Source organism: Chelmon rostratus, chromosome 4 (genome assembly GCF_017976325.1).
Source record: "Chelmon rostratus isolate fCheRos1 chromosome 4, fCheRos1.pri, whole genome shotgun sequence".
NCBI classification, from domain to species: Eukaryota; Metazoa; Chordata; class Actinopteri; order Chaetodontiformes; family Chaetodontidae; genus Chelmon; species Chelmon rostratus.
In genome coordinates this window covers 10054609-10342966 of record NC_055661.1, presented here as the reverse complement: position 1 = coordinate 10342966, position 288358 = coordinate 10054609, and the positions used below count along the sequence as shown (strand labels likewise).

The following is a 288358-nucleotide window of genomic DNA, read 5'->3' as shown; positions in this document are numbered from 1 at the left end:
ATTTAATGTTCCATCTCCAGAGGAGAGGAGGCAAATAGTGGCTTACCACAGCAAAAGGCACAAAAAACTTCCTGTTTACAAATCTTGGCCACTGGTTGCTAATAAGTAGGATTTTCCCATTTGAATGTAGCCTAATAATAGATTTTTGATGAAGTGCAAACTTTGCCAGGGAATGTTCAGAATGCCAAAAGGGAGGCCATCTGGAGAACCTCTGATAAATAAAAATGCTGTCTCTCGTTATTTGACTGTATTCAATGCATAAATTACTTTTTTTCCCAATGATAAGAATTACAGAGTCCATGTATTGGACTATGGACATTTCTCCCCTGCCTCCCTCCCTGCAGCATGTTAGGGTGTGACTGGTACTGAGAATTGGTATTGGTATTTTAAGTATTTTTAGGTTAAAACGGCGGGGCTTTATATAGCTAATTGCTTGTGATTTGGTAATAAACACCTCGAAACACATCTTCATGTCTCCCCTCCACCCTGATCACTCATTCTCATTCAGCCTCTTGGCTGCACAGCTGCTTTCTGGGACGCATGCTGAGGCTGGGCCAAAGGAAGTTGAGACATAGCATCTGACTGAGATATGAGTTGAACACTGGGCTGCATTTAATTCCCAGGAAGGGAGGAGCACATTGGGCTGCATGCCCACACGGGGACCACTTGCTCTCCTTTTGACACTCAGTGGCTCTGTGGACAAGGTTTCCACAAAGCACTTAATGATTAGGCAGTATGCACCTGATGGTCTATAGGCTGACTTATATAGCACTTTGTCACCTGGCCAGGGATAATGTGGCTGCTGTAAGGACTATTTGAAACAAGGTTTAATCCTCCAATGTGTTAGTATCTTTGCACAGATGTACTTTGTATGTCCTCACTGCATATCAAACTTGTCCCCTGGCTTAATGGAAGGTTGGAGAATGTCACAATAGATTAGATAAAGCTATTTCTAGAAAGCAATTTCTTTCAATGACTCTACTGACTGCAGAGAGTTCCCTGATAGAAGCAGAAATGAAACCTATAAAGGAGCAAATGTAATTCACACTAATCAAACTGCAGCAGCACCAGCATATTCATACTCTACTTGGATGCTTCACTTTCATCCATTAGTTTTGGTCTAAAACAGAAGTAGCCAAACGTGGAGCCATGAGGAGTAGTCCTTGATGAAGCCATGGTGGTTTCATTTCGAAGAGGAGAGCAGCAGACTGTGACATGAACATTAACTTTCCCCTCTTGTCTCTCCTGCTCATCTTCACGATTGTTCACTTACTGTCAGTTGCCATGGCAGTAGCATTAAGCACTCTCAGAAAAGACCACCAAAAACCATCAGGAAAGCCATCCATGAATGTTGATTTGACTAAAAACACTAATTTTACCTCTTCTTGACTTAACAGCACCAGAGACAAATTATACATAATCCATTGTACATAATCCTCAAGAGCTAAAATCAGTGCAAGCCGCTCTGAGTCTCAATGTCCAATGAGGTAACAAACTTTTTTATTTTGTTGGTCTGATAAGCACAGGAAAAGAGCAGCCTGTACGACTGTTCCCCTACACAACAACCTGGCAGTACGCCAAAATATGGCAATCATAGATATAGCCTGGCACTCGTAATATTCAAATGACTCCCACAAGCGACTGCTGACAGCCCTGGTGTGAGCCGTTCACTCAGCCCAGAGCTTGGAGGTGATGGACGTTGGATGCCTATAGTGGCTTTGTTTGTGGCCCATTAATGACAGCAGCATATGGCAGTATAGGACAGTTTGGGACAAGATGACCTAACATAGTATTCCCATTGATTTATCCAGACTATTGTTTACTTGCACATCGGCAAAAATCCTTATGCTGATTGAGTGCCATAGGAGCTCAACCACTCATCCAACTTAGGCCCAGACATTCATGACTGTGTTCTTTTTTTGTCCCAAGCTCCAGCAGCCAGGAATAACTCTAAGAGAGGAGCTTGACAATGTGAATCCAACTTATTTTCAACCCACTGTCAGGGAAGCAGTCTGTCGCTCTGAGATGAAGAGTGACAGTGAGATGTGAATTCAATTGACTGCATTACTGTCTGGCTCAGACGATTATAATGACAGAAATGGAAATTATGGTATTTTTCCTTTTGAAGATGTCTCAGAGTGAGGATCTGACCATGCAGAGAATGGAGGAATTAAGGGTGGTGAAGTACAAATCGTAAATATTGATTTCCATTAGAATAGAGAGAAAGTCACTCTCAGGGGATCAGTCAGCTTTCTACTTTGAGGACTAGCAGGATAAACCACAGAAAGGACTGACGACATCTCAAATGAGCAATGGTACTGAGCACAGAAGTCCCCAGTCTTCTGTCTCTCGTGTGTCTATGTGATATTAATGTGAGGGGAACTCCTCCAGCCCACTGAGCTTTAAGATGAATGAAATTTGCATGTTGTAACACCAAACAAAATGTTTCTCACGTTGAACAGAGGTGACAAGATCATTTTCTCTTTTAGAGTTTGGCAAACATATCCCTGCACATTTTGTCTAGAAAAATTATCCCTACATTCAATTAATGCAATAATCACAGACTGCTGAATTAAAAGTAATTAATTTCAAGTCTCAATTACTTAGAGCCATGCTGCTACGGACCAGATCAAAATAATGTCAGTGTAATGTGAAAAATAACGTTAAACTGCCATGTGGAACACACTGCTACATACTGTTGGATCTCTTTAATGGAATGGAATAATAGAATAAGAATATATGTTAAAATTATTATATTCGAATCAGCTGATATACTTGTGCAGGTGTGTGCGTGTGTGTGTGTGTGTGTGTGTGTGTGTGTGCGCCATGCGTAGCGGGTGGGAAGAACCACATTTGTGATGAGAAGACCGATTCTTTTAAATAACCTGGATCGTTTCGTTTGCCTGCCACAAACGTACCGACTCATGAACGACTGTTTTGATTCTGCCCCCCCTGCATGTTTCCTACGCACATTCCAGATACACACACACAAACACACACACACACACACACAAGTGCTTTGGTTTATGCTTGTGCCCATTCCTCTGGAACATTAGATTCAACAACTTCATCCAAAAGAAATTGGCCCCTGTGAAATTCGCTGCAGCCCAGTGACTGCACTTCTGTTTCTGCTGATGCACATTTACCACAGCGGCAGCACCATCAGTTGTCCCCGGCACTGGGCGGCTCTGCATCGGCATATCCTCTCGGCAGGCTGTGTCTGACTCTTGGTTGTGGAGGCCTCTTTCTCTTCCACACACCCTAATTTCTCAACACTGTACTATAGCTCATATAAGTAGCCTCAAATGTATGTCTTGTATTCCATGATAAGTCTTATAATAAATGTCAGAACATATTGACTGTACTAGCCACAATCATTGATGTTTAGTATGCCCGATGGATAGATGTACACGATCAAGGTTGACAGTTCTTCATGGCTGATACAGCCCTTGGTAGAGTTGAGATCCTGGCTTGACCACTTGAGATGAATCCCTTGCAAGTGACCTTTCATATAAGATCAAGTAACTTTCATGGTCACTGGCCAAAGCACACCATTAGCATTCAGCATGTGCACACTCTGGCTCTAACTGCAAGTCCTCCACACACGACTGCTACGTGTCTGCAAAAGATGAATACAAACTGTTTATGCAAGAAGAAAGTGAGTGATAATGATTCCCATCCTTCCTCTCGCAACAGTGTACAGTGATGATGCTGCAGATTGTGCAAGGTATCTCTGACCTTCTCACTGTACTTCAAGTTGGGACACGTGGGGTGGATGACCTTTGCATATATACCTTGCATATATACCTTGACTCCACTTCTCAGTGGTCAATGACATTCACAGGATCAGTAACAATAAAAGGCTTGAATGAACAAATCCAAACACATATACACTGGACACATAAGTGAGGGCCATTCTGCTCCAAGAAAGAAGAAAGAAGAACATCTGATCAGCAGTGTCTGAAATAAAGGTAGATGTATGCAAAATTACAATTAGTCAAAGCAGCACAGGTCATCTGTCTCTACAGACTGACCCTACAGATCAAATCTACAGTGACCCTGGGCCAATACTGCAGATATTTCTCTCAATCGTGCTATGTCAGTGTGACAGAAATTGACTCAGTGAGAGAGCTTCGGAAAAGGGATGTCAATAGTTTCTTTCCTGATGAGGTGGCAAGTAAAACTCATGAGGCTTCATTCACACAATCAGACTCATGAAGATTTAAAGTAGATTCTGTCCAGACTTTGATCTACATAGTCCTCTTGGCATCTATCTATCTATCTATCTATCTATCTATCTATCTATCTATCTATCTATCAACCTCGATCCCTCCCTCCCTACGTACTTATCTACCGAAATCATCTTTATTGGTAACTTTCATACCAATGCATTTTATTGCAGAGAGCCAGTTACTTATTAGTGAATATTAGAGATATTAGTAGATATTTTAACAACAGTCTATCACTACAGTCCGCTATGGTGCACGACAGCACCTCCAGGAGGAATCTCTTGACGCTACATACCGGAAGTGAAGTTATTTTCACTCATTTATATTTTACATTTCGGCATATAATCTCTGTTTTACAAATTAAATATGTAAAATTTATAGTAATTCAAGAACTGCAAGAATAAAATATATTCACGTCGAGTGACAGGGACATTTCAATAAAATAAAAAATAATACGATGGTTAAGTTCCTAAAAACGCTGTTTGTTTTTTCTTATGTAGGAACCTTCTAACCTTACACATACTTTCCATCGGCGGACTGTGTTGGTAGAACATTTATTGTCGTCACTTCCTCCCCACGTGAAGCGCTCAATACATGTGAAGAGCAGTGCTTACGTCCATCCACAGCAGGTTTCTTCACGTTTAAAGGCGCCTACATCACATATTCTCATTTTATGATAATCGATAGCAGGACTATGGAGTCAGCAGAGGAGGAGGTGCTGCTCGGAGAGGAGTCAGAGGAGGAAAACAGTGAATTATCGGATAATGAGGTGATGAGCTGTTATCATGCTTACGATGGCTAACGTTAGCCAGCTGAAGCCAACATTTGTAAAACTACTGTGCTAGACTCAGAAAAGTCGTTTTTGTTAGTACAGAATTACTGGGAAACTGTTGTGTAATAGCCACAACGTTACTTTTTATTTTACTTTCTGGATTATGGATGTGTCTGTACATTGGCAGTAAGTGTGTGTGGTTGCAGAGCATGATATTGAGTATTTTTTTTTGTTTGTTTTCTTTAGCTTCAAGAGGCCTTTTCAAAGGGGTTGTTGAAACCAGGGATGAACGTTCTGGTGAATAAACCCAAAACGTTTGTCAACAATATGGTGAGTGAACTCAGAAACCCAAACCTTTAATGTCAGAATTCATGTTCAGCTTTGGTGTGATTAGTTATGGCATTTAGGAAACACTTTTGATATAACTGAGTTTTGTAATGTCCTCGTGAAAATGTGAAAAGTAATTAAAGAAAAATCTTGCAATTATTGCAATTTTAATCATGTTTCTCAGCATGTCGATTTTGATGATAGAGTCTTGTGTGTATCTTGTGATGCAGGAGGGTTTGAAACAGTGCCTCGCTGACTTCCGTAAAGACCTCCCCTGGGTGGAGAGGCTGGATCTGACCAACCTGCCGGCTGAAGACGTTCTTTCTAAAGTTGAAGCGAAGGTTCCAAATGTGACCAATGGAAATGTCACTGTGGACGATGATTTCCAGAGGGAGATGTTCTTGTGAGTGACCATAACCTGATTTGCAATTTGTAGAAAATTTTATGTTACGAAACAAATTTTGACAAAACAGTTTCACCACAGGGTCGTTGAATTGCGGCTCTGAAGCTTTTGATCAAATAATGCAATACTTCTCAGCAGACAGAGTTGTTATGGAAATGTAGATGCTCAAATATACTTTTTCCTGAGCACTTTAAGGACTTCTCATCCATATTGTCTTAAGTTTAGATTGAAAGTTCATTCTTCTAACCATTTACAATTTTTCAATGTCACGTTAACTGTCTGAATAACTGCCATTGGGTCACTTAGGCAATCATTTGATATATTTCATGTTGTTTTCCAACAACCACAGAAAATTTATGTTGGATTCAATGAGTGCAGAGTAATAATTGATTCTGGCTGAAAAAGTACAGACACACATATAATATCAACGGATCTTCTTGCACTTTTCAGTCAGTTTACACTGTAGAAAATATACATGACAGTAAAACATTATTACTGCTTGATCCAAATGAAATTTCCTCTCTTTGCTATAAACATGTCACTGCTACAGACAGTGTATCTACAATCCTTTATGTTCTGTTTGTTAACTCACAGCTACCGTCAAGCTCAAGCTACAGTCCTCGAGGCACTGCCCCTCTTAAACAAGCATGGCATAGCCACCAAGAGGCCTGACGATTACTTTGCTGAGATGGCCAAGTCAGACCAGCACATGCAGAAGGTAAGTTGTTTTATCATTACCAGGGTCTTGTCTCCTCCAAGATGACTCAGCAAAACAACAAATTCAAAGCTCTTAATTCTAGAGCTGCAACAATTAGTAGTCGTAATCGGAACTCAGCACAGTTGCTCTTTCTTCCCATGAGACTTGAATCCAACTATTGGCACCATCAAAAATGTTTTCTCTTCCTCTGTCCAGATCAGGAAAAAGCTGATCTCAAAACAGATGATACTTGAGAAGTCAGAGAAGGCCAAGAAACTGCGCGAGCAAAGGAAGTTTGGCAAAAAGGTTGGTGTCTGTTTTGTACTGTACTATTACTGTTATTGAATTCCCTTTACTGTATGTTGTCATTGCAAAGGGGCAGCAGAAATGGAGTAAAATAAAAACAATGTTGTCGACTTTACCACTGATACAAGTAATAAAAATACCCTTTAACATGTAGGGTACAGTTGTCTATGTATGTGAGCTAGAGGTCTACCTTTACACTGTTGATTGTAATAGAAAGCATGCAACATTTCCTCTTTTGGTCTGAATAATTAATATGAATTTTGAACGTGCGCCAGGTCCAAATAGAAGTGATCCAGAAGAGGCAAAAAGAGAAGAAAGCCATGATGTCTGCTGTAAAGAAATACCAGAAGGGTGAGTTGAGTTGTGTGGTTTTATTCATTCTTTGATATTTATGAAGATAATAACTTTCACTGCACACACAAAGGTGGAAAAGGTATTATTGTGTCATTTATTGTCCACTGGAAAAAAGGGAACCTCTACAGATTGCTTTACCTCCTGTTGACCAAAATATGAATATGTGTGAATGTTCTCAAATTGAGATTTAAGATCTCTGATCATCCCCACTCCTAGGAATGACTGACAAACTGGATTTCTTGGAAGGAGACAAGATGGGTAAAGATAAAGACTCTTCTCAGGGCTCCAAGAAAGCATTGAACACGAAGGGGTAAGGTGTTACATTTCAGATGAGCACGATGCATTCGTAAATAATCAAGTATGACTCTTGACGTGTGTGGCATTTTCACAAAAACTACAATTTTTCCTGTTATTTTGACAGCTCTAATGCCAAGAGAAAATACAAGGACCAGAGGTTTGGCTTTGGAGGCAAGAAGAGTGGAAAGAAGTGGAACACCAAAGAGAGCTACAATGATGTTTCCAGTTTCCGTGCCAAAGTGGCTCATGCAAAGGGCGGCAAAGGAGGGAAGAAAGGCAAAGGAGGAAAACAAAATGTGAGTCACACACACATACATAAAACACTGCTGACTGATTTAGTAAATGTAGAAAATTTGTCAAAGAAAATTGTAAAGCAAGTAGGAAAACAGTGTTTCCAGTGCTGTATAGAAGTTCATTTTTTCCCTCTGCTTGTTTTTCAGAAACGCCCAGGCAAGTCTGTACGCAAGAAGATGAAGGGCCGCTCATAAAAAGACTGGCAGAGGCTAGAGACTGGACTTTGTTGGTTCTGGGCTGGATTTCAAACACCTGCTCCCAGTCTCTCCTCCATATACAGCATGACACATTTAGAAGAACTTGAGCTTTTCTTCTACACTTTTTGTACAATATGCCTCCAGCAAAATGTGTCTGGATGTGTCTGGAGGACCACTGAAGCCACAGAGAGACATCCTGCCATACATAAAGAAGCTGTTTGAAGGACATGACTGGTGAAGAAAAGGACTCCCTTTGCAGAAATGGTAAACCCAGTGATGGACTACATAAAGCTACCCAAACCACAAGGTTGTCTTCCCCAAAACAACAAAAAAAAGACAGAATTTGAATTTTAAAAAATGGCTTTTCTTCTGTATTAGATGTTATAGACCAGTTGTTTTGGTCTGTGGGACATAATTGTCTCTCTATTTGCCTGTTTGATGTGGTTTTAAAGCCACTTTCTATGATTACACCTTTATATCTACACCAACCTCTTTCTGTCTAATATACACTGTGTGTTCCTGTTTGGTTTATAAGTGTTTTATTTTTTCTAACTAAGCTCCTTGACACATTGATTCTCCCCCATGTGACATGACATTTTATAATATTGAACAGCTGTTAGGTTTGCCCTTTACCATTCATTAATATGATTAGTGTGTGATGGGCAAGTGTGCTTTGTATAGACCTGTGCAAAGGTTTCCCCTGCAAGTGTTTTTCTTAGTTTGCCAAGATGGAAATGCAAAAGGGCAGCCTCTGGCGATGACACCTGTATGTTTGTATAATAAACAAATAAAAATCGTAAGCACAGGCATTCGCTGCTTGGAGGTTTTACATTCTTTCTGTCTAATTTGATGAACGCAGGGCAGATTCTTTGTGCATGGTGACATCCGAGCTGAACCGGAAGAAATTGAGTCTCTTGTCATTGCGGTTCGATGGGATCTGTAGAAAAGATAATAGACAGAATTAACATTTGAGTAAGATCTGGAAATAAAGTTGGATTTAAATACCATGAGACCAGAAAAGACATATTCATGCTTCTGTGTTTTTTTGGGGTTTGATTGTTGAAATGAAGATGTCTTCACAATATTCAAAACTCTGAAAAACTGCACTTTGTGTGCAGATTTATATAAACCACTTGTTGTTGGTTCAGTTATCTATTTGTAATTATAGTTGGATTATGACAACTGCTGGGATTGCAAAAAATGTCTAATTTCTTAGCAGTCAGACTATTCACTGAAAGATTAGGTATGGTCAGGTTCAGTGTTATACATATAGCTATAGAGGGCACATAGCTTTAATTCAGGTCTCTGCTCATAACGCCGCCCTGATAGATTCCAATAAACTGTCGGTGCAATGCTTTCCTCACCAGCGGAGTTGAAATCCATCCTATCTCCTGACTCTCAGTCTGTGGCATGGTATATTTCTTGGTGGGCTCCTGGCGGGCCTTGTGGAAGGCCTTGATGAAGTCCGCTGCAAGAGACAAACATAACGTACATGGATGATCAGTAACTGAGATGTGCTCGGACATTCATTGTCTCGAGCTGCTTCGCTCTTTGGAATCTGGGGTCTGGAGTAATGTGATACTGACTGTAACTGTGGCTCATCCAGAACAGAGGGGCACAATGTTTTCAACTCACAGTTTTCTGCAATCACCTCTACTGGTTTCCTAGACATCGGTTTGTCTGGCAGGACATGTACTAAGAAGACAAGGACACACACACATTGTAAGAAAAAAAGGCAATATAAGTTACAATGCAAATCTCCACAGTTTCATATAACAGCCCAAACTAAAATGACACATTGATTCAAATGCTGTCTAGCGTCTGTCCCTGTATTAAAGACAGTGCTCAGTTTTTTTTTTTTAAGAGATAGTATCAGTATCCCTGCAAGGACAATCTTGATGCTATTTTTGAGCCTGTGAGCACACACAGTCTCCTTTAGAGCTGGCGTAGCTACATCTGCACACAGAGAGGTGGAGCTAACGTTAGCTTACTCACGTTTCCTGAATGGGTTGATGCTAAACTCCGTGTGGAGTTTCTGCTGCTTTCGCTCTTTCCGGATCGTCTCAACGTGAATTGCGTTCTGGTGAACCAAATCCAGTTTATTGCTTCCTGGCATGTTAAAAAAATGAAGAATAAAGAATTTTCGATTTTCAATTTTTTTTTAAATCAGCACTGATACCGAGAGCTGGAAAAACAAAGCGGCTTTCGACTTGTAGGAATTTGCATGTGATTTCGTTGCCAGGAAACAGTAAACGCTGCCTCGCGCTGCAGTAACGGGACTCGACCACGCGGTGGAGCAGCGCGCTCAGGTTTGGTCATGGCGGGTGAGCAGCAGAGCCTCGAGACGATGTTCCTTTGTACAGTACCCACTGCTGGAAATATTCAGTTCCAATACCACACAAGATACTGCAGTACAAGTACAAGTCCTTCGTTCTCAAAGTATGTCAGTATCAGCAAACTGTGCTCAAAGTATGAAAAGTAAAACTACTCACTGTGCAGTAAAATGGTCCCCGTGATCAGTATTACTGCTGTATTAATGTGTATGTCGCATTCTACTGCTGCAGATGTTTAAAGTTGACCTGATTTTAACTGCTTCACCAATTGTTGGGTAGTTTTATATAAAGTAATGCATCATATTCTGTAAGATCATCATTAAATGCTGGTGTATGTGAACCATGTAACTCTTAAAATGCAAGTTTTCATGAGCTCTGAAAAACAGCGCTGTTTAATTTATCTCAAGGAACAGGATAGTTTTCTTAACCCATAAAAAAAACACACATTCAAATTAAAAAAGGGCCATATTTGGAGATATGTGGTTTTCACTACCCCAGGAAGGGTATGAAAAGTTGTAATCTGAAAAGTAACTTATAACTAAAGATTCCAGACAAATGTAAAGTAGAAAAGTAAAGTTCAAGTTTTTAAATATTTTACTTCTGTTTTGTGCCATGTTGAAAATCTCTGCCGAGAACAAACAGAGCCATCAGACTGTAGGAAGAGCGCTGAATGAATAAATGTGTCCAGACTGAGGAAGAGGAGCCCGCCTGAGAACAGTGTGATGTGAGTTTTCTGCTTGCATGTGTTCTCTTAAGCTCACTGACTGCTGTAATTCTGCACATCACACACACGTGCAGTGAAAGTGTGTCGGCCTGTGTGTGTGTGTGTGTGCTGGTTCCACAGCTGTGAGCGTTTCACGCTAACAAGAAAAGAAGTTTAAGGAAGTAGCAGAAGTACCCAGATGACCAGTGACCTTGTGACAGTGCAGTGTGTGTAAAACAAGTGGAGTGGCGTTTCTTCACATTGTCTTGGAGCACACTTGACTTCCCTTGCTAAATAACAGTACTTCCACCTCTTGTAAATATGGTTGGGTGGTTTGCTGTGGGTGCCCTGACATCGAGGCTCCAATGACGATCCACTTGTCTCACATTTCACTTCCCTTTCATTTGGTTTCCCCCTCTCCTCTTCCTCCAGCCTTCCTCCCCTCACATCCCATCTGCTCTTCTCGGAAGTAATCATTTTGTTTTTTACGCTCTCCCGTCCCTGTCTTTGTTGACTGTGTGAGCGCTGTGTGTACGTGCGTGCACGCTTCTTCTCACAGTAACAGACAGCTTAATAAAGGTTGAGATGTTCAGCTCTTGGTTCCCCGTCTCATAACCTGATTCGAGCTTTATTGGCCCCGCGTGAAAGATATAATGGAAACAGGTAATAACTCAAACACTGGAGGGCCTGCAGGGGGAGATTTCAGCGATTTCAGTGTGGGTGGGTGACAAGTCCCCTGTGGTGTTTGTGTATGTGTGCGATGAAGAGTGAGCAATATGTATTACGGGAGGATGGGAGGGCTTGCGGTGTCAAGCTTTGTTCCCCGGCTCCTGTCACGGTGTCGGACTGAGTTATCGTCAAGGCAGCTTTCGGGCTCCTCAGGCTGGGAAGAGTAAAAGGCCAGTTTGTGAGTTTGTTCAAACTCCGGCGTCCCCCACATGCAGGGGAGGGGACCACACATGCTGTGTGAGCTGATCGAATACGACAAGGTTGCAGCCAGCTCTTTCCCACTCTCCCGCTCTAGCATGTATAGTTAACGAGGAGCCATTTGTACGTCAAGCAATGTGGGTTAACGACGGGGCTCTGATCTCCATCATCATCCCCCGAGTGTTAGCAGGAAGGAAGCGTTTTGCTTGGTTTTAACGTGGCTGAGGAGAATTATTAATGACCGACCAGTGTGTGGTGGAGTGTGTTAAAAGCGTTAACCCGTGAAGATTTGAGGGCGTGATTTAATGGCACGCCATTTTCCTTGTTGTGCCACCGCATCGGCAATGCTTCATCAAAAGAAATGTTCAAATGCACAGCTTTCAAAAACAGTCCGTTTGGTGGCCTCTGAGTGCTGACATTCATGTCAGATTTTGGATTCAGTCGTGGCTGCCATGGTTTCGTTGCCCCATCCTTTGTAGTTTCTCTCTCTGCCTTTACTTTTTTATTCATTAAAAAACATCTTATTTTCTTTAGCAGTCAGATTTTCACATAGTTGTTGTGAATCTTACTAACAGGCGTAGGGTTGCACAAGTTGAATTTTTGCTTCTATTAAATGTGACGCATCGCACTGTGAGATTGTTAGCAGGAATAGTGCACATGCTCTGGAATATATTCCACTGCTGCACTTTATACAACATAAACTTCAGCCACTTAATAAAATGCAGGAAAGTGAATATAGTGCACAATATAGTGAATGGGACACGATACTGGACCTGCTGAGTCTGCACCTCTCTTTGGGTAATTGTCTATTAAACAAATGTAGCTGAAATGTGTCAGAAATGCTATCTTAATTGAACATGAATCAGCTAATACATTCGCTGCTTTGGTAGGGCGCCAGCTTTTTCTACCTCTGAGAGTTGATTGTGTGATGTGGTCTGATGAGAGTCTCACACCAAAACACATCAGATTCAGATGATTTATTTAACACCTCTGACCATTAGTTACCACTGGTGTGCTGTCTTTTTGGGAAAATGAGAGAGCAGTAGGTCTGAGCAGCTTGATCGTGATGAAAATCCATCCACAGAGCAAAGCACACTGCAGTGAGGTAAGTTTTGAGTCTTTGATCACACTATCAAAGCTTTCTTTCATGAAAGAAAACCCAACTTTTTTTTTTAATTTGAAGAAATAATCCACATCCACGGTCCAAAAATAGGAGAGAGATCTCTTTAGAAATCTGCACAGAATGAGACTGGGTGTGAGTGCCTTTTCTCAGACTTCCCCCCACAGATCACTTGCTGTCTTTCGAGCTGACTCCATGGCCCAGCACCTGCCTCTGACCTTTCCCAACCAGACTATGTTTTAATTACCACGTGCCCCCATTGCCTGCTAATTAAAACTCTATGCTATGTATTATTCAGCCATTTTCTCCGCCACTGCTCAAACATAAAACAAATGAGAGGTGCAGACTCTTTCTCGTCACACTGCATCTAATCCACTCTAACATATGTTTGATGGCTAATGAAGGCACATGATATTTCTGTGAGAGGAGGAGATGTTTAGCTGAGGTGTTTTAACCCGAGTGAAACCCCTCTGTAGTTTTCCTTTTCATTCTGGTGGCTGTTGACCTTTGCTCAGAGTGTCTGTGACTGAGATTCAAAGGAAGCTGTACCGTTTTCAATCAAGCACCACTTAATAAAAATGTAAATTGATTTTCTGTTGCACGAATGCGGCCCGGGGTGGAATTTTAAAGAGCTGCCTGCAGTGAAAATGCACCAATATAACCAGTGATAAGCAAGCGATGGAGCAGCGCGGTGACACGCAAATTTAAAGATAAGCACAATGCTCTGTACATATTCATAAATCCAGTGGCAACCTAATATTCCAAATATATATAAATACAACACATTTGAATACTAAACATTAAAGTGATTTCTGATCTTGGAAAGAGTAGTTTGACAAACATTCTTAACTCGAGCTCCACGTCCCAGCTTTCTCCGGAGCTTTCATTCACGTCTCATTGTCTTCTTCTGCAGAAAAGTGGTGACATTTGAGAAAACTCCATCCACTTAACTGTGTTCATCTTAGCATGTGAAGTGGAACTGAATTGATAATCAGTGTAATGGGTTGTGTCAGGTGCACAAAGGTGGGTTAAGGCACACATGACGGGTGTTTTGAACCAGGGATGGTCACATGACATTTCATTCCCTCATCATCTCTCTCCTGTCCACTCTCTAATAAAGGCATGAAACGCCTCAAAGATACTCCATCAATAATAATTTCGTGAAATGAAAAAGGTTGTTGGAGTCCATACCCATCTCATTTTGGAATGACATGCCTCTGTAATATAAACCCATACAGGCCTCATGATGCAAACCCGGGTCTCTGCTGTCAGAGACCTGCGCTTTGTGCGCTCACCAACGGCCTCCTTACTAAAAACAAGTAAATGTTGCTTTGCGCACGCTAACAAAACTTAGATTCAAAGCTCCAGTTTCTCAGCTGACAATAAAGATTTGGAGAATCGGTTCGGGGGCTCACTAAGCTGTTCTGTGATCTCCAGCGTGAGAAAGTGGTTTTGTGGTTTGGCTCTGGACCCCCGCGTCTGCTCTGTCTGTGGCTGCCAGTCAACCAGAACACTAATCTAACAGCAGATACAATCCCACCCAACCCAGCCCTTTGTCTCCTCACGCACTGCGATAATAACTTATCTTTTCATCAGATTTCTTTTTTTTTGGGGGGGGGGGGGGGGTGGGGGGCTCCAGTAGAGGGACTACGAGTGTTTACTTATCTGATTATGGATTTCTATTCTCCTCTCTCCTTTAAACAACTCTTGTTTAGAGAAGCAGGGCACCTTTACACAGAAGCACACACACACGATGTGTTCGTGTGTGTGTGCACCTCTGCCGTGTGACTCTTCAATCTGTTCCCCTTGCACTGGAGACAGCAGGTGATAGCAGACCACATGTACTGGTACCTGTGCGATCACACACACACACACACACACACACACACACACACACACACACACACACACACTTGTGCTTTCCACTTTGTTTTGATAGTGTCGTAGGTGTCTGGGGCTGACTGGAGACGTCGTGGCCGTGGGAAAGCTGTCTTCCCATCAGATGGTAGCTCTGTGTCACCACTGGCCTTGTCTGTAATCTCCTGTTTTGTCTCACTGAAGGAGACTTTCTCAGGTAGGACAGAAGACAGCAGAGATTACTGCAGTATAGATTAGGAGAGACCTCACTGCAGACGGCTGTACCACAGTGTCGGACTTGTAATAGAAATGATGGGAGTTGTTGACTGCTGCTCAGCGGTGGAGCTGAACAATTGACTGTTCAACTGTTTCATGGCTGTGAGGCTTTCCATTCCCTTTTTCACCTCTGTTTCCTCAACATTTACTGAAAAAAGGAGTGCTGTTGTAAATACCAATGGAAAAGGCAGAAAAATACATCTTTATCACCATATATAAAGCAGAAGTGATAATTATCTTATTTTCTTGCACTTTTTTGGGCCAGGTGGTGTATTTGTGCCTCGATCCTGAGCATGCCAAAGAAACAGACGTTTGGCAAACACATGAATCATATTTTGAGGAGAAATTACTTCACAAAGAATTCGAGCAAACAAGAATCTAATCCATGCTCAATGAATGAATTGAGTGTTTGCTATTATCCACACATAAGCACACCATTATAACCTCTCTCCCTCGCTTTACTCTCAAACCCTTGGACGCTCGCTCACAGCGTCGCTCTTGCTGTCTCAACTTCTCTGCTTTGTGTGCTCGTGTTCACCTGCGAGCTCACTCTACCTGACAGTGCTGAGTGTTACAGCGTGCCACCGTTTCGATGTGCCAGTCAGAGAATCAGATTGTCTACATGGCCGTTGCTGGGAGCACTGGGAGAACCAGTCAGACACACCACAGCCACCAGTGGTGGAATGTATGTACATATACTCAAGCACTGTACTTCAGCACAAATTCAAGGTACTTGTACTTTGCTTGAGTATTGCCAGCTTTAGTTACAAGTTACTTTTCAGATTACATTTTTTCCTACCCCTCATGTCCAGTGAAAAGTATCTCCAAATTTGGTGATTTTGATTTAGAATTTTTCTGATAAACTAAGGACTAAGCGTTACCTTATAGGTTTAGAAAATTCTCCTGCTTCTTCCTTTCTACTTCAAAATGAAGTTGTTTTTTTTTTTACTCTTGGATTAGGTAGAAATTCCATAGAAACAAAGCTGATAGGCTGGTCAAAAATTCCCTTGTTAGATACGTGGTTCTCACAGGACAGAGATGCTGTAGATTCAGATTAAACTAACCATCAGGATATAAAGTAGTTATAATTAATCAATTAGTCAATTTAAGCAACTACAGCAGTGATATTAATCTAAAAACATCATGTATATATATTATTAATAGTAAAACACTGATAGGGACCATTTTACTGCACAATAAGCACTTTTATTTTTATAATACCTAAATATTTAAGTAAGTAATATTAGAGAATATACTTGTAGTAGAGTATTATAACACAGGGTATTACTTCTTAAAAGATCTGAATACTTTTTCCACCACAGACAACCACACACATAAGTAGTTTAGTTGTTTAACTTGGCTATACCTTCAAATCCAAGGACTTATAATTATGAAAGTAGCCCCCTTAAAAAAAAAGAAAGTATTTTAACTCAGAATGTCCCGCCGCGTGCTCAGGATTGAGGCACAAATATAACAGCGCACCCTGGCAGCATTGTGATTGAAAACTCTTGTGCTTCATTTAAGGGGCTCATAATCTAATTTTTCCTCATATTTGCCTCCTGACTGCAGTGTCTCGTCTTCATTAGCAGCGATGGCCCGGAGTGTGGGTGTCAGGTTGATGGGTTTTCTCTGCCTTGCCTGCTAGCATGAGCAAGTGATTAGCTCATTGTTAGCTGGGTAAGTGGTGGCAGGACAGGACACCCCTGGGTTTGTGTGCACTTATTTGTGTGTGAGAGAGGCAGGCACTGTGCAGGGACATGTGAGGTGAAACATGAACGCTTTTGAATGTGAGAGATTGTTTGCACACCCTGACTCACACCTCATCGATTTGCTGAAGAAATTGTGTTTTCACAGTCCGCCACAATGCCTCGCTTACCACCCGCTTCAGTAATGTGTGTGTTTGGCCTTCTGGTGAAGACAATACCACCTAGAGTACATAACACATGCAGGGTTGCATGTGTTGTGAGCACTGCACAACAGAACACACTCACACTCACACATTAGCAAACACTGCTGCTTTTATTACAGCTCCAGATGTGGCCTCTCGTGGATGTGGACAGGTGTGTGTTGGGGGTTGCTGGATTGGTGTGTGTTTGTTGCTTTGTGCAAACACACACTCACTCAGTTCATATAGACATCTTAGACACTTTGCCAGGTATGCACACTCTTTCTGTCACTGTCTCTTCCTGTTTATCCTCCAGAATCAGGAGGAGCTTTCAGGTGAATACACACCAAATCAATAAGGTGTTGCTCATGGCACTGACATTCTTTTGAGGGGATGACAGCATGCTGTGGCGTCACAGATGTTTCAGTTTTTGAAACACAAGCAACAGATATGATCTTAGATATATATAAACCACCTGTTGGCAATCGGTAATCAAGGACATCATCAACAAATTAATAGGTTCCCCTGAATTCCTCACCTAGGTAAGAAAATCAATAAACTTCCTTAAGCAGAACCAAAACCCAACTGAGACTCATAAAGGTAAATAAGGGAGGAGGAAACTGCTGTAATATTAGAGATTATATATAATATGATATGTTGCTATACAACAAAACAAAACAAGTTATCAAGTTATCAATGTACTGAGATGAGCTGTCAGCAACATTAAAGGGCAACTTCACATCAGCAGTGATGTAGAGGTATACTCCTGCTGCTACTGCTGAATCTCTATATTACATCCATGACACATCACCATCCATGTACATATAGCATATGGATTATATATACATATGTAAAACCCTTCATTTCACAGGTCCATCATTTCCAAATATTTTTCAAGGAAAGAAAGTAAACAGATCAGAAATCAACCCAACTGAATATTAATTCATTGTTTGAAATGTTATTTTTTTGTTCTGTTGAATGATCTGCTTGCCTGCATGGCAGACTTGCTTGCAGTCTTCTTCCTCCCTGCCTTTGCTGGGGTGTTGTTGCATTTCCCGCTGCATACTGCCACCTGTAGCTCACTGGAATAGTGTGAAACCATTGGCGGGATCACATTACCTGTGAGGGACCAGCTCGTTAAAAAACTGCTCCGTAGTTGTTCTAGTGTTCAAAAACACCACAGGATGCTGTTAGTGTTATTTTAGCATGTGTAGCTGACTCACCTTGACTGAAAAACGTAAGTTGTGGTGGCAATTCATTAAAATTGAAAATCTGCAACTTCAGCTCTGTCACTATTCTCCCTGTAATTAGTAACAGTTTTTCCAGAAATCTTATTATTAGGAAAATTATTAGGAAATCCTGGACCTAGAAAATAAAGTGTTATCCATCAGGACAAAAAGAGACAAAACATGAAAACTGTTCCTCTCAGTATGTCCCAAAAATGTTCAAATGTCTCAATAACTTCCTAAAAGTAATGCCCACAAAGACATGGAGAAATGGACCTCTACCCTAAATACATCTCTGATTTACTTCATCCAGAGCCCTCAGGTCATCTGGGACAGGTTTACTCAGTGTTCCCAGCATCAAAACCAAGCAAGGAGGAGCAGCTTTTGCTTTCTTTGCTCCCCACCTGTTGGACAAGCTTCTTTGTTACCTGAGATCTGCTAAAACTGCCAGCTCATCAAACATCATTGCATTGTGGCTTACCAATAAATTAGATACATATCTTCTTTTAAACTTTACAAAGCATTTGCTTGTTTTTGTTTTTGTTTTTATTGTCTTTTAAATGCAATTTTTATGATCCCGTAAAAGCACCACTCAGCTAGCTCTGAGTGGTGCTAGCTACTGTATATAGTAAAAACTTGCCCTGAGCCATCATGACCCACTCAGCTGCCTTCCCAGCTGTCCCTAATACCATCATCATGATCATGAACATCAGACAGAGGTCACTCTTCAGTACCACGTTACCAAAGTGTTGCCAAGCAGCTGTAGCACTGCAACCATGTCTACTATCTGTAGCTGTTTTTCACTTACCTGTAATCAGTTTTCTGCCTCGCTGCCTGTTGCTACTATCCTTCTGCCTTTCTGATTACCTGCTTTGCTGCCTCAAGTGTACCTCAGAGCAACATGCGTTATCACTTTGTTGTCAGCTGTGCCCATTTTACTTCTACACAATGTTGTTTTAGAGGTCACATATAAGTTGGACCAAGGGAGGAGAGAGGGGGGGTGAGACAAGTCATGCAGCTTGATTTAATATATCAGGCCCTTTAATTTGTTTTGGAGAATTCTTTACAAATTATTATCTATGAGGAAAAAAAAAGATTTGCATCAGGAAAGTGAAAAACAATTTCAGTGTTCTCACCGGTTGTCTGGTTGTCAGAGGTCTGGCATCTCAATCAAGCCTTATTGCAACATGAAGTAGTCCTGGTTTTAAATGATTTCACATTTTTTGATGCACTGACTTTCATTAACAATGTGACAGAACCGAGTAGATCACGCTGTGTGTTAATGGCAGCTCTCCCCTCCTCTTTAAAAACATCTTGTGAGACAATCATTTGGAGAACATCAGTAAATGTAGCCAGAGAAAGTGAGATGAGCCATGAATCCCTGTCCAAGCATTTGCTCATGCAATCATTTTCATAATGACTGGTTTCCAGCCCAAGAACTGAATGTCTTCCCATTCAGAGGCACTTTTGGTATTCCCAGCATTAACGGATTACTTTCGTTTTTTACAACCTGGACCTTATTTGTAGCATTAAATATGACCATTTACTCACCCAGACAACTTTGGTGGCATTTGGAGTCGTTTTGAAGAAATTAGCCCCATAGGAGCGGCGCGTATATCCGTATAATGCGAGTACTCGAGGCACCCGTGCGTAGCCTCTATATAAGGCATAATCTGCGGCGAAACTCGTTCATATTCCAATATTTTGTTATAATATGCTGGTGCTATTCCCCTCTGAGCCGGCGGTCGGCTGGTTTAGCTGTAGTTTGGTACAGCTATGGTTCGTTATTGCGTATTCGTAGCCGACCGCCGCAGAGTTAGCCGTGTTGTGGCTGGCTGCTCGCAGCGCCCGGCGTTCGGTAATGACATCATCCACGTCAGAGGTAGTTGTCTAGAGACGCAAGATATTGATAACATGCCACCACGGGCTCAGAGGGGAATAGCACCAGCATATCATAGCAAAATATTGGAATATGAACGAGTTTCGCCGCAGATTATGCGTTACATAGAGGCTGCGCATGGATGCCCCGAGTACTCGCATTATACGGATATACGCGCCGCTCCTCTGGGGCTAATTTCTTCAAAACCAGACCAAATGCCACCAAAGTTGTCTGGGTGAGTAAATGGTCGTATTTAATGCTACAAATAAGGTCCAGGTTATAAAAAACGAAAGTTATCCTTTAAGGCCTAAATACAGCCATCTATTTCTCGTAATGTCAATAGACAATGTTGACAGCGAAAGTTATGGAGAAGACGACCAACAATGAGGACAAAATCCTTCAGCGTGACCATGAAAAACTGCAAGTGGCTTGACATCTGGCAGTAAAATCACCATTAATGGATCTCAAAGTGCCAAATATTTGAGCTACACTACAAATGGGCTGACATGCTCTATTCATGCAGAATTTCCTTCTTTTGTTGTCGAGATATAAAGTTGGGGATTGAAAGCATTTCTCAGCTAACACTTTGACCACAGCTGTTGTGTGAAGGAAAAGTGTTAGTTCAGTATATTCACAGTCATTATTTGGATGTACAATAATTAAAAGGGAGCCTAGGACTGGAGGTGGTTACACCAGAAGTTCAAACTTTGCATAGTTGTAATGTAAGTACCACTTAGGTGAGATTCATGCATCACTAAATTAAAGTAGGAGCAGTGTGGTGGTCCTACTTTAATCTGTAGAGAGTAGTTATTATTACATACAATATACAAAATTAACAAAATCAATTTAGCGTTGTAGCTTAATGCTGAATATAGTTGATGACATCTGACCTAACGTGATGAAATGCTCTTTTATAATTATATTATCTGGGAAGATTTTTAATTCTATTTCACAAAAAAACATACCTCAAACTTCAAAGTACTGTGCTGCCAAATGTCAGTAGGTTAGCTTGATCGGTTATTTCCCCACTCATGCAAAACAGCATGAATACTGGTGAGTAATACCTTCATTTACAAAGTATCAGCAGTGAAGATTAATACATTGTTTGTCCCACTAAAACTGGAATGCGTTGGAGGTTATGTGACATCTTGTGATGTTAAAGTGACTTTATGTTTACATAGTTGGTGGATTTTGATCTGACACATCACATAACAGCCTTTTTAGAATTTTATCATCCTGATTGTCCATACTGTAATTTCACTGTGTTTGTCTATTCTGTACATATGATGGCTATTACATGGCTGTCCATCCTAGGAGAGGGGTTCCTCCTCAGTTGCTCTTCCTGAGTTTTTCTTCATCTGAATCTAGGGCTATCTAGGATTGAGGGTGCTGTATGCTGTACAGATTGTAAAGCCCCTCGAGGCAAGTTTGTAATTTGTGATACTGGGATATACGAATAAAACTGAGTCAACTTCATTTGACATGCAGTAAACTATTTACGCGTTGCAACTGGGCATTTGCTGAGAAACGAGCTTTTAAATTCTGTTTATCGATTCCACAAATGGTTATGCAGGATTTGTGTTTTTTTTCCTGTCAAAATATTCTGATTTATTTTCTTGCTCAAATAATATTTCAAGAACTTTCAAGAACTCATAATCAAAATCTGGATCAGAATTGATCAAATCTAAATGATCTTCAATGTTGGCCTGTTGTCTCATCCTCTCACCTTCAGATTAGCAGCACTGCACCCTTTGAGATGTTTACCGCCTCACTGGTTTGCATCATTAACTCTCTGTAGCTGTGGGGCTAATCACACAAACCCAAGTGCCCATGGCTCAGATCTCATGAATGGAAGGATTGTTGGGAGAGAGCGATGGGGTTATCGCTCATGTCAAATTCCTGGCCAAAGTGGCCACTTTGTTTGGGGAAAAGATCTGGCTTTGCCATTGCTTGGCAGTCATTCATCCCCCTTGAGTGAAAGGAGGTCAAGGCAGCGGAACAGGACCTCAAAAGATAGCGTCGCTACAGCGTGGAAATCTTGTATTTCCGAAGTAACACTTCATTCTTTGATTGCTGTCGAAATTTGACATGGTTGTCTGTGTGTTCGGTACGTGTCATGGCTCATTGGCCCATTATCCACATTCATACTCATTCATAATCCACCACATGATTTCTCCTGTCATCAATCAGAAAACAATCTATTTTGTACAAGTCCTGGAGAGCTGGCTGTTTGGAGATATGAGATTTTCAGCTGGCAGTGATTTGAGACACTGAAAGTGAAGAGGGCCACTTCATCACTCCCAATACTGACTTAGTGAAAGACTCCGAACCAGCCATGACATGCAGGGATGATAAATATGTCCAGCCATCAATTAGGAAACCTAAAACGGGCCGTATATAACTTGGCAGGGACTTTAAGGTTCAAGGTGTAGTTGGACATCACTGCGTATCAGCACAGATATAATAAGGTGTGATGATGGCTAAGGTCACAGAGAGGATTAGGTTTCTACATGCTGCTTTCTACAGGAAAGGGTGACTCATGCAACAGTTAATGCAACATTACCCGGCAACAGCATTAAGATAAAGGAAGTGTCAAATGTATCGAAAATATGCGATGTCACTGATGCATGTTGCAAAACAGAATCTCTGATCCACGTTAGTCAGAGTTAGTCAGTAAGATCCCTCAACATCTCCTGAAAGAAAATCCCTTTCTGGAGAGCCTGTCCGAGCTCTGCTGTATAAAGCGCTGGGTGTGTTAGAACTGCAAACATTTCCTCCTCGTCAACGGTTACGGCACATCTGTGCGTGGAACAGTGAAATTTTTGAAGGTTGAGAAATCAGAACTAAATTGCTGCTCCGGTCTTCTCCCTCTTCCTCCTGTTGACAGTCCAGCTAAATGTCAAATCTGTCAACGACTACCACTTTACCCCGAGCGACAAAAGAGGGGTCGGGTTGCTGCTGTGGTTCAGTGATTGCTAGGAACCACGGAGAGGCTTGACACATGAGAGGCGGATTCTGAAGTCCAAGATATTTCACTCAAGCCCAACACTTGTGTTTAATCTTAACACACATTAACCCAGCAAGACTTTGTCGAGTGTAAAGTTATTGTGCTTCTTTACCACCAAACTCTTTTCAGTGTTTTTATGTCAGTTGACAGTACATTCTCATATAAAACCCAGCATTCAAATCTCAAATGAAAGGCCACCAAGCTGGAAGGCATTTAATGGTTTTCGTTTTATTCAACTTGACTTTAAGGTACCCTGTGGAGATTTCTTGTGAACAAAGTGACTTATTGTTTACATCCACTCTTTCTCACCAAAATGCTGTACGAGGACTTCCTTTTACCTTTCTTCTAAAAAAAATTGTAAAGCCATTTTCTTGAATATTTTCAAGCCTGTATTGTTTACATTGATGTTTACATTGGCTAGCAATGTTCCATGCCTTCTCTGCTGCATTGGTGTGTTTCTTGGCGGGTCACCAACTGTCCATCAGTGGAATAGTGTGAAACCATCTGCAGGAATGTGCATCGTGTTGCCGTTGTGCTAGATGCATTCACATCCTTGTGCGTGTTCACGAGATACAAACAAGACGGGGTCCCGCTCATAAAAACGTTGCTCTATAGCGCTGCTTGTGGTTAGAGCCTCCACAAGGTCCCTTTAACATCATTTCAGTGAATTAAAGCAATATTTCTGTTGTTGTACTTGTGGAATTAGCATTGTCTGAATATACATTATATCGAAATCATGAAGACAATAGGTAAACATGGAGGAGGTTTAGAATAAAAGCCTGTCTCAAATGTTCCTCCTCCAGGGAAGACCTAGTTCTTTCTGCCATTGAAGTGAACATTTGAGAACTATTGCCACTCCTCGAGCATTCGTGGAAGTTGCTAACAGTATCGAGAAATCACACCAAAGTAAAATAAAGGCTTAACGTGAGGAGTGTGCCTCACTGGTGCTTCAGTGTTTAGAAAGTTGTGCTATTCCAGGATTTGTGAGGGCGAGAGGCATTTTTTTTTTATGCCTGCTGTCGAGACACTTGAATGACAGGTGTTGTCAGAGCCTGTTTGACTAATCATCATCTGCCTCTTTCAAAGAAGATGGCCGATCAGACGTCCACTGACAGACATTAAGGCAGCGGTGTCATCACCTCCAGTTTTCAGCCATTACATCAGCCAGTAAAGCTGGTTGTGACTCTGATGTAATTCCTCTCATCTTGTCCATTTCTACTCCTTTTCAACTCTCAGCATCACTCTATATCATCATTTCTTTCACTTTCCACCATTCAGACATTACCCGTCTCAAAAGCACGTCATCCAGAAAACCTTGAGGCTGAATGAGAGATGAGAAAAGAAAAGTAAACAGTTTCTTTTCTGGACTTCAATTAGACTATTTATCAATAGGAGTGTCTGGCTGTAAGGTGAGAGATGGGAACCACGTTCGCTTTTTGATTTGGTCGTGCCTGGAGGAGAGCAGATAGAGATTAATGAGCTTATTAAATCCAAACGGACTCTCAGACAGACAGCTCATTAAAGCTGCAGTGTTCGGAGCCCTTCACAATGCAGGTCAGTGGTGAAGCAGCCCATCGAAATCGAGATTGTCCATCATAAAGAAACCAAGGACGTTCAAAAAGAAGATTCCAATTGCTTTTCAGCCGTCAGTCGAAGTTCTTGAAAGAAGATTTCATGGACGTATTTGTCAAATGCTTTTATATTGTCAGGGTAATGTTATATCAATACTGGTGAGACATGCCCCAATAACTTCTCACTTGCGGGGAGAGAGATGTTGGATTTCTTTTCGAAGCATTGAATTCAAATAAGTGAAAAGACTTCAGCAGTTTGGCTTTTGTGCAGTGAGTCCCAGAACCTCTGCTGTGTGTTTACTGCAAACAAATCTGATCCAATGAGCCAGACATAAAAAGTTGTGTGTTTGCACCTCAGAGGCTTGAAAGTTTGGGGATTGATTGATGGAGAGCTCTGCTCGTCTTCAGCTCAGCGTAGCTCAGCTTCCACCGTCTTCTCACGCCCTTTCAGATTGATGCAGAAGCCCTTTCACACATGACTCCGGGCTCTCCAAATGCTGGCACAACTGCAAAGAGAGGACAAACTGACTCATCTGCATCCACAAACCGGCTCCTTCAAACATGAACTTGTGTTGTGTAATGTGTGGCAGCAGCGTGTGGGACGCGGTGTGTTTGTGTGTGCTTGTGTTAAAGGGTGTGAAATGAAAGGAGAGGTGGGGCGCCATTCTGTTGGTTAAGCGTTCCCCTGTGCTCTCCCGCGGCGGCTAAACTGCTGACTGGCACTTTCGGGCACAGAGATGGAGAACACGCACAATATATAGCTTCACACACACACACACACACACACACACACACACACATACACAAACACTATATACACACACCTGGAAGGCTTACATGGCTTTACATGGTGTGCTGGTCGTCAGCCAGCAGCTGCTGCCAACAACCCATCATCACACTTTTCACCTGGCAGTGTCTCGACAGTCCATCCTTTTACAGCCTTCCTGTTCAAAATGTGCCAGAATGTGTGTGTGTGTGGGTGTGTGTGTGTGGGTGTGGGTGTTAATATGTCTCTGATATGGCAATGTGTCAGAAAATAAGGTGCTGGCAAAGTGAATTGCATGCACCAAGCCACAGAGCAGCAGTGAAGGCTGTTTATGTGCAGAGGGCCTCATTCCAGCCGCATTATGTCTAATGATAGGCTTCATCTTTAACTGATCACATTTGTTACCGCAACAGCATGTCCTGTCAGTGATGTATTACTTTTCCATATGCAGCTGCATTGTGATGCAGAGAACACAGACAAGAGGACAGAGACCACATATTTCTCAACTGATTAGTACTTAAACGATTAGTTGATTGATACATTAATCAACACACAGAAAATTCTGGAGGCAAAAATGGCTCGCTACGGGATCTCGTGAGGATTTGCTTCTTTTCGTCTGCGGTTTTAAGATGCCACCATCAGGCTGTGAGAAGATGTGATGGTTGCTTTGCTCACGGTCATACGTATTGATTCCACCAGTTTCATTCTCTTTTGTTGCTCAAATTTTGCCGATTTGGTCATTTTTCCTTGATTTTTGAGCTTCTATGATACTCTTCTAGAAGGCTACATATGTTTGTTTTGGATTTTTTGTGTGTGTGTGCATTTTATTTTGAAAACTGATCAGACTCTCTGTGCTATTCCTGTGTCTGACTTCCTGCTCTCTGTAGCTGGATGCAGCTTCGGTCAAAAACAGACTAGGCTCATATTTTAGGCGTTTCTGGGAAGCTTCTGAAACGCTGTCTGGTGCAGTCACAAGCATTGTCTAGAATGGCCGCGATCAGCCATTAGCCCCAGCCCTCATTACTGATTAATTAAAAAAATAATTAAAAACATAGGAATGAATAATAGATTCATCAAAAAGCAAGAAGGAAAATAAATGAAGCAATAATTGCTTATGCAGCCCAGGGGTTGCCCAGGTTACCCACACATTTCCATTCCTTCCTTTACCGTTTCTTTTCTGGGATCACTGGACAGAGAGAAGTCCTGCCAGCTCATCCTGCTGTCTGTCACTCCTCACCAGCCAAACACAGAGATCTGGTTACACCAACAGCCTCCACTTCACACACACACACGCTCAGCTGGAGAGGCCTCCTGTGTTCAGGCATGTGTTCTACCACAACTGGCCTCTTAACACGGCAAACACACACTGGGAGAGAATTTGTACAGTTTGCGTGTGCTGCTGAGAGACGGCCGTTAAGGTGCAGTAGCTGGTGTGACTTGCAAAAAATGTTCTGGGGCGGGCTCCTGCACGGCGACGGGATAATGAATTCTAGCTGGGAGCAACGAGGGACAGGTGAGGCAGCACCCTCTCTTACTTACCGGAGGGTCACAATTCTTAGGCAACAGCGGCTGTGTGATGTTGAAATGGTGAAATTTCCATCTTTAGCAGATAAACTGCGAAAGTCCTGACTTTATGAACAAAGAACAAACCTACTTTTCAATTCTTCTATGGTGCCCATTATGCCAGGCGGCCATTATGATTCCTTCAAAATATGTTCAAGGTACCAAATTACTCATGTGTTTTGAAGCAGATAGAGTTACGCAGCTTATATCCAAGAATAAGATCTGTCAGCATCACACTGTGATGATTCATCTTTCCAGAGACAAGTTAGAAAGCAGCCGTCCTTGATTCAGATCTAAGTCCCACGTCAACAACGTGACGAAAACTTCATTTTTCCACCTTAGAGACTAAAGTACGACCATTTATAAATCAAAAAGATGCTGAAAAACTGATTCATGCCTTTATTTCAAGATGACTCATTTACTGCAAAGCACTATTTACTGGCCTCCAAAACAAAACCACTGAGAGACTTCAGCTCATCCAAAACTCTGCACCTCGGCTGTTCACCAGAACCAAGAGCAGAGAGCACATTAGTCCAGTTTCAGCTGCTCTGCACTGGCTTCCTGTAACATTCAGAATTGATTTTAAGGTCCTCCTCCTTGTATACAAAGCCCTTGATGGACTGGGAACTAGAAACATTGCTAAGTCCCTTGTTCACTGTTTGCCTTCAAGAACGATGCAATCGTCTGCTGCTGGTTTACTGGAGGTTTCCAGCAACAGCTGACATCCATTACGCCCCAAAGCTCTGGAGCAAACTACCTACAGATATCAGGGAAGCAGCTCGCTGAATATTTTTAAAAGAAAAGCTAAAAACTTCTCTGTTTAGCCTTTAACTGACCTCCTGATACAGGGCTGAAACTTTTGTGCTCTGCTTCGCACTTATATAGTGCTGCACTTTTGTTATATTCACTTGATGTTATGCATTCTGTGTTCTCTGTTTTTCACGTCATTTTATTACAGATTGTTCAGTGGATTTATTTTACATTTTATGTTATGCCTTCTATATGTTCTATTTTCATTTTTGTTGTTATCTTGTCTTTCCTATTATTATCAAGTAGCTTTCATTCTCTATATGATTTTACATTATTTCTGGTATTTAATCCCTGTTTTAATTACTTTATTGTAAAGCACTTTGAGCTGCATTTCATGCATGAAAGGTGCTATCCAACTGAAGATTATTATTATTATTATTAAGTTAAGGTGCATCAAAGCACATCCTGTTCTTTAGATACTGAAAATGTATTCAGCTTCTCTTTGCCAGAGTGGGTGGGTTGTGTATCTAATTTTAGAATCAAGCTCATTACAGTTTGGTCTGATTCATCTCGGGGAAACTTAATTAGCATTTTGAACTTTTTTTTTTTTTTTTTTTTTTACCCACCAGCAGAGGCAAAATACTGGCTGCTACCCGCACACTCTTTGAGATTCAGTCTGTAGTATTTCTGCAGTTTGTTACTGGAACTTATTTGCCTGTTTGCAGCCACACAGCATAAAATCAGCCGATATCACTTACCAGTTGTTAGTTTGAGTGGATTTTAAATCTTGATAGCACTGTTTGGCTTTTAGAGGAGCTTTGAAGTTTAGGGGTCTTTTAAATTAATTTATTTTTTCTCTGTAATGCAAACATTTTATGTAAAATTCTTATCTGCCAAGTAACAGCTTGAAGCCAGTTGTGTGACAGCTTGCTGGGTTTGTGTCCTCGGAGAATACATCTCTGTGTGAATCTCGGGCACACATTCATCACATTCCCTTTGGATCTGTGTGTGTGTGCGTGTGCCAGTTTGTGCTTGCAGAGATGTGAAATGTGAGCCCTGCAGTCAATCTGGACTTAAATATATAGCGTCCATATGCATATAAACAACCCGACACGCATGCACATCCATATTCAGACATTTCCAACTCTCCCTTTTCAAGCTGTTTTCTGGGAGGCTGTAAGACCAAAATCACAAACTCAACATAATCTGGCCTTGAATAAAATGTGCTTATGATGTGCACCTTCACTACAAATACACAAATAAAGCAGGTTCATTGGTCTTGACTGTGTTATACAGCAAACAAGACAATTTCATTGGTTCAAATATACAGCAGCACACAGTGAAGTAAAAAAAAAAAAAAAACTGGAGTGGAGGAGTTTGACACTTCTAACCAAAACAACTGAAAACATGAGGACAAAACCTCTATTTGCATTGGAATGAAAAACTGAACTTGTAAAAAGCAATCTCACACAAGGACATAAATCACTACCCACAAAAAACCCAAACCCATAATTTAAAATTTGTGTCACAGGTGGTTTGTATTGTATTACACTGTATTATTTACATTGTGTTGTACTATTTTGTGGTCGCATTGATTTCAGGCAGCAGTAATGGGTCCAGAGCAAACTTCTCCCCAAGGAGCAACAAATGTATCGAATCCCCAAAGAACTGCTGGGCACCAGAAATTAGAAAAAGAAAACCAATTTATTAGCACGGCTCAGTGGCACATTTCAGCAAAAATGCTTTCATCAGGGAGCTGTTGTCTCTTTCCTCTGTGTTTTTTTTCCATTTTCACTGTCCTAATTTGTCCCACATGGATTATCATCCATTCCCTCCTGGCTGCTGCGACGCTCTCCAAAATGACAGATGTCGAGAGCTCAGTCCCACATCTACGCTTCTTTCTGTCTCTCTCTCTCACACACACACAGTCATGTATGTCTCCATCATTTCTGGGGACGCTACATAGACTTACATCCATTTCCTGGAGACTTACCCTAACCTTAACCTAAGTCTTCACCATAAATTTTCTGATTTACATTACGTGGACTTTTGCTCCCCACGATGTGACTGTGTAAACAAGTTTATGTCCATACAACATGAGTAATATATGGCCACACACACGCACACACACACTCACACACACAGGCACACCATTAGAGTCACACGTCCCATAAATACATACATAAACCTCAAATATGCACCAGTATAATCACACTCACTGAGATTTTTATTCACACACATTACCTGAAAACATGCATACAGGTTTTTGTACTCATTCTCTCATGCTCACACACACATACGCGCGCACACACCTACACACACTGCTCTGTGTACTGATGAGTGTTATTGCCTACTGAGGTGTGATTAGTTATATAGGTTGTGTTTGAACAAAATGGCAGGGGGTGGTGACATAACATGACGCACTGCCGAGGGAGCAGGATCATTAATTACAGTCATTATAGCGATCGCCCCTAAAACACACATTTACACACAGACACACACATCCAGTCACTGTGTAACTGCCCCTCTGCCTCACAGTCTAATACCAGGGTGCAACTAAATAAATGTGCACCTGTTGACACAGCTGGACAGTGTGTGTGTGTGTGTGTGTGTGTGTCTATGTAGAAGTTACTGAGCTGAATTTGTACGTGTGCATGAATTTCTGTGTTTATGAATTTAGTGTGCTTGTGGCGCATTAACTTCACAGGACGCTGCATGCGACAAACAAACCCACATTCATGCATCACTGCTGAGTAGTAGCTTGTGGCTGCAGCGGTTTCCCTCTGACAAATGTCTTTCTTCATTAGACTCAAAAACATTCCCTCTCTCCCACGTCCCTGCACATACGCTTCCCTGAGAAAAAAAGAGACTCATTTAAAGTTACAATACAGTTTTTTCTGTGTCTTATTTTGACCATGTATTTTGTGCTTTATGATACCACAGCTGTTTATCTGTCGGTCATCTTCCTCACCGACTTTGAGCAAATCACCATCTAGCTGTGAGCCTGGAGACAGATATAGCACAGATTGGAGCTCAGCAGCTGGATAGCATCAGCCTCATGTAAACAAAACAAACAGGCACCAGGCGACAAACAACATGCGTTTCTTTTAATCGGAGAGACTTACATTGTGCAGAGATTTCAGATTATCTAATCTCGTGTATGTCTCTTTTACTTTTGTGCCAGACTGAAATCAGAACTTTTTTCTCTCAGAAACATGTCTTCATGGTCCTCTTGCTGCAGAGTGAGCAAGTCAGACTTTCAGCTATTTTCCTAAGTCAGCGTTCAAAACTGTAAAATAATTGATCAGCTAATATATATATATATATATATATATCAGTATCAAGCACAAAGAAGTGAATGTGTCTGAGAGTAGGGGGTGATGGGCAGATTGTGTGATGATGGAGAGGATGGAGTAGAGGGAGAGGTGGAGGCGTCAGGTCTGACACGCAGTCTGACAATCAGCAGCCTTGCTGTCTCCATTCTCTTTATTTCTATCTGTCTGTCTGCACTCCTTGTCTTTTTCTCTCTCCGTCTACGCAGCGTCTGCCCCCTCTGTCTCCATCTTTCTCTCGCACACTCAGACACTCTGCTTCTGCTCCTTCCGATTTCTTTCACAATATCTGTTCTATTTCCAGCTGGGTTTTTTAAGGTTTTTTGAGGAGCCAGACTGATACTGAAAGCCTATTTAGATACAGAATGCTGGCCTGTCATATAAATGTAATGACTCAAAGAAAAACAAACATGATCAGACCATAGATCAAATACAGTGGGCAGACTTTTACAGCTTATTCACGTGCTGTTAGTCGAAAGAAAAATGATCTGAAATGAGAAAATGCCTCAAAGTAGATCCAGCGCTATGACGTTCAGTCAACACGTCCATTCAGACGGACATTTGAGTGCAATATAACTTCAGTTCACAGTGCGGGTCTCCTTGCTGGTGCGTGAACCCTCTGAAAGTTAAGCAGGACTTGTTAATGTCACTCCCATTTTCGTCGCTCATCCATCCACAAACTATAATACTCCCTCATTTTCGGAGAGGAAAGTAGCCCCATTTGTCAGCACCGTCACCGCTGTGTTTTCTCATTTGTCTGTCAGTGATTCGGCTCACTGAGTTAACGGCAACCTAATTCCTGCCGTTCTTTCATTCGCCGTTCGCTCTCACTCGGGTGTCGAGACTCGCTATAGGGCAGTGATTTAGTGCTCGGAAACTTAACTACTCCAAGTGGAAACTCACCGAGGGAAGCAAAGGCTTTCCCTCCTCGTACGATGATTGATAAATGATAGTCAGGGGGCCTCCAGGCCTCCGCTGCCCTGCTGTAATAACCAGTTACATAGCGAGGAGAGACTCATGACTAAAATCCTTCCACTGATCTCTCTCTCTCTCTCTCTGCTGTTTTTCTGGTTTTGTTTCTTTCCTTTCGCCTGTAACAGTGTGCCACTGTCCACGAATGTGCCCCTAATCTGCGATGACTGAAGCCTTTCTGTTCGGCCCTGGGTCTTTTCCTGGCCGGCGCATTAGTTTGATGGATTGTTAGAAAACAGTGGTGGCCACACACTGCAATTTCAGGCCAATTTAGGCCACCTTAAATTTACATCAGTTTCAGCTGGACAGAGACTGAATCCATTTTGAATTGCACTTAAAGCAACAGTTCACTTTGGTCGAACATTTGTATGTTTTGGCATGCGTCTGCCCAACTGCCTTTTCTGACAGGTTTGGTAGCTACTATTACAGGTTTTCTCAAGCAAATCTGCCAGTTTGCAATTGGATGGACAAGCAAGAACACTAGGGGGCTGATTCTGGAACATTTATAGTCACAGTGCTGCACTCATGGTTACTCAGATTTTCCTCTGTAGCTCTTCTTGGGATTAAAATAAACACATTACGTAAAGCCCCTGAAAACTTCATATACTATTTCAATACATCTATAACATCAAATACCCCCTCCAATGAAAATCAAGTTTTCAACCTTGTTATCATGTACAACAAAACATATCATGAGCGAAATTAGCACTCACCGCCATTGGCTGAGCGTTTCCACCTTGCAGTGGTCCAATGGCAGGAAGCTATGCATTGAGATTTTGCAAGCTATATTTCGGTGTTTTCGGTGGCTTGGGGTCGTTGGTGAAGAAAGTTACAGCAAACGTTACTCAGAACAGTTTGGCAGAAAGCTAAGATGCTGAATCAGAGTTCAATCAGAGAAGTTTGAAAATGTCAGATAACCCGTACGTAGACCAGCATGCATAACAAAAATCAGAAATGTGTTATTTCAAAATGAGCCTTTGCATACAATGCAAAAGTGAGATTGTCCAAAAACCTTTACCTCAGACTAAGATTGACTGATTTGGATTCTGACTGAACTACAGTATGTTGCTATTGACTGACCAGGTCATCGCATGTTGTTGGTCAATAACACACACATGCTTGAATCTGAACCGGCAGCCAACATGTAGCTGCTGGTTAAAGAGTTAATAGAAAACGCAGAGAAATACTTTACCAAATGAGCTCATCTACAGACTGTGTGTGTCAGGTGTGTGCACATTTCCCTGATCAGATATTTTTATCTGCTGATGGTTCAAATATCATGTCGTCAGAGCAAACTGGGACTGACTTTCCAAGAAGCCCAAACTGTTTGAGCCACGATAATAATAATAATAAAAAAGCCTACAGTATCTTTAATAGAGAATAATGTTTAGTATCGATGTTTTGATGCAAGCACCTTGAAGCATTTTGACAACAAATTAGATTTGGCTGGATTGAAATGCCTCACCCAACAGAGCATTGATATTGGATGATTTTGGTAAATACTGAATAATTAATAAATAAATAATCATCACTGAAGATGATGTTTTATAAATATTCATTGGCATTCTTTTTTAATGATTTATCCCTACTATATTTGCACATGCTTCTACATTACGATTTAGGTTAAGCAACTGTTTTATTTCCTTCCTTCAAAAGGGATTCTCTGCTCCCTGCATCGGTAATGAATGTTGAGTGGCCATAAATCTTGTACTACGAAATGTAATGCTTGAGAAAACTGGGCTTGAAGCTCTCATAGTATTTTTTCCCCAATTTTAGTTCAGTTGCTATAACAAGTGGTTTAAATCTCAGCTGGGATAGCTTCTTTTGAGCTCTGACCATTTTTAGTATGGTTGAGCAGGTTTGGTATCCTCCTCTGACCTTTGCATGTTGAGCTCAACTTATGAAGGTGTTTCTTGAACTTCTGCTCCTCCCGTCCTTTATTAAAAGCCGCTGACGTCTCCTGGACCAAGTCATTAATAGCTTTACCCAAGTGTAGTTGTTCTGTGCAGCTCCCAAAAGTGCCATAAACATATCTGGTCAGTGGTCAGAGGTCAGGGAGCAGCTCATGTTCACTACGTAATGACTGCATCAGTGTAATATAATCATCTTCAATTCAATATGATGTTTTTCAGTTGTTGCTAATTATCTATTGGAGTTCTTGTCACCGTCTCCGCCGTCCATTCATAACATTCTTTGTCCTCGGCCGATTTTGATCTTGAGCCATAACTGTCGCAGCACGATAAGACCCGACGGCTCATCCACCCGTTTTTAATTCCCTTTCGTGTTCGACAAAGAAAGACAACACCGCACGATGTAATATGACCCCAGGACTGCTACAAGTGTGTCTGATTAAATCTGCACTTGTCCCTTTCGCTGTCAACAAGCACGGTTGGCATCATCTGCTGTGATCCAGCTCATGCGAGGCTATAAGGGAAGAGTGCCACAAGCTGTGTTCAAAGGAACATACCTCCATCTTGGATATCAAACATTTGGCAGTGGACCCAGTGTGAGTAACCCAATGAGCAATCGGCGGTGCAGGATAAAAGCTGACCCCGCAAGTAACATTGCTAATCTCTAAAAAAAGCTGGTTATCCTGAGCTCCTGCACGGGCTGAACAGGCTGCTGTATTATATCAAGAGTCAAAGATTTTTCTTCAAGTCGAACTGAAACTTCATTATTGCTTTTTATGTAAGAAAATATAGACCATAATGATATGAATATTTTCCTTTCATCAAAAGTGGATATGTTTGGACCAATGGTTCAAGCTTCTGAGTGACTGACTGACATCTGAGTGCTGATGCACTGTGAACTAGTGTGCTGTGCTACTGTCTGGAGCACATCAGAGGCCTGCAGACTGCAAATGTTGATGCAGGACTTTTTTTCCCCCCATTTTCAACAAGCATACTTAGGATCTGTTAGCAAGTGTTAGTGATTTAAGACATGTGACCCTTTACAGGAGGAACACTGAAGCTTGTTAGTCTACCTTGACAATGTTAGCACTTGTTCCCACAAGATGCCACTTTTTCGTGTGTTGTTTCACCACCCACCGAGCGCTATTGTCAAGCTCCGGCGCACTCCGTTTTCGTCGTCCCACATCATAGAAAACAGGAGCTGTAGCTATAACTCACAGCAGCGAGTGGTCCCGTATGCCTCAGATGTCCGTGAGTTTCCTGTTCGCAGTTACAAAGTGACATATGGAACATTTTATCATGCTCAAACACCAGGGGGGAGCAAGCAACTGCAAAAAACAAACGCAACTTTCTTTTCTTTTTTGTTGTTTTTATGGTGAGTACAATGTCGACCAAAGTACACAAACACAGACGATCCTGATTTATTTGCAAAAAGGAACTTTAACTTCACTTTCGATTGATTGTAACATTTATTAAGGTCAAAGTGAACAGTTGTTTCAAGCTAACTTTTTTTTTTTTTACGTTTTACAGTCAATACTTTGCAAACTCTGCTCACAAAGTGTTTTTGCATGTTTTGAAGCAACCTTCATATTGGCAAATCCTCTAAACCTGACTTCCTCCTCTCTGCTCAGAGAGTCAGCTTTCTGAAAATTAGCTGTAGCAGGTAAAACTTTTCATTTCATCCGTGAGCCATGCACAACTTCATTGAAGTTTTTTAAACACTTTTTAACGTCTTGTTTTGTTTTATTCTTCCTTTAATGTTTTCATGCTGCCTTGCTGAAATGGAAAAAAATCCCAGTAAAGATCGGAACTGAAGTGCCTTTAAGAGAATGGAAACTGAAATTGTCTTCCCTTTTTAGTGCTACACTCTTGTTCTTTTGTCCTCCAGGGACTTCATGTCTCCCACATTCATAATCACTAAAACACCTCAGTCTGAGAAACAGGTCTTTTGCACGTTTTGTATGGCTGATCTCCATCGGCCTCCCTGTGGCTGTCTCCATCGCTTCCCTCTGGCTAATGTTTTGTCATCAGAAGCTGATATTATGTGAGTTAGCCTGTGGCGGAGATTGCCTTGTGGTAGCAATTCATCACCTGTTTGGCAGAGGTGGCTGCATGAGTGACTGAGCGAGCGGTTACTGGCGTGACGTGCGGAGCGAGCATCTGGTGTAGGGGGTTAATTGAGGGCGATTAAGGTGATTAATAGCTTTGTTTGAAGTGAAAACACAAGACAGACTAGCTTGTGTTACAGAGCAAATATTTGGGGGAAAAAAATCCATCAGTGGCAAGAGTGCAGAATGGCTACAGAAGGTGGCAGTCAGGTGTGTGAGCGTGTGTGTGTGAGTGTGTAGCAGCATGAATATTTAGGCTCTCAGCTTAATGGCAATATGAAAAAACAGACGTAATGTGCCTTCGTGAGTGTGTTGGGTTAGGGAAGTGGCTGTGTATGTGCAGAAGGAAATAGAGACATAGACTTGTCTGTGATCATTGAGGGGGAAAGAGTAATATTGACATGGAGCTGGTTGGTAAAAAGAGCTTCTGTTTCCATGCTGCTCCATTCCTATTATTGTCTTAGAGAAGCTTTGACTGGTTCTGTGTGAGTGTGTTGTGTGTGTGTGTGTGAAGTCCGACTGAAGAACGTGACAGCCAAACTTTCCATGCTCAGTACAAACATGCTGGAACACACTTCAGTTGAACTGTGGTTGTGGAAATCCATGATGTCTCCTGCACAGACGCTGCTCTCCCAAACCCCCCGCCCTGAAAATCTTGTTACTCTGACACAGGAAGCAGTTTTAGTCAAGTGGCTTGACAAATGGCTGCTTTTCCCTCGGGCATCACACATTTTGTGAAAAGCAACACTAACTTTGTGTCTGGGATTCATTCTTGGCAAATTGTTGATTTGCTCTTGAGATTTTGAATTTGTTTTGACTTGAATGAGGGAAACTGAACACAGTCTGTAATCTCTATTTGAAGAAGACATGTCTTTTTAATCCTTAGAGCCAGCTGGGTTTAGAAGCCACATGATTGGTTAAATGGGTATCACCTGTGTGTAGTCAAGGGGTAGTCAATCAGTTGATTGTGGTAAATACACCTGCGTCTGCAAAGTCCAGCCTGTGGTGAGTCAGTATCAGTTTAGCAAAACCTGCACAGTGAAGACAAAACAACTGAGCGTCCCTTGGTGCCAAGTCCTTTAAAAAGAGACATGAAGAAAAGAAAATCTCAAAATGTCGACAAATAGACAAAATCACAATAAAATGATCGAGTCACTGAGTTAAAAGCACATGAGATGAAAGCAGCATTAAGAAGGCAAGTCTGATGAGTCTACCTTTTTTCTTTGAAGTTGTAATTGAAGTTTTAATTGAATTACGGTTTTGTACACCCTCTCACAGACTGGCACTTCAGGGCCTTTCTGTTCTGGCCTTAAGAATAATCACTCTCACCAGACAATTAAAGGACCTCGCAGGCACTTGTTTGCATATGTATGAGATGTGACAATAGACTAGACTTAAATGTGTTCTCTGCCAAGTCTTCGTCAGCAGCTGATCCTGTATGAGCTGTAGCTGACAAGTGAATGATTGATGACGTATTTGTCGTGTCCATTATTTATTGTTTGCTTTGACTGCCAGTGTGGAACATCCCATTCTTGCTCCTCCTTTCATTTTCAATTAAACGTCAGCCTGAGATTTGGAGATTTATGGGAGAACATTTTGCATCCGCGACTTCATCTGTTTACTTGTTTGCTTCTCCTTCCAACGAACCCCGTTTAGAGGAGCCGCTCATGAAGCATCATTAAACTTAGATTCATGATTCACTGCATTGTGCGGGTTGAAAGTAGTCAGTCTGCCGGACCACGGAGAGATTCAGATTGGATAGCCTCAGACTGTAGTTGAGTGCAGTCATGCAGTCAAGAGTATAAGGAACAATCTCTCCCTCCTCCTTTGTCAGCCCAGACACCATATGTTATATGTACAGTGGGTCTACAGTGTATGTCCACCTCCAGAACTTACTCAGTTCACATCCCTGGTGCAGAATTCAGGAGTAATAATGTCATATAAATTGAAAAGTCAGTCACCTGCAGTATGGAGCTGTACATAAACAGTGACTGTGCTTAAATCGGCAATTCTAATTAAGCACTAAAACACTTGAAAAACTAGCAGTGTCAGAAAATCTTCCCGCATTCAGGCTATATTCTGCCATCTACTCAGATCTCTGCTCATATCTCTCCCCATGTTGCATTAGAGTAGAAGAAGATGTTTCATGTGACTGTTTTTCCCTGGAGACTTCTCTCAGAGAATTTGTAAATGAGCCATATTTGGCTCAGAGGGAGTAAAGAGGCGGGGCTGGGACCTGCTTAGGTTGTCTGTCATGAGCAGGACACACATCTGAATTCGGGGAAGTGTTTCATTTCAGAACAGAAAAGACCTCATGAGTAGTGGGGGAGGTGAGCAGGAGGACAGTCACGGTGGCAGGCTTTGCCTCATCCACCATCCATTCCACCACCAGTCAAAACACCAACCTGAAATAGACACTTTGTTTCCCATAAATGGCTTGAACACGTGCTCGCTGAAACCCGAGATGTATAATAACATCTTTTTACAGACATTATTTATATTGTAAAAGCTATTACACTAAATTGCATGTCATCCCTTTCCCCCCTCTGTGCTTTTCATCTCTTAGTTTTGGCACTGGCGTGGTCGAGGGGGCTTGTCCGTGAGCGTAAGCTCTCTTGGCTAAAAGGGAAAGTAAAATGCTCTAAAATGTTGCTGATCTTGGCAGGTTGTATCGCAGTTATGGGTTATAGCGAGCTGCGGGGTTCCTGCTATCACGCCATCTCAACTTGCCCACACTTTTCCTTGAAGGCTCGCGATTTCCCCCCAGCGCTCTGCCAGTGCCAGCTGTTATTCTTGAAAGTCTGTGAACCTGACATGAAAACACGGTTTTATGTGTCATTAAACTCCACTGTCCTCTCCTTTTAGGCCTCAGAGATAATCAATCACCTGTAAGAGGGTGCCAATATGTTAGCATACAGGGGTGTACAGAACAGGACATGAATAACATCAGGGCGGCTCAGATTACCGGGACTCAGAATGTGGTCGAGGGGATTGTTTGAGTTTGGGTTTGCAGGATTTTCTATAGCATAAAATCTAACCCAGGCTGGGTAAACACTGCTTTAATGGTCATGCAGTATGGGTTGTGTTTGCACTGATGTTATTGCTGCCACCCTTGGCCTATAAAGTTCCTGAACTTGCCTGACATGTGCTGGTTTTTAGCTTATAAAGGTGAGAAGTCTGAGGCCGGGTTACAAAGCTGCGAAGGTTACACTAAAGCTGCGGGGGGCTGATCATAGCATGACTGACACTTATAACCTGCATTACAATGTATTTATATTCTAAATAATCATATCTGATGGAAGAGATTACTGCACTATTCCCCTCTTGCCCTCGCTCTGTTTGCTTCCACATCTGCAAGAGTGAATCATTCTCAGCAGTGAAGGATGGGTACTGATGAGAGAGATAGAGAGAGGAGTGTTGAGAAAGCATGTAAATGAGAAGCGAGATGGGAACCTGCAGGAGGCGGCAAGATCAACGCCAAGGCATATAAACACAACATTTTGGGCATGCTGTCGTGTTATGGCACAATAAGGGTTTTGTTTTTAAAGGAATACAGCTAAAAAGGATGGAATTTTAACTGTAAAACTGATATTATGGTAACAGAGGATTTCAAGGTTGCTGCGAGCTGTTGTATCAACATCTCTTCAATGCTATAATGTTTTCTGGAGGGAGAGACATCGAGAGCGAGAGAGAGAGGTGAGAGAAAGTGCAGTCTTGTGGTCTGCTTTGGTTTCTAATATTGCAGAGGTAGTTCTTCAGCGGCCAAGCGGCACCATGTGACGGTAACTGGATCGCCACACAGCTGCAGCCGCGGGCACCATCGGCCGTCCCCAAGGCCGCTGGAATAGCGACAGGGCAGCTCCGCACACATGCGAGCACGCAAATACTGTACGTGCACACACCAGCGTATGGAAAAACCCAAATAGTACAGGATGGGGGTAAGCGGGGAGGTGCGGGAGAGAACTCTACCCTGCCTGTTTCAAAGATGTTTTTAAAGCTGTGAAATTTCTAGTCCAACCAAGGCAGACTCGGTTACACACAGGGCTGTCTTTTAAAGCGAGAGCTGCCGTGTTTGTTCTTCTGTTCAATGAAGGGTGGCGGTGGACGGACTGGAACGCAACTACAGTCAATTAGGAATGTCTCTGTCAGAGGGCAGACAGACGGTGGCTCTCTATTAAAGCCATGTTGTTGCTGTTAGCTCTGATGGCCACTGCTGTGAAATTTCTGGAGCAACTGGGGCAGATTCACTACTTACAAATAGATGAAGCTCAAAAAAAACAAAAAAACATGTCAACTTTACACTGATGGCGCACAGTAAAACTTTGATTTGTTCAGTATATAGCAACATATGCTTGAGGAGCCTTAAACACTCTAACCTGTGTTTTAGTGTCTCAGTCTAGCCTCACTAGAATTAAGCAGAAAAAAGAAAAAAGCTGAGACAATCAATCACAAATGGCCGACAATAAATAAAAAGTGGGCATCGTGGTGGGTGCAGTAAGAATTATTAGCTGCTGGACATGAGCTAAATAATTTGGCACTTCTTGAATTAACAGCAGACAACACAGACAACGGAAAGGCCTCACACACCTCACAGAGGGTGCACTGCTGCTTGAGGATTGGAGGGTTTTAGCATTTAGCATTTAGCTAGTCCGTGTACTGCTAATCATGCAGCACTCTGGGTGTGTTGATTTGGGCCATTTAGGGTGCTGACCGGGTGGTGCATTAAAAAAGTGATAGATAGATAGATGCAACCTTTTTTCACCTATGCCAAGGTGCAGTAATGTGAACCCACAATGACATACTGCTTCATTATATGGCATTGTTGTACTTTTGGCAACTGCGAGGCTCAGCCCAGTGGCACCTGTGACACACTGTGACTCTCGGCCAGAGAACATTTCCATAATTTCCATTGAAAGTGTTCATCTCTTACAGAGACTCTTGTGGCCTCAGACAGACCAGCAACTTCTTCTGTACTGAAGCTGCTGCTCTCTTTTGCTCCATTCTCGCACATTTTTCATTGACTTTCATTCCTACGCTGTAGCAGATGTGACTTGAAATGTGCTGAAGTGCAATACTTTAGATGAAAAATACATATATAAAAACTAATAAAAGCTTCAGCTGAGGTAAGCTAATCATCTGCTGGCTGGAGCTTTCAGCAAGAAAGGAAATAAATGCATTTCCCTAAATGTCAGATTATTCCTTCAAGCACCATAAAGCCTAATAACCTTGAATAAACACACTCACCGAATCTATTGATCTGTAAATGAAGCGAAAATGCAGTGAAAGTTTACCTCTTAAATGGGATATCATTTATTTGCCATACTTTCCTCTTCATCCAGGGAAGACACTTTTTTTTTTAATGTGTTTATTGTGCTTTCATTTAGTCTTTTTTCTTTTTTCTGTGTGTAAAATCATCATCCTTGACTTCGGAGCACAGCCTGGTCTGCACTGCATGAAATCCCTCTGTACTGTGCACACAGATTTAACTAGGTTGTCTGGTGACGTGATCTATTGGACGTGTCTTGTTTGTCTGAGGCCGTCCATCCATCGCTCATACTGTATAAGTTATTTCAGGTGATGTCTTAAACACAGCTGATGTGACTCTTGCAAGGATCATACATCCTCAAACTGTATTCCAGACTTTAAAAACTTGCACCAATTTGATCACTGAGGGTCAAAATTTATGCCACAAACACCTCTCAGATATTACTGTCAAATTTGGACGAACCTTGATGAATGATTCTTGGCACTGGTGCCTAGTTTCTAAATAAATTACATCATTGGCTGGAGGGGGTCTGTATGATTAAAGGCTGGCATTTCAAACTCTGACAGGCTGTATATGTACAACACCAGACTCGTTTTCCGTTCTAGTGGAAGGAGGTGGAGGCACAGGTTTTACTGTTTGGCTGTAGCTTAATCTTTCTTTCTTTTCGAGAGGTCATTGTGTGGCATCGGAGCGATTGTGCGCTAACTGAGGCAATGGCACACAGCTGTAGCGTAACCCTACACCAGTATCTCTGAGTCAGGCTTGGCTACCGAACACCAGAGAGCACACGGGGCTGTTGCAGGGCAGGGTGAGACAGGAGAGAATGCAAAGTGCTCGGCAAGTTGGCAGACAGATGAAACGCTCTGCCCCGACCCCTCATACTCAATGCTGCAGATACTTCTTTGAAATAAACAGAGGAAGTGTAATGCCTGGAGTGTAATGATAACAACTGCATACCACAGATAGCGGTCTTACAAATAAAACAACCTTACAAACAAAATCATGCAGTGAATTTACTGTTGTCTTGACTGAGAAAAAAAATCAATTAATGTTGCCCAGGTTTATTACAACAAAACTCCCGATTAATCATTTATATTGTGTGTGTGTGTGTGAGAGACCAGGAAAATAAAAAGAATTTATGTCAATATTTTCCTGTCAGTAAGTGTTTTTAATCCTATATTTCCCCCAGACCTGTTGAGTGTACTGACAGTTAGCTACTATAACCAAAAGTTGTTTCAGTATTTGCAGGATTATTATGTAAATTAGATCTTGGTGTTAATGATGAGCTTTTGCTTTTATTGATTAATGAGTTGGATTCAGGGCTAGAATACACCCGAAAGTGATTAAAAAATGGTGCTAAATCAATCCAGCCTGTAGAAGTCAAACACAATAATCCAAAACATCAGTCACCTTTCTAAGCTTCTGACAGAGCAGTAATATAAATGAAATCCTAATCCTACATGTATGAGGGCAGAAAAAAGGTTTGCACCAGATTGTAATACAGTACATTTTAACAGAGTCAATCTCAGAGATTTCAGTCTCTTGGTTTGGTGGCACCTGTGGTTACTGGTGGTAACAACAAATGTTTTTTTAATACAACAGGTCACATAACACTGTGGGCAGCAACACAAACTAATATGTATTATTTTAAAGAAGTCAGAAGTCATTTCCTGTGACTACTTCTTAATAATAGTCAGCTTGTGTTTCGCCAGTGCAATGCTTTGTGAAGCTGCAGCAGTGGGAAGCAGTGTTTGTATAAGCAGTAACTTAATACAGGATTTTACCCGGGCATGTTGAGAGCAACACCCAGTTCACTATACTGCAGATATATGCAGTAAATATTACAGTACTTTCACATGAGATGTTGGCTCATTGGAAGTCAAAAAAAGAAACCCCATAAGAACTGATGGTCGGTTTTAAGTGGTGGTCGCAGCACAAGTGACATTCGCTTGTCCACACAGACAGATTAATCTCACCTATTTGATCCTCTGATTGCGGCGATTCCAGCGGAATGAATTGATTCTCCTGTGAAATGCTGTCATTTTAAGTCTTGGTGCATTCAGGCTTTTACCTCCTTGAAGGGCTGTCAGGAGGGAACCAATCACCAACCAGGATTCGCCAAAGCAATCACTCAAACGGATAATAGCCCCTCACCTGCAGCTCATCAGACACACACACAAGCCGCGGCAAAGCAAGAAGCAACCACCACCATAATCCAATCTTCATCACAGTCTAAAGATCCACCCTTTATCAGCCACTTGTTCCACAAAAATGTACCTTATCCTTTACAGGTTGCTTTTAAATCTAACTGTGAATCACTTAAATTCTGTGAAATGAATTAACATTGAACTCTGAATTCTGCCTTCTGCATGAGAACATCTGACAACAAACGAGTACAGGAAGCAAACATGCAGGCACCAGTGGGGCTGCTGCTTTGGTTCAATAACATATCAGTGAACATTTGTCATGCTAATACACCGGAGTTATGGGACAGAATAACTGTCACAACTTGTCTTCTCACAGGTTCACACGCAGCCATTTTGAGTGGACCAATCAGATCATCATAAAAACCTAATTTGAGCAGATATGCTGTTTCTATTTGTTCAAACTCGGCGTGTCAGACACGGGGTCCTCATAAACCTGGAGAGTACTTCACGCTGTCCAAACATCCCATAACAACCCCATTAAATTCAGATAGCTGCTCTCTCACAAGTGCAAAGGAAAATGACCTTGCCACACCAAGACATATGCTTTTAGTGCACTCTCATTCTGTAATGAGGAGAGCTGGCAGGACGATCAAAGGCTTTCCACTGAACCCTGATACTAAATGTTGCTGATGATCTGTCCGAGGGGAGAGCTCAGGCTGACATGTAGATCATACCGAACAACTACAGAGGTCTGGCTGCTTTAATCAGGTCTTAAAGGGAGACTGGAGTGAAAAACTAAACTTGAATGAGAATTGAACTTCCCTGCACGTCTGCCTCTGCACACAGCTAAAGTAAACACAGCAAGGTGCTACAGGAAATGAAGGCAATGGGAAAACAAAGATCATTTTTGATAGCTCTGTGCCATACAGTTGTAGTATGATGGCCTCTTGCTTGGAGACAAGACAGGCCTATGGTGGTGTGGGTAACGACTGCACTGCTTGGTTGCCGATGGGGGGAAAGGAAGTAACAGGGCAGAGGTGAATGTTAAGAGTTTTGAAGGAGCTGGAGCACATGTAACCCATGGGCTCGCTCTTTGTCAGGCCTCCCCCACCCACCAGCTCTCATTATTTTTTCCCATCTTTCCAGTCACCGCTGATAGAGTCTATATGATGAAGATATGAAGATCAGAGTTACAGGGAAACGCCAAAGCAAAGCTTTTCTACCCTGAGCAGAGTGAAATCAATCCTGCCGAAATGGAAATGAGGCACAACGAGAGAATGAACAGCGGGAGCGCCAGAGGTGGGCAACAAAAGGCACAGGGCGAGGGAGGAGAGGGGTCGGGGCTGCTACAAACCCAGAAACATGTTTCAACCTGTTGAAACTGCTTTGTCAGCACACTGGCCTCATTCCAGTCCCCCACCCACACACACACACACACGTCCTCCTTCTCCCTCCTGTCTTCCCCCGGCCCTCAAAATGTTAATAAACCGGCCATTGCAAATCGAATCAAACCTTTCCAAAGAGCACAGAACGATAAAGCTAATCTGTCCATCCCGGGAACAATCCTAACAAGGCTGGTGGAACGTGATTGGCATTTCAGAGCGGGGTCACTGTCTGTTAAAGCCGCCACACACCTCGTCTAAAGACACTCCAGAATGAAACATGAGGGAACTGGATAAATGAGCTTTTCCTCTCGTTTTGCTGGGGGTTTGCCGTGAATTGATTTATATCCTCTGTGTTGTGCTTCACAGAAGTCATTATCACCCCTTTGTGACTGATGCTTATCTTTTTATCATCGCAGTGAAAATTGCAATTTGCTCTCTCTGCAAGGAAGAGGCTTTAATATTGTAGAACGCCACGTACAAAAAAAAAAAAAACAATGGCACGCTTTCAGCCCTTTCTGGCTCGCCACCTCATCTCCCTTTGTGCCAGTCTCCCCTCTCTGCCCGTCCGTGAAAAGACAGGGAGAAAGGCATTCTGATATGCTGGCAGATACGAGCAAACAAAGACACGGGGCAACACACTATCGCCCCTGTGTTGACGCCACAAGGTCCAGAGTCGTCAAAAGTATCTGACCTCCATCTCTGCGAGATTACGCCGCAGAACAAAAAAAAAAAAAAAACAGAGAAGGAGAGAAAAAGCGGATACAGATCAAACGCGTGTTCAAACAAACTGGTCCGGCGTCGGGCTCAGCATACAATAAAGAACAATGTCGCCTAGGCAACACTGGTACCCTCCCATTCACCCTTTGTGGAACATTTCTCATCTCCCCTCATTCTGTTGGTGTGATGAAATGATTCTATGAAATATTAAGCAGTGTGCCATATGATCAGAAAGTTTAAGGTTAGACAATGATAATGATAGACTACAGTCTGAGAGAATGTCTTTGGAGAACAATAGAGCTCGTGAAATACCAATAAATAATGAATACATGTCTGACTTGAATAAAGGGAGATGACAGGTGCAGACATATCACAGTTCCATGTCTCTTTTGCTGTCATCCCTCCCTGTGCTATTACAAAAACACTTTTGGAAAATCTTTGCTCCTATAGCTGTCACCACCTGCTTCACCCCACGTTCCTCCTTTCCTGTTAGTTTTCATATGATTGAAGAGAGATTTCTGTGCAGCACCTGGTTTGTTTTGACACCACAATGCCTGAGAGCAGCGCGGGGATCAGCCAGCCACGAGTGCACTTTGATTTCAAAATCAAAGCATAAAGTAAGAAATGGGCACAACTTCAAACACTACTTGACTTTTTCATCAACTTTGTTTTATGGAAATATTGTATGTTTCCTCTGCAGGAAAAGATAATAAAAGAAGAGCGATGTGAGAAGGTCAGAGTGGAGTGGTTCAGTATATTTTCACCGCATTGATGACACAGGGGTATAAAAAAAGAATTGCATTCTTAAAGTGTGCATTTGTACAAATATGCTCAGTATATAGATATGAAAATGAAAAATATGGTAATAAAATACATATGTGTTTGTTATAGATTTTTTTAATTATAGTTAATATATAGCCTAATATGTTGTCATGAGAAATAAGAAAAAATACAAACACTGTAATGTTCTTTTCATAATTTTTGCCCCTTTGCCACTTCATAACAACCAGCCCTTGTCAAGAAAAATGTTTCAAAGCCTCTAATACACCTAGCCATTTTTTATATTTATTCGCTCTACATCAATTCTTAGTCGGCACATAAACAAAGTGCACTACAGCGCTTTCCATTTGCCTGTCAGGCCCTCAGCAGAGCCTCTACAGAGAACGGTAATGGCCTCACAGCAGCAGTCCTGACTGAGCTGCCATGAGGGCTCTTCACAGAGTCGGCATGAGCACCTGCCTGGTCGTCAGGAGTGTCTGTGCACCAGCCCTTAGCTGTCAGAGGTCTGGAATCAGAAGTCCTGCTGGGTGCGCTGACGTCTGGCCCGCCCAGGATACCCTGATCTGATCCAGGAATAGAGCGTGTGAAGGTTGAAGAGCCATTCGAGTCCATTATTTCTGTTGGTTCTGAGAGTGATTTGACAAGGTCTAGACCTGACAAGGTGCTGCCATGATGTTTGAGTCTTTGTTGTGATGATATCAACTCCTTCTTCTCACAGCCTTTCCAACTATTCTGCACCTCCTCTTCCTCCCTGCTTTGCTCTGAGCTTAGGCACACAGAGTCATTATAATCATCCTCTGTAGAGGACCTGCTCTTTAGGTGGAAGAACTGATAGAAGTGGAAGTCACACTCATACAGAGGCTTATATTTATACACAGGAACATAACTGGATGCCCCTGCAGCGGCGGGGTCCTTGTTGAGAAGACAGCAGTGGAGGCTAGGGGAGACAGGCAGGGGCGGAGGGTGAAGCACGGGGACTAGGGCGGGGGTGGAGAAGGAAAGGTCGCTCTGCAGCTCTCTCTGCCTCAGTTCCCGCTCCAGCATCACATTCTCCAGCTCCTTGTCTGCGAAGGCTCGCCTTTTCCTCATCCGGGCGCTGATGGAGGGACACGCCAAGTGTGTTTGGTCGCGCTGTGTCTGCTTTGACCAGCAGGAGGCGTCGTCCTCCGGCGGCACCACCGGCTTGAGCCCTACACAGGGAGAAAAAGCCACAAGCTGCTGAATGTATTCATACATTTAATTCAGTTACGGATAATGAAGTTGTTCCGACCAATTAATTGTTGTGTTTATATTTGAGCACTTTGTTCTTTATTATTTTAATTATGCAGTTGGTTAGCTGTGTCATTTTTGCTTTACTGAGAGCTCAGAGAAGCTGAGAGGGCTATAAAGAAGACAAAGCCTCCAGCAGGATTTGACTGCAAGCCAGCAGGTTTTAAAACACACTGTGCATTACAGTCATGGCCCTTTGTGTGAAATAGTGAAGCCACACCGATCATGTTTTTTTAATATAATTTAAGTGTGGGTAATGCTGGGTAATGTCATCCAAGGACCCAAACAGGCCTGGAAAGACCCAGGCAGTTCCAATGTGAGCATATGTGAGCTTACATAAAGAGCATGCACTTGTGTGAAGGTTCGTGTGTCCACTTGTGGGAACAATTATCTATTTATTCAGTAATATTATCGGGACTAACATTTCAGGTAAGAGGACAAAACTCTTGTCCCCAACAAGTCAGCCATTAGTCATGGACAGGTTAATATCAAGGTTAACCTTGAGGGAATAAATGTCCTCACAAATGATTTCAATGAAATATTGATCTGATTCATGTTGTCTTTGTGGAAGTGAATTTGACTACACTTCTGCTCCAAAAGAGGCTACTTGTGACTCGTAAATGTTTTTGTGCCAATCTCATCTCACCTTGAGCAAGTAAAAAGAATTCATTCTTGAAAGGTCAGCAAGCAGCGAATCACTTCCTCCTCTAACAAGTGATGAACCAAGCTGATCAATTTGTGATCTTGAATTGAATGTTGATGAACTTGGTGCATTAAAAGCAATTAAACAAAATGTTCAGGTTGACTTTAAGGGTTTTGTCTGATCTACTGGAAAGACAACAGCACTTTCTATTGCAGTCCGGGAGAGAAAACGGACGTTAATGAGAAAGGCGATGTTAATTAAAATATACCCTGCAGGATGCTCTTAGCCAGAATGCTCGGCTCGGCTGCTCTGGTGTAACGCTGATACGCTGTCCTCCTCGACGGTGCTGCACACCTGACCCCCCTCTTACCCTGGGAGAAACATGGAAACAGGAATCAGACATTTGGACATAATCACATTACACTGAGACCATGCCTCAGGGGTAATTAAATGGAATTAATACATTATGTAAGAGGCAAGCAGAGCTCCTTGTGATTCTAAGATTTAGGCTAAAAAGAGAGCTATTTGGCCATTTACCGTGTTGACACTCAACGGCGGGTTGGGAATACAGCTTCTAAATATAAATAGTCATATCACTTTGTAGAGGAGCATTTAAGTGCCTTCCTCTGTTCTATACTTGCTAGTTTAATCATTATATTGATGTTATAATAGAGAGCTTCACATTTTGCCTTCAGTTGTAAATCGAAGCTTCTGCAGACAGAATGTAGACTTCTGTTCCAATAAACGTTATTACTGAAAGCAACTAGACAACAAACCCTCTGAGGGATGTTTCAGGTCTACAAACTGATGTTTTTAATGTTTGTGAATGTTTTGGTTATTAATTCAGTCATAATTAGCGTGTCTGGTGGCTGTTTTGAATTGTGTGTGTGTGTGTGTGTGTGTGTGTGTGTGTGTGGATATTTTGATCTCAAGGACACTTCCTGATTAAATAAAGCTTAACAAACTTACTGGACAGCTCACTCCAATCTTAATAACACCTGGAGCCCAACAACAAACTAACTGATAAAACTTTACTCAGATGTTCAAGATAGTAAAACTGTTCAAATGTATCCTTCCAGCTTTATTTCTAAGCATTTCCATAAAGTGTAAAATAGTTAAAGATTTCTCTTCAGAAGATTCGACAGCTCAAGAAAATAACGTGGTATTCAATCAAAAATAGCCCCAAATTCTGACCTTCATTCCGCGAGCCACTGCACTTTCAATGTTTTTAATTTTTCCTCCATTATTTATTTCCCCTGAACTCACATTTACAACAACTGCCCTTTGTGCGTTGTCTGTTAATGATGGTCTGCCTTTTCATAATGATCTACTGCAGGTCATACCCATCTGTTTCTTCTCTATCATTTTTCCATCACTGACCTGGCCTTGTGCGCCCCTCACCTCCGCAGCTTGCTGCCGCCTCAGTGCGACCTGCGCTGCCATGACCCGCTGCCGCTCCACCACCAGCAGGCAGCAGGCACAGCGACAGTCCCTCCAGCGGCAGAAGCGTTTGTGGCCTTTCAAACACGAAACGACCCCGTGGTTCCGACAGCGAGCGCATTTGGGGCTCCGGGTCATCTTGCGTGGTTTCTGCTGATGGCGCTCCGGAGGCAGGGACACTTTCTCCCCACCGTCCCCGCGGCAGCCGCGCTGCCCAGCGCATCCGTCAGGATTTGTCACGTCAACAACTCCCTCGGATTTTAATACGTCAAGTTTTGCTGTGGTGTCCAGCTGCAGGCCTCCTTCCAGCTGAGAGGACATCTATGACTAAGAGCGCCGGAATCCCACTTTTAATCCGTGATGCGCGATGTTGCTGCTAACGCTGAGCAGACTTTTACGCGCAAGATTAAAAAGGATTTTAACTCAAAATACCAATAATCAAATGTGATTATTGTGGTGACTTATTCACGTAGAATTACTCAAAAATGTAATTCGTTGTATGTTAAAAAAAGTCCTTATTAAAAAGTCAGGAGAGCTGATAAATCACAGCGGTGGTGTTGTTTTACGCACGCATTTGGAACAGAAATACAATTAAGAAATCGAGTTCCAACACTGCTGCACCTGCAACACAACGCGCACAGACTGCAACAGGTTCTCCTCATGGAAATAAATCAGCTTCCATCAGACAGAAACTAAAGCATTAAGAGTGTGATCCCGGGTGCAGAGAGGCTGCGCGCCACAGCTTTACAGCAAATCGGTTCCTATCGAACACCAAGCCGTGAGGAGTGGTGTCCGGCTTCAGCCTGCTGCTGCTGCTGCATGACGGTGTTTTCAGGGTGGAAACTTTGCAGCCTACCGCCAGACGTTTGAAATGTTAAGCCTCTCTCAGCTGCTCTCTGACGCCGTTTCCAAGAACAAGAGGACAGTAGGCCGGGCCGCAATGCCGAGCTCCTGGCGCGGGATCCGTGAGCGAAGATTTGGGGAAGCCGCTCGCAGCAAAAGCGGCTCCCTCTCCCTATAAACTCCTATACCTGCCCTGGCCTGCCCACCTTCGAAGTTGTTCTCATCTTTCAACAGAGATTTGGGATGTTGCCAGACCCACATCTCCAGATTATTCTCAGCAGAAGATCACCACTAAAATGCGGGGAAAGAAATGCGTCAGACGTAGCTGAATTTCAAACAATTTACAAATTCTAGCAAAGGGAATACAGCCACCACTGCTACGGCCTTGATTATCACCATTATTATAAAAACAAACAGAGACAGCTAAAGAGTAGGCTAATTTTAAAACATACAATTAGTTTATGTGCCCGTGAGGTTGCAAATGTGTGAGCCGTGTGTTTTACCAGACTGCTACAATATGGACTAATTACGCACGCGTGGAGAGGAGGCTAGAGGCGAAATGAGAGACAGAGAGAGGGAGGGAGAATTACACTTTCATATTACCTACGAGTTATCTTCACACTCATATTTATTCATACCACTGTTAAATAATTCAACGATTTAATGGCTCTCTTGATGTTTCTAGTGTCGCCGTTTCTGAGCCTGAAACAGAATAATCAAAACCACTGAAATACATAAATATGCCCACTCATTTGTTTAGATAAGTGTTTTTGACATCAGTTTACTAAGAGTGACTTAATGTGACTCTCACCTTTTTAAAAATTAATATGATTGTATGCTGTCAGGTAATTCGTTATGCGATATACAGGGATGGTGGTATTCGTTACTACAGCTATTCTGTTTAATATAAAACACAGGCTAAATTTGCCCTTGGATTGTCATAGAGCAGATTAGGCACAGAGTGGATTGCATTGAATACTGGTGATATGCTGCACTCAACCCCTCAGTAGCATACACTTAATGCTAATGCGGTGCAGTGTAGAAAGAGAGCCGTTTCCTTGACCCATCACCACTGAGATGGTATGAAAAGTGTGCTCCCTACTGGTTCAACTCTGCTATCACACCCAGGGTAGTTCTTCAAATTATGCCCATCACAGGACCGTCTGTTGGTCAAAAACACATCATCTTGCTCTTCTCCACAGGAGGCTTCAAGGCTTTCTATAACTAGACTAGTCATCACTGCAGATCCTGACAGGACTATCTCGAGTGCTTCTCCACTGAAGCACCAAACTATCAGGATTTACACTTCACACTTCAGGCTAACATTGATTAATTCACTATATATATATATATATATATATATATATATATATATATATATATATATATATATTTCTGCACAGTAAATTGGTCTGGCGATAAATTACTTCAAAAAGCCTGAGAATTATTATAATTTATGCAAAGTTTGGATTTGTAATAGTTTAAAAAATATTCCACAAGTTCCATTTCCCTTTCATATTTCTGGCATTCAGATTCTGTTACTGTGAGGCTTTTTTACTGTGAGTTTATCTATAAAAACAATCGATGCCTACATCACCATAAATGTAAAGAACCAGATATACTGTATGTATGAAGATCAGGGTCAGGCCCATCAATATTCATTACATGTTTAAATTTACAACAAGGTTAAAAGAACTGCGAATGCACGAACCAGGTAAAATTTCATATGAATGGCTTTAAAAAAAGGGGGGTTTTCTTCACTGAAGAGAGGTTTTAAATATATTAACAGGCACAGTATTTTTTTTTCACACAGCATCACGTCCAGGGGCGCAGATGGCAAAGGCCTCGTCATTTTTGGTCTTGATCCTAGACTTAGCCATGGCCAGAAGTGCCCTGCCAGGAGATTTCAGGGTGTTGTCAGCTCATAAACAGCTAAAAGACCAGATATCACAGATGTAAGTAGGAGCCTGAGCCAGCTGAGCCCCAAAATATAATCGCCAAAGTGATACAAACAATTCTAAAACTAACACACGAGCAGAACAGAGATGGAAACAGTACATTGTGATGATCTGACACTTTGTCCTTTTAGATAAGCTGGCAGCTGAATTCCATGTAACCTGGAGGTTTGGGTTTGTATTGTTGGTATTGGCGACATGAGAAAAACGTATTAGAGAAGTCAAGAGACATAAAATCCTTCAACTCTTAGTGTCTTTGAATCCATCTAATATTTACAAAGTGGTATAACAGTGTCTGGAATCTGAAAATGTATAATAATGAATATAAATGAAATATATATTTCACCAACCGGATACAATAGTATAACGTCTCTTGTCGTGTCAAATGACATTCTGCAGTATAGCGATAAAGCACTGGTCAGGTAAAAGGAGCAAACTCGCCCACCACCAGGTTCAGCTGCTAGCTGTACCTCCAGTTTTCCGGAGGGGCCAACTAACACTCCAGGGGAATCTGCAGGAGATACTGAGGGTATTTGTGCACATTACTGCCCCAGTGAAACTCCTCCCTGTCAGGTGAAAAGCAGCAGCCATGATGACCCCACGTGTATCAAAGGAGGCAATCAAAGGAAGCCAAGGAAGGCCAGTTCCCCAGGGGGCTACAGTGTCAGGGGAATCGGTAATAACAAAGGGCTTTTACAACAAGACCAGAATTTTCACACCAAATAAATGAATGAAGGGTCTTGCACACAGCCTAGAAATCAGTTTTTGAGTACAAAAACAGTACATTATGATTTGTAGTGACTCATTTAAATGAAAATCTATATTATTTTATGAAGCTCCTGTTCTCGTGTGTCATCTGAATAAGAGGAGGGACAATAGAAGGAGTATAATGTGAATAACAATATGGAGGAAAATGAATAACAATACATGAAAGCTGTGGAGTTCCTCTGGATCCTGCACAAAACACCAAGTAGTAGATGAAGTTCATTGCACTGCTTTTCTGCTGCAAATTTGCAATGGACTTCATGTGAACGTTACTTATTCCAAAAAAGTGCCCCCACTTCGAGGGGGATTACCGTCACAGGTTTTGGACTTCATTTGCAGGGAAAATAAATGTAGATGTAAGATGGAAAAAAGCAGACATTGCATGAATTAAATATCTTCATGTGACTTATGCAAAATATTAAAATTTGGTTATTTCTATTTTAAAAAGTGTGATGTGCAGATTTTTGGTCAACTCTCATCATGAAGACAATGCAGTATTCAATAAAAATGTTCTTCAACATTAAATAAAACTTTTAATAGTTATTTCAGCAATGTTTTCTTTTAAGTCAGTCAATTTAGCATTGATAAGGAGCAAATAAACGTTTAATAACTGGTTCATAACACTATAATGTAGTAGTTAACACATGTAAGTGTTTGTAAGTGTATCATTTGGCACAAGCGTCCACTTGGACTCAAGGACGAACTGGTAACTCAAAAATTCAAACTAATTATGACAATATCTCACATGATAAAATGTTGACGTGATGACATTTTATATCCAAAAGGTCAAAGGTCAACTTCACTGTGACGTCATAACGTTCAGCAAAACCATTTTTCTGGTCATTATTCAACACCATAACTCAGGAACGGAAGGCAGATTGGGACCATATTTCACATTTTCTCAGGTACTGAATTGGTGACACTGATCTTGGGTGTCCCTGCTGATTGTAGAGATCTTGATGTTGATGTTTACAGCAACTTCCATATTTGAAGCGTTGCAGTCCAGCAGAAGCTCACAAGCTGGTTGTGCTGAAAATTTAGCTTCAGGTGATTGTTGTTCCTCTGTGTGATGATGTGATCAGTCCTCTGTGAAAACAGTCTCTAAGTGAAGACAGCAGGTTTCGACCTGGGAATGATTCACTGGAATTACATATGTCAATATAGTGACAACTTCCATTTCACCAAAAAAGACACTTAATACATTTTATTAAATTCCTTCAAGTCTTCACTACGTATGTCTCTGGACAGACATGGATGTAGACCGAAACTTGACTGGTTGGTGGAGGCAGACAAAAACAGTCATTATTTGCATGACTATAAGATGTCAGTTGTCAGGAAAACATAAACACGGGTTGTTTAAGGTGTTTGAGCAAAACCAAAAAATGCTCTCAATTTTCTGTTGAGAACAGTCAACAGGCAGGTGAATGGCTACTGTAGCTTAGTACATAATAGGTGGGACACGCGTGTTGTTCAGTACGTCCATGAACACCAGGTAAGTACCCCCCTTATTAATACCATCAGCACAGCTGCCTGCAGTGGAGTGCATCTCTCAAAGCCCTTTGTCTCTCTGAAAAATTGGCTGTCATCAGCAGTGACATGGTGCTCTGGCATTCCCGTCACACGTCCACCTCTTCTCTGCACTCCGCTCTCAGAGTTGTGCCCATCTACTCCCATTTTCATAGGCGAGATGGAGTGTGACAGACTCGTTGGCTCCCACCAGTCGACCTGCCAGCGTGTCCTCCTCCATCTGCCTCTCCCTCTATGACTGACGCCTTCAATCGACTTGCGAAGGAACCCAAACAAAACACAAAAGGCAACCAAACAAACCTGTAAGTTACACTCAAGGACAAGAGCGCCGCTCCAACTTTATGTAATGTGCTGAAGTTTAGAGAAGGAAAACAGAGGAGCTGGGAGGCAGGGTGCATTTTCAAACAACATCCTGAGCTGAATGTCAATTCACTTCAAAGGCAGAAATAAAAAGACACTGGGCTGTGTTTCACGGTGCCTTTGCACAAAGGCTTTAGCACCTTTATCCACCTACTTCCAAAGAGCAGGAGACACCTTGGCAGTTATCAGCGGAAGGCAGAGGCCATTAAGCTGACAGTTTTTTTTTCAAGAGAGGTTTAACCTGCACCTTTGAGAGCATTTGAGTTGGCAAGCCTGCTAAGACGGAACAAACGCTTGCTTAAATAAATGCACTTTTAACCCCATCATATTAGACACAATCAGGTTCTTTTTGCGAGTCTTTTTAATATGCTGTGCACGGCATTAAAAGTGTTGCTGCAGTCTGAGGATCAGTTCCATGAACCAGAGAGGGGAGTCTCTGCTGATACCTTAAACTCGTAACTTCTCGTCCCAATACGTTTTTTATGCAAATATTAAACTTTGGCAACAGATTAAAAGGATGTAATCTATTTGGCAGGTAGATGAGACCTGTTATCACACCAGACTCACCTTTGGTGAAATTACAGAACCTTTTGAGCACTGAAGAAGCCTTTTCACATATCATTGCTGCTCATTATGTGTTATGTTGCATATTCTTGGTGTTGTTCTTTTCCTTCCTCCTCCTTCTCTCTTTCTCCTCCCTTATTCTTACATTTTCCTTCTTCCTTCCTTCTCCCTTCCTCTTCTCTTTCTTCCTTTCAGTATTATCCTATTATGCTCGTTCTGATGCTACAGCCATCATAATCAGAGGGTGGATACTGTGCTTGTAGTTCCACTGGTCCTGGTCACTTCTGTGGTTGTTGGGGTTTTTATTTTAGGCGTAAAATAACTCAAAGTGAACAAAACTGGAGTGCACTAGAGCACACACACAACCTGTGATGTCTGGGCATCTAAAGGGCAAAGCAGTGCCAAACCAGAGCTGGTGACAGCACACTGAGGAGATGATGCTTTATCTATAAATCTGTACCTGATTTATCTTTTTTATATTTGCGTACATGTGCCGGTGAGAGACATGTGAACAGCCAGATGCAATCAAAGTACTGAGCAGGCTTCACAGTTTTCCATTATGATTAAATCATTTGTGTTATGTTAAAGGAGGCACAGTCAGTGCAGTCATGGTAGTCAAAGAGCAAAGGTTTTGTTTAGGAACTCAGGCAGGCAAACAGAGGACATAGAGGAGAAGGAGAGGATGGGAGGGACCAGATGAAGACTAGACTTTGGGTTTAGAATGAGTCACTTATGAGGAAAGAGCAGAGAAGGGTTTGGGCTGCGTCTGTGTGTCTGGGTGGGTCTGCGGCTGTAGCTGTGGCCATAGTTACAGCTGTGTCTCCACGATGTGATGCTTGATGACCTGAAGAAAATCCTCCAGGAGCCAGAAGTTGCCCCCTTACGGTCCATTTGAGCCGACACTTTGTGCTGTTGGCTTCAACATCTCCTTCTGCTCTTAAATCCATCCCTTATATCCTCCTGTTTTCCTTTTTACTTTTCTTTCGTTCTTTCAATGCAGCAATACATTTTGAATTCAAGAAAATGAAAAAAAAAATTATGTATGGTGGCTAAAATTTTAGCAACCCTTATAACACCAGCCACCAAGTCAACTGCAACAGTGTAAAAAACAAACTAAACACTATAACCAGTCACTTTTTAATGTGATAAACAGATTGGGCTTCATGATCTGAGGGAAATTTTGGGCTATATTGTATAAATAAGAGTGACTTAATATTCAGCTCATCCTCCTGCTATTTCATTTAATTCACTGCGTTTTGTTCAGTCAAAATGAGCTGAAGTGAACAGTGGACTGCATAAACTCACTGGAGGTCAAACTGAAGATGCAAGCGAAATTAATTAAATGTAGCGAGTGTGTCATGATCTCATGAACATAAATCTAGACCAATGAGAAAGTGTAAAAGGATCTGGCCTGGAGGAAACTATTTGGATTGAAACTGTATTTACGATTCACCTGCAGGGCAGAATTCTTCTTTAAGGTGACTTTCCTAACACAAACAAAGCTCCCTCTGGACCGTCAATGATCAGGGGACATCAAACAAACTCACAGACCCAGATCAATGTTCTATTTAACACATCTGGTCTCAGGCCAAATCGATGCAAGACAGCTGATCCCTGACCTACGCGCAGCAGTTTGTTATCTCTTCTGAATGAATTTAACCCCTCTTTGCAGTTATATCTCACCGTGATCCTGAAGTCTGCACAGGGAGCAGCTCGAGCACCGTGAAATGCTTTGTGTCTACGTGTTGGCTATTGATTTAGTCTGTTTCAGGCTCAGGTTAATGAGAGCTTTTAAATAATGCAGACACAGCAGCGCCATGTACACTGAGCATCTCATGCCTACCCCCTTCCAGGGACACCCCTTTCTCACTGTTTTCTCCCTCTTTTATTTTTTCCTCACCACCCTCCCTTTCTCATGAGCATTCCTTTCTTTTCGCATTATCATTTTCTCCTGTAGACAATATCTGAATATCCATACAGGTACCTTGAGGAAGGGTACCCTCGCCACACTCCTTCCAATCTCACCACCTCTGATCCATTGTCTTCCTGGCTGGCATGAGAATCAAAGGCACTCCGTACTCCCAGAGATGAGATACCCGCGCTGCAATAACAGAAGAACGAGAGCCTCCCAATTTAGTCGCTCCCTCTCCCTCCTATATCAGATTGGATCTGTTTCCACAGGTTTATTGGCTCCTTTGTCTTTCAGGTCGTCTTGGGCTATCTCACTGAGGGTGTGGTTTTATGAATAGTAAGCAATATCCCTTCAGACACAAAGCAAAGCACTCTACATTGTGAAATTACTGTAGCGTAATGAGCCTCCAGATGAATAAGCTCTCCGTAAAACAGCATTTCATAAAATACAGTTCTGCACAGCACAAGCACAAATGCAGTTGAGTAAGTTTCGACTAATGAGAAATAACAACAAGTGTTCCAATTATCTTGCTTACCTTGCACTTCTCCTGCAGGGGATGTGCCCACTTTTGAGGCTGGCAAGATAAACATTCCAAACATTCAAGTGTTCAACATATTACTCAAATATATTCATGACAAGGTCTGGAAACTAGAAAGAAATATACTCTGCTTTTGCTTAAAATAGCAGGAGGCAGATCTGAATTCCTCAGTACTTGTTGTAAGTTATTTGTTAGTCGGGAACTCAGTGGATTTTGTTTACGGTGGAGGTGATGAGGTTCCTGGCACATTCAGCAGAGGCCTCTGACAGATGCTTTGCAATGCAAATCACATCATTACGACAAAATGTGAGATTATTCTTGGATGTCTGTTGGCACCAGGGAGCTGTATTAAATGGCTTCTAATGTCATTTCATTATGATGGGATGCACAAACACAAACACAAAAACACAAAACCTAATAAAGATGACGGCTCTGCAGGCTTTAAAAAACTGAAAACACATCGAAAAACATCAAAGTCATTGGCAAACAGATGGCCTTGAAATCCCTCTTTTTTGAAAGTGGCTTCAGATACTTATTACAGAATATTAATTGACATCTGGCTTTAAATTGCCTTTGACAAGTAAGAAAGCAGGTAGTGGGAAGAGAGAGGCTGTGCAGATGAGTGGATGCTAATTGTGAGCCTACTCTTTGCCTTCATGTGTTTGATCAGGATGAGTGCGTTGGAGGCGGGCAAAGGTTGGGTTTCTCTGCGCACGCCGCGCTGCTTTAGCGCCAGCGCTTGCTGCTTCTTTCAGCTTGAAAAGTATAGTATCGTCTCTGCTCTTTGCCGACTGCCTGTGACAGCTGGGGAGAATGTATGGAGAGCTGTAGCTGGGGGTACATTATAGATGTTGTCACGCTCCACTGTTTCTTCCATTAAATCTACTCATGAATCAAATTAGCTTTCTTTCCTCGTCTGTCATTTTTTTTTCAAAGCCCACCGAAGGCGCTAGCCCCGTATTGCGGCCCTGATAAAATGCTACGGAATGAGTAAATGGGGGTTTTATAAATGGAATAAATAACAGTAATATTTGGGGGGAAACACAGCCTAATCAGCATCTACTGTGGCTTCTGGAAACCTCATTAGCATACAGAAATATGCTTTTCCACTTTATTGGGTCCTAATTGTCGATTTCTCTGACTGGATGGCTGCCTCCCTCAGGATAATGATGCCATACCGTCCTCCATATGGGAAGAGACAGTTAGAGATGGAGAGGAGAAGAGCGAGAGAGGGAGGACACCGAAGGAATGAAAGGTATAAGCTGCTCATTTACACCTCCCCCCACCATCTTTCTTTTGACAGTTGAAAAACAAAGTGAATCCTGGCTTTGGTGCATGAGCCGGAGAGGGAGAGAAGAAATTGGATAAATATGGTGTAAGACATAGGGGATTGGCCGTCACAGGTCTTTACTTTGAAGACAACTACAGAGGGGACTCATCCGGAGCAGCTAGAATTCAGACTTCAAAAGAAATAAAGTAATAAATATATGATAGGTGTCAACTGAACCAAAACAACACTGTCTGCACTCCCAGTGCAAAGAGAGCCACTGAGGCTTTAATGTATCATTTATACGTCTCAGTCTAAAGATGCTCTTTACATCATATCTCAAGCCCCTTCCTTTGTCAACAGTTATGTCGGATGTTTATGTCAGCAAACTAGTCGTCTGGTCATTTTTTCCTTGTAAATTGTTTTAGTTGCTCATGCAAACCCACAAAATCTCATATTTCTAACTATTCTGCATGAATGATTTACATGCAGAGTTGTGTGTGCTGCAGTGAAAACAATGGATGAAGAGGTTTGAGAATTCGCCTTCAGTTGCATCCCAAGTTGGGCTACTGTCTCATGTTGTTATTTAAAGGCGCAGAATGTCAACAAAAGGATAGTGTAGTTGCATGGGGTTTGCTCTGATTACGGGGTTCTTGCAAGGAACATACAGTATAGAGTTGAGTGAGCAGCTAAGGAGGGGCTTCACAGGAAGGGGGTGATGCCTGCAGAGAATCGTGCTACGCCACATCTGATTCTCCTCTGCACAGGCAACCTGACCCACCAGCAGAAGTCAGCAACAAGACCATTATCCCGTAAGGCTTGTCACCTACAAACACTGCCCTAACCCTCATTCAAATTAACTGAAAAAAATACAACATTTGGAACTGCCCTGGATAATGGATGACAGATTTGCCTTAGTCACATGGTCTTAAATGGATGCACATATCAGGTAATAGTTCATTAACCTAATTACACATCCAAACAAATCCAGACTGTCCTCCCACAGTCATGGCCCTACAGGTGCAAGCAGCCTATTACGACCCATATTCCCGTTTATTGTTAGGCGTCAGCCTCTCTTGGCCATGGTAATTGTGACAGGAGCAAATTAGGAAGTCAGGTGATATAGGATGGATGGGCCAAACACATCCAGACCTTCACCCACCCAGAAGACTGATGTTCATCTCCCATGTGAAAATAAAAGTCAACGCTGGCTAATTTTAACTTTCGTCTCATACATAATGTATGAGTCATGTACTGTATGTTGTGTTGGGAGTCACTAGTAAATGACCTATTCTGTCTTTTTGGTATGAGGGGTCTGCCTTACCAAGTGACTTGAACTTACGCTCTTGAGAGAACACTCAACCTAACTTTGGCAGATCTGGATCACTCAACTGAAACGGTGAACAGGATGGAATTGTCTATAAGCAGTACATATGTGAACATTAAGCAGCACATGTGTTAGCATCACTGCATGAAGGCACTGATGGAGGAATGGTAACTGCTCCTGCTAACTGCCAGTGAACCACTGCTTTTCCTCCCCTCTCCTCTGCCCTCCTCTCCTGGCCCAGCCTGCTCCACCTCGTCGGCTGGGGGCCTTTGATGGATCCGGCTTTAAAGATGTGAAAATCTCTTGCTAAGTGTAGGATAATGTGGGATGATCCAGATTCTGCCCAATAAAAGGGAAATAACAATTTCATCACAATTTCATAATGTGTTAAATGGTTGAGGTGAGCTTTATGGATCTTTCAAGACTCTTAAACTGCCTTAGAGGTGAATACTTCAATCACAAGTAGAGATCAAACACTCTTTATTTGTCATTGGTTTTTGATGCTGGATTTGTATTCCCCACACTTGCTCAATAGTTACTTCGCCCACACTTAGAGAGAGCATCAGGATGCCTAAAGTACACTTACATGTCCCCAACAGTTGTTTCAACCCGCAGAGACAGATTCATCACTTATTCATCACTTAATTCCATATTTATTCATAATACAGAATCATTTGGCAATAACACTGGCTCATATTTTTGGCTTTGAAGAATTAAGTGACGGTGCAGCCAGGCGCTTTTATGGAGATAATAGCTTTGAATACACACTGTTGACACTAAATTCTTGCAATTTCATGTCTGAACCTGACCTCTGACCTCCTCAGAGGTGGGGTGGGTTAAATGAAATGTTCCCACAAGCAGCAATAGATCATCACACAACAAATCTAAAGTCAGTTTATTCAAATAAAGTCACAGGCAGCCGAGCTGCTACCGCATCAAACATCCCTGCTGTGAGCCAAGTCAAACATTAGAAAATGTAGCGCACCTGTGTACGTTTGCTAATCTGTCAAAGAGACATTAGCATTTAAATAAAGTTTCAGCACTGTTGAAGGAGATATTATGGTTGATAGATGTGGAATCAGGAACACAGCAGAACACAGCAGGAGGGGTGGGCCACTCCTCATCAGGAGAGACGTCAGTTTGTGCTTCTGTCCTGACATCATTATATCAGCTTACTCACCTTATAGCTGTCTGGGTAAATAAAGAGCTAACATCTTTAAAGCTTCGTGTCCAAAGTTCCTTTAACAAACCTATTATATCATAATTTGCCTGTAACAACCCCATTGCAGTCAGCACCATTAAAGCATGGCAAGCTATTCGTTAATCGCCTCTGTCTTCACTCCAATAGGTAATGATTTTGATGTCTTGCCAGGTACAACAGACACTGGTTTTCAGACTTGGGCAACTGAAGGCATTTCTAATCTGTGTGGTTTATGTGACAAACCAACTGTAATGTCTTTTAGTCAATTAACCAAAAGACACAACATTCGAATGCAGGATTTCTCCCATTACGGCATTACGTTAGAGGGGTGATCGTCTGCTGAACGCTGGACCGCACACAGATCAGTTTCTGTCCAACACAATTAGCTCACTCAAACATTTCCTCTCTTTAGACAGCATCCCATGTGAGAAACTTTAACAAGCACACAATGACCAGCCTGAGACAGCTGGAGCAGGTAGGACGTCTCTTCAAGAAAGCATTTTTTTTTTTAAACAACAAATTACTAACAAACAAAGATCTTCTTACCATTTTATTTCCGATCCTGCAGAAGATGTACGTGAGTCTGGCAGGAGCTGAAGCCAGAGCCGATGCATGTGACAGCTTGTGCTTTGTGGACTTATTGTCCAGGATGCTGACGGTGGATCCTGCTGAGAGGATCACACCGAGCCAAATTCTTCAGCATCCATTCATCACAATGAGCCACCTTAGAGGCAGATTTGAGAACAGCTTCTAGTAAGTGTGTGCTTCGATGCTGTGTGTATTATCTCTGTGCTGATGTAGATAGGTAAAGATGTCTGACTCTGTGATTGGTTGTCTTCCAGTGTGAAATTGAGCATGGAGACGATGAACAACTGTCAGCATCTGGACGTGGCTCAGGCCTCCACCAGCACCGCCGGCCCGCCACATCACAGCCAGACGCTGCTGGGCTGAGCGACAGGGAGGAACCCTTCCTCCAGAGCACCGTCATCGGTCCAGCAGAGAAGAGGAAAAGAGGCGGTGTGGAGGATTCAGAGTGTGGCAGCAGGTAGGTGCTCGAAACACATCCCTGGACTGATTATTTGATATTTTAGATGAATAGTTTGACATTCTGGGAAATACTTTCATTTGCTTTTGTTACTTAGCGTTATGAAGACATACAAATAATCGGCATTCTTGATCTCAGAAATAGCAGAATAATAGTATTCTTTACTCAAGGTTCACTTACTATGGTTCTCCCTGAGCTTTCAGTTGCATCTTGGGGCTTCATCAGTTGACAGTGTTGTGATATTTATCAATGGGTACAAATGGCATTCATAAATTTAAAGTTATTTATGAATTGAACTAACAAACACATCATATTCCTAAATATGCAGTTTTATATGATAAACACGTTGTCACAGTTTCATACAGTCACTTATGATTGTTGTTTATGTAGCAGGTACCAATGTTTTAGTTTAGTTATAGGTGTTAACAAATGCCCTCATGAATACTTAAATATGGCCTCATATCTGCTTACAACGCCCTTATAATGTATTAAAAACCATTTATCAGTAGTTTATACTGTGTAAAGTTTATCTTTATTATTATATTTTATTATTAGTACACTCAAACATGCATGCATGCACTTTTGTCTTGTTTTCTGTTGTCTTTGTGTGTCAAACTGTGCATACATTTACAAGCTGAGAGTCTGTTAGTGTTACTTGTGTGTGTAATAAAGTATTGATGTGCTAATATTGCCTCAGCAATGAGATTGGATCAACTGATATTTGAGTCTTGATCCCATTGCAGGCTTTCTGCTTTATCTTTAAAGTGCAAAGGGGGAAAAAAAGAACAAAAAGCAGTGAAAATAAGGCAAGAGCTATAAAGTTGAGAGAGTAACAGAGCAGGAGTAAATCCACTGGGACAGAAAATGATAAGAATCGAGAGATGAAGGGGTTTGAGAGTGAGGCTGGTTGAGCTGCTCGAGGAGGAGGCTGTAATGGCCTGCTAATAATTTGGACAAGTTGGTGCTGCTGAAATATGTATAAGACTAGAACTGGATCCCACTCTTAAATGCCGTAAGAAAGAATTGGGAGGGAGGGAACAACAGGATAAGGTTGAAATGAGGAATGCTGAAGGATAGAGTGGAGGGTAATTACTGTGAATGGATGGTGAGAGGAAGGGCAGCAGGGAGTAAAACAGACGCATGGAGTAGAGATGTTAGAAGAAATGGAGCCAGGGAATGCAGAAGGAAAATGGATTAAAAAAGGCATAGATGAGGATAAGAGTATGGTAATATAGCAGCAGCTGTATATCCCGCTAAAGGGATTGAGATTGTACAGTGTCAAATATTGTTAATTCAGCTAAGATGGGATATCGTATTAATGGAAAAGTCCCCAAATTTTTCCACATCAAGATCAGTTTACTAATCGTGGAGAGTATAACTGTGAAAACATAATAATGTATATATGTATAATGCCCTCTGGAGGAAGCTTTCTAAGGTCTGAGAGAATGAACCACAGTGATATAAGGCTTGAGATTGGAGACAACAAATTTCAAAGGGCCTGAAAAAACTGTTTCCTCAATCACATTCTTACTATGACCACTGGGGACACTATTTTCTGCCAAAGTTACAACAGTTTTAACAGTTATTTCTTTATTTTTATTATTGTTGGTGTATATTGGCCTCCTTCAGCACGTTTTGATGCATTGGAGGACACTGCAAAGCTCTGGCCACTGTATGCCTCCTCTGAGTTAATAATAACCTGGACTGGCTCTGTGACAGCTCTAACGAATTAAAAGAACAGTGCCTGGAACAGATTTTCAGAATCCTCTTAACTCCACATTAACTGATTTCATACTTTCTAACAGACAACCGAAATACTCTGCCTCTGGAGTTTTTGCCTTTGACACCAGTGATCACTGTCATTCTCAAATTGTAACCCCACAAAATTTCAATAATTTTAATATTCAGAATTTTTTTAAATAATGTGTTAAGCTTTGACATTCATAATATGTTCTCTATTCCTGACCCTGCTCTGCCACTGGAAAACCTTTCACAGTCTTTTAATGTTGCCAGACATGCCCCATATAAAATACACACAGAGTTAAAAATAGATACAGTCCTTGTTGAGGACTGTTGTCCCAACGCTCTCCAATGCCACCCAGACAAAGGCTGGATCCAGTGGCACCCCTGAGGAGTGGTTAACCTTTCGGTTTCAACGAAACATCTGCACCAGCGTAGTTAGGAGGGCTAAATCAAACTGTTATCAGCCAGTTCTCTCTGATTGTGATAGTTCCACTAAACTCTGGAACTCTACAGCATCTCTTAAAAGCTCATTACGGCCACTCCTCCCACGTCCTATCAAACAAGTATCTGGCCACATTAGTGATGGATCATCCATGATTTTAAGCATTTTATCTCCTCTGGTGTTTTATCTAATATGTCTGCAGAGTCAACAACATACAATTGCCCTATCTGTCCAGCAGAGGGGGCCGCCAGTGCCTCAGCTTCTTTCGAATGCAAATTTGCTTTCAGTTTGGTGAGCGGTGCAGATGTTCACAAAACTTTGCTTTGGTTGAAAGCATCCAAAAACACTGGTGCAGATAATCTTGGCCCATATCTTCTTCATCTAAGTACCCTTTAGTTAAAAATATGAGCTAACTGTGGACAAATTAAACATTTTTAACAGGCATGATTCCAGGTGTGTGGAAAGTACTCTTACATCAAAGTGGTGATGTCTCTGATCTCAGTAACTACTGTCCAATATCTAAACAACCTTTCTCAGCAAAAATGCCAGAATCATTGGTCAGTTTAAAACTACATGCCTTTATCGACTTATTAAACGTGCTACAGCCACAGCAGTCTGGTTTTCACTCGGGTCATAGCACAATTACTATTCCAGTTTCAGTCATTGATAAGAATAATTGATCATAGTGCTTTATGCTTTATCACAAACAAAAACTTTTGGTCGACTTCCTTGCAGTCAATATAAAATCTATAAAACTCTACTGCTGAAGTTTCTCCCACTTAAAACAACTGGACACAATCCAGTAACTACTTAACTTTAGATATCCCCTCTCTTCACACTTATCTGCGAGGGTCATGTTTTTTTACTTTTTCAGTGCTCTCAGCACTACCCAGGAGTAGTTCTCCAATGATGCAGCCATCATTGGATGTGTATCACAGGACAACGAACTGGAGTACAGGGACATCATCACCAACTTTGTGGAATGGTGCGAACTGAACCATCTGCACATAAACGCCAGCAAGACAAAGGAGATGGTGACAGACTTCCGCTGAAAGGTGCCGCAGACTGCACCAGTGGGTTTTGAAACTGACATTGTGGGCAGGCACAAATACCTGGGTGTGCACCTCAACAACAAACTGGACTAGACTAACAACACAGATGTCCTGTACAGGAAGGGCCAGAGTCATCTCCATCTGCTGAGAAGACTGAGGTCCTTTGGCGTGTATAGGAGACTGTTAAGAACATTTTATGACTCAGTGGTTGCTTCTACGCAGTGGTCTGCTGGGGCTGTGGAGGCTCTGAGAGGGACAGAAAGAGACTGAACAAACAGGTCAGGAGGGCTGGCTCTGTCCTGGACTGCCCTCTGGACCCCATCAAGAGGAGGATGTTAGACAAGCTGACATCAATCATAAACAACTCTTCTCACCCCCTGCATGAGACGGCGGGGGCTTTAGATAGATAGATAGAGAGATACTTTATTAATCTCCAAAGAGAAATTTACATTTCCAGCAGCTCAAAGGGTGGAAACACAAGGGCATGCAAAAAAGAACAACTTTCAAGTAAGGAGGCTAAAAAATCAATACAAAATGCCAACTAACAATATAAGAAAAAAAGAAATTATAAAAAAACAGTGAGATAAAAATATAGAACTAAGCTATACAAGATAAACATCTGGCGGTTAAATGTGACTTTAAGCAGCTCCTTCAACAACAGACTGCTGCATCCAGTGTGTAAGAAGGAACATCACTTAACATAAGACTGTGTTGATGCTGTTTCACATCGCAACATCACAAACCTACTAATCCATTTTTTTTCTGTGCTTATACATTTTTTCTGCTGTGCTGTACTATGTTTTTCTACCATGCAAACATACAAAAATACTCATGTGCAATTCAAAAATTTCCATCAGAAACTGAGTCATCCTTCCCAAGGCAAAATTATGTTTATACTATTTTTGTATACATAGTACATAGAGAGAGTTGATTTTATTTTGTATCCCTTTTTATTGTCTATTTGTTCTTTTTGTCTTTGTCGTTTTCAATCTTGCTTTTATTGCTGTCTGTAACAACTTAATTTCCCTGGTGTGGGATCACTAAAGTTTTTTTTTAATCTTATCTTACTTATGTAGTCATAAATAACCATTATTAGTCTTCACAATTGATAGAGGAGGGATGGTTTGAGGAGACAGAAAAAGGAGAGAAGGATGGCAAACAGGGACAAAGGGGAGGCACAAAGGAAAAAGTGAGGAGATAAACTTGTTTTCATTCATATATCTGTGTGTTTGTGCCTGTCTGGAAAAGATGGAGAGAGAAAGCAATGTGTAAAATGACTAAATCATGCACGTTGCAGGGACGTCCATGACTCTGTGTACCGGGCCGCATGGTGACTCATTTTCCACTTCGGTGGTAGGTCATATTCAACACAGCACCCCTACAGATATGATCCAAACACACACGCAGACACACACAGACTAAAAGTCTCAAACAAGTTTCACAGACAAATTGAGTGAGTTACTGAGTTACTGGGGAAGGAAAGAAAAATGAGTTGTTTTCAAGAAAGCTATTATTTCAGTGCTGAGCGTGAGATTGCCTCTGACTGTGATCTATGAGACAAAGTCCTGACTCTCTTACTTTGAGATGTGATATCCCCCGGGACATTTATGACCAGCCTGCTGTCACTTGTATATTACATCACTTGTTGCCTTGTAATGGCTTTAGTTCCAAGCCTGCGGTGTAGTCGTATTTCTATCTGCATATTTTACATATCTATCTATCTATCTATCTAAATATGTGTGTGTGTGTCTATATATATAAAGAGAGATATATTTGGTGGTGACAACTTGTGATTTTCTCCCACTTTGTCTCTTCAGTTGTTGCCATCTGCCACTGCTGCCAAAAGCTTGGTGCAAAAGGATTTATTATGATATTCATGATGGTGTTGATCATGATGGTACAGAGACAGTCAGTATCAAAGATGAACACACATCCAATCAAATTGGCATATACAGAGAGGCCAATAGTTTGGTAGGTAAAGGCAAATCAGTTACCTGGAATAATACATTAGAGGCTGCATTGCAGGCTGCTTTGGGCAATGGATATATTTAAAGGTGTAATACACAGGTGTAATAAGAAAATAATCAAGTACGCCACATATATGACAGTCTGTGTCTATCTATTCCGACGTCTATCAGGGTTTTTTTCAGCCGATAAGTGACAGCAAATATTAAAGCATTCTGACAATAAACTGGTTCACAGCCAAAAATATCAACACTGTTCCAGCTCCTCGCTGGTCGGGACAACAAGAAACCTGTGAAATAAGAAGAAGAGTAATGTGATCATCGTGTCAGCCAAAGCTCGTCGCTAAACAACCAAAAATGTTTTGAGAAACTGGAAGAGTGTTGAGGTTGGAGTTGAGGAGAAATGCTGTCATACAAAAGTGAAATATAAATCTGGTGCCTCGGCCCAGCACTCGTGTCAGCTCTGGCATCTGTGACTGTGGCAGAGTTCATGCCTCATGCCTCGTCCCTTGTTTGGCTAATGAGTGGGGGTGTTTTCCTGGGCACTGTGTGCACCACCATCACCAGTAGTGAGCTGGATTACGGGAATGAGGTTGACCGTAAGGAGCAACTGGGGCTTGTTGGAGCAGCCACGGATCAAACCTCCAATCCTGCACTTAATAGACAACCTGCTATGTCGCCACCGTACCACTATACGTAAATTGTAATAGAGACACTGGTCATACAAACAACTTAAATCCCTTGCTCCTCCTCTGTGTGTGTGTGTGTGTGTGTGTGTGTGTGTGTGTGTGTGTGTGTTTGTGCGTGCATGCACCAGCTTTAAATGCTAATTTGACTGGAGGTCTGCAGTGAAAGAAAAAAAATCCTCATGTGACCAGCTGTGAATGCGCTTATGGCGCCGCCTCATCCCCCATTTAGTTTTAAATTGGTTCATTCTCCTTTATGTTGTTAGGGCGCACTCGTCACAGTTAGCCATTGTTACATGTTTAAAAAAACATTTGTTACGGCGGGGGTGACAGTGATTTTGCAGTTTGGAGGTCACGAGGGAAGAACGAGGTGACATTATTTGACAGGCAGACTGGGGGGTATGGGGGCGGACACTTTTGTTGCAGTCGTCAAATCAAAAACATAGCATAGGGCACATTTGCATCTGCAGGCATCTGCCACACACTGCGACAACAGCAGACTCATAATTCAAAAACATATGCAAGTGCACACAGTCACACACACACACACGCGCGCACACACACACACACAAATTTCATGCCTAGAGTCAATTCGCTCACTCAGTTTGTTCACATCCTCCTCTGCTTCCTCAAACCATCCTTTCATCTCTCCCTCACTACCTTCTACAACAACAACAGCCTAGAATGGGGTGTGTGTGACGGTGTGTGCTTTGCCCAGCATTTAGCCAGTGTAACAAGGCACTAATAATGGAGTACACTCAGGCCCGTCTGACAGCATTGTTATTAGCCACCTCCTCTCAATTACCAGCCACTAGTCACACACACACTCACACACACACACACACACACACACAGAAATGCAAACCAGAAACAAGAAGATGAGAATATTTTAAACAGGGAAATTGGGATTGGAGAGTAATCGCTGTCCACCGAAGTCAAATGTGGCAACAAAAACTCAACCTCCGCTTTGACCATTGAGTGTTACCCAATGCTGACTGGCAGGTTATATGGGTAATTATGCAAATTAGGTTCAGGCGGCATTTCCAGATGACTGACAGGCTCCCTAAATGCCAATTAGCATGTGTTGGTTTCTTATTGGCCAGAGCTGTGTGACTGTCTGGTGACAAGTGAAATGGATATACATACCCTCCTGGCTCTCAGGCATTTAATCACATCCGTCTGTTTGACTCTGTCCCTCTATCTGTGTGTGTGTGTGTGTGTGTGTGTGTGTGTGTGTGTGTGTGTGTGTTTGTCTCCTCCGTCTGTGTTTCTCCTAGCCCGTCTTCACCAGAAAAACAACCGTATAGGTCGACCTCGCAAGCAGGTTATTACCACCCATATTTACGTTAATCGTTTTGGATAAGGAAAAAACTAAGTAGAAGTTGGTGTTATATACCAGACATTGCTATAACATGTAAACGCAGACCTAAAACATTCACTCAGAGCCTGCACATCATGCATAAGTAATTTTTCCTTATAGCATTGCGTGGTTTAACATCATATACATTCATAAATTATTCATCACAACATGGACAAGTGCACAGCTGACATATCTGCTTGCAAAAATGGCCAAGGGAAAGGGAGGAAGGAGGGAGGAGCAGGAAAGGAGTGTGTGAGGAGCAGAGGGAGACACAGAGAGAACAACGTAACAACGTAACACCCCTCAGATTTGTTGCCTTCTCAGCAATAAACGTATTATCAAGGATTAGCCCTGCCTACGGAACGCTGGATTTTATATCAATGCCATCTAACGAGTGCAAATCCTGTTTTTAGCAAGCAAGCCTATTAATTCACTTAGCGTGAGCAATCATTGATTGTTGTAGCTGTGCTTGCAGTAGTTTGTTGGAAGTGTGCTGCTGTGAGCAAACATCCTAATCAGAGGAACAACACGACGTGCTCTGTGGCCACAGCCATCCTCATCCGTCTGTATGACAATAGAGCAGATTCCATACAGCCACTGCCCTGGGGTGGACTGCGGCACACTCAATCTGCACCTGTGCCTGTTTTCAAGTCGAAAATCTGAATTATCATAATTCATAATAACCTGGATGAAAGTCACATCCTGTGGAAGCGAAGCACCTCTTGCATGTGAGTAACTAGCTACAGAAAGAGCCCAGTGCATGATTATGAGGACATGGTGTGTTTGGCATGTGAATTGTTACTGAGCATACAGTTTATTTGCAAGATCAAGTGTTCACTTTACATGCCAGCATAATAGAAATGTATATATTATCTAATAATTGCAATTCAGGGATAATTTGATGGCATCTTGATGAAAATGCCTGCAGAAGACAGAGCATCTCTGTCTCTCTGCCCTGCTCTCTGAACCTCCATGTTTCTCTCTGCTGCACAACCGCACTGCATCACTTTTGCAGTGGAGGCTGTTTTAATTTTTGGTCTACATTTGCCTTCTTAGGGGTAAGAAGCATGAATTTCACACCAAAGTCTGTGTGCTTAAACTCCCTCTTCTATGAAAGCTACTGAATCTCCCCTGGTGTTTCAGTAAAATCCCCCCACAGCGAGAGCAAACATTTGGTTTGATATGCAGTTCCAGGCCCACGACCCTGTCTCTAAGCTCGCGCTGTGCCGTATCATCTCAGTGTCACAGTCACTTGGACGAGAAACCTGACACAATCTGCCCATGGAAATGATCGTGTCATGGTGGTCCTCTCAGAGAAATAACGGAATAGTTTAAAAATCAGATAAAGCATAGCAGAAACTATAATTTTGAGAAAGAAAGAGAAACATTATGTCAACACTGCAATATCATGTTTTTGTTTCAAAGGCTGGATGCCCCGAATTACAGAATAGCATAATTCATCAATCCAAAGACATCAGAGTGAGCAGCTTCTCTTGAAACTACAGTACATTTTTAATAAACTGTCCCCATGAAAACTCAGTTTTCCTCCATTGTATCGTGACAGAGGGAGAGTTCTTAGAGACCTCAAACCCTGTTAAAATGAAGACATTGCATCACTTTTAAGCATGATTTGATAATGCTTTGGATGTATGCATCTTCAATAGTTGTAGCTCATACAGTGTATTCCTTGCAAATGCTATAGCAACATATTGTTTTCAGTTCAGGAGTAAAGTGTATTTGAATTTGAATCTGTAGGACAAAACATGGAAATTAGAGCGAGGGAGAGAGACACAGAGAGAGTGACCGTAGAGTCTGACACAGACAGAGACAGTTTGTGAGCTGCGGTGCACAGATTGCCCAAAGCATAAGCCGATTTAGGTCTTGTTGAGGTTAGAGATAGATCCGTAGCACTGGCCTGTACATATCTGAGAGGGCAGCACCAGAGCAGATGGAGAAATAAAATGAGATGAGAAAATCAATCCTATCAGACAGTGCTGGTGGTCATGTCATTTCAAATAAGGATCATATAGGGTCCTCTGCTGCTCCGCCCTGAGCCTCTTTCTCTTCTTTTCTGGTTAGTTATGTGCCTCGCTCCCTCTCACCTTCGTATTCATACAGATGGATCAAATATGTGGCAAGACCCATGTTCCCTTACGCACTCGAAAAGAGATGGAGGAAGATTTTTTGGTGTTTCTGTGATGGAGAAACGCTCATCGCATTCCATAAAGATCGCTCATCTTTTATCATTTTTTACTGCTTTTAGTGCTATTTTACTGTCCAGATTGATTTGTGACGCTCAAACAGATCTGTGCACTTAAGCTGCTCAGAGAAAAAAGTTGAAATGACTCGTCTGAAAAGTTTGGTGAGAGGTTTTCAGGTAACTTGTGAAGATAAGAGAAATCCCCCAGGTGCATTTGTTGTTGTCTCCCGGCTCTCCTTCTCTCCTGAAATGTTTTTACTGTTGTTCTGTCTGACTACATGTGTTGCTGCTGTCACTGCCAGGTCTTCCTTGAAAAAGCAAACCTTGATCTCAGTGGAACTAACCAGGACAAAGATCCATTTAAGCCACAAAAACAAACCTCACGCTGACACTCGACATGAGGCACATACAGTGCAGAGAGTGTAAAAACAGCTGGTATGTCTCTCCTGATGAGCAGGAACCACCTTTTTTGCTGTATACTGATAAAAAAAAGCCTCATACATCAACTTTAATATCTCCCTCGACTGTAAAACTTTATTTAAATGCTAATCTGTGCTTGACAGATGAACACTGTATAAAACTTGGCTTTCCTGCCAGCAACATGGCCTTCTAGGACAATATTTGATTGCTTTGATGTATCTCAGTACTAAAGTTGTTTATGACTTTTTTCCTGCTATGCGCCAAAAGATAAATGGGGGCTTTGTTTATGACACTGAATTTCACATAATATGGATGACAGGTTCCTCTTCTCGTTGTCTATAGATTCTCCTCAACGCTGCCATAATGTTCTTGGGAAATCAGAGAGAGACTGAGGAAAAAGAATAAAAGTCTGATCTCATGTTGCACATTACATATTTACCATAGATGTTGTTGTGATCCATCACATATATCCCATTGTAGTCAGGAATATTTTGTTGCATTCAGCATCATCCAAACAAAATAACACCCACAGTAAGTTATCCAACGTAAGATTCTTGACATGGGTGACGAATGGCTGTCAGTTTTTGTACTTCAAAGTAAATCTAATCCTCTCTAACTGCACATGCAACATCAGATCTCGTATCCACTAAGCGTAGGAGGGTTGCCTTTCATCTTTCCACTTGAATACAATGCAATGCCAATGTAAGTCTTCTAGCTAAAGATGTAAGGGCAACAGCCTTTAAATGTGGAACTTTGGTTTCTGCTGCTTCACATATTGCTGTCAGTGGTGGGGGAGGAATCCCTGAAAATATGTTCATTCAAGACTCAGAGAAGAAAACAAGTCCAGATTGTCTGGATAAATTCACCCGTTTAATCTTTGCACCTGTAACCTAAAGGGCATCTACTTAAGATAGAGTATACTGGCAAAGGTCTTCCATGGAAATTTAATTAAAGCCACTCAAGTCAGGGTCTTGCACAAAAAGACAAGGAATTAACATCATCTCAGTCCCATGCATCTTAATCCAGCCTGAGCTGCACGTGATGGATTAAAAAAACATCAGTATGTCACACTTCAGGACTCAGAGGCTCAGGTGCAGACACAAGACTCGGCAGACACAAGGAGGGCAATATATATATGATTTATTATTACAACACAAAATGCTATGCAGGTCAGGCATAGGAAAAAACCAACAAACAATGAACTGAAAGCCAACACAGTCCTCTAACAGGCTGGTGGATAACTATGAGGTTAAACTACCTCACACAACACTAAACCTAACCAGAACGGAGATACTAGATACTTAACACAAAATCCCTTACCTAGGTTTATTGTAAGGACGAACAGAAATGGTAAGCACAAGCACACTGGAATTAGTAACAGAGCCGGAGTAGACTGACTGGAATGGAGGGCAGGAACAACTCCTGGATGACGGAGGGTGAGGGTAGATGAAGATGGAACAGGAGCCAGTAGAAGCAGCGGAGCAGGTTGAGCAATGGCAGGAGATGAGATGCAGCGGGGAGGAGGGTATCTGGATCACAAACAAATCAGGGTTAGAGCAGAACCATTCAAAAGCCAGAGGACAAAAGTGCTAGGCAAATACAGACAGACTGACTGAAGAACTTTTACAATCCGGCGTTGAGTCGTGGTCAGCTGGCTTCTTAAAACATAGGTTGCAGTGTGAACAAAGGTGGCCACTCCTCGCCGCAGCTGTGATCATCAGTTGATTCCAGATTGGAAACAGGCGCGCCCCCAGCCAGTGGGAATGAGCAGGAACAGGGTAACAGAATATTCCACTAGGTGGAGCCCGAAGCGGAGGGCATGACACAGTAAAGGCATACAACCTGAGTTACACATATCTCGCATTCAGGTCTGTCATAAGAATGTCATTTAAAATGGCATTATTCTGTAAATGAGGGACTTGGGCAAGATTAATTCAATCTAAACACCTGAAAAAACGGAAATGTATAGGCAGGATTATATTCTGTTTAACTGGGTGAATAAGGTGAAAATGTCATCAGTGGAAAAGATTAAATCTTCAAGATTTCAAAGCGCAGTCTTGCAGCACTGAAAAGGAAAAGATGGTTTTGATCTATGAAAGGAACATTGACAGAAGCCCAATTTCTTACCTAAACTGAAATGTTTTTGGCTCTTTTTATATGTCAACATCACAAGGAGAATAGCTAGCAAGAGTTAAAGTAAGAAAGCTTTTTCTTCTTTTTCTTGTACAGACCCAAATGCTGAACTCAGACAAGGGAGGCAGGAGTCGTGTAAAAGGTCAGTGGTTTAATGAGTACTTTATAAATGTGCAGCAGATGAATCCAGATGATCCACACGAACACTGAAGAGGTGACTGAGAGTGAACAGGCCGGGAGAGTGTTCAAATCCACTGAACTCATGACACACAGACTGACAGGGCATGGACTGGAGCAGACGACAGTTTGGCATCTGAGCACAAGAGTCAGGGAGGCAGACAAGCAGGCAAGGAAATAGATATCAAAACGATTCAGCGATTTCTTCAGGAGTCTCAGTCGTCACGACGTAGATGAATAGACGATTCGATGAAGACTGGGTGTAACTCCGATGCTTAATTGCTGTGGCAGCAGGTGAGTTTTTACTGTCTGATTGTGAGCAGGTGTGCTCAGGAGAGGAGGAGGCCGGGCCGAACCTGCCAGCCACGCCCCGCAGTGAGACGAAAAACGAAAAATTGCAAATCCCCACATTTTCAACTGCAAACGTTTTTCTTTGTCTGCTGGAGTCAGCTGATGTCACTACATGAATACTGGTTTCCCAAAAACAAGTTAGAAAAAGCCACTCAGTCCAAAAGCTTTGCAAAAAAAACCCAATTGTGTAACAAATAGAAGAAACTCAGGAGCACAAAGGATCCAAGACGATAACTGGGAAGTTGTCTTCATATATGGGCACTTTGTCCACATATTGAGCTCTTTTAATTTCCATAAACTAACTTCAATTACATGGGGTTTTGATCGTAAAAGGGGGGCGATAACGGGCACTTAAGTTAGGTTAAGCAGATAAGTTATTGGCTTGCATGGGCGAACCAATAATAAGGAAATTAATTTTAAGATATATTGTCACTTTTCCAAATTTACCACGCATATTAGGGTTCATTATGAATACTCACAACCATCTGGACCAATGATATGATATGAACAGGTTTTCTATGATTGGGAGAAGATGCTTCCCAGCAAAAAAATAAAGGTGAGTAGGACTGGCTTAGGAGACAAAAACATGTCTGCATGTGTTTGCATGTACAAATGTGTATACTCACAGTAAAATAAGCGTCAGTTGCACTGTTTGTTCGTCTTACAGTAACAGACAGATTCAGACTGCACTATGGGAGCGGAATAGCTCTGCTGTCATATATCTGCTTCTGAGACATGAAATTTCGGTGTTCGGGTATTTTTAGATGAAACATGTTTTTCATCCTGCCACACAGGAGAGCACGAACGAGCTTGGAAGTCCACGCGGCTACTTTTCTTCTGCTGCCACACACACGGGGAATCACTGTTACACCACAAAGACAGATGTGACAGGATGAAGAGGATACAGAAAAAAGAGCAAAGGGGAGGTTGGGTCCTATCATTGGAGGGCACCAGAAAACAAAAGAAATGCTGCAGAGGTGGACGGTCCTGAGGAAGAGATGAGAGGAAGCGATGAGAGGAAGTGTCTTGTGGAAAGGGGACAGTGATGTGTGTGTATGAATGTAATTGGTTACAAAAGGCGTGTGCATGTGATGTTAGGGGCCATTCCAGTGAGTCTGTGGCTCAGTTAAATGTCACACGTTGACGAGTGCGGACATTGCCGACGTGTCCTTTGAGGCTGTCACTCTGATGTGACATGCAAAGATCGCAATCTTGTTTACTCATCGACCTACACCTGCCCAGCCGCGCGTGTGTCGATGTGTTTGCGTTGCTGAGGCACAGTCTTCTTTTTCCCCACAAGCCCTTCCACGTGTCAGTGAAGTCACCAGAAAACAGAAATGGAATATATATATATATATATATATATATATATATATATATATATCTGTGTGTGTGTGTGTGTGTGTGTGTGTGTGTGTGTGTGTGTGTGGGGTATGTATATGTGTGTGTGTGTATGTCTATATATATAGATATATATATTGCTATTATCATTCTGCCTGCTGTCATTGCATGCTGGCAATGTCTCTGAACACTTTGTGCAGCTTCTCTGCAGCAAAGTGAGCGGACTCACATTCCCAGTTGTACACAGAGTGACCCTGGGGCATTTCACATACGGGAACACACACAAACAGCATGCTGCAGGGGACGACAAAGATGTGATGAGGGACAAGGTCATGATGCTAACCTCAGGGCCCGACTACATATGTCAGTCGCACACTCGTGCTGTCAAGATTGACACCATCATTTACTGGGGAAAAGAGATCACACAAACTAGAGATGCGAATGTGTCAAGACACACAGCCTCTGAAGCTGTCCCTGTGGGTCACCAATTTCTATATTCATGTGTGTCAATAAACACGCACATGGCACGATGTGTGTCTTTGTGCCTTTCTGCCACAAAACTTCCTCTTTCTTTCAACAGACTTTCCTCAGACCACAGCTTCATCTACTTTTTATTACAGCCAGAATGCTAGTGGTGGAGACTGTCCACGAGAGCACCAGTCGTTTTTAAGTGACAAAACCCTCCAGTGGCCTCTAGTGGCTCTCGCACTTCTTCTTTCTTTGTTCCAGACAAGCGTCATCATCTGGAGTAGTGTGACGATGTTAATGTCAACAGATGTAGGAGGGTTAGGGTGGAGACCATTGTTTGTTTCCAGTTTCCTACCAGCAGTCAATGTTGGTTTTGGTTCATCATGGCCTCAATACTTCCCTAAACCATCGCAAAGTGGTTATAACTGTAACTGTAATGACAACGAACCATGATGTCAACCAGTCAGTAGTGGCGTCTGATCAGGAAACCGCCTGAACCACATCCTCCATTTCTCTCAGTTAGACAGTTGGCTATACAAAAGTAGTCCCGGAAGTTGATTTTCTACATGTCCTGTACATTTTTGCATATTTCTGCAACATTTTGGGTTTGCTCATGATCATCCCTCAGTCAGACTAATGACTAACAATTATAAAACAACAACGTCTCAACTTCTTGAAGACTACAATATGGAGCGAGACAACATTTTATGAAAATCTAGTATTTCAACAAGTACCAATGAACACTGCGGGATCTTTGCTCTTTGGTTCAGCATGCTCAGTACAAAAACTATGAAAGTACAGAGACATGATCTAATCAGACAAAGCAAACAGCTGTGTTGATGGCCTTAAATTTGATTCAGTTCAGCAGGGTTTCAGCAGAGACTGTATTGTATTTGTCTCCAGGTACCTGCAGGGGTGTTTTTAACAAAACCTGGCAAAAATAAGATGCTAACATAGCTGAGAAAAAAAAATGTCTCAGTCAACTGGTGCAGTGCATTTTCTTAGGAATAATGCAGTATTATATTCACACATCTTCTAATATGAAAAAACATTGGTCCTGCTAATGAATTCTGAGTTGATCCACTGTTGTTCTAGCTGGAGAGCTTGCTGGCACCATCACGTGCTGCACCAACCTGTCCTGTCTGTGTTATGTGTCCTTTCCTGATGCATCTTTCATGATGAACCAGCCAGCCCCTTGTTGACTGTTCATGAGGAACCCGATTTAAAATCCACATGTTATTTCAAGGAAGGGCTGCTCTGAGCAAGAGCCCGCTGTCCCCCTTTGAAATGATAATAAGGCCATGTGGAATAACAGATGCCGGTGAGGAGGGGTGGTGGGAGGGGTGGGTAGATGCTGAATGATGTGAGGATATAGGACATGGGCTGGTAGATGAAGGATAATAATAATAATAATAGGAGGATAAATGCATTGGTTGAAACGACATGTAGGGAGAGGTTGAAAGAGTAGAGGGACAAAAGGACAGATGGGGTGGACTGAATTAAAAGATGGACAAATTAATGGATGGAGGAAATGAGGAAAAAATCCTTGCACATGACTAATGTTAGAGTGTAAAGATGGGAACAGGAAAGGAATATTATATGAAATGGAGGGATCGGTGAAGGAATGAAATGAGAAGTGATGAGTGGCCTAGAGATATTGGGCTGGATGGACTTTTGACTTATTTACATCTAGCCACTTGTCTCTCTCTTGCTGTTGGAGATAGAGACCGCCTGCATACCCAAACCTCGAAGGAGGAATAACAATTTTGTTGAATTTGCATTTGTTATCATTTAATGCATGGCAGTACTCTCAATATTTATGAATAAAAACAATTTTCTACCAAAGTTAGACATGCACCATCCAGTGCTTTCATCTAAGGGCCTGGAGCTGTGCCATTGACTAGCAAATAAGAGACTGACTTTGTGAGTCATGCAAACTTTTGGACTGCTACTTGTCCGCTTTTAAGCCAGTAATGCTGTGAAATGATTCCTGGAAAATAAACTTTAATCTCCATGTAATCATTGTGGTAACTATCATTGCTATCATTTTATTTTAAACCAACAGACTGACAACCAGCTTCTGTTCAATGAAGATGGATGGAGATAAAGGTGAGGAAGATACCGAAAGGTCAACGGTGATTACTGTTATCTAATCTTGACCTGTTCTTAACTGAGTAGTTCTAGTTGAGTTTACTCAACCATAAGACATAACCAACAGATCAGAAAGCATATGAGTCGGTTTTAGAACAATTGTCCTTTTTTGGGTTTTTGGAAATGACAGACAAACTGTTTTGTTATTTAGGTCTGAGGATTGTAAGACCTGAATCATCTTGGACATGTACGGATAAATGGTCATCATAATTTAGCTATTAGTATCTCCCAATTCCAGCATACTATATATCCACTAAGGCAGGGGTGGGGAACCTTCAACCTCTCGGCCGTCTGTGACTCCTGACATTGTTTGATCCGCCTGCGAGCCATTTCATAAATACAAAAAAGCAATTACACTCAATTTCTTTCTTCAGAGTTTGGATGCCTGTCAAGCAACTTTCACAGACCACATTCTGACAGAGAGGGTTCTGCATACAAAGTCAAACTGTTCCAAAGTGTCCATTTGTCTGGAGTAATTCATAGAGAAGGAAAATCTGATGTGGAAACTCAGTGATAGTAAGTGTGTGCGTGTGTGTGTGTGATCTGACCTTCATGGTGGATGTTACCCAGAACCTCTCAGAGCTGAACATCAAGCTCCAGCAGCTTCTCAGCTCTCCGCCTTCAAATGTGAAATCATTTGAAGTGAATTTAAAGCTGTGGTGAGCAACTGGAAAGCATTTTACTGCTCTGCAAGAACTCCTTCAGGCGTTTGGTGAGTGGTTTCAAGACATGAAAAGGAAACAAAAGGAGCTGAACATATCTGCTATGAAGTTTAATGTTGAACCAGCTGATGTGTCTGACAACCTACAACATGAACCATTGAGCTGCAAAGCAACAAGCTGCTGCTGCAACCAGCTGACCCTTGCTAAGACTCAGTTCTGCTCAATATTGACTGACCTGTACCTGGAAAACCAGCTGCAAATAGGATCATCATCATCATCATCATCATCATCATCATAACTACAATCTGACATCAGACGCCATGCCAAAAATCAGCCATCGCAGAAGTCAGTGGGATACACGTGTTCAATAATTAAGCAAGGCCAGAGGCACCATCGAGGGGGCATGGGGAGGCCAAAGCCACCCTGATGCAATTGCCAGCCCCCCAAGTAAGCCCCTCCTCCCCTCTATTGCATATACATAATAAGCTTCTCAGGTGTTGCCCAGTCACCAGTGATCAAGTAAATATGGCCCTTGAAGGATGTTTTAAAAATTGAAATGGGCTTTGACAGGAAAGAGGTTCCACCTCCATGCTCTAAGGATTAAAAGCAACCAAAGTTTAAAAGATCAGACTTAATATTTCGACATTTATGCTAAATTTGAAATGTGTTAAGGAATAATATGAGTTTTTGCAATCCAGTCCTCATCCACCGCACTGTTATGTAATAGCAAACGCACATCTTGTGCACCCTGTTTACATATCTGAGCGCTCCATTTGATGAGTGTTTCATGTCTTTGGACCTGTGCCAATGTGAAGTCAGTAAGAAGTGTACTGTAATGCAAAAGTGAAATTCACTTTTCAGAGATTCGTGGATGTGTTTCTCCAAAGGCACTCGTCTCAGAAAGGAGTGCAGGCATAAAGGGAAAAAAGGCAATACGGTTTTGGAGTTCTTGAGATACCACTCTAACACACTGTGATGCATGCTCTAAAATAAACACAGCACTGTTGAACTAAGATGAACTTTGCATGCTATTTTCTGAATGCTACCTTATTATGATGATGATGAAGGTCACGAGTACCTTAATGGGATTCCCAACTCAGATGAGAGGCTTTGTTTGGAGTATGAAGGAGAGATGACAGCAGTACTACGCAGGTTTATATTTAGCTCTATTTGGGCACTTGAACATCCAGCACTGCGTCCACCTCTCCATGATTTTCAAAGGGAGGGTTGTACGCCTAACAGTCTATGGTTGAAGCATACTAAGAGGCTATATTCAGCCAGCAAAATTAACATCATGTCACATTGCAGCTGAAACCTTGTATCTCTGGTTTCGCATTTATTACCACATAATTTGAAGCTGAAACCACCCTTTTTTAACAGACAGACAATGACGTAAATCAGAGAAAAGAAAATTTCATATTTGATACAAACTGTATTTTCACAAACTGTCGAGTGACTAATTGATAAATTAACTAATACCTAGTACTAACTGGAGTCAGAGCCCAGTGACTCTCTAATCCCTGGGCAGCACACTAACAGTTTGGTGTGATGAGGTTTCTACAAAGTGAAAAATGAGGTAGGCTGAATTCTGTATTCAGCCATGGCATTTTACTTTATCTATGTGAAGCAGGCACTCAGGCTCCCATACATTCCTTTCCCCTCCACACTCATGCCTACTTCCACAGCTGATTTGCATCGACAACATTTTCCTCGCTGCGCCGCATCCATTTTTACCTCCATCCCCGCAAACTCTCGCTGCACTCGGAATAAAGGGACCTTTTGCCCTCCAGTTCTGTGTCAGGACTCAAAATCTGTCATTGCTATGCAGTCTTAATTATATCGCATTAGCCGCCATATCACGCGGAAAGGCGTCTGAGTAAAAGGAGTCACTAAACACATTTGGCCTGTAGCTTTAGTCCTGTGGGTGCTCTGGAGTCTCGCTCCTATGCGTGAGTGTGTCAGTGAGTCAGTGAGTGGCCACATGGAGTTGCATGGGGGCGAGTGAGCGCTTGTGTGTATATATGAGTGTCCCCGTGTATCAGTATGTGTGTGCAGGTATACGTACATATGTGCAGCTTCCTTTTTTACGATGTGGCATTTGAACTGCATATCCAAGTGTGTGCAGCCATATAAATGCATATTACTTGACTCCAGGCACTCTATTAGTGTGTGTTTGTGTGTGTGTGGTATAGCTCCAGTATTAAGTGCATACGTATTGCCAGACTGTTGGCCAATAATGCATATCATTTGATCCACATTCAGTCAGTCACTCAGTCAGTCGCATCAGTTTGATGCAGGCAATGTCATACAGATGTGTATTGCCCAGGGCTTTCTATCCATCTCGTCCAATCCCTGCTGCTGTGCAGCTCTGTGGTCTGTGCACAGATGTAAACCAAACAGGTCATCTGAAATTAATTTACCCTCTGTCCTTTGAGATTTAGCTAGCAGTTTACAATGCTAACTGATAGGGTTTGTTTCAACATATAATCCGCTCTCCTGTTAAAATTATCTTTCGAGCTGCTGTGTAATCTTGTGGGGGATTATTCTTGTAAAAACAGCGTGGCTACCCTGCCGCCAACTGCCCCCGTTCACACAGAGAGACACAGAGATGATGACAGACATAAATCCTATTAAAGCAGTGATAAAACTGCAGAACTGTTTGTTCCAACTTTATTTTGACATCATTTGGCACTTTGTGGGCCTGCGGTGAACAAAGCGAAATGCACTTGACCTTCGGACACATCTAAAGTGTTGGTTTATTTGGTTAATTCCCTAGTGTGACGAGACAGTATCTATCCCTGTAGGATGCTTTGATGCTTTGCTAATGTTTGCACCGAGTGTGTGAGCAGAGCCTTCAGAGACATATCAACCCATTAATCGTTTTTCCTTGGATTCACCTGTATTTTACCGTTCTCTCCCACTGTCCTCTGGTTTAAACATTTTCCCATATGTCTCCAGTATTTTTAACCCTGCTAAAAAAATAAAAGGTTGGCTATAACGTTGATGGGACTCATAACTGCCTATTTGATGTGTTTGCCACATTCCCCTCCCGTACAGCAGGTGACAGCATGTAGAACATTACCTGTAACACCTGTTGATGAGGAGTCATTCATTCACAAGGCACCCACAAATAAAAGAGTAGAAGGATGAGCATGAGAGGCATGGAGTCCCTGCCAAAGACACTAAAAGTTTGTGCAAGCATTTCACCAAATAGGAGGAATCTTACCCGTACTTAATGAAGAGCAACGTCAGTCAGAGTCGTGCTTTTTGTAACAAGTCACACTGATTTAAGTGTATCACACGGTGGGAAAGGCATCATGAACCAGCATGACAAATCTGCTAAGCATAAGCTCACCCAAGAGGGAAAGAAACATGCTCTGCCAATGATTGCATTAATGCGATCTCTCCTATCGTTTTATCTAAAATCGCAGCATTGGTGTTGTTCCTACAACATCATTTTATCACCAGTTGATGTTGCTCCAGGACCATCATTGCTACTGAGCAAAAAGCGACACAGTCTGCGTAGGGAGCAGGTCACGGTGGATGAACTTTCACCCAGGAGACTGGGGTTTGAGTCCTGTGTGGCATTTATTGTTATGCTATGGGCTTGTTATTTTTAGTGTTAGCTCACTTTTTATTTTCAGTGTTTTTTCTGCCACAGTTCAGCTAGGTTTTATTTTCTGTTTTTTCTACCCAGAGTCACAAAGGTCTGACATGAAAAACAGTCATGGAGGAACCCAACTATGATGTTGGTCCTAACTGTACCTAACTGTAGTCACTTAATGTAGGAACTAGTTAACCCAATCCTTGTTGCGCTGATATTTTACAGTAAGTGGTTGCCTAGTGGTGACTTTTGTCTAAATGTAATGAGTGTATAGACACTGGTAAGGATAGTGGGGCAGCCCAGGGCGGGGCGCTGGAAAATTTCCCTTATTTTCACATCAGTATGTTGACAGGTATGCCTTTCACACGTGGCTATTTTCTCCTCTGTGCTATCTTTATGTGTCAGGCCTGTTTTTGCAGGAGAAGCTTGCATCTCTGAAGCATGAAATTCTTGTGTAAATGAAGATAAATGACACTTTTTTTTTAAATGTATTGACAATGACTTCAATGGGTACAGAGCCACAGAGCATCTGTTACCACATTTAAATGAGTTGCAAATGTGTATTTGATATGCATGTATGTAAAACAGTAAAAAAAAATAGTAAAATACTAAACTCCTCAGAACTAGGCTGGAAAATGTATCTGCTGAAGAAAAGACAGTGTTAGACACACTGCCTCCCACAGACATTGGGGGTGTGACATAGATGTGGCTGTGGGAAAATCACAACCCGGCAGGATGCAGCGGACATCCTGGAAACAGAACCGTAACAATGACAGCGGTTACAGTGTGTAGACATGGAGCTGCATTTGTAGATACACAGTGTGTGCACAGAGCAGCCATAATTAGTAAAATGACTGTGTAATCTCATTGAACATGAAGTGATGCTTTAATAAGATGGTCACTTGAGTCACGGGGTCTTCTCCCCTGCAGGAACTGTAAATGAGTCCGGTCTGAAAATCGAGTATAATAATAAAAAGTTAATTACTTTTTCGTGTATGTGTATCGGACTTATTCTGCACAGCAGTTGTGAATCAATGGATGCAGTAAATGCAAAGTTCAAGAGTATAATACATGTGCTGTCCTCTGAATCTTCTCATTTAATAGCTAATAATCTTGTTAGCGGTGGGAATCATATGGCAGCTCACATACAATAACACCGTAATACATCGTCTACAGAACAACTCCACCCCAACCTCCACTATAATGGACTCTATTTCCCTCTTCTTTCTGTATTCCTCCTTCCTCCCCGTCCTAATTGCTGTGGCCACTGGTAAGCTTTCTCACTTGAACGTGAATGTGTTATTTTGTCCTTCTTCTTGGGACGTCAGTCTTGCACAATGCATTCTACAGCCTACTTTTGTTTTGTGGATGTTAAACAGTGTTTGTGTGTTCAGCACAAACTGACTCAGTCACAGTGTCACAGCCTTTTCCACCAGCCAGCCCTCCTTTCAGGCCCGGGGAGAGATTTGTTTAAAAAAAATCAGAATGGAGGGCTGTTCCAAGGGTTTTCTGCTGATGGTCATCTATTGCGACTTGGTGGGCACATTAACGCTAAGGGGAAGAAATATGAATCACAACCAGTGCACTGAAATAAATTTCACATTCTCGCCGTCTGCCTCTGTCTGTGCTGCTTTTCTTTGTCTGCTAGCATGAGTTTTTTTTCTCTCTCTCTGCTTCATTCCACATGCAATGTTATTAGTCTCCATATTAGCACTTTCTGTTTGCACACAGGGCCCAGTAATTCAGAGCTGAAATTGTAGGCTTTTTCATTCATGAATGTTCCCTCATTAGTAGAAAGCCTTGTACAGTTGTGAATGAACTGCTGTAATATTCTGGCAGCTGTTTACTTGGTTTTCTGCAGTTTATGTTGATTAGTCTCTACTGAGAGACAGACAAAACACTCTAGAGGATGTCAATTTGTGTTTTTCTCCAACAGACTCCTTAATTAAGCACAGTCAGCCTCTTCAGTGTTGATTTACTATAATAAGAATTAAGATCTTTATTCCATGAATCCAGGATGCCAGTGAGTACTCCTTAGAAATCACTTGGGTTGCCACCTGCTTTTCCTCGTGTCAAGATCGGGGTGTGATTAAAACCGCAATTTGTGATCGTCAAGTACCTTGATGGAGCTCCAGATACTTTAGATTAGAGAAGCTCTACTGGGGGCTCAAAATATTGATTTCTATGTTTAAAGAGAGAAAAGATGGACTCATTTCCATATTCTTACAAAAGGTGAAGAGACATGTATGGAAAATGACTATGTAACTGTAAGGCATTGCGCACAGTGGTGAATGAACACATAGTTATCTCTTGACTCCAGGTTAGCATCTTTCAGCTCATTGTTTTGTACGTTTTAACACCCTCTGTTTTGTTGCAGTCTCACAGAGCTCATGAGTGTCTTTTCTGGACACAGCAGGCGGTTTTGAGCACAAAAGCTTTGATGGATTGATAAGAGCCAGATGTCACCATCAGGAGCACAGTGCAGAGCTAAAAGGAGTTAAAATTGGACACATCAGCTGCAACTGCAACTTAATGTGGTGATAATATGTCATTGTTGTGTTATTTTCAGCTTATTTCCACCCCCAAAATTGCCACCAAATGCCCATCTATCTATCTATCTATCTGTCTATCTATCTATCTATCTATCTATCTATCTATCGATCCATTTTCCCCTTGTGTGCGTTGACCTCTCTTCCTGCCTCTCTGTCATTCTACCATCATTCATCTCCAAGAGGCGTCTGCGTTGCCACATTATCTCAGGGCCGTCTGTGGACCAGCTGAGTGATGGATGGAGGCAGTGTTTGTGCTAGCAGATGAGTGGAGGGCTAAGGTCTTCTTTATCCATCCACTACCTGTCATTCCTTCACATCAGGCCTTTCATATGTTATTTCTGTCTGTAGCTCTCCCTCCTCTCTCTCCTCCTCTCCCCTCCTGACTTGTACGCTTTCATTACGTTGTGGCAGGGTTAAAAGGTGAGAGTGCTCAGCCCCCTCCCATACCGCTACAGTGAGACTAGTCGTCGTTCTGGCTTTTAAAGTGACTCGCAGCCCACCCGTGGGTCCCGCTGACACTGAGGAGTCACATGGGGGCCAAGAGATATGGTCAGTGTCTACAGCACGAGCTCATGGAGGGTCTGAGTACTGTGACAGCGGCTGTCTATGTGTTAAACAAGTGCAGCTCAGCCAAGCCAACTCTACAGACATGCCCCTTGACAGATGTTACTGGAGGGAGCGCATGAAACAATTCAGATTTTATTCTATTTAACAGTTCTCTTTATTTTCATCAGTGAAGGACAGAGTTTAAAGGAATAAGAAAGAGACATCTTTCTTTGTTGATTGATTGATTTTTACATCCATGCATGAGATGCAAGGTTGATTACTGACAGGCCTTCCCTCTCAAATGCTGTAATATCATAAATATTCACTCTTTAGTGCAAAATCAACATAAATACAGCACAGCAAAGTCCAGACTAGATGCGTGTGTTATGTGTACAGGAGGAAAGTTGAAAAAAACACACACTGGCAATACAGTGAAACCTCAAGAAACTGCTTATTGTAAAGATGAGAGGCTGATGCTGATGCTGGGAATTAAATGCCCAACAAAAAGAAAAACCCTCACAGCCTAACAGAAAAAATCATTTGCTAATCATCTCCAAGCTATAACTAACAGTGTGTCGGTCTAACAGCAATATTATCAGCAGTGGACATCAGGCAATTGTGGTGAGTCACTAGGATGTGGTACAAGTGAACAACTGGGACAGCATGCTTAGCACCCCTGCAGCATGTGCCAATTAACTCTGCTAACAGTCTATTTTCCAGAAAAAAAGCTAAGTAAACTGTGAACGAACAGTGGAGTGGTAAAGTAAAGTAGTCCATGCTGGAGTTTTCAGGCAGCAGAAACTTTCATCTCTTCTCACTGTGCCACAGGGTTGTTAATTAGACAGGAGCTTCTCTGAACGGTAGCCCATGCCTGCACACGCCCGGCCTCTGCATCAAGCCTTACTAACAAGTAGAATAATTACTCCAAATCACTCCAGCGTTGTGAATGCAGGAGATTGACATTTGCAAAAAAAAAAAAAAAAAAGGCAAAACAGCTCCAAAAAAAACAAGCTAGCAGCCTTCAACGAGGATATTGATCAAGTCCTTCGTGTAATGCTAGTCAAGTGTTCTGAGCACCAAGTGCAGTGACTCTCCCTGCAGCCTGTTTCAGCACACCATGATGCCGACCTGCCCGCTGGAATGTCCATCTGCCCCGCTCTGACCTTAACCTTGTTGCTTCACTTCCATGTTTTATCGATGAGACATTAGTAAAGAAAACACACTCTCTCTCTCTCTCTCTCTCACACACACACACACACACACACACACACACAGAATTTAAATGCAATTCGACAGAAAACTGCTATCGCCCAGAAACATCTAAATGGCCGAACATACCGCAATGCAATCTCCCAAATCAGTGTGTAAACTTGGGTCACATTGTAACTAGGAAACAGAAAAAAAGACAATTTTGGAGATACAGGGATTTTGCAGGCTGCTAGAGAATTTAAATGGTGAGCTGGTATTAAGAGACACGAGCTGACTGGAAAATACTGTGATTTGTTTTGGCCTGATAGGAAACAGATTCTGTTTTGTTGTTTCCCAGTGTTTTTAGTTGGAGTTTCTGAGTGTAGAGTATGAATACCACACTCAGAAATCAGACACTCAGATTAAACGCTGCAGGGCAAACATAGAGCTCTATATGGAAAATAGGGGATGATTTCACACACACATGTGTCTTGTTTTGGCCTGATAGGAAACAGACTTTTGCCACCAGCAGTTGGTTTCAGATCAAGACCTGATCAAGCAGTCAAGCAAATTTTGACAAGTGTCTTTTATCTACTCGCCAGATGCCCTTGTTGGCGCATCATCTGTTGGTGTTTATCATAGCTGTTTTGTGATTTGTTCATTTAGTTCTCCTGCTACCAATTCTATTCAGCTGTTATTCAGTTTTATTTATATAGCGCCAAATCACAACAAAAATTACCTGGTGACAGTTTTCATATGGAGCATCTCTAGTCTGTACTCTTTAATGTACAGAGACCCAACAATTCCCCCATGAACGAGCACCAGCGATGGCGGTGAGGAGAAACTTCCTATTAACAGGGGGGAACCTCAAACAGAACCGGGCTCTGGGTGGGCGGCCATCTGCCTGCTTGTGAGCGTGTGTGTGTGTGTGAGAGAGAGAAGTGTGTATGTGTAAGCCAAGGCACTGACGTGCAGGCAGAGCTGCTCAGTGCTGTTAATGGACGTGTAAATGGTATGCTCATGGAAATATAAAAAATAAAAGCTTACAATAATTGTCAGAAAAAAATGACATTTCTTCTGCGTATGTTCGAAATATACAAATATCCCAGCAATGTTGTCAGAGTTCTAAAAAAGCTCTTCCAGGTTTCATGTGTTTACATTATGAACACAGCACCAGAAGACAGACTTAGATAGATAGAACTGTTTCACAGTTGAGACCTAAAGAGAGTCAAGATACAAAATAATTGTGGTGAGACTGTGAGTACTAAAGAACTTTAAATCTATTTCATAGATTCAGTGACAGTAAACAAAGCTCTGTATGTACAATAACAAAGACATGCACTTCTAAAAGATCAAGTGTCTCTCGGGATGGGACTTTATGCAAAGACTAAAGAGCGCATTGACTGTGGTAGGAGGCAAAAGGTCACACAGTCCACACGGGATGAGCTGAATCACATGATCTCATCTAGAGGGAAAAAAATAGAGAGAAAACACAATTTTTTAAATGTCACGGTCAGTACATCATCACATTCTAATGCAACCTGTTTGTTTGACCTCAAAACACACACTCACTCAGTATCAGTGCACACTCTTCAGGTAGCGTAAAGTCTGGTCTGAAAGCTCAACAACATCCCGAGAGTTGATGACTTTGACCTCTGATATGTGCATCCAGCTACAGCTCGCAGTCTCGCTGTGTGTTTGTCAATTCCTGAAAATTAGTCTTTAATGTGGTGCTGCGCTGTGACAAAATGATAGATATATAAATTCCTAGTTAATTTCTGATAAATAAATATGAACATATCAACACATATCAACCTAACATTGAGGAAGTCATGAAATAAAAACAAGCCACTTTCCACATATATCTCTGTCAGGATATTAATACATTTCCTACACAACATTATTATGTTCTTCAGACAAATATGCAACATAACTCAGACTGTCTTTCCTGTGACAAATGATTTAAAATGTTTGGAATTATTCTCATTTTACATGGATCTTTCCGTCTTCTTATTTAAATGTGCATTCGGTGTAATTTTAGGCAGAACCTTGTCAGTTTATTTCTTAGATGATCTATAATATAGCACTGATGTTAGAATACAGCAGATGGAAAGCTAATTCAGGCTTTAGTTTACAGTATAACCCTTTTTCACACATGAAATCTGTATCATTGCTAATCCATCTGTCTGTTACCATAGTGTTTTTTTTTCACATTCAAACAGCAATATTTTGCATCAGGTGTGTGACAGAGACTGAAGTCTTTCATATTAAGTCTCTAATATGTTGCCTTTGCTTGCTTCACCCCTGTATTTTAACTAAAATGCAGTGCGGGCAGTCAAGAAATGCTTTTCTCATTTGTAAAGAACAACTGGCCAACAGATCTCAAGACAGAGGAAGGAAAAGGGAAGGCAACAACATGCTGGAGGATGTCAGTGTGTGACAGATCTTCACCTCGTCGATGGAGATGAAAAGAAAGGCCAGTGATGGTGGTGAAGCGCCTGAAGAGAAGATGAGTTGTAGCTCTGAGTCCTCCATCTGTCAGCACAGCACCACTGAATCCTGCGCTGAAATGTGAGTTCTGATGACAACGGAGGTCACGTCAGCCAGAACTTCAGAGTTCTATGAGATCTCCTGCTCAGGAAACACAAGCACAGGTAAGCTGATAGAGTGAAGCGAAGGGACTTTTTGAATTAATTGATTTAGACCGCATGTTAATTCATGTTTATCTAAAAAAAAAAAGCTTGCTTTCTTTACCGAAGGAGGCTACAGCTCAGTGTATGATGGCTTCCGCAAATCAGACCATTTACCAGTAAGTCTGACAAACACATGCTCACACACATTAGTACCAACCAAATTACTTGTATTTCTGTCTTGCAGGTACTAATCAAGCACATTCCCAGTACCTGAATGTGCAGAAACTGAATGTGTCTTGTGTCTTTCTCTATACTACTTTGGATGAGCAAACACATGTTGCTCATATATTAACTTGATTTTAAATTTTTCAAATTTCAGGTTATAACCACTCTGTATGTTTGCATTTATTTTCTTCAGATTTGCAATGGGAAGGTGTTTGACATTGAGGTGGCTTTCATGCTGAGAACTGCAGGTCTACCAGGATCAACCCACTGCTGTGTCCCTGCTGGACTGGTGCATTCTGGACCAGGAGTTAGTACTGGTTATGGAAAAAACTCCTGATTATCCTTCATACCTGCGGAGGATCTCTTAATGCAGATTACACAAAGGTACAGAAGCTGCATGAATGTTTCTGTGTGTCGGTTGCAATGGCTCTCTGTGCTAGCTCGCTTGCTGAATATCAGTTGCAGAGGTAACAGCTGTCAAGTACCTGGTCTGTAAACATGCTTCTTTTATGAAGCAGTTTGTACCCTGATGAAAGAGATGAAACAGAAGTGGTGCAGCACAGCTAGCAAGCTACGATAGCGTCCTCCCACTTAGACTCTTCAGCTCTCTGTCCTTTCAAAAATCAGCAAGACAGCTTGCTATTTAGTCCACGGCACCAATTTGCTGCTGTTGAACTTCATACAAAAGATCAGTGTGGATTTATTTTACCACCACCGATAAATCCACTCAATCTCTTCAACTCTGTCTGTGCCTGTTTCAGGTGATCCCGAGACAGCTGGTGGACGCAGCCTTCGACATTTCACTGGGACATCAAGTTAGAAAATGTCCTGGTTCAATTGGACTCTGTTGTACCAAAAATGGGAATACTTGGACTTAGGTTGCAGCAGCTTCTCAATGGAGACTGCCTACTATTCCCTCTATAGTAAGATATCTAGTTTTCTGCTCCTCACTCATTTGTCAATCATTTAAACAAAGCTTCAGCTCATCCTTTTTCTCTCTTTTCCCTCCATCTCTCTGTTCGTCTCCTTTCATTGCTCTGTTGATGTGTGTGTTAGTTACGCCAGAAAACTTGCCTCCAGAGTGGTTTGGTGATCAGGCATACTGGGTGTACTCTTTTATTCATTGCTGTGTGGACGTGAGCCCTTTACCACCATGGACTTCATCCAAGGGCACATTCAAGTCAACGGTGCACTGTCTACAGAGAGGTGGATCACTGCAACTGCCCACTTACACCTTTTCCACTTTTCAGCAGTTCATCCTCAACCCACCTGCCTGAGGCCTCCTCCATACACACAGGGAGGGAGGGGCCCTCCTAACAGCCCACATTCCATGGTCGGAAGCACTGAAGAGTTATACCAGCATTCACAATGTGTTCTATAGCATGCAGTTTTCCTCTGCATTGTCCAGTCTTTGCTCTGGATCCTGTTAACTCTGTTTCTCATCCTGCTGAGATACACTAGAGCTCATCTGACTTCTGTGCCCTGCTGGATCCTCTCCCTCGCAGTAATGACTGAGAGGAACTGGGACAAATAACAATAAGTAATTAAATGAAGATAATCAATTTTGATGTACTGTATCAATTCTGCAGCTTTTCCCTCTTTGGATCCTGTTGAACCCCCAGCCGTCCTTGCAGAGGGGATCGCTGTTTGAATTGCCTCTTCTGAGGTTTCTTCCCAATTTCCTCAAGCACTCTGGATTTAGGGACATTTTTGTTGTCTCCATAGAGAGCTCGGGCTGGGTCAGGGACCAGCGCTGATGTTCAGAGGAGTTTGGACATTCAGCACAGTTTGAACCATACATGCATAATGCTGCAGCATTGCATCAGGCCAGACAATGTGATACTGACATTGGATGCTGGTAACCTCAAAAGAGACGTCAGATGCTTGGTGAGCAAGTGTTTTCCATGCTTGAGTCTGAAATCAATTTGTCTTCCTTTTTCATGCTTTGTGTGTGTGTGTGTGTGTGTGTGTGCTCCATGTGTATATGTGCTTGAATATAGTCTTGAATATAGTCTTGCTATTGAAAATAAGTTGCTTCAGACTGTGTTTTTCCATATAATTTAACCTTGGTCCATCCTTCCTCTGAATACACTCAAATTGAAATGTTTCAGTAGTACATGTAAGTGCATTATACACTGTATAATGTGCAGATGGTTGATGCTGAGCAAAAGGTCATTCTATTCTTAGAACGTATAGATTAGCCTGTGGAAAAATTAATATTTTCCCATAATCTGCACTATACTCTTTTGATATTTACGTTCAGTGTGTGCTAGCTGCTTACATAACTGCAAACTGAGGTTCTTGAGCTGCAAGCAGTGTTTAGAACTGCAGCTCTAATACAGTAGTAGAGTACATGCTGCATGCTGAGTCCTTTGCATATGTGTTTGTGTTAAAGGAGCCTAAACATATCACATAGGGTTTGGCTGTAGTATTACAGGAAGCACATGTAAAATCTCCTTCCCAAGAAAGCAGCTTCATTCTCTAGCTTTTTACCTTATCTAAAGTCCTCCTACCCTCCAGCTTTAGCAAGACCTATAATACCTTTGGGTCTTCTTGATTCACTTTTTCTTCTTCCGCAGGCACAGAAATATGCCGTAATGTTCCTTTCTGTTAAATAAGTGTCAAAAGTTAAACCCAACCATATTGTAAGTTGGACCCAGACATATTGGAAGTTCTGTAATGAGGTCAAAAACATTTTTCACATTATCTTCCTGCACTGTTTAATATATTGATTTGGGATGATTCTGAACATACTCAATAATAACATGTTATTATTATCAGTTTTTGATTGGTTACATAGTACCATTAGTTAATTATTTGATCTTTTACTGATGGAATGTTGACATATCAATGGTTTTTTAACAGTTCAGTAATACATAATGGCTGAAAGATGCTGTGTAACTAATCAAAATCATTACCAAAGCAGCAGTTAACACCAACGTCAACTTTTTTTTAGCATTATTCACATGGCGAAGATGCTTTGGTCATATTAGTGCATCATACCTGCATGCTCCAGTACATTTGAGTAACATTAGATGCCAAATTAGACCACTGATCATGACTTTGCAGATTTTTACACAACATTCATTCAAATATTGATGATATGAAAAGAGAATAGTTTGAATTTTGCCTTGAAATAAAGCTCAAATGAGCATGGGCACTCTCTGTCAGGTGTTTGGACACTGACAGGCGGCAGATTATTAATAGAAGAGTCAAAACAGGTGGTTTGCAGCATGCCTGCACTGCTAATGAGGCCTCCAGTGTGTATGTGTGTATGTATGGATGTGGAGGTGTCATGCATTTAGGTGTATCATTGTTACTCCTGAGAATGTATATGTCTCCAGGTGCATGTGACAAAAAATGGTGCCAGAGGACAAAAAATGGTACAGATGCAACATTTTAGGTATCTTCTCTCAGAACAAATTATAAGATGACATAATGGTTAAAAAAAGAGAAAATGGAAAGGAGGTGTGTCAGAGGAGTGTGGTTATATTTACATGTCTCAGTCTGTTTGATTTGAAGATTTTGGAGCCAGTGTGTAAACAACAGAAGTCACAATTAGTCTGTAAAGCTCTTTACTTTGTGTCTTCAAGGACATCTTGGTTTTACTACAAATATTGAAACTGGACACTCATTTAGTCATGACACACATCAAAGCTTTGCAGAAGTTGCAAAATAAATAAATAAATAAATGTATGCAAATGGGTTTTACCAAAAAGCAAATGACAGTGTGTGTGAAGCTGGAAAAACTAGGCCTGTGTGAAAATCTAAAAACAGTGATTATATGCAGATGACAGTGCAACTCAAGTGCCAGTGAAGCTGTAAGTGATGCACAGCAGTTTGCAAGGTGAAGCTATGACTCAGACTGACTGGCACGTGGTATTTTGGAGCTTCCATTTAGGGAAAGCTCTCTTTATAATAGTCTCCACAATGTCAGAGCCCTGCATCCTCTGTATCCTCTGTAATGTTTCTGTCAGCATCTGTGAGTGTGAGCGCACCTGTGCTTTCACATGTCTGTCAGTGAATCCCTGTGTCTGCTTGTCATCGTGTCAGTGCGCTTCTCTCTGTTCCTCTTTCGGACCAGCACCATGTCCAATTAAAGCATCTATCAGGCTTGCCTTCTGTTAGCTCCCTATTCGATTCCCTGAGGTGTGTCATTTTTATTTCTGTCCTCGATCCACCTTTGTTCTGCACTCTCCTGTAATCGTCTCGAGGTCACACTCAGTGTTTCCTTTTTTCTCTGTCCCTACCCCCTTCCTTTCCCAACCAACATTTTAAATTGTGTGCATTATTCTGCAGCATATGTGCGTTCTTGTTTAATACAACCCCAATTCCAAAAATAGTTGGGTCGATGTGCTAATCCTCTTGGACATATACTCAAACATATTTAATGTTTTTATCTCGTCAACTTGGCATCACTTTGACACCACCAACACATTTCAAACAAGTTTGGACGGGGCAACAAACTGGGAAATGTTGAGGAATGTTTAAAAAGTACATATATTCACGTACAGAAGGCATAGACAGTTGTTTCAGTGTCACATGAACACTGTCAGCACGTGAGCGTGACGCTGACGGGACATTTGCAGTCTGGGTTAGGGATGCTGGTAGGCAGATTTCCTTTAAACCCTTGGGCACAGTCAGCCTTGCTGTTTCCCGTGCTTTCAGTCTTAAACTAAGCTAAACTAAGCTAATCAGCTGCTGGCTGTAGCTTCATATTTAGCATACAGCCAAGAGAGCAGTATCGATTATCTCAAATTAACTAAGCAAATTTGTGAGTGTGGAATCGTATTGGTACACGCTTAATCTGCCAGTTGGTTGTAAATTCCTATTGTTTCTTGATATGATGGTGACATATCAGATGGGCGACAGCCTTGATTCATTGTGAGCTCATGCATGCAAATATCAATTCAAACCAAGAAAAACAAGTGAATTCTGTTTAATAGACTTTCTGCATGAAGGGCTGTCATCTCCACAGATATTTGATATCACAGATTATATCTGTACCTCAGCCTGCACTCAAACACAAGGGAGGGAAGGATAAGACGTGAGCAGATGGTTGGTGTGGGAAGGTGCATGCATCAGCATGTGCAAAGACATGTTTGCAGTGTGTCCACTGTGTGATGAAATGTCTTTGCACTACTGTTTGTGTTTGCTGCACAACTTATTCTGCATTCTCATCTCCACATTTAAGATCTTTTTCTGCTTTGCTTTTCATATAAATCAGCTGAATCTAAAACTGTAACCAGGTAATAAAACTCACAACAGAAGAACAGCTGCTGTTAGTCATGCTTCATGTCTGCCCACTGGGTTGCAGCACTTGCTTTTAGTACCCTTCCTCTGCCCCAAACCAAGATTATTGCTTATAGAATAAAATGAGCTGATTATGGCCTCACACAACAGGTTCTGAGTGCAACCAAATTTTAATATAAAATGTCACTTTCAACCATGCACTGTACTTCTGTACTCAGCCAAACACCAGAACCCTGTTTGTAGAGAGTTTGTTTAGGTTAGTGGCGATGCAATGATTTTAATAAATGTGTGCTCGGCTTTACGTTGCACTGAGTCACATGAGATGCAGCACAGTCTCCTCATGTGATATAGTCCCTTTTTCTTTCTTTCTTTTTCTTTCGTTCTTCAGAATTCACTGACAGCAATCTGAAAAAGCTTGAAATTGTTCATGTCCCTGAAAACAAACCAAATCCTTCAACATGAATCAATAAATCAACAAATCATAGATCATCATCAAGAGAAAACCATTCCCAGCTTGTCAAATACTGATGTTTTGTCACACCCTTGGCATCTCATGCAGACGCAGAAGGTGCCCAGCATCTGTTAGACATGCACCGGACTTTCAACTAACTCCGATGAGGCTTGAGAAGTTGACGTTTGAATTATTCAAGTTTTTGGCAAGGCCGAGGTGATTTGGCAGGGGCTGTGGCTCCATTTCCTCTGAGCCCTTATTTTCACATGAAGATTGGATGTCATCAAAAATCACTGCCTTTGAGAAATTTCCCTCCCGGCAATTTCTCAGTCCATCTCTTTTCATCTCGCCATCAAATAGGATGGACAGAGACGCAGCGAAAAGGGAGGAGAAGGAGCTAATTTGTGCTTCTCTATCTAGAATTTAGTTGGCAGGAAGAAGAATTCAATCATCATAAGAAGATAACCTTTAGACTGCAGCTGTTTGCTTGCAGAGTAATTGTTTCCTTGAAAACTTGTTTCTCTGCTGACGCTTCTCCCCTTTGGATTTTGTAGAATAGGAACTTATCTGATCTATCTCGCTGTCCTCCCACCCATCTGTCTCTCTCTTCACTTCATTTAGCCCTCCAATTTATCTCTCTCTTCCCTTTATTTTCTCTCAAAAATCTCACTTCCTCTGTCTCACGCCCTCACACATTGCCTCTGTGTGCTGTTCAAGCGTAATTGGGAGTTTTGCATCGTTTTGGTCACAATAATGACTGCGCATATGTACTCATCTTTTTCTTCTTTCTCCCTTCTCTGACAACTTTTTGCTGTCCCTCTCTCTTTCTCTCTCTATTCTCACTCCTTGCCTCTCTCTAAACATTACAACCTCTTCTCCTGCCTCCTCTCTCTCTATTTCAAGCCCTCTCTTTATTATCATCAGCTCTCTATCCTCACCCTCTGTCTTGTTTGATGATGCTTTTGATGGAAGAGGAGTTGGAGCAGTGGCTGATGGCTTCCTCTTTCCTGTGAATGCAAATAGTTTCATCTGTTAACATGAAAGAATCAGACACTCTGCCAGCGAACACACTACTATTTTTACACTGATTTGAACAGAATGACTGTCATTTGAATATAAGCTTGGTAAGCAGGTTTCGGCTCACCGAGGATGGATGGTCGTCAGTAATGGGAATAAAAATATACAGTGTAAATTGATGTTTCTGTTTGTTTTGCGATTTTGAAATTTGATCATTTTACGTATTCACATTTCCTCACACATAGAAAAATGTGAGGAGGTAACAGCTATTCAGTTCCTTGAGAGCCACAAGAGCCACTCCTGCCTCCTAAAATTGACATTTCTATAATACTAATTGGTTTACCCACAAACATGTAAAAGAAATCAAAATTGCTGGTTGGATTATATTTACCAAAGAGGCCAAAACTCCAGCAGCAGTTCTGTCAGGAAGAAGTTAATCCAACCAGAGTTTGCCATGAGCTCCGCCATCATACTGTTGCTGTCACACTTTAAATCTGTTCTCCTCTCTGCAGCTCTCAGCTGTCAGTTCAGAGCGAACCGTCACAACGCTCCTCCACCCCATTCACCTCCACGTTCATCACATCCAGCGCCCAGGTCTGAGCTCGCCGAGACCCGCTCCCCTTCACGTCCGTCCAGATGTCAGCCATTCTCTTCATCCCATCACCACCACCACCACCACCAGGGGGATTTCAGATCATAGCTTCAGTCTCCCTTAAAATTTATGATGGCATCACAACAGATATAATCACCATGGACTCGTGCATTTCTCATCTTAATTATGCACACTTTAATTAAATATTTGTTCAGTCTTAATGAACTACAGGTGAAGTCTTCAGACTTCTTCCCTTTTCCATTCACCTTGGAAGTAGGTGGACTTGTGCCAGAGTCACTCTGCTTCTGGATTATAGTTACTGGCACTAAAGTCATAGGCAGATGGTCAGGTTGATGATTGGCATACGAAGTGCAGGACTTTGACATCTGGAAACTGTGGTTTGCGCCTTACTAAAGCACTTTGAGTAAGGTTAACCAAAGTTATGGTCTTTGTTTTGCCTTTAATGAAACATAACCATAAAAATATTTAAAGTCATCCCCCAGTTGAAAATGTGCCTTGCACATCGTAAGTTCATTTGAATGTTTGACCTTCACTGTGACTTAAATCTCTCTCTCTATGCAACTTTCAGAAGAGTGATGTGGAAACTTGAAACTTACAGAGCACAAACACTGAGCAAGGAGACATCTCACCTACTTACATGTCTTATAACGTGTGAGGAAGGGATCTTTACAATATTTTAATTTCCATGGGCAGGGAAAACAAATTAGAGCCGTGGTATTTTTGCCAATCTTCACATATTTTTTTGCATATATGAATCGTATATGAATCTAATTTTTCAGAGACAGCATTGCAAGAGCACCAACAGGAAGCATGAGTGTGTTGTGTTTGTTTTATCGACTAAACTGATTCTGATTACGCTTTGCTGCATGTTTCATAATCCGCAGTGGCATGCATAATGGGACTAATAGAGATCATTTTAAACTAATATGGATGCCTACCTTCAAGGACAGTTCTGAGAAGCGAGTCTTTGTCGGAGTATGTTTCTCAATTTTAGCTGTATAGCAACACTTCAGCAGGCAGCAAATGAAAGGTTTAAAGGCCGATTTGTCTCAGCAAAGCAGTATTACTTTCCAGTGAATTTGTCATGAAAATAAAACTACACAAAACAATCAGCCAAACCAGAGGAACTGCACTCTGGGCAATTAATCCCTGTTAGTTCCTTTCTCTCCACACTTGTGGTTATTATGTCTTTCCACTTTAAACCCCCCTCAGGGTTATTACTGTACCACCACATTCTTGGTGCAATTTTATTTTTGGGTTGTCAACGTTTCAGTCAATAACTCCACAACCTGTAGTGAGCGGTGAAAAGTGGGACTTAAACACCCCACATCATGGAAGAGACTAGTCAATGGGGGCTTTTATTTACGCTCCATAAAAATGTCATTAACAGATTAGTTGATTTACATGACTTTCTCGTTTAAACTATAGAAGGTAAATTGTAAGGTAGATTATATCGCTACTCTTTAAATGATTAACCCCAACCATGTTCATGTTTACAGATCCAGCCCGGAGGAGATACTGAAGCCAAATATGAGTAAAAATAGATTGAATCCGATGTCACATTATTAAGCTCCAATTCTGGGGCTGATGTTACGGAGGTGTAGCGGTGGGATTGGGGCTATGAGGGCATGAGGGTGGATGCCTGGATCAGTGCCCTGGCTCAGTGCTAAATCCCATCGCTCATCCCTATCAGTATGGAAGAGATGAGAGTCGGTCTTTAGCCCTCCCTGAGAAAGACACAGAGGCTGAGTGAGAATTAAATGTTTAAATGTGAAATGGGCTGTCAGTGAACCACTGAAATACAAATGGTGTAAGATGCATGCAGATTGAGAATGTCTCCCACAGACGGGAGTGTTCGTATAGCCACGGCACAGCTACATGCTATAGGGGGTGCGTACAGCACCAGCTTGATCTCTGACTCCAGCCCACACTTCACAGTTTCCTCTTTCCCACCGTTGGAGGGATGAGATGGCTTAGTGAGGAGCAATGGAGCCAAGCCCCAAAATGCTGCTCGGGTTTTAAACAGACGGCTGAGGCGATGGATAGCTGTCATTCAGTTCTTCTTTAGCTACATTTGTCTCAGACTGTCTCTCCCTGTTTGTCTGCTCTCCCCTTTCTCTGTCTTTGCTCTCCCTTTCTCATATCTGTCTAATTAGCAGATATGCCCTGCTTGCCCCTAGCAACTTGATGCCATCCTGTGACCTGTATCTCAGCAGGCCTCCAATCAACACGCTGCAGTTAAGGGCCAGGTAGCAGAATGGAAGAACATCCCTTTCTCTCACCCCACCCTCAGTTTATTCTCTCTCCTCGTGCAACTGCACCTTCCCTTTCTTCCTTTTTCTCCTCCTTCCCTTCTGTTTGCACAGCCCACTCAGTATAGCTGCTATTGTTTGTAACATGCAACAGAAAACCAACAGGACAAAATGAAAATACCAAAGCAGGACATGCAGTGATATGAAGCTGGAGCTATATCTGGGCCAGATATCAGTTAAAGCAGCTTTATTTGGCTCAGCAAGTTGAGGCCAAAACAAAGTGTGACAGAGACAGATTAAATGCTGCTTTATCAGTCACATGGAGCAGGGGACTGTATTACTTTCAGTGATTGCTTACCTGATACCTGATTTCTATTTACTTGGATTTTTCTTTGAGGTCTCATTACAGCACACAGATGTGTCAAGGCATAAATATATAAAGCAGGAAGAGAAGGTTTAGAGCCACTGAGAGAGAGAGATTAAAGGTCACACAGCGCCACAAGTACAATATTGCCATAAACAGGTGTTAGAATACCGGTAAATCAGGTTTGGTAGTATGAGTAGACATCACAGGACCTGTGCTTACTGGCCTGCTGTCTATTTTCTGTTTAATAGTTTGCATATGAGTGTTTGCACATGGCTGTCTGTTTGACATTGTGCTATCTATTTGCACTGCACTGTCTGCCGTGCTTGGCTACTTTAGAAACATCTTTTGAACTAAAGTGAAGTAACAGTCTCTGCACATTTGCAGTAAGGTGACATTTCTTGCAAGGCTGTTGCATTGCATTACATCATAGAATACAATACTTCAATACATCCATTCTGCTTTTTTTCTGGCCACTCTTTCTGGCCCTGTATACATATGTTTATAGAGATCAAGATATATACAACTACAGTTTGGCATTGATGGAACTTTAGAAACTTTTTCTACAATCATGTTATATTTTGGACCTTTGTATCAGATTATGGGGAACACGCACTGATCGAAAGAGACCCATCAAGCATTCAGAGTCCAGCGCTGGCAGTTGAGCACTGCTTGAATGACCAGGTCATTGCAAATTCTTGTGTTTTTGTGCACCCAGTTAGATTTTTCATCATTGTATGCATGCATTGTACCGAACCAAGCCGCTAGTCTCGCCCTCTTTACAGTATATAGTCTCTTTCTACATTTCCTCCTCTACCCCACACCCATCCAGTCATCTAGCACGCACACATACACCAGTACAGTAAACGCAGTTGTTTGAACCAGCGGAAACATTGCCCCACTTCAATCATTTGCATCACGCTCAGTGTAGATGCACATGCCGGCGCATCTGACATCTGTGCTGTAGACCAAGTATTGAGATTTTCAGGAGATGCTGCTATTTTTAGACTTTTTTTTCTGGACTGAATCAACCTTAACAAGGCTACTAGCTGAATAACCCAAATATCAAGACTGAGAGCTTTATGTCATGTTATATCTGCAGCATCTTGTGGCACTGATGTCTGAACTTGTTAAAGGTCTGTGGATTCATGCTGCCTGAGCTTTGTGCAAGAATTTCACCAGTTCAAAAATCATGTGGCAGAATTTCTTGACATACTCTATCCCACATAGTCTGCCAGTTAGGTACAGTCCTGTGAAGGCTGCATTGTAATAAACCCACATTACACGTGACTTTATCCATTTGAAAAGTTGTAAATGCATAATGACATTGATGTTGTTGTGCAGTGCCCACTGGGTGAGAGGAGCAATCAACACACAGTCTTGTGAGCCTTGTTGAAGATCAATTGAGGAGGAGAAAGACTCTACATCCATGATTCCAAGTGCCAAGCTCTTTGACATGAATTTAGATAGCGATTAAGTCGGCTGGCTTATTCACCTTTGAGAAAAAACAATCTCAATTTGAGGCAAAGCAACTTGTCAGAAATGTTTTCAGACTCTGTCTTTGTGCACCCATTAAACTCTCTCCATCTCTCTCTCTCTCTCTCTCTCTCTCACACACACACACACACACACACACACACACACACACACACACACTGCTGCCTATTTACTTGGGAGCTCTACACTAAAGACAAAGCCTCTGTCAAGTGGGATTTAGCAGCGACATGGGCAAACTTGGCTGAAACTGTGAGTGACATCATTTGGAAGCAGCGCCTCTTCTGCATGAACAGGAGGGTTATAAAAGGCGCTGGAGGAGGAGAGGGAGCAGCGTGATGTGTTAGACATTTCCAGTGTGTGTGTTTGTGTGTGTGTGTGTATGTGTGTGTGAGAGAGAGAGAGAGACACAAAGTCTGCGTCTGTTTATATGTCCCACTGTGCATGATTCTTGTCTGTCTGTCTGTGAGACTTTTAACATGAGATAAGCCTGATGGATGTCGTTACAGTTGTCTGGCAGGTTTGTAATCATAGTCATTACTGAGAGTGAGAGATACAGAGAGACGGAGAGAGAGGAGACAAAGACGGCACATTCCAGGTTGTACACAACATAAACAGCAAAGCAATGACATCCTTGTCAGAGATCTCACTGTGCTCTGTATAGCCATTATATCCTTCATTCAAGCTCACACCAGGATCAGGCTTGATCTGTCATTCAGTGTTGTGCTGTAGAGTTCTGTGCAAGGATCCCATGATGCAAATATACCGAGATACAGCTATTTAGATAAGGTAATTAATTATATCTCAGACAACATGCAAGAGATGGGATGAGATTCGTCTCCACATGAATAGACTCTCATTAGAGATGAAGGAGATTTCTGAGATCCTCACCTATCTGAGAGCGAGAGGAAGAGCAACAGACTGACGTGCATGTGCCAGTCGTACGTCAAAGCATCCTGCACCGAATCTGTCTTTGCTCCGCCACCTGGGCCATTTGCAATTCCACAGAGCCCTTAAATTGTCTCAGTAAACACTTCATGGATGCTCACTGAGCTGGTCCATTATGACAACAAAGTCAACAAAGCCCAGTACTGCAGTCCATCAGATGATGATGGGGAAGAATGATATTTCTTTCTTGGACTCGTTTTCAGTCAAATGCTGTTTTCAGATGCAAATTATGCTTACATTACACATATGAATCCTGCTGTATTAGCTGACTGATTCATGGATTCATTGGATGAGTGAATAAATGATGGATGGCTGGATGGATGAGTGGAAGAATCACCCTGAGGTCATGAAGGACAGCCTGTGGCAGTTTTTGTTTCTGAACCGCCCCGTGTGGCACTCATTGTTTTTGGTGCTAGTGCAGGGCCACACGACCGAGTATTGATCGCCCAGAATAGCTCACAAATATATTGATTGCCTGGAAATGCTCCACATGAACTGCATAATCATGAGTGAGAGAACACGCAACGAGCTGCTGGCCTTGACCAAATATTTTTACCCTTGAGGACAAGCCTAGCGTTCTCAGGTGGAATTTTGATGAAATAATAATACTTTTCCTTAAGTTGAAGTAAGCATTTTCAAGGCACACTTATGGCTCAGTGCCCTGCAGGCACACTGGTTGGGAGTACCTGTTAGACAGCACCTGGAGGGAAGTTCAGAGGATAATGGAGGTCAGGAGGGCAAAGCCTCTCACATACATAGAATGAAACTACCAATTCCAGCAGAGTCAGGATCCTGAGATAAATTGGCTAAACGTCGCTGCAAAGTGTAGGTTGAGGCTCACAAGGTTATATTATAACAATGTTTGTCTTCACACTGTTTTAATGAGACTCTGAAAACAGTATTTTCTTCTTGTTTTTTGTTCCTGTTCGTTACTGCATTGCTATTAGATTGGAATCAAATCTTTATGCGTCTCCCCTGTAGTTATGATTGATGTTGAAAATGAAGTGCTGCTACAGGGAACAAGCCTCGTATTGTCTTTGTAAATTAATATTACAAGACCTGTTTATGATGGGAAGCTCAAGCGGGTACAGCAACAGCTTTCCCAACACCTTGCCATACTTTGTGTGTTTTTGGATTCTCTGTGCTGTGCAAACACCATATGGCCAGGATTTCTCGAACCAAAAGAAATCTAGTCAGCCATCCTGGGAACCAATCTAATGAAACAAATGGCTCTGCTGTCACGTGGGCGACCCAGGAGGAATACGCCTCTGACCCATTTTTTCCTCTAGACCATTAGTTTAAGAAACCAGGGCATATGGTGTTGGTTGTAGGGTGAATTTTGCATTTGGGCTGGGAAAAGGGAGCTTGAGTTAAACAGTTTTGTTTAGAGGCAGATGTTTGTTGTGGTGTTAGTTAGCCTGGAGCAATGGCTCCCTGAGTGAAATCAGCCAACCACGATTCTCTCCTATTTCCTCTCCAAATTACTGTTAATGCAAGAACAAGCCAGCATGTGTGATTGCTGCTATTTTCACAGCAAAACAGACACTTTTGCTACTAAAACAAAATTGATTTTTCAGACTTTTCAGCTGTACATACATACAAATGTCCAAACACAAAAAAAAATCAACAGAAAACCTTTTTGGCTGCAGCAAACAAGGGGATGTTTTCTATGTCCTTTTCCCACCAATCTCCTTTCTTTAAGGTATTCAGACTGGGTTTAAGGGTTGACAAGGGCCATCTTGGCAAAGCTTCACTTGACCTATTTTAATCGCCTCTTGTTGGGCTTAGGCACCATGGGGCCAGCACGTGGTGATCTAAACTGACCCCTATCATAGAGCACAGGAGGGACTCAGCACAAGAACAGACCAGAGCCCCATTCTCGCTGTCTAAGTCCTTACACTTAATCCCCCAGGGAGGTTGTTTGTGAGCGATATCACGACAAGAGTATAGCAAAACCCCCTGTGGAGAAAACCAACCGCAGTGTGTTGCCAGTGCCTCACTTCTCTCTCCCTCCTCCTTTTTCTCAGCTTCTCTTTCCCGTCAACTGAAACTCCAATCTTCCTCTTCTCATGTACAAACACACACCTCGCTTTCCATGTCACATACATGGCTTATGCACATGCACGCTTTCACACAGCCTCCATCAATCTACCCCTGTGTACCCCTAATGTCTGGCTCATTGCCCCCGTGGAACAAAACGCGCACATAAGGACGCACATGCATGCACACACACCTGCCAAACCCTGGTAGGTGACATCACTCACTTTTATATGGTCAGCTGAGTCAGCAGCTCTCTCTTTCACTTTGCCGTGGGGTCGACTGGAGACCGTCTGTGATTTCCTTTCTAAGTCCAGCTCTACATTAATCATTCTTCTCTCTCATGCTTCTCTGCTCGACGATCTAGGACAACGCATTCTCACCCCCAACTCGTCACACGCGGATGCTTGGTCAGGACCCCTTGCTGTCACTTTTTAAGGCCTTGGGTACTCCTTGAGCATCAAATATGTGGCCAGTTGGTAGTAAGAAGAAGTTCTCGTCTAGGAATGATTGAAACTGCACCAAGGGCAACAGTATCAGGTCTGGAAAAGTCGACTTTATAAATGTATGCCATTATTGATTACATGTAATCAGTCTGTAGTAAAAACAGGCTTTGAACCACTAGCATGTATTCAATCATAGTTCAGAGGTTAGGTCTAAATATAGAACAACAGTATTTTATTTAAGGACACTTCAGGAGGGTGGAAGAGCATCAAGAAACAAGGAATCCTCATGTACTATTATAAACAAGTAGGCTGCTTCAAGGATCCAGGACTCATATAGGAAGCTTTCAGCTCCAGCGACAGATAGAAAAATACTTGGGTCACAATTACAGGCAAGAGAGTGAGGATTCATTTCTAGTACCAGTTTGTCTTTGCTTAGTTTGCAATAGAGAAAAAGAGACTATTACGTCTCATTTATTGCTCTCCTCCTCATGTTGTTTACTGCTTGGACAGAAGGATTAGGCCTGATCTCAATTTTCAGTCTTCATCCCCTTGTTCTTAATTCCATTTAAATGCTTGTCTGAACACGAGCCAGGTCGTCCCTATAGCCTACTTTCCTTCTCACTTCATTAACATTGTTGCTGCTCTCCAGTTAACATCCTGCTGAATAGCAAATAATTGGACATTGCGAAGACACATTGCCCACTCATGGTGTTGTGACTTCTGACCTCTGCTGCGCGCTGCGCCTCCTCTGCCCTCTTGTACCAAAAATACAAAGAGACAAGAATGTGCAATGGAAAGAATCGACATGTGACAGAGTTTTGTTTGTGGTATTGTGCATCAACATGTAGAAAGTCTTACTGTTTCCTGACCACATGACCAAAAGAAATGAGCTCTTTTTCAGCACCACACTATTTGCTAATCTGATGATACTACATTTGGTGTGACATTTTATTTGTGTGTTGTTGTAAGTTTGTGTGTTTGTGTTCTTGTAATCAGTAAAAAGGTTGAGGAGTTTTCAGGAATACGTGGACAGTTTGGATTCTCCAAAATGTTATAAAATACAAAAAAAAAAAACTTGAGCAACTAAAAGATCAATTGACACTAGATGATACATACGAAACATACAATAATATGAGAAAAGCGTGAGGTAGAAAAAGTACAAACTGCCATTACAGTACAAAATTATTCATCTCCTATTTGGATGGAATGCAACAAAGTTTCATGCACGCACATGGAAATTAGACACAGCATGTTAGGAAAATAATTGGAAATGCCATTTACAATTTGCATTTAGATGAGCAGATTTTCATTTTGTACTGATATTATTATGATCGAGCTTGTGGGAAATAATAGTGCAGGTGAGAGAGAGTCAGCAATGCTGACCGAGCAAAGGTTCAGTGCAACAGAAATAAGACCTGCTCATTTATATACATACAGTCATGCTTACAGAGACTGCAAGGTAATAATAACTCTATTTGCTGGTGTCATTGTTAGTTAAAATGGTCGGGAGCCAATAAAGGTTCATAAGTGAATAGACTGCTTGCAGTAAAATTATTATGAGTACTGTAATTGTGATGTGCGTCGTTAAGCTGAAATTGAAATATGGCAGGAAATTTGTAAAGAAAAAAATCTAAACCCTTAAAACAGCTGATAAAGAAATATACTGTAGCTGTAGAGTTAAAAACACCAACAGAATGTTAGTTGCAGGATATTTTAACTACTATTGCAGCCATGACAGGCAACACATGCATTACTCAACCACATACAGCAAACAACAACAGCCACAGCATGGAGTCGCAAACTCAGCAAAAGAAAGTCAGATTTCTTGTCAAGCTGATGTTAAAGCCACATCAAGGAGTCTGGTGAGCAACTAACAAATAAGTCAGTGACAAGGTAAACGGGGGCGATCTAAGAGTTATTTCAGAAAGTCTTGAGTCATCCAAGCAGCTGTATTCAACCCTGGATTTCCTCTTCTGAGAACATGTTTCCTAATCATGCTGTTGTACTTCTGAGATTAAGAGTTTTTAAGTCGAGTTAGACATGACATGGGGATGTGCAAATCAATATTTGGTAAGCCAGCTCAAGCTGTGAGAACTTCTGACTCATCACTGACTCCTCCTCTTGTCTCCTCACCTCTCCTCTCCTCTTGTCTCCTCACCTCTTGCCTCCTTTAATCTCCTCTCCTCTCCTCTCAGGTTCACTGCTTCTGGACCACCCCCTGCTGTGACCCTTCACCTCTGCCTGCCTAATGATCTGATCTCTCCTTTTACCTCTATCCATACCATCTCCCAATCCCTCTCTCTCTTGTCTCCCAAGGGATCACGAGATTGAGGACTCAGAGGGAAGAGGGCAGATTGGGTCTGCCCTCCCTGGCTGCTTTGTCTCCTTTCACCTTCACTGTTCTCTTCCTTCTCCAGTTGATCCCTCTTTCCCCTCTCTTTCTCTCTTCTATGCTGTCTATCGTCCCTCTATCTCTTGGTTACTTCTCTCCTTTTTACCTCCCTCTATCTCCATCCACCAGAGTCCAATCTGAATAAGCAATGCTGCTCACTCTTTACCCTAATGTGTAGGTTGGGACCCGATGGAGCAGGTTATGTCGGAGGAATACTGATGGCAGTGGGGGAGAGAACTAAACTAGTCACACAGAGGCATCTGGCAGATGGACAATAGGGAAAAGGGAAGCAGCCCGTATTTAATTCAAACAGCCAAGAGCCTGAGTGTGAAATAGGCTCAGATGCTCAGAAGATAGAGGAGAACAAGGCTTATTCTTGAACAACAATTTTAGCATTCATGAGGCTTGTTTAATACGCCTTATAAAAAAAAGCCTCATAAATGCAAAATGTGTGGTGTACTCCTTTCTTTTTGGCGTCATTTTTAGAGCCAAATAATTAAAAGCCAAATAATTTACAGGCTTTCCCTTGAACAACCAACCTATGTTTGCACCGCAGTGTGATTGCTCCTGATTAAATTGTCTGCGTCAAAGTCACTGCTCAGCCTCGGGGGTGGAGTAAACAGCCCTATTAGCTGTTAACAAAGCCTCCCAGATATGAAACCATGCCTGCGTTTGGTGCTAAAGCCAATGGGAGATTATCCAGACTGCAAATACATGGACGACTGAGATGCCCTTTGTACCACACAACAGAGGGCATTTCATGGGCAGAGCGCTGATCCCCTTACTGTTGCACGGTTGAGGCAATGTAATCCCAAATTATTTAACCAGATTACTAGAGCATGAGAAAAAATTCTGCCTTTGAATTATGTATTGGGGGGTATGTGGTAAGATATTAGTTCCAGTGTCAGTGTGATAATGTCCCTTAAAGCCAGATACTGTTCTGCAATGGAAGGTGGTCTGCATCTTATCAGCATACAGGTGACGAACAGCCACGTTATTGACAACAAGGAGAGACAATAATTGAAGAAATATAGTTTGGAATATGATCATTACATACTTGGCAGATATCAGCCTCACAAACAAAGAATATTCTGGCAATTTTACTAAAAATCAGAGATGACGCTGCCAGAAAAATAAAGGCTTTTTGGCGCTGAGGTTCGTTCAGCCCCGCTCACATATGAGTCATTGAAGGCTGTTTGGCAAGTAATGGCACTGTTGGGTTAGTCCCAGACCGAATTAGCCTGCCAAATGAAAGCTTCTACATCCTGAGGAATACAAGTGTAAAAACTGGGCTTTATTTGTTTAAAACATAAAGACAAAAATCCACATAAAGACCACACAATGGTTCATTCTCAACCTTCACTGAAAGCAAAGCCCCTCCTGATTCTGTGGCAGCCATTTTGAAAAACAGCATCATGTGCTTGTTTACCATTTAGCTGTGTCTCTTTTCGCTACTTGAAACGCTGGATACTGCCGCGGACCCCTCAGAATTTGATTGAAACACTAGTTTTGACAGCTCCAGCTGTGGCCTGGCTGCTCTCGCTGACTGGGCGTGTTCATCCTGGCAGCTTGACCCATACTCCTCCGCTGCCTAGCCATCCAAAGCCAGTGTGAGGAAGAATTCATTAGGAGATGACTGTGATCTGATTCAAAGCTAAACAAAGGGTGAAGGCCCATGGGTTCATGTGAAATGTTTGTATCAGCACATGCACAGTCACGCTGCGTTTTCTAGAGAGGGGTTAAATCCATCGGCTGAGGTTAAGAATGCAGTTTCACTCTCAAGATTAATCAGCCCAGTTTCCGGAATAAAATGTTGGCATTGTATGTTTCAGCAAACCACAGATTCGTGAATTTTGTATGTTTCGTATGTAGCATGTGCAGCAGACCACTGTTTGTGTTGTGTGTCTCGTTTCCAACTGTGTTTGTGCCGAGAAAAATGGCTATTTTTAACGTGACGATGGGATATTTCCCAGTCGTGTTTGTGCTGAGAAAACCGGCTATTTTAGGCCAAAACATGAACTTTTCTAACCCTAACAAATGTTTTTTTCATGCCACAGTGTTGTCACAACATAAAATTGAAATGTGAAGAAACGTAAAGTTTCAACATGTCCGTGGTTTGCAGAAACACATGATGCCAGCATTTATTCTGGCAGTGGGGTTGCCTTAATTGAGAACATTTGTCTGAATACATAAAGCAGTCCTTTCTGACTAACTTGAAATAGTTAGACAAAATTGTGTCTTTAATGTTTAGAACTGGACCTCAGCCTACTATCAGCTGGTGGGATCAAAGAGAAGTCACATCTTTTTGAAGACACCGGCGATGGCAACAGTTACAGCTGCTCATTACAACATTACAACATGTTGACTGTGACCCTAAAATACAGCACACACATCAGAAGGCTGTTACTTTGTGGTTTAGGCATTTTATTGTGACCATGATAATGAAAATGTATTATTTTTAAACGAATATTACTGCATTAATGATTGATATTATTCTAATTCAGTTCATTATAATCTTGAATTAATAGACTTGGAAATTTGCTAAAGCTTATTGAAAGAAGAACGTAGTTCCATTCAATTGAAAGCAATCCAGAACTTAAGAAACACAAAGTAATCATCATATGCAATTGAAATGACTCTGTAATCAGTGATCATTTATCTGTAATGGAGTACATTTGAGAGAAAGCTGCCCTGCCTCTGCTGCCATGTTGTCTGATGATGCAATGAAGTTCAAATCTCATCCATCGCCTGTCCCCCTGCAGCAGGCACCTGGCCAGCTATCGAGCGGACCTCACTCATGGTTTTTGGGTCACAAGCTGTGACAGGAAAGCGGATGACTCTCCTGTCCTGTATCCAGCACTGTGCCGCACACACACACACACACACACACACGCACACACACGCAAACTGTACAGCAATGCTCCGCAGGAAAGACAGAAGATTTGCTGACCACCGGCTCTGTTGCTTTCTTTCGACAGCACTATCTGTCTCAGCCCAGAGAGCAAGAGAGAGAGAGAGAGCGCAGAAGAGTGACAGAGGCAGAGAGAAAGAAAGAGGACGGAAGAAGGGATGATGAGGGAAGAAGAGAGTGAAAGAAGGAGAAAAGGCAGTGATAGAGATTAAAAGATGGGAGGAAGGAGTAAACAAACCCGGTTAGGGCGGGCACGGACAAAGAGAGGCAGAAAGAGAGATAAAGAGACAGAAGAGGAAAGTAATCATCTGAAAGGTCTGAAGGTCTCAGTCAGACTCACTCACTCACTGTCCTGCGGCAAAGCTGAATGCGAGGGGTTAGCTCCAGCTGTGTGTGCAGGGATGAAAGATGAACACAATGTCAGAGCTGATCTCAAGGGGTAAAAATCAGAAACAGCTGAATGTGAGTGTAGAGACACATGACAGTATGGTACTGCAATGAGACTGCCCTGCTGCTCAGCCTCACCTCGGATGCACAGTGTGGTGTGTGTTCTCCGTACTTTGTGGAATAACTGAGCATATCATTTTACCTTACTGATGAATTCAGCAAAATCTGTCATATTCATGTTTTCTCCACTTCTGGGATTTGAGAACAGAAAGTCATATAGCAATGCTGGAGCACCTCGAGCAGCCTACAATAGGAGAGGATGTGATCAGGAGGAGCTACTAATTCAGTTAGTACCACTGTAAATATCGTAGTTTTATTTTAACGATATCCTCAATCTTCCTGAACTCGAGACCGAGGTAATTGAACAATGCTGTAGGTTTATGTTACGGCCATCAGTTTAAATGTTTGAAATATTTCCCTAACTCTCTGGTATGTTAACCAGCTAGTCGCTAGAGCTGCGAAAGTGAATCAAGCTCCATAGAGCTGAGGAGAGAGACATCTTTCACAGCACACGCCATCATTTGACCCATTGCTCATGTAAAAAGTTGTTCTTCAAACTGCTGAATGTATTATCAGGTGTTTGGCTTATGCTCCCTTTTTATCAAAGAACCAGATATTTTCTTACACAGTAACTTAATGTATGTGCTGTTACTTTTTAGACACTAAAATTGCCTTTGTAGAAAATTACTGTGCCTCCTCACGCTTTGCAACTCTATGGTAATAATAGACTGTATGTTAATTATACTGAAATTGGATTGAAAATTGAGTCACTCCTTCACGGCCTAAAAAAACAAACATGGCAGTCTCAAAGCCTACACACAGTGCGTTGAATCTTTTGCAGCCCATGTTCAAAAGGTCGTTTGTCCTCTCTCCTGAAACTGCCCACTGCTACTGCTTGCTTGAACTAGTAAAAAAAATATATGCAATATTTTGTATTCAGGGAGGCTTTATGCAGCTGGACTTTTTATCAGTGATATACAATATGGGATTTTTTTTTCAGCATTTTTCCAGCACATTGCAGCTGGCAACTGTCTAACGAGTCTGGACGGAAAACTTGCTGTCTCTCTTCTGCTCTAATTCATGCCCATCCCTGAGCGCATTCCTGCTGCAGGGATGCACTGCACTGGAGGTACCACGAACATGTTGTAATCCTCTGGGCTTGATGAATGAAAGATGACATAACGTACATGTATAGTAGTTGTGCATACATGAAACATGTTATGCAGACTGTGCATAACATGAAACATGTTATGCACAACCTAAAGGTGACCAAAAAAAAAAAAAAAACCCTCAGAGGACCTAACACCAGCTGTGCTAATGTTTTTTCTAGATCATGTCACAGACCATATGATAGTAGACTGATAGAGTAATGTGAAAATGTCGGTAGTTACTGAGTATATATTGTGTCTACATCAGCAGAATATGTAACTGCATTCACAAAGTAGCTTTCACACGTAAACATTTTGGTACCAATAAGACTCAGCTTTCTTTACTACCTTGGGTGAACTGGTATAAAAGACTGTGGCAATAACAGGACTTTCCTTTTGTGGAGAATTTTTCCCTTGAGGGAAAACTTTGCAACAACAAACACAGGTAGCAGTTAATGTGAAAGTGATGCAAAGCCTTATTTTGACCATTTTCTGCACCTGTCCCAGCCTTTTAATGTTTCATTCACACTCCTTTTATTGAATAATGTATAAGAGGCAAGAATGGTGTTTTCCCTCTATTTATACAGTAGTTTTATTCATTATTCATGTGTTGATTCATGTGTTAAAGTCATTTCATGCACATGAGCCATGCTGAACTGCAGCAAATCAAAACTGAACTCTGCATGCATAGTACAGCAGTACAGACCTTCCTGTTCCCTTTCATTGCACACACTTTTCTTTACATTCAAATTCTAGCCTCCATACCCGGAATATGTTTGGTCATTTCACCACATTTAGGCATGTCTTCAGACATAACCCAGACTCATTAATTAAATGATGGTCATTGGCTCCCTCCGTTATGATTATTCTAGTCAACTGAAAAGCTGTCAGCCCCCTATCATAGAGAATGTATGAAACATGTAGCGCTTATGGATTTTTCATCGAAGGAAAGCCTAGCTGTTTAATGCGGCTCCTTCAGAATAGTGAACTGAAAATAACCCTTATTAAATGCCTTTAAATGAAAAGGAAATGGCTTCATCTTGAGGCAGTTGTGATGAAGCATGGATAAAACATCATATAGTCAATGGTGACCCTGTTTCTCTGATAGTTTATGTTGTTTCCCATAGCAACTGATTCAAAGGATGCTGGGGGAAGCAGTGCTAGAGTTATTCTTTACACATATGTTTGGATTACGGATGGAAATTTGACATTTGAATTGAAATTTATGTAACATATTATATGACGAGTCTAAAAACAGACAGCAGGGAAAAGACAGAGAGACTGCAGGTGGCACAGCAAGACATTTAACAGTTGTTCATATTTTCATGTATCTCATTTCATGCGGCACCCAGTCCCACAGTTGCCATTATATGGGCTCTACTGAGGAAATAGAAGTTTATTTGGATCAAACTTATCAATAATATTTTCAATAACTGTGATTTCTATTCACACTCTGTAGAATGAAAACTACAGCTGGTTCTCTGATTGAATCCCATCACAAACTATTCAAGGCAGTCATAAACCAATAATGTGACAGTTTGGAGAACACTTACTCACTTACTTGCCACGAGTTAGTTCTGGCCAGGAGAGTTATCTTATCTTAGCATAAAGTCTGGGATCAATGGGAAACAGCTAGCCCTACCTTCTACAAAGGTCCACCCACCAGCACTTACTACTTACTAACTCACGAGTTAACATGTCAGATATTGTTTTTTATGTTGATACATAACCAAAATGAAAAAAAAAAACCCAACAAATTCTGGTTTTATGGAGGTTACGCATGGGACTATTTTTTGGCAGGAGTTTTGTTGTCACTGTGAGTTTACCAGGCAACCTGCAAATGTACTCTGGGAGCCAGCAAATAGGTAATTTTTACAGTTTGGTTGATGTAGGAATTAAACAAACTTGATAGAAGGTGTTACCTTGTGTGCTTTAGATATATTTTTGAACCTTGGACAGAGCCAAGCTAACTGTTGTTTCCTTTTCAAGCTAGCAAGCATTAGCGTCTAGCTGTAGCTTCTTAGCCTATACCTAGCTAGCTTTCCTGACAAAAATATGAAACCGGCGTCTCATCTCGGTGAGAAAGTGACATGTTTAACTATTTCTTTAACAGAGTTTAATTTGATTAATTTTTTAACAATGGTTTGCAGGTTCTTGATAGGCTATTTGAAATATGGCAAGTTTACGAAGCAGTCTGTGCTGCATGACTCAGCACTATGCGCCGATGTGACACCGCTGCTTAGCGACCGTTTTGATGTGGTTTTTCTAAGTACTGTTAACCACCAACACCATCACAACCCATCCCGCCCATAAGCGTCACCGATTCAAATTGCAGCCGAGGCAGAGGGAGAGAAAGACTGATCACACACACACACACACACACACACACACTGAGGAGCAGAGGCTCAGAGAGGAACACAGAGCGAGTGAAAGGTTGGGGATCCTTCACTGGTTTTTCACTTGCATGAACGCAGCCGTAGACAACCCCAGGATCTAAAGATGTGGACAGAAGTCGGAAAGCTTGTGCTATTACATTTGCTACTCATGGAGCTCCATTGCGCTAAAGGTAAGACACTTGCCTCAGCGAGGAGGTGAATTCGCATCGCATCGCGGACGGCAGCGCTTCGGGGATCGTTGTGTTCAGAGAAACGGCTCGTATCTCACTGTACTCTGCGTCCACGCAAGTGCTGCGCTGGTTTAGAGGCAGATGCATGCCATGCCTCTCACCTGGACGGCCACTTTTAACCGCGCAGTGAATGGGATCACCGGTGACATGAGGTGACAATACGCGGAAGAAAAGATCCGTACAAACCAACACGTGTTTCAATGCAGTAGGCTGTTATTGGAGCGAGGAAAGGCTGTGTGTGGTGTTGTGAACTCTGCGTTGGGTGTTTTTTGTAGCTGCATCCCCCCAGAAAAGCGCCTAAATAGATTCTCCTGAACAGATCTTTGTGTTTAAGTGCCAGCAGGACGCTGGTAGGCAGGCACGGTCGCACCAAAGCCTACATGCACAAACAAGCAAGTCCATCATAAGCTTATAATAACAGCAAAAGTGTAAATCGTGTTGTGGGAATGCTGGGTATAAGAAAAGCACATCAAATAACTGCAGATTACAACAATTACTATTGGAGGTTGCCTGTCTGCAGTATTGGAGGATTTAGAGCAATTATAGTTATTTACCACTTAACAAGCTAATGAGGCTCAGGACAGAATGACATGCTTTTTCACAGTAATGGCATGTATGTGATCTTTTTGAGACTAAGTGAAAATCATTCCGATATATCAGTTGAAACCAAAACTGAAGAAACAGCCTCGTAAACAGGTGGTAGTGGAGCCCTCTTTTGCCATCGGCTGTGCTCGATTAAGCAATTGCGCCTCTTTCTTGTAAAGGACTATAAATGCTCCACAATGTATCTGTTGTTCTAAACTGATTTACTTTAAAGTGAATTTAATACACCTTTTTGTGTTCTTGAATCTCATATTCTGTTAATCTGATCCCCACATGTGTTCAATATTCACATTCTGATCACTGACCTACAGGAACTCATACGGAGTCGGAGTGTGAAACTGGGCAGTTTCAGTGCAAGAACGGACGGTGCATCCCGACCCTGTGGAGATGTGATGATGATGATGATTGCTCGGACAGCAGCGACGAGGAGAACTGTCGTAAGTAGCCCAGAGTGTGTTACATTAGTGGATAAATGATGCCTTCGCTTGCTGCCAGGGGAGCATGAATATCCCTGTCATCGTGTGAGTCTTAATCTAGGACGAGGACTCCCAAACACTTACATGTGGGGGATCTATAAGTTGATACACGTTAGACGCCACAGCACAATGTGATGAGATTATGCATTCTGCTATTTGAAATCATCTAGTACATACCTGGATGACACTATATGTCCTAGATTGCTGATTATGTCCATGTTGTAACTTTTGAATGAATGAAGTTATGCTGAGAATAAGCTCCTTATCATTTTGCTTGGGGCCCCTCTGGAATCTCCGTTTCACAGTTGTTAGTCTGCAGACGTCAACTGCTGATCCTGGGTCATAGGTCAGGTCACATGGCCACAGGAATTTTGCTAATTTCTTAATAATGTCACTTCCTTAAGCAAACCTCTGACACAGGGAGGGCTGTGGCGCCGCTGGGTCAGAGCAGGACCATTTCATATTATCATTATTACTCTTATCTGGCTGTGACCGTGCCGGGATAACGCCAGTCCTGTTGTGAGTGCGACAGTTCACCCTGCCACACTGTCTCATGAGGCTTTGCGTACATAATGGCTTCACGGATTGTGTCATATCTGAAATAGTGTGATTAAATTGCAGTGTTCTGTGTCATGACATCTCGCTGCCGAGTAATTAGATATGCAAATACTGTGCCTCTTAGATATGGCTGATCACAAATAATAACAGACAATAAAGTATTGTATAATGTCGTTCAGGAATGAGTGAAAAAGACCAGTTTAGTGTGCTTTTCTAGTTTAACTGACTCCGTTCCGTTCAGCAAATTGCATGGACAACCAGCCGAGTAATCATAGCTTATAAATTTGTCATGGTACTAATTGCCTGGATGGTTACATTAGCGGCCAATTGATTCATCGCTTATCTTGGGGACGAGCACACCAAACCCGTGGTTCTCTCATCTCACATGCTCACCATGGTGGCCACTGAATGTTGTGGGGAGTTCCCTGCATTAATGCCGTGACATTTACAAGCACGTCTCATTGACTGCAGAGACTGATTGGGATTATTGGACGCATTTAGTGGGCAGTGCTTGATGGAAGTGGAATTAGATTTTAATGATCTAACAGGTGTGGCTTGCCTTGTTCTTTAGGACATGCGTTGCTCAAAGAGAATGTGAAAATGGTACTTAAGTCGCAAGGTGACTGTTCTTTTAACGGAGCCACTTTGTCTGCCTCTTCTCTGGCAGAAATGTGCTCTGCCTCTTTCTCCTCTCTCCACTCTTTTTGCTAGATATCCTGCAAGCTTCAGATGCAGTTATGCTTTCCTCTTGGGCTCCTCTGTCACTCTCTCGATCTCTTACACTGCTCAGTCTCTACCTTTATCTACCTTTTCCCTCATGCTGTGCCTTATACTCAATTTTGCTCCATCCATCCTTTGCTCCCTCTCTCCCTTCCTATCATCCTTGCACTCTCTGTTCTTTGAGTGCTTCAGCCCTCAGCCTGTGTTGGAAGTTGGGTGCTTCTTTCTAAAAAGCTGTCTCACTTCCTCGACATTGTAACACCCAGTGAGGGGTTTTCCTCCCCCCATTTTTAAATCTCCCGTGGGCACCTTGGCAGTGCGAATGCCAAAGAGGCCATGCCCACTCGTCTTCCGCCCACAAAGAGCATCAGCTGACAGGTTGGTTGGAGATAAATCCAACAGCGTGACTCTGGTTGCTGGAGTGATGCTCAGTGGCTGGCAGAGAGCCAGCCCTTCGAACAGATGCCAGCACTGCCACTGTGCCCCCTCCCCAAAACCCAGTATCACCAGCAGAGCTCAGCAGAGAGGAGGAGGAGGTTGAGAAGGAGAAGGAGGAGGAGGAAAAGGGACAGGACAGATTTGATTGATTGAGAGGAATTGGACAGTGTAAAATAGACTTTGTGAGGAAAATAAGCACCATAGCATTTTGGAGAAAGGGCAGAGGAGCAAATGGAGACAGAGGAGATACATAATTGTGATGAAATTTTGGCTAAAGTTAGCCTAACGAGAGGCTTGAACAGGTGTCATTTAAAGTAGGTGGTACATCAAATGAATGACATTTGCTCTCATTTGCTAAGCATCCTTTCAGCACCTGATTGGATGACTGTAACACTCCCTTGGCTGTCATTGGCCTTTGCCTCTGACTTTCAGAAATGAATGTACACGATTTCTATTATGAAAAAGTGGTCAAATATCTCAAAGTAAGACCTAAAATCCTTGTCGTGATAAATTGTCATATTCACCTTCATAATGACAAATTTCCTTGTAACATTTGGAACGTTGTAAGCACCCTTCTAGTGTAGTGTCTTGACACGCATTGCTAACTTGACTTTGCAGCCCTGCATGTGCAGATCTGACACTGGACGGTTAGCTATGACATAGAGCGCCATAGTTGGAAGTGTAAGACCACTGACCAACTGCCGTATTTGAGGCACTGGGCGTTAGAACATGTTGGAGCATGAGTTATAATATAGGCTTATCCGTTAGTTGTCACATCTCCCATCTCTCTCTGCAAACACTCGTCTCTCTCAGCAGACATTACCCCTATAGTATCCATCCTCCCTCTAGCAGTGGCATTAGAATAATTCTTGGTAGAATGGCTTGTCTTTTGTGCCTTGTCTCTCCTCTCTTTCATTCTCCCTTTCTCTCTTCTCCTTCCTCCTCCTGTTCCTCTCCTCCCCTCTCCTCTGCCTCATTCTCAACATGCCTCTTGGTAGATTTCGCTCTTGTTGCCCTGGGAGACGGTAAAGTGGTGGTGGTGGGGTTTTTGTGCGTGCGTGTGCTTTCTTTGTAGCGAACACAACGCTCCTGCACATGTGTATGCATACACATGGCAGCTCTCCACCTCTGCACAGCTCTGTGTGACCTATATTTCAGCTGTGGAATTTACAGAAAAAAGCCTTATCATTTTTACAGCGGATGTAAGTGGATTTAAACATGCCTAATCCGAAGTGCCACTGTAAAATCATCTCGTATCTGAACCTGATGTTAGCTTTCAATTGTTCTCACTCTCTCACGTCGCTGTACAGAGCCGTCTCCTCCAAGTGGCCTTGGTCCCGCTCCACTGTAAAAATGCTATTTGTGAGAGTCTATAGAGCAATATAGAACCATGAATTCAGTCGTGATCAGTCAATATTAAATTAATCAAGACAATTATCAAGCAAAATGGCAAATATTTGCTGGTTACTTCTACTCAAATATGAGGTTTTGCCATTTTATATAATTGCTTATTGAATATGTTTGAGTGTTTGCCTGTTAAAACAAGCAATATGAAGATGTCACCTCAGGAGGTGATACACACAGTGCAAAAAACACATGTGAGGGGGTAGAAGTAGAATACATAAGGGTGGGAAGAAAGTTCTTGTTGAGTGTAGTGTGTGTGTGTGTGTGTGTGTGTGTGTGTGTGTGTGTGTGTGTGTGTGTGTGTGTGTGTGTGTGTGTGTCACAGCAGGACAATGAGTCTGAGCAGGTCTGAGAAGGGGAGCGTCTCCTCTGCAGTCTGAGACCAGCTTCCCATAGAGGAGACATCACAACACATTTCACGCCACTGCTCTGTGTGTGGGAGGCCAGGCTCTCTCTCTCTCTTACACACACAGACACACACACACACAGAAGACTGTAATAAGAGACTGCAGAGAAGCGCTTCAGGCATAAAAGGCATTATACTGAACGGCTCACAAAAACACATTTTGGTCACCTGCTGACACACACACACACAGGCACACACATACGCACACACACACACACACACACACTGCACTCCGCGGCACAGCTGGGGTCAGACTTTTAATGGGAGTGTGAGGTCAAAGGGACCAGTGCCTTAATCAATTACACACAAACACACACACAGACACACAATACGTGTGTAGTGGTAGGGCTGTGTAGTTGTGGCAGGACTCACATCGAATAAAATAAGAGACACACTGCTTCTGAATGGACAAAACACACACAAATGCACACACACACACACACACACACACACACACATTTGATCACTAATGCTGATCATATTTATACTGTTTCTGAGCAGACATGTGTTCTATCTTGCCTCGGCTAACTCCATCAAACACATACACGTAAGCCCACACACACAAGCACATGATGACACCCCACTTCATCATTCTGTATTGGACAAAGGACATAGTGTTGTGTGCATGTATGTGTGTGTGAGTATATGTACATTAGGAGTGTGTGTGTGTGTGTGTGTGTGTGTGTGTTTCTGGTCTTCTGGCTTTGTGTGCATGGAGAAACAATTTCACAAACACATGAGAAAAAAAACACACATGCAAGTGAACAGAAACTTGGTCTTATTTTTATAGTTTTGGAGTTTTGGATAGTTACTCTGGGCAGTGGTGAATTGTTTGAATGGTTTCAAATGTGCTCGCTTTTGGTTAGCATGGATGTTTAGAAGAAGTTTGAGCCCCACTTCTTTAAGTGATGAGAACATAAGACACTAACACCATGCATGTGATAGATAGACCCTGATAGTTAATTTTGTTCAGTGCCCCATGCTAACACTTAACTTAAACTACTGGATATTAGTGGTGGATTAATATTGAAGGAAATAAGAACTTCTGGCAGCCTTGAAGCTGCTTTCGAAGAAATGAAATGACTGAAAAGTTTGTGAATTTATCCCAAAAACAGTATCAAAAATAAAACTCCACTGATTAAAACAAAATACTTTCCATTAATAAAACATCAGGCTTCTGATTTTAGATGATATTCTAGTCTCCTGTGTTGCTCTGTTGACACGTTAAAATGTAAGACGGCCACCTGGCCAATCCTCCCTCAGACATGATGTATTCCTTGAAGACTGAATATTAAACATAATCAAGTAGACACATGCAGAGCTGCTAACCTGACAGATGACAAGCCCAAAATGTGCTGGGGCGCCACCTTTGTCAGGCGCTGTATCATGCTCTACAAGCTAATAATACCTGGTGTGCTGAATAGGTGTTGGGTGCAGCGGTGCAACACAGCAGCAGGGTAATTTTAGCCGAGGTCAGCGCTGGCCTGAGGCGTTCCCTCTCTCTCTCTCTCTCTCTCTCTCTCTCTCTCTCTCTCTCTCTCCCCTCCATTAATGGTCATCCACGTTTCTGGATCACTCACTTTTGCCAACTTTCTACCTCTTGCTCCGTTCTCTCTAGCTCTTTCTGCATCCGTTACCCCTCTCTGTCTTTCTCGACACCTTCGAAGTCATGGCTCTGTATTGACATGAGGGGCGGGTGTATGAAATCCAGCAAACCTAAAAGAAGGAAACAGACTGTGTGAATGCATCTGTGTGAGAGTGTGTGAGAGAGAAAGGGGAACTGCGCTGTCCATCTACACACTTCTAATCCAATTAGTGAGTGTCTGTGTGTGCGTGTGTGTGTGTGCTTGAAAGGTAGGAAGTGGTGAGCTTGCCTCTGCCTGAGGACTCATTTATTTTTTCTCTTTGTGTAGGTTGATACCCAAATAATAAAAAAAAACAGCTGCGAGGGTCTCACATCTTTCTCTGTCTTTGTCCAGTTTCTATCATTGCTTTCTAAAAATCATGGCATATTTATCAGCAGAACAAGGCATTCCCAAAACTGAAAAAAGGTGTCACATGAGAGGGCTCACGTGTGAATGATGATGATGACGCTGAACCCACAGAGACTTATCACCCGACTGTGCAGTCCTTTTCAGCTTTAATGGGCCTTTAAGCTTGTTTTAGCACGTTGTTTTGTTTTCAGTGAAACCGTCCCAGCACAAAAAGGCAGATGGAAAAAGTTAGCAACTAGCTAGTGAACCTAGCTGCTAAATAGCCACATATGTTCCTCAGGAGTTGGTGGAGACCAAACACAGAACAAGTAGAGTGATTATTGGGTTTACATTCACGTGTGAACCCCAGTATAAGTTTGCTTTGTTTGCCAACTTGCTATGTAAACTTTAAAATGGGATGATGTGTTGTTGTTGTGCTTACAGCTGCTGTGCTCCTCTGAAGCAGCCCCCCCAAAAAATAAAAATCAGGCTGGCAAGGCTTGATATTGCAAAGTATTTCTGCATATTTATTTATTTATTTATTTTTTTTTTTGCAATTCAGAAAGCCTGCTTATTTGCCTCTCTACCCAAATTACCGTTGACCAACTCTCTGTACTAAGTATGTGGAAAAGCAAATGTGAAAGCTTTTATGAAGTGGTTGCAGAGTGAAATCAGTTTTTAACTGATTACTGAAGCATACATGAGAATGTTGAATGAGTATAACTTTTCAACTGTTGGAGAAACTGAATATCCACCCACACTCACGTCCACGGTCTCACTAACACAACAGCAAGAGTTCAGCTGACAGACGGCCTGCAGCAAGGCCCGGTGTCGCAGAGAGTCAAGGTGTTTTGTTTTTTTTTAAAGCCGCGTCCATGTCCTCTGCTTTCACCCGAGGAACAATGGGGCCGACCCTGAACACCACATAATTTCCACAGCATTCATCAGGCCAGAGGCAAAGTAATACAGTACATGGTCAAAAAATTATTCAAGGTGAAACATACTGTGGGCTGAGAGGGAAGACGTGAGGTAGTTGGAAGAAGTTTGCAACAGGATGGAACTTTGTTTCTTTAGAGAAAGCCTCAGAGGTGATACTCTTATCTTTATTTCAGTAGTTTGTTAATTCTCCTTCTTTCTCTCCTGCTCTCTTTATCGCTCTTCCTTCCTGTATACAGTAACCTCACTTCCTTCTGTTTTTTCTGTCAGAATTAGTTCCTCCGTTTTTGACAGATTACCTCGCGTTGTTTGTCTGCTCTGCTGCCAAGTCACTTATTGTTTGAAGTCAAACTCCGATAACACTACAATCCTATTTCCCGGCCGTGTGTGTGTGTGCGTGCATGTGCATGTTAAGCTATGTCTCATTCTTGTGTGTCTCTTTGTGCCTGTGTTGTTGTGTTGTGTTGTTGCCCCCCCCTCCCCAACCCAGTCGTGTCTGACAGGGTATCATGGCATTAATCCCTAGCTCAGATTAACCGAATATCTTCATGTGCCTCCATTTTATTATTTACATTTGCTGTAATCCTGTTTTTCACCTTGCGCTCTGTCGCCTGGTGTACGCAGTTAGGGAGCGGCGTATGAAACGACAACTATGAATGCTGATGAATAAAACATGGCTGCTAATACCAGTCTGCTGGGCTGACACCGAGATAGAGCCCTTGAGTGCTGCGTGTCAAAAGTTTTCATGAGAAGTTTTACATGGAAGTTACAAAGTGGAGACAAGAGAGTTTAGTCTGACTCCCTTTTCTGATGATATTGCCTCAATTTCTTAGTCGCTATCTCTCAGTCTACCTCTGTTCTATTTAATTTCTTTCTTCATACTTTACTTTTTCTCTTCATTTGTCGTTACTCTAAATTCTGCGCTTTTTGTCTTGTCAACTAATTTTCTTCCACCTTCCTCCACCGAGTCTTTGTCTACGACTGGAGAAATAACTGTTGGTCTGTACAGTTTGATTCTTTACATCCTACTCTGCCCCAGTGTCTTTTGTTCTAAAGTAAACGAGCCATTTTCCACCCACTATGATGGTGTAGCAGGAAATCAGTTTGGTAGAAATAGGATGTAGGGCTGTGGTGAATTTGGTGCGCGTACCTGTGTGTTTGCTCTCAGGTGGATAAACTAGAACGTCTGCTCAGAGAAAGCAGATGGAAAGAGGCTTTGAAGGTGTTAAAAAAAAGGAAAAGGTCTCAGAAAGTGTATATAAGCTCAGATCTCACCCTTATTTGCATCATTAGGCAGCAGAAAACACTCACTGATGCAGATGCTAAAATTACATAACACATAATAACACACACTGAGGTGCTGATACAACTCTGATGGGCCAAAGCTGAAATGCAGAGCTTTAATTATTAAATATAATAATTACAGCCAGTTAAGTAGTGAATTAAAACCATCATAATAATAATGGAACACTTGTACCCAATCATGTTGAGTTAGGATTTTCAAAGTGTCACAGTGAGCGGCCAGCGCTTTTTTAAACAAAGTTAAACAGCAATCTAAGTGTGATTTGAGCTGTTTCTGTTTTCACTTGTCAAGTGTGACAGTTTATGCATGCGTCACTAAAGAAGTAGCTTTGAAATCACTTTTTCAATCACTTCTATTCAGCTGCAAAAAAACAAAAAAACAAAAAACAAACCCAGACATAATGTCTTGGGTAAAGTTAGTCTGTCAGTGTTGGCACACCAGTTGCTGCATTAGCATTAGTGGAGTACAAGGCTGCTACACCATACTAAATCTGCCTTTCAAATGCTGCACCAGTGATCACGTGGGTTTTGAAGAAACTAAATCACTTCTAGTTCAAGGTCCTTGGGAGACTGGAGCACTTGGAACTTACTTATCCTGACATGGCTGAAGGATATGCACTATGTGAGGTCTCAATGAAACAAACAGCTGGTCCACTGACAGAAATTTAACCGTTAAGAATTTTGATAATGATTTCATTGCTCAGAGTTGTTCAGCACACACACACACAAAAAAAACACAAAAATATTTCTTGTGTGAGAATTTGCTGCTTTTCATTGCCAGTCAGCCAGTAATATAATACCAAGTACGTCTTTGACAGAAACACCACAGACAAAGATCCGACAGTTTAGTTCCTCACTGTAACTGACCAGTATCAGTAACCAATCAGAAGTTGACTTAATTGAGGATGTATTCAGCAAAAAAATGAACTTGAGGATGAGCATCATTAGAAAGTTCAGCTGAGGTCCCCAACATATTGTCATATATTTTTCTCCTCCATGTCTCTTCCTGTCCTAGCCTTCACCTCTTCAACGCTCAGCCTTATTTTGCGTCTTCTCTCTCACCCTCTTGTCCCCTTCCCTCCATCTGGCTTTTGAATGAAGCTGTTTACGTAGATTACACACACACACACAACATATCTCCTTCATACACACGCCTTGCCAGCTCCTAAGCCCGGGAACGGGTTTCTTACCTTGAGGGGATTTAGCTTGTCGTTCGTTGCAGGATGGTGGGGTGAGGTGGTGGAGTGGGCGAGTCACTCTTTGATGATATAGCTAGTGCTCAGTAATACCAGTTATCAGAGAGAAGGCTGGTGTGACAGAAAAATCTCTCTCACACACGCAGAGCCTGTGTTTTGTGGATACGCACAGTGCTAATGTAACACTTTTACCTGCAGCATGCTTTATTATCAGAACACACTGACACTGTGTCAACATGAAGGGGTTGGGGGGGGGATTAAAGAGTGAGGAAATAGTGCAGGAATCTATAGTAAGAGCCACCTTATCCACTGCTGATTGAGGAGAAAATAAAAAACTCCTGTTCTGAGCATCCTCTGAAACTCCTGATAAAAAGCACTTCCTCTTGGAGCTCCAGTGTGGGCATTACTGCGGCTGTGTTTGAAGTGAAAAGTAAAAAGCTGATGCGCTGTAGTTGAATGGAGTCTCTCAGGACGTACTGATGTGCAAAACGTTCAGCTATTTGGGATGCTTGCAAAGTTTAACGATGCCACGTTGCGACAGTGAGCCAGATGTAGAGAGGGGGAGCAGTTTCTGGTGGGAGAAATGTGTTTTCTGTCTGTTGTGCTCCGTAAATCCCTTCATCCTCGCCTTCGTCTTCTGTCTTTTTCTGTCTTTCTTCTTTTCTGGCATGTGTTCACTGTGCGTTTAACCAATGACGACTCACTCCCTCTGTGCCCTCCACCCTCCACTCCCACCCCCCTGTTATGTGTCATTGGAAGCAGCGCTTGAATGTTTGGAAACAGGGTGACACCTCAATGGGCCTGAGAGGCCCCTTCTCTCTCACACATGCACACACTTTAAAAGATGCATTGACAATTGGTTTTGTCTGTGTGGGAGCATAATGAATAGCGCTGTGACCTTGCCTGCAACATCTGCATTATCTTATTGGGTTCAGTACTCTTTGCAAGATACTCTTTGCAAGAATTTTCATACGTATTTTCCTTCTCCTTTTCACAGAGCTCCTCATGTTTTCATTAGCTTATTAAATCTGTTTGCTTCACATAATCATGTGTTTACACATTGTTTCCATGAGAAAACGTGTATCCTGAAGCTCTTTGTTTGTCTGCTCTTGTTGTTCTCAGAGGTTTAGTATGATTAAATGAAGCGGCAAGATGATTGGCTTAAACATTTTACACTGGGGTTTGGTAAGAAGAAGAGAGGCTAGTCCTGCACAAACACACACACACACACACACACACACACACACACACACAGACATGCATGCACTTCAGCGTCATCTTCTTGGCTGCTGTAGCTGGTTGAAGAATGAATGCAGTGACCTTTTCTCTGACACACTCATAACAAAATAACCGCCTTTGCACGAAAGTGATTTTCCTTTTGTTTGGTTTCACAGAGTTTCTTGTTGTTGCTGGATGTCAGCTGCATGGCTGCAGCTCACTAATGCTGTGCTCTTGCTGGAGATATTGATTTATACCTGAGCGATGTGTTTCATGTCTTTCAACGTGCAAGCATGGGGGTTCTGTGATGAGAAATGATCTCTAAATGCTTCTTCTGTTCTTTTCTTCGCATTCTGATTTAGTTTTGGGATATGGCATCACAATTCTTCCTCGTTACCACTTCCAATAACTTGCAGATTGCAGAAGTTCTGTAGTAGTCAGGAGTTTTGTGGCCAAGTTTGAGTTTGCAAAATAAACTAATTTTATTTGCATGCTGCACAGATTTTTCTGCTGGCTATGGAGACAGAGAAACAACCCTCTTTAAATCCAGTTTGATGAATAAGATAATATGACTAGGTCTGTTTGGTCAGGCTTGAGAGTGAAGCACTGACTATCACCACCATAAAAGCAACCAGAACAGTGAAGTAAGTCTGTTTAGCCAGAGAAGCTAGTGCCTACCATGGCCCATCTGCAAGTTTTCATGCCTTGTTGCCCATGAATTTCTACTTTTCAATGCCTGCTGCGCTCAGGTGCAACCACCACTAAATCCAACAGCTATATTTAAAAAGCCAACATTTAATGCCCAGTAACACCCAAGCTAAATCCAAAGTAACTTCCAAAGTTACAAACCAGAGAGCCAAGTGTCTGATGTGTGTTGATGTGGCCTCTAGGGTGAAGTGCTTGAAACTTTGGTTTCAACAAACTGCTTAACTTCTGCCCTTAGTTACAATGAAAGATGGAGGCAGATTACACTCACTGATGAAAAGCAGAAAACAACCTCTGAAGTTTCTCAAGAAATGACTGAAGCTCAATATAATAAAGAAATGACTTTTTTCTTTTCTATTTCTTAAATAACTTTTTGATGGTCTCTTGTACTCTAACCTAGTCTTCTAAGAGATCTGAACTAGAAACACACATAATGCTGCTTCTGGAATTATTTGATTAAATAATGCCACATGTGCAAGCCATACCCTCCTCTACACGCTCACATGCACCTGCTCCACTCTACGTGGAAGAGACCCATTGACCCAGTTGTGGCAGAAGGCAGTAGTTCAGTATAATCGGCCCATAGTGCTGTTACTGTGATGTTCTTCCTGTCTTTATTGGCTCTATTCCACCTCTTCTGGCCCAGATAACGCAGCTTTGGTCCAGTTTTCTGTGTGTGATGATGTTTTCATAAATAATCAGACGGTTTAATTAAACCCTGACACTCTGGATTAAGTTCTTTTTGATTTTTACCTTTACATCGCACTGTTTGCACCCTTGCTACAAACACTTTGAAGGGGAACATCACAGCACTCACATGGTGGTTGAATGTTACACACCGCTAATTAGCCAGCAATTAGAGTATTCTATTTAAAACAGGTAAAGCTACACAGTGTGAGACTTCAGTTCATGATTTTAACTTCAGACTTGATTCAGACTCTGAGCACAAATAATGTGTTTTGTCAGAGCAGACCACTCCTACTCCCCAAAAAGCAAAAGTGAAAGGCTATTTTGTGGCCAGAGACAATGTTCTTTTTCTTAGAGAAGAGGTATTGATGCCATTGACTGTGAAAGAACGAGGTGAGTGAAGGTGAGTCGCAATCAGAGCAGGCAGCCCGCTGTTTTCTAAGTTGCCCACAAGCCTCACTTACTTTTTCCAAACACATCTCTTTTCCACAGGGCTCGAAAGCTTTTTTTTGACTGCAGAGGCTGCTTGAACAGGTGACTGCAGCGTGCAGTTTTTTAACACCAAACAGTACGTCCAGAGCATGAGGGCGATGGGGGGGATCCTTAAAAAATAGTATTCATAAAAATCATTAGCTGCCATAGAGAGTCCATTAAAGTTGCTTTTCATTTGAAATCGTCCTCCCAAAGGGATTTGTTGCCACCTAATTTCTTTCTATCTAGGGTGTCATTGTCTTTTGACATAACTGCATGAGTTCAAATCTCACTGTACTGTGAGTGCCGAATAATTGTACTTTTATTGCCATTTGCCTTTTTGTTCTGCCAGCGATGGGCTGAGGGAGGGACAGACAGTTTCAGGTTGCCTTCTGTAATTAAGAGTCCTCACTGTTTGCCTCATTAATTCTATTCACTTCTAGCTTCTTCTGAAAGTCATGAATATTGAAATGGCACGATGCCTTCCTGTCAAAAGGCCCAGACCTCATTTACCCATGATCCAATTTGTTAGAGGCCATGAAATTATGACTCCACCCACAAGGGTGTTTTTTTTTTTCCACGTTAAGAAACATTGAGAGGGTGATTGCGTGTGTATTTGTGGGCGTGAACACGAATATGTTTTCCCAAACCTCAAAGAGCCTCAAAATGTTTCTCTAAAATGAAAAGATTCTTGCACCTGTTAGACAATCCAGAGGGAACGCACACAGTTTTTTCCATGCTCAAAACTTGAAAGGTTGAGTGTAGTAGAAATAAGCTCGGATGAGGTAAGTATAAGAGAGGATGAAATAGAGTGAGCACGGGAAAATAAGCAGGAGTTTTGCAGGTGATTGAAGGATGAAATAGATTTTGTCTCCTTTCACAAGTGCTTGTGGGATTGATAGATGGATCATGGGCGAAGGCAACGCCCCCAAGGGATATCGACTTTAAGAGAAGAAGATGGACTCGAAATACATGTCTGATAGTTATTGGCAAACCTTTTTTGCAAACTTTTCCTTCTCTGGAAACCGCCGTCACAGTCAGCTAGTGCAGCACTTCATACGTCATGTTTGCACAAGTGGAAAATGGCCATCAACATGTCTCACAGCCCACAGTGACGGTCTTAAAAAGGCTTGTTATATCTGATCAACGCTCCAAAACTCAAAATGATGTTTTCAACATTTGGCAGCACTGACTCTGCAATTGGCAGTATTCTGAAATACGGTAATTGGCTGAGGCTGTTGTTGGCCAGTGGCAGTCATACAGTAGCTGATCTCAGGTCACTTGGCATAATCACAACATGCTGCTATACTAACAGCCTGTTTCATATTTGTTCTTCTGTTGCGGTCTCTGTGTTATGCTATGCTTATTAGAGGTGAATAATACAAAATGGGTGAGATCTATAAGTTGCTAATGCCAAAAGCAATAGCAACAAGCCCCATGGTGTGTGTTCATATGTATGTGTGTGTGTGTGTGCATGCATGCTTTGTAAGTCTGTACTGTTGACCTTAATTCATCACATTAGCACCAAGTCTCCAGAGGGTCTGTGGCGATGTGTTCAGAGTTAGCAACCCCCGGCTAATTGATTTCAATGAATGACACGTTTATACTTCACTTAGTAAATTACACCAACATGCAGTGTTTGGTGTGTGTGTGTGTGTGTTTATCTCTGTATGTGTGTGGGAGCCTCCAATGGCAATCTGTACAGTCAGAGTTTTTTAATGAGATCAATGCTTTCCTTCCTGCATCCCCCGATGGTCACCGTAGTAGAAGGTGTGTGTTTGTGAGTGTAACTGAATGCGTGTGTGTGTGGGTGAAGAGGGAAGGGGCTGCAGGGACCTTGGGTAGATAAATCTTTAATCATGTGCATGCTCTCATGTTTCATTTAATTGCCCCCCTAAATCCATAAAAGGATGACGGCATAGTGGTTTAGAAACAGGAAGTGTGTGGGTCGGTGTATGTGTGTGTGTGTGTTTCGTAGTGCAGCAGCGGAGATGTGATTATATTTGTTTTATGATATATTTAGATCACTTTATGTTTGTTCTTGTCCATATGGTAGCAAACACTACCTCTCCGTTTACCGTGCTCCATCTTTCTTTCTGTGTGTCATGGCTCTGCTCTCCTTTGTGATATAATACATCTGTATTGTTCATTTATTATACATCTCTTCTGAGATCTCTTATTCTTTCACAACTTGATCTATTTTTCCACATTGTGCGTGTATGTGTGTGCATTTCCCTGCATATATATACATTTTATATATTATTTTAGAAAAGGATCTGAATCTGAGAGCAATGAGACCAGAATCTGAGACCAGTGAGCAAAAAGAAAACTCCCTCCAAAAGTTGCTTTTTCCTTTTCCTTCACTTTCAATCATTCTCTGTGTCATCCCTCTCTCCCTGGTGCATGCTTTTTAATCAGCGGCAATAACTGTGCAGAGGAGGTAAAGCTGTTCATGCACGGAAGCGCCATGAATGTGTTGTTTTTTGGGGGGTAAGGGGAGAGAGCCAGAGACACAGATGCATAGGTTTAACTTTAGATGTGTGCCTATGTGTGCCTGTGCATAGGGGTGCTCTCCTTTACAGAAGCACTAACTACACACAGCTACCTGAAATCAATCTAACCTTTGTACAACAATAGAAATACATCCATTGATTGATTAAACTGATAAATGGGACTGTTTGGCCAGCTCAATAACAACATAAATTATAGATGTGCGACAGAAATGGTCTCTGTTTCTCTCTGTCCATCTCTCTACCTGCTGTGATTAAAAACAATCAATTATACCATATATATGAATCATAGCAGAGCTTGCATCTAAACTTTTAATTTTGTGGCACGGATGTCCGCGCTTACCACAAGGGAGTCTCTCGAATGAGCAGTTCAGGGAGTGTGAGGCATTTCAGAGAAGCATGAAATGGCATTTAGAGAGCTGTGTGCTTCTGTTAATTGATGAATATCTGTTTTGAACAAAATAAAACGCCATTGCCACTGTTACTGGAGCACGTAGTAGATGACATCTTGTGTGTGTACTAAGAAGAGTTTTCTTTGTTAAGTTTATAGAATTTAGATGTTTTATAATGACGGGGAGATGAATGGATGAACAGGAAATCCAGCTGGCAGCTTTACTCACTGGTTTGCATGGGAGCGCAACCAAACCACAATATCTTGCTTTCCATGACGCAGTTTTCAAATGGAATAACGGCACCATATTTTTGGCAGGCTTTTGAATAGCAGTAAAGTTCTGCTTGTTCTTGTACTGTAATTTGTATGTCTTTCTGTGTGTGTGTGTGTTCTTATGTTCCCTGTCTTCAACTGTCACTTTTCACACCATGTGAGTCATTAACAGCAAACAGGTTTAACAGCTCTGACCAGGGTATAAACCCCATCATTAAATGTCATGCTTCTGGATATGGAGCAATATCATTGAGATATGAACAGATTTCGTGTTCATCCATTCATTGTTTTTAGTTATATTTTCTTTATAAACTTACCATGTTGTTAACATAGAACAGGCTTAAATGAAAAAAAAATGCTGTTAAGTTATAGACTTATAAAGCCAAGGGCTAAGTCTGTGTTTGCATTTGAGTCTCTTCATTTCTAAGAATCCTTTATATCTGTGTGTCCCTGTGTGTGTCTCTGTGTGTGTCTCTGGTATGAATGTGTGTGTGCAACTGCTTCCCACTGTTAGTGTCACCATGATGAAGAGACTATAGATTGGTGTGTCGGTTAATGAGTCTCTGTGTGTGTGTGTGCCTGCATATATTTCTGAGGTGTCCCAGTGATGAAGAGATTCCTTCCTTCTGTGTGTGTGTGTGTGTGTTAGCACATTACAGAGTGTGTTCCCAGAGATGGTCATTAGCTGTGAAGCCAGTGACCTCACAGTCGGAAATGGAAGATCCCGAACATTCCCCGTTCACCCCACAGACCCCGGACCTCTGTACTAATGGACCAAAGCAGCCATTGATGAGGGAGGGAGAGACACATGGGGCAAGAAATGGAAGATAATACACACACGTACACACACACACAACCTCCGGTTCAGCTCCACCCTGATCCACAAAGCTTTCCTTGGGTTTGGACAACAAGATGTAGCTTGTGTGTGTGAGTGGGTGTGTTTCTGACTTACTGAGTCAGAGAGTCTAACAGAAAGAAACAATGCCGATGTTATAACACACGCAGACACGTGTTATTTGCTGCACAATATGCCTGGAAACAGCTTTTTTGTGCGTCTGTGCTGAAATGTTTATATTGACAAACTATCTTCATTCTCCCCAGACTGCGCAGCGCGATCACCAATCAGCTTCCTTTGTGAGTGCTGGTGGTTTTGTGATGATTGCGGCAGCACTGGGTCTCGGCCATTACAGCAGAATTAACTGAAGTCCCTCAGCTTGTAATAAGCAGAGCGTTCATGTGCAGGTAGCACCTGGGGTAATCTAAAACATTGCAGCGGATGGAGTATGCTTCAGTGAAAGTTGACCGGGACTCGTGGGGAGCGATCGAAGAACATAATCCGTTTTCTCCAAATCAGCCCAACTAACCGAGGAAGCATAGTAATGAGGAAATGATTAGATTTTCTTTTCTGCTGCGTGGCTGCTGAGGTTCTCTCCGTTTCTCTGCCTCCTCCTCTCACTCTCTCTCATGCCCATGGCCACTGCGGATTTGTTGAACAGTTTGTTTACCTCTTGCTTGGGTTTCGTGAATCCTACATCTACTCATCTGTTTTTTTTCCCCGTGTTTCTTCCCCCTCCTTATTTGGTGTTTCTGAGAAGTGTTGAAGATGTATTTGAGGAGGGATCAGAAGATTTAAAGAACTTATGCATGAAAATCATGGCACAACTTTAACTTCTCCTCTTAACTTCTGGTTCCAGCTTCTTATATGTGAGGATTTTCAGTTTTTCTCTGGCTTATATCATTATCAATTTTAAACGTCTATGGACTGTTGGTCAGATAAAACAAGCAATTTGAGTGCTTCACCTGAGGCTCTGAGAGTGTATGAGATTTGCACCATTTCCTGACATTTTATAGACTAAATTGTGAATAGAAAACCCAATAAAAATGAAACTCTGCTGCAGCCCTAGTTTTGTGTATCTAAGTTTTTCTAACAACTGATGACGATGAATCGAGTTCATCCACAGTTAACCATGTCTTGAATGACTGTAGCTATAGCTATATAGCTAACTATAGCTGGGTTACATTTGGACACATGCAGATTGCAGAAGCAGAGAAGGATGAATGACAAGGTGAGGCAAACAGAATTTTAAAGGATGTTGACTATCCAAAAATGTCGATTGTAGTTGAAAGTCTCAAGTAAATTGCTTTCATACCACTGCAGGGTTTTGAATTGAGAAACAGAATTACACAGTCTCGCATAAAACTCGTGCACACAAGGTGGTGGTGGCGGCGGAGAGGGAAGTGAGAGTGTGTGTCTGTATGATGCTGCATTTGTGTGCTGTCAGTGTGGGGGCACCTGCTGCTTTGGGCAGATGAACACTGTTTCCTTGGACTGACTCAGCTGTGTGTGTGTGTGTGTGTGTGTGTGGGCGTGCGTGCGTGCGTGTGCGTGCCCGTATGCGTGCGTGTGTGTATGTGTGTGTGTGTACACGTGTGTGTGTTTGTCCGTCTGGTTTTGAAGCTAAAGGGACTGTGAGGGCAGGCGAGCCACAGATCAATTTCCTTTTTATTGTGGCGGAGTGGAGACTTGAGATGCATGGCCTCCTGTGACCCAGATTCATTCCTCCTTTCTCCTTCTGCTCCTCCTCATTGGCACAGTGGCATAACATCAGAAAAGAGATGAAAGAGAGAGAGAGAAGCAGAAGGAGAATGGGTGAGGGAGGAAGGCGAGGGAGAGTGTGTTGAATCGGAGCTGATAATGACAAAGAGAGGAAGTGGAGAAGAATGGAAGTACAGGGGTTATTGTAAGGATGATTTGAGACTTACACCTGAGAGTAGAGAATTATGCATGACAGCATCACCTGAGATGTCTGACACATAAAGAATGCATCAGTGAAAAGAGAGAGGGACGCACAAATACAGGGATGTAGAGATTTAAGGAAGATGAAACACTTCCAAAGTAAACAACAGAGAGGGGCAAAAAAATAGGAAATAGTGGATGAGAAAGCAGAGGAGGAGGATGAATTGAACCCCATAGTAAAGTGATGGAGACGGGGCTACATCACCCAGGAGAGAAGGTCTTTAGCAAGCATACAGCTATTATGTAATGCTAATTATCATTATAAACAGGCTGTATCTGCTTTGCTTCCTCTCCTGCTGCTTCAGAGAGTGAGCTCCTGCCTCATGCGTTCCAGGTGGTGATCCAACATAAGGCTGTGTGCGTCTCGAGTGGCTGCTGTCTCTCGGTCTTGTTTAATACTATTCTGACCTTCTCTTTGATGCTGCGAAGTGCCCTCAGCTATGAGCTGCAGCTGAATCAGTTTAGCACCTTTACTATGATGGACGTTAATATGACGCATTGTAAATGGGCAAATAAATTATAGTATTTATTGTTTACGTCTACAGGGTTTTTGACATAGCGCACAGTGGCCTGTGATGAAGAAATGTTTTAGCAAGATAAGATGGAAATAGATTTTTAAAAAGTGTTGTACACTGAGTGTTACCTATAGTACCATTCTCCATCTGGGCTGCTTATGTTTGTGTTAAGGGGCAGTAAAAACCTCACTCAAAGCTGAAATCTGTAATAGCTGTTAATTATACAGTATATTTTGTAATTGTATCCATCTGTGTAACTGAGTGCAGTAAAACTGGATGAAAGCACTCTCCATTCTCTGCTTTTGAGAACTCTTAATTGGATCTTGTCTGAAACCTGTCACTGTTATTGACCTCTATTTCATCATTTAATAACAGTGTAATATAGTCATGCTCGTGGCAGATATTTTTACTGCATACCAGCAACAATGAGGTGAAACAGCCTCATAAAAGTGCCGCTGCAGAAGCTGTGATGTGTTGCAGTTTGAGCGTGCAGAAGGTCACAGATTGGATCTTTGATGACCTGACCTGATGACTTAAACTACATATTGAAAACAATGATTAACAGCTACAGAGTAGTTGTCAGAACACTGACCTTTTGCGCTTCTTTGAAAGACAGAAACAGCTTCTGGTCATTACAGTTCATTAATAGTAGTATTGCGGTTTTCTGTGTTATAGTTATGGATGGGAGTGACAAGTTAAAATGCAGACGGTGTACCTGGCAGCTAGGGCTGACACTTTCTGGTCGGTTGGTCGATCGGTTGGCGAGTATGCGCTCGTCCGACCAAATTCTTAGTGTTCGTACAGTCCAAGTTGCCCCCTCACACGGAGCACACAACAGGAGATTGTCTGGTCAGACAGTATTGGAAAGACTCCACTTGGTTTAGGCGAGGGGTGGTGTCATCGATGTCATCAGCTCGCCCACTCGCTTGCTGTGAATTCACTATTCACACATTGGCTCAGTCAGACTTCAGCAGACTTTGTACGAGTCAGTTGGCAGTGTGTTTAATGTCTGGTCTATGATTTGGACATTTGCGTTTTCACTTACAGCTCCTCCAGTCATGTCTAGATAAGTTCAGGTTACAGTGCATGTGCGAGAGAGAGGCGGCTGCTCAGAGCCGAAGCAGCACTTTTTTAGTAAATCAAGAGATAACGCGCAGATTTTTTGACCAATTGAAGAGAAGGTACAATTTTAGTCGACAGAGATTTCCTCCTGTTCCCCACAGCCCTCCTGCCAGCACTGCGATGCCTTGTGCATCAGACAGGGTTTGAGGCAGCTACAGTGCAGCACATTGTGACAGGCGTCTCCAAAATTTGACAAAGACAACTGCCTGGTAGCAGAAACCGCACAGACGAGGGTGTCCATTTGCCCTGTCCTTACCTTCTGTGGCTGCCATCTGTTTCCCTTTCCTTCACTGCACAATTTACAATTCAATTTGTAATTTACATTCATTGCTAATACTGCGCTTTATAGGTCTGGCACTTGCGTTTGAAGCCATATTTACCCAAGCAATTTACATAATATTAAAAGCTCATTCTCTGCGTAGGTTTTTGGTCCCAAGCTTGGTTTGTTTTGCCTGCTTTGGCCCTTTTTTGGCACAGTTTGGTGTTCAAACACCCAGATGCATCCCGCCAATGCACTTGCACATATCTTGAGTCTGTCCAGTTCAACAGGAACTCCCCCCCAATCCAAAAAATTCCTGGGAGGTGTGAAGGTTGTTGCATCCAAAACTGACTCTCTGCCACCCCCATGTGAACCACTACTATGGGAGCCCATCTGTCACATGGCGAGTAGGCACCATTTGCACACACAGAGACCCACACGCGTACACACAACGTCATGCTGAGGTAGGGGAAATGGCTGATTATCCCCTGTGTGAGTGTGTATGCAGTGAAGTAATGCAAGGGCGAAGCATGCATCTGAGACCCCAGCTTTGTCTGAAAAAAGTAGCATAGCAACTGTCATCACACGCACACGCACACGCGCACACACACACACACACACACACACACATTGTACATAGTGTATATGGAAACACACACCTAAGCAATATTTTTCTCACAAAGAAAATGGACAGTAAACATGAGCACATAAGCAGATTTTATACACACACACACACACACACACACACACACACTTTCTTTGTGTGAATCTGAGGGGTTTGCTGCTTCTTGATCTGTGGTTTGCTGTATTTCTGTGCTCTTGTTTCAAATTGGACAGGTTTTCACTGAGCCTTCCAGGATTTGTCTTCCTAATCGGTGTTACATAGCCCATACATCTTAATGTACAGTATGTGTGTGTGTGTCTGATATGAGAGGATCAAATGCCGTTTGTCAGTTAGGGTTCTCACATGTACAGTAAAAATGTATGTGAGTGTGAGAAGGGGTCAGTGAGTGCAATATCACTAAATATATTAATCAGTAAAGATATCAAGATTAACTATTCCAAGCGCACAACACACACACCGCTCCTGTCCGCCCCCTCAACACACACACATACACACACACTAAAGCCAGCAGACCATGTAGCTCATTATTAAAAGCCCAGTGACCTCTATCTAAACAGGCCTAAATCTGAATTGTACTGCTGATGAGAAAACACTCATCCTTCACAATGTGGTTGTCACCTCATTAAACAAGAAGAGATCCCAATCAGCAATCCTCTCTGAAGCTTTATGCACCTCTCCTTGTTGGATATTGTGTGGTTAAATGTCATGATACCAAGGAAAAGGATATGGACGGAGACCAATTCTAATATCGAAACACTGAAAACTCGCTGAGAGCGAGTACCAGTGCAGTCCAGGGCTTTTTCACTCAAATCTGTTAAATTAACTGTACTGATCAATCCCACATCTTAAAGGTAACACAAGGCTGTAAATAATAATAACAAAATAACATTTATGCTGAAACCTTAACCTTTCAGTGTAAATTAACCTCACTCCTTGATCATTCATTTGATCAACTGAAAATACAAAAATGTTGGTTAAGCGGTAACCAATATTTTTGATGTGAAAGCTTTTGGTTGTAGTGGCAAGCCAACAGAGCATTATCACCTGACTCTCTACTGAGCATTTTAACCACTTCCAGCTTACTGTTTTGGCAACTTAAATAAGCTAGTGTACGTAGTAGAGCGTAGTGGAGCAGCTAAAGAGCCAGATATTTCCCTCAGCAGTTGGTGGACATCAAAACTTAGATGAAAGCGGAGTGAATGTTGGACTGACATTCATCAGGTGAATGGTAAATTGACAACTGGTTGCTAAGTTCACCATAAAAGGGTGTTGTGTTCACAGTGAGTGAACTGCAGGTTTAATCTACCAGTTTGCAGCAAGTTTAGAGATATAATTTAGCTACACTCACTTTTGCAGCATGAAGTCATGACTGAAATATAGTGTTCTCCATGAAGTACCCATTTTAAGGTATTGTTAAAGGAAAATAAATCAAAAACGCTGTGAATGATTGGCGGGGAAAATCATGCTGCAGTGGTGGCGTGCGCGCGCACATACACACACACACATGCATACCTGTCTCTGCCTGTGAACAAGGGTGTCTGGCTCGCCACTGAGTCACCCCCATTCTCCACACTTTCACATTCTTATTATTCACACTCACCCACCAAACGTCACCACCTAACTGTCTTCCTCGCCCACACCTCTTGGCTTGTTATGTTCCACCTTGGCAGCGAGTGTGCACATATCCAGGTTGTGTTGGTGCTACTGTGGGCAAAATTCAGCCCTGCAGGTCGTTAAATAAGGCCGGTGTCTGTTATGCTCGGCAGACAATGTGCACGCTCACCCCAATATCTTAAAATGGAGATTCTCATTCATTTTCCTTATGTGGGTTAAAGAGAAGCTACAGCCAGAAGATGGTTAGCTTAGCTTAGCATAAAGACTGGGAGCAAGGGGAAACGTCTAGTCTGCTCTGTCCAAAGCCCACCAGCTCTCTGTAGATTACTAATGAATACATTTGTTTAATCCTCACACAAACAGAAACAGAAATGCAACTTTTTCTCACCAAACAAGGCAGTGACTTCCTGTACAGAATAAACAAGCGAGATACAGCATGTTGATTATTGAGCTTTTTAGATGTGACCTAGTATACATATTTTAAAACTTTGGTAAAAGCTGCTTTCCCTGGCTTCGGTCTTCATGCTAAGCTAGGCTAATCACTTCTTAGATCTGGATTCATATTGATTGTTTGGACATGACAGTGGTATTGATCTTTCCATCTAACTCTTGGCAAAAAAAGGGAATAAGCTTATTTCCCAAAATGTCGAGCTATTTCTATACCGACAAGAGGTCGATATGAACGTAGTCAGCTCACTGTCATAAAGAAAGCAAATACTAATGTTGAATTATCTCTTTAAAGCTCAACATGCTATAATACGGGAGCGCCTGTCTTTGCTATCTTTGCTAAACTTTTCCCGCCCATTTCTTTGGCCTCTCGTTGATACTCAGTGATCTTCTTCTCTCTTCCTCATTCACTTAACCTTTTATACACACAAATCTTGTGCACTCGACCCCCCCAGTCCTCCCAGCCCCAAGGTTCTGCTTATCCCGTCAAACTTTGTCTCTCCTTCAGATGGGACTCCCTCTATGGCTGCCCTCCCCATCCTTCCCTTGTTATCTCTGTCTCTCTCTGTCTCTCCCTCTCTCCCTCTCCCTCGTCTGATTTGGTTTTCATTAAGTCTTAATCTACGTCGGGGCTCCAGTGTGTCACACGTTGCTCATTGTGTAGGATTGATGTGTCGCTCGTCTCCTCTCCGGCTGGGGCCTTATCAGCAAAGACAAACCACAGTGCCCTTAATGAAGGCCGCCCTTCTCTCCATGCTAATTCAACAGCAGCTACAGCCTATTGGAATTCGACTCATGCCAGCCAACTCAATGAGGTACTCGGACCTAGAGAGGAATAGGCGTGTAAGGTTGTAGTGTGGCTTCACTCGTATCGCTAGCAAAATGTTGCTTTAGATCACTCCCACTTTCTCCCAATGTGGAAACATCTCGCAGGCACAGATTCAACAGGTTAAAGCTGAAAATGTCAAGGTGTACCCTGAAGGCATCTTCCTGCGCCCTTGGGATTGCTAATCATTGTCGTACAGTAATGTTAAAGAGCAGATTATGACGGAGGGTAATTTATAAAACATATTTTGATCAGTGTATTCAGTTTATTCAATAATTATGCTTGACTAATGTAACTATATGAATATTCTGTCATACATATTGTGGGTTCATCAGTGACTCTGAGTAGGCTCTGATGTTTGTGTTTCTCTTGTGGAAACTGAATGACTTGTAGCTGCTTTTAGCGCCTGGCACTCATCCATTGTCAGTTTGCCAGATTCTTAGTGACATGTAGTTAGTCTATAAGAGAAACATTGCCTTTAAGTGATATTAGAAATGTATATCAAGGTTCTCATGGTCTGATCCAACATAGAGAAAGACAGAAATAGCAACTCGGGTCTCATTAGCCCCAGTTTCCTGTGGTTTGACGTTAAGGATGGAGAGCATAGATGCGTTTCTACATAGGGAACACATGTACAAACATTAAGTAGGAACACCAAAAAGTCAAATTATCCTCATATTCATGACTTAAACTTAGTTGGCCTCTTACTATGAGAAAAGGGGTCTTACATGAACATTTCCTGTTCAGGTTTCTGATAATTCTGTATTTTTATTTATTTATTTTTGTTTGTTTTGTGTTCTGTCTTGGTGCAAAGTGGGCAGGACTCAGTTGAGAAAATGTAACACATATGTGCACTGATGCAGATTTAACAACATCTGAATGGAAATCTGATGACAGCTGTAGGATTGTCTCCTGAGGTTGCCAGGTTACTGTCTATCAAATCTGATCAAACCACGCTCTCTCAGTCCCGATGATGCAGATTAGTCATGCTTTCGACTCGTACATTCTTTATAAATAAAAGCTGAGGGTGTATTTTTATTGTAACGTGGTTTACTTTAACTTTGATCATTGCATATTCGCTAAAGATTTAACATCATGTTTTCGGCAGCTTGAAGAATTCGTAAGTTAGAGCTTGTGTGCAGCACTTGCAGGAAGCATTCAGTTATGTCTCAAACGAAGGTATTTTCTGTCAATCAACAGGTAAAAAATGCTCACCGTGTGAAGCTCTAGGTCATGTAAATGCACTGACCGGGTACTGCGAGAGAGGATGGATGAGAGAGATGAGGAACATGAGGCCACGTAAAAAATGTGAAAGCAGACGAGAGGAGAATATGAGATGGGAGAGAAGGACAAAGAGGTAGAGCTGCATGTAAGACGGGAGAATATAATAAGTGTATAGACGTTGAGGAGCAAGTGACAGACACCGACTGCATTACAGATTTTATATTCAGCCTTTGTGCACAGAGCTCCCAATATATACCTATGTACTCTGAGACTATGAATTACTTCAAATATTTTTAGTCTGAATGTACAGCCACATACATGGTTAGTTTTTCTGCTAATAAATTGAATACTTGAGTCTTGTGTGGATGGTGTTATATCAGGACATTGGCTTATATAATGGATCCACTGAAGTTGTGCTTTAAATCAAACATTTGGCCCACTTAGCCACTCTGATTGATTTTTGCACTGCTTTTGCTGGGTTTCTAAGATGGCGTGTTTTGAGTTTCAGTTATATTCTAACTAGTGAGAAGTGTGCTTTATAGAAAACCAAATTCACCTAAATTATGCATTTGCCAGAGTTTTAAAGAAAGACTTGATATGTTTTTGAAAAGGATGATTCAGTGTGGCAATGTTCAGACATATCTGTCCTATTATTGTTGATAATTCTTTTCAGTAGGTTGCATTTAATCTTTTAAGTTGCACAAATGAATATTGTTATCATATCAGTGGTTCAAATTGCTATGCGTAATGTGAAACCTGCAGAAATATCACCTGACTGCAGTTTTATTCAGCTCTATGGAGCGTGTTAGCATTTTTCAGCTCATTATTTTGGCCCACTACTTTAATGTTTTACTTCACTAAAGAATCAGATATTTTTCTCACGGGCTGGTGGTGACCCAAACATCAGGTGGCCAGAAACCCAAATGTGTGTTAATGTAGCAAATAGACAGCTGTAACCCTCTGCTAACACGTTCCCCACAGCTTTGTAAGGTGGTAATGTTGTGTCAGTGTCAGAATACCATTAACCACCAAAAAATGGTCATCACATGATCCCAGAGCCCAATATCTTCAAACGTCTTTCCTCATCCAATAGTCCAAAACCCAAAGATGTTCAATTTACAATGATTTTACACTGTAAATCCTCACATTGAAGAGGCTGGAACCAGCGAACGTTGGCATGTTTGCTTTATAAACGGCTTAAATTCTTAATGGATTACCATTTTTTGATTGACTAATCATTTCAATGTTCGACTGTACTTTGTGTTACCTGAATTTGTCTTGGTATATTTGATGCACACACATACTGCCCCGGGTGAGTAGAAGCCAGCAAGGAAGCTGAATCAATTCATCAAGCCACTGATCACACATTAATACGTCTTCGTGGTCTTTCAAATTAATCATGTGGTACATGGTAGCACAGCCACATAGAAATGGCATGAAAACAACACTGCACGATGTTATTGTTTTCTGGAATCTGTGCAATTTCAATGAAGTTACCAAATGACTCAACATTGCAGTGTGCAAGGCCTCGGCTCAAGTCTTATGTAGCCACTTAAATGAGCCTCAGAAAGCTGTGTGAGTCATTTTGCTTTGGACCCATGTCAAATGTGCATCAATCTGTCCATTAAAATTTATATGCGCAACACAGCGCATTTCCTGAAGTGCAGCAGGAGTGTGGCCCAACTTTTCAGTGCAATAATAGCAGGCTTTATGAAGAGGATTAATGGACATGTGTTGTGTTAATGATGATTGTTAATCTTCACCCCGCTGCCCCATCCCCAACACACACACACACCCACACACGCAGGCACACACATGCTTTATATCCCCTCGTGTCTAATCATGGGGTATCAGCCTGTAGAGATTAGGTCGCGCACACACACTAATCACGGGGTGTCAGATGGTCTACGTGGGGTCTGTCCGGCTCTCTCACACTCGGTAATCCCGGGGTGTCAGTCAGTGAATGAGCCAGTGGTTTTGGGTTGCAACTGTTCATTAAATACACAGAGATGATCTGTAAGATGATGTGGGAAAGAGTTGGTCTAGCCGCTGACAACAGCAGCGTGAGGATAATCATCATGATGAGAAAGCTGTCTTTGTTGGAAGATTGCCTCTTTCCCAACAAGTTTTTTTTTTCTCTTTTCCTGAGGGACCCAGTATAGGACTTCTGTGAAGATATTAAAAGTGAGATCATTCTGTTTGGTTCATTGCTCTTTGCACCTCCAGTGCACATGGCACCACATCCCCTCCCCGCCCTGTACCTTTTGATGATCCGCTCATCCAGTTAATACATTCTGACCTCTATTATAATGTCTGACACACCACTCAGCAACTTTTTTATCCTTTAACCTCAGGGTAGGTGCCGTCTTCTTCTCTGTTTCTCTTCCTCTCTCCTTTTACTGCTCTGCACTCGTCTCTTCATCCGCTCCATTGTTGTACAAAGTTGTCGATTTATGATCAGCATCATATCATAGAGAGACATCCCTGCAGGCCTCAGCAGAAAGGTTACACACCCATTGGTCCTTTCTACCTGCAATTCCAGGACACTAAGGTGATAATGAAAGATAGATTTTGAGGCTGAATTGTGCCTATAGTATGTGTAAATGTGTATGTTAACGGCTAACGGTCTGTTGGTGTGCCTTGAATAACACATTGATGAGGTGAAAAGATAAAAGTGATTATCTTGTACTGGTGTCCCTTATTAAATCTATTGTGAGTTGTCAGTCAGGTAGCATGTGAATAGGACAAAACAGCTCAATATTAGAGATTTTCCCTAAGTTTATATTTTCTTTTTACTTTTGCTTACTTATAATGCATCCAACTGGATATTAGTGAATCCTGTATCCTATGTATGGACTATGTTTTTTAGGTAAAAAAGAAACACCCAATTACAGCTTACACTGGACAAAATCTGCCCTGAGATTCTTGCAGTTGCTCCTCTCTGGTCGTTGTTATTTCCTTGCCGCTGGTTTGTGGTGCTGACTCCTCTGATTCAGGCCTCCTCCACCAGGGCATGTGATCAGTCAAGAACAGATTTTGCTGAGCATTGCTGAAACTAATGTTTTTAAAAGATAAAATAAGCTTCACCAATAAGCAGCTAATACAAATTTGATTCCTCAGAATGTTCTTTAAAGCCTCGCACCTGCACGGCCTGCAGTGCTGACTCCTGCAGAACCAGACTGTGCTGTGATCAGTCAAGGTCAGAGTGTGAGCCCCTCTACCTCTCATGCATGGCTAAACACCCAGGCCCTCTCTGGTTGGTTCGCATTTGTCCTCTGCCTGACCAAAATCCAATTATTCTTATCCTGGATGAATGGAGGGAGGACTTTGGGTCTGGGGATCCACCCCGAATTCATATTCAGTAAGTTAGTAACTGAAAGAAAGAAAGAACATTGCCATTAAATCACGGAGTGTGGTAGTTTATCACAGTATATCAATGCCCAGGGGTGATTTGGAGAAAAAACACTCAGTGATCAGTATCAGTATTGCATTGAAACACATTTCTGTGTAAACAGCTTAATTAAATGCTTTTCATTACAAAGTACACTGTCAAAAATGCAGTCTTTATTTCCCCCGGAGATTACTGGAGATAGCAAACAGACACACACTAGTACACACCGGCGGTGATACACGTCTCTCATAGGTGAGCCAGGTCTGTGTGTATCCCCAGAGGCTGCTAATGATGCTACAGGGACATGTTGATGGAGGTGCCTCGTAGGAGAAAGGGAGAGGCAATGAGAGAGTTGCTGTCTTTAAATTTCATGTGCATGGCAGGGACAGAAAGAGGGGGAAACCTTTGTGTGTCAAGTGAAGATGTCAGCAACCTCACTGTTGAACCTCCGTTCTACAACTTAAGAGAGAGAGAAAGAGAAGAAGTGTCCGTCTCATGAGCTCTTTATTTTCCACTTCCCTCTTCTGCTTCTAGGGTCAAGGCTGTTATGACTTGGCCTCGAAGCCTCGAAGTACTTCAGATGTCCGCAGTGGAGAGAATGAAAAAGCAAAATGAAAGAAATGAAGAAAAAAAAAATCTTCATTTCATAACATGGAAGTCACTCCAAGAAAAGTAAACAGACTGTGACACAAGTTGCTTTCTTCCTTCGAAGTTTGTGGAAATGAAGAAGTTATTTTTAAAACAGTTTTGGCCTAGAAAACAACATCTCGGAAAAATATTCAGAAGCATTTCGGCGTGTTAAAATCAGTATATATCCCGAAATACCTTTAAATAAGAGCCATCTGTTCTGTAGCTTCCGCTCCGTAAACATGAATGAACTGGTAGGGCTGAGCCGACTGTTTAAGCCCTCATGTTCAGTGGATGTGATTGAGAGTTTGATTGTTGTGTAGCGGAGCTGATTCTTCAGCGCTGGCGGCTTTGTCAGTGAAATGTGGGATATTCTTTTTAAACTGAGCTCAGACAAAGCTTTGACCAATAAGTAAAACACACAATAGGCAATTATGGACAAGATGCTTTTTTGTGTTTTTGCTTTTTGTGTTTGCTGAACATTACTGTACGTAATGTTGTAAATGAATGCAGTATATTAATTGCTATTCCGTCTGGTGAGTCTGGTTCATGGTAAGCTGTTATGTATCACTTTGACAGTTGAAGGTTCTGTAAAGGCCATTTCCACGAATGCCATTTGCCTGAAGAGTAAATTATTGGTTTAGCAGAGCTAGATAGGTGACAGTAAGACAATTATTTTATTTAAATGGAATCATTTTTATGCTGTTTTGATGTTCAGAGACAACAGTTACCGACATTGATTTCTCTCAGCTCCATTCACAACAGCAGCAGCCGCCAAAACCAAGAAAAAGCAACAACAAGCTGCAGAAAATGCAAAAGGTACAGTAAATAGAGCAGAAATGAACTAAAATGATTAGTAGATTCATTGATTCTTGTAGAAGGAGAAAAATTCCTCAATGACTGTTTTGATGACAGCACAATTACCCACTATTTTCTTAACTCAGCTTTTCTAATGTGAAGATTTAGTTGCTTTTTCCTCATTTATACATCAGTTTTTGGTAGCTGGCCAATCAAAATAAGCCAACTGAATCACTGTGGAATCACTTTGGGCCGTTATTTTTTGTTTAATTGCTAGATTAATCAGTAATGTATTTGATAGTTTCTTCTAGTGAACACTAACTGCTGCAGAGCTGTGATAAGACATTGCACTGCTGAGCCACTTGCAGTGAATGCAGATATTTTGTGGTGATTTAGCTGACACGTGTTATGTGGCTGCTATATAGGTTTTGATCGATCTCATTATCATAGAAATGACTTTAATTTGAAAAGACCCGTCCCTCTTATCTATACATCTATATCTTTTTGCACATATAATGCATGTGGTGTCCATAAAATGAATGAATGCAAAGGTCACAAGCAGGACTCAAATTCAAGGTAATGGATATCCATCATAGCTTCTATTCATTCAGCTCTCTGATCCAGTGATTGCTGCCGATAAAGGACATTGTTATGAATTTCACCTGATGGTCATTTTATTTTCTTGACTCTGCTTATCTCAGCCTGCCACAGAATCAATCTATACAGAAAGAAAGCTGCCTTTTTTTGTCATTTAGTACCTCTCTGGTACTGCTTTTTATATAATGATAAATATGTGAATGTGTTACGCGTGCTTGCATCAGACTGGGCTGAATGTAATGGCTTCGCGAGTCTGAGATGTGACCCAGGTGCAGCCAAACACACATGTGCTCTCGCTGAGGTGGAGAGAGACAGTGGGATGCTAAATCTCAGGGCGCCCATCTGTGGCAACAACACCGCAGGAGCTGCATATGCCACCATCATACAGCTCAAAATCAGCAGTAATGGCTCTTCCTGGTGGGGTTTTGCTTCTGCTGTGTGGAACATTTGATGTCTGTAGAACATTACCTTCAAAATGTCGCTGGAAATGCGATTGTTTATTCAGAGCACGAGCAAACTGTAAGACAAAGTCGATTCGTTATAGCCAAGACTCCCCTGGCAGTGTCAGCAAAAAGAAATGAAGTGAAATGGAACTTTGTATCACATTAAATACAAGTCTCACACACATTGCTGATAATCCTCTCTTTCCCTCCATCTCATTTTGAACGTACCGGCCAAATGACCTCTGTTGAGAATATTGATTTGAATGGGAATGCCTGTTCGGGCCATTCTGGATCTGTGGGCTCGCCATCCGTGCAAGAAAATAACACGCTGTTCTGTCGCTCGCTGTGAAAATGTCATTACACCAGCTGTCTCAGGCCCAATGCCCACCACAGCCACTCAGCTGGCTGCTGAAACCCGCTGGAACACACTCCAGCACTCACACACACGTACACACTCAGAATGACACAGAGCTGCATCGTGGGAGGATTTCTAATAAGATGTTATGCTGATATTCCTACCATCTACAGTAAGTGGAGTCATGATGATAAATAATGTGCAATAATGTAATAATATGTATTTAGGCTTCAGTTTTGGTTGGGGAACTCAACATCTGCTGCTTGTAGATAGAGATGTCTGGTCTATATAAACTATCACATCTGCTTAATATGACTAATGGATTAGATTAAGCTGGGACGATATGCATGTACTGGATGTATGTGTGTGTGTCTGGATGGCGTGGAGAGAGCGATTGCGTTCGTAAGCATTTTTATTCCCCCCGAGAGTGTGTCTGTGTGTGACAGTCTGTATGCATGCATGTGCAATGAATCTGCATTAATTAGCTGTGAGGAAAAATTCAGTGGCTCCAAATTTGGCAGAGAAAATGTGATGTACGCATCATGAAGGTGGAAAATGGCTCAAGTGATTCAGGGCGTCTTTTTCTTGTTGCTTTCAACAACTCCCTGAGTGGATTCATAACGTAATGCACTTTTTGTACTACAAGATGTAAACATCAGCAGGACAGAATGACTATTTAAGCTTTTGTTGACTGGAACTGGACTGAATATAAGGAGGATGTTACACCGGGTTTCGCTCACAATATTTCTCTTTTGGGACCTTGGGGCTATAGCAGCTCCTTTAACCTGGGGCTAAGTGCAATGTAAAAAGACTATGAGGTCAAAAGTGAAGCGTGCTAAACCAAGCTCAGTGGGGGAACATTTCCTGCAGCATTTCCCCCAGAAAGGCAACAATGTCAGTAAATTGTGCGATTCTGCTAATCAGTTTCAGAGTAGTTTTTGCACAATAAAGCACAAGCACATGCAGCCATGTCCGAGGACGCGCATCGCTGCTGCCTGGAATGATTTAGACAGATCTGCTGCCAGTCAGTGTGGTAGAGGGTGAAGGATTTGAAGAAATAGTTCAGGACCTCAAACCAAAATGCAGGACATTATGATACAGAGAGCTACTGTGAATAAACGCATTGAACTTTGAAGCGAAGAAAGATGAGCTAAAAGTCCAGCTAGCCAGGACAGACAAGCCACCTCTGACCACTGACTGCTGCACAGCTCTCACAAAGCCACATCACAGCTACCCGTCACTCTACCAGTGCTGACTGGGAGATGCAGTCCAGTGTGCTTATCAGCTCAAAATTAACCGGCTACTTGCTGGTTAATGGGTGTTGAGGTTAAAATTAACCAAAACTGACATCTGAACTTGGGATAAAGAATAATCAAAAGAAACATTCCAACATTTTTGGTCATATAGTTGTTTACCCTGTGACCTGCAGTTAAATCTTTCTTCTGTAGAAGAAACTGGACATGTTTAATCTAACAGACTCAAAGAATACAAAGAAACACAAGTTCAAAACTCTGTTCAAAACAGACAAGCTACTGTATATTTCCCCATATTCCTTGAACACCTGAATTTGTGTTGCTTAAAATAAAACCAAATCAGAGTAGCACAGTTTCCATCTCTTGCCCCTCAGGGCTGTTCTGATCTGATGATGTTTGATGGTCAAGGTGCAGTCTAGATTTTAGATCAGTTTTCACTTCAGCTCAGTCACATCATGGCCAGTTGTAGAGCGGCGTGGAACAGAAAATATCGAGAGAAATGGAGTAGATTAGAGCATAATGGACCATGAACAAGACTTAAACTCATAACATCACAACCATTTGTCGTGTATATCCATCTGGTCTGCTGAACCTCAAGCTTCCCTCTACGTCTTTTTTTCCCCCTCAAGGCTAAGATTCCTCAGGCGATTTAGAAAAGACAGCATCTACAATGCTCAGAAGCCGGGGGCCAGAGCAGCGAGCGAGGCTTTATGCATGATAGCCTTTGTTATCCGCTGTTACAGTTGCTATGTGTGTGTGTGTGTGGAAGGGGATGCCCAGGAGTTGTCGCATGCTGCGGGCCTATCTGCGCTCAACCTCTTTCCCTTCCATCACTCTCCTCCTTGTCATCGCTCGTGCTGTTTCCCGTGTTACTCCCCGTTGGCCTCATCAATGCTGTGTGATCTGAGAAATATCAGAGAGCTGTACTCTAAAGAATAATTCTGGTTTATCACAACTTGAATCGTCTTCATAGTCTTGGCTAACGTTTTTATCGGTAATAAAACACCGCAGTGAGCGAGTTAGTGAGATCTGGGAACATGGTGACATCGCTAAGACGTGGCCGCAGGGCAGGAAACGTGAGCTGTCAGACGATCGTACAGGTTTTAAACCCCCAGACGAGCCAGACTTATTTGCTGGGATGCACTGATCCTACTTTAGATCCAGAATGGTATATTTTGACACGTTTTACCTTTAGCAAAAAATTGCATTGCTTTGTATTGATGTTGCACTTTGACATAGTGGGATTTCAAGCCAACAGGAAAAATTCTCACCCAAACTGCTAAGAGGCTTCCTGGTTTAAATTTGAGCTGCTCTAGTTGTGCACCTTTAAGTTTAAAAAGTGTCACGGTTACAAATTATTTTAAGAAAATGATTGTAAAAGCAACACGAGTGCACCCCACAGTGGCACGCATTTGGATGCTGTCTGTTGTCTCATATTGTACAAACTGGAATCCAAGCCCCCGAGGACGCCTCGCTGGCAGGATAACAGTGATTACGTTATGAAATATCTGCATTTATGAGATCTAAATATAAGTACAGCAAATACAGCTGCTTAGTGTGGCTAATGGGTTTCAAGAGATGGAGAGAAATGCAGGTCACAGTGCCAGCCCTCCCTTCGCGCAGACTCCTCTCCTTTCCTTGCCCCAATTACCCAAGTGTGGTGTGGCATAATGACTTATCACCAAGCCTGTAGAGAGGGAGGCTTTATGGAGAAGAGGGGGAGTGACAGAGAGAGAGAGGACGAGAGGGTGATGAGGTGTAAATGATCTCTGTCTCACTGCAATGTTGCTTGTTCCCCATCCCACCTCTCGCCTACCTTTGCCATGCTGTGCGCCTGTAGACTCAGCGGGGGGTTTACGTTCGATGCTGGAGATGTAACGCATGCATAGATGCAGTATTAGTTGAATCGCAGGAGCTGCCATTACCGCTTCCACAGATCCATTGTGAAAGCTCATCTCCTGCCCCGTCTTTGGCCTTGCGTGATCCTGTCTTCCCTTTCTGCCCTCCAGGCTTTGGGTGCGCACCAGAACCCCACTCCTTACCCTCATTTTTATCCTCGACATCGTTCTACTTCTCATGTTCTTGCCCTTATTGTCTCTAATTTGTCTTATTTCCCCATCTTGCCTGTCTTCCTCTCCACCCACTTCACCTACTATGTATTCATCCGACCAAATCTGAAAGCCATATTTGACTATTCCACATTTTTAAATGGTATAATTAACAGTATTCAACGTGTTTCTCTCTAGTGGAAGCAAAATACTTCCTCTTTTTTTGTTTTGTTTAATTGGTTGAGCAAAAGCGGGCCATCAGTGTGGTGAATGAAGTCATCGGTGTGTAAATAACATCTCACTGCTATGTTAAGGACATACGCTTCAAGCCCAGACACACCCTGACACACGTTCACATACCTTCAGTATATTTTTATACTTTAACTCCTTCTCTCCTGGGAATGACTGCCATTCTTTGGCTAAGTGCTCCTTTGTTCAGCAGCAATTAATTATAAAAAGGGATCAATTGAATTGTTCCGCTCCCCATCACGGGCACCGTGATGGCGTGCCTGTAATTGCCACGTGTGTCCGAAAGCTCTGCAGGGAAATTCAGCTGCTGTTGCTTCATTTACAGTGTTGTTAGTGATTGTTTGTCCAGTTGGTGTTTGTCTTGTGGCTATTAAAATGGCTCAAGGAAGGATTTGTTTACAATTATCTCTATTAGTTTTTTAATATTGTTTTTAGAAATTGATTTTTTTTTAGTTTTTAACATCCAACTTTTGTCATGGCATATAACTTCTTAAGCGATTCACACTTCCTAAAATGCAAACTGAGAGCATCTCTCTGTTCAACCCTGCCTGCTTGGTAAAACTCCCCACCTCCAATTTGTACAACTGACTTTCTGTTTAAGATTTGTTGTGTAAAAGCCAAGCTCAGATAACCCTGGTGACATCACTCAGGTTATTTTTATGGACTACAAAGCTCCCTCCAGAGCCTCAGAAGCCAGAAACTGATTTCAGAAGCTGAGCAGTCCCTGTAAATAAGATACAGATGCACTTCAGATTGTGTAGTTGTATATCTAGCTACACATAACACATATCTGGAACTGTTGGTATTACGAGGTAGAGCTACAGACATAGTAAACATTTTTCTAAGTCTGATGTCCTGGTGTTGCTGGGTAAATTTTATATGCTGAGACAAAATAAATGGCTCTTGATTTGTGTCTGCAACAGAACTGCGTTTCAGAATAAAGACAGTGGAAGCTATTTAATTAAAGATGCACTTTGTGTATAGGTGCTATGTATTTTTTATGTTCTGACGTACATCATGGTTTCAGCTATAGAGGTAAGTTAAATGGCAGTACAGTAGAACATTTATATTAGGAGCATTATATTGCAGACACATGAATTCAGTGGCTGTAAAGTGGCATTGTTTGCCAAGCTGGCGTCTACCTTTCCGCTGGCAGTCCGTAAAGATTTGGGGGGTAATATCAACGTGTTTATAGATGTGACAAGAGTGCTCCTGGCCACTTAATAGCAGCACTTATTGGGTGTCTGCACATTACCACTTTGGAAGAATAGCTTTTTAGAAACGTGTTAAAGAGAGCTGTCACTCTGAGGGGGGGGGGCAAGATGGAGCTTTATGCGGTGTTGCGGTAATAATGATGAACGATGCACCTAAACTGGCCTTTCAGTCTCTATTACTGCACACTCGCAACAGCGTCTGGATATTTCAACATGAGGATCTCACTTAGCCCGTGCTATCAGATGTGATGATATTCAGGGTGTCAGTCTGCGCTCATCCATGCATTGATTCATTTATTCGCTGAGCGACTGCGTTAAAATATTAGCATATTTTTCTCCAGCTGTGTGGCCGTGAAGAAGAGGCTTTAGTCATAGTCCAGACACAGTGACGGTCCTTGCCTAACGCTACTTCTTAGGTGGAAAGGACTGAGCCTCTCATAAAGCTTCTGATGCGTTCTTGAAAATCAGGTGTTTCTGCTTTTTTGTACATGAGTTGAAGGTTTGCTGTATCCCACATTACCAAGTCGGCTTGGAATCCATTCAGCCCAATGGAGATTTGCTCCATCAAAATCTTTATTATGTATTCATGCTGATGGGTAAATTGTGTTTTCTTTAAATATGAAGATTATCACTGAAAGATTTCAGATAGTCCGAAGTGCTTCCAAATGGAATAGAATTAAAACAATTTCTCTCACTTTACATGGGATATCATTTTTAGTTTTATACCCTTTTATGTCATCATCATTATCATCAGTGTATGAGCACAAGAGTGGTAATAGTGGGCAGGAGATTTTTTCCTCTTCCTTCGATATCCAGTTAACAAGGGTGGATGAATTACCTCTTCAGTGGTGATACAGAGGTCCTTTATCCCATAACATCCTGTCTCTAAGCCCACCCCTGATTATCATATCCACTATTATCATGGTTTGTTCAGTGTCGCCTCACAGCCAGACGGTCCTGGGTTCAAACCTGCTGTTGCCTTTCTGTTTGAATTTTGCATGTTCTCCCATAATCTCACCATTTTCTTTCATGCAGGACTGTCAATGGGTTTGTCAGTTAGCCCATGTGGTTTACTGGTTAACATGTATGGATAGACTCCAGTTGCATGCATCCCTAAACAGGATAAGTGGGTGCAGAAAGTGGATGGAATGTCCCATTATTACTGCTCATGTGGATTGGCGAGAGAGAGGGATCCATCATCAACATAATATAACATAAGTTGTACATTTCTGTCACATGTTGGCTCTGAGTAAGACTCTCTATGATTCCTTAAACCATATGTTACACTTGGGAAGTATGTTTATTTACTTTACATCAGAGAGTTAGATGAGAAGATCAGGTGAATACAGTAATATACTATCAGCTACTAGTTAGCTTAGCTTACCTCAGAGACTGGAAGCAGGGGGAAACAGGTAACTTGGTTCTGTCCAAAGGTAACAACAACTAAACTAAAGCTCATTAATAATAGCGTATAATATTTTTATTTATTTTTTTAATTAAACCTTTATTTTACCAGGAAATAAAGGTAAATAGTAATAAATCAATAGAAAAACAGTAAAAACAACACATTATGGTTTTATGTTGGTTTTGTACTATTTCTGGACTGGGGGCAGTCACGGAGTGCTCTAACCCTTCCAAATGCTTCGTCTTCATTATGACAGTTAAGTAAACAAGAATATCACCACAATCTCTGAGGGTTTATGCTTTTAAAGGATAGCTTTCGTTTTTTACAACCTGGACTTTATTTGTAGCATTAAATACGACCATTTAGACACCCAGACAACTTTGGTGGCATTTGGAGTCGTTTTGAAGAAATTAGCCCCAGAGGAGCGGCGCGTATATCCGTATAATGCGAGTTATCGGGGCACCCGTGCGTAGCCTCTATAAACGCATAATCTGCGGCGAAACTCGTTCATATTCCAATATTTTGCTATGATATGCTGGTGCTATTCCCCTCTGAGCCCGTGGTGGCATGTTATCAACATCCAGTGTCTCTAGACAACTACTTCTGACGTGGATGACGTCATTTTCGAGCGCCGCGCGCTGCGAGCAGCCAGCCACAACAAGGCTAACTCTGCGGCGGTCGGCTAGTTTAGCTGTAGTTCGCGACTGTCATTTTCCACAAATTGGATGAATATTTTTCCGACTCTGAGGTGGTGGACGATGACTTTGTTTACGATGGACGTCCTCACCGTTTTGAGCTAGAGTACACGGACGAGGAGCTCGTTGAAAGGAGGACGCGGAGGCAGAGAGAGGAACAGCTGGCCAAACAACAACAAACGGCTGCGCGTCCACGAGTAGACGGTAACTGGTTGTGTTCTTGTGGACAATGTTCATCGATGACAACAGAGGAGGAATGCCTCTGTTGCTCAGAGTGGGACATGCGGCCAGGAGATACGCGTCTGGATGTGTCAATAAATGTCTGTGTCACAACACTGGAGGATTTCCGCGCAATGATAAGCTTCTGGCAAACAAAACCAAGGCAAATAAACAATCCATGCATGTGTGTACTACTACTACTACGTACTCAATCGAAAGTTGCCCATTTGGTCCTGCAGGCTTTGGCTGGGTCTTCCAGTTCACTTTAGGGACACGAAAAAACGTCTCCACCACAGCCCGGTTTATCATTGCGTGGAAATCCTCCAGTGTTGTGATACAGACATTTATTGACACATCCTCCTCTGTTGTCATCGATGAACATATTCTCCTCTGTTGTCATCGATGAACATTGTCCACAAGAACACCACCAGTTACCATCTACTCGTGGACGCGCAGCCGTTTGTTGTTGTTTGGCTGTTCCTCTCTCTGCCTCCGCGTCCTCCTTTCAACGAGCTCCTCGTCCGTGTACTCTAGCTCAAAACGGTGAGGACGTCCATCGTAAACAAAGTCATCGTCCACCACCTCAGAGTCGGAAAAATATTCATCCATTTTGTGAAAAATGACAGTCGCGAACTACAGCTAAACTAGCCGACCGCCGCAGTTAGCCTTGTTGTGGCTGGCTGCTCGCAGCGCGCGGCGCTCGAAAATGACGTCATCCACGTCAGAACGTGGTAGTTGTCTAGAGACGCTGGATGTTGATAACATGCCACCACGGGCTCAGAGGGAAATAGCACCAGCATATCTTAACAAAATATTGGAATATGAACGAGTTTCGCCGCAGATTATGCGTTATATAGAGGCTGCGCACGGGTGCCCCGATAACGCATTATACGGATATACGCGCCGCTCCTCTGGGGCTAATTTCTTCAAAACGACTCCAAATGCCACCAAAGTTGTCTGGGTGAGTAAATGGTCGTAATTAATACTACAAATAAAGTCCAGGTTGTAAAAAACGAAAGTTATCCTTTAAACACTTGTCTGTTTGAGTTTTCTCATCCTACTGCACTGTATGTGCACATATGACCCTAAAACTGTTTTCTCTTGTGTGCAAATGTGGCACATCGTGTAACACACCGAGGCAGCAGGTGTCAGTGGAAATTAGCCCTGCTAAGCGGCCATCATAGCTTCTTTAATTTAACCCTGGCATCTCAACCTTGCTGAGATCTGGCTGTCAGGGTCCTTTCTGCTTGAGCGGAAGTTGATATATTTACCATTCCTTTTTCCACCCACATACTCCTCAACCTGGTCCCCTTTTCTGGTGACAGTGTTGACTCGTGGCTTTCTTGCTTTGCTACTGTCTTCATTATGACAGCTTTTTTTAAGTGCGCTATTCGAGGCAGAAGTTTGAATCTTCCTCCCACCTTGTTCATAGGCTGCATTTTCCTGACTGTGGATGTCCCTGACGTCCTACATAGCCCTGTCACCTGTGAAACCCAGCACTCGATGGGTAAAAATTAGCAGGGTTCTTTTTAATGTGTTATTTCTGAGGTCGACTTTTTGGCGAACAGATTTCGTCTCCTCTTACCAGAAATTCTCCCTAGCTGGTGGCTTTTCCCAGGCCTTACAAGACAAGGATCTGTAAACAGCGCAAGAGCAGCTGAAGTGGTGGGCAGTCCTGCTGGTCAATGGGCAGACCACAATGACTCTGGCACACAGGACGGTGGAGGGTTTCTTTCTTTCTCTCTTCCCTGAATGTCTTTCTTGCTTTCTCATTATATTCTGTCTCTCTCTACTTTTTGCTCCCCTCTCCTCCTCCTCCTCCTCCTCCTCCTCCTTCCTCCCTTTTAACTGGGAATGAAGGCTTATGAAGGCAATGACCCCAATACCAGTTCGCCAGGGATGAAGAGATGAATGGCAGCAAATGAAACACAAAGACCTCCCTGCCCTGCTGAAACCACACACTGCAGCACACAGGATGAACTTCCAGACAATACTTGCTTACATCTCCAAGAACACCTGTGGTCCTCTTGTGAAAGCATGTATGATTATGTGGGCCTTTGCTCACATTTTTTGTTTGTGAGTTTTTATATGTGTGTGTGTGTGTCCCAGCAGTCGTACTGCATGTGTGTAAAAGGACATGCCTCTTTCCCTTTTACATCCATCCACAGCATGCGCAGCACTTTCTACTGTCAAAGCTGAGTAGCCGTTTTTAAAAGGTGGCCAGATCGCTACATGCATAGCTCAGTTAAGCCTCTTTCACACGTAGTTCCTGGTAAATTGCTGGGATAACCTTTCAGGCACCGCTAGTGTTTTTCACAGTTCACACATGCAGCTACTTTCAGGAAGGTCTTCACACATGCCATGGCAATGCAAAGCCAATACAATGAGTAGATAGAGCAATGGACAGTCCAGCAGATGGTGGTTATGCAACACCTGTGGATGATAACCAACATAAGAGAAGAAGAGGACGGGGCAAGGCTTGATGCACATGTGCGGGGCGGAAGACGCTTCTCTGTATTTTCAGGAACATGGCATGGCAGTGTTCTTGTAACTGATTTAATATTCAACAAGTTTGCAAGACAAGTAATATTTTTTCGTGATCAGCTTGAATCACACATTTAAATGCATCATCAGCAAAGTGTTGTGATTGGTTCACTTTCTCCACGTGCTTGTGCCTGTGACGTTACTGCTTCCATTCACAGCACAGCTGTGCCAACACTTTCTCTGAAATGTCTTGAGATTTCCCTAAATATCCGTCCCTGCTCCCGTTCACACATGACCACATGCAGGAAATGTTCCTGAACATTTCAGCAATACACTGCACATGTGAAAGGGACGAAACAGATCATATAGAGCAAACAGAATAGCTAGCCTTACTGTTCTTCTCCTCTCCTTAAAGAAGAGCATTTTTGCATTGACTATCACAGCTCAGTGGCCATCAACATGCAGCATAGCAATGTTAATTACGCTAATGATCTGACACTTTTTCATATACTAACTTGTACATGAACACCAGAACCCACTGCCTCACGCTGTGGCTTTAATCTCACTCCCACTTGCACACTTTGAGAATGAGTGTGGGTGGTGGTGTGATCCTGTAAAAGATCAAAGTACCCCATGCAAGTTCTGAGAAATGCAGGAAAACGTCTAATTCTCAATTTAGCTACAAAAGCCCAGGGAGTAGCAGCAAAGAGCTCTTGTTATGACCTTCGACTTTGCACTCGGCAGAGTGATTAGAAACAGTTTCTATTTGTAGTGATGGAGAGAATGCTCATGCTAAAACAGCTAAACTCCAAATTCCAGATACATTTGTCAGCTGTTTAAAAATGGCTTTTACACATTAGAAGAAATTTAAAGTATTATTTGTAATCCACAGTGTGTGTGACTGCTGTCTCTTTCACTCAGAAAGTACACACACACACAGACACACAGACACACACACACACACACACACACACACACACACACCATGAGCTGCAGTAATGAAATCCTTTGCTGTCACAAGGGCTTAGACCTGTTTCAGATGGCTTCCTTTTATATTTCCCTTTAATAAAAACAGGATTACAGCATCCCTGCCACAGCATAGAGCTATGATATAGAGGCATGGCACTGACAGACAGTTACATATGGGACTGATCCCCTGCTCTGTGGGACAAGCCTCCAGAACAAGAGAAAAGCTCCACAGTATTTGACCATTTGGAATTGGTCTTCAAATGGGCTTCCTTCTATCCTTAACTTCTATTTACTCAAAGCAAAATGAGGGGTTTCAGCTTTTAGGATGAACCAAGGAGCTAGCAGGAGCTATTTACAGAGTCACTCATGGCTAAAATGTGACCCATTGATACTAGCTAAAAAAAATTAAGGTCGGAATTTTATTTAAAATTAATTGTAGTCTATTAAAGGAGCACGCCACCCGTTTTACATGTTAAATGTGAACTTTGTAGTCAAAGGGAATCCTACTTGAGCTGTAAATGGGTTGTGTGGAATCCAAATTAATTAATTAGTTAATCAATTATTATTTTTTAAATTTTGTTTTTTGGCTTGACCCCTTCTAGGAACTAGTGTCAGCATATGTAAGCCTCGGCTTTGCATGTTTTCCCACCTCATTGCGATGCAGAACTGAATCTCTAGAATACCCTGGTAATGTTCTATCCATTTTTTTTTTTATTTGAAAGTTACCATGAAGTTACCATGGATGCAACAAAATTTGATGAATGCAAGGTACCTTGATGTTTCTTACAAAAGGTGTAAAGTACAACAAACCAGTCACAGAAGCAACTTGGTAGTAGATTCTGTCAGGATGATTGAAGACCTCAACACACATCGTAAACCTGCTATTATTGGTGCACGCACAATGTCAAAAACAGTATTTGAGACACCAGATGAATCATTCATATAGACATCCTGAATAATAACTGCATATATACAAATGTAAATGATTTTGTCCTGCGCATTAAATTACAATCCCTGTCGGCCAATTTACATATGCAATTTTCCTTGTGTCATCACGATGGTAAATTGAGGATGTTTCCGTGCAGGTTTGTGTCATTATACTTTAATATATACATGTGTACCATGCTGTGAATATATGATTTCAGGAAGCAGCTGTGGAACAAAAGAACTTTGCTGAGCAGTTTGTTTTGTTTTATGAAATTGTAAAAACTTACTTTTAGGTTACTCTCTACCCAGTGTCTTTTTATGTCCTTACCAGTAAAAGGCCATGGTGCAGTGCATTATTCATCTCTACTACACACAGCAGTTATGAAATTTATTGTAATACCAACTCCAGGTAAATGCATTATTGATGATATTTAATGATGGTGAATTAGCATACGGGAAAGACTTGTACCATGCCTTGAGCACTCTCCCTTGCATAACATTGGAATATTTTTGCCAGACAACCCACGTGTTGTAATGGGGAATGTGTTTATGCACTTTCATTTCCACTAGAGTAAAGTAAAGTGCCCGTAGGCAGAGGCAGAGCACTGAGAGAATGCTCACTCGGATATGCAGGGACTGTCATTGTGTGTGTGCATGTGTGTGTGTTGTTTCAGTGCAGATCTGCATGCGTTTATGTGTGTGTTAATGTAAGCTTATACGGTTTATTAGAATCTCGTATATTGTCTGAACTTGTACTTTTTACCTATAAAGTGGAAATGGAAATTTTATTTCTCTTAATTCATGAACTGCTACATATATTTCATAGTATTCGTGTATTTTCTCTCCACTTGCATTCATTTTTGTGTCAGTAGGCTAAACCGTGGTATTCAACAGTAATATTGTGTATATATTTATACCGTATCAGAACTTTTGGTTGTATATCGGTCCATTCCTCAATTTAATGTCTTTATTATTTTTTTCCTTGCTGTACTTGCTGCTCCAGTGATCTCATTCCCACACAGTGGTCATTTAAATTTGGTGTCTTACTGACTTTGTTCTGGATGGATGTTGGTACATTTACAGTTTCCATTTTTTATTTTTGGCGTCGCACCCTTGGTGCAGCTATTTTTGCCTCCCAAGTCCAACTTGTTTTTCTGTTATTAGCTGTAATCTTGCCAAAGAAATCAGAGGATGCGGGAGATCAGAGCCATCTTCTGGTTTTCCTCTCGTCTCTCCGCTCATCTTTTGTTCTCCGTTCAGCGCGTTGTAGAGCAGGAAGGGAGACAGTGAGGTGTACAGTAAAGATCTGGCAGAAGGGAAATGAGGAGACATTATCACCTACTGATCTTGATACAATACAAATTAGTTTTGCTAGGATACCTGCTACATACCACCTGTCTGTCTTCCCGTCGCCCCGCGTGATCCCCTCCCTTTTTTATTGTATCTCTAATCATCTCTCTTCCCCCATCTCGTTCCTTTCCCCCTCGTCCACCCCCTTCTCCTCCTCTCCTCCCCTCGCCTCTCCTCTGAGACACCCATAAACAGAGAGCATATATCGCTGTCGCTGCTCATTTCTTCACCCACCCATAAAGCACGCTGACGGGTCATCCGTTTCCCTGCTAGATAATGTTGTCTTTGTTCATTTCTACCTGCAAGAGAGATGTGTAGATTACGAGTTGGCTCATTTTTCTGCACACTTGATTGTTGAAATGGTGCCACATTATCATTATGAATGAGATGAGAGAGACGGGTAGCCTAGGAATTAGGATGGATGAGTGGCCAGAACCAAGAAAAAGAGGGTTAGAATGACAAACGCTTTGCACGCTTACTGTGCATACATCTGAACACACCCTGTAAACATTTTGAACAGAACATACAACAGCTTGCACCAAAGTTGAAAAAGATTAGCAGAAATGTATCGCTGCAGAATAAGAAGCGCGACATCCATTTCCAAAGTTGTTGTCAGTATAAAAGTAGGAAGGTTGCAGGACATAAAACCAAAAGAAAGTGCTGAAAGATGCTAAAACGCTCCGTAAAGCTGTAGATTTAGGCGATAATTATCTGTGGGCTCGACCCCGTTCACATTGTAGATAGTAATTTCATCCATTGTTGATTTGAGGAAAATTGATATGATCAGCTTTAACGTAGCCTTTAGAGGTGTTAATGATGGTGTCAAGAATACAGCTGGCAGCGGCAGCGGGTGGTGGTTTCTTTCGCTGTGTAGCAAAGGCTCTGCCATTGCCACTGGGCATCTTTCTGCAAGAAGCATTAAGTGAGAAGGGTTTTCTGGTGACTGTAGGTAGACACAAACACACATACGCTGACACTGATCTCTGCTGACGGGCACCACAATGCCAAGGCAAGGTCACTGCAGCTCTCTGTCCTGCCGTCAGCCTCCTGGGCATGCAGAGTTCAAAGGCTTCTCCGCCTGTCTGTCTCTCTTTCTCTGGCTCTCGTTCTACTCCACATTTCCCCTGTTTTTGGCACCTTCTGGTGCAAATTTAAAGAAAGCTCAGATATTACATTAGGAATATTGTGTTTGATCATTTTATTGTAGTGCTGGGTGAGCCGGTGAATAAATGCTGACTATCGCTGTTAGGACCTGTAGCAGAAACCAGGCTAATGACTCAGCTCTAATCAGCCTGATTCCGCCACACAGTCTAAATCATTCTATTGTAAATTCTTCAGTCTGAATTTATTCCAGGTTGTGTTTTTACTAAAAGAGGGATGACGGTGACTCCAGCGAGTCCTGAGGGACCTAGTGGCCTACTAACGACTGCCTACGCACACATACACACACACACATTTAGCATATGCTTGCACACGTGTTTGAATTAATGTGTGAAGCTGGAGCACTTTCATGTCACTCTTTTGTATAAACATGTGAAACCGTACATTTCCCTGTGATTGTATGCATCTGTGTTCACGGCATGATATGACATGTTACCAAAACATGTTCAAAGCCTCAGAAGTTCAGGGCTTTCAGTTTCACTCACGAATGCCCTCAGACTAAGACACCCAGTCATATCCAGAGTGCCGTCAGGCTCAAGAACCGTCTAAATATCGCATTAAGGGAAATAATAGAGGAATTATCCGATAATGTACCTTGTCACAGGAATGGAAAGGGGATTTGCATTATACATCTAATGGCTCTGCCTCTCAAGTAATTGGACTTCCACCTTGAGATCATCCCATCAGAGATGTAGGGAGATTACTGCTCACTGTAGACATGGATGGGAAGTGAATGAAGGATTGGAAAAAACACTGGGATTCTTCTAACAAGGCTTATGGATGGACAGAGATAAGTTTTTGACTACAGAGATCTTTAAAGACATTAACTCTTTACTTTCATTCAGTTCAAAGACTGCAGAAGTTTAAGGTTTAAGGTTCAAATTTAGAACTTAACACATCAGTAAATTAAATGCATTGAACTTCGTATTGATTATATCACAACTTCAAATAACGTGAATGAAAGCCCTGTTGTGCATTAGAGCTTCGACTTTCTGATGTAAAAATAGGCTGTAATATTAGAAGACTGTTTTGAACTCCGACTTCTTATTACTCACCTTTTTATTGAATAAACCTTGTTCTGTAAAGACCACACATGGACTGCAGAAAGAGAGTTTCTCAAGTGCCCTAGACTTTGATGTATATAGGAATGATGTGTCCCATTTCTGACCTGATCTGAAATTGCCTCTTGATTCCCTCAGTGCCGTCGGCAAAAGCAGGTTGAGGCACCTATGGGCATCTTTTTAAAGGAGTGTAACACTTTATTTACACCGTCATTGCAGTGGGGCTTAGGCGGTTTGAGAAAGGCAATTTTCTAAATGGCTCTTTGGTGTGTTTAGTCCTGGAAAAGTGCAGTATAGATGAAATGTATTCTCTGTCTGGATGTTAGATTCAGGTGACAATGAGGCCTCTGTCATTTAGGAAAATTGTCACTCTTTCTCTGTTTTGAAGGCACCGTTTCCACTTTCACTGACAGCTCTGCATGCTAAATGGTGTCTGCTGGTATCATGCATCAGTCTCATCCATTCATTGATGAAATTTAAGGTACTGAAGAACCACATTTAAGTGTACCTATTACTTTTGCACACACTGTTAAGTTTTGTGTCTTTGCATTCCCACCCAGAAACGATCAAATGTCTTTGATGTACAGTTGGATTGAAATGGCAGTTGTAAATGGGCTTGAAATTGCCTTTCAGATCAGCGATGATCTCTGTAGCTTAGATGGAGATCGTCATCAGACAGCAGAATGCTGCATATTAAGCGATGAAAGGTGGAGAGGAACGCAGCGCTGGAGCAGAGGAGGAGAGAGTGAAGGTGGAGGCTAATACATAGCCCCCAAGCACTCACAGACACACACACACACACACACACACACACACACACACACACACTACAGCGGGAGGAGAAGCTGTTATGGTGGGCTTCCATCCATCCCCTGCCCGGCACTAGCAAGAACATAAGGCATCTCACACACAAGCGCGCGCACACACACACACACAGTCATGCCCCCTAATAACCTCTCTTCTCTGTAAATCTGCTCACACACAGATTGGACTCCTGAGTCTGGCCCTGGCTTCACTTACTGTGCAAATTGAAGCCTTCAGGAATCTCATTGTAACTGGGCGTGTGTGTATGTGTGTGTGTGTGTGTGTGTGTGTGTTCATATATGTATTAGTTACGTTGTGGGGAAATATGTCTGTATACATAGTCACATTGTGGGGACGCGTCTTCCTCATGGAGACAAAACACAATTTTAGGGTGAAGAATCAGCAACCTTGAGGCCTGAAAAATGCAGCCTGCATGAAGGTTAAGTGAATAAAATTAAAAATTAAGTCAAAAAAACTGCAGTTCCTTAAATGGCCACTTGAGGTTGGCTCCAAAAGTGAGTCAGTTCCCATAAATGCTCATTAAAATACCCAAAATTACCGCAGAAATGGTTTTGCTCTCTACAGTTAATTTCTTTGTTCATGACAACTAAACAGGCATGCATTTTTATATAACTCACTTGTTTAAATTATATTAGGGCTTTAAGTTATGCATAATTATGAGCATTGCTGCTGTGAATGACAGCTACCCACTATGTTTCAGCAACCAGCCTTCATTCAGCCCACCTCAGCCCACTGTCACTGAGCTCCACAGCGGCTCAGAAACCTATTGGCTGATGTCATGGAGTCTATGTCCATGTTTTGTACTTTTATGACGAAGAACTGGTTTATGGTTAGAGTAATGTGAGAATATGGTTAGTCCGCAGGAAATGAATGTGAGTCTACATAATGTCCCCAGAAGTGATGGAAACATGACTCTGTGTGTGTGTGTGTGTGTGTGTGTGTGTGTGTGTGTGTGTGTGTGTGTGTGTGTGTGTGAAGAGATGCTTCTTCATGTCTACTATGTGGATCATGTAGGAGGAACGTATGGAATGCTAATGTGTCCCCAGCAGATTTCATACTCTGAGTATATGGAGGTTTTTGCCCCTTGAAGTTCATTCCCACACAGACTCTGTGTGTGCACGCTGTAGCCAATACGGTTTGCTGATTGAGGCAAAAACAAAAGGGGACCTCCTCTATTGATGGATGGAAAATCACGGATCATTGTGTTAGAATTTATCAGTTTGATAGTGGATTGAAGTTTTTCCTGCACAACACTCAGCGAAGGTATGTGACGTACCTATGATGGCACACTGTGAGATATAATCCAGCCTCAGCCAGTCATGAATACCAGCACAGTTTAGTCCACTGCCAAAGCTCTTCTCAGGAATGATTTTCCACTGGCGAACTCTCACTAATCTCACTCCACAGGCGAACAAAGCACACAGAACAACCAAGGACGGGACACGTAACAGTAGCCATTAAATCACCACAGAGGAAGGGTGTTACCGCAGAGTACAGTGTAACTGCTGCTCGAGTGTCCTGATGTCTGAGCAGGTTAAGCCACATGCTGTGTGCTCATTATGACATGGATTTAAATGATAATGAGCTCTAACTCAAGGTTTTGACCAATATAGACCAACGCTGGTTTTGAATGGAAACTGAAGCTGAGACTCTCTGTGAATTTGAATATATTTAAATTGCATTTAAGATACTCCAATTTTACCTAACTTGACCATAATGATACAACATTCCAAAACAAATGGAACAGTTCTGTCTACATGTGGTTTTATCGTGCAGAAGCTGGGGGGAGGAACTGAAACAACATTTCATCCAGTATTTGAACACAAAACTCTGCTTCCAAACCCGTTCAAATCGGTTGATTAGGGATATGGTGCCTATAAATGAATGAATAATTCATGAAAGCACATTATTGAAGGTTTATATGTTGTATTTATTAATCTCTATTTATATAAGCAAGGGTGGACTAAATAACAGAAACACTTTCTACATCCTCTAAAATGATCATCCAGTTTGAATCAACACCTCCAAAACAGTTTGAACAAAAACTGAACATTATCACCTCAGTGAAGGATTTATTGTAGGACTGTTGCATTAGTTTTGGCTAGGTGTACCTAATAAATTGGCAGATGAGTGTATGTTGATGTATGTGGTCAGTTATTAATCTACTTTATGGCTTTGTGGCCTGGGGAACGCCCTCTGTTTTTATTTGCTCGTGAGGAGCCATTGTGCTCTCTTTGTCTCTCTTAGGTGAAAAAACAAAGTAAAAATTGTGCGAGTCTGATGGCTGCGCTAAAAAGCGTCCAAATAAAAAGTGGTTAAGGCAACTGGTATTGGTCCTTGTCCGGCAGGATTGAATGGAAAGAACAACCGCTTCTCAGGTTGAGTGATCTGATCTCACTTAGCTTCACCCATGTGGATGGGGGCGATTTTCACGTAGGAAAGCTGGATGCTTTACCACTCCAATCGATAAGCCATTAGCAACCAAAGAAGCAGATGCTGTCGACGTTTGTCCCGGAGCCCTCACCCTCACCCCCGCCTGTCAGGCTTTCATTTTGCTAACTCTCTCACCTCTTTTGTAGCTGTGTCCTGGACCCAGACAGGTTGAACTTAGCGCCAGAGCCGCCTCGGAGCAATGTTCGGGATGTGCCTTCGCCGATGCAGCTTTGCAAACATGGCAGTGAGTCGTGAAATGAGATTTCTCTGCTATCATTACCAGGCCGAGAAAGAAAGCCACATCTCACTCTGAGTGAATGCCTCGCTGCTCTTCCCCTTTGCCTCCTCTCAGCACAGGCATGTCTAACCATCACTAAGACGGATCGATAGAGCTGAGCTCCGTAAGCTGCCTGCCGCCGATACAGGAAATACTGTATGCTGTAATGAGATGGGGATATTAAGCTGTTAAAGAGGAGGGTTTTAGCAAAGCAGGAGTAGAACGTGATTAGCGGAATAAAAAAAGCTTTGTTTGCATAAGTTTTACAACAAGAGAGCCTTTGATCTCCTTAAGGGGCTGGTAGGCAGAATAAAGCATGAGAGACTGGATCGCTGCCTCCTGTGAAAGTGTTCTGTGAGCGGAGGGTCCGTGAGGTTTCTGCTGATCTGGCAGCTCCATCTTGAGCTCAGTTGTTTCCTCACGATGTGATTGATCCTCCGTTCTCTCAGAAAAGTAAGTCCAGTGAAATCTCAGGATTCCCTTATACAATGAAATCCTGTAGCATTGTCTTCAATTTCTGCATCTTGAACTTTTCTTTTGTTGCTCGTTTTTTCCCCCTCATTGCTAAGTACGAGGGCAGAGCGGTGAATGTTTGCTTGACATCCCGTATTGAAATGTTATAAATGATTCTGTTGGATCCCCACATGAAACAGTAAAAAACATTGTTTTTGCTATGGGCAGAAATTCTTTTGAAGCCAAATCTCAATCAATTGAACATCACATCAGAGCATCAGCAGGGATCACCCTCACCTTGCTTGTCTTTTTTTGAGGAGGATGAAAGTGCATGAAACATTTTTTTTGGATAATTTAGCAGTGTTCCCAATATACCCTTATATTTGCCAAAGGGCATGTTTTGACATCAAAGGACCAGCTGTCAGCCTTGAAGGGTTTATAGTGATGGCAGATGACTGTGAATTGAATGACTTCCAAGACCTGATCAAAGATTGACTCTAATATTTGGAGACAGTTTGGCACTTTTCTGACGATCCAAGGTCCATAAAGGCCATGCAATCTGCTTGTTAGAGAGTAGAGTTGTTTTTAACCAGTAAAAAACAATGATTCTTTCTTCGAATGAAAACAAGCATTGAAGCGAGCATCTGTAAAACCTGTAAAGTGTCCAGTGTTTGATATGCGCTTCTAATGAAAGCCATTTTTGGTCTCATTGTGTGTCTATTCTTCTATTTGCTTCATTTGCATAGAAACACATTGTGTTCCTGCTCAAATCCGTCCACCCCCTTCAGGTGCTCGCGTCTTGACAGAATTGATCTGCAGTGTCTTGGCTGCTGTAGAGGTCTATGTAGCCATTGTCCGTGTGGTGCCAGACACTTCCTGTTGCTCCTGCAGAGTATCAGGCTGTGGTGCCATGCCAAGCTATGCCATGCTGTTCCCCCTGACCTGGTAAACTCCCCTGGGCTCCCAGTTTTTTTGCCTGAGGATGATCAGCCACGGTGGATCAGTCTTTGTGTAATTAACAACAGCTTTGGAGCTTTTTGGAGGTGCTTATTCATTTAGGTTTCACAGGGGTTTTATATGAATTTGGCTTTCAAAAGGTTAGCAGTGAAAAAAACAGCTTTTGGTGGAGCTAAATGTCTGCACCATAACCCATAAGCTGTGTTATTTGACTCCAACAAACCTTAGATTTAGATGCTGGACACAAGTTTGTTTACAACATTATCAGAGCTTGCACTACGCTTTTGAAAGTCACGTTTTAAATGACTTGGGTACTCAAAACAAATTGCATTTGTTTGCTATATGCAAGTGGTAATGATGATACATTAAATTTCTTCACATTCATTTGGCATTTGGCTGCCCAAAGCAACTTACAATGAGTGCATTCAAACGTAGGAACGAGAGCGAGGTATCAAACATTCAAAGCGCATCATCCCAAACAAACAACTGAATGCGTGCTCACAGTAAGTGTTCAGAGTTGATATAAACTGTTTACATGGTAACACAATCTTTATTATCAGCAAAGTAGCACTTCAGAGGCTTAACAAATGGAACAAACATTGAATTCTTTTTGTGTTCATACTCATCTTTCATGTAATTGTGTTGCCAGATGATTTGTTTGAAATTACTTTACACACCTCCAAAGCTCAAAGTATTATGCTGTAATGCGTTCACTTGCATTCAAGGAGCAATGCAGGAAATTGTCATTAGTGGCAAAATAAGCACCTTTTTCCTGGAGAGGGCTATTTGGATTGAGATGGGGAAGAACACCAATCTGAACTAACCTCACTGTCTCTGTTAGAACTCTGATACTGAATTAAGCCACCAAAAGAAAAGGTGCTGTCATCCCTGAAGACGTAGGTGAGTAGCCCTCACACCAGCTACAATATGAAAAACTCATGGCAGACATCAAAACATTAAGAAACTGCACAGAAGATTTAAAAATTGGATCATTTTATAAAGCAATGTTCAAGAGCGATTGGTGCAGCCCACGAAACAGAAGCGTCTATTTAACAACACAATCTGTCTGCCTCTCTATACATTCCTGCCTCTCTCTCTCCAAACTGCCAAACCCTGCGCCTGACGGGACGCTGTGTCAGCGTCAGTGACCTGCCTCGTCCCTCTGAGGAATATGGTTGCCTCGGTGACAGGAGTTTGACAGGAGTTTAACAGCTGGAAATGAAACAATCCCCTTTGCATCAGCTCGCTAATGTTTAAACTATCATCTTTGTGATGAAACCAATCTAGTGCTTTTTTCCCTCTCTCCCTTTATTGCAAGTGCCAAAATGTCAGTTTCGTACAATACGGCCGCCTCTTTGAATATTGCAGACAGCTTGAGAGCGTTTCCTAGAAGGAGGATGGATGGGCCATGCATCGCAGTTCGTGTTGTCAGGTGACCCCGGATCGGTCTAAATGAAGACAATATATATACAATCTTATATTGACACAGCAATAACAAACTGCTCTATCCCTCTCCTTTATAAATCAATTTTCCACATGAATGTCTGTATATCCGTCACACTATGTGTTTATCTCTGAGTGTTTGCAGAGGGGTTAGTATGTTTGCTTCTGTCTTTCAGCTTTTGTGTGCTCTGCATTCTCTTTGTGCACACATTTCTGCCACGCCATCATGCATTCACACTTCTCAACAGACATTTCTGCCTCTCCGTTTGCTCCTAGATCGATTTAATTGCAGCAGTATATTTACAAAGCAAAACAAGCAATTCATGCAGCTATACCAAAACATCTAAAGCACTTAGCCAGCAGCCAGTATCGCCTCCAAAAGTGCTCCTATGTTAACGTACACATGCACACAACGGCTGTGAGTATATTTGATGAGCAATACACGAAGATACGAGACGCCTTAAATCGTTGTAGTCCAGAAGGCAACAGCTCTGTGTCTACTGTGAAGGAGAATTGTATCAAAATGCAGTGTTTTTTGTGGTCTGCTTTTCTCAAAGGGATGTGATATGAAGTGGCTTTTCTCAAGCCGTGTAGTTCAATCTTCTCGCCTACTGTGGCTAATGCTGTCTGTTCATTTTCCCCCGTTTTAATTCAAAAGATGATTTTTTTACAGTGCCCACCAGGATAGTTCTCGCTGGCTTCTCTGGATAAACTATCCTCTCCCTGGTTTCAATCAGGAGTAATGAGGCCATTTGTCTCGCAGCGCTGCATAAGAACAGAGCTTATCTCTGTGTTTGCCATTAGAGGTGCTTATTGCCCCAAGAACAGCCACTATCATTAATACCTGTCGCACAACTATACAAAGTTTTAGCAAATGGCTTTTCACTCTCAGCCTCTCTTTCATCTCGTTTCTTTGCATTGGCCAGTTCTCTCGCTCTTTGTTCATTTTTGATTCAGTATGAGAGGGCTTTTGATATTTTATGTTAGTCCGGACTTCTGAAGAAGACCCCACCAGCACTATTTGGAATTGGTGTTCATGTTTGATCTACTTCACTAACTCTCTCTAACTCCCATTCAACTTTTTCTTCCTCTTTCACTCTCATGCGCTCTTCCTCCGTCTTTTCTTATCACTTCCCTTTATTCCAGAGGAGAAAAGCCCCCTCTATGGATGGAGAGATTCATTATCTTCTCCTCCCTCCGTGCAAATTGCCCTGTCTCTGTTCACGTCTGATCTGTAGATAATTGGATAGTTCCTTATCTAAGGGACCTCCTAACTTTTTCACAAAGAACTTTTGATTTTTTGCTGTGCTCATCACTACCGTGAAGTCCCACCTTTCTCTCCCTACTAATCCTTCTGTTGTGCTGGGGTTTAAGCCCTCACAAACCGTCACCCCCCAAGCTGTCCTTAGCCCCGCTAACACTGTGAGTAAAGCTTCCATGGACGTGATGTGGCTGTTGCTCAACTTAAAAGGGAAATTTTTTTATGTTAAACTCAAAATATGCTTTTTGGCTCTGTTTTGGATTCATGCCCACAGTTTTAGAGGAGTAAAAAGACACCCTCAAGAATACTGATGCCTTCATTAGGCACCGTCAGGGGTTTTACACTCGTAACTTCTGCTGCCGGCTTTTGTTCAGCATCAGCCATTACTGCTCAGTCGTGGCTTGCCCAGCATTAGAGGCTACATCCCTTACGCCTTGTTTGCGCTTGGCTGCCAAAGAGTTGTTCGGGACTGTGTGTGTATGTGTGGATGTCCAGTCTAAATGATGGGGAGGAGGCCTTTATAAAGTCCAGGGTCCATGTTAGGGACAGAGAGGGGGACAGCATTAATCTAAGAGTTCAAGCCTATAGTTGTCACCCTGTGCGGGGTGGAAGGGGTGAGGGAGGCCGAGACACTGACTCAAAGGCCTTTAGTCTGAACAATGGCTGCCCTGTGTTTTGGAAAAAGGCGAAGAGTTCACAGTTCAGCCCTCAACGTCCTTTTCTTTCACTCGTCCCATCGCGTGAACGTTTTCTCACCGAGTGCCCCCTTAGACTCTTTCCCTTGTCTGCTTTTTTTCCATACAGTCAGCTCTTACCTTGCACACAGCATCACCACAAGCACGCAATTTACCTTTCATGCTGCTTTTTTTTAACAGTAGCCAATCTTCTGATGGGTATCCAGCATTTTTTCTGCCAGAGAGTCGTATAAAGATACTGAGACAAAAAATGCTTTCACACGTGCAGCCTTTTCGGTGTTTATGGCAGCAGTTCTCTGCTTGGATGTCTGCCTCAGCATGCAGGCAAATCAGCTCTGCCAATTGGACATCTCAAAATGTAACATTGCCTTAAAAAAAGATTTGAAAAAATGACTGTGAATTAGCAGCTCTAACACAATTTTAGTACATACCAGCAGCCGTTACCGAAAGATCCAAAAGATTTTATTTGTGAAAGTGACTAAAAAAACTGATGTTCAGATATAGAAAGAGCAAAAAGTGTTCCTTAAACACAAGGAGGTAGGTATTAGATGGCAAAGATGGGACCCTTCAATTTCAGTATGAACAAAAGAAGCATGTCTGTTCTGTCCATGTGGACTTCCCTCAGTGCAAAGTAAGGTGGTGCATCCTTGGACTTCGAATTATAGGCTCTGAGCAGGTGTACTGAACGGCTAATTAAGAGAATAGAGCACATGACTTCTCATTGGCTAGCATCAGTCATGCAAAAATGTGCAGGGGAATTGCTTGGCTGCCCGGCGAAATAAATATTGAACAGCAAACACTTTTCTGATTTTTTTTTTCTTCAATTCCCAGGAAGCAAAGACACAAAGACAGCTGAGGAACAGAATTCGAGAGCAACCATATTTCCTAAGTGTGAAAAAACATGACAAGAATATCACGCGAACGTACATCAATTTCTATATCCAGATAAAAAAACATCATTTGAACATTTATGTCCATCTTAAAAACAAAGGAATGCACTTAAATATTCCAAGAAATGTATAATAGTACATCTAAAAGTGGCCCTACAATGGAGCAACTGCAGGGTTAACCTTTCTGGGGGGGTTTGATACACACAGACTGGATTTTAGAGAGTAAAAAGACTCTTTTTAGTTTTTGCTCATAATGAAATTAAACCATTCACTGGGCTGGTCATGTCAAGCCACTCATTAATAATTCAACAAGTGCATTTTGACTTCCATTTATCCCATAATTTTGTTATCGATTTTCCACTTCAAGAGAGCAAGTAAACATGGCAGCGTGGAGGCAATTTGATCAAATTTTCCGTTCACTTTGAACAGTTCTGATTTGGTATCATTTGCATGGTGGTACTGTGATGGAAATGCAGCCTGTGGGAAAGAAAAAAAAAACAGTTACCGAATGAATGAGAGTCATAAAAGGAGGGAGACGGCGAGAGATAACCTCCAGACTGTCAGCGAGGGATTATTCTCCCCTCTGTTAAATCAAAATTCCATTTCTGTTCCGCCTTCACCAGGTTTGGACGCTCCCTCTGGCCCCTGATGCCTCCTAGTAATGCAATTAAGATCCGTAAGCTTTTCCCAGGAATAAATGGGCTGAAAGGGGGATTGTTCCATGCTTCACTGAAGTCGGGAAAATCTTTGTGTGTTCTTATGTGTGTGTGTGTGTGTGTGTGTGTGTGCGTGAAGACGGATTGATGTAGGGGCGGAGCAAAGGAAGGTAATAACAGTCTTGTCCCCTCTCCCCACTCATCAACCATTTCAAACAGACATGAAGAAAGAGTTGGAGTTGTATTCTACCCCGTCACACACACACGCAGAGTCATTTCTCTCCTCCACTCCCATTGAAATGCTGTTGTGTTGCCATAGTGTCAGCGTGACATTTTGAACAAAACTTCAACCATTGAAGCTTTTCCCTCTCGGCCCATTCAAAGCCGTCGAGGCTGCCGGCACAGCAGATTGCTCGTTAGGTTTTTAAACCAAGAACCGCATTAAAAATTGAACATGTTGTAGCTTTACTTTGTTTGTTGCGGATCAGTTGCGAGCTGTTCGCTTGTGTTTTAAGCTAAAGTTGAGCATTCTGCTGCAGTTTTTACATGAGTGATGTCTTGGTAACTGAAAGTGAATGGGGGAGCAGCCGGGGTCTAATGAGCCGCATTCCCTCAGGTCAGGAAGAGGGGTTGGAGGTAGCAGAATGATATGCCAGGGTACTCAGCATGTTTTAAGGTCATTCGGATACACACCTCCACTGTAAGAGTTCATGTACAGCCAGGGAGACTGGGATGATTCACACTTTATCGCACTGTATCTGAGGCTGAATGTCATGTTTACACAGCAGTTTATTTCCGTAAATGGCCGTCTGAATTGAAGTAATTCATTTGATGTGTTTATGCGTTAGAGCACTGAAGGTGTATTACCAAAGGTGCTTGTTTTCTTTTCTTGTGTGCATCTGTATGTCCTAAAAAAAACAAAAACAAAAAGAACAAAAAACACATTGTGTTTCAAGCTCACAGAAAACCTGCATGCAGAACCAGGCACTTGACAGATCCTTTCAGTGGCTTCTGCATAAAGAGGGTGGCAGGAAGTGGCAGCAAATAGACGTTGTTTATGTCTAACAGGCGGCATCCTCCACCTCTCCATCACACCTAAAACAAACCAGACTCCATTTCACTCCGTCTTTGTCTCCATGCTCAACCTCATACTATTGAATAACCAGGAAAAAAATAATAAAAGAAGACAGTACTTTGCGCCATAAGGAACCATTCAGTGCAGTTAAGGGCTTGTTGAAAATGTGTTGAAAACATGGCCACACACACGATGTGGTGGGAGAGTTTTGATTAGGGATGCAATTGGATTTTCCTCCCTTCTGTCATCCTTGCATGCTCTGCCCCAGATTTGTCACTTTGCCAGCATTGTTGGTTGTTTTGTGCGTTCAGCAATGGCGTGGGCAGTGCCTGAGCAGTGTTGTGGTGCGATTGAGAAGATAATTGGCTTTTCACTGAAGCAGTTTTATGCTGATGCAATTGAACCAGTTCACGGCGTAAAGGTTAGGACGATATTAGGCCCCATACAAATGAGAACAGGACAATACACACTGAGGCAGATGTCAAAGCCAATCTCTTCTTTTAGCCTAACTGGAGGGAATGTGTGTGTGTGTGTTTGTGTGTGTGCGTGTGTGTGTGTGCGTGCGTGCGTGCGTATGTGTGAAGCACAGAGGTTTGTGTACTCTGCTGAAAGAGTTAGATCTTCTTTAATGTGGAACAAATGGAAAAAGTCAGTGGGGTGTTGAGTATGTTGCAGCCACACATTTAAGAAACTTCAGTTCACACTTGCAAAAAGGCACAAAAGCTAACAACCTCACAATCTAGTAAATGTGCACACGGACATTATAGCTGAATTAATGCATGATGACAAAATGATTTGTCAGCTTTCTAGCTTGGACTGCAGGTGAGAAAACACAAGCAATGAGATCAAGCTTGAATTTATTGATGTTTTCCAGTCGCAGGTCTCAGCTCAAAGTCCATTTTCTCAAAATTTTCTAGATGTTTCAGCTGGATCATATTGAATATAAGCATGAATTCATTCGTTGAATGATTTACTATTTTTATGTGATGATGGGTGATCGTATATCTACATATTCTTACGTTATTATATGACTGAAATTCCACACCTGGAGTGCATCATGCGATAATGACCAAACCATCTCCATGACAACCATTCGCTCAGAAAAGCCACTAGATAAGACCGAAAGCAGAGAATTTCCAGTAAATCAACCTTATGCTTTTTTCAAGCCATTAGAAATTAGGAAAATGAGATGGAAATGATTAATCAAACAATGAATTAATTAATCAAACAGTTACTTGAAAATAATTACTGAACACTGAAAATACTCATAAAATACAGTCCTAGTAGACATACAGTACATACCCATGCAAGCAGTGCATACCCATGCAAACACACTACCACTGCCATTTGGTTCACACCATCATGCACCACCTCAACCCCCATTACTCCCATTAATGTACTGTTTTTCCCTTTTTATGATAAATGTTCAATAATTCAAACCCTTCCCTCTCCTCTGCCTCTCAGCTCCTTTGTGTGTGATTGTATGTTGCTATGCTCAGCTCTCTGCTGCTGAACTATGGTGCTATGGCCATTCTCTGAGTGCCTTTGGTTGTAGTGAGGGAAATCAACTGTGGCAGAGCTGTAAATTATTCCTCTGGAGGGCTAAAGGGGCCGGAGCCCACGCTAGCTCCCGTCCACCATACCTTTATCAGGGCCCAGTCGGTTCCTATGGGCCCTTTATCCATCAGGTCTGAAAGGCCCCAGCCAGGCAATATCAATGACATGGACCACAGAAAGAGGTTGTTTAGTGTGCAGGCAGAGAGAGAAAATGGACAGAAGGAGAGAGGAAGGGAAGCGAGGGCGAGCAGAGAGATCCTGAATATCGCACGGCCATTATGTGTTAAACAAAATTGGATGGAGGAGTGTATAACAATGGATCATACCTTTTCAAAGAAAAATCTGGATGGATAGTATTTGGATTTATGGCCTGATGTTATCATTACAAAAGTGAATTTTCTGCACAAACCAAAACTCTAACATTAGCTTCAGAGATCAGAATATGAGATGCTGTCAGTTAGAACTGAAAACACGTAGCCAATTATATAAGTCTATTTAGAGACGATAAGTTATCAACAATTTGATGAACAGTTAATTGTTGAAGTCATTTGTCAAGCACAGATGCCAAACATTCTCTGTTTACAGCTATATAAACGTGAGAAATTGCTCTTTTTTCTCTGTTTCATAACACTGGAAACTTGATTGTCCTATGGCTCTTTGGCTCTCCTTATTTCATGATGAATAAGTCTATTTCTAGGCACTGCTGCTCATCTGTTTTCAGACCAGTTTCACTGATCCTTATGCTCTCGCTTCCAGAGACGTTTCTTGGCTCTTTGGAAGAGCTCACTTATTCATAACTTAAGATGCTTTGCTCCTACTGTCAAAACAGTTTCCTCTCATCTATGTTGTTCTGTTTGAGATGTTCAGATGCAACATTTCACACGTCTGATTCTTGTAGTGAAAAAGAGGGGTATTCAATTTGAGGCACATGTTTACTCCATACAAAAAAAAGAAGTCCATCAAGGAATTTGTACAAAAGCATTACAAAGGATCCGAACCACACATTAAAGAAAAAGAAGGGGGGGGACTTTCTCTTTGCTCTGCTGTCTCTCAGTTTAAGACTGTGCAGCATTGTAAATGCGATCTTTAAAGCTTTGTATACATGGTAGACAGGCCTCTGCTGTCTCGTCCCCCTCACCCTCACTCCTCCAGCGCCTGAAAGAGGACTTCCTTGCATTCTGATCGCGGGCCTGTCTGTTCATACGGACTCTAAAGAATACTAATCAGCAAGGCCTCCTCCTCATGCAGACTCTATTCTGTCAAAGATGGTAGAAAATAACAGCAGACATATGATAAGCGGTTGGTGCCATATTGCCCTTACTTATTATCTGTGGAGAGCCAGACTCTTTCACAATGCTGGGATGGAGATGAGGTGTGTATGATAGCATGTAGGGTTGAAGCCACAGCTTATACTGCACCTCTTGTGGTAAGTGATGTGAAGGGGCCATTCCAAAGAACTTCCAGGGTCTTTAACTGGACAGCAAAGAATTAGATTAAAATTAATTTGGCTTGGTTGACCGACGTGTTCCTGTTCAACATTGTCTTGATATCATGCATATCATCATCATTTTGGACTGCAGTAGTTGTTCCACAGTTTTTAACCAGGGTAACTTAAAGGAACATTTGGTTGCTGGGCCTCAAAAGAGTCAGGGTGGAGTTTCTTTTAAACTGTAATCAGGCACTGATTGTTCAGTCAATATCAGGAATAGGGATGAGAATTCTGTTACGCAGCAGACTAACAAAACAGTTGAAGAAGTGGATAGATAAAAAGAGGAAGTTGTTTATGATCAGCAAGGACAGAGAAATGGAAAGCACAGAGAAACAAAACTGAAAGTGAACTTGTTGATTACTTCAGTGCAGCTGCACACTTAAGCAGAGAAGAAACCAGGAGAAAGAAAACGCTGGCATCTGAGTGAACCTTTCTGTTGTTTCTCTGTGCTTTTTCTCCTGTTACACTTTTGCTTTTTAACAACTGCAACAGCAAAGTTGCACAGATTACGTGGAACACACGACAACCTCCTTCTTGTTAACTGTGCTGCTGTTTCATCACATGCAAAACCCAAGCTGCTGTAGTTTGCATTACAAGGTGGAAGTTATTCCACTCACTTGCTCCTTCTTCACCCCCAAAAAGAATCCATGTGTAAAGCTTAGATCAGCTTACCAGCCAGCCAGGGCTTTGGGTGGTCAAACGGGTTCAACAAACCCCCCCAGTGCCTGGCACAAGCTGTACAGAACACAAACACACAGAGGAATTAGAAAACATCATCGCCATCCAGGGATAGTTTCCAAAAATGCTAATGTGGTGTATTTGACCTGTTTGCTCAGCCTACGTTTTAAAAGCATTCAGACATCACCAGAATATTGAAAGACAGTCTTGTACGAGGTTAAAGCTCTGCTGTTATCACACTAAGCCAGAGAGTTCAGGCCATCTTCCCCTTTTAGTAGCTGGCAGCAAAAAGAGATGATGAGAGGAGGAAAAGAGGAGAAAATAAAGGAAGTGGTACCTGAAATATAAATGCGGCTTTTGTAAACATATATGCACACATCCAGACACGCAACCACTTCCTTTCATTGTCTGTTTTTCTCACACATAGACATAGACACACCTTTCCGTCTAACTTGTACAGGCCTCTGGGATGTGGCAGATCAGGTCTAAATACCCCTCCGGCGGGAATGTCTTTGATGGCTGTTGCCTGGCCTAAGCTTCCCTGTGGGATACTGGATCAAAAAACAGCCAGTGGAAAGAAAGCTGGGCTTGGACTGGTGTGTTTGAGAGCGTTACTGTGGATGCACGGGCCCGGTCTGTGCGCAAATGTGACTGTTTTGTGAGTATGTTAGTGGATGTGTGTGCTCACCTTGCATTTTGTCTAAGAACTGCCAGTTACAAACGGTGAAAGAGGACAGAGGACGGGGGTGTTACTGACAGTTCTAGCCAAGGAGCGAGCATTTCCATTTTGTTCGCTGGAAGCCGAGTGTGAAACTTTGATGAAGAGCAATTTGCATCTCTGGATGGCTATGAAGAGGTCGGCTTTGTTCGCTACCATCGAAAAGCCGTGGCCGCACACTGCTGGCTCCAAAACCTGCCCACCCCACCACCAACCGGCACCCACCCTCTGCCCTTCACCCACCGCCCTCCTGGCACTACTTTTCAGCTGCTTCGGCCAGCGGCTATTCCACCATTGTGTTGTGTGGCCAAGAGCACCTGCGGGGAGCCCTTTCATCAACCCTCTGTGGGGGTTTTCAAAGCGATCCAAGGGCACCCCTCAGCCTCAGCACACACACACCTAAAGTCAGACAGATAGGTGGATACGCAGCTGCAGAAAACACGTGCATCCATCTGAAAGCGAGGCAGGCTGGAGACATATAAATAAACATCATCACTCTCCACCTTAATGTACATAGATGGGAGGAGCAGGGAAAAGATGAATGCGAGCCACCCCTTGTTAGCTCACATGCACATAATGCATCCCATTTTGTAAATTCCTCATGATCTTTGAAGAGAAAATGAAAGAAAGGTTCCCCAGTGTCCCGTTTATTAAAACTGAACAAATAGTCCCCTGTGACTGTCTGTTGAAACAGGGAAACTGTTAATGAAGGGGGATGGTGTGGGAGACAGTGAAACAGGGGAGAAGACAGCATGGTTTGGGATTTGTGTGTGTGTGTGTGTGTATGTGTGTGTGTGTGTGTGTGTGTGTGTGTGTGTGTGTGTGTGTGTGTGTGTGTGGTAATGGGGCTGAGAGGCGAGTGTCTGGGTTGTATTTGTATTCCATTGGCCCAGGGTATCCGTGGATACACCTAGGTGACTGGGAAGCATGCAGAAGGAGGAAGTGGGAAAGCGGTTATTTCACAAACGTGCCCCTGATACCCACGATGATTAAAAAGAGCCACACAGTGAAAGGTAACTTTAGGTCACTTCTGTCCAAAACATGCTCATCTATGGCCACATCCTCACCGATTTGCTTTGTGTAACTGTCTGCATATAATTCTATACATCTGCTGAATTAACATATGAAAGCTATTACTTTATTATACTGTCCTAATTCCTGTGGTAAAATAAAAGGCTGAATTAGGAGGATTTTGTATTGACTCATAGAAAAATCATCATTTATGATCCCCTAGTAATGTGTGGTAGCGCCTGCATTTGCAGAGACCTGCCCTCTGCCTGTATTTTCTTATTTTGCAGTGTTTGGGACGTTTCTGGGCATCAGCCTTTGGGCAGTGGGCGTGTAGCCCCCAGCCAATAACAGTGTGCAGGGTGTGAGGGTGGGACTCTATAAAAATGTAGGGATCAGGTGCCAGAGCCGCTGAGGAGAGGCCAACTCGGAATGTTGTGTTTACAATCTGCAATTGATCAATCCCACTCACTCTGCCTTTAACTGAGTAACCCACAAGACGGGAACTTGAAAGGAGTAAAGATCTCTTATAAAAATCTGTGTTGTGTTAAATCAGAAGACGCCTGCAGATATCAAAGAAGCTATTTGTAATATTTTACTAGCTCTTTGAGCAAAATAGGTATTGCTGATCAATAACACTCACCTCCTCTGCCTGTTGCTTTGGTGGCTACTGAGATTTCGAGCTTTGTAAATACAGCATGCATGCAGCCAAATCTATGTATTTACTGGCAGTGCAACAAACTCCCATGTCCCCTGAACTACCCACTGTGTGCTCACGAGCACAATTAGCTTCTAAAAGACCAGAGCAAACATTGGTGTAGCCAAAGGTAAAGGGAACTTTAACCCTGGCAAAAGTCACCACGAATGCACAGCTGGCACTGTGTTGGTTGCAAGTTAACTAGCTAATGTCTGGCTTTTAACCTTAATTACATACAGATGTGGCTTTTCTAATCATGGTTTCTGGGGAAAATATTTTGGGGGAAATTATAAATAATGAAAAATAATTAACAGTTCCGGGGTTGACCACTGTGACAAAGTAGGCTGGCATCAGATAGCAACTTCCAGTATACATTTTGAACTGTATTGAGTCAAGTAAGCACGGGCCACTCCCAGCAAGCCCCTCCATTCAAAGTTGAGATGTCATGAGATTACACCAGACAGACGAGCTCATTTGGCCAGCTTACGGAGTATGATGATTCATAAGCCGCAACAAAGGCTGTGTCAAACGGTTCCCTCCACATCCTTTCTTCCTCCCCTCCTAATGTTCCCAAATCAGCAGCTTTGTGGGCCAATGAAAAGAGCTTAGTCGTTGTGTAATTTCATTCATGCAGTCGATGATGATGGGACATGTAGGCCTTAAAGGGATTAGCTGAGAAAACATGATTACTCTGACAGTGTAAACCTGCCTGCGACACCAGTGGTGGAGCTCTGGAGAAAGCTCTCGCACTAGTGAGTCACAGCACTGGCCGTGGTACCTTTGGCCTTGAAAAGTCACTTCTTTTACTCATTCTTAAAGGACAATTCTGGTATCAGTTCTGACACGGTTATATCTAATTTCTCTGCTTACTTATGTAAGTCGAACATTTACTTGCTTGAATTGTTGTTCAGGTAGCAACTGTTCTTAACCAAGATGCCCCAAATAGGCAGACATAGATGGGACAGTTTGGAAGGTAACACGCTTCTCAGGGATTATTTCCTTGGTGGAAGCATCCATTTCTTCACATTGGTTTCCGCTGATTGACAGAAAGCAGAGAGGATTGTGATGCTCGTACTGATATAAAGCAGAATCTCAGGCAAACTGGAATGAAGACTTTGTGTTTACGGTCTCACCCTGTGGATTTTTATTTTTATTTTTATTTCTAAACTGGTGACGTTGTGCTTATGCCTTCAGGAACAAAGAAAATGAAAGGTGCAAAACAGTCATTATCACTTTAAAAGAAATAAAAGCAGTTATTTTCCCTAAAGTCCACATGAGAAATTGATATTTTTGAACCATCTTAAAAAGCAGTGCATATTGTTGTTGTTTTCCCATTGCCTTGATTACTGGTCGTTAGTTGCTAGGTGGAATCGCACTCAAGAAAAGTGTCAATCTTGAATTTTGTATCAGTTTTTTGTCCTTTAAGTAAAGCAGACTAGTGGTAAACAAAGAGCTTATAGTTTAAGTCTTAATGTTCTATAGGATGGGTGCAAAATTGACAAGCTGTGTTGTTGATGCAAATGTAATTGTAAACATTGTTTTTCATACAAATATTTATCGTCTATTTGCAGCAGACCCACATGAATCTCAGGCTTTGTCATCTGTCCTGAAACTTGTCATCTGTTGCCATTTTCAACACGTCTATAGACACACACACACAATATTTATCTGTCACTTTTCCATTACAACCTCAAATTCAGACGTTTTTAGCTGATGCTTCTCCCAGCGGGAGTATGTTATCCACTCTGAGCTCAGGCCACAATTCTTTCATCCAATAGGTGTTTTTTTATTTATTCTTCTAATCAGCAATCACCAACAAAGGAGACAAAGGAAGGGACTGGCTGTTTGCCAAAGGGAAAAGGAGCAGGAGGAAGGGGAGGGAGGGAGGGAGCGAGCGAGCGAGCGTGCGATGGAGGCAGAAGGCAAAGGGTGGAGAAGAGGAGCGGATAAGGAACGTAGAACGAATGAGCGTGGCAGGAAAGACAAAAGAGAGCAGGCTGTGTACCGTGTTTTGTTTTTGCTGAGAGCGCAGCAGAACACAGAGAGAGGCGGGGTCACTGTGTCACAAAAAATAATCACACGCCGCCATCGCCGGTGGAAGCTCTAAGCAATGCAAAACAGCAGCATGTGATTTCTTTTTTTTCCCCGTCTTTGTCACCTCGGGAAGTATTAGCTCCCCTCTCTTCTACGGTCTTTCAAACTAAAAACAAATAAAGAAGCACAAACTGTACAAGTAAACACACACAGACGTACACATGCTAACTCCTGGTGACCTTTGTGGGGCCTTTTGTTGTTTCCAAGCGGCAGCCATTTGTAATTGAAATGAATTCTTTTAGCTTGTCAGCAGCGGGAGAAATTTGTCCTCCTCCTTTGTCTGCAGATTCTCAGCAGGTTTTGTTTGAATCCCTGCAGCACTCCTCTTCCTCCCCCCTCTCTCCCCAACCACTCCCTCTGGCGAGTGCTGATTTTTGATAATAAGCCCAGTAGTAATTTGTCATGTGGACGGACCAGCGGCACGCTGCATGTGTGCGGTTTGGGGCTTGAATGGCGATGGTGGAAGCGCAGGGCCGCGAGGGGGGAAATACGAGGCTCACGGCGAGCGTCGATTCATACAGCCAGCGGGAACGCTGTTTGCTGGTGAAAGGCTTTTTCTTTTTGTTGTGGGATTGGCCCGGCTGAAACCTCGCCTGTTTCCGCTTGTCAGTCAGTCAGAAGCCTAATTACAGAACAGTGTTTATGAATTTTTATTTTGCCACTTGAATGCAGCCGCCACAAGCAGTAATTTGGATTTAGGACATGGGATTTCCACGTAATTTGTAATTGAAAATTAAATTGCTGTAATCATCAAGGTTATTAATCATTGAGCAATTAAGTGTTGATAAAGAAGAGCTGATAAAGGGATTAACTTTACAACGTATGTTTAGACTGTTATTCAGCATGTTGTCTCGTCTTTGTAGGCTTCAGAAGCTCTCCTCTCTTCATGCTGCATTGTGCAAAATGTCTTCAGTATAGGCATGTACATTTGTGTGTGCGTGTGTGTGTGTGCGTGTCTGTGTGTGTCTCACTAGCCACAAAGGGGCTGGACTTACTGAGGTTTCATATAGTACTGTATATCCCTCCCCCCCATGCATCACACAGGTTTTATGGCCCCAATGGGACATTTATGCCATGTCTGTGACTGAGGGTGTGTGTGTGTGTGCGTATGTGTGCGTGTGTGTGTGTGCAGTGCAGTCTCCTGACCTCTGGAGGCAGGCTGCACTTTGAAAAGGTTTTTTTTCTTTGACTTTGTTGAGGTTTTGTTCAGATTTATAGCATCCTCACACAGATAACTAGAATATAAGTGAAATGAAGCTGCGGAAGGCTTTCCTATTGATATACTGCACTTTTGTCAGCCTCCAATAAAATCTAAATGCATTTATGATTATTCAGTATGCATTAAGACCCATGGTGACATCAGACAGGCAGCATTGACAGCAGCCCGGGAAATGAAGAGCCATACAGCTTTTACATGTGTGGGGAGGAGCACGCTAAAGGATTGCTGATATCATTAAAAAGATGACCCTGTCTAGGAAAGTGACCGTCCGATAGTCTGATGAGATTGGAGGAGCGTTGGAGTTCGACGTGGGGGGAGGGAAGAAGTGTGTGTCTGTCTGTGTGTGTGCGCAAGTATGTATGTGAGCAACAGGGCTGGTATCCGTGTCTGAGTGTTTAATAAATCAATGCAGGTCAAGTCTGAGAGCCGGATGTCACCCAAATGGCCTGTTGTTCAGGGGATTGTAGCGTGTGTGTGTGTGTGTGGCAGACAGTAGAGAAGCAGGTTTCTCTGTGCATATGTCAGTTCAAATGAGAGCTACTAGAGCTGAAGGATATGACCTCATAGAGTCTCCAGACATTTACACATACCATCACACACACACACATCAGCACACACCTATTAAAATGCAGCCGCTCACACCTCATGTGCCTTTTATTATATTTACAATAATTCTAATCAATTTGGTACTAATAAAAGCAACTTTATAGACCTGAACACAACAAAATATGACTGAATATAAAACATGCATTCAGTGTGGGACATCTTGCAGACGTGTGTTTGTTTGTTATTTAGCTTGCGGTGCTAAGTGGTCTTCTTTCTCAACGGCTTGTTGCTGTGGCGTTTCTGCTCCATAGGCTAACTTTAACAGTCTGTTCTGTCCCGTGACGTAGTTTGGTTTGGATTTTCTGTTGATGAGAAAGCATATTTCGGATGCGTGAAAGCCGTGTGAAAAACAAGTTGTTTTTCTGGGAAAGTCTCATTGAAAACTACAGCCCGGATATATAATGTCAGAAAATGTAGAAGCTTACATAAACCTTAGATCCGTGTTGTTCCATCGCTGAGCGAAAGGACGGCAACAAACAACTGTTATTTATATGGAAATGTGTGTTATTACTTCAGATTTATCCCATTCCAAACACCATAGGGCAGCCTCACTTTTTTATTTTTTTATTTTGCAAAGTTTTGCTTTTCTTTTGACAAAGGGAATGATTAGGATGTGACTGCCTGAACTGCAGCCCTGCTCATCTGCTCATCTGACAGCATCATTTCAAGGCCTGATAGGCTTCATGATGTAAAAACAAATACAAAAGCCCGGCCCTGCATCTCCCTCGCCGTGTGCTCCCACAATGGCCCCTTTTTTTGCTGCTACTTAATTAGCAGTCTCTGACGCTGCCACAGCGAAGCAAGCGGCCGCTCTCCGATCTCTCTGACCAGATATCCACTCACCCTCACAACAACAAATACGCGCGTTTGTTTGTCTCAAGAGTTCGCTGAGAACCCTCAGGGCGCATAACGTCCGAAAACAGAGGGAGGTTAGGAGGCGAGGGAGGAGGAAAGAAAAGAAAGGAGCTATTCAGAGGACAGACGTGGGAAGGGAAAGATGATTATTCTGAAAGGCGACAATCAATTTATTTGTTAGATTTAAGGAAGACTGTCTGAAGTGTGTGTGTGTGTGTGTGTGTGTGTGTGTGTGTGTGTGTGTGTGTGTGTGTGTGTGTGTGATGACAGAGGGCTGCCCATCTTTACGCTCTAATAACGACAGCTACGTGAGCTGATAGGAATGATTGCCATTGTTGTTCAGACACTTGATTGATACACAAAAGAGTTAACTTTGCAAAGGAGGGGGTGGAGGAGCGCAAGGTTAGGAAGGAGAAAGAAAAGACAGAGAAGAGATAGATTAGAGATAGATTATGTATATAGAGAACTGTAACATAAAAGGGGAATAAAGAAAGAGGCTGATACTTTTCATCTCCTGACAAGCAATTTCTTCCCATTATATCTGATTCGTTGCTTTGATCATCACCGTGGCCCTGTATCTTTATTTCTCCCTCGTCTCCTGTTTTTTTTTTCCCTTTTTCTATTGTCAAGCTTGTTCCCCTTCACTTCTAAGCTGCTTTGCCGAGCTGTAATGCCCCGCTTATGTAAGGGGGGACCAGGATCGGGGACCCAGGATGTGAAAGGATTTGGGAGGTCTTAGGCTTTGGCATGCGTCTGATGCGGATGCCATCGTTCTGGGAGTTAAAATCCGCAGACATAAAGCGCAGAGGACGTTTAATGTTCCAAAAGAGTGATTTTCCCCTTCAGTCAGCCAAAATGATGGGGAAACGCCTGAATTAGCCGTACAATTGGTAATTTTTCTGTTGGAGTCTAAAAATGTGGATTTTTAAATCAAGGCATTGCTGCATCTCTGACAGAACGGCCGAGCTGCGTTGATAGTGATGCACCTTACACTCTCAAATGTCAAACAGGTAATAGAAGAAGGGAATGTCCACGAGCAGGACGAGCAGGAATTAAGCGGTCATTGCAGAGCACTAATATTTGGTCAAGGTGTCAGGCAAACATGGTTGCTCTGAGGGCGCTCCTTTAATTATTCTTGCCAGTGTGTATGTGTGTGTGTGACGAGAGAGCAGGCTGCAGGATCAACAGGATGTTCTAAGCGTGCTTCCTGTGCTGGTTCTTTACGTGTGTTTTGTGCAATTCTGTAATGCTGTTTTGACAGCGACTTAAAAGTTAATAGCAAAGTCATTCAAGAAATATATCATTACTCTGCACCACAGTCTCTCTCCTCAGCTCCTTTAAATGTTAATCCCGTCATCGCAAAGTGAGTCATGCAAAGGCCCTTCACATTTCTCTGAAAGCTTAGAAGACAGAGAAAGTGTTGCAGCCTGTTTTCTTCAAATGAGTAAACAGATGCAGACTTAAGCATAGGTATAAACAGATTCATGAGCACACACACGCACAACAGAGATTAACCTCTGTGAAGTAGTTGTATATGAGTTGGAGCTGACAAGTGTTGCTTCCACAAAGCGCCTTTAGTTGTTTTGATATTATTTCATCTTGGAGTTGGCCCTTTTGAAATCCTCTGGATGTGACTGCTGCGTGATGTGTTTGCCATGCTTTGTTTTTGTGCAATTCCTTTTCATTTGTCAAATTAAAGGCAGCTATTTATTTCTCTAAAGCATGACGGCACTTGCTTGCCAAAGATTCCTTTAAGGATTTCAATGCTGATAGACTGCTTTATTGGTCCAGGAGAGAAACTGTTCCAGCAGTGGAGAATGAACAGTAAACAAAGAAAGAACAAATTCTCCCCTGTACACTGTTATTTTAAAGCTATTTATATTGGCCAAATGCTATCAGAAAAACATTCAAATGTAAAGTACATTATATAGATTAATATTAGAGATTATTGCATAATATACATGCATTTATACTTTGAAACAAATCAAATAATATGAACAAGCTACTAGGGGTGTGCATTGGCACTGCCCTCACGATTCAATTCGATTACGATTCACCAGGTGACGATTCGATTCGATTTGATTCTACGATGCATTGCGAAAATTCTACTGCATCAGTTGTAACTGCTACACGACTGGCTTTACACATGCATCCCATTACCTTTGCTTTGGTTTCTTGCGGGAAGCGCAGAATCAGTAAAGGTAGCTCTTGTTGGTAGCTTATATCGGGGCTCAATTGTTTTAAGCATGTGGCGAAAACCCACTTTTTCCACAACAGAATATGGTCGTAGATCCTTCGCTATGAAGCATGCCACTGATCGTGTAATCCTCTTTGCTCTCTCGGAGTTGTGTGGCAACGTTGACACGAGCGACTTGTCAGTTCTTGGCTGGGATGTGTCAACTTTTTGTGTTGTTGTTGTTGTTGAACCCAACGATCAACATGCTTTGTGAAGTTAGTTGTATTGCCAACGTGCTTGATTTTAGCTTGGCAGGTTTTACACACTGCATAAGTCTTGTCTAGTTTCCCATTAACTTCGTAGAATCCGAAATGTGCCCAGATGTCCACTTTCCAAGCTTTGGGTGCGTTTTTAGTTACCCGTCTTTCGCAGTCATCTCCCTCCACTTAGCATGTAGCTACGTTGCTCCGGAAATGCCGCCGGAAGTAATTGAAACTTCACAACTTTATTGTCCGCTCAAGGCCAAAATAAACAGCGACATAATCGATTACGGCACGTTGCCGCATCAATGCTGAATCGTGCATGCCCCGCATTGCAATGCATTGCCGAATCGATTATTGTTGACACCCCTACAAGCGACAGTGTGGCAGTATGGTATTCAGTGTTGTCAAATGATAACATTTGATAAACTCAGATAGGTCGAGGACAAGAGCTTTCTCATCAAGCAGAGCTACTTAAGTTTCTTTCCTTGCTTACCTTCTGGCCTGTTTGACGGTCCCGACCACACCGTTGACATATCAATGAGTGTAAGTGTCAGTTAGACGGATCTCAGTTTTCTAAAGTTTGCCTCCATCTTTTTCATCGTCACCACATGGACTGAGTTTTTCTTCACCACACGAAGCAGCTGTCACCCAGGTCACCCATACCCACCATTTCTGGTTCACTCCTGTTTTTGTCTCCAAAACCCGGAGATCGCTTCTTGCCCCATGGGCTCGACTCCCCTGTGTCCAGAGAGGCGAAAAATGGTAACAAGCTTCTTTGAACTGGTAGGTGGTATTTGATGTGCTGTGAGGAGCATAATATATATAGTGTATTTGATCCAGCCAGCTGTCTGGATTGCTGGATGAGTTTTCTTCACATCTCCAGCCTTTGTAGTTTGCGCATCTGTCACACACACAAACAGACACACAGACACACAAACACACACACACACACACACAGACACACACACACCTGTGAGCATGTTCATTCAAGTGCAGGTGCAGATGCACTTTCTTAGATTTCCTGCACTTTATGCTGTCATTAATGCACATTTACAGTGTTTATTCATTCCTCTCACTTGGTATTAAGTTTCTAGCCACAGATCTGAGTCACAGTTTTGATAGTTTGGCTTTGAAGAGTTTGGCAAACTTGAAAAGTTTAGCTGCCATTTGAGTTGCCCTTTTATTTTTAATCAGGCAATGGGTGGATGATGTGCTGATTATTGCTTAGTTCCTCCCCGTTGTGAGTGGATGACACACCGCCTGCTGTAGTTGGTATTCAAGTTACTTGAATCAAGAAGTCAGAAAGTTCAAACTTATTACAGAAGGACAAAACGCTCTATCCAATCTCCCCCTGATGTCCGTTACTTTACAATGAGTGTTTTTCGGCTGCACTGTGCTCTCATTGTATTCAGCTCCTGTCTCTGCGATATCTCTCTGTCTCCAGCTGATTATTGGGAAACTGGACAGGCCTTTAATCTCCTCAAAGGACCGATAAATATTACACTTGTCTATGTTACTACATCCCTCACTCTGTTTCTCACTCACACACACAATTCATGGAGTACTCCCTGCTCCTTCACAGTCCTGGTTCAACCTCTGCCTGCTGATTAACGGTCTTTTTCCCTCTACTGGCACGCGACGTTCTTCAGCTCTTTAGCTGATCACAGCAATGTGGCAGACCATCTATTTCTTTTCCTTTGTCCCACACTCACTCTGTGCTCTCTTGCTCTGTTTTCTTTCTGTCTCCCATTTTTCTCCTTTCCAGGATCCTCCTAAGACTTCCTTACAGGTGGAGACATACTGTTTTTTCCTGCTTCTTTTCTCTGCCGTTTGTCTTTAATGTTGGAGCTTTGGTGCCAGATGTTTATGTGTGCTACGCCTGGCTGTGCAGAGCACTCAGTCACGGTTTCCAGATTAACTCTGGGGCAGCTCCATGCCCCTTCAAATGAAAACACAGTTAGATTCCCCTCTTTTTAAAAAGAAATAAGTCCTTAATATTGTGTGCCAGACTTTTATTGAGTTTCATATAATTCTCAGAATAGTGTGGGAAGTACAAAAATGAAAGTCTTTACAATGAGCTTTTCATCTTTACAGTCCAGAGCTGAGTGCAGAATTCATTTCGAACACATGATGAACGTTTTTGTCCCTTTCCGCCACCTGATTTTGGTTGGTGTGGTAATTCAAAATGACGTTTCTGTTACATGCAAATACCTCAACCAGTGTTTCTGTCAGAACAGACGGGGGGGGGGGGGGGGGGGGGGGGGGGGGGGGGGGTGTTTGAAATGAGTTTACAGAGGCAGGGTTAGGCAGGCTGCTCCTGCATCATCTAATGTGGCCAGAGAAGCTTGGTGGACACCACAGTGCACCTGAATGGAAAACCATTTTCACCAGATATTATGACCAGAGAGGTTTAAATATGTCAGACTTTCCCCATAAAATTTCCCCAGTAAAAATAAAAATTGAAATACTGTTTGAGACTGTAAATAATGGAATACCTGAGCAGTGCGACATGGTTAGCACAGTATTTCCTCTGGCTTGTCTCTACAGTTCATTTCAGTCAGGGTCAGTCTTTTCTTCATTTTTCTCCTTTGTAGTATCCAGCTAGCTAAGACTTGGTTTGGCTGAGCTGGAATTACAGATTCAGATCAAACAGGAAGAAGATTCCTTTCTTCTTTTATTTCATCCCCGATAGGTGACATGTATTTAAAGGTAGAATCCAGGTGCAGTAAAAATTCATTCAAAGTGAAAGACCTGGACAGGGGTAAACAAATATATGATAAAGATACACATGATCAAGCTGAAGTTTTGCCAAGTCAAATACTTTGTTATAATAATAATGTAAATGCACAGAGGGAAGAAGGAGATTAACGGCAGGAACGTCCTGGTACGTAATGGGTATGTTTACCGATGATGATTCTGCTTGACCTGTCACTTGCACACATAATGCACGACAGTGCAGAGACACACAAACAGCTGGTATCTGTTGTCACAGCTAATGTCTCTGTTCTCATTCTGGGAACATATCCGTTCCCTATTGGTTGCCAATACACACAGACTGTAAAAACACTCCAGCAGTTAATTTGCTTGAATACAACAAGACCACAATTCTCTTTGCACTGTTTCTGAATCCAACCTGAGGCAATCGCAATAGAAAAGTACCCAGAGAAACTGAACTGTCCGGAAGTCAACTGGAAATTGAAAATGTGGTTTTGTACAGTATCTGAATCTTAAAAACAGTCTTTTTTTTTCAAAGGCTAATGAGCAAAGGATGCAGGCTTTAGCAGATTAAAATGAGCCACTGTCTCTGACTGCAGGAAGGTAAATAACCGGTTGTCTGTTTCAGACCGTTGTTATTGGAGCAAATCAACATTTCAGGGACTGCTGTCAACAAATCCTAATTAGAGGCGACGCAGTGTTCCCTTAGCTATTATTGTGCTGTTGGATGTTTTATTTCCATTTCCCTTTCACTCTGTGTGGGGGTAATGAAGTGAGTAAATTGAATGACTTGAAGGAAGACGCTGACCTTCACCTGTTCCCAGGTTGAACAATAGCGTCCCAAATCATGTCAGGAGGAGTATGTGCCGAAGAATCCTAAGAGGTGTCCAGTGTGTGCGTGTGAATGGGATGGAGGCTATATGAACATGAGTAGGTCAGCTAGTCCCTCATTGATCATGGGGGTCTGCAGAGCGTGACATTACTTGAATGTCAGTGGAAAATTAACACAGTATGTCTGGTGATGAAAAGGTGGACAGCGTGAGCGTGTCTCGTGGCACCGCCCACATGGTCACTCCCATGCATCTTTATAATGGCCATTATTTTAATGGTTTGACCTTGCATGGCCTGATAAAGGGGTAATATTTATGTAAAACCTCTCAGGATTGATCATCCAAATGTCTGCTGTTCACAGTTCGTTATCTGGGCCTCGTACAGCATAACAAGCCAATTCTGATATGTGTTACCCAGTATCAGAAACGATAAAACACAACAAGTATATGTTTAGCAAAACTGTGGTAGACTTTGTTACTTCATATCAATGTAGTCTAGTTTTAGCAGAGCTTTGGTGAAGTTTACAGCCTAAACATTAAACACAGTCTGTAGCTGTATCAAGGTCAAGTTAAAGACTTTTCAATCAAATCACCTCATGTGTGCTTTAATGGTGTTTTTTCTCTTTGCGTATTTTGACAACCTGCCCAGGGAATGCAGCTGAATATTAGCCTTGTGGCTCAGTCTGACACATTTTCAACATGTTGATGTTAATTAACGTGTTTTGTCCCCGATAAATAAATGAATAAAGCATACTAAAGTATATTAGCTGAGTGAAGTATATAAGAAAAATGATTCTCAACAAAAAATAGTGCCGTATTCTGCGAACAGAAGCCTAAGAAGTCCCAGGCTGACGTGCAGGTGAAGTGGAATGATGGGTAAGATACGACAATCTGACGGTGCAGTTTCAAAGTGTACAAAGTTAGCGATGACTCGAGGATGTGGATAAAATCACCTCCTGAGTAAGCTCGAGCTCTTCTGGCTGTCTGCTATTTCCCATAAATATTAATCGCCTTTCCTATCTGGGGATGGAGGACTAAAATAACATAACGTGCTTCAGAGCCAGGAGGAGGGTGTGGCTGGTAGGTAAGGGTGTGTGTGTGTGTGTGTGTGTGTGTGCGCACTGTACCTGTGTCCTCGTGTTGTCTCCTCCACATTCACTCTCACACCTCATAAGGCAGGTTGAGGCTGTTCCATATGGATGGCACACATATATGACAGGTCTTGGTGCATCAGAATGTAAATGTAAGCGGCTGTTTGTGTGCGTGTCAGCAACTCCTGAGAGGCGTGGGAGAATATTCTTTGTATGTGCATCTTTTTTTACATGATTGTGTGCCGGTGTCCACTTTTACTGTATGTGGTCACAAACTGTTTGTCCACCATTGAGAGCAGTGGAATATGCGAAATTTACACATATTATTTGAAGTCTCTTTCTCTCTGTGGCGTTGTCCTGGGTGCGTGCTGCTTCTGTCGTTCCTAGTGTCAGTCCTTGTGCCCGTTGCATCTGAAAAATGAGTTTTGTTTGTGTGCTTATTTAATTAGAGCTTTCTTTCCAAAGTGTTGCGCTGTACACCATTCTGCAGGAAATCTAATCACTATTCATTCAGTATTCAAAACCCCGAATGACTGCGCTCTGAATGTAATTCTCGGTTTTCGAGATAGATGATAATAGCTTTCCATAATGTTCTTTATTGAAATGCTACCATTCCCCTGTATAGCCGGGATGTAATTTCTTAAGTAAAGTCTTCATATGAGTGCTGTCATTTCTTTCTCGTATAGGTAATTAAAAATGTCCACATGTCATCGCATGTTGTACAAAGCCTGTCCTGCAGCTGCTCTAGGCTGTTGAAGTGGGAAATGGTTGTTTTTTTATCTTTGTCCGGTGCCACGGTTGAATAAATGTCAGGATAATCAGTCGTGCTGGTTAATTAAAAGAACATTTTATTTGCTCACAGAGGAATAGCTGCGACTTGATGCCTTTGGCCCACAGAATAAGAAGGGGCCAAGGTGAACCGTATTATTTTCCTTTTTGTCTTTAAGAAGGAAAGCTTTGCAGGAAATTGATACGGTTTGGTTTGCTGGCTCCTGCATTATAATTAATCCTTTTGATTTGATATATTTTAAGCCACTGTGTCACCTGCACCATTTTGCATCCCCAACTGAGTTAAACAGTTTGCTTCTGGAAAGGATTATGATGATCTGTGATAGGAAATATGCTGTGAAGGTGAAGGTAAACCTTTATTTGTGAATGTCTGATATCAGATTATTGTAATCTCCGGTAGTATTGTGAATTACACTGCACAGTGAATACTCTGTGTGAGGCTACATTTGGGTTTGTTATCAGGCTTGAGGCAGAGATGGAAGGAAAGATGGAAAAAACAGGGAGGGTGGACAGGAAGAGATAGGATTTATGCTAACATGCTGGTAGGAAGGAAAAGGATTTACTCAGTCCTTTGTGAAGACTGATGGCATTACACTACACCACACCTCGACAGCCTCTTTCCCTCTTGTCTGTGGTTTCTGTACCTCCATTCCCTGCTCTCACCCCTCTTTCTATTTACTTATGTCTCTGGCTCTGACTACTCTGTGATCCCTAGGGACACGCTTTTCATTTATTCTAGGCCTACACCTTCTTCAGTTCCATCTCTCTCGTGTCTTTAAGACCGCCTTTTTCTTTTTTTCCTCTCTACTTAGAATCAATAATCTGCACGGTGTGGCTGTCCCCTTGCTTCAGTCTGCCATGCGTTGTTAACCATGTAAATACATTTAGGTGTACCTATTGAAAGCACCGGTCCCAATAGCTGAGTTGCTGTCAGTTCCTCTAGCATGTGCTTCATTATTATGGCTCCCACTTGTGCCATCAGTCATAACACTGCCTTTTCCCACACACCATAGGACATCCAAGGCTACACACATAAACAACAAGCTAATAAGCTGCAGCTCGCTTTCCCCTTACTAAGTAGAATAGGACTGTGCATAACGCAGTGCCAGGTTGGACCGATTCCTTGCGTAGTTCAGCAGTTTTAAATCAGCTCCCTAATGCTGTTCTGCTAAGTTCTTGTAAAAGCAAAACATGTGGCACTAATCATAGGGGTTGTTTTCACACTGAACAGCACCTACACATTTTCTGTAAACATGTAAATAACAATAATTCATGTTTTCCCACCAATTCTCATGTATGCAGGTTGGAACCAAATCATTTGACAAGTTGTTTTCACTAGTATGGAGTATACATTAAGTCCTCGCATAAAGGCAGAGTGGATCTTGTACTCTGAAGAGCATGTGAGCCAAAACATTGCTGCCCTTTGAGTCTTTATGCCTAGCTAAGCTCGCTCTTTCCTGGCTGTAGCTTCATATTTAGCATTCAGACGATGAGCGCACTGTCTATCTTCTCATCTAACTCTCGGCAAGAAAGTTGGATGTCAAACTATTGCTTCAAATGTTAAGTGCGTGCATTTTCATCTTTAATAAGCAGCCCACACAGCAGCCATGTGCTCCAAAAGTGCAGAACCTCTTGAAATGAAGTAACTGACAGGTGACTGAGGAATGAGGTCAGGTTCATATCACTCTTCGCACAAACTGATCCTCCTCCTTGGTTTCATATATTTTGTTAATCTTCCATCTTAGAAATCCAGTTCGCGCTGTAGTTGAAGCTGTAAACGGTGTAATCACAGGTGGCTGGAAGATAGTGAGCTTCAGTTGGAGAACTGTGATTTAGTTTACTGTACGTCCATGCATTACTGTCCTTTAGCCTAGCGCTCGCTAACCTACATTTTCAGCCACTTTAAAGGAAGAGTCTGTGAGGTGGTTTAACGCCAGGCTCACATGACAGAAAATGGAACAGGAGCAGTCACAGTTACTCTCTATACTCTTCAGAGGAAAATCATTCTGACACAAACACCACCACCAAACGCACACAGACACACACAGGGTTGCTCTCCCACACACGCACACACACACTTCCTTGCCATTTGTCAGCGCCCTCTCTGTACAGTATATTTCATCATGGCAAGGCAAAGGCATTGCTAACACGCCAAGCGAGTGCTTTCTCTTGTTCAGTGGCTCTCGCTGTCAAGTAGAGGGTTTTTTTATTTATTTATTTATTTTTTTGCCTCTCCCTGTGACAGACTCAAGTGCTTCAATTTTCCCCTTGCTTGGAGAAAGTGGCTGCACAGAACCTTTGGACTCCATAGACTATCACTGAGCTGAGTCAGAGCCGGTTGTGCAAAGACTGGGCTGGAGATTAAAGATGGATCACGGGATGGTTTAGATGGAGCAAAACCTCTGAGGAAGGCTAGGCAGGCAGCGTGAGGGTTGCTGCACTGTTCACATGTGACATATTCTGTTTACTGCATCATATGTCCAACACAATGCATTGCTTATTCATTCTGCCTCGAAGCACTGTGCTCAGATTGAAAACAATGCTCCTCCACCAGAGCATCCACCTGTAAGCTATGCGTCTTTTACTGGATTTATTCTTCAGATATTATTTAAATCTGTTCCAGGTTGTCAAATTTAATATGACGTTATTCCCAGACCAACTCTCTGCAACCTATAACACTGTAAGGTAATGAATCAGCTTCAATTTCATGAAAAGAATTTCAACTATATTCCAAAATGTCAAACATCAGTATGGATTCTGCAGGAGACTGGAGACTTTTTCATCCATGCTGGATCTTTGTCAAGTGGAAAACATTGTTGCACACACTCGGATGCACACACACACAAACACACACAGGTGGGCGACTCAGTTTGCCTAAGAAAGCTGGAAAGTTGGAGCTGGTCCAGTTAGCTAGTGGATGGATTAAGAAGCACTTTTATTAAAGGGACAACAGCAATTGTCTGACTGGTGAGAATTTGGTTGGACAAGAGCGTACTGGCCAAGCAACAAAGAACAGACACCAACAAAAGCTGGCTAATAAAACACCTTGTGTCTCCTATTGCAAGTTGCACTTGAACACACCCTCAAGGCTCCAGCCTGCGTGCATGGTTTGACTTTGGTGCTCAGGAGTTACAAACTTTTGACATGTTTCCTCACCAATTATTGCTTTACAGTGTTTGCATACATTTTCATCACAGTGCTGCTGTGCTTTTCTTTGAGTCACACAGTAATGTTGCACGATGCCTTTGTCTCCACAGCAAAGAAGACATGTGCGACCACAGACTTCGCCTGCAAGAATGGACAGTGTGTCCCTGCACGGTGGCGCTGTGATGGAGAACCAGAGTGTGCAGACGGTTCAGACGAGGCTGATGCAATCTGCAGTAAGTAGCCAAACAGACAAACTGACAGACAGACATAACCACAGACAAGCAATGCCACAAAGTCAAACACACAAACACAGACAGGGGAACAGCCATGGACGCACAGTCTGGTGGGTCAGGACACACACACACACCTGACATGTGTCACATGTGTTACCGGCTACATGTGTTCAGTGTGTGTCTATAAAACACGTATACACACCTGCATGATGCAATTATTTCTGTCTTTTTTACAGTCATGTGAATTGTATTTAAACTACTTCATCTTGCACACACACACATCCACATACATTTCCTTCCGCACAAACAAACTCCCAATGTTGCTCGGTCTCAGCGTGTCACATTTTGCTGCCATACAGCCGCAGTGCCAACCTTCTTTTTCTTGCACATTGCCTCTGAAAATGACTTTCTTTGACTTTCTTTTCTTTGTTGGCTGCACCGTCAGACGCAGGACATCCATGCACAGTGTGATCAAGGCCACAGGATGCTTCCTTTATAATATTTCTAGAGCAGTGACAATTAGAAATGCTTACCTTTGAATCCCTCTTTGTTTCTGAGAGAACAGGAAAAGATTTTCTGTAACTTTCATGCTCAGGTGTTTAGTTGTGCAGTGTATATTAAAGGCATTTTTGTGTTGTGTGCAGGTACATATATAGCAGGTGTTTTGTCAGTTTGTAGTCAGGCCGTATTGCTGCCATTCCTTCCGTAGGACTAACAAGCTTTTGCTGCAAATACTGAATGGAAATGTGAGAAAGCAGTTTCTGTGAACAACAATTCAGCCATTATCGCTAAAAACAGCCCTGTTCTACCTGTGTCTTCAATATTTCTTAATGGTCGACAGACAAAACATATGCAGCACTTAACAAATAGCTGAGAATCATTTTCTGATGATATTAAATACAGTTTCACCGTAGTTATTAATATAAACTGATTTAAGTCATATTCTGAATGATCCATTGAAGATGCCTTTGGACAAAGGGCTATTGAGTATAAGGTAATGCTTGTGTGGGTCATCGTCAAATACTCAAAAACATCAGCTTGCGTGACGTTAAAGCTTGTGTTCTCAGCATACCCTGGCATTATTATGAAAAATGGAACAAAGCCCAACACAGACCTTACCTGCCGCACTGTGAGGTCGCTTGCTGCCGCGATTATGAAAAATGGAACACTGCCCACTGTGATTATTGGAGTTTTTAATCAGGACAGGTAACCTGCTATTCAGAGGTGAGAAGTGCACCGCAAAGAGGTGTGATGAGTGTGAATTGGGGCAGGGAGGTTTTACACAGCGTGTGTGTTTGTGTGCTCGGGTTCGAAAAGTCAGAAAGAGAGTGATGATGAGCCTAAAGAAGTGTGAGCACTGGTATTGGCAGTTTAAAAGGCTTTGAGAGATGTGAACACTGTAGTTTTTTTTTACTTGGATGGGAGGTTATTAACAGGCTTTTGGAAATGTATAGAAGTTAAATTAATATTCTGATGCAAGAGGCTTTTAAGAAGCTACATAATAGTTTTGGAAGTTGATTTGTCTTATTTTATTTTAGGTTGTTAAAGCTTCAGGTTCATAATAGGAAAAGGTTTATACCAGAACGCCTTGAGGAGAGTGGAGCCTTCAAGTCCTCAGTGGCTTTGAAAAAGTTAGTTAATGACTGAATGAGAAAGGAGCAATAATTTTCTAAAATACATACTGTATGCAGAGGTATTGCTGCAAATTGATGATTTTGGGAGAGGCTGTGACACAAATATCAAAATTGCTGAAAGTAACATATTATTTGGTGAAGGTAACCCATATTCACGCTGCCAAAACTGCCCTCTGCAGTTGTTTTGCCTTTCTTTTTTTTTTTTTTTTACAAGTAGAAGCTTTGTCCCATTCAAAGCAGCCCAAACTTCTAACACTGAGCTTTTTTGAAGGCCATGTTCAGATCAACAAAATCAAAACACAGTCATAGTACTGTGTTGGCTATTGAGAAAAAAAAAATCAGGGTTGTCTGGTGAAACAGTGGCTGAACTTTTACTGCAACACATTGCAGAATCAAACATTCACATACTGGTAGATCATAGTGAGTTTAGAAGTCCTCTCATTAGCAACGAGCAGAGTCGTACGGTGCTTTGTAACAGCAGAGTTAGAACTGATCAGCTTCTCAGGCAGGAGGAGTACACATACCATAAAAGTCACTGGCATTTCACAGGGATTCACATATTAATCTTCCTCCAAAGATAGTGTAAGTTACAGAACAGAGCGGAGCTACTGGAGATCAGTCTCTCCACTTCAGTCTTATCACCAAACTTTCCATATGGCTGGAACTACAGGCCAGCTCCTATTTGCAATTTATATTAAGATGATTTTCAAAGAGGTGATCAAAGAGCCCTTTGAAGATTCTTAAAGTAATAAGTCTGATTGGAATAGGCCAAGGACATGTGTGGGAGTGCATGTGTATTCGTGCACATGCCTGCGAAGGGTCCAAGTGTGTGCGCCTGCAAGAGCATGTGTATAAGAGTCAATGCTTGTGTTTAGTATTCATCTCAATGTGAATCTGTAAGTCATTTCATCAGATTAGTGGACTTGTGTGGTTTAGTCTCATTATGTCTAATCAAGGTCAGATGCTGTGAGAGCCTCTCTAACTTTCTCAGCCACATTGATCCTCGCAGCTGTGTGTGCGTGTGCATGCTGCAGAGTGTGTGCATGATTTCGCATGTTTATGCTTTTATCAGAAGGCAGTGAGCATGTGCATGTAGTGAAAGTATCACTAGAGCTGAGCAATTTGCTGAGCAATTTTTAGAAAACTGTTGATAGATAATCCAGTGAATGTAGCTCCTGAACAATGAAGTCACTTTTCACTGTAAACAGATGAGTGACATGTTAAAACAAAAACCAACGTAAAGCCACCAGAGCAGCTTCAGTGGGCTTTGGCATACCTGGAACACCATTCTTCCAACAGATATTTCCTCCTTTTGCATTTTCATGATGGTAATAGAGGGCACTGTGTAACACCTCAGCCCCTAATCTCCCATATGGACCATTCAGTGACTTATAATGCTCTGTATGGAAGCAACTGCACTCGTTATGACCGCATACAAAAAAGTAACAAAGGAAAGTCCTGGAAATGAGAAATAGACGACCCAACCCTATCTATCACCACCACTTTGTTTCATCTCATTTGATCTGATCAGGCCTCATTTTCTTTTTTGCTCTGTGCTTTTTTTCCTCGTCCTTAACGCACAGATCCGTCAATTTTTCTTTCCCTTTGCTACGCCCTTGGACCTTCTGAACCTCTCACAACCAGCCTACCATTTTCTATCACATCCTATTCTCTGTCCTCTTGGTCTTCCCCTGCTGTATGTCCTCCACTTTCTGATCTGAGTTCAGTTTGAGTAATGCCTTTGATTGAATTGATTTCCCTGGGAGGGAATCGATGGGCTGATCCCCAAGACCTCTCGTCGACTGCTGATTAACTATGGACCTCCAATGACGCCTCTGAAAGCACACGCACCACACACGCACACACGCACACACACACACACACACACACACACACACACACACAGGCTCCTCAGGAGTTGTCTGTAATTACACATCTTAAACTGAATCTGGGGCTGAAGGGGATTCTGGAGAAAATGCTCAATCAGATGAGTGGTGGTTGATGCATGGAAAAGGGTGCAGACATCGTCCCTCAGTCATAGTTGTGGCAGCTAAGGATTTGGCCAAAAATGACTTTTGATTATTCCTTAAAAAAAACATAGGTTAGAACCATTTGAATATCTTTTTTTGTGCACTATGTCCAAAGGAGTGCAAACCAATAAAACGAGACACATAATTTATACATTATTTCAACCTGTTTCAAAATTTCGTCACCCATTATCTGATCATGGACCCTATTTTCCCATGTTTTTTGTGTCCAAGTGACTACTGGAGACAACAGTTTTTGAATTTCTTTCAGTATTTAACGAGATAGCTGTAGCCAGCAGCCACAAAATGGCTGCAATGTCATCCCTCCGGACGTTTGCGCACCTTCAGTGTACGTCCACTAAAAGTGTTTTTGTTACTGACAGACTCAGATTGTCTGACAACATTATGGAAAGGATTCCTACCGAGATGCCACCAGACTCCATTCACAGAAACAGTAGTTTTATTAATGTAAAACACCCTTCATTGTAACGTGACAGAAACAAAATAAAACTAACCAGAAATATTGGTTTGTTCTTACACGTTTCATATCTAACTTACTATTTTCACCAGACATTATGACCGGAGAGATTTAAATGTCAGACTGAAGCAGATTTCGGTTAAAAAAACACTGAACAACAGAAGCTCTGGTTTTGTGACCCGTTTGTTGTGCAGTGCATTCAGTGCAGCTTCGGCTGCAGTTCTGCTTTTTTTCCACTCGTTGACAGCCCTAGTGGCATTATAATTAGTAGCCATTAGAAGTGCCATCAAGTCACTAGATTACTAAATAGGTGGCAGCTGTTTATTGAAACAAACAGGCCAACACTGAACCACAGCCCACATGTTTGGACTGAATGTGGTTTAGTTCCACACTGAAAAGCACTCATATATGTAAGTGTTCTTTGTCTATTTCAGTTCTATCACTTTGGCAGCAATGTAAAGCGTTTATTAGGGCAAGAACTCATCTAAACGATGTTCAAAATATACTATTAATTGTCTTAAAATCAGGAAATTTTACCTGATAACTCAACAGTTAAACTCAGTGACACACTGTCATTCATTTCCATCACTGACTACCGTCGGGTCATCTGTAAGTTTTCTCCTAACTGTTACATTTACATAATGTGCTTCGCTGTAGGGTGCTCGTGTTCATAATCCATGTGCCAGACATCAAAGCTTTGATTTTCTGAGGTCTAGACATTACAAAGTCAGCATCCATTTTCTCTGAGTGGCATCAGGAAGATCCTGCAGTCTGACAATCAGTGCTGATTGGAGGAGCTGTGTCGCCTCTCTCAAGCGTTATTTAAACTCCATCTTTATGTGTGTGCACTGTCTTGGCTCTGCTGCTGCATATCAACGTACGCTGTGGGGATTGAAGTGAGCCCTTCTCGCCACCCAAGTGTCTCTGTGTAGATAAAGGTTGTTGAACTGCAACATCAGACGCCCAGCCGCACACACTCAGCCACGCATTGGACCGGCATGTGATGTAGTGATGCTTCGAAATTTTGGACATGGAGGGACAACTTTTGAAGAGTGCTTAAGCTTTGTATTATTTTAAAGAAATTTTAAATTCATAACATAAAGGTTTTGTATCATCATTATTAGGAATCTAATCATTACAAGCCCACTCAGGCATATTCCAAACTGGGAGAAGGCTGCGCTGCGCTGAAAGCCTCTGAACTCATTGTGAAAGGTAATGGGGAAGAAAAGACAAACACAAATGAGAAATCTGATAACTTTAGAAGTCAAGTGATCTCACGTCACACATCATGGTGGAGGAGCAGATTGAGATAAAACTGAGAAAACAACAGTCTTATTCCCTTGAGCTCTGATACGATTGGAAAGCAGTTAGATTTCCATTCTCTCGAAAGACAAAAGCACTCGACACCTTCACGCGCAGAACAAACATTCTTGTAATCGTCCAAAGTGTCAGTAAATGTTTGGAATATGGCATTACGCTCTGCTGCTGTTTTTAGTACGGTACTTTTTACTGATCATCTGATTAGATCTTTTCGCCATCTTACCCAACACCACAGGGCATTAACACTGCAATAATCTCAAACTTGGCTACTTATTTCATTCCATGTGATGAAACCCATTCATCTAAAGACACAAACTGTCAAAGCAGAGCCTTTCATCTCAGCATGACTTCTCTCCCACTTTTTGTAGCCTTGATTTATAGAGCTCATATTGAGTCACTACTGACTTCTTCAGTTTCTTTTTCAAACGGTAATTAAAGCACTGCTGAGGAGAAGGCTAGGGAAGATATTGAAATTGGACAGTGAGGCAGCTGGGGGACACCTGCTCCTGGCTTGGTACTGCTGTATTGCATCTTCTTCAGTCTTGAGCCTAATGAATGTTTATAGACAGGGGGTGGGAGGGGAGTCTATAATTTGTCAATCACGATTGCAGGATGTTCATCATAAGTTTGTTACTGATGACAGTGATTGCTCTGACGACATGCTGTGGCTCAACTGATTGCTGTTGTATGCTGAGCCTGTTAGTCATGTTTTAACTTTTTACCTGCGTTAAAATCCAGTGTGGATGCAAGGCTGGTAGTAATACTGCTTTCAGCCATGCGAGCGGCACGACTATAGGGATGGCAATGTACCGCTTTGGTTTATAAGCTAAGTATTGGATGGATTTCCATGACATATTCTACTGATGTTCATATTCCCTAGAGAATTATGCCCACTGATGTTAGTGTCCTTTGGGATGGTGGGATCCAGTGAAAAATCTCAACAGCATGACTTTGCATTTAGAGATGATTAACAAATGTTGGCATGCTAGCATGCTAAAGTGAGATGGTGTTAGGATGATTCAATCGTTCAGGCATGTTAGCATTGTCTTTGTGAGCATTTTAGCATGCTGATTTTAGCACTTAGTTGAGTTTAATATGACCTCACAAAGCCATGAGCAGAACAAAAGAATAACTTTTTTTGCAACACAAAGCATAAAAGTGTCTGAAAGCTTGACTAGTATGTATTTATGCATTGCATTTATTTATTTGTGGTGAGCAGCTTTTTATGCAAAGGTGACCCACTGCACATGTAAAATGGTAAAGTAAGTGTTATGTAAATGTGTATTCAAATGAAAGTGATGAATTTGAAATAGTGTAAAAAAGAATTAATCTAATCAAAGAGAAATCTGATGTTTAATAATCCAGCGCTGGATATCAGTCTGTGACGCCAGCTGTCCTTTGGTGACAACTTAAGTTGAAACTTGAACTTGTACAACCCTCCCCCGTCATCTCTCTCTGTCCCTGCTGTCATCAGTTCCACCTGCTCCTGTGTACTGAGGTGGGTTTTTCCCTGTCTGTGTCTGCAGAGACAATAGGCAGGTCAGCATATTATAGCATGGAGGCAAGAGGTTGTGCTAGTTAATTATTTTGGAATATGAACGGGAAGGATCCAGTGAGTTGCATTGTTGGACGGCTTCAATTTCATGCTTGAGGCAGCGGTAGCGCCAGGCGTAATTTCCCAGGTGGCCCACACTCACCCTCTCTCTCACCCCCTCTCAACCTTTCTCTCTCTCTCTCTCTCTCTCTCTCTCTCTCTCTCTCTCTATCTATCTATCTATCTATCTATCTATCTATCTCTCTATCCATCTTTACCTGTACGAACATATTCACAGATAATCTGAGATGGAAAGAGACAGTCTATGTAGTTATAGAATGTGTGTGCGTGCATGTGTGTGTGTGTTTGACTGGAGTTTGTGAGTGTGTATTTTGAGGTCACTCTGATCTTCTACTTCAGTCAGACTAGTGTAATTTGTCTCCAGTCTCTTGCTACATATTCTTTAAATGGGGTCCTCTGTTGCCCTGAGCTGAATTTCAGTCACTAGCCACACACCCACTAACACACACGCACACACACACACACACACACACCCAACTGCACAAATGCAAACACACGTACGACCTTCCTTAATTGCAGTCATTCACTTATTTGTATCCATTGGACAGTTTGGGGTGATTGAAATTGGTGTTTTCTGTTTCAGTGGCAACTATAATCAGTTGATGAATGTCGATTTAGAAGAAACTAACTCTGAGTTACTTCTTTGACATTACTGTGACTGCATGTACTTCAAAATTTCTCCAATTCTATTCTTTCATGTGACGAATTATAGTAAACTTCAGGTTTGAATGACACACTTAACTGTGGAGTCTGCCATAACTTGTAGCTTGTAGCAGCTTGAAAAGGGGACCGCTTTGAAGTCACAAGCTTGCATCATGCATCCATCCATCCACCCCGACTCCTCCCGAAACCTTTCCATGGCAGTGCAACAGCATTTTAACTTCATACAACTTCCACAGTAAAGTAGCTTTTTCTACAGAGACACGGTGGTCACTTGAATGAAAGAGGTTGCACTTCAGGAAAATGTAAACATTGTTAGTTTTAAGCATTTATCTGGTGAGGACAGGCTGCAGTGACCCCATCCCAGGTCTTAGTAGTTGTCTCCACACGCGTTGTTTCATTTGTGTGTGTGTGTGTGTGTCTGTTCGTCTCTGTGTGTATTTGCTTGCTTATAAATAATTGAAGAGATGATACTGACAGTGAGTTTAATGTCACCGTGGAAGTTGCTGGAAAAAAAGCCCCAAACATTAAAGGTCATTTCTGTCTGTCTGTCTGTCTCTCTCTTCTCATATTGTTATTGCATCATCTCAGGCTCGTGTGCATTGTTCTGCTTGTCTTGTGGCATCTCATTAACCACAAATGTTTTTACCTTGATTTATGTCAGTAATAAGTTAAAGTGTATTGATCCCTTAAGGAAGATACAGAATATGCACCCAATCACAATGCACACAACAAGAAATTGCATTTTAGCTGCTGTATGAAAGCAATATTCTGCAATAATGACACCCAGAAAGCTAATCCTAAAAAACTCTGCAAGACCCAATATATGAGAAAACGGCATCGTATCAGAGTCTGTAAGTAGTCTTTTATTGATATTACTCCCATAGGTTGCATAGAGGAAAATCTCATAGATCCTGTGATAGACAGAACAGCTTAATGAACCAGCTCTAGGTACTCTAGGTAGAGTTTTTCAAGTTTTTTTTTTTTTTTTTAAGGATAAGGAAATGTATTGTTCAGTATTGCCTTGATTCCTGGAAAGTAAACAATTAGTTTTGAGTTCCGGCTTATTACAGCTTCATACCGCTCAAATGCCAATGTTTCATTGATCAAGTTCAAATTCTGTTTAGCATATTTTAAGTACCATGCTGTCAAATTAAATAAGCATTGGGGAAACCTGTCCGTTTTTCAGATCTTTTCTATTTAGTAAATCCACATTTTCTGATATCAGAGAGCACGTGGACTCCTGTGTTGTGGTTGTGTGGAGCTGAAACTGCTGTTTACAGCAAACCTGCTTCCTTGTTTACATTGTACATGGCAGTCAAACAGAGAAAACCACCTCCGCAGCAACAGCCACCATGTGATTTTTCCGTCAATTCCATTCTTCCGTTCAATTAGTGACCCTTGCTCTCGGCTGGTTCCGATTGATTGGTGGTCAATATGTTTTTGCTCTCAGAGGGCGTCTGGTGGAGCTGGAACAGCCTTGATGGGGTTGTTTTTGCCAGTGTTTTGGTCATGTTTTTAAAGACCAATGTGTAATATCAATTATTTTTTCATGTTTTTCCCCTTCTTCACTCAGCCAGGATGGGCTGAAAAATTACAGATCTTTTTTCATTTCAGTTTAATTTTATTTTCATATTCATATTTCACTTTTTCTTCTAAGGAAACCCTAAATTGTATCAATGGATCACAGATGTGATATCAAAAAAAAAAAGATTTGAGAAACAGACCTGTTGCCATTTATTACGTCAAAAGTCAGATTTACAGTTAGAAAGAAGAAAGCAGTCAGACAGGCAAACAGATTCAGTACTGTAGGCAGCAGATGAGAACAGGTACAGAGATGAATCATATGAACTGGATGCAGAGGAGGAAAGAGAGGAAGATGCAGCTGTAGCAGTGGCATTGCCTATAATCTGAATGCTGCTCCAACATAAAGTAAGAGGTTAAGTGATAGATAGCTGTATGGTAAAATACTGTAAGCTTCCTTTTTTGCCTTAGCGCAGTTATAAAATGTAGCATAAAAGTGATGCCCAGGATGATACCCACTGAGGCATGCAAACACACTGTGGAGTTGTTGTTTTCAGCCATTCTCTGTGGGTTTCCACATTTTCCTGTGACTCAAATTAATTGCGCAGGAAATTGTTTCCCCAGACTGAATCAAAATTCTGACATGTTTTAGGCCACTAAACCTGCTAAAGCGTGTAATTTATCTGAGCCCACCTTTCATTGCAATGACTTTGAAAGGCAACTTTACGCAGCCAGTAGCTGTCTTTATGATAATAGATAATAGATAACTTGACTGTCTGTTTTAATCCTCACACCACTGTCTGTGTGCCCCAACCCAGACTTTGAGTAAACTGCCACAGAGGAAATAAGCTCAGAGGTCCCTTGTCAAGTTCAGCCCCACACTCTGTGCATCCCAAAATAGAGGCTGTGACTCTCCCTCATTCCTTTTGTCTGGCTCCCTCTCTTGCTATCTCTCATTAGTTGAGATGTGGCACTAGCCACTGGCGGTATTTTTAATGCCCGATGTGTCGTCGACTAAACAAGCATTAAGAGGGGCCTGTTGGAAGAAAGTGGCAATTTCCTATGAGAGTGCTGGTGTCGCGCTGTATCCCCACCCCCCCACACCCCCTCACGGCACTGACAGACCCACAGTCTAGACCGTGCTAATGGTTCCACATTTAACAAGCCCCCTCTCCTTCACACAGCCTTGAGAGAGAGAGAGAGAGCATCCACTCCAATTTAACTTTGCAGCAGCATCTACTTCAGACCCCCTGAAAAACAAATTGTTCCAGCTGAGAGACACATGAGAAATCTCAGGAGATTTGATTGACTGACTGACTGAAACTGATTTTTTTCTAATGAGGCCTTTACATTATTGTGCGTGCCTTAGTACCTGAAAGCCCAAAAACAAAGAATTGAAAGAGCTTAGCTGTCATGGGTGTATGTAGCTGCAGTGTCATTAGTTCAGTGTAACCAAAATTACAATCTTTCCCAAACCTTAACCACAATGCCTTTGCTGCCTAAAGCACAGACAGGAGTCTGCACTCTAACCCTGGATTCTGGTGTCACAGTCGTGCACTTTGTATGCCCACCATCCACCCTGACCACCGCCCTGCGACTCCAGCACCGCTCCAGTGCGGTGCATAATGTCGTGTCTCATTCAGTGACAGAAATGCGTCTCTGAACATAATCCAGGCAGCGATTACGTTTGTCAAGACAATGTAATTATGAATGTAAATTACTTGTGTGTAGATGTAACAGATGTCATTTCTAGGAGGCGGGGTTGTGTTCGTCTATCCCTGCAGCGGCTTTTCAAAACCCCACAAGGCATAAGGATCAAAGGAAACAAATTCATTCATTCACTCTGATTCACATTTCACTTTGCCAGAATTTGCATATAACATGCACAATATCTTAACGGCAACATAATTTCTGTCCGCTGTCTGAGAATCTATCTTTAAGATTTGGGCTGCTGAGGCAGTGTTGTAACCAGTGTGTTTTTTTCCATGGCTCTTTATTTTCCTCTCTACTTGTTTTGTTGCCATCCCACTACTTTCTCCTTTCTCTGCACCTGCTTTCTCTGATCATTTTTTTCTCCCCTTTCTCTTGACTTTGATCTTTCCCTTTCCAGCAGACCCCCCCTCCCCTCCCCACATCAAGGCTGCAATAATAGGAGATCAGCGTTCCAATGAAAGCCACTAATCAACACTAACCTTCATTTAAAATGTAATCTGATATTAACCACATACGCCCTTTCCGTAAATTGGATTTCACATCTGAAGGACAAGGGGGGGGGGGGGTGGAGTTGGAACTACGGCAACATTTCAAGGCAGGGTGTAGCGGGTCAGCCTTGGTCTCCAAATCCAAACTCCTCATTTACATTCTGCGCCAAGGGGTTGACCAACTAAACCAAGACTTAAGAGTCAAAACGTACACAGAAATGTGTGAAAAGGGACATAGCATCCTTTTTCTTTGGACACATCCCTGAATATCAAAAAGCCTGTTTTAGTTGTGATAAATTAGCAACTGCCGAATGAATTAAACCAGTGAATTCCTGTAGGGGATCATTTCACACGAGAGACAACATTTTGATGATGCTGGCTCCATCCATCTTACAGTGCTAATAAGAACCCCCACTCAAAAGAAGTGGAGTTACTGTAAATGTCTGAACCAGTCAGTGACATCACTGCGGCAGACTGAAACAAGTTAGGATGAAAACTAAAACTAGAGTATGACATTTGTTATTGTCCATTGTTGCCCAATTCAGAAAGCTGAAAACAACCAACGTTTATTCAGCCTTTCTCTGGTCTTTGTACCTTCCTCCAATTCCACCGCCTTCCTCATTTTCCATGGCCGTGAAAACATCACGCTCCAGTTCTCTGTGTGCCGTATGAGGATATGCAAAATAAACACACTCATGCATTCACACATATGTTATGTACCCATGCTTACAAACAACCAAAGACACAAACACACACTCTGTCATGCATACACAAATATATGTTACCATCCGCACACTTACAGCACATCCATATGCAAACACATATGCATTTTAACTCATGCATACACAGATTATTCCATGCTCGCACACATATGCCCACAGTCATATTTTTGTGAAATTACATAGATTGTCATTCATTTCTTGGATACTTATCATAACCATCACCATAACTACTACTTGCCTTAGCCTAACCCTAACTCTTCACCGTAAAACTGAATGATTTTCATTATGGGTCCCTATAAGGAAGGCAAGTCCCCACCACGTGAATAATGCACACACACACACACACACACACACACACACACACACACACACACACACACTTATTCCCTCTTGAAAAAAACTCACATAAAGTAATTGTGCCTATGAATCGAGCGGAAGCTGGAGTGATGCGTCGTTTTGTGGACCGACTTGACACCATGAACGTAAAGGACTGAAGAAATGCCACTGACCTGTGAAGTTAGATTTACATTGGGTTTGGGTTCTTAACTTGACAGTTCACTAGCCCTCTGTGCCAAGCTTCATATCAAGTGATGGATGTAGGTTTCGAAGAGAAAAGTTGTTCTTTTTAGAAACCGTGTGCAGGACAATGATGGTTTTATATTTATTCCTCAAACTTCTCCAAAGGTACAAGTGTACGGTGGACATTCAGTCCTGTTCAGTCCAACTATGTCATTGCACAGTATGAGAGAGGTGAACCACTGAACATAAGAACACACGTATTAAGGCATCTTTACAATTACTGTCATTATCAATCAGCAGTTTTTTTTTTGTGAATATAATTTAATGAAAAAATGCATTATATGTCTTGTTTTGTTCAACCAAAAGTCCAAAACCCAAGGATTTTCAGTTTACAGCCATGGTTGACAAAGGAAAGTAACAAATCCTCTCATCTTAGCAGTTGAAATGAGGCAATGTTTGGCATCCGGTGTGGTTATTTTGTGTTGATCAGCTAATCGACTCATTGTTTCAGTTGTGATGTGTAGTTTGTAAAGTATTAATCCTGAGCAATTTAGAAAAGATTTTAATACTCTTTAGACTGTATTTTCCCTGACCAGAGGTTAGCTATTGTAAAATCAGCTCAGAGAAATAAATAAACACAAGCTCACTGCATTTCAAAATGTCTGCTCGTTGGAGTCTTAACCCTGGGAGGGTGTATATTCCTATTGGGCACAAGCACACACACAGACCGTTATGCCCCTAAACTTACCTTAACAAGCCTGCGAGGATAAGACCACCGCTTGGAACGAAGTTAATGAGCCTCACCGTGACGATATGACTCACTGCAGCTGATCAAACCATTGGACTAGCAAAGTCCTTACAAGCCAAATAATTGGCTGATCCATACATCTCTGGTCTTGTATGAATCATTGATGCATATGAGTGCTCCGTGATCTTAAGGCTCCCCTGCCTCCTGTCCTTTGTCTTCTCCAGCCTTTTCTTCTCCGTTTATAAAGGTTACAGCTCTAAGAGAAAATCATTTCATTCATACTGCAGTGCACTGCACAGAGCTTAACTGTGCGCCCACTACAAGCCTTCCACTTATTTGAATGAAATTCCAGACACTGCAATTAGAACAATTTATTCATTACGGACTACTTCTCCCAATCTCTGTTGTGTTAGGATACAATCCAGCCCACATCTCTAAATGGATTACATCATAACCTGGGGGGGGATTTGCGGTGCATAATTTTAGCTTTACGTGTTTTTCTTTGTGTATTAATGTGTGTGTTTATGTGCCTGTCCTTGGTGAAGGGTTTAAGAGCTGAATAAGTCAGTGGCCAAATGAGAATTTTCTGTCCATTGTGGGTGCATTTGTAGGCCCTCAGGTCACACGAAGCCCCAATTTGATCAGTTTTCAACCCATCAACCCAATAACGCCGTGTCTCTCTCTTCCAGTGTCCAGTATCTTCCTCTAATTGCCTTGCTCCCAGTTTTCTTCTGCAGCGATATTCTCCATTCTGTGACCAATATCTGACCCCACCTCCCCCTCTTACATCTCGCTCTGTTTTCTATTTGTGCTCTACTTTATTCCCTCCTTTTACCCAACCATGTCCATCCTTTCTTTCTGTTTCATTTATTGTCCACTTTCATCCAGGTAACCAAGGCTAAAAATAAAGCCATCAGCTTGAGAAATGCTAATGCTAGTTGCCTGGCATATATTAAATTGTTAAATGGCGGAAATTTCATATGGTCTCTATAAAGCCGAGCGAGTTAGCAGGATGGCCCAGTAGACGCTTGCGTATTGATTCAAGGGACGCTTTGGCCCTGTTTTTACTGCAGAGTAGCCAAGCGATAAAAGTTTACTGTTCTCAAGCAGCCGCTCATCAATTTATGATGCAACCTCATGGCTGAAATTTGAGTTTAATTATCCTATTTCACAGGCGATCAGCTGTTATGGACCCCCTGTTAGTTTAGATTTAATTGATGATGTGTCAAACACATCCAAGAAAACGGTTCAGTGTTCTCATTCTCACTTACTTATACATTATCACTCTCATTATATGTGGTCATTTCTGGTTCTTGGGATGTTCATGTTGCATCCTACTATAACATTTCTAGAGATTCTCACACCCTGATAAAAGATATTTGACATGTAACCCATTGTAAAGAATGTGCCTGTGCTTGTATATTTTTTATGAATTAAACTACGATGTGGAGCCATGTGGTATTCACAGCAGTGCAGAGTATTTGGGGCATTCAGAATTTTCCACGGATGTGATGAGACCATGATTCTCAGGTGTTTGCATAAAAAGATGTTGAAGCGTGGTACTTCATCAGTCAGTGCTGTGCTGTCTGGACTGCATGGGAATTCAACGTACCTTTAAGTATTTTAAATTCATGCAACTATAATCCCTGGTGCCAGACCAGGATAAATCATCCGTAAGATTCCAAAACTCCCCATTCAACATGTCATGTATTATCATATACGGCCCTCCCATGTGCCTTTATTTTGACATGTTGTCTCACTGTGCCTTAAGGATGACTCGTATTACCTCACAGCCTCATGCGCTCACCTTATAATAAATAAATAATCGTAGCATTAGCCTGCAGGGCTACGAGCCGTCTGAATCAATCACCTGAGAGGCTAGCTTTGATGCTAGGCAGGCAGCTGGAGAGTGGACATGGTGCCACACCACAATACTCCAGTCCCCTCCCTCCTTGTGAAGGGAAATTAAGAAGGTAGTTAATCAAAAGTTCATTAGCATACAGCGCCTTGCTCAATCCTCCCCATACCCTGCTCATAATAGACACCTAGGCAGGCCATATGAGGAGAATAACAAGTCTGTCCCACTGCTGGTTGTGAACTGTGGATTAAAGGACTGCATCGTCCCCTATGTGCCAAATGAGTTTTCTGACCCCAGGACCAGCAAAACCTATTTAGAATCCACTGCACAATTTCCAAATTTCCATCAAGAATTCTAAAAAAAAAGGCTTACTTTGAATGACAGGGTTTTCAAAATAAAATCCAGGAAAACCACAACATCCACAAGATTCCCTTCATGTCTTCACAGATACAGTTTGCTCTGTGTCAATAAGCTGACCAACCACAGAAGTCTTTATATCTTTATTATATTTCCTGTAGCCAGTGCAAATTCAGCTTGTGCCAGTTCCCTTACACTTTGCAACATGAACTTATATTAATGAAGTTTGCATGAGATCTTGAGGTTGCTCAAAATCTTAAGTTTAGTGACTCTGGTTTGAAACGTTTATCTTATTGCACACTGACAATCACAGCATCACAGGGAGAAGACAATCACTTTAGTGGGCTTTAATGTATTCAAGAGAGTCATTAGCAGGGTAATAGAGCATTGCATTGGCAGAGTCTCTGCTTTTCATTTCATAATGATGATTCCAGGTGTCTTTTCACAGCGCTACTCAGCGCTATTCTCCATCCTGATCCATTGTACCGGCCATGCCACGTTCCAGGAGCCTGATTTGCTTAACATTGATTTTGTAGGTAGATAACTTCTGCCCCATTTAACAGAACTAAAATTCCCATCTAATTACCCGCTACTTTCGAATACAGTGTCATACTGACACACTCAGAGGCAAATCACTGCTAACCCAGGGCGACTGGAATAAATATATGAGTAGGTTGCAGCATAATCGAAAGGGCACTGGGCTGAATCTGTTGAGGATCATATGTCTGTATGTGCCAGAGAAGTGGATGCTGAGGGAAAACATCTGATCAGGCAATCCAGTCAATTGTATTCTGTTTGCTTTACCTTGATGTAACCTGGATGCATTCACTGACCACACACGCTTGTTTTGACCCTGTTTCACAGTCATTCAATAATACACCCACCTGGGAGCTGCCGTGTCCAACCACCACTTCTTGTTGCACGCCACCAAGCAGCTCCACTGGAGCATGGCTAGCATCAGTTCCTCAGCTGTTATTCACTGCGGGCCTTGGCAGTAAGCAAGTTATCTGGCTGCTAACAGCCCAGTGTTCCTCTCTATGCCCATGGAGTTTTATAGGCCATGAAATATTCATTCAAAACAAAGTCTAAAGAATAGAGAATTCAGTTAAACGCCCATGACTGGCAGCTGAGCAGAGGATTTATATCTGTGAGGAGTTCTGGTTATATGTGTGTGTGTGAGTGTGTGCACACAAGTGTAGGCGGTGTATGTGTGCATGTGCCTACCTCCACGAAGACACGCATGCATTTATGTTTACAGTATACGTCTGCAGTATATGTATGTGTACAGAGTTGCACTAAGATTGCCATCTTAGTATGTTGTTGTATCTATATATTTTGCAAAGATGCAACCTTTACGTCTTCCCCAGCTTACTGTCTATAACTCCATCAATGCTCCACAGTGCCTGCTCGGACGTCGGGTACGCCTGTCAGCATTTAGTGAGAGGGAAACAAAGAGAGAGAGGGCAAATCTTAGCACTGACTTTCACACGCCTGGGAAAGGTACCTTGACTACATCTTCATTAGGACAGCAGCAACCTTGATACAAAACACTCGAGATGATTCTTTCTTTTCTAGGGCTTTGATCACATTCTGGTGCAACATTTGTATTACAGTGATGTGCTTTAAAGTGATTTCTCAATGAGTTTATGTGATCTAGTAGTGCATAGTACATATTAGATTTTCCTCTCTTTAGTTTTTCTTTGTCTGTTCAGACCTAGTGGCTGTTGATCAAGCTAATTACCTTCATGCACCACTTCTGTTTATTCCGTACTAACTGCTGTTGCTTGTCCAGGCAATGGGAAACACATCTCTTAGTTTGCACATGCCAGTTTTCTCTGTGAATGGTCTGCAATACTTTGGCTGGCCGAGACAGTGAATAGAAAACCCTTTTATAGACTGTATGAATATATGAGTAGAACTGCTGTTCTCTTAGACCGAAGGCCAATTGAGAGTAGCTAAACAGCATTTTAACGGTCACAAATTATAACTTAAACATTTGATAACATGAAATTGGAATTGTCCTTTTCATTTAGTGAACATTATTAACCATGGGATGAAAATCATCTAATTGATTTTGTCATAATCAATGTCAGTGGAGTGATCTGAGGTTCTTGCTCGTCTGTGTTCAGTCATTTGATTGGCAGCTGATCCATGACTCCGCCCTTCTCAACTCCCAGGCTCTGAAATGGTCTCTCAGACAAATTAGATCCTTTTAACCCAACTGCCAATCAGACTCTTAGTGGACTGAAGCCCTGGGGTATGGGTATTTCTGTGTTTGGGTTCATATTAGAGTGAGAATTGTCTACTGTATAGAGTACAAAATCTCCAAGACAACCACCAGCACACGTTTTAATTGACTGAATATGAAGCCAGATATAAGACAATTAACTGACCTCTTTCCTCACAGTAACACACCTGCAGACAGATTCCATCAATATTCCTATTCACATCATTTGTCATCCAAAAGATCATCACCAGCAATAGACAGGAGGTGGACAGAGGAATACAAACCCCACACGTATCCAGATCCATAGAAGAATAAAATGCAGGAAGCCCCTTTTTGAATAGTGTAGAACCTGGCAACATAAAACTGCACAGTTGGAGAAGATCCTGGCAGTCACTACCAGCAAGGCTCCTAGCATCCCTCCACGAGGGCCAGCGTTCGAATGGCAGCAATTTATTCAGTAATGTTAAAAAATAAAACTGAGAAGAAAGAAATACAAGGTGAATAAAATAGAGAATGAGATTGAAATGGGCCAATCCCATAGGTACGGACAAACACACGCACACACACACACACCCATACTCAGGCTGGTTGCTAAGAAGCATTCTGGTGGTCAAATATGTATAATTGATAGAGTTGAGTTTGACACAGCGCTGTAATGTAATCTGGGACCGGAGTCCCTGTGGTGTTGGAGTGTGTGTATGTGTGAGATTGAGGAGGGGAGGGGACGTGAGGCAGGGTGAGGGAGTGTAGTGGTTTGCAGGAAGAAGGGACAGGGATTTGCTGTGGGGACTCGGTGTAAATTTGATGCATTGGACGGCTGTATTTTTCCTCCCTGTACCAACCCCACGGGTTACACGTGTAGGAACAATGGCCTTCTCTGCTGTAATGGGCTTTTACCAAGAGGGGCCACTTTCTCACTCGCACACAGTGTGTGCGTGGGTGTGTGTGTTTGACAAAACTGCAGTGTGTGCTTTCTCACTTCATTCGCTTACACTGATGTTTTTATTGAATAAGGTATGTACTTGAATAAGTATGACAGAAAACACAGCAATTTATCCTGAATGTGCAGTCTGTATTACTGTGCTTCAGTGTCACATTAGTTCTGTGGTGTTTGTGTGTGCCGACGAGATGAGTTGAATATTTTTTTTAACAATTTCAATAAGTATTTAATGTGCCAGTTATTTATCAAGCAAAAATGCTGAACATTCACTGTTTCCAGCTTTTACGTGTAATCTGATTCAGTCGAATCAACAGATTTGAAGACGTCGAGATCCCTAGATGTTCCTTTTTTTTTACTATTTTTTAACATTATTTTTGTCAACCTTTAATTTTTAAACAGTCAATAATTGAATCAAATTGTTAATAATTGTGATCATGAGCAGAATATTACAAGCTAAGATTACATAAAAATGTGTCTATTTTGTTTTGTGTGTGTGTGTGTGTGTGTGTTTTCCTGGCTTTGTGTCTGCCTGACAGTGTTCCTGCTTCTTTGTTCCTTTGTCACTGTGTGTCGAGTTTAATTGCAGGCCTTTCAGGGGGAATCGATTTGAGCAACAAGATAACTAAGTTATCAAACTGTTTCATTGACTGGCTGTCCCTTCTCTCTCTATCTTTTGCCTCCTCCCTATTTCTTCTCTCATTTTACTGTCTTCATTCTCAATCCCTCTTTGCTACCCTTCTCTACCCCCAACTTTCTCATCTGCTGTCCATTTTCCTCTCCCTTCCCTGTCTCCCCGCTCTGCGCTCTCTCCCTCGCTGTTATTCACCTCCACCCCTTCACGACAGGCCGACAGACCTGTCCGCCAGAGAAGTTTGATTGCGGAGGGGCTGCCAGCAAATGTGTTTCGCTGTCGTGGCGATGCGACGGAGAGCGGGACTGTGAGAACGGAGCAGATGAGGAGCAGTGCGCTGCAGGTAAGTTTGTGGTGGGTGGTGGAAACGTGGGACGAAGGGGGGCAGGATGAAACGACAGAACGGTATCTACTCCCCACCCACTGCGAGCAAACGTCCGAAAAACCTGCACAGTGGGAGGGTTGGGAGATGCTTACAAAAGAACAACTGCCCATCTTTTATTTGACAGACTTAATTGCCCAGAAATAATTTGACATGAGTAAACTGCTCTTTCCTGTCGTTACTGGCTGTTGGCAGAAGAGGTGATGAAGAGAATTGTTTTTCAATAGGTTTAATGATCATTATTATCATCTCAGTGCTCATTTGTTGCTTTTCGTCTGCTGCATGTCCTCTCTTTGATTTATACAGAATGCAAATAGTATGAGCTGCAGAACTTGTATTTTTGTATATCCGCTCAATGGATGTGAAGATGTTACAGGAGACAGGAACAGCAGAGGTGAGCAGAAAAACAATAATAATAAAACATAGATACCAGAAAATTGTGATGTTGGAGGTGAGAACCATGAAGAAGAGAGGAAAAACAACTTTTAAAGCTTCCCATGTGATTCTATTTCTAGAAATGTAGTATTAAGGCACCTTTTGTTTCAGTAATAACTGCACTGCACGCTGTGTTTTGACAGATGTTCTTTCAGACCCTGGGTTGATGATCAGTCCTAAATTCAGATCTTAGAGAATACTTTAAAAACTAGGGATATGTGGCTTTTTCTCAACATGAGGTACACAAAGAACATGTAGGTGTTTTCTCTGCGCCTTCTGCTCTGTCACCTGGGTCGTCCCGTGTTTTAAGATTCAGTTTAAATCTGGTCCAAAGCACAGCCAGGAGTAGTTTTAACTCCTTGTCACAGCTGCCAAAGAAGGCAAATTTTTATTTCATCTCTTCATTTATTTATATATATTTTCTGTGTTATGTGTCTGGAGATGTCAAACATGATCTCTTTTTCCTCCCTGCAATCTTGTCCTTGTTCTTGGTTGTTGCTAGATAAGCTGGAAATGGGGGGACTACGAGGTCGGGCCAGTGGTGTTTTGTGTAAGGAGAAACCAGCTGCGTATGTGTCCTATGTGCACACGGATGGCCTAACATTCAGAAACAAGGCAAACACAGTCTTACACATACAGTAGGGCTTTGTTTTTGGAAATAAAGTTACACACTACAATGCTCAGTGCATCATGCACGGTGAAACGCTTAGTGTTTTCATAGTGGCGGAGCACCTGGAGCACTCACAGTGTACAAATCGGTCACAGTTAGGAAAAATATTACTAAAATAAATCATGTGAGGTGCTGATTAGGGCCTCGTGGATCCGGTCCTGTCATCCCCTTTAAAAAGCAGTGCCACCCCTACTATCGAGATTAAACACATGTTCTCACACATGATTATTCTGTAGTCATAAAGTAGTGTGTTTTACTGTCAGAATAAGACATTTTACTTTTAAAGATGATCAATACATTTCGACCAAATTGCAAAAATATTCTTTCTTGGTTTCAGTCATTCTGCAAGAGCGGATATCACATTTCAGGCGGAGCTTGCTTTATAGGAAACCTACAGAATAGCTTTGTGAACAAACCACAGACACACACACACTCGCATTGTTTAATTTGCAACACACTCACACTATTGCATGATCATATACGCTTCTCTGTACACTTACGGCATCTCCTCTAGCCTACATCATCAGAGCTGTAAAAAGTGCTTTGATTTTCATCAGCATAAACATCTGGCCTACAGCATTATTGATTTTAACCTGTGACACACACACACACTCAAACACACACATGCACACACAGCATTCTTTTGAGGAGTATAGATTGCATGTGATATTTTCCTGTAACTGAATCGATACTCTGTTAGATAGAAAAAGAAAGCATTTATGTAGAGAATGTGACTTTTGGTAATGCCGTTTTTGTGGAGTGAAGGTGAAGTCACTCTGGCCAGTTGTTGTCACTATGATAATGCAAAAGCGACAGTGAATGCAGCAGGGGAGAGCGCTTGTAAGAATAGAGCTACAAGGGTGTGTGTGTGTGTGTGTGTGTGTGTGTGTGTGTTTGTGTGCGTGTGCGTGTGCATGTGTGTGTGTGTCTGACTGCATGTTTCCATAATGTTGCTATCATCCCTCATGCATTGTGACATTCCTATATCTATACACACTGAAAGGACATGCATGTATTATCAAGGACACACACACACACACACACACACACACACACACACACACACACACACACACACACACACACACATACATCAACATGCATACTGTAAAATTGCTTCTGGATACTGTTCAGTTCTCTGTCTTTTCTGTATGACCACAACTAAAGATGTGTACTATCTAAGCTAAACTACCATTTTTAATGAACTTTACTAATTCCAGAGGCATTTTAGATAAAATTATATAAAAACTTTCATTAATTTAAATTTCAAGTTGTGCAATCTCATCACTTTTAATACCCTGGGGGTGGCATAGGAATCCAACAGCTAATATCGACCCGATCTTCACCCACATGTCTTTTAAATACTATTACTAAGCTGTTCACTGTAACATGTTACATTCAAACCATGAATATTAGAATGAACAGAAGCTCACACGCCAGTCACAGGGGAACACTGTAAGCACATTGCATGCCCACTCTATGCTGTAAAAGGTCGGTTTTCACTTCACTTATCCTTTATTTCCATTGAGCCATCCTGTGTTTTGCAACATTGTGGGTTAAACCTCATTGTTTGGTCCTTCTTTTTCACAGAGTCATCTGTCCCTCTGTCTCTTTTTCTTTCGCTTCATCTGTGTTACGTTACATTTTTTTGCCATCTATGAGCAGTTATTTTTTATTCTGATGAAGCATAAGAGAGGTCCATTGAATTGAGTTTTACATATGTCACAAACACTTGATTTAATCTGAATCAAGACAGACAGCAATGGAAACAGAAATAAATAATGCAGGTTCAACATGTCAAAAGCTATGAAATCTTAGTATTTCTACAGTATTTTGCCAGAAAGTCCCTAAATATGATCAACTTTACAACTGTGGAACACCAGCAGCCCACCCAATAATAAACAGCTCTTGAAAGATTCCAGTTTTGCTAATAGAAATATTAGTTGCAAATGCAGCACTTGCTTTCACCCAGCTGATGCAAACACATGAAATATACAGTTTATCTCAATTTAGCTACCTTTCAAAAGTTGTGTTTACGTTTTCCTGCCAGGTAGATAGAAACATGTTTTCACTTCATCTTTATCTCTTCATGTTGGCTCTCCTCCCTCTGCTGTTGGTCCTCGCTTCCTCTGAATGTTTCTCTCTGCAGCGTCTCTCTACATTTCGTTCATCTCCCTTCTGTCTTAGCGTTGTCAGAGTGCAGCTCGCACACAGAGTCGTCGCATTAGGGAGTTTGTGGCTACGACCTGATGAAAACAACAGCCGCTGTTGGTTTAGTCGTGTAACCTGAGCTGCCGTTGCATCGTTCACATACCATCTCTGTCTCTTTGAGGTGCAATATGAACTGTCTAAAAGTGAGTGTGCTTTCTCTTTTCTCTTCCTTGCCCATCACAGGTGCCCGCTCTTTTTTTATTCTCTTTTAATTCCTGCGTATTGACTCGCAGGGCAATCAGACACCATGCGTTGCCTTTCATCTGTCTGACCTGTGTGAGCCTCTATCCCTTATTGCAGTGAAAAATAAAGTGGTTAACACAGCTGTGAAATATTTCATAGGGGTCTTGATAATAATTGATTTGATGCCTGATGCTCTGAATGTATATGTGCGTGTGTCATGGGAGGTGTGCTGTTATAATAGCCTGCAGAGATCAGCTTTTGATCTTTCATTTAGAGACGAAGGTGGTGGCGATGAATGTTAAGTTAATCGGAAATCGTGGAAAAAGTGCAAGAGTGACAAAACGTTGACTTCTCACTGTCCTGCGATGGATTCACATTACAGCAGACAAACAAGGGTCTTGTGAGAGTTTTTCGTGTTAGTTGATGCAGTATTTAACACTCTGCAACCAACTGTTGCCGCCTTAGCTGCAGTGCTCATGTTGCTGGCAAATTGCTACGTTTCAGAGAATCAAACTGTGTTTTTGTAGCAAACCTGGACTGACTGACCGGATTCCCTCTAGCAAAACAAAATTGGTATTTTAAATTCTTTCAGGGCAACTGTTGGACAATTCAATACAGCAAAATGGCATCAAAACATCTGTAAAAATGTCTCCCACTGCTCATGTAGTAAAACTGTTTTATTTAAAACATTATTTAAGTTACACCGATTCTTGAACTATTGTTTAATGTAGTCATTTTTCTTTTTTTTTTTTTATCTGTGTGGATACCTAAGTTCTTTTATGTTTCTGCTTTTCTTGTTTTGTTTTGTTTTTTAACATTGGACAAAAATAATGCAGGTTGAAATTAAGCAATTCCACCAAAGTGAATTAGTAAAGGTAAATTAGATTTTTTCTGAACTCCACAATGTTGAAGCAAAGACAACATATCTGATAAAAAGGTAAATCAAACCAGCACTCACTTTGGATAGCATGCAGCCTGATGCTGTTACATTCATTATTTATGTATTTATTCTGGAAAATGGTATTTGTTTTTGATGTTACAGAGACAGAAACAACTGAGTATTTTCTAACAAAGCATACCATACCAAATACCTCTGTGACACAGACTTTCTGTCAATGCCAACGTCTCTGCAGCACACGCCACCGTTCAGGGTTATCAGTAAAAGGCAAAAATTGCCATCTCTAAAAGGTCTTTGGAAATACAGCATGCAAATATATATGCAGGTGTTGTTGGGAGCTTGTGTGTCCCATGTTAGATTAGTCTAATGGTGACATGCTGATGAATGCCTTCAGAAATAATATTTAAACTACAATGCTCACACTGCAGTGTAGAAAGTGTGCATGTACAGTACTATACGACCCACAAACACAAATTTTTTCTATAATTTAACCCCCAGGTAGTAATAATGCTGCTTTCAACCCAGCTGCCTTGGAATCCATCCCTTCATCCTCACCACCACCCTCTTCCTCCACCTCTGATCTCCCCTGCTCGCTCTCCATCCCTCCCTGCCGCGACAGCTAGCGTTAATTAGAGCCGCTAATTGAGCATATCCAAATGTTGAATAAAACATGGATCCAGGAAGAGGGGTTCTTTTTTTACATTTAGGAGAGGCCTCTGAAGAAAGTTTATGAGCCTTTAATTTATGTAAATGTGAAATTGCATTTGTTTAGGAACACAGCCGCCGCTAGCTGTGTGTTTGCATGCTTCAGGGTGTTGGTGTGTGTGTAAAGTATCATTTTTTATGTTTGAGTAAAGGGGACTTGCATGACGGATGGCCTCCCTTTTGTTTGCTGAATACTAATTTTGAATTCTTTTTTTTTCAAGCTTTAATTTAAACAAATTGGGCTGTTAAGGTGCTGATTCAGCGAGTGCAGGAATGATCCAGCTCGCTTAAGGTTGATCACCAGAGAAGTTTACATTTCCAGAAACCTAATAAGATCACGCACACTTCAATGAGAGCAGACAGTCGTAGGATTAGCCGATTTTCCCCTTACCTCTCAATGCAGCACGCGTGCCTGTTGAAAGAAACACAAAGGTGTTTGTCAGTGTTGGAATGAAGAGATTGAGTTAATTAAATTGTTCTCAAGCGAGCGAACAAATTCCCCAAATTTATTAATTAAATGCGTCTTGTTTTGTTTCATCACAACCTGGGACAAAGAAAGTAGAATTTTTCATCACTGAAACTCTCTTGTGTTTTTCCCCTTTTATCCTCATACCTTTTCTTCTGTCTGTCTCACCCGCTCACTGCATCCTGTCCGTCTCATCTGATACTTTTATCTATGTGCGGTTACCCAGCGCCTGCAGCGTTGTCACTGTAACACAGTCAGGCAGGCTATTTCTGATCCTTAGAGAGCGATGAAAATGCTCTAATCTTGTCAGTGTACATAGCACACTAATATATATGAAGGAGTTACCTTTATTAGATCCACTGGCATCTATGGTACATAGTGTAGCTCCTAACCCTCTATCTTAATGGGGAAGCATGATCATGAAAATGAGAATTGGTGTGTTTTTGAATATGCTCTAAAGTAGCACCTCCTACAGGGGGAGTGGGTCCTCTCCCACATAGTCCACCATGTTGCACTGGCATGTTTCTATAGTACCCTACAACTGACAAACCAGACACTGGCTCTAGAGAGCACCTGTTGTGTTTTTGTTTTTGTTTTTTTTTTGGGTGTTTTTCACGGTCATTGTACGGGAAGGGTGAGGGGAGAGGTGTTCACTTGGTGGCAGTCTGCAACCTCTCCCATAAATGCCTCTAGATCCTACACACTGCACCTTTAACCAATCTGTGCTTTTTAATGCTGTTCTGTGAATTGCTTCTGTGGCTGCAGCATGGTTTAACATGTTTTATTTAACAGTAATGACTCAGGTTTGATCTTTGGCCTGGAACCTTTAGGTCTTACAGGTTTCCCGCTCAAATGATCTGGAAAAAGAATTTGCTGTATGAATGTGACGGTCTTTCATTTTTTCAAAGCTATGTAAAGAACTGCCCGTCTCTCAAGGATTTTTCCTTACATGTATTGACTGCATTGGTAACTGCTTTACTTTACTCTACAATAGAGTAGAGGAACCTCCAGCCTCCGGGCCGTATACAGCCTGCGAGAACTTCTGATCCGGCCTTTTTTTCAGCCATAAAGAGAATTACATAACGCTGACACATTCTTCCGAGTGGTCCCTGAACACAACATGTATGTAGCAGTTGATATCACGTCAACTGGCAACTGTCAACAAACCATAAGTAGATGCGGAGTGTCGCACTTTCACAGAGAAATGAACAAACTGTTATTTTAAAGTGAAACATCCACACTGGTGAAAAAGGCTGATCTCAAGAGTCACTACAGCTACAAACATACTAAACTGGATGAGCTGCAAGGACAAATGTGCCTTAGAAAGTAAATGCTATTCCACGTTTGGATGTCCATCAAGCAGCTTTCACACACCACATTTTGACAGAGACAGTGTTCTGCAGGCAGGTTTTGTGGTGAGTGAGCTAATAGCTAAGATTACAATTGACACACCCCCCAAGTGAGCACCAATCACCAGTGATCAGTTGCTGGGGGCCCCACTGAGTATGGCCCTTGATGGATGTTATAAAAATTGAAATGGCTCAACCCTGCTCTACAATAGAAGTACTCTCTCCTCAGACACTTTGAGCACTATATTGGCTGGTATGGAAAAGGGCAAAACCACAGAGAGACGGGCCAACAGACAGGGACAGACAGAGATGGAGACAGCAGTCAGAGAGGCCCCTGCAGGCCCTGGGGACCTGTTGCTCTTTTCACATCAGGCTGTGCTGCTGCGTTACATTACAACAAGCTGTTGCTGGATCGATGCCCACTAGGGATACGTAAGTCTGTGTTTTATAGCAGGGCAGAGAGGGCTGAAAGTGAGAGAGACATTGTGTGTCTGTGTGTTATTCCGGTGGGATGTAAAAGGAGTGAATGAAGTATCATTTCTTAAGTGTTTGGTATGTGAAGATACAAGTTTGTCAGTGAGCTCAAGTGAAATACAGCGAGATAAAAACACACGCCAACACGCATAAACATCTACACCCGCTCCTCATCTACACACGTGCAGTATATAACTTCTTTAGTCCAGCTTGCTGTTGGCTACTCTAAATGTAACCTCTATTCTATTATTTGATAACAGATCAAAGAGGATGAGGAAGAGTCCACCCACTGAAAAAAAATACAGCGTGTGGTATGCGAGTACATGGTTTTGCCTCTTTTATCTTGCTTCAGCACATTTCCACTAGAAGAGGTGACTGCGTAGACATAGAGTGGTAGCCTCTTGTCTCAGAGTTTCTTCCCATTACATTCTCCTTCATTTATAATCCTTTGACTGCTCTCACTGTGTGCGTAGGTGTAATGTAATGGAGCACCAGCACACAAACAGGCTCGCTGCGCACCCAGAGGCATTTGCACTTGCCTCAGACTCGAGCCGACCGTTTTCTTCCAGCGATAGCTTTGAGAACATTACTCATTCCTCTTTCACCACCAATCCCATCCTTTACCCTGCACACACACACACACACACACACACACACACACATGCTATCTCAGAATCTCATGGAGATGACAGGGAAGCCTGCTGCTTCCCTGGCCAGGACCTTATAGACAGCAAGACCTGCAGAAATTTTTCTCAAAGCCTTCTCCCACAATGTTTTTTCTGCACAGATTTTTTTTCATTAGCACCTTTGGAAAGATGAGGAACACATGTCTTTCTGCCCATACAGTGACCCAAAGGGCTACAAGCTGCTGGTTACTGTATTAAAGCTTATAGCTGGTAACTAGCTATTAAAGCCAACTCCATTGGCAGAAATGGAATATAATATCCGTCAGTATGTTTTCATTAGTTTATAATCATGTGAAAACAAGAACCACTATGTTTTCATTCCCTTACAATGAGCTCTTTATATCTACAGAGAGTGTGGGTCCTCTTCCACAGAGTCCGCCATGTTGCACCACCAACCTCACTGCTAGATGCCACTAAATCCTACACGCTACACCTTTAAAATGTGACTCACATTAATTATTGCGTCAACACCTTCAGTTCTATAGAGTGCTTTTGTCTACAAGTGTGTTTTTATACTGAATTTCTTTCAAGAGCCTTTCAAAAAAAGACAATTATGTGCTGGCCTTTCTGTTCCTATTGATACCGACCCAGCAAACACAGCCAGTACTGAAGCTGATCTACTGCAATGCCACTCAACTCGTCATTTCAGCAGATAGAACAACTGATTCATTAGCAATGAACAACACTTCCCATGAGGCTTTGATAGGCTCATTGTTCAAACAAAACACTAAGTGAATTCATGCAGTTTCACCTCACTTAATTTGGGCAAATGTGCCCAAGTAAAGTGATGTTTCACCACAAACAGTACGTAGCTGTACCGATTATATGTTTCATTGACAGCTCAGACCCCACGTTTTTCTGATATTCATCCAGAGCCTCTTCGTCTGTTCTCTCTGTCTCTTTACTTGGTTTTGTAAAACTTCCCATTCAGACTCAACACCACTCTTGGGTGCTGTACTGTAGTTTTCAAATCAATAACAAAACAGCTGTTGTTATCTCATTGCACTGTATGTATTTTAGCAACAAGAATGTTACACACCTCCTCAGCTTTAGTAGCCTGATTACACAGCATCTAAAACCCCTTGAGGAAAAGACCCTCGCCTGCAGTAGAGAAAAAACATGGTTTTCACTGTGGAGAGTGATCAACATGAAAAACAACAACTCTATCATGATGAGGCCATCTAAAATGGTAATTATGTCATTATCATACAGCACCCATGGTAAAATACAGGATTACATGTTTATTGTGGAGATGTAATCATCATACTTAATCACAATGACCTATTTTAATGTATTCATAGATTTACTACTTTGCAATTATTGGAGAGAATGCAATTATTCTCGGGACAGGCATGCAGAGTGTGTGTGTGTGTTATGTGTGTGTGTGTGTGTGTCGGGGTGGGGAGGGTGATGAGATTTAAAACTGCATCCAATGGCAGAAAGCTAATGAAATATGAAATGTTTTGACCAGTGGCTTCAACATTGCACTTATGTCAACACACGCCTACATGTGTATAGAGACACACAAGAACATTCATCACTCACCACCGGCACACATGCACACACACACACACACACACACACACGCACAGACGTTCGATCTACTGTGATTGCTGGTGAGGCAGTTAATATTCTAAGCTGCTGGTAGATGGCACAGTGATTGAGCTATTGAAGTATCCTGTTCTATTCAGTACACCGTCCCTCTTGGGCTGTGTGTGTTTGTGTGTGTGTGCGTGCGTGCCTGCAATCCCCATAGTCCCCACTCATCATGAAGGTGGTTAAGAGAAAGTCTTTCCCTGGTGTGTACCAATCAGGTTACACAGAGAGCTTCAGTCTCTCAGTGAATTTTGTGCCATTTTTCTCTTCATCTAAGCTGCCATTTGATTTGGATTCCCCAGGCTCTACTGCCACACTACACTGAGGTCTTATTTTCAGCAGCTTTTCACACCCAGTTTGACATGTTTTTACTCAAAGACTATCTAACCAGCACAGGTGAATAGAAAGCCTCTGGACTCCTGAATTTGAAAAGCTGTGTGTGTGTTTTCTGGTGATTTATTTACATTTAGCAGTCTATTGTAATAGAGTTGCATGCTGGGGTCCAAGTGCCACATGTGGTGTGTATTTGATTGAGCCTGATTTGGTGCAGATGTTTTTGAATTAAAGGCCAGTTTGTATGCATTTAATATGTGAAGATTTTAATGTCAATATGTTTGAAGCTTCTATTGAGGTTTCGAATGAAGCCTCGAATGTCTCGTCATCCTCAGTTTGAATGAAGTGATTCATCGGATTCTTTCTTTTCTTATCAAATCAACTTTCTCTGATAAATATGACTTGTCAGTTTTGTTAATTCACATAATTACACGTAGCCAGCAGGCTAATCCAATAAGGGCATAAAATCCGCTGTATGCTTCCAAACTGGCTATTTTTTGACATCTTTCTACTCTGCTCTTAATGGAGCACCAAGCGGCATGCAGATGCATAATGTGATCTCTTTTTTTCGAACAACTCAAGTAATTAATGTAATAGTGTTAGAGCCGCAATGGATTTTTTTTTTTGTTCTTGTGGTTATAAGACTGTAATTTGAGGTGCTGTTAGTTTGCTGCTGGACCATCCTGTTAATACAGGCGCACGTGTGCCTCAAGCAGGAGAGCAAACAGCTTTTTGACTGCAGTGAAAATGTTGTTTCTGAAAGGCTAAATGCCAACAGGATTGAAGTAGAATGTTTGTAAAATGAAAGCATGTGAAAAACATGAATTTTGAACACTTATCTTTTTTCAATAAATGTTGACTTTCTTTCAATTCTATGCAGCCACCACTGGAATTTAATCTACAAATAGTATAACACTAATAGTATTAGTGTAGCCTAAACTTAACTGCAACTGTGCAAAAATACAGGGTTTAAACACAGTGAATAGACACACAAAAGAAAAAATGCAGCATAATGTTGATGTTGATTAAGAATTCAATGGCAGCGTTATGAATTAAGCTTAGAGCTATTTGGCACAGGCCTAAATTTTGACACATTTGACAGTGGTCAATGCAATCATCTTCGATAAATTCAGGAATGGCAGCATCTAAACATAACTTCGTATACTACAGGAGACATCTATATTCAGGCTTCAGGTTTTTGCAAATCCAAAACACTTTAATACTGTAGGTCACCTTTTACATCTGTCAGATGTGTTTACTGCTGCACGTCATAGGATGTTCTGCATCGCCGGCTAAAGTGAAAGTGAAAGAAAACCAAGTTTAAAGTAATCACAACATCTGAGTCATCAGTCAGAAAGCCAGTTTGAAGAACTTGGCTTTGTTCCATTAAGAGAAGTCAGTAGATATACATACAGCATAACAGCATTTAAGTGCTGTATATGTGTGCTGGTATTATGCTTTTGTGCTTTTAGTGAATGCATAGTGTTTAATACAGTGCAAGCCCTGAGCACAGCATGCTGTCGATCAGCTTGTATCATATTTCTGTCTTTTTTTCCACATCATCCTACCAGAAGAGATGACTGACATGTCAGATGCTGCTTTGCCACCAATGCTCCAGACATGTATGCTGGCTCTGTGCCTGGTAAACCCCATTTGGCCAAGCTGTTGGAAAGTGAATTTCTTCTGAAGCCGCCTTCTGTTTGTCAGTCAGTGATAAATCCATTCTGAATTTAATCTCTCCTCACTGTCTCTCTGTCTATTCCATTAGGAAAAGAGGATCGCTTTTATGTTACAGCAAGTCGAAGATCTCAGTGCTTAGGGCCTGTCTGTCTGGTGGTCACCAGTGTGTGTGTGCGTGCTTGCCTGTGTGTGTGTGTGCGTGCTACTATCCTCCCCTAATGTGGCCAAAGCACTACTAAACACTTTGTGAGACCGCTGGAGAGGGACTGCATGTCAAGTTGTCTATGTCTCTCTTGACATACACACACACACAGACACACACACTCTGGCCCTCTCTGGCCCTCCTGCAGAATGTGTTGCATCAAAAGTGTGATCTAAAACTGCCTCTCCTCCCTCTTGTCCTCCTCCTCTTTCTCCCACACAGCCTCTCACTGCTCAGTCCCCAACCAAGTGGCAGTCTAACATTTCATTCAACACTTCTAGACGTGTGCAGCACACAACCATCTTTTTACAGACGTGGGGATGCCGACGCCTCTGGCACTCCTCTTCCTCTGGTGGTTTGCTGTTTTAATGATGTCAAGGCTAATGGTGCCTGATACATAGTAAATGCTCCATTAACTAAGTGTCCTCAAAACACTAACTCAATGCATAAGGATGTGTCTGAGCTGGGGAGCTGTGGAGTGCAAGAAAATGATGTGAGATTTATTATTGTGTCTAGCAATCTAAACGTTACTTTTACGCAGTTTAAAATCGGCACCCTGTAACTTTGTTCGTTGTAAGCCCTAAAAAGAGATGTTATCAAGTAATTGCATATTGACTTCACCTTAAAAACTGTTAATCTACTCCAATGTGTGTTCAGGTAGTGAAGAGGGTCAGCCATTGGTGGGAAAGAGACCTTGCTTTAGGAGACAGTGTTGCATTGCACATTACAATCCGCCAGTTGTCACTGCACAGGAAGAGGATTATCTTCTAGTGACCAAACTGACGAAAAGTCATAGTAAATTGCACAGAGAGGGTTAATGCATGATGCTTCACCATCCCTCCTTTGCTGCAGTCCCTCTTGATAATACAGGAGCATTTGTCTTGAAAATGGTATTTGGCTTCTTTGGGTAAAATAAAAGATTATAAATATATTGTTTTTTTTTCCCTGAATGCATGACATTTTGCCTTTGTTTTGGTGAGAGGGCTCCTGCTGCATCCGGTTAGGTTTATACTGGAGAATAGAAGTGACAGGTCATGCAACAACACCGGTCTCAAGTTACCCTCAGACCAGCAGAAGTATTGGAAACTCTTCTGCCTCTGTTTGCAGCCCTGCCCACCTCTATGTGAAGTGATGTTTGATGCACTGGGCACTCACACTGCGCAGTACTGATGAAAACACGCCCCAGATGCTGTCTGGGCTGGTATTTTAATGAGTAGTTAATAACTGAATGAAAATGTTCCCTCCTCTTTTGGATTTTTATTTTTATTTTTTTCTCCAATCAATCCTGATGAATATAGATGGTGATTTGTTTGCAATTACCCTCGTGTATCTGACAGTACACGGCATGCTTGACTCAACCCGGATTTGTTTTTTTATTGATGCTCCCGTGTGAAGGATAAGTCATACATATTGATATTTCATACAGTAGATGAACATGTCGCTTGTCTACTATACGGCCCATTAGGCCTGCTGTGGAGTAAAATGCCTTCAGGTGTTTGTGTCGTGTCTGTTTTCAGCTGCTTGTACAGCGAGCGTGCTTCTGTATCTGGTTAAATGCAGCGTTTTATGCAGCGCTGTAGTAAATGTTTTATTTCCGTCTCTGGTTGTTGGAGCTGATCTGTGATCTTTAGCTTGCGTTTCTGCTGGCACACCTGGTGAACTAAGGTTCGTGAAAAGTTTATGTATGTGGGCGAAAGTGTGTGTGTGTGTGTGTTGTGCACACGGGTAAACGCTCCCACCCCACGGCTCAGTGGCTGACATGTTAGACCAGAGTCTGATTGGATTCCACGCTCCAGAAACATTAAACCCAGTGACTCATAGAGAAAGGTTGGAGTGAGGTGTGTGTGTGTTTGTGTGTGTGTGTGTGTTTGTGTGTGTGTGGCTGTAGTATCTCTGTGTTACATGTGTTTGAATGAATATCCAGTCTCAAATATATCGTGTTTTAATGTCTGATAGTATGTATGTGTGTATGTCTTTGCTTAAATGTGTCCAGTAGAGATTACATATATTTTCTGTGTGTGTGTGTGTGTGTGTGTGTGTGTGTGTGTGTGTGTGTGTGTGTGTGTGTGTGTGTGTGTGTGTGGCTGCTAGCTGTAGACTAGTCCAGTGCTGGAAGAAAGTTCAATTGTCCTTCAAATCAAGGTCAATGAGCTGTGCCCTATCTCCCTGCTCCATCTATTAGCTGTCCAGCGGAGGGTCTGGGGATGGATGGATAGAAAGCTTCGACCCCGAGTTAAACACAATCACCTGCAGGTGGGGAAGGTTACTGTCAAGATGTAATCAGTTACAAATTACTGATTACCTATTTAGAATTGTAATTGGTGGAATAATCCACTGGATGGATGTGTTTAATTAACATTTGGGAGCCCAGCTCTGCGATTCAATCTGATTCCCCTCAACTCCAGACATCCATTAAAAAGTATTGCAAATTGTTTTATTTTGAATTCCATTGCAACATATGGAGCTTGTTGGCTATAATCCCACCATATCTAATCTGTTACCTGTCACACCTGACCATCTATCATCTCTACCTTTATCTGCTCTTAAATCTGCCTGTCGGCCTGCCTGCTGCTGCTGCTCTGGGGCTGGGTCCCTTTTGGTGGAAAGGGACATTTCTCCTCTCAAATCTATCATTGGATCTACCTACCCCATGTGCTCCTCTGAGCACCTGTCTCCTCTCCAATCCCCCCCATCTCTGTTTCTAAGGATTAGTTTTGGCCCGTGTTCACCACGAGACCGGCTTCACTGACTGATCGACCACAGTCTACTTGCCGTGTGTCAGCTTTGACATGGCCGGGTGATGGGATCAAGGGATTGAAGTAACACACGGCTCACATGGCCCAACAGTGTGTGTGGTCTTTAGAAATTCACCCTGGAAAACAGCAAATACCAGAAGATCACACACGTTTATGTTTCAGTATAACATTTTAATACCAGTAAAGTATAACACTGATTTAAAAGCAATAAAGCAAATTTCACTATTTTCACATCTTCCGCATTGTATTTTTGCATTGCAAGATGTCTTATTTCAAGAGAAATCTTCTGGATTACCAGTTGAAAGGGAAATTCCTTTGTGGCAACAAACAGGAAGATCATACTTTTCTTCATAAGACTTTCTTTCTTGCAGTTTCTTGTAATAGCAGAGGATAGAAGAAGTGGACGGCTTTAAATACGTGTCTGCGGTTTAGAGAACCACCAGAAAAAAAAAGAACATGAAAAGAAAGCAGAATTGGTTGGTTGGCCAGGTGGTGTCATCTTCTCTGAAACAGAAAGCTGCAGGGTTTATGGGAAATACGGTCATCGGACGCTTCAGCGAGAATGCCAGTACGCTAAAAAATTGTGTGATCAACAATGATCTCGTTTGTTGACCATAGTTGCCGCAATTTGTCAGTTAATTAACACATTAACAGTGTTTACAGTGATTCGCTCCTGTTGAAGGATCGGATTAAACCTGGTTTGGTTCCATTTATGAACAACGCCAAGGATACAAAGTGTTCCACAATTATTGTGGGAAAAGCAGTTTCTCACCCCAGTGTGACTTTTTGTTTGTTTATGTGTATACTGTATATTGCTGCTGTGTTTCCATATTAATCAGGATGTGTGTTCTGTTATGAATGTAACAGAACAGTGTTGAGTGTTGTGAATGTGTAGGGAATGTGGAAAAAACCTAAATCCTGAAGGATGCTGTCAAAGAATGGGTTCCATACAGCCTGTGTTCCTGTGAATTTCAAACTCAAGCTGAAGTTGTTTTCATCCATGAGACATGAATTCGATGAACTGCAAGCCACCTGCCTGTCCTTATTTTTTTTAGCTCAGCATCCCAATGGGCACCGTGCTAACAAGCTTCTTATCCCGGCAGCCAGCACACCTGGCTGACCAAGCTTTCTGCTTTAATGGAAAACTCTTTAAAGCATACAAAACAATGGTGTTTAGTCTGACTAGCAACACATCATCACCCTCTGGGATGAAGCAAAATATGTTTATAATTTTCAGCAGCAAAAGGTCTCCTGCTGTTTGCACAGAAAGTATGAAAATAATCGCTTTATAACTTTGCCCAAGTATTTGTTTGCACAAACACCTTATGTGACCCCCAAACCACCTAAGCCTCTGCCGGGATGCTGCTGATGTTGTTTATGTGCTCATGTTAATTAAATTACTTAGACCTGAATGGGGATGATTAGCATGCTAGCAGTAATAGCTAGCAGGGAATCCAATAGCCTATTATCATAATGAGTCCCTTTGGCGCACTGTGTGGGTAGCTAAAAGAGAGAGAGTAAAGCGGTTATGTCGGTCGCCCAGAGAGGAGAGTTACATCAAAGGACAAGTGTTTTTTTCTTTTTTTAGCAGCAATACATGATTCAAATTGATATGTCCGACCTAGGTGGGTTTAGGTGTCACTGCCTGGATATGGCAAAGAGGAGACACACAGTTTGCCAGCAAATACACACACACACACACCCTCAGAGATTGATAAAACCTTTAAATATTATTCATCATAGTTTTTGTGATCATTTCCCAACTGTCACAAGTTTGGAGATACTTTAGGCTAAGAAATAAACACATGCATGTGCATGCACACACAATTAAATGTTCATAATCGTCACAATCACGTAGATGCACACAGTCTCCACAGGTATTTCTGTGCAAACATTCCCATGCACATAAACACGCAGCAGCACTCGTGGAGGGGGGTTCTGCACTGCGGCAGACACCTGCAGCTGTGCCCCCGCTCTGCACCTGTTTCCACATACCGGACTGCTGCTGCACATATGCTCTCAACCTTGTGCTTAATATGGTACCATGTCACGTTTATTTAGTGTGTTTTAGTGTAATAATGGATGCAATCATTGATTCAAAAGTTGAGATTTTGTGGTTGCAGTCGAGACCGTGTTTATTTTTATTGAATAATGCATGATATTTGCTTTTCCCATGAGGCAAGTTTATCTGTTTTTCCTGCTGGGCTCTTTATCCCTTTTCGCTGTAACACTTACTGCTCCTCAGCAGCATGCACAGTCATCAGTTTGACTTCAGATCAAACTCTTTCTTTCACTTTCACCAGACGTCAAAAGCCCAAGAGCAAATGCCGAAGATTTGGAATAGCCCTTTGCTCATTAACTCTGAATTTTGACACCGATGCTGTCTTCTTTTCCATCTCCAGAGAAGGAGAGAAATTAGTATGGCTGCATATATTTTTGCTCCCCCAAGGATTTAAATGTGTGCAGCGATAAGTTAACTATATCCAACCTCAAACTTACATTTTCTCTCTTCTACTGCTGTGTCCAATAATGTCTGCTTCCAAAAGGATTTCAAACAGACGTACGACTTTTATTTGACAGCTGACTTCAGTTTCTTTACAGTAAATTACATATAATCAATAATGATGATGAATAAAATGATAGGAACATTGTCTGTTTTTTCACCGACCTGTCCCATTGGACTTGTAGATGCCAAGGCCTGCCCCTCCAAAGAGTTCCAGTGCCGTAACGGGAAGTGCGTGGCACCGATCTTTGTGTGCGATGGCGACGACGACTGTGGGGACGCCAGCGATGAGGAGAAGTGCTCGGCTCCCACCTGCGGCCAGCACGAGTTCCGCTGCAATGACTCTGAGTGCATCCCCGCCCTGTGGAGTTGCGACGGCGACCCGGACTGCAAGGACAAGTCAGACGAGTCCATGGAGCGCTGCAGCCGCAGGACAGAGCCCCAGAAGCCTCGCTGCCCGGTGGGCGAGTTCCAGTGTGGGAGCGGGGAGTGTGTTCACATGAACTGGAAATGTGACGGAGACGCAGACTGCAAGGATAAATCGGATGAAGCAAGCTGTCGTAAGTCACCTGTGCCTATATTGTGTTTACGCGGATGGACTGATGAGTGGGTGGATAGATAAGTGTGTAAATGAGTGTGTGGCTGAGTGGACTGAATGTATCCTACCGACAAAAATGTTCTGTGTAGCCACACTATGAAATAGCATTTCCCCTTTGCCACATCACTCCAATGTTGTTTTCGTCCCAAGATTATTGAAAAAACCCATAAACGAGTCATACCATTGACATATTATTCAATTAAAACAAACACAGCCCGTGTAGTTTATTCTGAAACAGCTCCATGACTGCATGTTCAGTCTCTGAAGTGTTGCCCTGACGTCACTGCACATGCTGAGAGACACAGCTTTGCTCGTAAATTACACTGGCAGTGTTCATTGTAATGAAGGAATTCGTCTTCCAGTGGCAATATTATGCTTCTTTTATGTAATTTATCTGTGCTATGGCACATGGTACTTGTTAGGAGGGTGAATTCGTTGTTGGTGTTGTTTTTTTTGGTTTTGTTTTGTTTTGTTTTTCTTAATTTCATAGTAACTATGAAAAGTCGTAGCCAGCTGTAGCTTTTGATGAAGACGATTAATGGATACCAACAATGACGCACGTTGTGTTCTGGAACAGTGTGTGTGTGGCCCACCACAGCTGACGGAATATTCTTCAAAGGCTGACATGCTGTGTGTTGTGAACAAAGGCTACGTGACAAATCTTGTTGTGCCGCCAGAAATGATCGAAGGAAGATCAATTCTAACTTTATCATGATGATCCATGAGTGGGTTGCCGTGCAACCATTTGATCTGTTGAAACAGACGGAGAACCTCTGAGTTACTCTGAACGTGTGTGTGTGTGTGTGCGTGCGTGTGTGGGAGGTGAAGGTCCTTCATCAAGCGAGACCCCCATCTGTTCTCCTCTTCACACACCCACACACCACTCTGCAAGATGACAGAAGCCTTGCACGTACGACAAGATACAAGCACACTGCGCTGCCACACACACACACACACACACACACGCACACACACACACACACACACGCACACACACACACACACACACACTTTCACAAGACAATGGAAACATGTGTGGAGAACATACCTGTGCTTCCACAGGTAAATAACCATACACACTGCATCACAAGCAGCTGTTAACAACGTATAGACCATTGCACTTACTGTATAGTAATACTCCTCGCAACCTTCCTGTCTCTCCGGGCAGAATTTCACAAGGCCAGCAGGTCATTACCATTAATCCCCTCTATGCACTGCATGATGGGATGGATTTTGATGTGAACATCATATGACAACAAGGTTGAAAACCAAAATACAAATGAGCATCGCAGCCAGGGCATTTAGGCAAGAATCTTACACTCAGGCCTTCCTGCTCATTAAGTCTGTTTTCCTGCTGCTGCTTCACCTTTTCTGGAAGGATAAAAGACAAACGTTCTCCAGAACTACTGAGTATAACACGTGATTCATGGTCTTCCAGATTCGCAGTACTACATGAAATTAACTGAAATATCTTAGCAGCTCATTTTAAATATCGTAGGCTGTACTAGTCATAACTATTTATTCTTACTTTTTGTTGTGTGAAATTGATAAATGACTATTACATGATTTCCTGGAATAATTGACCCTCCTAGGATTTTTTGTTCTTACTTGTGACTACCTTAATAATCTTTTTTTTTAGCCTTGATCAAGTAGCATCGATGTTATCCTCACTGCCAAATCATATCTAGTTTGAAAGGCTGCAACCAGTTTGCTAGCTAGCTTGCTAAAATAAAGTATAATTGAAATTTCCAGGTCACTTTCCAGGTCTGTGGTTAAGGGTTCTATTTGGGAATAATGACATGAATAAAACATACACAGCAGGTCTGCATAAACAAAAACAAACCCAGTAGCATAATTGAATAGTGATGGTGACAGCAAGTGAAGCAGACTTGTGTGGTCCACATGTGCCAGTGGAATCATCTGTCTCAGTCACCATGTTTACCGTTTCAGACATGATAAGACAGGAGCTGTGTGCACTATATGTACTTGAATTGTTGGCCCGTGTGCATGCTCATCACATTGTGAGTGAAAGTGGGCGGTTGGAGACTTGTGTCAAACAAGATGTAATAGTTAGAGATGTCTGTGTGATGTAAATGAGCTAGCAGAGCTCAGCTCAGGGAGGTGCAACATTTCAATGGAAATTAGAAACGTGAGAATCATCGCATAGCTCCAGTTTGTTCCCTCCTCCCCGTCCCATTCTGTCGAGCTTTGCTTATTCCTACAGACCCGTCCCCTGGTTATTATCTCCCATCTTACTCGAAACATCTGTCTCAATAATCCTGCGTCATTTCACAGACATGCTGAGACAAGCGGCTGTGAGGAGGGTGACAGGAGGTTAATGTAAATGAGAAATGGTCAGATTGTATCTGCAGTTAGTTCTCTCCTTCCCCACCTGCCAACTTTTCTGCAGATGGCAATCCGTTATTATTACTATTCATCCTGGGGATTTATCATAATTAGCTGAGCTCAGATCGCAATCATTTGGCTGAAAGAATCAGCACATTTAGTGATGGCACGGGATTACGTCTTCCACACTTAGCTGATTTTAGCAGTAATAGGTGTTTATATTTAGTTTGAGCCTTAGAAGTCTGAGTCAGCTTCCCTGTGTGGTCATGCGAATGTGCACGCAGCTTGCTGCTTACATGCACTTTATGCTTCTGTACCGTATGTATCTGCTCACCTACAGGACATTTGTGGATGTGTGCTCACTTGGTGTGAAACATGGTGTGTGGCTGTGTTTTATTCCATATTTTCCACTACACTGATAGTGTGCCACGCATTTTTGTGGCCTCTGCAGCCATTGATCACATCTGCCTTCACTCCCTTGGCAGAGCCAGTCCAAAACACAACACATGAATAATTAAACAGCCAGTTAAAAAGACGAATGAGTTAAATAAACCTGGTGTTAGAGCGGCCGCAAACAAGTACCCAGTACACACTTGCACGTCCACACATACACACACACACACACACATATTCAATAGGTCACTGGATGTGGGATTTCCTCAGACAGTGAATGAATACCTGCCTGTTTTTCATTTCCACTGGGGCATTTTCTGTGCAGGTAAGAGTCGTGTATGACTGATTACTGTTGCATTGGAATGCACTCCCACGTTGGCCTGATGAAAGAAAACACACACACACATGCACATCATCATGGATCCAGCTGAGAAAGAGAAATGATGGGCTGAATGCCGCGTGTATGTGTGCATGTGTGTCTTGTCTTCACCTTTACAGGGACCTCAAATTGGAATGAAAGAATGAATGTTTTAGAGGGTTGAATGCGTTTATTGTTCCTGTGTCTACTTTTGAAATTGCACTGTGCTTGTGTTAAAAAGCTCAAGCTGTGAATTTTCTCAGAGATGGACCAAAAGATGATATTTTCACTGTAATAATGAGGTAACAGGTTAGCTGATTCTAATTAATGAGTGTGTGTGCGTGTGGTTTGTGTCCTCCAGCCCTGCTTACATGTCGACCTGATGAGTTCCAGTGTGGTGATGGATCCTGTATCCACGGCACCAAACAGTGTAACAAAGTTCACGACTGTCCGGACTATAGCGATGAAGCTGGCTGTGTCAACGGTGAGTGTCAGATGAGTACAGGCTGTTCAACATGCACACAACTTCCTGCACACCTGTCCACACCTGGAACATATCCATTTACACTTGTATAATGGAGGTAGCCAAATACGTTTTTTTCACCTGAAGAGAAATGGCGATGTAATCTCTGTCGGCTTCATGTATTTTTTTGGTTCTTTGTCATATTTGATTCACCCTAATAAAATATATATAAAATTACAATTTTGATACTTCTAACGAGATGCACGGGGGATGTACTAGAAAGTAGCACAGATGGCTGCAGTTGGCTGCACTAGTTGAATCGGCCCCATGAGCAACTATTGAAAGACATTTCCTTTGCACTGCTAAAGCAACACAGACAAAGAGGAATGGGAGTGAAAGAGGCCATAATGTCAAAGTATTTAAAGAGTAAAATCTTCAGAGACTTAAGTCCCCCCCATGTTCAGTTAAATGATTGTTACACTGATATTTTTACTCAACCACTCGTTAACATATTATGGCACTTAGCAAAGCTCAAAGTCTGAAACAGATACTCTGCCTGGCAGCAAACTTTGTCTTGATGGCAGTGTTTTAAAGTGCAGCTGTGAACTTGAACTTGATTTTTGAGTCATCACAGTTTTCAGAAAGAGCACAGTATGTGTCTGCATGCACCTGTACATACAGAGGGTATCATGTACTGTGCAGCTGCGTCGTACAGCCACAAACCACGGCTGATATAAACCTCCTGCGAGTAACAGTGACACTGAATGTTTGAATGATCTGGTTGATAGATTTCACTCCGCCCTTGCAATCAGAAAAACAGCCATTTTCCACATTATTTGTGAGAGCTTGCAATTACTTCCAATTTCTTGCAACAGAAAGGTCAAATTACGATAAATATTTGCAAATCTTACCAATTGCTGTCACAGTCTGGATGAAATGATCCAGTTGTGTGTCAAAAAAAGGTTAAATAAAATCAAAACTTTCTCTCAACAAACGACCATTTGAAATCGTGAATCTTAAATTTAATGTCTATGAACGATCAACTTCCTGGCTGGACTGTCTGCACAAAATACAACCGATTTTTACAGTTTTGCCTGTTATCTACTTAAGTCCCTGAACATTGTATGTTTCTTGCTAAAAAGGGATGTAGTCCAGCAAGTAGAAACCTGATCTCTAACTTTGTGGTGGTGTGTTGTGTCTTTACCTCAGTCACAAAGTGCGATGGGCCAAGAAAGTTCCGCTGTAAGAACGGGGAGTGTATTGATAGCAGCAAGGTGTGTGACAATGTGAAAGACTGCAAGGACTGGTCTGATGAGCCCATGAAGGAGTGTGGTAAGATCATTTCTCTCTGTTTCACACACAGAAAGGCCCACATACCCACATTTTCAATGGTTCTTTCACCACCTCAGGCACACGTGGATGTACATACTATGTACTGCACATGTTAATGTAGTAGCACTGATGCACTCACGCAAACCCAGGCATCATCGACAGCTTCTAATGTGGGTGGTCACTCCTCTTAGTAAAGGGAGTTTCATTTGATCAAGGCAGGGTAAATCAGGACATTTCTCAACTGGCTTGTTATGATCAAAGACCCAAGCGACTCTGCCCTCTAGTGCGATCTCAGCCAGGAAAACGTGACCTGACTGCATTACCCATAAGGAGCCACACTGATTCTCCTCACACCATAGATAATTACCACTCGCGAGCTTCAGTCACGGATCTCACATCACAAGCGATGCAATCCAGCTGCAAACATAGTGCAGATAAGAAAAACATGTCAATAAAATCTCAGTGAATGTTGCTCATGTAATTGCAATTGAAGTACTGTAACTTGCTGTATGAGTGACATGTTAATCAAGTACATGTTCAAGCAGAGCTTGAGAAGACTCAAAGAAAGTGCACTTCACTCACAGGCTTCCTCTGAACAGGAGCGATCTGAGGCCAGTCACATGGGTATAAAATGACATGTGAGTGCTCTGCCCTTTCAGCTAGCTCTGATCTCGAAGGCAGATGGATATACACTCTAATGAGATTGCCCTGTAACCATATCATTAATGTTAAACATAATGTTCAGCTCGTCTCATGTAAACCTGCACATCCTCTTTCTTTTAGCTATAATATCTGCTATTATCTGCAACACGGAGTATGTGGTAGTTTCTGAACCAAGGCCAAGCCAAAGCAAAATGTAAAATGGTTAAAGATGAAGTTATATTTACATTCAGTTTGCCTCACCAAAGCACCGTGTGTGTGTTTTTAATAGTGTTCAAAAACTCCTCAAGTCAAGTTACACTATATGGCCAAAAGTATGTGAACATTTCATCCATGTATAATTGTGCAGCATTTCATCTCAATACCACAGGTGTTAAGAAGCTGTCATATTGGCCTCTGCTCTTCTGGGAAGGCTGTTCACAATATTTTGGAACTTTGCAGAAGGGTTTTGCTCCTTTTGACCCACAACAGCGTTAGTGAAGCCGGCCACTGATGTTGAGCAATAAGGCCCGGCTCGCAGTCAGCGTTCCAGTTCATCCCAAAAGTATTGGTTGGTGTTGAGGTTCGAACTCTAAAAGCATTTCTTCATGAGCCTCGCTTTGTGTTCTGGTGTAGTGTCATGTTGAAAAACGAAAGTTAAAATGGTCTAAACTGTCTAAAATTTCATTTGTGCTGTAGCTGTAACATTTCCCTTAAAGGGGAACTTTAGATTTTACATATCAAGGGTCTAATGAAAGGCACTACCATGGTGCAGTATGGGAAGTGTAGTGTTTTTAGAGTATGGCTCATATTATGGTCTAAAAGGTAGGATATCTCTGCCTCTCCTGCATTCATTTTGAACATTCTTCAGCAGTTCCACAGCCTTTTATAAATGTAGCGTTAAATCACTGTTATTGGCGATCAGGGGTCTATAGGCTAAACCTTAAAAAAACAACCCCAGACCAAAAAATACAAACATCTTCAGGAGCGTCCACATACTTTTGGCCTACAGTGTATTCTGTGGGTGTCTCAGTTGAAATAGGCTTTCACTTTCTTTTACTTGAACACTATGTTTTTTTGTTACTGAGTTGAAACTCAGTCTTGATTTCTATTCTCAATGTTTCTCTCTCTCTCTCTCGCACAGCCTCACTGTCTTACAGCAGAACCTGTAGCCTTGAAGCTTAAATCTTTAATGTAAGCCGGTAATGAAGTACCAGCTTTAGCTTTACGCAGCGATCTCACTCTACTCCCTGGAGGGTCGACAATAAATGGAGCTTCAGAAACAGATACAAAAAGGAAGATGCATACGGGAAGCATGACGTGAGACAGAATCCAATCTGTTCTGCTAAAAAAACTACAAAGAGGGGAGAGAATGAGATGAGAGGGTGAAGGACGGCGTGTGTAACAATAGGCATCATAGTGGAGTGGCACCTGGTACACGTGGCCAGGCTCCCTGTTGGGGAATAGATTGTGTGCAGGTGCATTTGACTAAGACTTTTCCTGTAGGCCTTTAAAAAACTCGCACAAGCAGGCCGGTGAATATACCGTATACACACACACACACACCCCTGTCTCTCTTTTTCTACTGCTTTTAAGCTCAGTCGCTTTTCTTATTGAATTGAAATTTGATGTGTATATAGACACACGCGACAGAACTAAATCATCTTAGCTGGCAGGATGATTAAAACTATGCACACGCACGAACTGTGCGTGTTTTGTCCCTCTGCCCAACTCCTTCTTTCGGCTTTTCCAGGCTGAATTGTTCTTTCCCATAGTCTGCGGGAGTTATTTCATCAATGCCTGTCCCGTTCCTTGTCCTTCCACCCTTACTGCCCCTTTCTCTGCAGGCCTGAATGAGTGTGCAGACAACAATGGTGGCTGCTCCCACATCTGCAGGGACCGGAGGATTGGTTATGAGTGTGACTGTCCCTCTGGCTACAAACTCCTGGACAAAAAGACGTGTGGAGGTAAAGAAAAAGACAAGTTATGAGTCTGGACCACTGCTTTAATGCAGAAGACCATGGCTAATTTCCAATTACATCTTGCCTGGGCCTGGCCAGGTTTGGCTGGTGCAATCTATACTGCTTCACAGGATTACGTTCATAGGATTGCTAACCCAACTATTGGCAAAAGTTCTGGTAAAAGGAACATTTTGACGTACTGTATTGTGAAATTAGAATGAACTCTGGGACGTGACTTGAAGCTGAGGAAACTGCTGTAAAAACGTCTTCTTTCAACCACTCCAAAGCAGACATACTTGCATGTTGTATCTTCTTTATTAAATAAACATAGAATTTGAACTGAAATATGAGAGATTGTGGATTTTCCACAGTTCAATTCAGTCTTATTTATATAGCACCAAATCACAACAAAAGCTTACCATAGAGAGCAGGTCTAGACCTTAGTCTTTAATGCACAGAGACCCAACAATTCCCCCATGAGCACTTGGCAACGACAGTGAGGGTTTAGACCACTATTTAGTCGTGGCAAATTTTCTTAAATTTAACATGCAGGGTTGTCTTTTCGGATGCTCGCTAAGTGTTTCTCAGACATGCTGCATAGAGTTGGTTCTGAAATGAGTACAAGTTTCAAAAAAGAGCTGAAATGTTTTAACCGTCTCTGAAATCACAATGGCAGATTTTTGAACTTCTTCTTCTAAACAACTCAAATGAACAGGATATAAAGCTTAAATCAGGCTGCTCTGAAGTTGCTTGAAAGTGATTTGTTTTACTTCGGACAGAGCCAGGAAGGCAGTCTCCTCTGCTTCACGTCTTGGTGCTAAGCTAGAATAAACATCCCAAATCCTGGTCTCAGTGAGATCGAATTGGTATTGATCTCCTCATGAGGCTGTGGCTTTGCCGGCAAACAAGAATTTTCCCAAAATGTTGGACTTTTGCTTCATGGTTTTATTTGGCTTTTGGTGGTTAAATGTTTCTTTGTTGTCCTAAACAAGCTAACAAGTACAATATATCTGTGCAGTAGACAGGTTGAAGTGTTCTGTAGACAGAAGTACATAGTATAATATAGAATCTGGTAAAAAGAAAAAACACTTCTTAAAAGCAGCAAAGGATAGCTTAAGCATTTACATTTCACCAAATCAAGATATGTTGACGCTCATGGCCAGATAGATATGAATCCATTTGAAGTGAACATTCTTTGGTGAAGGATTGTTAGCATGCGTGGCACTCCTCTTATTTGTCACTCTTCAGAGGAAAATGACTGCGCGTCTCTGTAGTTTTGCTTTGATCTGTATGTCTTTGTGTCACGTTTCTCTCCACAGACATAGATGAGTGTGAGAACCCAGACGCCTGCAGCCAGAAATGCATCAACTACAAAGGAGATTATAAGTGTGAATGCTACGAAGGCTACGAGATGGACCCTGCCTCTAAGACCTGCAAGGCCGTGGGTGAGCCATTCATCACACGCACGCACGCACATGCTTGCGCCCATTTGCCCAGGTCAAGACACACACTGTCATAGATGGATGTTCTCACCAAAATACAGCCGTGGGCACACATTTACTTGAATCACACGTCGAGACCAACTCTTATATACACACCAATTACCTTGCCAGTCCTGCAGCCGTAGCTACCAAGTCACATCCTGCACTATTCTCACACTGTGCGACTCTGTGAAGCGGGAGGCTTGCTTTGTATGCAGGCCTTGCACATCAATCTGTGCAAAGATAAATATTTGCCATCTCTTTCTGCAGTCCTCTCTAATGAAAAGTTTGCAGCCAGCTGCCTCTGATCTCCCTGGAGTGTCAAGGGAAATATGCTGTGTGGGGAGGGGGCCTGCTCACACACTATAGCACACAGGCAGGGTCTGTACCCCTCATTGGCCTGGGTAAACACTCCAAGCAGTGGTATGAATGAAAATAAAATCTTGTCCTCAAAACTGCACCATGCATGTTGGTATTGAAAAATGGTCCACCGAAATCCTGAAGTGAAGTTGCAACCGTAGCTTTTTAGCTTTTAGCTAAGACCTCCATGTGAACTCTGCATGTTTTTAATCAGTCCCTCCATTCTCAGTCTGTCACAGCTGGCTCTACAGATAACAACGCTGTCTGTCAACAACCATTTAAGCACCTGCAGATAACATTTCCTGCTGGCACTGACAAATTAGAGCTTCTGATGTGCAGTGATGTCATGACAAAAAGTTGATCTAACAGTGCTGAAAACAGATTTTCAGCAGAACAGTACATCTTTCCAATTTAAAGGAATAGAGGGATACCTGTCTTAAGTGGAATTAAGTTTTGGACCCTAAATTAAGACTCAAACAGTTGAGCCACAGTTTGTGGTGACATGGGATAGACAGAGATTGCTGGATTGCTGGCCAGTGAACAGACTGGCCGGACACTGGACAGAAAGATATGATCCCAAGGCACAGGCAAATTCAAAATTAGGCAGAGTTCAGGAAACCACAAAGGAAGTACTGATGAACTTAGAGCTTGACCATGGCATTTGTACCGTATTGCCGAAATGAACAATCTGGCGAAGACTGGGGTGAAAATCTGGGGTGTATACACACACGCACACATACACACACACTGCAGGAGCATGATGAGTAGATGTAGGTGTGTAGGTTGATTGACAGGAGGAGACAGGTGATTGGCAGCACGAGGGAATGGAGAGCCAAGGTTGTCGAGGTGATAGTAGTGCCTTTGATCATGAAGCCTAATGTTGGTCTACAATTCTGTGGTTTAGCAGGGAAGCGTACAAACTGCTCTGCATACTGGAGTCGTCCCATAGATCCATGTTTAAGTGTCACTGGTCTCCTCTATAAAACCTCTGTATCCTCACTGCGCTGCATGTTATAAACTCTGATGAACTGGTCGGCGGTCACATCTCCAGCCTGCGTCCAGGCGTCGTCTCTCCCTCTTCATCTCGCTGTGACTGCTGTGATGTACAGTATGTTGGTGTTCAAGTTTGCTCAAATTAGTATGATTGTATGAAAACAATTGTTGTGGATGTGTAATGTGACATGTTGATTGTTATGATGAACGGCCGAATGGTGCGTCGCTTTAAATGTTGCTGCGTAAAAATTTGTGGGACGGCGTTATCTCCTTTCCTTTCCTAAAGTATGGTCCAGCGTATCCTTTGCTAAAGGAGGTATGAAAGGGAAGCACCGTTCCCTAGCATTTAGAGAATTCAAACAGCTCTGATCATGGCTTCCACTTCGACACTTCTGGGTCATTTCTCTCAGTTAGGGAGCTTCCTGAGCAAAAAGACTGTTTGACCGCAGCAAGAAAGAGAGAGAACCAACAAGAAACACAAGGGAGAGGTTAACAGCAGTAACACAAGGACTGAAGGAGAGGCACAGCTGGGCCATGACAACCTGCAGAGAGGATTAGAAACTATAATCAGTGCATTATCAGTGCTTTATCTTCATTATACATTTGTATAGGAGAGATATGTAGCCTCTTGCTCTGACAGTGTCAGTGCCTTGCAACTACCCCTTTACTTAAATTGGGAATTGAACCTTTAACTGATTGAGTTACACAGCAAATTACATTTTCTTTGTGGTAAAAAGGGAGAGAAAAGAGTGTTATTAGTGATTACCGCCATCGGTCTAGGTTGAGTCATTATAGGGTGAACTGGTCTGGTAATGAGAGAGCTTAAAGCAGAAAACAGGCCCTCACTCTCAGGCTAAGTGGCATAAAAACCACCATTGATTGCTTCATGTCTCTCTGTGTGAATCTTTATTACCGTTAGGCAGAGCAAACAGCCCTTGTCAGACCCAGGCATTTATTGGGGGGGGGGGCAAGCAGAGGAGAAAAAGATGGAGAAAAATGATGGATGCAGTGTATGAATCCCTCTCTGCTCATTGAAGTGATGTGGAGATGCATCCACACTGTCGACTGCGGAGCATGTTATAGCGTGCCAAAGGAGAAAGAGAGAGGAAGAGTCAGAAAATGTGACAGGATTATTGTTTATGTTGTGGTTCATTTATTCAGAGGCACAAATAGGGCTGCGACTATAACTGTGGAGACGTCTGCTTCGTGAAGCTGACGTAATGTGGACTTAATGAAGCTGCGTTTGCCCGGAAACTCATTCCTAGACGCACATATATGTACACTCAATCACACACATGCATGGCCACAGGCATCAGCGCACACACCCACTTTTGGATTCTGGTCACATAAATGCACACGTAGTCATTTTGGGGAGTCGCGTCAAAGTTCGTACGCAGACACGTTTCCCCTGTGACCGGCCGGCCCGGAGGAATGTCACGTTCTGTGAGGAGACGTGACGCGTGCCGACTGCCAATATCATTTGCACATATTGAAGTTCGGGCTGCAAAATGTCAGCGTGTTATTTGTGCTTCTGTCTCCGAGGCAAGCAGCAGAACACAATGTCATCCTCAAGTTGCCATATATAACTTTGCCCCCCCGCATTAATTATTTGCGTTTGTTCAGCCTATGCAGATAAGTGTGAGAAGAGTTACTCACTGCTGAGCGATAACAGCTACTCTTTGTGTTCTCCGATGTACAGAGAGTGCATTTCGTTCTAATCCTAACACATCATTCAGGCTCTGCAGATTAATTTCAGAGTTATATGCAACTGTTACACCAGCAATGCTAATTAAAAGTAAAGTCCCAGGTTGGAGTCATAATGCGTTCACTCGTCTAAGCTGGTGTTTATGCATGTGTATGTGTGTGCGTGTTTGTATTAGTACGCCGTCCATTAAGCCCCCTGAAGAAAGCCTTGCTCTACACTAATTGCATTCATTGTTTTTGTGTTTACACCTTTATGGGTGTGATGCCACTCACTGAGTCGTCAACTTGAGTTGTTATTATTGTGTGTAACAGAGGGAGAGAAGGAGTGGGGGATCGTGCTTTATGTATGAGGAGTTAGGATAAGGGCCAATCCACACAGACGGCGGTTTCAGGGGCATTTCTTGACCAGTTTAGTCGTCTGTCGTGCGTAAATCAGAGCTGATCCGAAGCTGAGTCCGATGGGACCAAGACCAAGAGAAAGAGAGGGATGGATATATGAACGCATAAACGAAGGGAAATAACATCTGGCCCCATTGCTCAAAGTAGAACAAGGATGCACTTTTGTGGTGTTGTTCCTCATCATTGTCATTATGTTCTGTCACAACTCATCAGTCAACACATAAATGGAATTATCGCGACAGCATTTCTGGAGAAAAAAGTCAGCCGTAGTTGGTGTCCTTTTTTGAAATCAAACATGCTAAACATGATAAATCGCTTAAATGCTGCAACTAGAGCTGCAATAAATCTAGTTGACGAAACTATTTCTACTTTTGTTAATTGTTAACTGATGTTCTTAATGTTATTGTTGGATTCAACATTATTGAGGGCCACTAAAAAAAACAAACAATAGCTATGCTGCAGATTTGAAGTGTGAGCATCCCTCACTTGCTCTGCTAACTAGCTTTAAATAACAAGGACTATCTGAAAATTAAAATAATGCAAAACAAACCTTGCAGTTTCCTACAAATTCAGTAGCAGTGTTTTTTGGTGAAATATTTTCTGAATAGTAGTAACATCCACACACAGTGAGGAGCGAGGATAAGGAAGTGAAAGACGTGACAGCATGGAATATATTACAGGTACACACACAAACTGGTTGATAAAAAGAGGACACGCTGTCACAGTGATGAGCAGAGGAAATTTACAAACCGTGTGTGGACCAAAGTCTTGCTTTCTTATTTTGTTCTTGTTTCCTTCTCTCAGCCCTTGTTCCCTCTCGCTCTTCTACAGTGTACTGGGGGGGCTTAACCACAGTGCCAAAAGCAGTTTGTGCCACACTTGACAGTTTGAGCACAGACTTTTCAAAATGGGTTTAAAGCAGTGGTCAGATTTTCCCCATTGTCAAAAGATTTTGCCATGGGACCCAAGATGTTGCGCAACACTGTCAAGTTTTTCCGGCACTTTTAGGCTTTTTATGGATGAGCACATAAGATTGTATTCTGTCTGCCTGCAGGATTATTGGTCCTAATATAATCCAGAATACTAATTCAATTTCTGCCTTTTATTCTTTGAGTGACCTATCACACTTTAATGATGGTCTCAACTTTAAGATGCAGGTGCACTAAAAGTTAGAAATGTTTACACTTTCATTAGAAGAAAATGCAACAGTTTCTCATGGAGGCTCTGACCTTCCACCACAGAAATAATGAAGCGTTCTAGAACTTTCTTTGTCATGAGGAAAGCAAGGTGGATGACTTTTTGACATTTGGCACAAGTTGTTGACAGAAGGTTTCTGTTCCCTGCTTCAGCATCTATTCATCATTATATAGCATAGTCTGTGTATGTCTTAACGAGCATGGCTGACCTCGCCAAGTGTGTCTACTTCCAGACATAACATCATCCTAATAACCTCATCCAGTGTGGGTCCGTTTACAATGGCTGCAGCTACACATCCCCATCATCCTGCAAAATTTCATACCTTTCTGTCTGACCTTTCCACCTGTCGTGTGTGTCTGTGTTGGATTTTTTTCCTCTTACTTTGCATATCTCCACAACATAAACATCTGCTTTGGTGTGCATCAAATCAATGCTCTTGCAGAGCCTGACGGCACTTCCCCAGCCTGTATTTATCTTTTCAATGCATTATCTTAATTGGCTAACGGGGCAGAACGGCACTGAACTGGCAGTACAGATTAAAATATATCTAGGGGACCCTGTTCTTGTTAAGAAAGCTGACTGTTGCTCTGCTGGAATCTATTGCAGAGAGATAAAATTGCATTTTTTGATGACATCTCTAGCACCTCAGCCTGAAGAAAACAGTGACTCAGCTTTTTTTTGCCTTGAGGAGGACATATCGCTGCAACAACAGTGATGAGGGATAAGAGATGTTGTCTCAAAAAATGAATTGGGGGATTGATGAAAGCGAAGTTAAATCTATCTCTGTCCTTATTATACATACTTCAAACTGTTCTTCCTCTCTTTTTCTCATCCTGTCTTTCTCACCTTTATCCCTCTCCTCCTAACTTCCTTTCCTCCTGCTTGATCTGTTGATGTCTTTTCCTTCTTGCTTCATCCCCTAATGACTTACTCCACATTCCTTCTTGACTCTACCTGCATCCATCACATTCGCTTCTCTCTCTCTCTCTCTCTCTCTCTCTCTCTCTCTCTCTCTCTCTCTCTCTCTCTCTCTCTCTCTCTCTCTCTTTCTCAGCAGGGGAAATTGATGGTTACAAACCTGGTAGTCAGAGGAAAATGATTGGATCCAAGCAGTAGTAGAGATGTAATATTTTCTCCTTGTGCAGTAGCCCGTATTAAACCAGGGCTGAGGAAGCCTATTGGGGGAAGGTTGGCTCCACGTGAACGTATGAGAGAGTGTGTGTGTGTGTGTTCAGTGCTGTTCTGTGTGTGTGTGTGTGTGACTGTTTCCCAACTTTGTCTCTTAACATGCCAGTTCTGCGTTACTGGACTGTGTGCAGTGAGTACACTGAAGTAAGGCTGAAGAAGAAGAAGTGAGGATGAAGGAACGAAGCTAGAAAATGAGATGGGTGGGTAGTGGTGTAAAAGACAGCAAAAGATAAAGACAGAGGGGGAACAGGCGGGCAGACAGAAATCTAGGGCAAAACATTGCTGTGGAAAACAAATGATGAAATCAAGGGAAGTTATTGGAGTGCAGTTTGATGAATAATACAGATTGTGATTTTATTTTAAAAAATGCCGTATTCAGGCATGTGCACAAACAGGTTATTTAGTCTGTGTGTGCACTAAAGATAAAGTTGACCTTGTCATGAGAATTATTCAAATGCTTGAGTCATGCTCACCTTCAGCCTGCTGCGAAATGTGCCCCAGGTAACTAATGTGGCAGTAAACAGCACGCACCTGGGGAAGAGAACCCAAAAACACACTTTTGATGTGCTGTTGCACTAAAAATAGAACAATGTGTCATGTCTTGTTTTTGGGCCACTTTATCCACCTGCACGTTGTGCTTTGTTACTTCATCATGCACACACTCACATACACGCATTCAAAGTCAATGCTCTTTTAAAAGGTTGCTCTTTGTCAGCCCTCTTTGCTTTCTGTTTGGACCAGCTCACATAATGTATCTGTTACTTTGCTGCAGAACATAATTGTGTGAATAATTAAGTGAGCAGCATTATGTTATGCTGAAAAAGGGCTGCGTGCACGCGCGTGTGTGTGCACAGGCGTGTGTGTACAGAATCTTTTTTTTTTTTAAATGGCTTATTTATGATGATTTATTTATGCTCACATCATCAAAAATACATGCTTTGAGTTCCTAAATTGTACAAATGCAAAACAAGACCACTTACATTATGTTCCCTCTTGGGAATAAGAATCAACAACTCAACACCACCCATCGTATCTTTGTAGACACCGGTATGTGTAGGTTTTTAATGCTGTTGCTCCATGTACATGTCATAGGGAAAAAATGCTTTGCAGCCTTTACTAACACAAACAGACCTACATTTTGACATGCAGCCAAATTGGGCAAAGACATGAGACGAATAGAGCCGCTCAAAATAAGTGTACAATTGTCAATGAATAGCTGGCTGAACAGGATTACAAATTTATTGCCTAATTTTCAAGTGACATGTCATGTGAACCTCACTGTTCAACAGTAGAACTGTTTCTGTGTCAAATCTTAAAAGTATGCTGGACAAACCTATTTTGATATCAGTAACTTTGACAATTTTCAGCTGTTGCTGATCTTCTAACACATGACAGCATGTAATTACATGGAGCACTTGTGCCAGTGAGCAGCACCAGCATGAAGTCACTGTGACCTTGTCTGTCTCAGGAGCTCTGCAGATTGCATATTAGCACAGATGCAGATATGCAGGTTCACCTTTCAAATACAGGTTTGGGTGCTGCAATTGATGTGTCACTGTCAAGGTCAGCAAATGCTTCCTTGTCTCATATACACTAGCACCCTTATGATCGACAGTATTGCAAATGGGCCATGTCTAGAATAGAGTGGGTTGAGAATGATAAATGTGCTCTTTTGTTGTTACAGTAATGAGTTAATGGCAGCCGAGGGTCTCCTCCTGCCTCCTGTGCTTTGTGACCTCTCTGTCCAATCTTCCCACTGTCAGGTAGCAAATAAATAGCAGAAAATGTTTCTCAATAGATGTGCTCATACGTGTCTGTTACCTCTCCATCAGGAAAGAGTCCATACCTGATGTTCACCAACCGTCATGAGATCCGTCGCATTGACTTGCTGAAGAGCGAATACGCACAGGTGGTTCCCACGCTGAAGAACGCCGTGGCCCTGGATGTAGACGTGTCCACCAACAAGATGTTCTGGTGTGATTTATATCATCGGAAAATATACAGGTACACACACACACAAAATGCATGGTGCATATGATTTGTGTGGTGGTCACCATGTATTAACCGTGATGCAAGTTTGAAGTCTATGTAAAACCATGAGTGACTTTAGGAGTTTGGATAACACTCTCTCCTCATTCTTCAGCCACTCTGTCATTCTGTTTCTCCTCTATCCATCCATCTTGTCTGCTTCAACCTGTCACACCTTCTGGTAGCGGGACAGACACACCTGGGGGCTGTGTGTGTGCTGAGTGTGCATGAGTGTGTGTGTCACTCACACCTGGAGGGCTGTGTCATCTGTCTGACAGTAAGAGGTGGAGCTGTTTGCCCTTCACACACATACAGTATGTGCACACACACAATTACACATGCTTTAGGTATATCATTACTTTGATATTACGTGCGTGTGTGTGTGTGTGTGTGTGTGTGTGTGTGTGTGTGTGCGCGTGTGTGTGTGTGCGTGTGTGTGTGTGTGGGTGTGTGTGTGCATGCAACTGTGTGTGTGCGTGTCACCCCATTGGCTGGCAGGTAGTGGGAGGGCCTTCTATCATCTCAGCTGAGCCATATGCTCTCTCTAATTTCACTGCCTCAATAATCACCACCATTACTCATCTGCATACACACACACACGCACGCACATATACACACTTCCACACAAACTCAAGGGCTTGTGACAGAGAAAGGACAAATTATCTCATTCGTCATGATGAACTCGACTTTGGAAGCAGCAATAAACACACACTCATACATTTTAAATGTCCAACAACGAATGACTTTATACAGTTGAATCAACTTGGAGTTGTTCTTGGTCGTGTTCGCCTCCCTCTCATCCGTTAAAGATATCTTTATACACCCGAAAGCATAAACATGTACCATCGGCTCAGTGCATTTATGCTGCTCATTTTGTGTTGCGTGGTATCATTTTGAAGGACTGTTATGATTATTTTGATTGATTATGCATTTTCTGTTTAGGCTTTCTTAAAGTTACAATGCTACATATCAGCTCTGTATAAAACAATCTCCAACCCAGCAGCTCTCATCTGAAGTGTTTCAGCCTCTGGGGGCAATGGCCCCTTTTCCGGGGCTTCCGGTGTAGCCAGCAGATATCCAGATAGCAGATAAGACTTCCTATTATGTGCGCTGGTCATTGTTAACAGTGTGATTAGCAACTTGAGATGCAAGAATGGAAGAGAATGGCTAATATCTATGGACAGATATCTGTATATGAATGCAGAGAAAATGAAAAATGGCGAATAAAAAGCTCAATTGTCGTTGATGATAGCTGATGAGTTCTGAGATTGCATGCAACCAAGGCCCTCTCAAACGGACTACAAACAGACACCAGAATGCTTCGGATATCCAAATCTTGTCCCTTGCCTACAGATTCTGCATTCATATGCAGATTTCTGTTTGTAGATTGTCACAAATACTGATGCCCAAAATTTACAATTCGATCAGCGACTAACGCCTGTTGCTTATTTTACAGCGGTTTCGCCCAGATTGAGATACTGTTGACGAATCAGAGTTTAGGAGCCACTATTAAGCGAGTGATCACTACTGATTGGTAACCTTTAACCCAGTCATCTTAGTTTCCAGTGGAGAACTTTTTCCTTTGATAAAGAGCTTTTTTTCCCAAATGTAAATAGCTGTATATTTAACAGTGATCCCTCCTCATTGTCCATCTTTGGTTTTCCAGTCTAATTCCTACGAATTAGGAAGATACAGGTCGATGATATGTTAACTTCTCCCCCGATGGAGATGTTTGCTGCAAACAATAATACAGACAATTAAAGATGTAATCTGCTCAGTGCTCTTGGGCTCATCTGTCTCTTTCTCATTCCTTACTCCAGTCTGCCCTCTGGTCTTCCCTCCAACCTGTTCCTTGCAGTCTGTCTGAATATTTGAAGCTAGAAATAAGGACCTAATAATAATAATAATGATAATAATAATAATAATAATACCAATATTCCCTCAAAGTATATATGAATAAAGGAAAATATTGGAGTAATTCTAAAAATGTATGCATGATATATCAACAAGAATCTGTACACTAGGGTTCTTAAAGAGACATTCAGATTCACTTATTGTATTGCAGAAGGAATATCATGGTACACAAGGTAAAATACAAGTCAAAGTCAGGTAAATCTGTGTAAATTCTATTTTTTAACCTACAGTTGTCTGTAATCTACAGTTACTAATTAGACCACTGCTGCATCAATAACACAAGGGATTTCAACCATGTCCACTTTGCTCCAGCTCTCATTTTAATTTGCTCCCAGCGTGAGAGACAGGTGTTGGATTCATGCTGTAACGCCTGGGCCACGAGAGACGAGCCTTAGATTATCTATCGCAAGACGGCAGCAGGCTAACTCTCCCCCAATAGATGAAGATGTCTGCTGTGGCAAACAGTATCACAGCCAATTAACAACTCAATCTGCTTCCAAGTTGCTGACTCATCCGTCTCCACCTCGTCCCTCGCTCCAACTACCTCACCAGCCTTCTCCTTTTGTTAAGCTGCTCCTCCCATCTGTATATTTTTATTAACACATGGCAACGAGTTATAAATTGGGACATTGCGCTTCCTGCCTTTCCAGCAAGGTTGTCTTGTATTGTCTTGTTTTATAGCCCTCATGTGATGAAGACAGTATTGTGCTGTGTCTGAAGATGTTGTGTAAGGATGGGAAAAGTGAAAGGCAGAAATGGGGACAGGAGAATGGACAGACAGCAAGTGGGAAGCAAGAGGAAAATGGAGAGAGATTGAGAAGACGAGAGACGGAGAGACTCAGAGTGACAAAAGCAGAGGAAGAGGCAGGTTGTTCTGGAAGCTGCTGATAGATAAAGACAGACTCTTTCTCTCTTGGAGGTGCTGTTTGGTTACAGAGGTGTCAGGTTTGGGTGCCCCTGACATGCGTAGCATTATCCAGAGTAAAGAATACCTGTTCCCAGGATGTACAACTAGGCATGAAGGCACGTAGTACATTGAAGTCTTTGTTTACGTGAAAAGGAGACCAGAATAGATAGAAACAAGTACAACTTCTGTGGTGGATCCATCTCATGTATCCCTATTTCCTAAATTGTTGGTTATTTCGTCGTTTCCACAACATTGACTGACACAGCTCTTCTCTACCGTCCGCCAGTGCTTACATCAACAAGGCCAGCGATTCATCGCAGCAGGTGACGCTCATCGACTCGCTCCACTCCCCCGAAGGCCTGGCCGTCGACTGGGTCCACAAGAACATCTACTGGACCGACTCCGGCAACAAGAGCATCTCCGTCGCCACAGGAGACGGCAGGAAGAGAAAAGTGCTGATAGCCACTGAGCTGAGCGAGCCGCGTGCCATTGCAGTGGATCCACACCAAGGGTGAGTGGGAGAGGTTTGAGGGTAGGGGGAGGTTTGAACAGATGGGCAAATCGTGACAAGATGGCCTTGAGTGAAAAGGCAGGAGAAGGATGGAGGCTGTAAGGGCAGGAAGGAGGGAGTGGGAGGATGGCCGGGCAAGCCTGTGTGCATCAGTGTCAATCTCTGAATAGGGGAAAAGCTAATTTTTTTTAGGGAATAAATTTTGTTGAAAAGTAGATCTAAAAGCATTTTCATTACACCATACCAAGTAGAATTATTTGGGGATGCGACGTGACTCCTTGGCTGCTCTGTCTGCCTCTTTCTCTTTCACTCGGATTTCTTGAGTTCCCCAAAGGACTCTTTTCACATTTCTACAAAGCTACAAAACATGAAATACATGCAAATGAAGCCCAGTTTTTATGGACACACACATTTAACAGTGGTCCAAGTTCCCAGTACCTGCTGGTTTGCACAGTATCTGCTTTCCTTTATTGTTTCCAAGGCCCTTCTCAGACAGTCAGGCAGGGAAATTGTGTGATAGAGTACAATCAGCCACATATTAGTTGTTTTCTAAAAATATAATATGACATTGCACATGAAAGTTTCTCTGCTCAAAAAAAAAAAACAAATCAATATCTAACTGGTCGATGTGTCTTTCCACAGGTTTATGTACTGGTCAGACTGGGGAGGTCAGGCCAAAATTGAGAAGTCTGGGTTGAATGGAGTGGATCGACAAGTTCTGGTGTCCGAACACATCGAGTGGCCCAATGGAATCACCTTGGGTAAGAAAGGACAAAAAACATGTAACTTAGGACATGCCAAGCCCTTTGAAGAGGACATAAAACCTGCAAGATGACACAGGAAGAGGAAAATCAATCAGCTCTGAAAGCAGTTTTATAAACAAAGTTAGAATGCTGATATTGCTTTTAAGAAGAGAGAAAAAACACGGTTTGAGTTCATTCAGCACAAAGAAAGAGACAATAACAGAGACACATAGATGGGAAAAAAAATAAAGAGAGACAAACAGCAAGAGCTGAGAGAAGAAAACAGTCTAGGGGTGCTGCAACCCCTGAGTAGCTCTTATTGTTATAGCTCAGTTTGTGTCTGGCTCTCATCAATCAAGCCAGCGAACACCGGCCTGCGAATTAATAAGCCAGACGCTCTGTGCCGTCGATACCTCCCGTCATCCCATTCAACTCCCTCCGCGGCAATAGCCAATTTTTCTCTGCTGCCTTTGCCTGAGGAGAAAGAGAGGTGCACAGTCGCCACACTCTGTGGAATTGAGGTGTCACTACATCTGTATGAAAACAAATTATTTTTTAGAGTAGGGCGAATGAGAGAGTTGGCCAGACTGGCACTATACTACTGTGGAAGAAGGGGTGGATTATTTTCACTCGGTCATTGATTTCACGCAGAGCAGCGAACAGAGCAGGTGATTGTCTGAGTCAAGCGTGGTGAAGGTGTGAATGGAAATAAATCTGAGCTTTTTCTCCTCTTCTTTGGCACCATTATGCTGCATCGGTTCTTTTCCAAGTTTGCCCTGCTGGCTTGCCTTGCCACTGTTTTCCACTTGGACTCCAGTTGTTTACTAAAGTCATTTGTTTATCATAAATGTTTCATCAGAGAGGAAATATGTATAAACTTGCCTGCAATTCCTTATTCATGCACAAGTGGTAAAAGCAATGTCATACTCGGATTGTGTCCCTCGCTGTCAGATTTGATTCGATCTGTACATTTTCGTGTCAACCACAGCATTACTTTGTGGCCTATAGCCAGAACACAGAAATTGAGTCCTAACAGAATCGGGGATTGTTATATGGTGTTAGAATTGCAAAACAGTGTAAAAAAAAAAAAAAAAAAAAGTGTTCCTTTAAAGGAAGTCCAGCGAGACTAATCAGTTTGCTCAAGGTCACATATATTTTCCCCAGCGAAGAAGTCAACCGGCAATATTACAATCACATCTGTGTTTTCTCAGCGCAGGGCCTCTGCCGTCATGTCAAAAAAGATTGATGGTGTAGCTACTGGGCCATTACATTCATATACCTCTCACCCTAGGCCCTTTCTCTTGGAATGACCTCTCTCTCTCTCCCTCCTGCGTTTTTTCTTTCCCTCCTCGGTTTGTTCCCTCTCTCTCTTCCTCTTTCATCCTCTCAGACTTGTCTAACAGGCGTCTCTACTGGGTGGACTCCAAGCTGCACCTGCTGTCCAGTGTGGATCTCAACGGGGACAACCGGAAGGTGCTGCTGTCCTCCCATCACCACCTGGGACACCCCTTCGCCCTCACTGTGTTCGAGGTACAGAAGGATTGAGGTTGAAATACAGCCACAGAATCAGTCCAGCTGATGGTGTTGGAGATCTTAAAATCTCTTATTATGCTAGTTATTCATTAGTACAAATAGTAGAATTTATTTGAGCCCATAACATTTTTATACTACTTAAGTCCATCCCATTTTCCAGAGCTTACCGGATGGTTTCAGATTGATTTCTTTCCTTCAAGGTAGCTTTTGCTTTTGTGCTGCTTTTACTTCAAGGTGACGTGTTTTTAAAAGCAAGTCACAGAGACTGTTCCTGCACTTTTGCAAAGTCTAATCAGCTTTTTTCTTTATTAGTAAGGGTTCCCTTAAGCAGCCAAATATCCAGTTTTTGATATTAAAGCTTCCCACCAGCAGTCTGGCACAGTGTAGCATTTAGCCATTGAGATATCCAAGGGCACCACTAAGGTTTGCCTCATAAAAATGTATTCACACCCCCCTCTTGTTCAGCTAGATATGAAGTGTCTTAATCCAAGAAAATATGAGGCCAATGAAAGTACAACATATAAATAAACACAACTAATTCTGGCATGAGGGTAAAGTCGATTTCAAACCAGCTTGCGTGAACAGCTTCAATGAGGCTGAGCACAGTACTGAAAGAAAACAAGGGAACGATTGCCTTGAAATACAGCATAAATATTTATTTATTTTTCCCACTTTGGGACTGGGCATGAATCACCTGCAAACACTTGGCAGTGTTTGTAGTAGGCCTCTACCTGAAAGGCAAACAAGATGCTAACGTCCTTATTTGACCTCCAAAGGTAGATACACACAGAAAAATAGGTCTGCCCTCACTTATCTCTGCCTCGTGGGTGACACTCTCATATCTCGTTTGTTGATTCCCGTCTTGGCAGCATCTTTTAGATTTTTGCGAGCCAAATTTAAGCATTGGACATGAGTTTCTGCTGTTGTGGTTTTATTTATAACTCCTTCCTTATCATAGGTGGAGGACTGAAAATACAGCAGAATGAATGCATGTATGGTCTTGATGAATACACCTCATTAAGGCTGACCTGTGGTGTTTCTGGTTACTGTTCTAAACACGTACTTTTATAGTGTACTCTGGAGTGGCTGGTCAGAGAAGTGTGGGAGCTTAGGAAGTTGAGAAAGAGAAATAAGTCAAAGGAGGAACATCTGACACAATCTGACCAAGAGACTGATTGAGAACGAATGAGAAATGTTTTAAAAGTATAGCAGCGAGGTAAAGCCAGTGAAGGCATTATCTTTTAAGGGCTGACAAGTGTAGAGTCACAGTAGAGTACAGCAATCGATGAAACTAATTTGAGTGTATTTATTGAGGCAGAAGTGAGTCAGTGTGTTAGAGCCCATCAAGTATGGATGATGTGGAAGGTGCAAACGGAGCCAGAGGAGAGCAGAGCGAGGACGAAGGGGGGAAGGAGGGAGGTAAATTGTGAACGGTAGGAAGTGCTTTCTCCATTCCTCTCTTTGCTGCACACACTGCAATGATGAGAAGCGAAGGGAAGAAGGGACATCCATCACGTCCAGCTGAGTGTGCCTGCATGTGTGCAAGCCCTGAAAGTTCATCCCTAGAGATTAATAGCCCCCGGCTCCTCTGGTCTTTGTGCTGTTGGTTATGATACGGACCAAATTAAAAATCCTTTAGTGGTGCAGCAGATTGTCCTGGTCCCAGCAGACCGATAATGGGAAGTTTGTTTCTTTGGAGTTGCCTGGTTGGAGTTGTAAACTGAGACAAAGTTAATTTAGTTTGTGTCTTATCTGAGAAATGAGCCTCTGAGAAATGTGCATTTTTGACTCAGTGTGTGGGTCTGTGTTAAACTGCTTACAAGGCCCAGTTTAGCCCAGTTGTGTAACTTCCCATACTTAACATTAAGTAATGGTGTATTGTGAATTGGCATGAGGAAGTTGATAAAAACAATACTGGTTCTATCATTTAGGATGATTTTTCCCACTTCTGACATTACATTGCGCTACATTGGCGGTGATTACAAAGCCATCAAAATTGCTGCAGCAATCCATGTGTAATGCATTGAAGAAGAAATATGCTATTTTTGATGAGGTCTGGTTTGGAGGTATGCCACAGAAAAGGTGAAAGTAATTTAGTTGTTGCATACATAAAAAACGAGAAAACGCAACAAAACAATCAACACATCAGTTGATAATTAAAATAGTCATTGATTGAACATTTACTGTTAATCTATTTGATAAAGTTATACAGACAGATCACAAAAATAACATATATAAGATCATATGTAAAGCTTTGTGACAGCTGTGGGGTGTTATTACTGACTTATTACTGTTCTTACGCTCTCATGCTTCTCACATACAGTCACATATTATCATGTATAAGCATAAAATCACCATTCATGATCTTTCTTTTTCCATACATGCATAACCATACAGTAGCTCCTTTGAGCATGTGAGAGAAATGAGGTTCTGAGTTTTAAAGTGCATGAAAGCCCCACATATCCCTGTGTGATACACTGTGAATGTTAAAGTCATTCCACTTGAGCGTATCATCTGCAAACTTCACATCGGCGCCGATGCACTAATGTTTCTCAACACTGCGGAGGAAAGACACAGGGTTCCTTTATCAAAGTCGGCACACATAAAGAGACACTCACACACAAACCCTTCCAGTCAGTGTCAACCCCCTGCCTAGACACCAAGCCCTAAGGAAATGTAGATCGCAGAGGCATGCAGAGCGTAATGTTTTCTCTTTCTCTGGCTTTAGTATCATTGCATTACTCTTTATCCTCTCTTTGTTTGACTAGAGGGGATAGAGGAGGGGATGAGATGAGTTTGGGAAGGAGAAGCAGAGAGGAGGCTGGGGATTGAAAGAAAAAGACAATGGAAATAAACACAGTCAAGAAGGAAGAAAGTAATACCGCACTGTCCTTGTTGCATGAACTCGGCACCGCAGGAGGATTTAAACAAGTTTCAAAGATCCTGCACACCCGTACAAGTGTTTCCATTTATTCTATTTGATTAAACCTCTGCTCAGTTTGGAGGTGCGTGTCAAACTACAGTCAAGGCGACACTGGCTTGTCCAGTCACAATAGGGCAGGCCGGAAGCCTGCTGATGTGGTGAGTTCTCACAGGGCTGGTCGGTGGTAACTTCTGTCGTCGGCGAGCTCGTGGTTAGCTTGCTAGCTGGCTGGCCTCTGAATGGTGCAACACAGCTAATAAGTTAGCCTCTATTTGCCTTCAGGCCAGAGCACCAAGCAATAGCACAAGTGTCTGGCTGAGCTGGTTGATGCTCACACTGAAACACATTGTTGAATTCATCAGTCACACAGGGATCAATTCATTGAGTTTAAGTGTATATTGAGAATGGAGCCTATGTGACAGAATGGTGAGGAAAATGTCAGTCGAGCCCTATCTGTCCACGCTCACAGTCCAGATGAGAGGTCTAATCAGCTGAAATAACTGGAAACACCTGTGCGGGTGAAACAGGATTTAATACTTTTGTGCAGCTTAGAGGAGATTAACACAAAATGTCTCCTAACATTCGATTCCTGCACAGATTTAGCACCAGGCCTACATTGCTTTTTCAAACTTGGGCTGATGGAACAAAGAATAGAAATCAAACCTTAAAAAAATCAAAGGTTTCAAAGGTTTCAAAGGTTGGCTTTGTTTAAGCTTTCATCTGTAGTATTCTGGCATGACATCTGAGTATGCAGCAGGCACTGAAAGCTCATCAGGCACATGCGTCAATCAAAAGGGTCCGGCATTTGTCAGAAGGTTCATCTGGGACAGAATCATCAAGGGCTGTTCTCCCCTTGACCTAAAAAGACTTCATATGCATTTAGATGTCATCTCATCCCCCTTGACAAGCGCAGACAGACACGGCTCTGCCTGAAGTGATGCAATGCCATGTGTTCAGGACCGCTTGTGCATGTGTATAAGTTCTAGACTATCCTTTGACACATGGAAGAGTCACCCTGACTCTAAGATGAAGAGCATTCACCTGCTCAGGTCTGCATTGCTGCTCGAGACCTTTCAAGGTGAGAAAACACGGCAGATGCGGAGACTCAAGGTGGAGGAAGTTAAAGAGAAAAACCGAGGAGAAGAGATGGACATCCGCAGAGACAGAAAGGCAAAGGGAGAGATGGAACGATAGATTTGAGCAATGTTTGATCAAACATGGCTGATATTTGTCTTTTCGTTGTTTCAGCACCACTGTCATATGAGTAAAGGCTATCTGAATCTGAGTGAGAGTGAGATGGAGCTCAGTGAAAATAGAAAAGGGGAAGGTGAGAGAAAGGTTAAGTCCGCTGATAACCCAGCTCAAATGGAGAGTGTGGATTAGAGCTATGACTGAACCACGCACAGAGATACTCAAATACAAACATATACACACACACACACACCAGACGAATCTGTGGTAGGACCCCTGCAGGTCCTCGCCCTTTAAAAAGAACATAAAACTGTAAACATAACCTCAGCCGAATGAGACAAAATGCTTATGGAGCTTCATTCTCTGTCACCTCCTGATTTGTCTTTCGATTCTTTTTGTAACCTTCTTACGACCTTAACGTCACTGTGTTTTTCTTCATTGATGTGTATCTGCATGGACAGCGGAGTCTGTGGTTGCCATGGAAACCAAGCACCGTAACCAGTTGTGTAGCGTATCCTTTTATCCTGTAGTAGCACTAAAGAGAATTATGAGGAGGTGTTAGAGAGTGGAAGAGACATTAAGAAAGGAGCAAATGTTAAAGATGAGAGAATGATCTCACAGGTCAAGCCTTGCAGTATTTATTCATTTATTTCCAAGGACGAACTTTACATTTAGCATTTTTACAACAGGGACCAGCCCAGTAGTCATCATGGGTGTCGTGTTTTCTGGTGTTGTTCTAGCTGTTGCCGCCACTTTATTGCATTATCAGAAACAGGTCCTTTCACTTACGACATATATCCTCCAAAATGAGTCGTATGAGTGTTTTTCTGATACCTCCCCAATGGGACCTGGATGTTGCACTTGCTTAGCATAGACAGCAGTCTATAATGGGACCTGGCATCACCGACTCATTTTTTTTCCATTTGGTCCAATACAGTATGGTTATATTATTTTATCCCATTCAGGTGGGCTGTGAGTCAATAGGAAGTTTCGGATGCGCCTGCTCTCAGTCCATTTTCTATAGCCCAATATCAAGAATCACAAATTTACCTCAAGAGGCTTTGCAATCTGTGCAGAAGAAGACATCCTCCATCCTCAGACCCTTGATTTGGACAAGGAAGAACTCCTTTAACAGGGAATAATGAAGGAACCTCAGGAAGAGATGGAGGGGGGGGGTTCCTCAGCCAGGACAGACAAACACTAGTGCACATGTACTAAATGGGCTGCGTCTTTGAATGACCCATCAAGTTCTCTTTAATACAGCCATGCTGCAAACACATTGTACAGCCAGCCAAACGTCTCACTATTTCCTGCTTTCGCCCTGAGCATACATGTAAACTCAAGTTGTATTAGACTTTTGACTGATGTTTTTCTCAGGGGACAGCCTCCTTGCACAGTTAAAAATATGGTTTGCTTTAAAAAGCCCGCTTTTGTTCTTGTAAACACCATTTTGTGTTTATCCACCCTGCACCGAGGAGGCAAGTTACTTACCCTCCTCAAAAGGTGCCAAACGTCCTCTGTTTACTAAACCTCGCTGTTCCGAACACTAAAGATAGAAGTAGCAGACAATATCGCCCCCACTTTTGATTGTTAGTTGAAAGACCGTGTTGGTGTTGTAAAGCTTAAAATGCTTCGTGTTCATCAGTCCAATCTTGCCATTTGGACAAAAAAAATGTTGAAAGTATTATTTGGGCAGCTTATATTATTGTCAGCATTGAGTGTTGGATCCTGAGAGGATACAGTTAAAACAGCACACTTTTCGTTGCAGTGTAACTTATTCAGTCTGTTTAATACACTCCTTGATTAAAATGCAATGTGTTTAACCCTACTTCAATATATTATTTATATTTTGGCCTTCAAACCTGTCATTTCTCATATGCCTTCAATTAAAAATTAAATTAAAGTTACCCCAGGCATAAAACCTCTCCTTTAAATGTGTGTGTGTGTCCTGTGGAGTAAAACATAAATCCACAAACCTAAATATAATTCAATTTTGTCACTGACGAAGATGACTAGTAGAGATTTGGACTTCTCCTACTGACCATGATGACCCGGGGCAATTACATAAACATCCCAGGGCAGTGTTTTCACCCAGACTGTAATTAGATCCCCTTTTACAAGACTAGGGCAGTGAACTGCATTAGAGAAAAACTGTCAGTCGGATATTAGTGCACATTCGTCTTTTTTTTCTTAAAACTTTATTGTTTTTACTTTATGACTTAAATAGAGTGAAAGGTGAAAGGTTTGGTGACAATATTGTGTTAATGCATTTTTTTCTCACTCTCTCTTTTTCTATACAGGATCGCATATACTGGACAGACTTGGAGGACGAGGCGATATACAGTGCCAACCGACTGACAGGACACGATGTGGCAAAGGTGGCAGAGCACCTCAACAACCCCCTGGATCTGGTGGTGTTTCATGAACAGAGGCAGCCCAAGGGTAAGACATGCAGGAAAAATGCTGAGCGCTACGATATGCTGTGGACTTTTTTGGTGCTTTTTTTTTTTTTTTTTTGTTTCAAGGGCAACATCGTAAAAGACAAAACAGCCACAGTGGACTAGATGAGGAGCCAGAGGCGCCCATAGCGAAATGGGCATCATGGGCTCTGATCGTGGCTGCTCCATGTTCCTGTATATATATGATGGCAGATGAGCATCACACAGCATCACACTCTCTGGTCACAAAGCTTTGAATAATCCACGTATAGATCAAAGGATTCACTGATTAAAACCTAAAGCAATAAACAGATAACCTGGTGTGTGTGATTAGACTGATGTGTGTGTGTTCTGTGCTTGTCAAATGATGTGTTGTGATGTAGTATTTCTCCCAGAGTGGATGCTTTTCCAGGTGTGTGAACAAACACCTGTGTGTGGATATGCTAGTTAGCTGGTGTGTGTGTGTGTGTGTTTGACAGTGTGTACGAGCAATTTGCTTGTGTGATTCTGTGTTTTCATGCTTTGTTTTCTCCCCTCACTCAGAGCTCAAAGCAGTCTTGTCTGAGTGCCAGTAGGGAACTAATTGCATTCTCTCATTAATAAATCAAGAGTTGTGCTCGAAGAGATATCACAGAATTAAGCTTGTTTTTCCCCACAAAATGCCAACAAAAGCAAGACATAAGACAAGCAGGCCTAACTCAGCTAAAGAAAGACATACAGGATGACCTCTGGCTGCGCTCTGAAGATACAAGTAGTCCTGATAAAAATGTGACCTTGAGTGAATAATTTGCAAGGTCAGCAGCCACTTTCCTTTGTTTCACTGTTCTGTGGTTCATATGGTTTATTTTCCTATCCTATAAGATAATCTATGCAAAACCCAAAAGGGCAGATCATCACTTAGTGATTGGTTGCCGCAATTCACATCCGCACATTCAAATATGGATCCAACCAACTCGACATGTCTTCCTTTTGTTTTTTCCTCAAAAGAGCCTTTCTTCCTATCTTCTCTTTGTTGAGCCTTCTTTTTTATTATTTATCTATTTATGTTTTGTCCTTCCAGCTGTGCTTTGAAGCCAAGTTCAATGTTTCTGTTTTATTCTAGACCTAAGGGAGACAGTGCAGAGGAGGAGGAGGGGACACTCCAGAACAATATAATTTGGCAAAATTTTATCCCAGTCTCTCCTGTCTTCCACTTCCTTTTCCGCTGCTGTCTGTCCTTACATCCCCTCTTCTCATGTTATTTCACTTATTTTCCTATTGCCTCCATTTCTGTACCTTGCTGTCTTTGACTTGTTTCCTCGGCTCTCCTTTCTTCAACCCTTCTGCCCCTTTCTTCCCCCAGCATAGAATTTAAATGTGTTGTCATAATGCGGCGTGGCATTTCAAAGACTTGCTTTTACCCAAAGACTTTTGTTTCATCTTACATGGAAAGCAGGTACAGGAGACACTTGGAGCTTTGAAGAGTTTCATTTGGACAGCTGTTCATATTACATACTTGTTATGCTGAGATACTGTACACTGAGCACAAATGTATTCCCAGCCTATTAAAATCTCTCTGTGAGCTGTGAGTGATATTGCTGCTTCCCCTGACAGCTGATGCTTCCTCTGATGTGCTGCTCTCTAAAACTACGCACAAGTCGGGAGGCAGAATCGACCGCGACCTGACCTAATTCTGGTGCTTCCCCACATGACAAGAGTAGCAATATTTTTCCATGAGTATGACTCTTGGGTTAGGAAACGACATGTAAATTTTTTATTTGAGTGCAGAGATTAAAGAAAGAAAGTTTAGAGTCCCCTGCCCCAACCCAGTAGTCTCTTCACTGTACCGGAAAAAGTTAGTGGAATAAATATAAATCCCTAAACAACACTGTAAAAATTGGTCTCAGGATCTATTTTGTGTCATTGTGCAGTATAGTACACAGTTAGGTAGTAGGTATTGCAAGTATTTTATCTGATCAGACTTTGATCCTTGGCTAAATGGACCCTTTGCTCTGACTTCGTGTTTCTAAATGTCGGTCCAGTATTACCCACACTAAAGACAGGTGTAATATCTAAAAACAAAAGAAGAAAAACTATTATTAAGCAACTGCATATGCTGAGATGTTTTTGCTAAGTCACATACTTGTGTTTACTGCTTAAATGCTTGAAGTTTGACTCTCATACCACTGGCTTGAATTCACTTCACGATTACATAGATGACTTTTAATGCTGACTGAGACCCAAAACTGGGGATTTGTCTTCAATTCTTAATAACCTTTCCCTCTTAACTCTTCTGCTTTCAGTACATGTAAACCTCTGTGCTCATCACCCTGCCACTGACATGGAATTTCAATTTACAGAGCATTTGGAGAAAGCACCAAATGTTTGGAACTGTCATTATGGAAAGTTGTGCTTTTCAATACATAGTTTTCAATGGAGATGCAAGCCTTCAAAATACGCTTTTTAATCCTCCATATTTCTGCTTGTGTCCCTCAAGCCGACGATACCTGCAACATGGGCAGTCTGCCTAACGGTGGCTGTGAATACCTCTGTCTGAAGGCCCCCCAGATCACAGACCACTCTCCCAAATACACCTGTGCTTGCCCTGATGGCATGGAGCTGGGACCAGACATGAGGCGCTGCGCTATAGGTAAGTCGGTCACACTCTGGTCCAATAAATCACGGAGTCCAGGAGCACACTTCATTAAAGAGACTGTGCTGAGGAATGTCACATGAAGTCTACATCGCTGTAATCACAGTGACATGATGGAGTGCAAGGCCAGAAGGATATTAAACTGGTTTCACTCCCTCAACTGTGCTGAAAGGAGTCCACCTCATAATGAAGTATTTATACTTCTCTTTAAATAAATGTCCCGCTCTAAACTATTCAGTACAGTGGTGGTATCTAACCTCATTCATTGATGGCTATGGGAAATATTTCCCATGCCATTACAGGCTGAAGGAAATACTAACAGGTTATTTTTCGGTCGCATATGATAACTTGAATCTTGGCCTGTCATGTCAAATTTGATTTAGGTTCTTCTCTCGCCGCAGCCAAACCAAGACCAACTCATTTCTCATGATGTTTCGGTGCTGGAGTTCCCATACTGGTACTCCCTCACGTGCCTTCCACCCTGAAATGTAATATCTGAGGTGATCCACTGAATCCTTCTAAAGGTCTCAGTGAACTATATACAGTAGATGCTAAATGTATTAAATACAAAAACAAATATCTATATGAAAAGTATGGTCTTACCGGTGAGGAATTTGTTTGCTCTCATACACAATTAAGCTTTTATATTTATACCCATTCATAATCACATGTGTCTCAAATCATAACAAAATAGCCTTTTAACTACTGCAGCTTTTATTTTAATCCAGTATTCACCAGTGTCAGCCTTCAACAATGCAAAATGTTCAAATCCTACTGTATTATGGTTGACTGAAAAATGCATAGAATTTGTTCCTGTACTTACTGCAACACAACCTTGTGGATGTGGATCAGGGATTCTTCCAGTTTTCCTGTGTTCCCAGCACACCTCCATTATCTCACTGACCGTACTTCACCATTCAGCCAGTCCCCAGCCTCTGCACTCACCACATTTGTTAAGCTGTTATCCTTAATGAACCTGCTCGGTTTTGCACCTCATGTTAGCACAGGTGAGGAGAAAGACGCTGACACAAAGAAAAGGGAGAAAGAGAGATGATGGCGTATGTAGGCTACCGCACAGAGAGTCCCTCTGAGAGGAACATGGCCATTCAGCGTGCACATAGAGAGAGAGGGAGAGAACATTTTTTGGACTTCTTAATGCGATACAAGTATTTCTGTTGGGCACTTATTAAGGTTTGATAAAACGACTCCTTACCTTATGTCCCTCTTGTGCTCTGCTTTATGCTTCTGTCAATCTTGGAGCAAAGCCGTATCAGTTTTGCAGCAGCCATAAAATGTATTTACAGTGTCTATGTTAAATAAACAAACAAATAGGTGCTATAAAGGCATTACATATTTGACATATTTGCCAGCTGTTCGCATCTTCAAGTAAAATCCCAAATATTAATGATTACTGTAATGTTTCTCTTGAGCAGTTCGGCCCAGAACAACCACAACAGGTGCTCCAACCACTACCACCACCACCACAACCACCGCAACAAGCACTACACCACCAAGTACAACCGTTACCACCACCACGACACCCCCTACCACCACGACCGCAAGCACCACCACCACCTCTGCCGCTACGACGCTCAGGCCCACGCCCAGACGCCTGACAACGCCGGCCCCTCCTCAGACCCCCAGGAGCACCTCTACGGAGCAGCCTCGCACCCCCGCTGCCACGAGCACAGAGACGACCAGCTTCAGCAGCACGAGTCGTACGTCCACTTCCACGCACACGCCCCTACTGGGCCCAGTGGCCCCCAACAGCATTCAGCGAGAGAGCAACGGGAACCTCTCCCACAGAGGTAAGGACCGCAGGAGCGGGGTTTGTGCATAGGAATGTGAGCTTGTGTGAAATGAATGTATGCATCCTGTGTGTGTGTGTGTGTTCTTCCGTGAGTGTAATACTCTGCAATCACAACCGCTACCACCTGCCATTAAAGCAGCGGGGAGCTGAAACCCACTACTTACATCAGTTTCCCTCCTCTCTCTGGCTTCTCTTCCCTTTCGTCTTTTTGTCCGACCATCTGTGTATCTACTGCGCGTCCTCTTCCCCTCTCTCTCCTGCACACACACACACACACACACACACACACAAACACACATACACACACTCACGAGTGTGCCTCTCGGTCTGCTTGTTGTCGGTCCCTCGTGAGCAGCGTGTAACAGAGCTGTCAGAGCTAACAAACGACAGTCCCCTCCATTCTCACCTGCCACCCCTCATCACTCATCCTCACTTTCTGACAGCCTCTCTCACTCTCTTTGTCCGTCCCTCTCCTCATCTCTTTCACTCTCGCTCTCTAAAACTGGCAGCGTTCTTCACTCTCGCACCAATCAGGCTTTACTGGCGCACCAGAAAAACACCGCTTTCCAGTTTGTTGCTCAGACAAACAATGACAGCAGAATATAACAGCAGTAACAATGGTTTACAGAGCCACGCTAAGACTTAAATTGTATTTGGAAGCGGAGAGGAATCCTTGATAGCACCGCCAAGCAAAATTGATAAACCAGTGTGCTGCACACCACATGCTACTGTGTAATTTTGTTGCAGAAATCTGTGTTTTCAGCTTTCTTTGTGGCCTTTGCAACTCACAGACGTTAACATGAGGGAGAGGCAACCGTCAGGGCAGTGATTTGTCCCAGTGTGATTTGCTCCTGCAGAGAGTAGAAAGATATCAAAAATCCTCCAGATAAGTTGCTCTTTCTAAGTACTGACTCTTTTTTCCAGTCCAATACCATTGCATCACCCTCTTCAGACCGAAGCAGGAGACTGACATTAAAACTTGAATGACATAGCTTGGTAGATAGTGAAAGATGGAAGGAGAGGGAAGTTAAAAAAAGGGGAAAAAAGATTGCAAGCTGCTGTACTCAGTTTGAACTCAGATTTTTACAATATTGCATTTACATCAGAGACATTTCTCTCATATATTGAGAAACCAGGAGAGCAAAGGCTGAGGTTGAAAAAGCTATACAGAGGAGGAGAAAGGAAGGATGATGAAAGTGGGTGTGAGGGTTAGAGGAAGTGGAAGAATTAGAGGCGCAGGGAGGACGGGGAGATGAATGAGAAAAAGAGCGAGGAGTAAAACTAAGGATTGTTAAATGAAAAGGTGCAGCGAGAGACAATAAAGAGGCCATAGAGGGAAAAGAACGAACAGAGCACAAGAAGGAACATGACAGTCCAGCACTTGAACAGGGAGGATGGGAGTTATTAAATGACACGCTGTTGGGAGGGAAAACAGCGTTTACAGGGATAAGAAAAGATGGGATGTAGAAGAAGCAGGAGAGGAAGTGATTTTCTGGGAATTAAAGAGGATGGCTGCTACGGCGAGCCTCGTCACTTTGGGGGCTTCGGATTCTCTGAGTTACTACTAAGAAGCGAGAGCATGTTTCCTCTAGTCTGTGAAGTTGTCAGACTCCTCACCACAACAGAAGTGCTCCAGATGAGAGGTGGAGCAGACACGGATGAGAAAATGGGGCATGAACAAGACGCGTCTCCAAACCCACGGGCCATGTGTTATAATTTTCAACTCAGTGCACACTGTCAGGTTTGCAGGCATCAGCTGTTACGCATGTGCGGCGCTGTGGCTGGCATGGTGGGGCGAGGAAGAACCAGGAGTTTCAGGAATAAAAGATAAACCACAGCTGGTAGACGAAGCACATATGCGTCTACGCTCTGACAAACCTTAACCTCAATCTTGATGCTAGAAATTATTCATTAGTCTTTCCGCAGATCATGCAGTTAAAAAGATTTATATGTCCGCCTTAAAAAGCGCCCGTATAAAAGGTTTTGCTTGCTGCAATCATTCTTTGTTCACACTGGCCCTCATGGATCTCTTAAGTGAAGGGCGACCAAATCCACACTCGTCATTCTGTGCAAAAATGCATTCCAAACTTTATCTGAAGTTAATCAGTATTGTTTTGTGGCCACCCTAAGACTGATGTTCCCTACTACTTCCCTGGCTGCTCAGTTTTGAGTGTAAACAGGAAAATTGAAATGAAATTAACTTGCAAGACGTTCACAGCCATACAAACCTTCCATGAAGGTATGGCTGAAAGTGTATCCGGTTAATATTAGGATTCCTACATCTTCAATTTATTATGATCTACTGGATATACTGTCGGTAACCTATATCTTATGATAGGGTTATATTTTAAGGAGTCAAATATGGGGATATAAATAGGCACGTGCACATAGAGGCAGACAACAGCTCGTTCTTTTTGAACTTAAAATCCCTCCAGCAATAATAGTCTTAATGAAATTGAGACTTCTCCTCTTTTTTTCTCCTTTCTCACTTTCTTGCTCTCTCTACCTCCATTCACTTTCCAGGACTGCTTCCTTCACAACGGCTGCTTTAATAAGATTCTATTAATCCCCCTTTTAGAGTCTTAGGACCCATTGGACATCACTCATACTTTAAGAAAAGCCAAATTCACTTCCGCTGAATCAGGACCCAGACGCTTCGCTGCTCAGGCTGGAGTCACATCACCTGCTGTGCCTCTTTATGTTAAAGTGTCTTTGTCTGTGTGTGTGTGTGTGTGTGTGTGCGCGCATGCATGCGTGCGTGTGTGTGCATTCATCAAAAGTCAGTTTATCCTCGCTATGATTGCATGTATGAGAGAAAAGATCTCTTTAATTGTATGTCCCATCCGTCACCTCCCATCTGTGCCTTTTCCACGCATCGAACTGCACAGAGTCTCTTTTTAGAATGAGCCAATCGGTATGCAGGGCCAGGGCTGTGATCTCTTCTGTTAATCTTCCTCACTAGACTTCATTATAGCCATCTGATCACACTTTGGCTAATGGCTAGCCTGCTGCTAATAGGAGGGTTGGGAGCAGGATTAATGTCAAGCTCCACAGCGACCTGTTGGGGTGAGAGTTGGAGGGGATACAAAGCATGTCTAGAATAAATGTATGCTGCATTGCCTTGTGACACAATATAAAGATGTGCTGTGGAGAAGAACGACGCAAGGTCATGTTTTTAAGTGTACTCTCGAAGTCATCCGGAGTGTCCACCATGTCCCAAACATCCGTTGAATGATGTATTGCGTCCTAACTCAGAATTTGTTCTTAAATGGTATCAGTGCAAATTCTGATGCATTCCTGCCTTGAATTGCATTTGTCTCCCGTTGTATTAAAACGCATCTCATTGCATTTATATGGCATCTCCCATTCATCCGCATTTCATTTACACACGCCGGTAAAAAAAAAAGTCGGCAGTCCAGAGTGAAATCAGATGGATTCTCTGCCCATATATTAAGAAGATAAGCTGTTTACAGCATTATGCTTCAAACTTGTGTTTCTCTCTAGCACGGCCTTGGGGGAGGGTGTTTGGGAACAGAACTTTCTGCTTATTGTTATTTTTCTTTCTCTTTTTCTTCCTCTCTTTCTGTTCATCTCAGCTGCGAGTGATCACTACCTCATAGGTAACAACATCACAGTGGCTGTTCTGGGGATAGTCATTCCTATCGGTGAGTACTCTCGACTTTCTCGCTGTGTTGCCTTTGCTTTCTGCCCGCCTGCTTCTCCCTCCTTGCTTCCCCGTCTCTGCTTGTCGCTCGAGTCCTGCATGTTGTGTGTGGATGTGGTTTTTCGAGTGTCTGGCTGTGTGTGTGTGTACATGCATGTGTGATTGACTGGATTTTAGAGTGTTTCTACCCACACCTGACTGATTAAAATTAGTATATTTTAGATTTAACAATAACAATTTGTGTCTTTCGAACATGCAAGCCCGATGTCAGCCTCAACAATGATGCTTGACAGTAATAGTTTAGTAATTGAGAAAATGTACTGAGCTGTGGTTTCATCCAACAATAGCCTCATAGCCTACGGCTAGAAAAAGCCATTATGGGCCAGTAAGCTCGTCAGTCATCGCTGGCCAGGCCTTTGCAGTGTGCACTTCATGTCATCATTAATGAGATTTGAGCGAATGGGAAATTCATTTCATGTTTTGTCATCACATTTGACCAGCTGTTATAATGTTAAGCTCATGTTTCCACTCTGATCATACAGTATTGCTCATACTGAAATCAATCTGGTGCTCTGGCCTATTTCTCTGACCTGCTGGACTAAGAGTGTGTTACATAGTTGCTGGAATCAGATGAAATGACTGAAAAGGGCTTAATGAGATAAAAATGTTGTTTCCCCGGTCAAAATTTTCATTCCTCCAAGCCAAAAGCATCATTTCCCAGGTCAAATAACATATTGTCCATACAGGGTATAAAAAACGCTGTTACACCATCACCATACCACCACAGAATTAATATAAGGTAGTCATACAAAGATGATGCAAAGCTTACAATCAAACCAGCTTTGTAAAGTTAATTTATTCTATTAGCTTTGGTTAAAATGAAAATCAAATTTTATGGAAATACTTTAGACTGTCATGCGTAACCTAACTGAGAAATCTGCTGAATGTGCAAATGACCTTAGAGTAGCAGCATATGTCGCTAATTGAGATCTCTTTCATCCCTAATATTGAATACTTTGATAAATTATGGGACGTCTAAAACATCGTAAAGCAATTTTTTTCTCTTTTCATTCCTGACGATTGAGATATCAGCTCATTAAAACACCCCCCGAGACTGTTAACCCTTTCCACTCCATCCCTCATTCTGTCCTTCTGCCATTCACTGCTGCCATAAATCCCCCCATTCTGCAATTTTTGGCAGCTTTGAAACATTAATTATTGTTGGAGGTCCACACGGGCCGGATTTCTGCACCCTGGTTCTCCGCTCACATCCACTAATACACCACGCCCACCCATGGCTCCACAAGGGGGAACAGCCCAGCAATGATTATCAGTATTTAGCCAAAGTCAGGCTGTTATGCTACTCTCTAATTGGAGTGAAATTTTCTAAATGAGACAAAAGCTGATGTTTTTTTTTTTTAAAACCAGTGAGCATTTAGAGAAGAACAAAGGAGGAAATGGGGCTTCCAGCCCAGTCACACAGGGATCTGAAGTGCCAGTCCAACAAAAGAGCAATTAGATGGGGCTTCCAGGAGGGATGTATACACATCCAGGCACGCTTGTTTTATCTCTCCTCATTGACAGACCTCTGGTTTGGCTGTAGGTCTCTATACATGCATAGACTCATACATGCACTGTGCACACACAGGTCCTGCAGGGCAGTTAGGCAGTCATGCTAATATGACGGTGAGAGGACAGAGACAGAGCTCATCTCAAATCCTCCAATCCCCCTTTCTCTCCCTCTCTCTGCCTCTTCCCCTGTCCATTCTCCTCTCATAACCCCATCCAAAAACACCAGAGTCAGGCAGTCTGCAGATAGTGTTTCATTATTATTTGTTTTTCCCAAGCAAGTGCAAAATTATAAATCATAGCCCAGATGTAGCACAAGAATAATACGATGATGACAGTTAAGCAAACTTGCTGGGCTTTTCTTTAAAAAAAATAAAATAAAACCCTGATCACAGGCTTTAGACTCTGATTGTTACCAGATACTATAGAAAAGTCTCTGTGATTCAGTCCCTGTGTGTACATGTATTTGTGTATGTGGAGTTTATAGTATGTGTGTGCTTGTGCATGCATGCATTGCATATCGTGCATGCGCATTCATGTTTGTGTGTTTTTGATCATGATCATGAGACTGAGAAGGAATGTAATAGAATGTACATATATACTATGAAGGCTCATTATTTTCAGTTTTTCACTTTTGTTTTGAAATAGCAGATGGATATACGGGGTTTCACAAGGGAAAGAGGTTAGCCGCCCCAATCCTCACTCGTCTTTTGATCCGTTTAGCCACACCTGGTCTTTGTTTCTGGCGAGGTGGCACACCTCCAGTGTAAAATGCTGTGGGAAATCCTGGTGTTGACTGGTTTTCAACAGGATTTTATGTCCTCAGTCATCCAAAAATTAAGGCACAGCAGTTTAGCTAATTCTTTTAGAGAGTGAAGAGAACCACAAACAAGCTTATAACATACTTTCTGCGTCCTAAGGTAATTCCAAACAGAATGATTTAAACAAGTGCTTGTGCTCTAAATTAGTCCCGTTTTTACAAAGAATTTAGTAATTTCAAATGTGTGCCATTTTGAAAAGCAGACAGAAAATACTGAGCCCTCAGTACATGAAGGAATGTGTGTGAGGTGTGTGTGTGCGTGAGTGCTTAAAGCGCCGCTCTGTGTCCCCTGGGCTGTGTTAACGCTCCCGCCGTGTGTTGTTGTTGTGTGTGTGTTAAACACATGCAGTCCCTATCCTTGCCACAGTGGTCATCGGATTACTCTGCACCGGCGGGTACCTGGTTTGGCGCAACTGGCGGCGCAAGAACACCAAGAGCATGAACTTCGACAACCCTGTTTACCGCAAAACCACGGAGGATGACGACGACGAAATCCACATCGGGCGACACAGCGAGTCCATCGGTCACGTGTACCCAGCAGTGAGTGGCAGCCACAGTCAGCCATTCATAGCGCTGCCTCTAGGGGGCGGCATCACAGACAGCAACTCTCACTGGTACTCAGGGGCGCCGATGCTCTCCAGCGGCAAATGAGAGAAGCTGCAGAGGAAAGGAAGGAGTTTTTGGGATATGGGAGTATGCGCAGGGGTTTGGGAAAGCCCGTTTGTTGTACATGTAGGCCTGGAAAGAAAAGAACAGGCTTGCACACGCCCACATTCTCACACATGAGTTTTGCAGTAATCACTGAAAACACCAATCATACACACACATAAGCCCTGCACCAGTACATCACATGTATTTCACCTTCATGACCATAATCATACAGTACACTTGTTTTTGTCAACATCACGGCCTAGCTGCCGACCTGCCATCCCATTTATCTGTACATTGTGTTCATTTTTCTGGTTGTTGAAGTGTTTGTTTTGCTATATGTTTCTTAGGAAGCTCCTGTTTCCTGACAAAACTCTGTACACAGACACATATCATCGTTGTTTACAGAAGCAGCTGATGCAGAAGTTCCTATTTTTTTTTAAACGTGGTACAACTACAGCTACTAAAAATACTAGAAATTTATGCCACTAGGTAGCATCCTTGTCAGAGAGGAATTTTGTGGATGTTTTTGCGTTATGTTTGCTGCCAAAAATGATAACTAAGGGTCATCCAGACATGAGAGAGGCCCTGAGGTTGAAAGAAAGAAGCATGGTGGTGGGACCTGCAGTGGCATCTGCTTCATAGCAGAGCAAACAGGATTTTAGCATTGAGATGCGTTTGAGGAGAAAGAGGAATATCTTTACAGTCGCCTCAAATAGCTGACTGAAAGGACGGCCGAGCACAGGACTGAACCATTCTGCAAATAAGAACTGGGTTTTTAGAGTGGATCCTGACATCATGGCACTGCCCATATGGGAATTTTATGCTTTTGTTATAGTGTAAATAAGACATGAGGGATAAAAAGGGGAGCACAAATCAGAACTAAGGACAGACCAAAATAAAATATCTTTTGAGCACAGTTGCAGAAACCATGAATCTCCACATTTCATGAGCTGCACAGCACCCTGTTGATTTCCCACTGATGCAGATGCATTTTTGAGAGTCATTTATCGAACACAAAGCTGCATTTTATGCAAACTCCGCTGACAATGCCAGCTGTGATTTGCATTCAAATGTACTTAAATGTACAAAGAGTGTGTCATCAGGACACTTACGGAATTTATTGAATATATTAGTTGTTTTACGTAAAGCAAGCAGGGAAGGGCAGCCAAAACGGATTATGGAGGGGGTGGAGGGGGGAGTCTAGCGCTTTGATCGGTTGGCATGGTAACACAGATTTCTTTGTGTTGCTCCACGGAGAAAAGAGGCAAGGAATTCTGGGTTTCATTGGCATGATGACAGGCTGGAGACACACACACACACACACACACGAAACAGGTGCACGACTGAGTCATATTAAGATTCAAGGTCGAATTAACAAAACCCTCAGTGAAGGGCTGCAGAGAGGGAACTGCGCTCTCTCTCTCTCTCTCTCTCTCTCATCTCCCAGTTTTAATATACATATGTCCACATCTACTTTATTGTTTTTTAATTTGTTTACTTGCTTTCTTTCTCTTCCTCTCCTCTTCTTTCGTGGCAATGTGGCAACTCAGACAGCCAGAGAAATCAGGTTGGCATTATGTGGGCCAGACATTCGCAGCCGTAGGCAAGCATCCTGCATTCCTCATATAGGAGCAGCCAGAGAAGGAGGGAATGAAGGAGGGGGGGGGGGGTGGACAGAGGAGAAGAGGAAAGTCAGGGAGAGGAGGGATGAATAAGGACTGAGAGAAGAAGGAGCAGGAGAATGGATTCTATGTGACCCTGCCGTTTCTTTTCTGGGTGCCGTCTAGACTTGAATCTCCCTTTTTCTCCTGATTTCTGTCTTTGTTCTGTGTCGTGCTGCTTTCCCTTTTTCTGTTCTCCATCTCACGTCTCTCTCTCCTTCCCTCACCAGCCCTCTGTGGTAACAGTCTTTTTATCTGCTGTTTGCAGCGCGTGGCACTCAGTCTGGAGGACGATGGCTATCCCTGAGGGGGGAATGCGTCCTCCCCGCCCCCCAAATCCCATCCTGGCCCCTCCTCTCACCACAGCCTCTACGCCACTACAATGAGGCCAGCACAACGCAGACGAGAAAGAGAAGGAGTCCTCATTTTGCCTCCCCTTTTAAGGAGCAGGGATGACATGTACATCTTGTATATCCCCCCCCTCTCCTCCTTTCCTCCTCTCTCCACTGGAGTAACATTACTACCACTACTAGCCACTACTACTTCCCTTAGTGCTAGTTGATTTGTAGTCTCTGCTCCACTCCTCTCTTCTCTCTGCCTCTTGTTAGCTGTAGTGGTGTGTAAAATGCTGCTTGATGATTTGTTCAAACTAACCTCATTTGGCTGTCTCAGTGCACATTGTAAATAGGAGGCCGTCTGGCCGCCGTACAAGGGGAAAAAGCTGGCATGCGTGGTTTTTAATTCCTCATGTTATGACTTTTTATTTATTTGTATGTGTTTGCTTTTGTAAATATGTAATCAGCATCTCTCCGTGCGCAGGCACATTTGTTCAAGTTTGCAAGGGTGCAAGGTAGCAGGCAAGGGCGTTATTTTTCTTCATGGTTCCCTTTACATCTTGAGTAGACATGACAGATTTTTTTTTTTTTTAAACGGGGGAATGTCATCCTTTCCCACACTCGGCCTCTCAGACGCGCCCCTTGACATACTGTATGTAGGCAGGCAAAGCTAAATATAGCCAAGGGGAAAGGAGGCAAAAAAAATGATGGGGTTGTCTGCATGTTTGGAGGTGATTTCGGGGTGAAAGAGGAAGGGAGGGTGCTTTTTTTCAGGGGAATGCAGGGATTTGTGCCACCAGAGGGTAGTGCCTCAAGGCAAAAAGCAGCAGGGCAGAAAAGGCAAAGGATTATGGGTAATCCTCTCTCCTGGTATCAGAGGTGTGCGTACAGTCGATAATAAACGTGGGATTGGCTGTTTATTTGCGGTGGGTGTTAAGAATCGCACGTGTGTTTCTGACTTTTTGTTTGTCTTTGTGTCTGCCGCCGTCACTATAGTGGAGGTAAACTTTCATTTTCAGACAGCAGAGTGTGAGAAAGCACCTTCCCGTGACTGTTTTTGAAGAATGAAAATGGTGCTTTGAGGCGCCGAGTGCTATCACTTTCAACTGCTGCCAAACACAGATGCCGGTGTTTGAACTTGGCGTCGAACCCGGCGTGTCAGTGGCTTCACCGCACTGCTTTGGGTTTTTCTCAGCATCAGCTTCTCGGTCTCCCTTTTTTAACATGTGTGTTTTCTAGATGGGATGCTGTAGAAAAAGAGTCCACATTTGGAAAGAATGGCTTTTCCGCTGTCACTGATGGTTCAGCGTGGTTGTTAGTGGCCCTGTTTTGTATGAGCAGATGAGTAATAACGTGCCGAGGCTGACTGAGCCGAGCGCTGATTTGATTTGAAAGCTGGATAGAGAGGAAAACGTGTAAACCAGCGTAAGGAGCCGATCTTCCATTGGCTTGCCACAGACATGCTTCCAGCCCATTGAATCAGATGTAATTCATGCCCAGTGACTATCGCAATAATTGCTCACAATGTGTTGTAACAGAGAATGAGTAGAAGCAGTCGTGACAACTTAACATGATAGCTGTTACAAGCAGTTATGGCAAGTTATTCCTGTCCTGCACTTGATTTAGTTTCAATAAAGGGCATTTTGAAGGTGTTAAGCACACATATAATGAATTATATAACGTACAGAGGTGCTTCACATTGTCCAAACTATACATACAACACCGTCTTCCATTCTTACAATAACAAATTTGAGCTGGGCTTTCGTCTGCCACACCCACAGTCTATTCATGAACTTGATATATGACTGAATAACAAGCAAAAAAAGTACAGAATGCAAGTCTTCCAGTATAAGGTCGGTATAGACTCAGCAAACTATTCATCTGACTATACAAACAAAGTTGATTAATGGCAGTTATTATTCATGGTCCTCACCGTTTCCTGGAAAGGTTTTCTCAGCGTAGATGCTCGGGGAACCACGGGGGAGGAAGAAAGAAACACACGAAGACAAAGGTAGGCAGGAAACGACTGCCAGGATTTAGACTGAACTGGATGCAAACAGGTCCGTGCTCGGATGATGAATGGTGGGCCATTTACTTTTTGTCGGATTTCTGCTGATGTTGTATTCTGACACTCGCTCCGCTCGCCTCCCTCAGAGGGATGGCATGCTCTCCTCTTAGTTTATGATGCACAGTGGGGGATTTGTATGTGCTTTACGTGGCAACTTGTAAAATGACCAGAAAGACATTCAATAAAATGAGATTAAATAGGTCCCAAACACACTGCTGGAGTGAACCCTGAGCTCAGCCACCTCTGCACTCCACGCGGTTTTCTTCATGTCCATGTTTGCTGCAGGTCTAATGGAGTTCCATACCAAGGGTTTGCAGTTAGGAGTTTAAATTGCTTATTTATTGAGGTGACTGAGCGTGGCATTGTAGAAAACTTACTTTTGCTACAGTGTGAAAACAGATTGGCTGCTCCACTTTTTGGCCACCTTGAGAGCAGCAGTCCCCACCGAAGGATGCAGAAGAAGTCCTCAGAGGGACTGTTGTCATTCATCATAGAGAAGCGAGTAATTGTAGTGCTTGTAGAGGACATGCTTTGACTCTATGCTTTCTGGACATTCCTCATGTTTAAGAGGCTGAAAAATGATTAGTTGTGTGTTCAGATATACAGTTATTTTAATGTCTGGGTGCGTGTTTCAGTTTATTTTTTTCCATTTTTATGTACTTGAAGTCTTTCAGCATTAACCCAGTAGCTGCTGCAGTGTTGCATGTGCAACATGACATTTTGCACAAAGGTATTTAACCCTCAACCAGACATTTACTCTTCAAATGCAGAAGCTGTAGCTGGTATGCCTACATTGTGTGGGGTCTTAAATTTCACGTGCACTCGTGTTGAATTTAAGAGGCTCTTACGCTAAAGATCTGGAGCCCGATGCACCGGCTGTTTGCAAGTTTACGCATCACTAAATTAAACCTGGATGTCAACACACAAACTTGTTCTTACACAGAGATTAGCTGTTGCTCAATATTTGTACCTAATGACTGCCAGGTGCAGCTGTTATGAGCTAACCGAACCAACTGAGAAAGCTAGAATTAGCTCGCTAACATGTAAAGTTGAAGGAGAAAGCGCTGTTTAATGATGGAAACTGGCAAGTTTTTTAATTAAATTTGACAACAACATAACACAATATGTATTATTTAGTCTCATGCCATCATGCTTATGATATAAATGATCAAATATCATGTTAGTGTAATCAGCATTTCCCCTTTCTTCTGAATTGTTTGACTACATCTCTGAAACACATACTTCTCAATGCATGCATATATGAATTAAACCTAAGACTGGTGGTTAAGTTCAGTATATCTCTTGACCACCTAAAATGTTTGGATTTTTAACGCTACAGTGACTTCCTGTGTGCATAGTTGATTGCTTTCACTTGGACGGCCCCACAAATGTTTCCTAGCAATTGATTTATACATCACTTAAGTCTTTACTGCCGCAGCAAAGACATTCCTCAAGGTTTAATGCTGAAAGTAGATCAATAGTTGGAAATTACAGTAAGTAGTCACAAACAGCTGGTGCGACACAGTCCTGCTTCTACATCTAAGCACACACTTTGGATTCTCATACGCCTGCTCAGTAAAATCTAGATGTGGTGTAGGCCTGCTCACCTATAGATTTAACTCTTTGCTTAAACTCACACATTAATAAAGCATTCGGGTGTTCCTAACAAATCCTTGTGCAGCTACTACCACAGTTCAAACTAAATTATGTCAAGGTTGCATCTGTCTTATTTTAAGGGGCGGATGTTAAATTATGAGCTCAGCATAGTGAACCCAAGCAGCCATGATAACACATAATCTAACTGCTTGCTGTCATTGTAGCTTCCCTGATTTGCGCTCCCTGTTTTCACCTGTCCTGTTGCTTGTCCCTCCCTTCCTCTCTGCACTGCTCTGACGGTTGTTTCCAGTCTCTTCTGAGCAGAGAACCTGACCCATGCTGCTTACACCAGAATGCACTGACTGCTTTCTAACATCACTCACATCTCTCCACCACTGCATCTAAAGTAATGCCCGCTGTGAGGCTTCGAGCCTCCTCTGTGGTTGTTACGCTACTGATTTTTAGTTTAAAGATCTGCGTCAGCATTGCTGTCTCTGTGCTCTCTCATCCTCTCACCCTCTCATCTTCATCGTAGCCATCGACATCTTTCCTTTGGCAAGGGCTATCAGTCTTTGGGCAGACAGGCGCACACACACACTGGAAGAACGGGACTAAAACACTGGAGGGAATTACCTGAAATCCCCAAAATAACAAGGAAACCCCAGAGCTGGAAAAAAGAGCCCTCCAAATCGTGAACCAGCGAGCAGGCGAACAAGCACGCTCAGCCAGGAGAAGCAGCCCCCCACCACCACCACCACCACCCAACCAGAAACTGTTTTGGACTGTGGAAAGAGCCCTCATTGACTCTACTTGGCTGTCCATCAGCTCTTGTTGACCCAGTGACTTTCCTTCAACTGGTTCCTCTTATTATCATGTGTTTTTTGGACTGTTAGTCTGTGAGTTGTAGTTGTTGCTCTCTCTGTCTCCCTTTCCTTGCCAAGCCTTTCTCATTTTCATATTTGATCTTCTTGACGTTTGATTACTTGAAGGGCAGTGTTCAGTCGCCTACATTTTTCTACCAGTCAGTGTAAAATTACGGTTGGGGGAAGCAGACAGCAATGGGGAAGTTGTGAGATCTGTGTGTGTAAATCTTTTTATGGGTTGGGATGATTATACACACGGGCAATATTTTGATAAATAACAGCATTGTCAAAGATTTGGACATATTCCTGATTGAGGTGGAGGAAAGTCCCTGCAAATATAAGAAACTATCAGCTCCAATTTGTTTTGCAAAACTGTCTGCGTTTCCTGGAAGCGTTGCTGATGTGTCATCGCCTGCAAGGAAATCTCAAAAACCATCCGGGGCTCTGTCCATTCCACAGCCATACGACAGGCATTTTTTTACGCTGTTTGTTGCACAAAACTTTTCAAGAAGCCTTCTGCACTGTGTAAAGAGATAACGTTCCTAGGAGGGGAGGACATAAAAAGAAGGGGGGTGGGGTGGTCCAATGGTACAGTCCAATGGTTTTCAATCGTGACTTGTAAATACAGTTTTCATACAGCAAAAACTTTTTGATAATGTTTTAAATGTATCTGTAAAAAAAGATGTACATAAAACTCTGGGGTTAAAAGGAGTGTAGACTATATATGAATTTATTTGTACACAAGAGCACTGGATTTATTTACTACTTGATTGTAACTAAAAATTAATAATCTGCCAAAGTGTTTTTATTTGACTTTTTCTCCCGTCTGTTCCGTTTGTTTTTGTTTTGCTTTTTAACAGCATTGCAGATTTTTAGTGTTCATACTGTATTTAATTCTGTTGAATAGATTTTGTTGTCGTGCGTTTAAAAAAAAAAGAGGGGTTGTTTTAATTTATTGGTGCCTTGTTTTGTGCTCCTGTATACTTTTACTCTTTCTGTTTTTCTGTGTTATGTGTCAGCGGGGGGGCAGCAGGGGTGAACTGGCGGGTTGGTGAGGGACGGGTGGGGGGGGAGTTAAAAACTTAGCAACTTCTGTACTTACATGGAATATCTGTACTGTATGCCAAAATGGTCTCACTCACGTTTCTATGAAATCAAGCTGTTGATAAATATCTCTATATATTGATATATTAAATTTATAAAAACCTTGAATGTCAAGTGGTCCTTCATCTCGTCTGTCTGTGTGACATCTGGAAGCTGCCTTCTCGTTTTTTTTGCCCTTGAAGTAGCTCATCATCCATTTCAGAAAAGCAGAGAATAGCGTCAGTATCTTCAAATTCCAGGAAGTGTTTTGACTTGTGCTTATTCATCACTGGCCCACACATTTCATAAGCTTTTCACTGACTTACTGTTCAGGTAAATTATCTTCCCTCTTGTGTATTTGCTAAAATAATCCTTACCATACAAATGACGAGCAACGTACAGTAAGAGCATATCTGTAGAGCGTATAGGCGTTTACATTTGGTCAGTGCTGATTGGCTGCGTGTCAGAAAGGTGTTAAATGACTACAAATAAGTACAAATAATTTTTGTGTTTTTAGGTAAGTTACCACATGTGCTCAGGATGTACCTCTCTGGTATTTGCATCATTGGTGGAGACTTTATCGCCACCTACTGGCCCGACATGCTTGTTTGGAGATATTTTTTAGACGGAGGTTGTGTGGACAGATTTTTCTTTTAAATAAAAAATATCTGTGTACGTGTGGTCAAGGCCTTGATATGAAAACAAAACATTTTTATGAGATAAGGCAACTTTTATGTAAAGTCATGTTATCTTTCTGGCATTTGAATATAAAATAAGCTCTCCTGTGTGTTTGTGGTTGTTAGTGGAATAACTGCAGTCCAAACTGAACAACAGCATAATCATTAGACGATGAAACTATTTTAGGCGAGTAACCTCAAAATGTACTTTTATATGTTCTATTAGTTTTATTGTACAACACAGAAAATATAAACAAAGATCATGAACAATGCAAATTCCACGGCTTGTTTGCCAAAATGTGTCAAATAACAAATAAAGTGGTAAACTAGGGCCCAATGACATTGTTTGGTTTTCTGGTGTGCCCCTTTAACAGTTCATCAGTGTGGTCACTTCAGGCAGTACTTGCATTTGATAAAGTCAAACAGTTCTTCGATAGCTTTAACTTTGCTGTAGTTTTCAGTGGAAACACCAGAAACATGAGTGACTTTGACATCTGTGTGTCCCAAACAAATCTTATGGTGTGTGTCTTTGATGATGGATGAAAACGTCACCAGCACGCTCCTGGTGTGTTTCCTCTTTGTCCACAGCACTCAGCTCTCCGGAGAAAAGACAAGTTACAGTAAAGGGAAGGAGGAACTGAAGTGTGGGGTTGACATGGGCTGACGGTATAAGCAAGGGGGGAAAGTAACAGGAGACAGAGGATGTGTGCAGCCCCTGCAGAGCTGAGACGAGTGACAGTTCACAGGGGGTTTGATGGATGAGCCGGCAGGGAGAGTTGGCTGAGGATATGGGCGCGCTTTGGCCTGCCTATTGTTCCATGTTTGCTGTTGCTCTTCACTGAAGATTCAACCCTGCCAGTGCCCCGCGCTGTCGTCTCACGGAGCATCACAGAAGCCAAGGCGGCTCAATGGTTTCATTGAAGATTCATGATAACTGGAGGACTCGTGTTGGATCAAAGGGTTTTGGTGTTATGGGCTACGCTCTGTATGCCAGTGTCTGAGCAGACTGCAGCATATTTCAGCCTTTCCCTTTGAATCTCATCTCAACTGTGTACATTTAAAGCAGATGTTAATATAATTCTCTCAATTTATTAGGAAGTGAACTAACTATTCTGATTATTCATAGTAACTGCAAATCTGATTGGTCAGTATGTGGAATACACAGCCCTGATTCTAAAAAAGATGGGACACCATGTAAAACAAACAAATCCTCATGCGATCATCCTTTTTCACATATACAAAACTGAAAACAGAGACAATATATTTAATGTTTGACCTCAACAGCTTCAATGATTTTTGTTAATATCTCCTTATTCTGAAGTTGGCGTTTCAAACAACAAAAGACTGGGAAAGTTGTTGAACGCTCCATAAACACCTGTTTGGATCATTCCACAGGTAAACAGGTTGATTGGTAACAGGTGATAGTATCATGATTGGGAATGAAAGGAGCATCCTGGAAAGACTCAGTCGTTCACAAGCAAGGATGGAGCGAGGTTCACCTCTTTGTGAACATGTAAATGTATAAAGGATGTCACTACATGGGCTCAGGAACTCGTTAAGCTGTTGTTGGTAAACACAGTTTATTCGCAAATGACCGAATTCCGTTTTTATCGATGTTTTACATCCTCATCCTGCCCTGGAATCTGCATGTAAAGCTTAACATTTCCTTGTCAGAATGTTTGCACAGGTTTGATGACTTCAAATAAAAGTAAATGAATCCATCAGGCTAAATTATAGTTGACATAGCCACCTGCCAAGTTCTGATTCAACACATTATAAGGCCTACTTTCAAAGATTCAACACATGCAATCCCAAACCAAAGAACTACTTTGATTCATGATCATGATCAGCTGTTGCTGTATGATGTTTGTTTATTCATGGTCATTTTTCAGCCTTGTTTGTTGTGCTGTTGTATTTTATTGCATTCTGTTGCATGTATATTACTATTGTTGATCAGGAAGTAACAGAAACACTCTGCTGGAATATCATAATGCATTATTGTATTGTGTGTGTCATTAAATTTCCAGCAGATATAATATAATGCAGTAACACAACAACACCACACACCATCAGCCTCAGTTCAACACCTACAGAAAAAATATGAATGTGATGATTTGTAGAATGAAGCCCATATTTAATTGAAAACAGCACAAAGACAATATATCAAATGTTGAAAGTGAGAAATTTCATTGTTTTTTGAAAATTATATCATTCTTTAGAATTTGATGCCAGCAAAATTTTTCAAAAGTTGAGACAGTGGCAACAAAACACTGGAAAAGTTGTGAAATGCTGATAGGAAACAGCTGGTGGAACAGGCAACTCACAGTTAATTAGGTTAACTGGCATCAGGTTGGTCACATGACCAGGTATAAAAAGAGGATCTCAGAGAGACTGAGTCTTTCTGAAGTAAAGATGGGGAGGGGGGCACCACTCTGTGACAGACTGTGCTGGCAAACAGTGCAACAATTTGAGAATGTTTCTCAATATGAAATTCATTGTCTACAGTACATAATGTCATTAAAAGGTTCAGAGAATCTGAAGAAATCTCTGTACACAAAGGAAAAGGCTGAAAACCAATATTTGATGGCTGTGATCTTCAGGCCTCAGACAGCCTGCACTGAAAACACACAGATTCTGCAGTGGACTCACTGCATGGCCTCAGGTACACCTCCACAAACCATCGTCTGTGAACACAGTTCATCGCTGCAGCCACAAATACAAGCTGAAACTCCACCAGGCAAACAGGGAACCGTGTATAAACCAGACCCAGAAACCCGCTCGTTTGAGATGGACTGAGGTGAGGTGGAAAACCTGTCCTGTGGTCTGACGAGTCAAAGTTTAAAATTCTTTTTGGAAATCATGAAGCTGCGTCCTCCGGACTGAAGAGGAGAGGGACCATCCGGCTTGTTATCAGGGCACAGTTCAAACACCAGCATCCATGATGGTATGGGTGCATTAGTGCACATGGCAAATGTGTAACCTGCATTTGTGAAGGCTCCATTAATGCTGAACCATATAAACAGGTTCAGGAGCAACATATGCTGCCAAGTAGACAATGTATTTTCCAGGGAAGGCCTTATTTCAGTAAGACAATGTCAAACCACAGTCTGCATGTGTCCAGCAGGGCTCCGTAGTGAAAGGGTCCAGGTGGTAAACTGGCCCGCCTGCAGTCCAGACTTGTCACACATTGAAAATGTTTGGTGCATTATGAAACGTAAAATCCAACAAAGGACACCTGAACTGTTGAGCAGCTGAGATTGTGCATCAAGCAAGAACAGGAAAACATTCCTCTCACTGTTTTCCTCTGCTCAGCTAAACGGAGCTAACGTTAGTTAACATTTGGAGTTATGTGGCTTCCAGGTGGCTGAGTGCAGAAAATCTCTCTCCACTTGTCACTTAAAAATGAATCAAATATTTGGAGCCTGGAATGACTCTACTTATGAAAATGATTTCAGAATAGCAGAGCTGACCTCAGTGTGCTCACCTCCTCCTGCCCGGAGAGCCGTTCTGTTGAAAACTGTGCCACAATTTCAGGTGCAAATTTCAATTTGTTCTTTTTTTAAAATACAGTAAAAGGTTTTGTGACGTTGCATTAGGCTGAAACACAATTAAGTCCAATTTATGGTAATAATGGTATTGGTTTAAATGACAGTGTTGTTGATTATTACTTCAGAATTACCTCTTTCCCCATAGACAAGAGTCATGCATGGGGGGCAACTGACTTTCTATAGTGACTGTAAGTCTGACACTGAACACAAGAGGACAAAGAGATTCTTCAGCAAAATAAGAAAAAACTGGATTTACAGACAAAAAGCAGGCAGGCAGCACCTGTGGCTGTACAGGTCTATCTTTCGTCTGTTTTTAGGTAGTTTTGGACCAGTTAAAGTGAATAAAAATGCCATTTCATGTTATTTTCGGCTCCATTAATTTGCTACGACTGCTTGTGTTTAGCAGCTCTGCTAAACTGGTTGCTGAGGTGTCAGGATAAATCACATGTTTAACCTTCAAGTGCATCAAATTTGTCATCCTTGAACCAGAACAGAGAAATGCATCCACAAGCACTTGAACAAAAACGGCTGAAATTATATTTTATCGGAGGTGATTTAAAAAGGTAGCAGCCGTTTCCTGCTCTAATGAAATGAATGTATGTGATGATGACGTGACTCGTTGTGGCCCACAGAGAATTATCAGCAAATTATGAGGCAGCAGGCCGCTGTTATTTTTTTTGGGAGGGGCTCTAAAACTCACTGAGCACCATCCACCAACCGCAAACAATGGAGAAAGCTAACAGTGGAGCATTTAGCAGCTAAAGCATCCCTCAAGAGCTCGAGCTAAAGAAGAACATTGAACAGGCTATTTTTGTTTTGTTTCAGCTGTAAGAAGCTGCACGTACCTCGCTTAAATCAAATGACATTTGCACATGTTTGATTCTGTTATTTTTCCTTTTTCTAGCAGCGAACTACAACCAGCATTTAAGTAGTATGTAGTACAGTGTTATGACAGGGCTACTCATGCACTCTCTCATGCTCTGCTGCCCCTGCTGGCTGGAGGCCCCCACTACACTAACGTTATGACCACCAAAACTGTGAGTGCAGCAGCACACTGAGCCCTGAGAAGGCTGCCAGTCTCTCAGCTCTTTCATCCAAGAAAGAGATTAATCTGCCATTTTGTTTTAGTTTCTCATCATCATGACACAGAGACTGTGCTTATGTTTGCTGTGGTAATTCTGTTGAATCATCCTCCATTATTGTCTCCTCTCTATCCCCTTTCATTGTTTCTTCATCTCTCTCGCCGTACCCTCCTCTCTGCCTTTGCGTTGCCTCAGAGAGCTTCGCTGGGGAGATGCAGGTTTATGGCGCTCCCGTGTGCGAACAGTTTCGCAGAATGAACAACCCAAGTGCTTCACAACCAGTGCAATAAAATGTGATTGTTAAAAGCAAATTAACACTGAGCCTCCCTCCACCTTTCTCAGTCGTTTCCATTTGAATCAGCTCTTTCCCTACATTTCCCCTCTCCCTCCTTCTGGCTCTCCAGCTCTCTTGGTCCATTTCGTTTTACGTCTATCAGCACTTTTGCTCCTCCCTTTGTAACACTTTGTGGCACCTTTTGTTGCAGTGATAAGGTGTTTCCGCTTTGCGAAAGGAGCCAGATTGGTTAATTTTCCACATCTGGCCTCATAAAGTTAGCGCAGTAAAGTGACTTTCTGTCTGTCTCTCTCTCTCTCCCTCCTTCCTCTGCCTCATGGATGACAGTTCCTATTATCTCCTGGATAATAAGTTGCACAGATTAGCCACGGGGGCAGACGGAGGAGCAGGGACGTGGCACACTCTATGTGTGCTAGTGTGTTTGTTTGTGTGTGTGCCTGTCTGTGTTTGTCAGTGTGTATGTGTTCTGCGTTTGTGTGCATCTGCTCAAATTCACGGATTTCTGTTCAGCTGTCTGTGTGTCGCTATTAATGTTTGCCTGTCTGTATTTGGTTGTGTGTTTGTCTGAGTGTGCTTCTCTTTGTCTGTATTTAAGGATTTCTGTCCAGCTGTGTGTGGTCATGTGTGTCTGTCAGTCTGTGTTTGTGTCTGTCTGTATAGCTGCGTGCCAGCATGTGTGTTTGAGTCTGAATATGTGTGTGACTGTGTGTGTGTGTGTGCGTGTGTGCGTGCAATGCAACACATTAGAGGAGGAGTTGATGGGCTAAGTGCCATTACCAGATAATTACAGCTAAAAGTCTCCATGCTAACGAGGACGGCTCATCATCCTGGTGTTGGCAGACAGAGAGGCCACAAAAAAAAAAACATCTGCAATGCAGATTAGGAGCACTTGTGTGTATGCATGTGTTTGTGTGTGTGCGTTCTATATTCCCCTCTGGTCCCCCTTCCTCTTTGTCTATGTGTGTGTGTGTTTGTGTATTGTATGATGAGGGGATTGCTGTTAAGCACAGAGATTCACATTTTGAATAAGAAGCCAGCCTCTCAGTGTGTGTTTGCATGTGCGAGGGTGTACACTCAAACACAAACACTGTACATCAGTGTAATTGGCAGGAGCCCATTGTGAGTTGAGGCTGAGGGCATCCATACACTGCATAAAGTGTATGCCTGTAATGGGCTCGCTCTCCACTCCCTCTGATGGGCTTATTCCCTTCATCGGTGGTCTCTGTAGGAACACAGTTGGTCGGAAACAGGAACATGAACAAATTAATGTTTCCACCTGCTGGGAAAGGTGAGGGTGTTCAGACCCAGATGTGCCACAAATCTGATTTTGCAACCTGCCCGTTAAACTGTAATCTTTACAGTCACCTGACTTCCAGACAGCCACTGATGAGGAGAGCAGCATCATTTTTACTCATTATCCTCTCCTCTGCTGTCCTCACTGTATGAGGCGTAGCACTGAATACTTAGGGTGTGAAGGGAAATTCACTGTGTGTGTGTGCGCATCTACGCATTTATGCACGTACAAGCACAACAGTGTGTATTGTGTGTATGTAATTACTGCAGCTGGAACAACTCAAAAACAGCGTTAACACATCATCCTCTTCAGTTAAGAGCAAATCACTCTCCTCCTCCTGTCTGTGATTAACGGCCATCTGTTTCCTGTGAAAATGAATTTCCAGTCTGTCTTTAATCAATCAAATCGTCCCAATGACATTTTTTATCATTGTAAAACATCATTTGTGTTGGTATTGCATTTATTAAGAACAGCGATAGCAATTAACTTGATGTAACCCATAAAATCCACATGCTATGATTTTTAAAATACCATGGTATGCACTAGCTGGTCCAGTTGTTCAGCTGCACTGGCTCACTGTCGCAGTGGGAAATTCAAACTAAGTGTCTCACAGCTGCATCTTTGGTATGAATAGTAATGGAACGGAAAAGAGACAGATTTAAATGTTGAAAGGTTTCATCATGCTGTGATACTAAACATTTCCACGCCAGCTTGAACCATGTTAGTGTGCACCTACAGT

The 288358-nt window shown here is 42.3% G+C and overlaps 4 protein-coding genes across 9 annotated transcripts; 2 read left to right on the top strand and 2 right to left on the bottom strand.

Moving 5' to 3' along the window:
• Window positions 1-4810: 4810 nt before the first annotated feature.
• On the top strand, window positions 4811-8869 carry ebna1bp2 (EBNA1 binding protein 2). Its single transcript, XM_041935705.1, has 9 exons — window positions 4811-4998; window positions 5248-5331; window positions 5559-5731; window positions 6326-6449; window positions 6645-6734; window positions 7010-7085; window positions 7305-7398; window positions 7510-7681; window positions 7826-8869. The coding sequence occupies exons 1-9, from the start codon at window positions 4903-4905 to the stop codon at window positions 7871-7873; spliced, it is 957 nt and encodes a 318-aa protein (XP_041791639.1). The 5' UTR covers window positions 4811-4902; the 3' UTR covers window positions 7874-8869.
• Window positions 8544-9992, bottom strand: fam183a (family with sequence similarity 183 member A). The gene is made up of 4 exons (XM_041935706.1): window positions 9872-9992; window positions 9512-9571; window positions 9241-9344; window positions 8544-8813 (listed from the first exon to the last, which is right to left on the bottom strand). Exons 1-4 carry the CDS (start codon window positions 9990-9992, stop codon window positions 8718-8720), a joined length of 381 nt encoding a protein of 126 aa, XP_041791640.1. The 3' UTR covers window positions 8544-8717.
• Window positions 9993-46316: 36324 nt separating this feature from the next.
• On the bottom strand, window positions 46317-50689 carry dmrt2b (doublesex and mab-3 related transcription factor 2b). 2 transcript variants are annotated; one of them, XM_041935502.1, is made up of 3 exons: window positions 49649-50689; window positions 48537-48639; window positions 46317-47546 (listed from the first exon to the last, which is right to left on the bottom strand). In XM_041935502.1, exons 1-3 carry the CDS (start codon window positions 50027-50029, stop codon window positions 46711-46713), a joined length of 1320 nt encoding a protein of 439 aa, XP_041791436.1. In that variant the 5' UTR covers window positions 50030-50689; the 3' UTR covers window positions 46317-46710. The 2 variants fall into 2 exon arrangements, with proteins under 2 accessions (XP_041791436.1, XP_041791437.1); XM_041935503.1 differs by having other exon boundaries at window positions 49670-50689.
• A 64402-nt stretch (window positions 50690-115091) lies between these two features.
• Window positions 115092-280657, top strand: lrp8 (low density lipoprotein receptor-related protein 8, apolipoprotein e receptor). 5 transcript variants are annotated; one of them, XM_041934586.1, is made up of 19 exons: window positions 115092-115249; window positions 116224-116349; window positions 195259-195381; window positions 215057-215185; window positions 232557-232931; window positions 236428-236550; window positions 237739-237861; window positions 240348-240467; window positions 241781-241906; window positions 249616-249787; window positions 252919-253143; window positions 253786-253904; window positions 255277-255416; window positions 261834-261975; window positions 264448-264600; window positions 266037-266411; window positions 270010-270078; window positions 272834-273006; window positions 275047-280657. In XM_041934586.1, the coding sequence occupies exons 1-19, from the start codon at window positions 115183-115185 to the stop codon at window positions 275083-275085; spliced, it is 2919 nt and encodes a 972-aa protein (XP_041790520.1). In that variant the 5' UTR covers window positions 115092-115182; the 3' UTR covers window positions 275086-280657. The 5 variants fall into 5 exon arrangements, with proteins under 5 accessions (XP_041790520.1, XP_041790519.1, XP_041790516.1 ...); XM_041934585.1 differs by having other exon boundaries at window positions 272816-273006; XM_041934582.1 differs by lacking the exon at window positions 275047-280657 and having other exon boundaries at window positions 272834-274278.
• The last annotated feature ends 7701 nt before the right edge of the window (window positions 280658-288358 follow it).

Coding starts and splice junctions, on each gene's coding strand:
- dmrt2b (XM_041935502.1), bottom strand. CDS start 50,029: ATGTCCTCTCAGCTGGAAGGAGGCCTGCAGCTGGACACCACAGCAAAA. Junction 48,640..49,648: donor TGAGGGGCGCACAAGGCCAG/GTCAGTGATGGA, acceptor TGTTTCTCCCAG/GGTAAGAGGGGGGTCAGGTG. Junction 47,547..48,536: donor GGCTAAGAGCATCCTGCAGG/GTATATTTTAAT, acceptor CTCCCTGTGTAG/GGCTCAAGCCGGTGGTGCCG.
- lrp8 (XM_041934581.1), top strand. CDS start 115,183: ATGTGGACAGAAGTCGGAAAGCTTGTGCTATTACATTTGCTACTCATG. Junction 232,932..236,427: donor ATCGGATGAAGCAAGCTGTC/GTAAGTCACCTG, acceptor TGTGTCCTCCAG/CCCTGCTTACATGTCGACCT. Junction 253,905..255,276: donor GCCCAATGGAATCACCTTGG/GTAAGAAAGGAC, acceptor TCATCCTCTCAG/ACTTGTCTAACAGGCGTCTC.
- fam183a (XM_041935706.1), bottom strand. CDS start 9,992: ATGCCAGGAAGCAATAAACTGGATTTGGTTCACCAGAACGCAATTCAC. Junction 9,345..9,511: donor AGAGGTGATTGCAGAAAACT/GTGAGTTGAAAA, acceptor TGTCTCTTGCAG/CGGACTTCATCAAGGCCTTC. Junction 8,814..9,240: donor GATGGATTTCAACTCCGCTG/GTGAGGAAAGCA, acceptor TCTTTTCTACAG/ATCCCATCGAACCGCAATGA.
- ebna1bp2 (XM_041935705.1), top strand. CDS start 4,903: ATGATAATCGATAGCAGGACTATGGAGTCAGCAGAGGAGGAGGTGCTG. Junction 4,999..5,247: donor GTGAATTATCGGATAATGAG/GTGATGAGCTGT, acceptor TGTTTTCTTTAG/CTTCAAGAGGCCTTTTCAAA. Junction 6,450..6,644: donor CAGACCAGCACATGCAGAAG/GTAAGTTGTTTT, acceptor TCCTCTGTCCAG/ATCAGGAAAAAGCTGATCTC.